The sequence below is a fragment of the Epinephelus lanceolatus genome, chromosome 8 (assembly GCF_041903045.1).
Source record: "Epinephelus lanceolatus isolate andai-2023 chromosome 8, ASM4190304v1, whole genome shotgun sequence".
In the NCBI taxonomy this organism is placed as follows: Eukaryota; Metazoa; Chordata; class Actinopteri; order Perciformes; family Serranidae; genus Epinephelus; species Epinephelus lanceolatus.
Genome location: NC_135741.1, coordinates 22,162,869 through 22,420,402, shown reverse-complemented (window position 1 = coordinate 22,420,402; position 257,534 = coordinate 22,162,869). Strand labels below are relative to the sequence as shown.

The 257,534-nt window shown below is 42.2% G+C and overlaps 11 protein-coding genes, 1 long non-coding RNA gene and 1 pseudogene across 24 annotated transcripts; 4 read left to right on the top strand and 9 right to left on the bottom strand.

Annotated features, from left to right (window-relative positions):
* Nucleotides 1–2,895: 2,895 nt before the first annotated feature.
* On the bottom strand, nucleotides 2,896–17,947 carry tead3a (TEA domain family member 3 a). Its single transcript, XM_033629762.2, has 11 exons — nucleotides 17,815–17,947; nucleotides 11,193–11,257; nucleotides 9,983–10,045; nucleotides 8,339–8,449; nucleotides 8,189–8,232; nucleotides 8,016–8,077; nucleotides 7,802–7,926; nucleotides 7,541–7,711; nucleotides 5,798–5,938; nucleotides 5,546–5,698; nucleotides 2,896–5,392 (listed from the first exon to the last, which is right to left on the bottom strand). Exons 1-11 carry the CDS (start codon nucleotides 17,819–17,821, stop codon nucleotides 5,279–5,281), a joined length of 1,056 nt encoding a protein of 351 aa, XP_033485653.1. The 5' UTR covers nucleotides 17,822–17,947; the 3' UTR covers nucleotides 2,896–5,278.
* Nucleotides 17,948–37,847: 19,900 nt separating this feature from the next.
* Nucleotides 37,848–45,208, top strand: LOC144464155 (uncharacterized). Its single transcript, XR_013491942.1, has 3 exons — nucleotides 37,848–37,941; nucleotides 38,107–38,303; nucleotides 44,337–45,208. It is a non-coding gene; the product is annotated as an uncharacterized LOC144464155 (long non-coding RNA).
* Nucleotides 45,209–45,269: 61 nt separating this feature from the next.
* On the bottom strand, nucleotides 45,270–47,660 carry LOC117257914 (adenosine receptor A1). Its single transcript, XM_033628327.2, has 3 exons — nucleotides 46,226–47,660; nucleotides 45,668–46,134; nucleotides 45,270–45,526 (listed from the first exon to the last, which is right to left on the bottom strand). Exons 1-3 carry the CDS (start codon nucleotides 46,561–46,563, stop codon nucleotides 45,276–45,278), a joined length of 1,056 nt encoding a protein of 351 aa, XP_033484218.1. The 5' UTR covers nucleotides 46,564–47,660; the 3' UTR covers nucleotides 45,270–45,275.
* Nucleotides 47,661–52,805: 5,145 nt separating this feature from the next.
* On the bottom strand, nucleotides 52,806–75,742 carry LOC117258930 (uncharacterized). 3 transcript variants are annotated; one of them, XM_078170010.1, is made up of 8 exons: nucleotides 75,621–75,742; nucleotides 71,723–71,801; nucleotides 55,558–55,993; nucleotides 55,349–55,383; nucleotides 54,193–54,400; nucleotides 53,983–54,101; nucleotides 53,675–53,834; nucleotides 52,806–53,512 (listed from the first exon to the last, which is right to left on the bottom strand). In XM_078170010.1, the coding sequence occupies exons 4-8, from the start codon at nucleotides 55,367–55,369 to the stop codon at nucleotides 53,205–53,207; spliced, it is 816 nt and encodes a 271-aa protein (XP_078026136.1). In that variant the 5' UTR covers nucleotides 55,370–55,383; nucleotides 55,558–55,993; nucleotides 71,723–71,801; nucleotides 75,621–75,742; the 3' UTR covers nucleotides 52,806–53,204. The 3 variants fall into 3 exon arrangements, with proteins under 3 accessions (XP_078026136.1, XP_078026137.1, XP_078026138.1); XM_078170011.1 differs by lacking the exons at nucleotides 71,723–71,801; nucleotides 75,621–75,742 and having other exon boundaries at nucleotides 55,558–56,630; XM_078170012.1 differs by lacking the exons at nucleotides 55,558–55,993; nucleotides 71,723–71,801; nucleotides 75,621–75,742 and having other exon boundaries at nucleotides 55,349–55,454.
* Nucleotides 75,743–83,458: 7,716 nt separating this feature from the next.
* Nucleotides 83,459–133,555, top strand: lgr6 (leucine-rich repeat containing G protein-coupled receptor 6). Its single transcript, XM_078170008.1, has 18 exons — nucleotides 83,459–88,754; nucleotides 106,270–106,341; nucleotides 114,491–114,562; nucleotides 116,435–116,506; nucleotides 119,497–119,712; nucleotides 119,889–119,960; nucleotides 123,245–123,313; nucleotides 123,751–123,822; nucleotides 123,970–124,041; nucleotides 124,414–124,482; nucleotides 124,887–124,958; nucleotides 125,290–125,355; nucleotides 125,477–125,548; nucleotides 126,787–126,858; nucleotides 127,418–127,543; nucleotides 129,303–129,457; nucleotides 131,040–131,120; nucleotides 131,245–133,555. The coding sequence occupies exons 1-18, from the start codon at nucleotides 88,534–88,536 to the stop codon at nucleotides 132,495–132,497; spliced, it is 2,904 nt and encodes a 967-aa protein (XP_078026134.1). The 5' UTR covers nucleotides 83,459–88,533; the 3' UTR covers nucleotides 132,498–133,555.
* An 87-nt stretch (nucleotides 133,556–133,642) lies between these two features.
* Nucleotides 133,643–138,624, bottom strand: ube2t (ubiquitin-conjugating enzyme E2T (putative)). Of its 3 annotated transcripts, none has more exons than XM_033629951.2 (7): nucleotides 138,475–138,624; nucleotides 138,122–138,231; nucleotides 137,495–137,564; nucleotides 136,509–136,614; nucleotides 136,306–136,404; nucleotides 135,772–135,855; nucleotides 133,643–133,978 (listed from the first exon to the last, which is right to left on the bottom strand). In XM_033629951.2, exons 2-7 carry the CDS (start codon nucleotides 138,228–138,230, stop codon nucleotides 133,862–133,864), a joined length of 585 nt encoding a protein of 194 aa, XP_033485842.2. In that variant the 5' UTR covers nucleotide 138,231; nucleotides 138,475–138,624; the 3' UTR covers nucleotides 133,643–133,861. The 3 variants fall into 3 exon arrangements, with proteins under 3 accessions (XP_033485842.2, XP_033485843.2, XP_033485844.2); XM_033629952.2 differs by having other exon boundaries at nucleotides 138,122–138,234; nucleotides 138,475–138,621; XM_033629953.2 differs by lacking the exon at nucleotides 135,772–135,855.
* Nucleotides 138,625–140,945: 2,321 nt separating this feature from the next.
* On the bottom strand, nucleotides 140,946–147,081 carry LOC117258500 (putative methyltransferase YrhH). 3 transcript variants are annotated; one of them, XM_078170007.1, is made up of 5 exons: nucleotides 146,777–147,080; nucleotides 145,413–146,622; nucleotides 141,958–142,214; nucleotides 141,519–141,699; nucleotides 140,946–141,430 (listed from the first exon to the last, which is right to left on the bottom strand). In XM_078170007.1, the coding sequence occupies exons 3-5, from the start codon at nucleotides 142,210–142,212 to the stop codon at nucleotides 141,234–141,236; spliced, it is 633 nt and encodes a 210-aa protein (XP_078026133.1). In that variant the 5' UTR covers nucleotides 142,213–142,214; nucleotides 145,413–146,622; nucleotides 146,777–147,080; the 3' UTR covers nucleotides 140,946–141,233. The 3 variants fall into 3 exon arrangements, with proteins under 3 accessions (XP_078026133.1, XP_033485364.1, XP_033485363.1); XM_033629473.2 differs by having other exon boundaries at nucleotides 145,418–147,081; XM_033629472.2 differs by having other exon boundaries at nucleotides 145,413–147,080.
* A 6,600-nt stretch (nucleotides 147,082–153,681) lies between these two features.
* Nucleotides 153,682–160,887, bottom strand: LOC117258499 (putative methyltransferase YdaC). 2 transcript variants are annotated; one of them, XM_033629470.2, is made up of 4 exons: nucleotides 160,755–160,887; nucleotides 157,687–157,943; nucleotides 157,248–157,428; nucleotides 153,682–157,159 (listed from the first exon to the last, which is right to left on the bottom strand). In XM_033629470.2, the coding sequence occupies exons 2-4, from the start codon at nucleotides 157,939–157,941 to the stop codon at nucleotides 156,963–156,965; spliced, it is 633 nt and encodes a 210-aa protein (XP_033485361.2). In that variant the 5' UTR covers nucleotides 157,942–157,943; nucleotides 160,755–160,887; the 3' UTR covers nucleotides 153,682–156,962. The 2 variants fall into 2 exon arrangements, with proteins under 2 accessions (XP_033485361.2, XP_033485360.2); XM_033629469.2 differs by having other exon boundaries at nucleotides 160,750–160,884.
* Nucleotides 160,888–161,376: 489 nt separating this feature from the next.
* LOC117258100 (uncharacterized) lies at nucleotides 161,377–163,397 on the bottom strand (annotated as a pseudogene). The gene is made up of 4 exons (XR_013491977.1): nucleotides 163,383–163,397; nucleotides 162,593–162,877; nucleotides 162,134–162,314; nucleotides 161,377–162,045 (listed from the first exon to the last, which is right to left on the bottom strand). The product of XR_013491977.1 is annotated as an uncharacterized LOC117258100 (transcript).
* Nucleotides 163,398–164,594: 1,197 nt separating this feature from the next.
* etv7 (ETS variant transcription factor 7) lies at nucleotides 164,595–172,957 on the top strand. Of its 2 annotated transcripts, XM_033629788.2 has the most exons (9): nucleotides 164,611–165,038; nucleotides 165,275–165,422; nucleotides 165,546–165,710; nucleotides 165,788–165,964; nucleotides 168,192–168,323; nucleotides 168,451–168,594; nucleotides 171,711–171,853; nucleotides 171,985–172,085; nucleotides 172,171–172,957. In XM_033629788.2, the coding sequence occupies exons 1-9, from the start codon at nucleotides 164,952–164,954 to the stop codon at nucleotides 172,340–172,342; spliced, it is 1,269 nt and encodes a 422-aa protein (XP_033485679.1). In that variant the 5' UTR covers nucleotides 164,611–164,951; the 3' UTR covers nucleotides 172,343–172,957. The 2 variants fall into 2 exon arrangements, with proteins under 2 accessions (XP_033485681.1, XP_033485679.1); XM_033629790.2 differs by lacking the exon at nucleotides 168,192–168,323 and having other exon boundaries at nucleotides 164,595–165,038.
* Nucleotides 172,958–175,337: 2,380 nt separating this feature from the next.
* pnpla1 (patatin-like phospholipase domain containing 1) lies at nucleotides 175,338–187,194 on the top strand. The gene is made up of 9 exons (XM_033630167.2): nucleotides 175,338–175,665; nucleotides 175,752–175,984; nucleotides 178,397–178,462; nucleotides 178,548–178,760; nucleotides 179,574–179,634; nucleotides 179,760–180,005; nucleotides 180,104–180,221; nucleotides 183,578–183,700; nucleotides 183,890–187,194. Exons 1-9 carry the CDS (start codon nucleotides 175,458–175,460, stop codon nucleotides 183,948–183,950), a joined length of 1,329 nt encoding a protein of 442 aa, XP_033486058.2. The 5' UTR covers nucleotides 175,338–175,457; the 3' UTR covers nucleotides 183,951–187,194.
* A 13,909-nt stretch (nucleotides 187,195–201,103) lies between these two features.
* kcna10a (potassium voltage-gated channel, shaker-related subfamily, member 10a) lies at nucleotides 201,104–229,963 on the bottom strand. The gene is made up of 2 exons (XM_033628261.2): nucleotides 229,240–229,963; nucleotides 201,104–210,486 (listed from the first exon to the last, which is right to left on the bottom strand). Exon 2 carries the CDS (start codon nucleotides 210,288–210,290, stop codon nucleotides 208,557–208,559), a length of 1,734 nt encoding a protein of 577 aa, XP_033484152.1. The 5' UTR covers nucleotides 210,291–210,486; nucleotides 229,240–229,963; the 3' UTR covers nucleotides 201,104–208,556.
* Nucleotides 229,964–241,895: 11,932 nt separating this feature from the next.
* On the bottom strand, nucleotides 241,896–252,874 carry kcna2b (potassium voltage-gated channel, shaker-related subfamily, member 2b). 4 transcript variants are annotated; one of them, XM_033629203.2, is made up of 3 exons: nucleotides 252,783–252,874; nucleotides 249,103–249,247; nucleotides 241,896–248,280 (listed from the first exon to the last, which is right to left on the bottom strand). In XM_033629203.2, the coding sequence occupies exon 3, from the start codon at nucleotides 248,161–248,163 to the stop codon at nucleotides 246,661–246,663; it is 1,503 nt and encodes a 500-aa protein (XP_033485094.1). In that variant the 5' UTR covers nucleotides 248,164–248,280; nucleotides 249,103–249,247; nucleotides 252,783–252,874; the 3' UTR covers nucleotides 241,896–246,660. The 4 variants fall into 4 exon arrangements, with proteins under 4 accessions (XP_033485094.1, XP_033485092.1, XP_033485096.1 ...); XM_033629201.2 differs by lacking the exon at nucleotides 252,783–252,874 and adding an exon at nucleotides 250,130–250,564; XM_033629205.2 differs by lacking the exon at nucleotides 249,103–249,247 and having other exon boundaries at nucleotides 252,783–252,866.
* Nucleotides 252,875–257,534: the final 4,660 nt, after the last annotated feature.

Genomic DNA, 257,534 nt, shown 5'->3' with positions numbered 1-257,534 from the left:
AAAGTTATACAGGATTCCCACGGTCATGACATTCCTGGAAAAGTTATGAAATTAGACAAAACCGTTGAGTGATTTAAACCAGTAATAACAGTGAATTAAGAAGTCCCGGCACTCTCATCGTAGAGATGCTGCCAACTACGGTTGCCGACACGAAAACGTTTGTGGCCCTATCTAGAGCCAGTGTTTAGTTTGTCTGTTTTGGGCTACTGTGGAAACATGGCAGTGAAAAATGCTGACATCCATTAGCCAGCTCCCTGTGTAGACAACAATGGCTCATTCTGAAGTAATGAAAACAAGATGATTCATATTTTCAGGTGATTAAACACTGAAGAAAACATTATGATTATATTCCATTTCTGCCAATAACCCCTGTTAAATCCAGCTAGATGTCACTCTAAAGCTTTGTCACCTTTTCTGCAGCTGTAGGAAAGCGTGAGCACCAACATGTTTGAGCGGCCGACGTGCACAAGTTTTCATTCATGTGAAGAAGAAATAGTTCTGCGTGCTGATAACACCTCACTAGCACACATAGTAAGCACTGTGACCACCACTTTACAGCCCCAATATACACCCTATAGATTGTAAAAAAAAAAAAAAGTGCTCTTATCACTTACACTTTGCTAAGCATGGCTTGGAAGGTTGCCAACATATATATACAATGTGTAATTTATTACATATAATTTTGATCCTGAAAAAGTTGATTTACAGTGCTAGACACTGACCAGTACAGTGTATACGTAGATGCCACTGCAGGAGGCTTAAGAAGGAGGAAGTATGTGACTGAGTATTAAAGTCTGGAGATACATCTGATGTGAGCTGGACTGATGAGATAACAGAAGCTTTGTTAATAAATGTCAACCTTTGTCCCAGAGAAGCAGCATTGTGCAGCCATAGTTTGTAGCAGTTTCATTTGAACGTCCCTTAATTTTTCATCTTTTTCCCCTCAGTGGTGCACATTGTGTAAAAGCATGCAGAATTTATGTGTGAATAATTTATATTCGCACATAAATCTGTTTGTTTTTTCCTTAAATGTTTAGGAATCTTAATCCAAGTTAATAGCGTTGTTTGTTTGAGTACACGCCAAGATCTGTGCCAACACATGGGTGTTGTCTAAACGAAACACCAATTAGATTTTGTAACTGTGAGACGGAGACTCTTTCCTTGTCACTCACACACATGCACACACACATGGAGACTCACATTGATTATGTATGGAGAGAATAAAGCCTCTACATGTCAGTGTTGGACAGATACATTCATTCCAGACTCTGGACTCATCAAAACACTCCAACACCTTGATAGTGAGTAAAATTGAGGTGACAGCACCATCTGAAGGCTGAATGTGAATTACAACCAATGTGTGTGAATCTTTTGAGTGTATGTGGTGTGAGAATAATTGATTTGAGATGACAGAAGAGATTAAACCCATCTATGTTGCTATAACATTAAAGAAGCTGACCACGCCAGCCTGAATTCTGAGAGTGGGTAAATACCTTAGATACAGGAATACGTACACTTCCATTCAAAAGTTTGGACTTGCCTGCAACAAAAGCTTGATGGGTGCAGTCAGATGGCTGATTGCTAATTGGTCCATCATGCTTTTAGATTGTAGAAAGTCCTCTTTATAAATGCTATTTTGTGTGAAGGGTTTGCTTAAAGTAATGTTTTGAACATGGAGAACAGAATGCTGCACAACAGTTCTACCAGACTGACAACTGAAAGGACAAAACGAGAACACACCTCTGAGTAGCGATGCACCGAGCCAATATCTGGATCGAATATCGGCCCCGATGTCATCAAAATAGATGGATCAGGTATCGGAAAATGCAACCCAAACCTGAGGTGATCCTTTCCCTTTAAATCTATTGCGACGCGAGCTACGCCATCTGTTTCATCTTATCTTAGGAAAGAACTGTATAGTCATCAATGCCTGATGCCTCTAGTCTTTTCTGTTCTACATGTAAAGGTATATAGCTTTTTAGGTCAACCATGGTATCGGATCGGAATCAGGTACTAGTTGATACTCAAAGCCACAGCATCGGGATCGAAACCGAAAAAGCTGGATCGGTGCATCTCTACCTCTGAGCAACAATAAGAGTAGAAGAAATCACCAGTCACTGGTAAAAGAACCTGAAAGCTTAGCATCAAAATGAAAGCAGATTTAGATTTCATTTCATTTCAGTGTCAAGTGCACAATAATGCCTATAAAGAGCTGGACTGAACAGGTATGTTGTGTTAGCAAAGTTGTTCTTAAAAATTCACAATAGACATAGAAGATTACTGCTACTGGAAGTGGATCAAGGAGTATAAACTGAACATACTATGGGCTGACAAATCACACCCTTTGATTTTATAGTTACAGTTTACTAATGTATAAAACTCTCCACAGTATGAACAGTGGTTACATGAGCCTCAAAACCAGCCACAACTCAGCCCTGAGCAGAGTTACCGTCGGCTACTGACCAATCAACAGACTGCAGTGTTCACAGCTCCACCTTTTAGTACCAGATCTGTGTGATAGGTACCCCAACAGAGGGGGGACCAAAAATGGGGATGTTACGGAACGGTTCCATTGATACCATCCACAACTTTTCACAGTGGAAACGGAAGAAAAAATGTACTGAACTGAACTGCTCGGTGGAAATGGGGCTTCAGTGACAGTGGTAAAACAGCAACTCCCATGTTCAGCAAGGTAAAATTACAATTTTTGTGACCCATTTAACTTTTCTTCTTGGATTCTATGTTCACCATAGGTATGTAAGAAAAACTAAGTTTCTTCACCAAATAATTGTATGAGTAATTTATATACAAATGGTCATTTGGGGTATTACTTTAAGGAGGACTTCCTTTCCCATGCATCAAAGTGTTAGTACGAAGACTCTAAACGCTACATAATTCTGCAAACACCATGTGATTTTATTGGTACAGCATAAAGGCACAGATTTTATTCACTGAGGAGACTCGACCAAAGGAGTGATGAGGCACAGCCAACCAGAGTACACTGATGGTAAAAAATAAAAGAATACATTTTTTTGCTGACCATTAAGTGAATATGGTTATTTAAAAACTGAACCAGTCGGCTCCGACTTCCAAATCAGTTGCCTTCAGTCTGGTTAAAGATAATCCTGCCAGGAGAGGGCGTAATAGAGTCAAATAACATTTACTATAAAAAAAATTGCTGGTAGCAACATGTACCAGAAACCAACACATTACACAGAACAAAAGAAAAAAAAAAGCAAGTGTAAGCTGGATACTTTGTTAGTGTTATCAGACAAAAATCTACCCCAGTGCTCTGTGGGTGACCTTAGTGTGGTCTGTACCATACGTCATTTAACATACATCGAAAGATACAACCAAAACACCCATCATTTCTGATGCTTAGAGTAACACTTCTAGCTGTGCTGGTAAAATACAAAAACAAGATAGTTCATCTTTACAAAAACGGGTCTATTTACCTTGTTTTGGCTTATAAACAGTACCATTACAAGTGTAGTGTCCTATACATCAGTGCTCCTCAGGTTAAGGCTTTATGAACCAAAGCACATTCTTATCCCAACTCACGTGGAGGTAGAAATACTGCAGCGAGCCCACACAGTCAGAGTAAAAACAGGATTGTGTAAATGAACAGTAAAAGATCATTCTTTCATTCAAAATGCTGCTGACACTAAAGTGTGAACTCAATCTGAAACTGTTTCCAAAGACACGTGGGCCAAACGTCAAATCACCTCCTTGACATTTGATCGAAACATCTTCCCTTCCTCTGCAAACCTTTACACAGCGAGGATGGCTCTCTTTACACTTTGACAATGTGTTTTCAAATATAAATATAGGTCTCTACATGTAGTGCATTGAATTCTGGGAAGAGGCTCACTCATACTTTCTGTCGTAGGATCCTTACAGTTCAGACTGAACCACCTGGAGATCATGATTCTCCACACTGTGCAGTGACAGAGGATACACCATTACACATTCACTTCTTTCCTACCTTACAGAGAAGAGATAGTCATTGTGGTAAAAGTTACATTAACACTGATTAAATGATTTGATTGCCAACCTATATTCAAACTCGTCTCACATCAGTCACACCCATGACGTGAATGCATATGCTCGGAAAACTCCCTGGAAATGACAGTATTCGTTTGTAGTGCACCACAGTTACATCGCTATTGTATATAATGCGAATGATTGAACAATATCACATATTAAACTTGATTAAATGGAGTTTGCTGGTTTCTTTTGCATGTTTTATCATGTCAGTGATTTAAGTTTCTCATTAAAAAGAAAAACCTAATGCCTATAATGAACCGTGATATTTTGAGCCTGACACTGACTACGTTTGCATGCACATTGAATTTATTACAGGTCATGTATGTGACATATTCCATTTAGATATTCTGAATTAGGCCTTATTCTGAATGTGGAATTTTCCGATTAAGACATGTGGGATATGCCAGTATTATTCAGGTTTGGGGAGCATTCTTTGGACATTGGGAAACTTGAGGTTTTCACCACAGTCTGTGACACACGGCCTCTTACCGGTTTACGGTCAGCTCTGTGCGCTGTCATGGAAGAAAAGCCCTCATTTCTGGTCAGAAGGAAGGTGTTGCAAAAATATTACGACATCTAACTTCTCAAGAACGTGTTTGAAGCATAAAATTAAGGGAGGCTGTTTGCACTGTCAATTTTTTTTGGAAAAAAAAAAAAAAAAAAAGTCCTATTTTGACGCAAAGAAGCCAAATGGAAGTGCAATTTTGACGTGACAGATGTCATGTTAGGGCACATTAATCAGAGTATGCACTGCTGCATGTATACAGGAATATTAATTTTCATTAACCATGTAAACAGCTTAGTCGGAATATTGTCTTTTTATGAATAAGGGCAAAAATCTGAATATTTTGTGCATGTAAACGCAGTCATTGAGAGATCAGTTTCACTAGGTGACACATTTATGTGACTGGATAACACACTGATAACATCACAACGCTCACTGATCATTATCGTTTTGGTCAAAATCTATAAAAATGAAATTCACTTCAGTGTTTAGGTTATTGTAAGTTGTTGAGACGTGTGTGTATTGTTTGTAGTGACGGAAATGCACTCACAGTAAAGAAGAGGAAAGAACAGCAACAGGTGTGACTACAGTGTGACTGTTGGTCTGTCAAAAAAAGTGTGTTTAGAGTAGAGGAGTGGAGATTCTGTGTGTTTGAGCTGGAAATAGTATTTATGCTGTATGTATCAAAAAGTTTGTGGAGAGTCTCTGCACGCACACAAAGTGCTGCTAGTCGTTAACTAGTCGATAAACGTGGTACTGTGCTCCGTGTTCACTCGTGGACACTTCAAACACAAAGGCGATGCACAGCAGAGTCTCCTGAGTTTCTCTGTTGGACACCACCTGGCAGGAAAAAGGAGGAGAAGAGGTTGCAGAGGTCAGGACTGAATAATAGTCAAACACCAGTTCAGAGATACAGATGAAGGAATACCAGAGGCGCACACACACACACACACACACACACACACACACACACACACACACACACACACTTACCTGTAGGATGGTGAAGTTCTCCAGTACACTGTTCATCATGTACTTCTCTGGCAAGTGTTTGAGCTTGTGAATGAAGTTGATCATATATTCACACATGGGAGAACGATGAATGCGAAACACATACTTTCCTCCTTCCATGTGTGCATATTCTGTCTGAATGGGGGGAATCCACACATACAGTTAAACCACATGCTATTATGGCTGGATATAAGATCTATTCTGCACGTTAAAAAAAAAGTTTCATCTTCTCACCTCAACCTTCTCCACCACCTGTTTGCCAAAGGAGCAGACCTTTGTTGAGACACTGATGGTGATGTTTTCTGTTCCACTGTACTGGCTGCTCACACCGTAGAACACACCGGATCCCTCCTCGATGTCGCTGCTCAGGTCCGCCTGACATGAGCACAGAAAGAGGGACAAAGTGAGTGTCAAAGGAGAAAGACAAACAGAGGAAGCCAGTACCAAAGACGGATATAACCATGTCTTATTAGGAAGGAAATACATTCCAACATGTTAGGGTACAAACAATACGTTTTGGTGTGTAACACTGAATGTAAACATAGCTTGTTTGTTCACAAAAAGACTTCACAGCGCACCTTTGACGGGAAACTTTTATATTTTAACCCAGACCCTGACACTTGAATGATCCATTTTATGTATAAGTGTCTTCCTGCAACAGCTCAACTCATTAGAACATTAGAACAAGACTCCTCCTTGAACAAGACTTGGTTACACACACACACTAACAAACAGACCAGATCAAGCAAAAGGTAAAGAAAAAACCAGTCCCTCCAGGATTTCACAGGCTGATTTTGTGGCAGCTTTTCTAAAACACTGCAATGCATGTTATGATGTTACAATGTTTATAGGTGTCACTTTGCAATGAAATGGCAGGGGCAAGTGAAAATTGCAAAAATAGCTGTGATGCTGTCTCAGATTTGGAGCGTATTATTATGAGCATTCAGTGTTTTTACCACAGAATTAGAATCTATGTATGATGGTTGCAGGGCAGCAACAGCTGATCACTACTGCTGGTCAGCTGGTAATGCCGTTTGACGCAGTGTTGAAGGACTATCCCAGTGAGAGCTTCTCCTCTTGCTTTCTTTGCCTGGATAGCATGAGCTAACACAGCACAACATGATCTCATCACTACTTGTCATATTTTGCAACTTGCACAGAAGCCCCGCAGAAGCAATTAACATCTGATAGGGACCGACAACAAAACAGCTCGACTGTTTTTAAACCTGAGAATAACCACTGGATTACGTTACCCTGTCACTGTGTGTGTTTGACTCCAGGCACAGAGCTGTGGTCCTGCAGCAGCAGTATTCTCATGATAAATATAGAATAAGAGAGACAGAGGGGCTGAGAGAATCAATGCGCTGCACGCAGCTCTACAGTGAAATTAGATTTTACCCATTTTAAATAGTCAAATTTTCGGTAAAGTTGCAGTTACAAAGTTGTAATGTGGTGCAGAAATCACGGGTACTGGCTGAATTTATGTTCATTGTTGCAATCACAATATTGTAAAATCCTGGAGGGACTGGTTTCATTTCTTTGTAGGGCCCTTTGCATAAGGATGTCAGACACTTAGAAAAATAATCTGTGGCTGTTGGTGGCAAAAACAAGCACTTTTAGTGGATGTACTTTGACACTGCCCTCCTGCCCAACAATTACATTGCAGCCTGTTCCACAGCTGCAACGCTGTGGCTCTGGCTCAGTAACCAATTACATCAACTGTTGTTCCAATTAGTAACTTAGACACACTTGCTGTACAGTGATTTCCAATGTAAACCCCTGCTAAGGCATCACATGGGCTTTGCTTCCCCCATGTGGTGTAGCAAAGTATAACCTCAGATTATAAACAGGTTTGTCATGACATAAAACCAACATAAATAAACTATCTCATGCAAAAACTGTAACGTGAAAACTAAACTGCATGTTGGTGTCAAAGTTGTACATGAATCAGTGAGAACACCAATTTTGTTTACTGACCCAGAACTTGACGAGGAAGAATGCGTTGTGCGGCCCTTTTTCATACAGCTCCTTCAGGCCTCCTTTCTTCTCAGAGAACTTGTCGTAAATCTGCCTGACATCTATGGACTCCAACACGGGGTCATTGTAGCCCGGGTTTGATGGGCCAATGAGTACAAAAAGGTGTTTATACTGTGGGAAAGGGAGGAGATGTGATAAGAAAAAGAGGAAAGACTTGGTTTTGACAAAATAGAAATTGTATAAATGTGTGGATGTCTGTACCGTCTCCCTGTCTCTCTGGATCTCCATGAAAGCAGAGTACTCCAGTAGCCGTAGTTTTGCTGAGGCGATGGTTCTGTCTTGCCATACAGGAGCTGCAGGGCGTGGGGGAGGCACGGGCTCATAGCCTGCCAAACATTTAAACCAAGTTAACACAATAAACACACCAATAATCACTGCTAATCAATCAAATCAGTGAGTTTGTATTCACACTTACTAATGGGAGCAGGGACAGGGGCTGTTAGTGTAGTGTACGGTGGCTGTGCAAAGGGCTTGATGCTGCAAGGAGGAGGAGCAGAAGCCCAAAAATGAGCAACTGTACCAGCTGAAGCTTAAGACTTTGTCCAATTTCAATCAAACAAAACCAACTAATCTGACAGAGATACTTACTCCTGAGAATGTCCAGGCTGTCCTGGCACAGGGCCGGGCCAAAACTAAACAAAAGGGAAAGAAAGGAAACGGGCAGATAGTATTACTCAGACTTTTACCCAGAAGGTAGAAAAGAACAGATGTGTGTCTGTCTGTGTGTGTGTGTCTCACTCTGACTGGCGGAGGGAACGGAGTCTGGGGTTTCATTACACTAGCAGACACAATCTGAGCTGATGAGAGGTTGGCTACTGTCTGCAGTGCCTTGTCTTTGGATACCTGGTCCTGAATGAGAAAGAAAAAGCAATACATAATGATAAATGCTCTGTAATGAAAAACCCTGCACAATTTAGGTTAACATTCCAAAGTCAGCCAACCTCCAAGGCCAGTTAGGACAGCGAGCCAGCCAACGTATTAACAGTACTTCAGCATGATGCAGTAACTATGAGGGAAGACAGGACAGAGTGCAAAGCAGATATAGGGGGATGCCAAAGCAGGAGGCGCACCGAGCTAGCAGGCTAGGAGAGCTAACTGGAGTCATCACCAGCATTTGACTAAAGCAACTAAAAACAAAAGAGTAATGAGCAGGATTTTTGAGTCTGCCAGTAGAACTGCATTGTGGACTAGAAGTTATGTGATGCCAACCACAAAGCACAAAGCCTCGAAGCAGAAGATTGTAGTTGTGTAACCAAAACTTACCAAGTTCATGGCCTATGGCAAAGAAGACACGGTATTATTAACTTCAGTACATTCAGAATAACAGCAGGTCACAGATTCACTATTAGGCCATACAGAAAAACACCTTTCTCAGTACATATAACTGTTTAACATTACTACAAACCTAACATGTCAAACACTCTCACACTAGGCTACAAAAATGAATCTCACACTGACAGGACAAGCTACATCATACTAATCTGTGCTGACGATTGTACCAGGAAATAAGCTGGCCTCAAAATCTGAACATGTTCTCCAAAATGTGAATTAGAGTGCAGCAAGTTAAATGCCTTCGGTGCAAAATGATGTCAAAGAGCCTTTATTACAGTGCATGGTAAAACCACAAGAAAAAACTGCTTTAAAAGAAAAAAAAAAGACATAAAAGGACTGAGGGAAATGTCTCAGAGTGAGAACGTGGAGATCAGAAATGATATAAAAGAAACTGAAATTTGTCACATGTGCAAATTAAAATCTCCCTGCATGTCTGTGTGTATGCAAGCATTTATATGTACATTACTACAGCCATGCACATGCTTAGGTCCACCCAGCCGGCTACTAAATCTAATGTAATTATCCGTCCACAGCCACAAGCTTCTTAAACTAAGTAAACAGATCAAAATTACTGCCATGCATTAAAACAAAAAACCCTTTCTCACGCTAGCATTAAAATAAATCTGCTAGACAACAAATATATGCAAAAAGCAATGTTCGAAAATATATAATGAGTACGCAAAGCCACAGCCTGCCACACCACGTTCCCACAGCCACTAACACTATCTCAGTGCCCTAAGGATGGTATTATAAATCATGTGCCTAACTATTTGCAAACATGATTTATAATTCTCCATCAAAGCATTCCAGTGCTTCTGCCTTAGATGCCTATATAGGAGTCCTGGCATCATCACAACACTAAATAGATATGTCATGCTTTATCATTTAGAAATTGCCTCCACTCGTGCGTACACCTAGACCCCAGCAGAGAAGCGTAAATCTGCCATTAGCTCTCACAAAGACATCTAGCCTTAGATTTAATGTTAGGTTGGATCTGGGCCACATGCAGAGCGAAGCAGCTAGCATGGCAAAGTCAGTGAGCGTGTGTACCTTGAGCTTAGACTGAATCTCACGAGACTTTCTCTTGGCCAAGACTTGCAGGTGACTAGAGACCTGACGAAAGACAGGGCGCAGGACAGAGGATGGGAAGAAAAAGGAAAGGAAAAGAAGAAGGGATGTGACTACAGAGGGGAAGGGAGAGTTGATTCGGTGGGCACAAACCTTGATGCTGGTCTGGTATTCTCGTACCCTCTTACGTGCCAGAACCTGAATGTGACTAGACACCTATGGAGCCAGGGTTGCCCCCATGAAAGAACACACATTCACAGGGTGATTTTGACGTTTTAAATAGATATAAGTCCATTAATAATCACTTTAAAGGGATAGTTCACCCCAAAAATCAAAAATATGTATGTTTCCTCTTACCTGCAGTGCTAATTATCAGTCTTGATTGTTTTGGAGTGAGTCGCAGAGTGCTGAAGATATCAGCCATAGAGATGTCTGCCCTCTCTTAAATATAACAAAACTAGATGACACTCAGCTTGTGGTGCTCAAAGTGCCAAGAGAGTACATTCAAAAACTCAACAGCAACGTCTCTTTCCAGAAGTCATGACACAGTTACTCATGATAATCCACAGACCTTGTTGTGAGCAGTTTCATGTAAGAACTACTTTCTTTCTACCAAACCATGCCCACCAACTGTATCTCCATGCAGCATTCATCTGCTCATGGAGATGATAAACGTTACTTAGCTCAGTGGTGCTACTAGACGCACGCTTCCTTCTGTGCGGTGATAGGTTTGATGGGTGTAGTTCAATATAAGAAAATAGTTCCTCTATGAAAGTGCTCACAGCAACGTCTGCGGATTCTCTCGAGTAAGCGGGTCATAATTTCTGGAAAGAGACAGTGCTGTTAAGATTTTCAATTCTAATTCTTGGCGCCTTTAGCACCACAAGCTGAGTGCCATCCAGTTTCAATCAAGACTGGTATCTTCAACACTATGCAACTCACACCAAAACAATCTAGATCAATAAATACCACTACAATAAAGAGGGAAAATATATATTTTTGATTTCAGGGTGAACCGTCCCTTTAACAAGCTGCATGGGTAATTTGAAACAAAAAAAAAACAAAAACAAAAAAACAAACAAACAAAAAAAAACAAAACACATAAAAATATATGTAAACTGCAAATTCTATTACCACAAACACATGTAAATGTTGTTGTCAACAATGCATGACTGTTGTCTTCTGTACATACCTGTTTGCGTGTGCGCGTCTTCCCAGTTCGTAGCTTGATATAGCGAGCTATCAACTCATTTCGACCTAAAATTGAGAAATGGATAAAATCAGAACGGAGCACTTACACACACACACACACACACACACACACACACACACACACACACACACACACACACACACACAAAAAGGCCATCACAACACCTTAGTTATACACAATACAATATATGTTGCTATATCAGACAGTAAGACAATGATGTTGCTGTTAAAACCTGCTGTGAATGGTGATCCATTTGAATAAGTTTGCTTCACTTTAGCTGATATAGGGAGTAAATAGTGGTTCAACGTCCAAAGAATCACCACAGAAAAAACATGGCTGCCACTAAAGTTTTACCAGCCACTCAGTTACATTTTATGTCTTGAGGCATGTATGGCCCTAAAATTATGGTCTAAAAATTGCAATCAGTGTGGTGGTCCCTGGTGCAACCACTCTCATTTGGTCACTGAATCAAATATGAACCTAAATGGCAATGATGACAGGAGTGAGTCCTCTCACACTTGATCTCAAGTCCACTGCAGCACAGCAAACCACACAGTCTCTGTTCTGTATCTTATGACGTTAATCTTCTTAAGCAGGCCTATAATCACAACACTCCTAGCAAAAGTCCTTTGTGTTTTACAAGCCAACAGGTCACAGTGACATTGAGAATTTTCACTGATCATTCTTTGGTACAAAGCAAAAGAAGATGCAGATGTGTTAATGTTTTCTATCCCTTTTAAATATATAGAGTGAGGGTCAGAGAGTGCCTCACAATCTTAATGAAGGTGAAAAATAATGTGTATCTGCCCTGTGATTCAGATCCACGCATGCTACACCCTTACACCAAGTTACATGAAAATCGGGCCAGTAGTTTTTCTGTAATCCTGCTGACAAACAAACAAACCAGACCAAAAAAATAACCTCCTTGGCAGAGGTAATGTAGCCAAGCTTAATGCAACGGCACTTATAGCATGACATGTGAGAAGACGTTTGCTCTCACACAGTTACATGGACTGTCACGCTTTGAATTTCTGTGGCTGTATGATATTCTCATTAAGGACAGCATGTGTTAATTTAGAGTCAGCATTGGCCTTGCCCAATGGCAGAGCTCCAAAGCAGATGGACAAGTGGCGGGAATGAAGGGGAGACGAGGAGAGGTCATCATAAACAGACTTCCAAATTGTGGTCACTGCAGACTGCATGGTCAGCTCTTTCTTTCCCTGCCTCCCCCAGCTCCAGCCTACACCTGATGATCTGCCTGTCTCTGATCGTAACTGCTGAGCAACTCCCGATTCACCCTGTGGCAGATGTCAGAATTAGAAAGGCTGAAGATAAAAGGTGACCAAATGAAGCCTCGCAGACTGATTCCGCAGCTTTAATCATTTAATCACACACGCACTTCACATCATCGACATCACCATCCTCTTTTCTGGGAAGTGGTGCGATGCTGTAGGGACTTAGGTCACATCAGGCTGAGTCACATCAGCTCTGTGGAGTTACCAGAACACAGAATTCCCCAAAATCAACAGAAGGGTCTGACTCAGACGCAGCAGTCTGCTCCAATTCCCAAAACAGAGCACATGCAGTTTCCTGCAGCCTAGCACTACTCCACATAAGGCCAAATGCTTTTTCATCTCATGTCTCATTTGTTACAGTGTGTGTAATTTACACCTTTACATGAGAGCAGAGGGCGCATGGGAAGATCAGTTTGGAAACATGGCGACACACTTCGCAAGTAACTTTAACTTCATGATGATTATCTCCCTGTCTCTCCCCTCATCCGCCACGTTGCGCACCCCCCCCCCCCCCTTTTTTTTTTTTTTACCCTTTTGCTTCCTAGCTTAAGCTACAAATGAGATTTTCATCATAAAAGAGATAAAGAGAGCCAGACACCAAAACTAAACAAACTTGAATTAATTTGGTCATTGTTTCAGCAGGAAATGACCGCCAAAATACTGTTTGGCAAGTATCAAACATATTTCCCTTTGGACCAGTGGGGTCTGACTCTCCAACAGCAGATCTGTAGCTGATAATCTGAATGAGCCTGTCTCTGACTCGAATACGTCCCATCAAAATTCTCCAAACAAATTTAACCACATACCAAAACAGATATGATTTAGTGAGCCTTGAGCTTTGTTCAGCAGAGCCTGTGTGTTTACACTCTTAAATTTGAGAGAGACACACTTTGGAGGAATTGTACACAAGGTTATTGATCATGATAATTAATATTTTAGCAAAAGAAATATAAACAATTCAGAATGGATTTTTTGTGCATATCCATTACAACCACTCCAGTTATTTAATCCCCATTTGTATATTTACATATTATAAATAAACCGGATTGTTGTTAAATGTAACCTGTTAATTGTTAGTTAAGATATTAAGATAATTTTACTTAATCTTTTTCTTTTTTTCCAGTAAAACATTATTCAGTACACTGTATTTTGTTTTAAGAATTAAAGGAATACTTGACCTACAAAATGACCATCTGTTTATCAATCAGTCATGCTGTTACCATGAATTCAAGAAAATAACTTTTTCCCACATGCCTATATAGATAACGGTAAAGATATTGATTATTTTGTGTGTGTTCAGGAAGTATCGAGTGAAAGACTGGATAAATCAGACTTGGATCATACTGCATGAGTTGTGTGTGAGTTTGTAAACGGATGATTTGAAATAGTTTTGGCGTTGTTGAACGTAGTTGCCAATCAATCAATATGTTCACCGTTTTCTGTGGAGAATGTGAGAAAAATTAAAGTTTTCTTCATGAATTCAAAGTAACACCACATTACTAACTGATTTACAGAAGGTAAGTGTGTGGGTTAAGTATTCCTTTAACAATATGTCAAATGTTACTCTTTGCAGCAACTAGCAGTAAATCAATATCAATAAGTTGCTTGATAAATGTGTTCTACTCTTCACACTTAAGTTACTCCCAAATTGGCTCTCGTAAGAGTACTTCTTCATTTGCAGGCTTCAATATATTGTGCATTTTAAAAACAGTGGACACAACATCAAAAAGAACATTGGCATGATGCTAAAATATCATCAATAATACAAGCAGCCTCTGACTTATCTGTGTCCCCCTGTGAGTGCAAGTGATCTATCTGCTGATCATCCTAATTTAGGAGTACATGCTTGACACTGTATTCCAGGGTGACATCATGGTAGTTACATACGACTGAGAGCACAGAGACGGGAGCTCAAATACAACTGGCCCATTTTTAGCAGGAGGAAGTACATACACGCATGGTATTCTGATATGAGACCAGGTAGAGTCTGGTATTTTGCACATTATAATATGTGTATATATCAGATTTATTGTCATCTTTTCCTGGTTTTAACAGCTGCACTGTGTTATTCAATTTTCAGAATGTGTGTTGAGTTAAATGAGCACTTAATATTTCTGATTGCCTGAATGATATCATTCATTTATCCACTTGAGCTACTTTTAGGTATGAACTGTGATCTTTGAATGCTATGCTAAGTTTACCAGTTGACTTCATGTTTGAAAAAGACTTCTGTGATCTGTAAAAGATGCCCTGGCAATCTGCCTATTTAGGACGCAGTAATATTTCTGTAACGTCTTCTACAGAGTAGTGACATTACTAGTGGGCATATACAAGTTTAACAAATATATTTATAGTATACAGTAATTCAAAAATTGCTACAGTTTGTATACTTACCTTGACTTACTGGATGATTTTATGATGTGGATGGTATTAATTGAAGGAAATGAGATCATTGTGTAGGATATGGGTGGTGAAGCACAGACTGAAATTCTGACAAACTATCAAATCATAATGGAACAAATAAGCAGTTTTCTTTCTTTGCCCTGTTTTTTTAATTTATTTTAATTTTATGATCTGTAAAATAAACTTTTTTTTGTTTTGTTTTTAGTTATAGGTAATTTCACAAATGACAACACATTATGCAAAATTTTAAAACAAAAAGGGTTACTCAGACATTCTGACAGGACTATATCAAAGGACTGGTTTACGACATTAGGGGCAAATCTATGACTCAGAGTTTGATTCATGGTTTTCTGAGCATGGTTTTCAACACAGAAGTGACTGAGCCAGCAGCTAGCAGCTAATAGGGCTGGGCGATATGGACAAAAATTCATATCTCTGTATTAACAAGCTGACTGGCAATACACAATATATATCTCAGTATTTTCGAGTGAATGGGCTACATGTTTTTAGTTGCAGGTCAAAGCCACATGTCACAAGTTTTTTTAAACAGACTGTGATCAAAATAAAAAAGGCAAAGACAGGGATTTTATTCCCGTTTGAAAATATACAGCTGCACAACAGTTACAGCTCCAAAACACTAGTCGGCGGCAAAGTTTCTGTTAAGTGCTGTCAAGTTCAGTTGAATAAAAACACACCCAAAACACACATTGCACAAATCCGCTTCACTAACTTGCAGCATTCACAGACAAAGCACTTGACTTTATCTGGACACATTTACCCCCAAATACAACATGCTAATGTTTTTAGCACAAGCCTATGGCATTTTACATTGTATAAATTAGCCTAGCAGCTAGTGGATTCTCCTCCACTCATATGAAGCCAGGGACAACAGCAACATTTAACAAAGGTAGCAACATTCGGTTTTATTATAACTCACAAGGTTCGCCGACAAAACTGTTGTACTAAACACGCTTTCCAAACAATACATTTTACGCTTTATAAATTAGCCTAGTGAATAGCAGAGATTTCCTCTGCTCATATGAAGCCGGGATAAATCACACACAAGACTTAAAATGCTGTTTTTGTGGAGGCTTTATTGTCTTCACATTTTATTGTTTCTTATTTGTGAAATTAAAGTAAATAAAGGCTTTGTTTCCACTGAGGGAAAGGGTTTCAGCTTACAAAAATAGACAGGAGGTCTGTGTCGCCGTGTGGCATAGTTATATTTCTGGGGAGGTGCACATAAAGCTACGGCTCACGCAACACAACTTGACCCTATATCGATTTAAACGGTGTTGAAAATATATTAATATATCGTACATAGTCATTATATTGCCCAGTCCTAGCAGCTGACGGGGCTAACAGCACAAACAGCGCTAACAATGTCAACAGTGCTGACAGACCTTGCATTGCTAACATTGTGGGGAACTGGAGGATGGGCACTAAACTTCACTGACGATGCTGTGGGTCTGGACAGCATTATCAGCAGAAACCAAGATATGAGCGCAGTGCAGAGCAGCCGCGATTAACAGGCCGGTGGAATACACACACACACACACACACATATACATACAAACAAGGGCTCACCTGCATGCGCCATTCAACTGTTTAACGCAACAATAACAATGAAGCTCTGATTACAGCTCACATAGAGTGTGTGTGACTTCAGCAAATAGTTGTTTGCTGCTATGTCAATGCATTGAACGTTACATTTAGAAACTTTAAGATGCAGTGAGTGAAAAGTTTGATGGTGGTTTGAAAATAGAGGAGACCAGTGGAATACTTTGAGCGTGCGGATTATGTTCAGTGTCAGTATTGCTTTCCAATGTGTGAAAGTGTGTACCAGTGGGACTGCGCTTGTTTATTCAGAAGGAAGTGGGGGTGGTCAATACAGTGCGCCCACACTTCCACAAAAGGAGAAAATGCCACAACGTTGAAAGAACTTTCCCTTTCCGTCGCACGGGATCACATTTCCTTTTTCCCCCCTCACAACACACACTTACACATTCACGAATGCATGACACAGGCTGCTGCAGACGGGAATGCTAACGCTTAGCCAAAAAAAAAAAAAAAAAAAAGAAAAGAAAAGAAAAATGCTAGGAATGTTGGGCGCTAGCCAAGGCCTTCAATAAGGTAGGAAGAAACCGTCAAAACGCATCAAAGTCCTGCTCTTAGGCAGCATCCTGAGCAGATCCTAATAGAGCAAACACTACTACACTGGTTATGGAGTCCCAGAGAACAACATGAAATAACCTTTCAGCATCAAGCAACTTCTTTATGTGCTAACCTCAGTCTAACCTGAGTCAACTTGCTCTAACCTTTGACCCTGTCAGTGCTGGATACACTTTGACCTCACGCTACACAGCTCTCTCCAAAATAACTGCAGTCAGATTACCTGTGCACAAACTTTAACAGCAATCAATACCCCTTGGACTCCAAAGTGCTCACACTAAATCATTACTGGCCTATTCCACGCTACCTCAGAGAACCAAACCATACCAGGAATAATGTTTCCTTTTTTTTATGACATTTTGTAAAGGTAAAGGCTGATGTAGTGTGTGCTTTCGGGTAATTTTGGCCATTTATCTTATAGGGAAAATTTGCCACCTTTTATGTGGATGTCCAATCAGTGTTGATGGTATAAATAGTCTATTGATACAATAAATTCCTCACTGTGTGCTATACTGACCAAGTAAACTGGGTTTTTCTGCTTGTGGAGCTGTGCCAGCCATGCCTATATGTACCAGGATGGATTGCATCATTCCCTAATGACGCCGCTACAATGGTTGATATATATATATATATCATCATATAAAAGTCAGCCAGGCATCACTATAAATAAAAGTAGACAGGATGGCTGGACGACAATCATTACATTAGGACAGAAGTTTCCTGATCCTCACCATACATCTTCCCCTCATCTGAAAGTATGATCTTCCTCCTGCCGCAGGGAGGGTAGATGGCCAGAGCTTCCTGAAAGCTCTGTTCAATGTCTGGACTCCACACGCCCTCGGGGTCACCGTCCAATCCGCGGTCCGCCCCGTCTCCCAGGCCCTCTCCATCGCCGCCGTCCTCCTGCGCCCCATCAGGGCTGCCACGGCAACTCCACTCCGACGCAATGATGACGGCTCCTGGCCACAACGCACCTGGATCACACAGGACAAGACATTTTATGGATTTCACATCCTCTGTTGCTACGTCTGTCAAACTTTCTGTTTTCGCATGGCATGCAGTTTACACTGATAACAGTGGCAGATTTAATACTCAAGTTTAAAATTAATTTTTTAAAACAATGGGTCTTGATGTCACACAAAGGTAGACAAAAGCAGCCTAAAAATTTAGCCTGTGAATGTGGATTTTAAGGCTGAAATAACAAGTGTTGCTGCAGATTTTAGTGGTAGCTAGTTGTCTAATTGAGCTCATATTAGCTCCATGGGTTGCCTGATGTTTTATTGTTTCACACTGACTAATTTTACATGTGCACAACGGCTACATACACAATACTAGGAAAGCCGAGGCTACAGCTGTCAGGTAGTCCTTGTATTATAACGACAAAGAAAAATAGCCTCTTATTTCAGTATTCTACAATCCTATCTTGCTTCTTGGTTCGTTAATATCTGTGCTTGTCCTAAATCCAGGTTTCAACATGGCTTTTCTTCCACATTAAAAAAGCATTACACCAAAATATCTACAGAAATGTGAGAGTAGTATTTGTTTTCATAGCTGATGAATTTAGACAAAAAGGCATTGCAATCAGCAAGGTTTAAAGAAATTAATGCAGCTGTCTCCTGGATGTTTTGAAAATACAGTGCAGCTTTGAATCATATTAAAGCAACATATACAAACCATAAAGTGTATAGTCTGTGTATAAGTAATAATAAACTAAAGAAGTTTTTGGGGTTACGGAGATTTTCTGTATCTTCATCTCACCAAAAAGCTGGAACTCATCAGCACACACTGATGAGAAATGAAATTTTTGGTTATCCATAAAAAATCCTTTATCTTTAACTGAGGGCAGTTTGTTCATAAACATCTGGTTAGTTCTCAAACTGAAACTCCTGACTGGACATTAAATGTGCTGTTTTGGAGCAAGAAGTGGAGAGGCAGCACAGAGCAAGGGAGGATGCCAAGGCAGCACTGAATGCAGCATCAGCACTGAACTAAACATGTGATAGAGTCATAAAATGGAGTTTGATTTGTTTTTTAACACAATCTCAGAAATCACTGGCATAAACATTGAATCATATTCTCTTACTGCACTATTTGGGGACTAAAACACAAAAAGATGTAATCCCCTTTGTCACTCTGCTGGCGAGATGTTTAATTTTGCTCCGATGGAAGTCCCCTGTACCTCCTTCCCGTTCTCTTTGGATTCAAGCAGTTTGAATCAGACTTACTCTCAAAGGATCTAAAAACAAATTCTCTGCAACATGGACACCCTTCTTCAAACTCAAACTGGACTCCACTGGTCTGCAGTTCCAGATTAATACATCTTCTAAATCTATGCAAGAGGCCTGTCCTGTCTAAATCTAACAGCTAAACAGGCTAAATGTAAATGTAAATGTTGTTCTACTTGAAAATCCAATAAACAAAGTGGGGAAAATGGAGTTTGATTTAAAGTATAGACACAAAATAAACACAGATCCTGGACTATTTATCCATTAAACCTTTGAAATCTGAGCAAATATACCCGATCCAAGTATCGGCATCGATCACATTATTTTTTTACAAAATTGGAATCGCTAATAAAAATCTGTGTTGTTCATTGTTGCCTCCACTTCCGATGTATTATAACCGAGTGTCCTGGGTTCGCCTAACTGAGTGCAGCTAATGGGCAATAAACGGACAGGAGCTGAGACAACAGGTTCAGCGGCCACCGCTTCTCTCTTTATTCCGAGCAACACAGCCACACCTAACGTCGGAACCTCGCCTACCACATCCCTACAACAACGCTGGAGGGACAATTTGTTTACAATTTAGAATTTGTTTACATTTTGTGCTGCTGAACCACCAATAAGCTTTTTGGATACTATTTAAATAAATAATAAACCTTATGGGACAACTTGGATGCATTCTCTCTTTTTTTTTCATTCTTAATGTTTTGCAAAGTATCGGATCAGACTCTGTATTGGACTCTGTTTAAAAATAAAGGACTCGCTATCGGATCAGATGCAAAAAAAATGTGATCGGGACATCCCTACCCAAAACTGGCAAAAAAATATTAATAAAAAGTCACAAGAAAACTACCCGAAAATTACCAAGAACAGTAAAGTAAAAGGACAACAATAAACAAGGAAATGACCTAATAAAAAGAGCTAAAAATTGAAAAATACATACACATATGTATTCCATAACATACGTTTAAATATATAATTATAATAATCATGAATATAGTTTGCTGGAGATTAATTCATTCGTTCGTTTACCGTAATCCTGGTTTTCAGGACATTTTCCCCCATTTTTCTTTAAATAAATTACGAGAAATTTTCTGTCTTTTTCTATTTTTAACAAGTGATTTTCAGGTCATTTTCTTTTCAGCTTTTACCAATTTCTTGTAATTTTTTCCCCAAGATATCGAAACAAAATACAACCGTTTTGCTCAGGTTTAAAAGGTTTAAATGTTTGTAAAAGGCGTCTGAGTGCAGCACAAGAAAACTGATGTTGATCCAGGTTTCAAAGGGTTAAAATGAAAACTGAAAAATGAACTGTTTCAGATTTTGATAACCAAATTGTTTCGGTCATTTTTCGAGCAACAATTCCCCAAAACTCTGTTTCTAGCTTCTCAGACATGAAGATTTGCTGCTTTTTTCTCATGAATTACCATAATTAAACCTCTCTTTATTGGATTGACAAAACAAAGGAATTTGATGATGCCACTTCAGGCAGGCTCTGTGATATTATAATGGGCAGTTTTCCCTATTTTCAGATATTTTATAGCCTAAAGCAAACAATTAAGTGAAAAATAATTGGCAAACTAATTGATCATGACAATAGTCCTAGTATGTAACCATGCAAACTCAACTTTTTTTTAATTTCATATGTTTAGGAGGGCCTCACTATTATGACTTTAAGAGATGCAGAGCACTCAAAAACGTTCTTGCAAACTCACTTTTAATAAAACAAGAGTGTAAAACTGAATCCCACATGATAATGAAATCAAACCTGTGAGTTTTATAGCCGGGGCCAGTGGCAGGCAAGTCAAGAAAATCAAAGGGGTCCTGCACTTTACATCAAACACATTGTGACGGATAGACGGGACAGGGATTAACTTTGCGGCTGCCGAGAATGGCGACAGATTTCTTGGACTTCAAATGTCTCCACACTTCACCAGGAGTGAGATCAGGTTCGTCTGAAGTTGTTTACAGCTTCCATGGGCACTGGGTGTATTAATAGCCCTGGCATTTGGGGTTAAAGACCCGACAAGCAAAATGGCAAAACATTAAGAGCTTGTAAATTTACAAAGACACTGGCCAAGGTCAATGAAGACCCCACCAGTTGGTCTAGGTTACACCAGTGAGTGATGGCGAGACCAGGTAGGTATTTTCCTTCAGCTGACTGTCCTGGAGAAACTACATTAAAGGCAGAACTTGAGCCATATGAACTTTCCAGAAGCCTGCAACTTTAGGCCACATGAGGAAATTACACATTCTGTTGTTATTGTTGAGGATGCTCCAAGTCTCCTCAAACACAGGCACACATATGCAACATGAATGCTGCCTGGTGTGTAATGTTTTCCAGAGTGTGGCTAACATGGTCCCTGCCACAGAGGAACCGCAGAGGATCAGTGTGGTCGCAAGAGCTTCCCCTGCTGTGGTGGGCTTATTGGACACACTCTGCACAGGGCCAGCCCAGCTTCAATCACTGCTGGCGGGACTGTGCTGTTGCCATAACGATCAGACAGGCCCTGGTGAGATGGTTAAGAAAAAGCAGTGCCTGAAAGGACATTGTGATATTCAAGGGGACTTGATCGTTTTACTGTGTGAGAAGTTGGATCTGATTAACCTTAAAGGGACAGTTCACTCCAAAACCTAAAATACATATTTGAACTCTGAACCTTCTCTTAATGCCCTGATTGTGGTCTGAGAGACAAAATATTAATATGCACAATATTGTTTTATCACCTTGATACTTCATGTATTTCTATAATTATATTAGAATTGCTGATAATGATTTTTATTAAATTATACACCCGCATTGTTTTTGTTTTAATAATAATGGTCATTTTAATGTTTTGTCACCCTGATAACAATGTAAGCTCAGTTTGTGGTGAAGGCACAAGTTCCCACTTCAATATTTTTTTTTCTTGTAGGATATTAATAAAAATCAGAGCAAAACAATTAAAGGTAAAACTTTATTTGGATAGTCCACCTACAGATAGTTTATAGAGTATTTGCAACATTTCAACAGCTTATTAACTGAGATTCAACAATTCAACTGTTCTGCTTTGTCAGATACATTAGTACATGTGACAATTCATCAATAAATCTACATATTTTCAGAATAATTTAGTTTAACTTGAATTATTCATTCAACCTATGCAGCATAGGCAAGTGAATCATTAAAGTTCGACTAAATTACTCTGAGAATTTATCACATATACTCTTTAAATAATCTGTCAAGCAGCTACAGAATAAAGCAAAACATTTCAATTATTGAATCTCAACTAATAAGCTGCTGAAATGTTACAAATTCTCTATAAACTATCTGCAGGAGGGCTATCAAAATAAAGTGTTAACAACAATTTTAAAAAAAAAAATACAGATGTTAGGTGTGTGGGACCCATCACAATGAGGAAGTAAGGCCAAATCTTACTTAGATTAAATCACTTCAGTTAACTCAACCCTTGAAACAAAAGCTATTATTGACAGTACATAGTACACTCAGTGGCCACTTTTTTAGGTACACATGTAAAATCCAATGCAATCCAATACAACAGCTTAGCCATAAAGTCTGCCTTTACAATTATAATAGTATTGTTCTAATCCACACTGTCAAATAGATATTAATTATATGTTTATTACTAGGGTTGGAGTGTGACAGGTGTTGAAATTGACTGCATTATATGTATGTGTTTCTAATGTTCTGCTCACCCCATATACTAACATGAAGGAGGAAACACATTTCTATGATGCAGTCCACTAAAACACTCATTACAACATCAGTAGAAGAAGAAGACATACTTTAAAAATCCATTTTTTCACTCTTCAAATACACACACATGCACAAACAGGACCTATACATGCATTAAATGGAGAGATGTCAGAGTGCCCATGGAGAGGAACCCTGAGGAGTTGAGGGTGCAGTGCCTTGCTCAGGGGCCCTTTGGCAGTGCCCAGGAGGTGATCTGGCACCTCTCCAGCTACCAGTCCACACTCCATATTTAGTGCGGGCGGGGACTTGAGCCAGGTTCCCAACCCAAGTCCCTATGGACTGAGCTACTACCACCCAAACTAGTAACGTGAGTTATTAAAGAATGAACATTATCTTAATTCAGGTGTAATGTGTGGCATAAGTGCTGTACTGGATTGCATTACACTCAATATTGTGTACTTAATAAAGTGGCCAAGTCTGAGTGCAAGATTACTGCTGAGTGATGTGGCTGAGATTTGAGAAATCATGCAACACAGGCACCACAGCCACAGCTTTGTCATTTACCAGAGAAGTGGTGATGCAAATGTTTGGGACCAGCAGCATTACCAGCAGCAGTGAAGGCATATGCAGCCCTGCCAGTATCAATATAGCTCCCAGTGGCCAAAAGGTCATGTGTTTAGTGCAGTGGGGAGCATTGCGCTAAATAAAGCTATGAGCTCAGCAAACACTGACAAGACACATGCACACTACGGGCTGCCTTCAGTGACATTAACCCAGCTAGATCTCAGACTTACATGGCCACCTCAGCACACTACTACAGACCTCTGTGGGTTTAAGGCAGCAAATCAATCAGACTTTGAGTACTTTATATGAACCTAAAGGTCACATCTTACACCAGCTGTATAATTCAGTCTGGACAGTCGTGCTGTAGACTTACAGAAACTTCTTGTAGGGCCTCACATGTTGGTGACACTCTCCCAATACCAATAAATTAAACCCATCTGCTAAATTAGCATGAACGTTAGAGGGGAAAACAAAATCACACTCAGCCGTTGGAAGCCGTTTAGCCAACTGTGAGTTAGCAAAATCTGTTTTTGATCCAAAGTATAACAAAAACGAACATGTAACTTAGCTTAACAACTGTTAAAACACCACACAAACACTTTAAAGTGTAATGAGACGTGTTATTTTTTGTATTTAAGTGGCTAAATCCGAGACAAACAACTGATAACACTCTCGGGCTGATATGCTAGTCGGTTAGCTTGCGGGCTAATAATACCTCAACAAACTCCAAACTAAGTACGAGAGACGCCTAAAAAGTCGCGGCAATTACAACACGGGAGGCTGGGTAAATAAAAGAGGACCTCCCTGCTAAACAGAGGCGGCTGATTCAGCAAAGCGGCAGCGGGAAAATGCGAAATATGTCAAATATCCCAAAACTTCCAGCGCACACGAAGCAGCGAAGCAGCTGCCGCAGCAGCAGCGTGAAAGTTGCAGCACACAACAAAGAAGTATCTGAGAGCGCACTCACCTTACAATGGCTCTGCTGCCCCGCTGCTACAGGCACACACTCCTCTCCGCACACCGGGGCTTCTAGAGCAGTTTTGCTTTGTGTATCGCGAGTAGTTTCACGGTAAAAATAATCGTGTTTGACAGAAAAAGGCGGAATGCCAAGTATGAGTTTGGTATGAAATCAACGCGCGGAGGAAAACGCACAGAGGCGTGGCGACGGAACACGCGCACACGCAAAAGTTTTGTGGGTTCCAGCGTAAACTCCTCCCATGACACCAGACTCCTGGTGGAGGAGGAGATGGGATAGGGAGACATGGCAGCGTTCATTTTACTGTTCTCTTTCAAAACTATAGGCTACATACAACCTTTATACAGTTTAGTTATGCTGCTGTAACATGCTCTTATAATGGTGATATGATGATATTCAGCTTTTATTGTACAAAGGCTACTGTCTAGCATGTAACTAAATTTACTACACACGTTATATTTTGAGTTTTTTTTAATAAACTAAAATACTGTAAAGGCATCCATCAGTTATTATGTTAACATGTTACAGGCTATGAAAAACATATTAAGTTCTGTAACTACTGAGATCTGATTTATAATATCCAATCATGAAAATATGATGATGATAATAATAATAATAATAATAATAATAATAATAATATATTTTATTTATCAGCGCCTTTCAAGACACTCAAGGTCACTGTATAGAGAATAAATAAATAAAAACAACACAGCAACAATAATAAAACATTAAGAAGTTAGTAGCAGGCAATGACATTTAGCAGTGATAGGCTTGTTCAAACAGATATGTTTTGAGGTTGTATTTGAAAGTGTCCAGGGATTGAATATTTTGGATATCAGGTGGGAGGGAGATCCAGAGGTGGGGAGCAGAGCGGCTGAAGGCTCTGGACCACATGGTGGTCAGGCGGGCTGAAGGGACAGTGAGGCTGATTGTATGGGAAGCCAGTGGAGTTGATGGAGGACAGGAGTGATGTGCTGGATAGATGGTGTTCTGGTGATGATCCAGGCGGCAGCATTTTGGACCAGTTGAAGTTTATGGATAGATTTGAGGGGGAGACCAGTGAGAAGGGCGTTGCAATAATCCAGGCAAGAGGTGACAAGGGAGTGGACCAGCTGGGTGTGAGGGAGGGACGAAGTCGGTTGATATTGCGAAGATGGAAATATGCAGTCCAGGTGACGTTATTGATATGGGTTTGGAATGATAGAGTACTGTCCAGGATGACACCCAGACTCTTAACCTGAGAGGAGGGGGAAACAGTGGTGTTGTCTATGGAGATGGAGAAACTGCTAGCTTTTGTGAGGGTGGACGTAGAACCAATGAGTAGAACCTCTGTTTTATCACTATTCAGTCTGAGGAAGTTGACGGAGAACCAGGATTTGATGTTCTGTAAACAGACACAGAGGGAGGTGGGCGGGAGGATGGAGGTGGGTTTGGTGGGTGTCATCCGTATAGCAGTGAAACTGTATATTGTGTTTTTGAAAAATATGGCCAAGGCAGAGGAGATAGATAATGAAGAGGAGGGGACCGAGGACAGAGCCCTGGGGAACACCGGAGGAGAGGGGAGATGGCTGGGACGTGAAGGATTTTAACTGAATGAACTGGGTGCGGCCAGTGAGATATGATTTAAATCAGTCGAGGGGGTGTGTTGGATATTCCAATGGATGCCAGTCTGTCGAGGAGGATGGAGTGGGAGATGGTGTCGAAGGCTGCACTCAAGTCGAGGAGGATGAGGATGGATAAAACCATGAAAGTATATGTGCATTTGACTGAATTAAAGACACAACGACCATTTTCTAAAGTAATTATTTTGGGGGAAAATACTTGCAATGGAGGTTGTTTAGATAATGTGTGCAGCATTTATTCATTCATTCATTCATCTTCTAACCGTTTCATCCTCTTGAGGGTCGCAGGGGGGCTGGAGCCTATCCCAGCTGGCATCGGGCGAGAGGCGGGGTACACCCTGGACAGGTCGCCAGACTATCGCAGGGCTGACACATAGAGACAAACAACCATTCACGGACATTTAGAGTTATCAATTAACCTAGTCCCCAATCTGCATGTCTTTGGACTGTGGGAGGAAGCCGGAGTGCCCAGAGAGAACCCACGCTGACACGGGGAGAACATGCAAACTCCGCACAGAAGGGCTCCCACACCCGGGATCGAACCGGCAACCCTCTTGCTGTGAGGCGACAGTGCTAACCACCACACCACCGTGCTGCCCTGTGCAGCATTTAATGAATTAAAAATTAAAATGTGATCATATTTCTATAGTGGATCAAGTAACGTTAATACTGTATATCTTGGAGAGTGGAGTCATATGTGAGGGGCCCAATGTTATTTGCTTTCTAGTGTGGCTTAGGACAGGAGTGGGCAACCTGTGGCTCTTTAGCCCCTCTCCAGTGGCTCCCTTTGGCTTTGACAGAAACTGCTATAGAATGAAAACCCTCTGTTGTAGGCCTCAAGTGATTCTTACATTCTTCAGCTGTAAAAATGTGTGGCTTATACACCAACTCAAAAAAATGTTGGCAGTGCATTTCGTCAGCTAAAATGTGCGTCACACGTCTGGCCTTGAGTCTTGAGTCTTCGTAGCTAGGTTAGCTGTGGATTTTAGAAGTGCATGGACAACTGTATTTGCTTTTATCAGCAATGCTGCAAAGTTTAAGTACCAAATAATCAGAAATAGCTCACTGTAGAGTAGCCACCTTGTGCTAAAACATATGTAACCATAATGACTGCAAACATTATATTTATGGGTTATTTCTATTACTTAAGTTAGAGTGTTATTTATGAATGGGTACATTATTTATATTTAAGTAGTGATGGATTCAGCATTATTGAGTTACTGTTAAGTTATTATTTAATTGAGATTCATTATACTTTGTATATTGTTTCATTTGTGTTTTCATGTGCAGTGTTTAAGTGGAGTCATTGTGTTCCCTTGGTTATGAGCTAATTGGTTCCTACCTGCCCTTGTGTTGTGGGGACAGGTATGAGTGATACACGAGAAAGAGTGAGTGTCTCGCGCATAACGCTGAAGAGAAGTTACTGTACCCCTAAGCTGGAATGTGTTAGTACTGTCTTGCCGTGTTGGTAATAAATAAACGAAGAGGTACTAACAAATGTTGTAGCCCGCTTATTACCCACAAACTGGAAGAACTGGGGAACACCAACAATCAAGAAAAGAGGGTTACAATCAGATGCTCAGCCTGCTTTGCCTGGGGGCCACTTTTGCAAAATGACAGGAATTTGGGGGGCCAGTTAACAAACAACGTTTACCAGTAGCCTATAGCTATATAATGAATTAAGTGCCTGTTTTCAACCTTTTGATGTTTGCTGTCCTCACTCATCCTTTAAACAGGTGGCTTGTGGGTCTTTCGCCACAAAACTCTGAGCACCAAACACTTAACCTACTGTGTTTGGTATGCAGACTCCCGCACACTGTCTAACTTGCAAAAATGATGATTTTGATTGACTTGGTGGGGCGGAGTGTAATTTGACTATTGTCTGGTATATCTTGATGTCATTTTTACTGTGACATTGTGGAGACCTTGTTGCATTTATTGTTAAGTTTCCTATTTGTGTATTGATGCTCATTCTAGATGTAAACACACCCCTATAGGTTTACTTTTTAATGTACCTTCTAGATTTGAATATGTATGTTTTTAGAGAATGCAAGTTAAGAATAAGGACTAATTTTACATCTCTATTCCTCTATTTCTGTGTATGTTGTTGATTGTTACACTAATTGATGTTTGGTATTAAGCCTTTCCACTGCAAGTGGGTGATGTGACTAATTGCACACTCACAGCCTTTGTTATAAAACTGTTTGCCTGATGAAAGTCTAGTCACTGAAATGTTGCAGCATTAAAATCATTATTTTTGCAAGTTAGACAGTGTGCGGGAGTCTTTTCTACAAGTTTTATTCTTCTCGTCCCTCTCCTACGCACCTGTTTGGAAATAGATATGCAAAATATTCCCATTGTCCTCAAATGGGACAACAATAATGTCCCAGTATCTTCAAACAGGAACTTCCTAATTAACAATTCTAGCTTGTTACTGTTGATAAAATCCTTCAAATTCATTGCTATGAATGAGGACAACAGGTCTTAAGTTAAGTATAAGGTCTAGCAAACCCAAAATGTGATGTCCTCATATGAGGACACAGGGTCTCAGGAGGTTATAACTGTAGTCTGGTGAATCAGTGAAATCAGTTTATGGTGTAAATAAATATCATTAATTTTGTCAAAATAAAAATCCCCTGCTCAGTGGCATAAGGCAGTTACAATGCACCCCAGTGTATGCTATTATGATGGGTCCTAGTGCATGCTATTGTGCACATATCATCTTGTCACATGATCAGACAGAGACTCAACACTGGACAGCATCACATATGCATTACCCAGTATTCATCTTTGCATCTGAATATGACAAAAAATACCAAAGAAAATAAGAAATTATTCATTTGATTTAACCCCCTCATAGTTCATTTACAGTTTGTGTAGAATAAGCATATAAGTTTGTTATAGATCCTACTGACTATTTTATAAAAAAACAGATGGTATTTCCTTTTCTCAAGAGTTTATATTGCAAATGGCACATTTTTGAATTTTGTTAGAGTTCTTCTTTGAACATAGGTATATTTCTAAGGTGGTCTGTCTGGTGGGCTCTGAGGGATCCTCATTTTCCTTCCTCCCACATTTTTTTTTCTGATAAAAAAAAAAGCTATTTGGTTGTTTTTACACACTCTTGCACTGTATTTACATGTTAAGTACAAACAAATCCCAATGTGAATCAGTTGTTTAAAAAAAAAAAAAAGAAAAAAAAGAAAATGGTCGGTGGGCCACTTGTCACCCTATTGCAGGCCAGATTCTGCCCACTGGCCCCAAGTGGAGTATCACTGCTGTATATGCACTGATATTGTCTCTCTGACAGGAGGAGGACATAATAAAAATAGTTATTACAAGTTAAAGTTCTACAGTCAAAATATTACTTAAGGAACAGCACTGAGGCATTATAAGCAACATTTAGCCGATTTAAGTTTTCAAAAGTAAAAGTACTCAAACAGAAACACTCCTTTCATCGTGTTAATTAATGGCATATTATGGCCTACTATTGGATTACATACTTGATACTGTAATTTGTTGATGTGTAGCCAATTTTTTGGTACTGTATACTCCACTGAGGAGTTATAAAAGTACTTTGTTTTTAAAGAGTCACAAGCCAGAAAGTATGAGAACCACTAGAAAAAGCAAATCAAAGCAGCTACAACCAACTGTGAAGTATATTTAACAAAAAATATGAAACTTTTATGTTGCCAAAACCAAGGCTGCATTAAGCCTGCAAACTGGGTTTAGGGACTGGAAGAAATCCAAGCTGAGTCAACAGGTCTTTGCTAATTAAACAGAAAATATTTACCGCTCAAACACAATATCAACTGATATGATAAGGGTCCTAGAGTGGGTTTTGCTACATTATCTAATCATGAGGCCCTGTCCTGAAGAGGTGTCAAAGGCTAGTTTTAAGATCTTGATTGTTTCAATTTTGTGCTCATATTGTGCATATTCCCAGATTAATGTGTTTAATCCAACAAGTCTGGGTCCAGGTGATCTTTAAGCATAGAAAAATTGTGCACAATGCACTGACAACAGGGCGTTAAATGCGGCCTAGTAGCAACATATATTTGCACCATCATAGGTTAATTCAGCCTTGGCATAGGTATAGCCTCATTGCATGTTTTAGCACAGTAGGCCTGGGTGGATTAATTAGGATTCATGCTTTCATATCAGTCCATTAATCCTACATAGCTGTGCTTTTTCTTACATTTTAAATAGTATTTTATTTGATATACTAATAATAATACATATAAAAGCTTTCTTTGCAGAGGGAAACCATCATGGGAGACATGGTGACATGGCAGCTTGTGACCATGACTGACACACTTCATCCTGTCAGCCCATTATTTTCATAATTCAGGAGTTTATTTAAAAAAGAATCTGTATTAATTATCCATACTTCACAAAAGAAGGAAACATCTACTGTACGTCCCCTCTCATGATGCCACATATTACACCACATTGTGAAATTATACAACTCATAGTGATGTGCTGTGACAGTAGGGGGGGAGAGACGGCTGTCAAAGTTGCTCAGAGATCCAAACAGGCTCGGGTCAGCCCTGGTTAATGATTTACATCACCTACAGTATTACTCTCCCACACTGACAAGGTGAGAGTAATTAGAGGAAAAGGCTCTGCTCAAGCAGCCGACACGTAACAGTGATTCTATTGTGAAAGGAGATGTAATGGCCTCCGAGCGAAATGTCACGAGACTGACAAAGAGACTTACACCCTCTTATTCTCAACATGCCCCTTGACTGCTAACAATAAGCTCCTGTTTAATGGTACAGATTAAAGGCTGACATCCGAGCTGGAACTCCCACTTGCACCTATTTTCAACAGTTGGAGTGGGATCAGTACGGGTCAGGGAGGCTTGATGCAGAACTCACAACAACATTATCACCACAGTATTGTGAAGACTTGTTTGCTGTAGCTGCATATGCCTAAAAATGCCCTTAATTTACATGCAAGTGGACTGATGTCATCCCTCCATAGGGCCACTGGAGGTCACTGTTACCATAATCATGGGTATTTCCGGGGCTAGCAGGCCACAGCTGACATGGTACCAACTGATGAAATAAGAGTTTAACATTCACAGCCAGTAAGCAAGGTGTTTTGTATGTGTTTTGCTTTGGTTTAACTGCTCCTGTGAGTTTATGAAAAAAAACTCAGAGCACAAATGAGCATTAAAGTGTGAGCCAAGCTAATATAAAAAAAACTGTAAAGGAGCAAACCAAACACATCAAGATAATTACGCTGATAATTATGACTTATGGACTGGCCTCAGTGCCTCGGGGTGAAATATACAGTAAATGACAGATTGCCTAACATCAGCTGGCTCTCCCTGGTTTCTTTTTGACATGTGCGAACACATCTATGTCTCAACCTGCCCCTACAAAGTTCTCAACCTTCCCCAGTGAGGTCTGCGGCATCAGTGGAGATCAGGTAGTTGGAGGAAGCTCATTTTCTTTCCCAGCTTCTAGACAGAGTGAAGGAGAAGGAGAAAAAAAGATTTTAAAATTCAAAACCTGTCAGAAATAATGGTTATGCATCTTGGCATTGGCATGCATTTTAAAAAGGTCAACTCTCTGCTTTTTATTATTGTGCTGTTTGAATATAGAAAGTACATGGGAAGTAAGCATCAATCCATCTTTCTTACCCTTCAATACTTTCCACCTCTGTCTCACTCACTCAGGAGCTGGCTGGACGGCAGACGCTATAGAATTATTAATTTCAGTTTCCACAGTGGTTGACTGCATCTCATACTGGAAACAAAGAAGAAGAAGAACTTGAGCAGTCATTCCATCCTTAATTCTTTTTTCCCACTTCTGTGTCCTACTTTATATTAATTTTTGACACTTTGGTCATTTAGAAACATTGATCTAAATCAAAAAGTCTGAAGTCTAAAGTCTGAGTCACTGGCTTTGTTTGAGTCTCCAAAAATGTACGTCTATCAGAAAGCATATCCTGGCTTTATCTGAACTGTCTGTCTATTTTGTTGCTATCTTATTGATGTTATTTCCCATTTATTATCTTGGTTTTAGTTTGGGCCTTCCTTATTTTATCTTTTTGAGATGACATATTATGACATGTTATTTGTTTTATTCCCCTTGTATTTTAAATGTGTTTAGTTTTATTGTACAGCACTTTGTAATTGTGTTTTGAAAGGTGCTATATAAATGATAATAAACTTTATTTTTAGTCCTACAAACACACACAGTCACATGTACAACTGCACTTGTTGAAAGTGCAAATACTTTACTAAAATGTGTGCATTTTTATTTTCTTTCCCCAATCTTTACTTGGCTTGTCTGGTATATTTATCTGCTTCCTGTATGGACATCTAGTTTCTTCTTTCATCTTCTCTGTTTAATGGATTATATTTAAAATAAAAATAAAAATAAAAATAAATACAATGGAGCAACCGATTTCCTTTTTTTTCTCATTTATGTCAAGAGGATGGTAAATACTACTACACACCTATTGGTAAAATATCCATGTTAGTGTGAAATAGCTCCACAGATCAGAGCTGAATCTCATACTGTAATAGAGTAATTCAAGGAAGAGGAAATCAGGAGGCATAAAAAGACAGCAAGTGCAAAAAAGTGAGATTATTCTTCAAAAATTTTCTTTGCAGCTTACAGAATGCATTTGCAAAAATTTGCCACTAGATGGGGCACTTCATCTTTCTGGAATGAAAACTGCTCAAGATGGAAGTTTACCAAAGGCCAGACAGTGGAGTGAGCTATAAAGGTGTGTAAGGCTGTTAAACGTATTACTTTAAGCCTTTAATCTGACTATTAGTGACATTTGCTAGTAAGGAAGGTGATGCATTTATGCACAAAAAACATGGCACCTATTAAAGTGGACAAATTTAGTGTGCACACTTTAATACCTAACTAGTGTTAAATACAACATTTATACATATATTTCTTTCCCACGAGCCCTGTCGCTCTCGTGATGTTTTTTTTTATAAGCAGTACTTTTTAGTTTTCTTTTGAACAGAAATAAAAAGATTCAAATGGGATGTATCATATGACCATATTTATCTGTAAAGATATGGTACAAGGGCTTAAGAGGTTACACAGTTGTATAGATAGAAGACAATGCTGAGACAAACTGACTAAAAGATTGTTAACAATACCGAAAAATAAAAATAGATGAATAAAAAATATAAATAAATGAATTAATTAATCATTGGCAGACGAGACAACACATTTCTAAATCACTTTTAAGGATTTAATCCAGTATGTGATCATATAGTTACATCAGGGACCTTTGATGAAGTAGATGCAGTCTTAATTACTATTGGCTACTGTCTTCTGTAAATCAGCCAATCACAGCAAAGCATAAAGGCATTAATTCACCTGGTGATGGTTACTGCTACATTTACACTTATTATCTGAAGTTAAAACAGTCATAGGCTTACATGGATTCAGTAGCCACTTACAATAATATGTAACGCTGTATCAGTATATTACAGTGTGTAACATTAGGTATTCACCTATTCTAATTTATGGAGCCTTGTTTTGTCCCTCCAGCAGCTAGCAAAGCCTCCTAGCCAGGTAAGCAGCAGTTCAGCTCTAATGTAGGAATTGTCAAAAGTTTATTTTTTATTTTGGTTTGTTTACGGAAAGTTCACAATTTCAAAAGCACAAATTTTGTTTTTCTAAGTCGAGAAATATCTGTTAAAATTCTTCAAAACGGGCCAGCTAGTAGTAGCTTGTAGCCTAGCAACTGCTAGCAGCTTTTAGCTAGTAGCTACTAGCTTTTAGCTAGCTTTTAGCTAGTAGCTACTAGCTAAAAGTTACTTGCAGTGCGCCCGTGCGCCACAGCATTTTGTGGGGTCTGAATCTGTGATTCAGTGAACAAGCTGTTACCTTTAATAAAATCTATTAGTTTTAGTTATATTGCCCATATCACAGTTTTGCCTCATTTGGCTTCTATTTACCAGTCTTAAGCTCATTTTGGCATTCATTAGCAACAATGTGTATAATGTTAAGGCTAGCTGTTGTTGTCCTAAGCCAGGGATTGGAAACCTTTATTATCAAATTAGCCAAAAAAGGAAATAAAAACCTGTCTGGGGCTAAAACATATTTGAGCCTCATAATAAAGGTAACACAGCCTTTTAAGTAGAATTTTGCCTATTAACATTACTAATAAATCTAAATGACTATTTATTTATATGTTTTAGCACAAGGTGGCTACTCTGCAGTGGGTTATTTTTGATTATTTGGTACTTCAACTTTGCAGCATTGCTGATGAAAGCAAATAAATTTGTACCATGCACTTTTAAATGTCTTATTTTCTCCTGAGACTTTTTCCTTTTTGCATCTGGAATATGCAGCAAGCCTAGCTAGGAAGACTCAAGACTCAAGGCCAGACATATATTGCACATTTTAGTTGATTTTTAATTGATATATAAGCTGTGCATTTTTACAGTTGAAGAATCTAAGAATCACTTGAGGCCGATAACAATAAATGAAAATTAACATGTAAAAAAAGGTTATTCATTTCCATATAATTCCCCTTAGCTTCTGTCAAAGCTAAAGGGAGCCACCGGAGAGGGGCTAAAGAGCCACATATGGTTCTGGAGCCGCAGGTTGTTTACCTTTCTCCTAAGCCACACACTAGAAAACAAATAAAATTGGGCCTCTCAAATGTGACTCCACACTCCAAGATATACAGTATTAACATTACTTCATCCACTATAGAAATATGAGCACATTTTAATTAAAATTTCTGCTTTGTTGAATGTTGCACACATTATCTAAACAACATTCATTTCAAGCAGACAACACATCTTTATTTTCCCTAGAAATAATCACTTTAGAAAATAGTTGTAAAGTCTTTAACTCAGTTAATCGTTTCCTAAATGCACACATCATTTTCATGTTTGGATATTATCAATCAGACCTCACTAGTTAGTGAATTTAAATACATTTCATAGCCTATAGCATGTTAATACAACAACGTAGGAATGCCTTTACAGTATTTTAGTTAATAAGCTAAAATAAGGCTATATTAGCAGGTTTTGTGTAACAGTTATGGCAGAATATCTTTAAACACGATAAGAGTAAAAGTTGTACATTTTGGAAGAGCACTGGAAACAGGGTGTCCATTATATTAAGGTTATGTCACTGAAGAGTAAGAAACTGTGAAATAAAACCTAATTATTTACTTATTAACTTAAAAGTTAATGCTTTGATTGGTCTTGTAATTAGGTGGAATAAAAGCACATTATAAGTGAATTAAAAATAGAGTTTAGAGAAAATAATTATTAAATAATGAGGCGACTTTTTCTCTGATAAACTGCCTCCACATTACAGTATTGAAAACCCTGTCTGTGCACCAAGTTGAGGTGAGTAAATCAGTAACAATGTTCATGCGTGCGTGTACTTATGCAATGAAAGAGGGCCCACTTAGCTTTATCGTCTAAAATAATGTAAATATTTGACGTTTCAGATGTTCTTGTGTGCATGTGTAAATCTGTCTGAACACACAAGCAACTGAGCTGCTCATGTTATTGATACCAGGAGAGATAATAAAGTGAGTGTGTCCTTGGGTGAACTGGGTGTGAGCAGCAAAACACACTGTTATCAGACTCAGCTGTCACCCTCAGTTAAAGGCAGACTAACATCACCAGTGTGGCACAGCCGTTTGATACTCAGCTTGGTGTCTCGAGGCATGGCTAGTGTTTGACACGAGATCTACTGTGCAGTGCTTCACTGTTGCTTATTTTAAGCGCTGAAGGAATGTCACAAACCTCTCTCTTCCTGTGTGAAATAAAAATGGTTGCTGCACATTCAGAGTACATTTGCTGCTTTAACTGTACAGTACAGTCTCCCTGTGACTATATTTGTCCTCCCCTCCTTCCCTCTCTTGCAAGGGGACAGGAGAGTCAAGAGTTGGACGGCTGCCAAAAGAGGCCGGCCCGCCATGCAGCTGAAACTTTTACAAGCCAAGCAGGAAGAGACACGGGGAGCGATCGAAGAAGAAAAGGAGGAAAAGAAAAAGTGAGAGAGACATCTGAGCTCCTTTCTCTCCCTCTCCCTGTCTCTCTCCTCTCTGTGTCTGTTTGTCTGTCTCTCTTTTTTTTCCTTCTTATTCCTTGTTAAAGCCATACTGTATTTGCCCGCCTTCGCTGGCAGGGGGTAAGTGTAGGGCTGGAGGACAGGACGGGAGGGGAGGAGAGAGGAGGGGGACGTTGGGTTCAGAGAGTTCAGCTGAGGAGAGAAATAAATGCATAAACAACAAAGGAGACGTGACGTCAGGTTGAGGGGCTGTCCAACCTGCTGGCTGAATCTGAGCCTCCATGGAAGAACCGGATAGTTCGCACCACATGTGTGTGTGTGCTTGTGTACAGTATGAATGTGTGTGTGTGTGTGTGTGTGTGTGTGTGTGTGTGTGTGTGTGTACGTGTCCATTGTCCTATCTTGGAGAAAAGACTCATGTGGAGTTTAAGCAGAGAAGCTGGACTATTGTGGTCTGTTTTGTCTCCGCGGTGAGTGTTTGAGGACTGGGAGAACCCTCCAAAAATGTGTGTGTGTGTCTGCGTGTGTGTGTGTGTTTGGTCAGTTTGAGGACTCAATAACTCAGGTATTACAGTAGCTGCTGTAAGGATTATACTGTTTCGTGTGCAAAAGACAAATCAAGCTTTGTTTTTCGTCTTCAAGAGGCTGATGTACGTTTTAAACAACAAGCAAAAGTGTTTGCAGTTTAACAAGTATGTCTGTTTTTTTCAGAATTGCACTCTGCATTTTCAAAAATGACGTCAGCTCGGAGGCGAACTCTGACTGGTTGGCTCGGCTTGGGATACCCGCTCAAATGCCGGTGATTGGTTCGGGAACAGGGTATAGAGAAGGTCGGCCATTTATGAACAGATGGATTTATGTTTTCTCTCCTAATGATTGGGGTCATCTAGAGGGGACAGCTCGCTGATCCAAGATCTGCATTGGTGTTCAACTGTCTTGCTGGTGTGAGAAAAGCAAAGGGAGACCTGGGAAAGATGCCAACGGCTGTAGGAGAAAAAAAAAAGTGACATTCTCTGAAATATCCACCCTCCTCACTCATTGATTCATTTAGCTGAACTCCCTCAAACCCCTCCCACTGAGGAGGGCAGATATTATCCCCGATGGAGGGAGAGGACGAATTTGCGGAAGGATGGAGGCAGACGCGGGCAAAAGCAGGCGGAATAGAGGTGTCGAAAAAGAGACAGACTCCTCTTTTAGGCGAGAGAACTTGACGACGAATGTCCGTCAGTTTATAGTTTGAATCTGAAGCCAGTTTTCGATCTATCGATTGTAAAAATATGGTGAGACGGAACAATATGGCAGATGTGCATGTCTGTCTCGCTGCAGGATAGAATAAGTGCAGTACAAGGTGAGAGGTGTGTTTTTGGATGTTGGATGATTAACATACAAATTCTCAGAGTGCACACAGCTGCTGTCCTGCTGTTTTGTGTCACCGCGTCTGCTCACGACAGTTTCTTCTCTTTCTTTTTATTGTCTGTCTGTCTGTGTCTCACTCTCTTTCTTAACTCTTTTTTCTGACTCCTCCTCTTTCTCCTCTCTCTCTCTCTCTCTCTCTCTCTCTCTCTCTCTCTCTCTCTCGCTTACAGCATGTCCCTCCCTTCCTCTTTCTGTCTCTACACCCCCCCCCCCCTCCTCCCCTCCTTTTTCTCCCCTTCCCTCTTGGCAGCAGTGCCAAAGTGGGCAGGCGGACCGAGGCAAACACAGCACAGGGCAGAGCAGAGGGCGATCCAAAGGCTGGCGAATTGATTATGTGTATGTTTGTGTTTTGAAGTGTCCTCCGTCTGTGCGCTTGTGTGTTTGCCTCCGTTTTGGTCATACGCAACTGCAAGTAACGTGAGTCTATTGTGAGTCTCTTTTTGTTGTACTCAGAGTGTTTGATACTGTGGCTTGTGTGCGTTTTCTGTGTATGTGTTATAGGGCTGTGTGAGAGCAGACGTCCCCCTGTCACCCTGTGTACGGACAGACGCACTCACGCCAGTAGGAGGGGATTGTGGGAAGGGGGTGTAGCTCTCAGAGGGTGTGCTCTACTCCTCTCTTTTCCCTTCTTCCCGCCATCACGGCCCTCTTCTCCTCCAGTCCTCCGGCCCAGCCCGCCGCTCACGTACAGGCTCCAGGTATTTTTGCTTTTTTATCCTGCGACACCTCTTCCCATCTTTTTCACAGCCCTATAATCTTTCTCCTCCGGTTCCTCTCGCCCTCTTCTCTGTCCTTCATCGTGGTCTTTCTCCTGTAAATGTGTCTATCGTCGTCAGTTGCCACGCTGCACTCCGCTCGCCGCCATTTTGGCTCAATGGACATAACAGGAGAAACTTTTCTAGAGCTCAGAGGGACTCCTCGACTCCCTGCTGACCACCTTCTTTCTCCTGCTTCCATTATCTCTTTTTTTCTCTGTCCCTGTCCCCCACTTCCTCTCCCCTCTCTGCTCCAGGACAGCAGGCTCTGACAGGGTGGTAAAGTCTTTCTGTGGCTTTTCGTACTGAACAGGTGTCTCTTTGTAGACTGGCAGGAGAAAGGACAGGCCTTCTCGGTTACTTTCTGACCTCAGAGGGTCGACCGAGCCAGGGAGCTGTTGTTGTGTTCAGGCCAGTGCAAGTTTAGCTGCTGACCAGCGCTGAAGAGCTGCGCCCACAGGACAAGTGGCAGGTTTCTTATCATCCCGAGCCGTTATGATAGCTAGTACGAGGGTAATATTGACTTTGTTCCCCTTCACACGCTGTGTGCACTTTCTGCCACTGTTAAAACTCAGATATGTGGCAGTTATTTCACAGGATCCTGTTTGTGCGTGACTTTTATCTATCTGCGATGCAGAGGTGTGACAGTTTTGTTAAAAGGTGGCAACTGCAATGTTTGCCTTGACACACTGCGTCATGGGCTACTGTATGTGATACTTTGTACTTCAGAGGAAACTGAGGCAGAAATGAAACCTGAGTTAGATCAAGATTCCACCAGTGTGACCTGCCTGTCGAAAGAGAGGTTAAAAAAGGAAACCTAAATAGTTGCGTTTGCCTGATTGATGTGTATCTTACTCATCTGCAAGAAAACAATTTTTTTATTCATATTACACTGCATATTTTGATTACAGTCTCATATCAGAGGCCAGAATACCAAGAAACAAAAGCATAATATACGCTGCACTCTCCGAATTAGATAAAACAGCCGATTCGATCTTTCAGCTTGCTTTTAGACGAGAAATTTAACGCAGATAGAATGGTTTTATGGATCTTCATATTATATGTACAATCGGGACTCTAACTGGACTGCTTTTTGTTAGTACTGTATGTTGATCTAAATACGGGTTGGTGTTAAGATGGCGCCTTCGTGCCACGTGTTTATGAAACAGTGAATATGGGCAGACTCTTTCAACATGCCCCTCTCAATTCATGGGTATACTACTCCTAATTCCCCTGCACCAGCCTCTGACATTTAAAATCAACCAGCTTCGGCATTACACAGCAAATTAATTTACATATTACAAAAAAATGGAACAAAACAAACTTCTCTTCGTGTATATGGACATGTGACAGTGACGAGAGGAAAATGTTAAGAAAGAAGAAGCTGCAGCAATAGAGAGAAAACAAGGGTTACAGAGACAGAACGAGAGGCAGGAGTGGGAGAGCTCTTTCCCCGCCCCTCGCTTATCCTCAGATAAACTTATCGTGTTGCCTCATAATATTTCTGAGTTTTTCTCCGAGAGGCAGTCAGGCTAACTTCCTGCATTCAGACTCAACATAGCTGATTGGTTGATATCTTGGCTGACCAGCCGCAGTTTACAGCGAGGCAACAGGAAGTTTCTCTTCTCATGCAGGAAGCTGCAGCTGTTTCGTCCTGACATACACCACTTTGCACTCTTGCACGCATACTCTCTGTGTACTGTATATGCAAACAAATATGCATGCACACCCTGTATGTATGCATGTGTGTGTGTGTGTGTGTGTATGGCGTGCTCTGTGTGGCATTAGTGAATGCTATAACATGTGGGCGTGTAGCAACATGCCAGGCCAGGCATCTGAGCTATCAGAAACATTTGAAACCATGGTAACCACACATCTCATCAGCACATTAGCAAAAGCATAGACAAGTGGAAAAGAGGAGAGGGGATAGAGTGAGTAAATGAGGAGGAGGAAAGGAACCTTTGATCTGCATTTTCTTCATTCAGAGGTTTTAGAAACACATCTGGCCATCTGGGTAATTGGAGGGTATACTTCAGCTAATACACCAATGACTCAGAAACTGTGCTCTTTTTTATTTCATCAGCAAATAACCCTCATTATCTGGAAGATTCATGTATTCATATGAAAATGCATGTCTAATGTTGTGACAACCTGAGAAGTATAGATGTCAAAATAGGAGATTTACAAAAGTGGAATGAGTGCGCGCTCTGCCACCTTTTTAAAATACTTATCGTTCAACTTAGCTCCACTTCTCTGTGTGCATCTGTAGTTGAAATGATTGTTGGACACTGTGATAGTCAACACAATGGCTCCCTTATACTCCTGCCTTATCTGGGTCATACTATCTTTTCATCAAACACGTTGCCCGACATGTTTACCTTGCTCTTATGCCTGTGAGCCTAACATTTGTCTGTGCAGCACTCTGTCTTGCAGAACAGAGGAGTTGATGGCAGAGGACTGGAAGCATTTTAATTTAATTAACGTTTGGTAAATCAGGATCAGATAGGATGAGCTCCTTTCATGTACACAGGTCAAGCAACTGCGCTGCGCCTGCCAGAGTGTGTAAGCACATGTGTACGTGCAGTGTATTTTTGTATACATACATACACGTGAGCATGAGCCTTGTGTGTTTGCGCTTGGTTAATGAGGATATACGGAACATCAGAGCGGGCACCATGCCAAGTGGGCACGGAAGAGGCTCCCGTCCTTCGTCATTTAATGTAGGAATCAGGCATTCCTTAGGGAGTGGGGAAGATGATAAAGCAGGTACGATAAAATCGCCATAGCGCTCTATTGAGGGGCAGCCCTCCGTCTCGTATCTGCCACATGCCTGGGCACAATTTTATCTCCAGAGTAAGGCTGGACGCGAATAAGACAAGACATCCGTTTGCATCTTTTTAACTGTGGGAATTCTTCGTCCTGCCATTTATTGTGTGGCATACTTCCTCTGCCAACTCCAGCTCCCCCACCGCTCCTCCTCCTTGTTGCCCACCATCACCACCTCCTTCCTCCCTCATTGAAATTCTGCCTGGCACACAGACACTGCCCATTCTTGGCACAAAGCTCAGAGAGAGAGAGGGAAAGAGAGAGAGAAACACACAAGAACCTGTACCAATCGTCTGGTGCCCCCTCCGTTGTGTCTGCCAAGCATTCATCCCATCTCGCGGACCAAGGGACCAGGCAATCCAATAGGTATTTCCCTGCCTCTGCTTCCTGCGAAAATCTGCTCCAATTCTAAGGAGTTTTGTTGGCAACTGAGTGCGCTGTGTGTGCTTGGGGATTCGCTGATTAATTTGTGTGTTTACGTCGTTTGTGTCGAGTGAGGAATGAATCCGACGAAACCTGCATCCTTTCACAGTGTCGGGGAGGAAGCTACGGCCTATTGTTTCCACGATATTTTTCATTTTTGCATGGATTTTGATTTGTTAAGATGGCGCAGTAGCGGTGGTTTTTCTTGTGTTTTCATAGCACAGCAGGTTGATTTTAGAAGTTTATAAAACCTGTAAAATAATCACTGGCAGTTCACTTTAGCAGCCATTTTGATTTGTTTTAAGTTAACAAAAGAGCGGAATAAGTAGATAATCTGATCGTAGCATCTTGTCTTTTTTTTTAGGTGTACACTTTTTAATTTTCTTAAAAGGCCGTCTTATCTTGCAGTTGTTGCAGTATTATGAAAATGAATTTGTTTAAAACAAATATTGGGCGTTGCATGTTTGAAACAGTGTCAGGTATGAGTTTATAGATGCTGTTGCTGTATATCTGTTTGTTGTAGAAAAAGATATAATTCCCAGTACTTTATCTGATGTGGAGTTTTGGAAAACCCAAAAGAAACATGTGACTGTCACTCAAAGAAAGTCAGGAAACTGACTCCAGAACAACATATCCTGGTTGGTCACAGCAGAGCAGCCTTATCAGAGGGCAAGAGAGGACAAGGTCCGTGCTTCTTGGCTTACACAGAATACTGCTAATATGAATTTACCACCATTTAGCTGTAATACTGCTGTGAAAGATGCACAGACAGACTGTCTGATAGGCAGATGAAGTCAATTCAGTAGGCCATATTTCTTCCTCTCCTCGTCTTTTCTTCAAGATCCCCTCAGCTGCCCCACTGGCAAGAGGCTCATTTATTTTGGAGCTGTTGACAGAGAAAATGATTTGCCCCAGCCGAGCCATGTGTGCCCCTTTTATGTGCCATAGACAAAGTCCACGATCACAGACAACAGCGCCCAATAGAGCTCACATGACTGACCGAGTTTGGCCTCAGTGTTTCCAAAACAGTCGGGAGTTGTGCAGGGAATGGGACGCCAATTTTCGCATTTAACCCAGAAGCACAGAATTCCCCACAAGCATTTAAAGCATTTTCTTTTTTTCATTCGAGGGCCATGCTCAGATGTCCTGTTAAATCTTCATTAATTTGACCCATTTTCCCCGGTACACTGTGTCATATCACTATTAGTCTGTCGTCCAAACACGGCTTCAGTCAGGGGACAATTCTCGGCGACCGGACAGAGCTCGTAGATCTGTCACTGGCACGGTGGCAGAGTTGGGCATCATGCCAACACCCCCCTGCCCCCTTCTGTTTGTCTGGTCTTCTGTAATCAGACTAGCAGGGTCTACTGCATGCTAACTATGGGCTGGTCTGGACCAAGTCTCAGGGGTTGTGGCTGTATGCTAATTTATGCAAGCAGTGTACCTCCTAACCCCTTCTCTGTCTATCTGAGGCCCAGGTCTGGCATTTAGTCTGGCACTCATTAACCCTTCAGTAGCTGCCATGTTAACCTGCTGGCCCATCCCAACCATTATCCCGTAAGAGTTCAGCTGTTAGCCGCCTGATGATGAGCCAAGTCTTCCTAGTGAGGTCAATAAAAGTCTAGGAAACCAAACATATAATTAAAGCTGAACTGTTAATGGTACCAGTGACGTGCTGTATGTGATGTTGCTTTTTCTCCGTGAACTTTCCGGCTGTCTTGAAAGAATTGTCCGAGTTGCTCTCTTACTTTGTAAGAGCACCCGTGACAGTGAGCATGCCGTTGTGTCTGTTGGCTTCGTCTCAGTGCTTGGCACGAGATTGATTCTCCGTCACTGTCGATAGAACAACTGCTCTTTCTTCGTCAACAGACAGCAGGCTCAGATTAAAAAATAAAAGAAGAACAACAACAAACGAAAGTTAGATCTTACAGTGTTTTTTAGCAGACCTAAAATGGCCGATGTGCGAGACGCCATTTTGTGTTTCCTTGTTATGTTTTGGGGGGCAGAATCCCAGCCTTGTATTCAATCAGAGGCAGCTGGTGGAAGCCATATTTGCAGGCATCTGTGTGTGTACCTCCGTCTGAGAAGCAGCAGCCAGCCTACACAGGGATAGCCCACTGGAATGAGCTCAGTTTTTGGCAAAAACGGAAACGAATTCCTGGCACAGAGTCGAGCAGCTCGTTTTTTTTGTCTCTCGCTCTCTCTCTTTCGATCACATGCCAGAGTCTCAGGAAGCCAGTGAGTTGTTTGTTGGGTTTTCACACATTAGTGCTCTCACTTTCCGATGTCTGCTTACCGTTAAATTATTTGTGATTTATTTTAATGGAACGGATTTCTTAAAGACACTCAGCTTCGTGTCCAACCCAAAAAAAAAAAAAAAGAAGCTTGGTTGATCGGTGAGGATGTGCCAATATGTAAAATCATCTTTTGTTAAGAAGTGATAGATGCTTTTCCAAATCTCGGCCATTGAAGACTTGTTGTCCTAAAGCGGTTTACAGCCATAAGTCATGATTTTGAATCAATACCAGGAGCAAAAACAAAGAATCAGAGATCAAACTGAAGATACGATCACACTCCTTTGTGCCAGGACTGAATTTAAACAGTCGAAAATGTGACACAAATATACACTTAAAAAATGACCGCCTAACCCAGTTTTATCTTGCATGTATTTCCCAGAGAATAGTTAATTAAGATAACCCTCTCTTGTTTTTCTCTGTGCCATTGCAGGAGAATTACCTTTGTGGATCTTTGATGCTGAAGCAACGTGGATGCTGTCCTTGGGGCTGAGGTAGTAGATTGAATAGTTGTGGGGTTGTGTAACCTCTTTTTGAGATAACTATACAATCTACTGTCTTTCCCAAGGAGACAGCTGAGTCAGCCACTCGCCGACTGTCATCTCCAGATGGGCAATCATGCCGTCCAATCAAAAACTTACTCTCGCAGCAATCAACATAATGCACTGTGTCAAGCATTGTCTTTTTTTTTTTTTTCTAGCGCAAGTAAATTAGGCTTCAAACAGGACGTGAACGTGCGGTGTGTCTGACTTGGGCTCTGTCAGGGTGAGGTAGTAGGTTGTATAGTTTGGTGGGTGGGATTGCACCCTGCTCAGGTGATAACTATACAGTCTATTGCCTTCCCTGAGGAGCTCACTGAACACTCATGAATGCTCAACACACTCTCGTGGCTAAGTATCACATTTATTCAGAGATCTCAGAAAGACAGGAGCAAGTGCGGCAAAGAGTTAGTGATGAATTGATTGAAGCTATCACATGACAAAAATATGTACATCTCAATAAAGTCATATTTGCCTCAAATCAGTGGTCCAAAAAGAGTAAACCTTGAAATTGTGTGTCACCCACTGCAACTCTGATGGTTTCATGGTTTGTGTACAGCAGCAGCTGTTGTGTTTGTTAGTCTACAGCACCCTCTAGTGGCGACTCTTGAGATAGCTTTGCTAATTTAAAGTTTGCGACTGAATGCCGTGGCAAAGTGAGAGAATGCAGGGATCCATTCAAACCAAACACTACACACAAATTCAAACTCTCACTGGCTGTCTGTATTCTCATAGTTGGTCATGTTTAATAAAGCCTTAAATGATTGTTGGATGCAGTGATTTTCTTGTGAGTGGGTGAAAACTTCCTGTCAAAAGTCCCATGAACTCAAACCTCAAACATACTGGACTGAAAATGACCCTCTGGTCTTTTCTAGGGGTGTGGTCTTCCCTCCCGATCCACATGTCTCTGTGCGATTGGCTCGGCTGCCTGTTATTGATCGGCGAAGTTGCTCGTCCCCATGGCAACAGTTCAGCCTCACGAGGAAGCGCCTCCATATTTGACTGTAGGCTTGTTGGATCTTTGGGATGCGACAAGCGTAGACCACGGGGTTGACTGCTGAGTTGGCGTGAGACAGGAGAATACCTGGAGGAAATGGATTTATTAGATTTCACTCTAACTGCTAGTAAGTAGGTAAACTTTAAAGACACAAGGGGAACTTTCCAAACTTATTTCTCAGCATGAGAATAAAAACATGACTGTATACGGACTACAAAAGCCACCTGCCTGTATAGAGTGTCCCCTGTGTGACAGCCTGAGGACCCTGAAACAGCAGCAGACAGTTCATCAGGTGCAGAGGAATCCAGCAGCCGGCAAACAAAATGAGAACCAGAGCCAGGGAGAGGGCCAGCCTCTTTTCCCTGAGCAGAGAGGCCTTGGCTTGGGGACAGCTGTCCTTGAGACGACCCTGCAGGCTCCAGAAGATTCTAGTGTAGAGCAGGGTCATGACCAGCAGGGGTGCCATGACACATCCCAGGAAGTTGAAGTAGACCATGAAGGGGAGGGAGATCACTGAGAGGAAGGTGCATGGTGGAGAGATGGAGGAGGAGGAGGAGGATGTATTGGTGGAGTCAGATGGTAGAGAGGAGTAGTTGCGCCAACCAAACAGAGGGGTGAACCCCAGCAGACATGAGAGTATCCAGCAGATAGACACAGCCATCCATGTACGCCTCTGTGTAGCAAGGGCTTTGTATCTGACAGGGTCAAAACAAAGATGTAATGAAAGATGGTTATTCTACAAATCAACATGCATGTTATCCATGTGTGTCAGAATGCATACCTCACCTGAGTGGCGTGTGTAACCGCAGGTATCGATCCACGGCGATGGCAAGCAGTGACAGCACAGAGGCCTGAGTCAGCACAAGCACAACGCAGCTTAGAAGTAGGCACAGGTCAGGGGTCACACTCACCCAGCCATCCAACAGTACAGCCAGGGGCACAGCGGCCACACCCACTAGGAGGTCAGCCACTGCCAGGGAAACAAGGAAGCAGAAAGTGGGCTCCCGGAGAGAATCCCGGATACCAACACACACCGCACACACCACCAGCACATTACCAAGGCAGCACGCCACAGCAATAATTACTTCTAGTACTGTGTACGCCACCCAGCTCCACTCAGCCATCACTGAAGATGGAGCCCAGGGAGGGTAGAGATGCTGTGGAGTGTGATAGAGCAGGTTTCCTTGATGGCTGTGGACAGGTGGGATGAATTCCACAGTGGAGTTAAGTCCAACATAATCCCGTGGTTGTTGTTCAGATAGTGTATTCCTTCCTGCGTTCAGCTCTTGGCTTCAAATGGCCAGAATTGTATTGAACAGATGCTTTTTATATGCAAACATGCATGCGCTTCTCTTCTGTGTGCACACACAACAACAGGCGTGCGCTCCGTGGAGACGCCATCTGTATTTCATCAGTGAGTGAAAATCTTTTTCTCACTCTAATAAATGTGCCTCTGTAGCCTTAGAGGAGACGACTTCTGAATGAGCCATGTCACTTTTTTCACACAACAGGAGTGTTTGCCAGTGGATATTTTACTATGTAAAAGTAGCAATACTACAATGTGGAAAGAAATAGTGGATTACAAGTGAAGGAAAATGTACATAAAATATCAAAATACCCTCTTTCACTTTCATATTTTAACCTGTATTGCATTTTCAAGCAGCATTTAATAGTTTGAACTAAATTGAACAACTTTACATGCTGTTGGGTGGTTAAATCATTCGTCATGCATCACTTTTTATAAGGTGATCATATGTTTTAAGTGTAAAATCTGAATCTGCAAACAGAGCTGGCCCCATCCATTAAGCATTACAAGCAGTTGCTTAGGCCCCGTGATCACTGGAGGCCCCCTAGAAAGCATATTTTTAAATGAATACGAGATATTAAAGAAATAAAAATGAAACTTCCAAAACACAAACTGACATGTCGCAGCCAACAAATACTGACAACACACTGTTGATGTTTCAAAAGGTATAGAAAAAGTCACTTTAAAAGAAAAAAAAACCATTCATTTGATTGAAATTAGACTAAACTACACACCTTTAATTTTCCAAACTAGTGCTCCAACAGATTTTGCTCCTATTAAAATATTTACATTTACCTGTTACTAGAACTTTTGCACTTTTCTTGGGCAATTTTATGGTAACCTTTGATTTAAACAGTGCTCTTTGTCTTTCTTTCTCCTTCAGTCACTGTATCAGACGTTGCACAATATTATTTGACATTTGTGATAAATGCATGTTCTTCACCACATGGATGCCTCGTGCATCAGATCTTTTTGGTTGTGTGAATTGCTTCATTCAGACAGAGAGATTCAGCCCTTTCTAATGAAAACATAGATTAAGTAAAAGGCCCTGGAAGAGAATATTCATATGGTTAGGGTAGAGGTAGTCAACCTGTGGCTCTTTGGCCAACACATTCTCATCACATATTGTCGTTTGCCCATGGACTTTCCACATCTACATATGACGTGCAAGGTACCCTGGGTGTGTTGGTTGTTGACGTTCTGGGACGCCGTGTCAAGTTCTGCCTGTTACATGCATTGTCTTCTTTCAAAATACACTTCCATTTTCATGGGAAATTTCACACGCTTCGTTGGTACAACACTACGAATTGATGTTTTTTTTCCTTCAACAATTAACACATATAGTTGGGTTTAGGCAACAAAAACATGTGGTTAGGTTTAGGACAAAATAACAGGGTTTGGCTTTAGAATCTGAAGTGACACAAACACTGCTCTCTTGGGTGAAAGTCCGTGTTTGTTGGACCCATCCACCTCTAGTCGAACTTTTGCTGCCTTAATTTTCGTCCTTGTCCCGCCATGTTTCCCCCTGATGCTGCCAGGCACCGTTAAACTACAACAGCAACCAGCCGCGTATCATGGTGACGTTAACGGATGCCTTTTTGTAGTTTATTTGTGACGCTGTAAGTCACTGCCTAAGCACTGGATTTCGACGACTTCGGAGTGAGACCAGGCTCATTTGGCCCCTCTCCAGTGGCTCCCTGTGACTTAAAAAAAATTACCCGTAAATGAATAACGTAATTTTTCATCACTGATGTAGGCCAAAAGTGATTCTTAAATTCTCCAATTGTAAAAGTGTGCAGCCTACACACTGCATAAAAAATGTTTTAACATTTCGTCAACTAAAATGTGCATCATCAGTCTGTGGCCTTGTGACTTTTCCTCTGAACCAAAACCTCAATAGCTATTGGTAGTCTCGAGTCTCCCTAGCTAAGAAAAACTGAGAATTTAGTAGTGGTGGACAGATTCATTTGCTTTCATCACCAACACTGCAAAGTTAAAGACCCAAACAATCATAACCGTACACTTCAGCTATGTTGTGTTGAAACATATTAATGAATACTCATGTAGACCTATTGGCTAATTTAGCCTCAATAGGCTGTGTTACCTTCGTTTTAAGGCTAAACATTTTTTTTGTGGGTCCAGGCATTTTCTTTTTCTTTTTGTTTTGGCCAAAAATGACTCTGTTGATTGGAAAGGTTACAGAACTCTGTGTTAGGGGGTAACAGACAAATACTATTTACTGTAGTCTATTTAACAATAGTCCATCCATCCATTTTCATCTGCTAATCCGGGACAAAGTACCCCAGACGTCCCTCTCCCCAGCAATGCTTTCCAGCTCCTCCTGGGGGACCTCAAGGCGTTCCCAGGCCAGATGAGATATATAATCCCCCCAGTGTGTTCTGGGTCTGCTCCGGGGCCTCCTACCATTTGGATGTGCCTGAATCACCTCCAGCGGGAGGCCCCCAGGTTTAACCATAGTGTTACTGTTATTAGGTCTTTACATGCTTATTTGTGCATTATATGTGCTTGAACTACCATTAAATGTGGCAACACGTTACAGTGAGGAGGTCCCACAAATTAAATCTTATCTAAGGCCCCCAAAAGTCATTGGCCGGTCATGTCTACAAAATATCTAGTAACCAGAGCCGTCAATAATGTGTCGCTTTTGTACATTTCTCATGTCAGAATTGAAATTCTCAAAATTGTTTCTTCAACCTCAACCTATTTTGTCACCTCTGCACATCAAAAAAGTAATTTTCTATTCTTCCGAACAAACTGCAAATGCTTTGGCACATTCATACAATAATTATATACACTTGTCTGCTGTCGCTTATGCCATGTTGATCAAATGTATTATACTGGTTCTCTGTTGAATAATCTCACCCCTCAAAACATCTAGGCATTAGTTGATTGCATAGCTGTGTAGGTGTGAGCACAATGATTGAACCAGTTGTCACAACCTGTCAGGCACACTTTCTATACATTTCCATTAGCCATCTTTTGTGTTCTGAACTGATGAATTGCTCTCAGGGTACTCTTGACTTTCACTAATGACGGGGAATGTGTGAAGCGTCAGATCAACCAATCATCAACCAGTTTTCTAAAATAGCTCATGTGCAGCTCTGCCAAAGGGGAGTTTCCTATATTTACGTTTCTAATTTTGTGTGTTTTTCCATTGTGCTGTACAGAACTGTACAACAGTCTTGTCTTTTTCTTTTCTTTATTGCAGATTTATGGTCTGTCAACAAATTACAGTACAAACAGTAAAGGCATAAATGTGAATCCTGGCCACTCTCCTGCAGTCAGTCTCCTGCATACAGTAATGTGTAACTCTGTACTGATGAAATTAAAATATGCCGAACAGAAAAAGTGCATTTTCAAGCACTGTCATCAAAACGTTAGCCATACTGTGCTTTTTAAAATATTTACAGAGTACACACTGTTATACTGACAACATGAATAAGTGTTATGACGATCTTGTTTGTAGACAATGACACAAGGACTTGTCAGTCTGAGGGAACCAACATGTTCATTGACATAAATATTAACTTCTGAGAGATACACTAACAAATGCCTGATATCGGACGGACTTGTCAACTCGTAACACTCCGTTTCCATTTTCAACTGGTATTCAGGAGTGTGGGCAGATTCAATGGCCTGGACCAAGGCAACATAACTGAACAGGTTACAGCTTTTGCAGGTTAACCACTGTGTGGCGCTGTTTTTACAAATTGTTTGGAGAAATGCAATTCTGTTTCACAAACGTTAAGGATGATTCGAGGAATGTACTAAAGTGTCTCAGTAAAAGGTTCAATATGCAGATTTTTTCCCCCAAAATACACAGTCCTCAGTTCACTCCTCCATAGTTAGCTTTGGCTTCGAAGTTGACCTTAAATGTATCCCTATTGTAGCAGTCTGTTAGCTAGCTAGTTAGCTAACTACCTTTGTTACCAGTTTCCATGGTTACGAGATTGAGAGAGTGGTGTTTTTGTCCCGTAAGATTCTAAAGCATAACCCTGTTCTTTTTTCCTAAACCTAGCCATGTGTTTTTGTTGCCTAAACCTAACCGTGTGTTTGTGGTTGAAGGAAAAAGAACGTCAATTTGTGGTGTTGTACTCATGTAGTGCATTTATTTTGAAAGAGACTGTATGTAAATGTTAAATTTCCTGTGAAAACGGAAGTGTATTTTGAAAGAAGACAATGCATGTAACAGGCAGAACTTTAAACCGCGTCCAAGTACGTCCAACAACCAACGCACCCAGGGTACCTTGCACGTTGTATGTGGACATGGAAAGCCTATGACCAAACATCAATATGTGACGAGGTCAGAATGAAAATGTGTTGGTAGGTCCCTGTAACTGTGTCACGTGGGTGTATATCCCCTGAAGGTGGTGGTGTCATAGAGACTAAATTATAGAAGGGTGCTGCTGGTGATGGCACATCTGGGTGATGCTGCACTGTGCATTATCATGTTCAGTGTGTTTCCATTCATATACCTACAATATATCCTGTTTTGCTTTGCATCCTAAGGCTGCCTGAGGATAGGGAGTAACAATAACACCCGAAATCTTGTTGGTAACATGTTATATTACGTTGGTACTGCTACATTCTCGGAACCCATTGGCTGTATTCGGCGTCTGACTTCCAGCAGACGGCGATACAGCCTCTGGGGGCAGCCCCCCAATTTTTTGGCATTCCGGTTTGATTTGGGCGGAGGAGGCGAATTTCCGTTTCCGACTTCCGATTATATATAAGTAAATATGCTGAACCATTGCGATGGATTCAGAGTTTGCAGTGACGCCAATTATGTTCCGCCTCGTTAGTTCACCGCACGGAGCATTTAACCTGGCAACAACTGCAGCCGGCTCAAACGTGATTGGTCAATATCACGCGGACTACAAACAGCCTACAACCGGAAACAAGGGCTCTTCCACTCTTCTTCCAGAGTCAAGATCTGCGGGGTTTGCCTACAGATTTACGACTTTCTTCTCATAATATTATGACTTTCTTCTCATAGTTTTACAACTTTATTCTCGTAGATTTATGACGTTATTCCCAAATATTAAGATTATTTTTTTTTAACATGGCGCTTACACTTTCGTAGATATCAGATATTAAACTAGCAGATAAACAAAATGAGTGACAAAATAAGGAACAAACATTAAATTTATACTGTATGTAGCGCTGTATTGTTTTGATTTGATCCATCCACATGATGTTTACTAAACTTAAAAACAAAGTGTGAGTATGTGGGGGAGAGATGACCACGCCCACTGAGAAGACCTGAAGTGTAAACCACTTTGTACCATTTGTGCAACTTGTAATGCGTTATCTGCCGTTATGGGGAATTTTTGATTATAGTTTCCTTAAAGACTCCGTGGAAGTAAGCAGCAAATTGTTGCAGCGCAGTAGAGATGCAGCAGAAAAGAGATGCACTTTTAAAGGGTAAGACATCTAAAGAATCAGATTGTATATTATCCGAATATCTGAATCTAAATGTACATACACTTGAACACTTTTCAGCACTCATTACTGTAAATATGTCATACTAGAAGTTTGTTAAAATTATCTAACAAAAAATACTATCCTGTGTAGTCAGGAATGACAGATGAGGTGTGTTGAACATTATGTAATGAGCCCCTGTGTCACTTTGTTTTCAGTGTGTATGTGTGTGTGTGTGTGTGTGTGGCCCTGTCATTTGACTATGAAAATTAAATTACTTTACTTTGGCAACCTCTCTGTGTGTGTCAGGGGACTTTGTAGATGTTACTGATTAACAGGTCTGTTGTTAGAGCCGCATTTTAACAGGTCTCTCTTGTAAATGAGACCCTGGGTCTCAATGAGATTTTACCTGTATAAATAAAGGTTAACAAAAATTTTTAAATGCATGCTCACTTTGCATACAATTTTGGCTACGGGTGCGTGTTTGTGTGTGTGTGTCTATGTGTGTTTGCTTCAGTTCATAAGTGCATCTGTGTTTGCATGGCTGATATGCACCTCAGGACAGGACATCATTGTTCACACAGATAGATGGATAGATAAGCAGACAGACAAAATATATTGGGTATTGTAAAATATTTTCATTTATTTCATCTTAAAAATGATGTTTAGTCACAAACAGATCATGTTTACACAACCTAATTTTGTCTATAAGTCTATAAAAAATCTTTTATCTGCTGAATATCTGCAATACAGAATCACACAAAACAGAAAACCACACATTTTATTTTAAGAACAAGTTAAGTTCTACTTATAAAGTAGATGTTATGTGATAACCCTTTAGGTTTACGTAATTTTTCTGACCTGCAGTGTTGCATCTGCTGGCTTATAGAAATACTCAGTATTCAGTTACATGCCAGAGAATTAGAATCAGCAGAAAGGACTTTAATGGGACGACCATCTGAAAATCCTTTGTGCTCATTTTATTTCTATACTTATATACACTCTCCATCATGCTTCCTACGCTGTATTAGAGTCTCCTTGTAGGCCTCTCAGCGTCTTCTCATCGAAACGATACGTGAGCTTCCGCTTCACCTTCTGTATCTCGCCGGTGCGGTTGTAGTTCCTCAGCGCCCGTGCCATCTTCTGGTAGGTCATGGTCTTGCGATTGCCCTTGCGCCGGCCCCACAGCTGCGCCAGGCGCTCCTTGTTCTGGGAGGAGAACTGGAACGTGCCAGAGGAGGACTGCACCCACCAGATGCAGCTCCGCATCGATGGAGTCTGGAGCATCTCGAAAAGGAACTGGAACAATCGCTCCTTCCTCTTTCCTGCGGAGAAGGAAGGGGATGTAAATACAACTATGAGATGACAGTGAGTCAATGACGTGTGTGTGTACGCGTGAACAAAAATCCCCGACAGAGCTTAACACCAAATACACAGGGATTTGGTTTGTAGATATGCTGATGTGTTGTGTTGTTGTGTGCATGTACCTGAAAGTGGGGCAAGAGGCAGGGAGTCTCTGTCCTTCCTGCCTCCTCTGTCAGACAATGGTGACGGGGAGTCCTGGTACTCTTGGTACTGGGAGCTACTGGACAGCGAGTCTGAGTCAATGTATGCAGGCGTCTCGTAGGAATACGAAGCAATGTGGTCCTGAAGCAACAGCATATAAAAACAAGTTAATAATTCACAGTGTAACCATTCTCATAAATCATGAATAGAGTCAATCAAAAAGGGATGTGTTGCAGTATTTAACCAGGAAAAAGGTAATTTATTAAGAGCCTGAAGTCCTTGAACTTACCCATTGGTTGTCATGGGAACTAGGCCAGGCTGGAGGCAGGGCTTGCTCTTCATAGTCCTCGTTGGGAGTGTGAGGGCCACTGTGCCACTGATACGCATGCTGACCTGACCAGCTGTTCTCTGCAGAGAAACGTAAAGTCAGACAAAAAGACACAAAAATCTACCAGCATCAACCCGTTATCGTCTTCTTCACTGCCCCCACCACACTAACCTATGATCCTGGTGCTCTGGTGGAAGTGTGTTTGTTGCCCCACAGTGGTCGGAGGTGATGTGGGTGCGTGCGCAGGCTGGACCTCCAGCGAGTGCTCCTGCAGGTACTCCTCGATGACCTCCAGGTCCACCTCAGGGCAGGAGGAGGGAACCACTCCGCTCCAGGCCCCGCGACCTCCGCTCAGCCTGATCTCGGTCACATAAGCCATCTGACAGACAAAGAGCGGGACAGAACGTCACACACACTCTGTTGTTTTGTTTTTTAGCTGTGCGAGGCTGGCAGAGAGAAAACACTTTGCATGATGGGTGGCATTTATCTCGTGTCAGTCATAGCCTGAGGTGTTGTTATTATCAGACCATACACCTGCTGTGTTTTTCTCATGAAATCCCATTGTTGTTTTGTTGTGGTGCACTTTTGAGCTGCGGTGGATCATACGGTGAATAATCTTGCTCTGAGATCTGAAGATTAGGGATGCACTTCTTTATTAATTCTAAATGAACCGTGAATATATGAATCATGCATTTTCTGCATGATATTAAACAGCTGTGATCATTCTCATAATATGATCATTTTTTTCCATCTAGCATAGATTTGTCTCCAAAATAACCAAGAGTGTAATTTTGGTTTGAGAAGTGGGGTGGACACAATAAAACGACGGGTCTGAGGGACATTCCCAGAGATTTAAATCCCAATTTCCTGCATTTCTACATACATTTACGCACTAAGGTCACCGGCATTTTTTGGAGTATATTAAAGCAAAATCAGCAGCTCTTGATGCCTGGCGACACAGTAATAGGCATGAGAGACACAAACAGGATTTTGAAGGTCCCCCAATGAAAACTGCACCTCATAAAACCGCATGCTAATGACATTCACATGCACTGTACAATATTTAACCTGATCTGAGCTGCATGCTGGTGTGTGTGTTGTCTTGGAAATGAGTCAGGTAACAACACTGTGACCATGTGTATTTTAGTTTGACTGGCAAATTTATGCAAGTGTTTGTACGCTTACTGGCACAGGTAACAGTGATGTGTGGCTTAGTTGCTTTTCCAGCCAACACACATCAGTTATAATAGTATTATTCCTGGGCTGATTTTTAAAAAAAAGCACAATAACTATTATAATAATTAGAATAAAATAACATCACACTCACCGTCTCCATTTTTGCCAGCATGCCAAAAGTGTAATCTGGAAAGAGAGAACACACACTGGTGAGACAGAATCAAAACTCACAGCATGAACAGAGAAGTGAAAGAAGCAGTCTCACACACACTTCTCTAACTTATTAGCCTGACAGACAGTCACATGACGACCAAACACAAAAAGTCACAACCTGAATAAATGAATGACAGACATCTGTACCTTATGAAGTCAGAGGTGTGTGCTCCTCCCGCGTCTGCTGCAGCCAAAAGTATCCTCAGGCAGAAGAGGGTGGAGACATGAGAATCTGACTGCCTCACCTGTGTGATGCTCCACCTGGACGTCACCTCTCTCTTATAGTGTTTGCACAATTTTGGCCAAACCCCTTTGGCCATGAGGGTTGCTTGAGTGGGAGTGGTTTACAAAATTAAAGTTTTTTCTTTTTTTTCTTTTTCCATTGTTTGTGGATTTCAAACAACAGATAGAGCTTTAGTGACTGTTTTTAAGCTTGTTAGGTTTTATTTCATGGAATCAAAACTTGTGGTGTATCTGTGGTTTCTTATCATTTTAGTCACAGCAGAGGTATCGCTGCAGATAATGATGTGGCTTTAGAGTTTTGGCTTTGTAGAAGGACTGAACAATGTCATCATGATTGAATCTAGAGAGTGGGGAGAACAGAGCAGAGAGGGGAGGTAATAATGTTTATTAAAAAAAATCCACACACACACACACACACACACACACACTTGCACACATTTTGCATTACAGTCCATTGTAATGTATTTACCCATACGTGCACTTTGTGTTTTGACCTCTGTGCTCATTATATGGGGTGCAGTTCACGAACCTTTCTCCACACGTGGGAAAAGTTTATGCGAGGAGCCAGCTGACAGCTTTTTTTTCAATTTTATGATAAAATATTGCTGCGAAACACTTTAAAAAAGAAATATGACTTAATGAGAGATGTGTTTATTTTGGCTCAGCACTATTCAATAATGAAATGTCCACAAGACCAGATGAGGGTAATGTTAGTCACCTTTGGCCTCATGGCGGTAAGCACTTTATTAACATGTCATTAACTGTTTATATTGAGCAGATACAACAATGTTTTAAAGTGTTTGTCATTGTATTTTTTTTTTACAACGATTATTACCTCTCCCATTGAGAGGTATTTTATAGAAATACAAGTGTATTATAGTTTATTGTCATTCATTATCTGTTTGTATCCATCTTATATTTAGCTCTCATTACATGGGTGTAACTTGCAACACTTCCTGTCACTAAACTGTAATCAGCATTTTCCATGATAACACTATGCTAATCATCTGTCATAGCATAGTTTGGAAATAAAACGTGGTGATGTCATCACACCTCTGCCTTTTACTACCACTGAGGAATGGGAACGACCTGAAGACATGGTGCCACATAATGTACACTAGCATATTTAGCTAATTTATTGACTACAGATAGTAAGGCGCATCACTTCCATAATAATAATATTGGTTGTGTATTGTTAAAGGAGGTGGGAACCTTAGTTACCTTAAAGCACACGTAGAACCTGGTTAAAGTCCCACATCACTGGACCTTGGTGCTAGTCTCTAAGTCAGGTAAACCTTACAGCCCCGCAGCTGCAAAAATGCTACTGTGCAAAGTAAAAATGATGATTCTTCTGTTATATGATTGTTTCTAATGCTGTAACAGTTGACTAATGACACAGCTGAGCGCATTTTCTAATGAGCAACTTTCTAATGTAGGTTGAGAATGCAGTCAGACAGGTAAAGACAGGGCTAATCATGTGCTGACATTGCGTGACTGACGTGTCTTCCTCAGTCATTCTCTTCCGCAAAAAAAAGATTAATCTCCACTATGTCTGCTGTATTTAGCATTAAAGTAGGGTGTGGACAAAAATGTGGGAAAAATCGTGTCATGTATTGATTCAGTATGGGACAGTATGGGAATGGGAAGCAACTAGTTCCTCATCTGTAGGTAGGCAATGGAAGTTTTACTGTATGTTACGAGAAATTTAGCTCAGTCTTGTTAGTACAACTGCAACCAGCACAGCAGGTACCAGAGCTCCATAAAGACATTTTTAGAAAATGCTTATTTAATGTTAATTAAATACCTGTTTAAAAAAACAAAGCAGTATTTGCTAATCGAAGGCGATTATTTTTGAAAGACCTGCCGTTGGCTGTTAGCCACAATGGTTAGCCCCAAGAATAACGTGGACTAAAGAATCCAGTTACGAATGCTTCTTAAAGTTAAAGCTGTTGAAAACTACATCATTAAAACTTGAAAAGACTTGATGTCTGCTTACAGCTACATAATATTGTGTCATAAACCACTTATAAAACATTTTTATGCTACTCAATATTTGTGGCGACTCCAGGAAACAAACCAAAAGCCACCGAGAGGCTGAGGCTGGGATTCGCTGAGATCCAAAAATACATCCAATGAATTTATTCATGAAAAGGAATAAACTTACTATAACTTGCACAGACTTATAATTAAGATGATCACAGCAAACAAAGAAAAGTTCGGTCAACAAAAAATACGGTGACCCACTCACCCCCACTCTCCAACCAAAAAAATGTACAGGTGAAGATGAGATGTTCATATAGATTATGAGTGTCAGAGCCCATTTTCATGTGACAGCAATAAAAAAAAAAAAAAGAAATAATAACATCCCAAAACACTAACAAAAAATACATTTAACAACACAAAAATATAAACCATACCAAAACTAATTAATTCCTTCCTTTCTACATTAATTCATGACTCCGTGGGGCGAGTGTGTGTATTTTTTAATTAGCTTCCTAACTCTGTTATATAAAAATGACATAGTTCCTCATGACCAATTGTGGGGAAGCGAACAGCCACAGATATTGCATCACACCCACGCTAGGAACACTCAGAGTCATTCATAGTTCACTTTCAATATATGCTACCAGCGAGTGTGTTCCCTTTTGTTGTTGTTACGTATAATTATTTCAGACGTGGATTCCAGTACACCACTGGCACTGCAACATGTGCCTTCTGTCAGGGTGTGTGTCGCTGAGGGATTTCCCCAAAGCTTGCTGGGCCTGAGACACACGCTGACTGTAACACAACAAAACCAGTCCACACCAAAGAGTCAAAGAGCCTGCTATACACACAGGACAATCTGATGTGTAACGACCAACGTTAATGAGGCGATTCTGAAACGTCTATATTCAGTTCACTCTGAGTAAGGATGCTGATTCATCATGATATTACGACTAAATTGTAGTCGAAGCCTGGATGCATTCAAGCGTTGTCAATGGCAGAATTTACTTTCCACTCAACTGTCCCTCCTATTTCTCTACATCAGAGTGCATATTAATGTCAATGCATAAAAAAACGTAGGGTCAGATCCATCAGGTCCCTGTACGCTGGTCCTCTGTGTAACTTGCGCTCATGTGACTTTCCTCAAACAGTCCAGACATGTAAATCTGTTCGACTACAAACTCTAAATGTTCACTGTTGAGAAGAAGAATGTCAAGGATTCTACAGTAATGGATTCATTTGTTCAATTTCCTTGACTGGCTGGGATGAGAATCAGCACCTCCAAGTCTGAGGCCATGGTCCTCAGCCGGAAAAGGGTGGATTGCCCACTCCAGCCTCCTGCCTCAGGAGTTTAAGTATCTTGGGATCTTGTTCACGAGTGAGGGTAGGATTGAGCGGGAGATTGACAGGCGGATTGGGGCGGCGTCAGCAGTGATGCAGGCGCTTAACCGGTCCGTTGTGGTGAAAAGGGAGCTTAGCCAGAAAGCTGAGCTCTCGATTTACATGTCAATCTACGTGTTCCAACCCTCACCTATGGTCACGAGTTCTGGGTAGTGACCAAAAGAACGAGATCGCGAGTACAAGCAGCCGAAATGAGTTTCCTCCGTAGGGTGGCTGGGCTCAGCCTTAGAGATAGGGTGAGGAGCTTGGACATCCGGGAGGGACTCGGAGTAGAGCCGCTGCTCCTCCACATCGAGAGGAGCCAGTTGAGGTGGTTCAGGCATCTGGTAAGGATGCCTTTCGGACGCCTCCCTTGGGAGGTATTCCGGGCATGTCCAACCGGGAGGAGACCTCGGGGCCGCCCCAGGACACGCTGGAGGGATTACATCACCCGGCTGGCCTGGGAACGCCTCAGGGTTCCCTTGGAAGAGCTGACGGAAGTGGCTGGGGAGAGGACTGTCTGGGCGACCCGCGACCCGGACCCAGATAAGCGGAGGATGATGAGTACGAGTATGAGAATTTCCTTGACCGCTTATTCTGGTGCAACATCATGGGTGTGCTGGAGGCTAATCCAGCTGTCACTGGGAGAGAGGCAGGGTACACCCTGGACAGGTTGCCAGGCTGTTACAAGTCTGACACAAAGAAACAGGCAACCATTCACTCCCAAAGGCAATTAGAGTCACCAATTAACCTAAAGTGCATGTCTTTGGATTGCGTGAGGAAGCCGGAGTGCCCGGAGAAAACACATGCTGACACGGGAAGAACATGCCAGCTAGTGGATTCAAACCCACAGCCCTCTTGCTGTGTTGTGCACCACTGTGCTGCCCACAGTAATAGATACTGTTAAAAAATACCTTTGACACAGGCATTTACGGCTGATAAGCAGTGTCATAATAAATCCAAATGCAGCGCCTGTGACCTCCTTGGACTGATGATATATGACACATCTGTCATACGAGAGGCAGCGGGCATTGGTTCACCCTGTCTTTTATTCCTGGGCTATCATCTCAACATGATAAAAACTCTGCTCACAGGAACTTTACAACTTGTCAAGTTTTGGGTAGAAATTCATCACAGTGACATATCAACAGCAGGCACCTACACTGTAAACCTACCAGAGTAAACACAGAGAGATGACTTAAGGTCATGGGAGGTCAATGTGCCAAAGTTTATGAGAAATGACTCAGTTGGTTTCCAAATTTCCCTAAATCTGGGAAGAACAGAAGACTTCTCTCTGATTCTCGCTATAATGTAGACTTTTGGCTAGACAGTGTGCCGGAGGTTGTCTGCAAATTTTGACCTACTTGTCCCACTCCTACACACCTGTTCTGAAAAAGATGTTCTTCTGTTTCTTTCTGGGTTTACCCAAATCATACATTGTTGCTTATGTGTAAAACCCTCAGAATATTGATTGAAACAGTGCAGCAGCTGAGCCAATAGTGCCAGTGATTTCCCACAGGTGTGACAGGCTGACCATCTGGAATATTGCAGTCTTTATAAACCACCCCCCTCTCTCTTTCTCACACGCACGCACACACGCGCACACACACACACACACACACACACACACTCAAGCATAAACTGCCATACCCTGTGAAGTGTTAATACTCCTGCTGTATACACATTTCACAGCTTTAACTTGCTCATGTGCAGGAACAAACAATTACAAAATATGATCCACAAGATTCTGGTTTGATCGATAAATCTGATCATGAATTGATCGCTTCATGCATTTTGTTTGTTTATGAGATGTTACAGTGCTCTGTGGTTTTTCAAATGAAGTCCGCCACGGTCGGTAAACCTGTTCAACAAGGTGGAGAAGTAGCTTCCGTGAAATATCAAGAGCGTTTCCCGTACTCGATGCACATGATGTCATACACCCTATTTAACCCTCAGGATGCTAACTGTGCATGTAAAACAGATGAAAGCACGTCCTAAGTAAGGAATCAAACTGCAGAGTGGGCCATAATCTTTACGATGTGGTAAGACATCAGTTAGTGTGTCTAATGTTTGCTTACACTGCAAAAGTTATAAATATAATTCCCATCAAGGCAGATACAGCCATCCTCCCCTGCCCCCATGATATGGATCGTTATTCTCTTTTATGAGCCTTTGCTGTCAGTGACGCAAACACAACATTCACCTTTTAAGAAACTGACATCATGCCAAATACATGTTGTAGGCGTAACTTCCTTTGAGATACTTATGCACGCATACGGCATGTACTTAAACCACAAGCCAGTGCTATTGTCATTCAGTAATTTGCTGCAAAGCTTGGGCAACATTTAAGCAACTTTTATATCACTTAAAAAAACATTTTATTTAGAAATTCTTCAAGATATATTATGCAGGATTTTCCTAAAAAAACATGTACAGACTCATACAGAAGTAATCCCTCTCAATCATCACTGATGACCCACTAGAAGTGTGTGGGGGTGTATTTATCTGCAGGGACTCTGCCCTCTGCTTGGATTTTCTCAGTTTCTTCTTATTATCTTTGCTCGGGACGTTTATGGGTGTGTACCCCCACAGCGCTCAAGTGAAGTCCGGGCTTTAGAAAAAGGATAGCGACCAGGTGCCAGACTGTAAGCAGTAGGCATGCAAGAAATACAGTGCCAAAAAAAAAAAAAAAAAAAGAAACTATAGCGAGGCGAAACACCAAACAAGAGTGAGTTTTGGCCTGTGTATCGGCATAAAAGTTGCATCTGAACTAGGGCGGCCCCGTAATAGTCGACCAAATGTTAGTCGACTGGAAAGGTCATTGGTTGGCAAGATTTCATTGGTCGCTTAGTCACAGAAAAAAACAAAAAACAAACAAACATGACACTCTATTAGGAGCTGCGCCTTGTCAAAATAAATCAAAACCTGTACGATTGCATCATGTGGGAATTTAATTTCTAAGGACAGAGACAGGAAGTGGCCACGCTCAGCAGTCAGACAGGAATGACATTACAAACCAATCACGGCCAACAGATATCTTTCCCTTCTGTAAATATTCAGTCTGATAAATACGGAAAAGTTGATCATGTTGGTGCAGGGCTACCCAGAGCTTTACATCTGTCCCACAGACGACAGGCCTACACACTTATAAGCAACACCTGGAAGAAGATCAGCTCTGCACTCAGAACTTCGTGTAAATAGGCTATACGCTTGTTAAGGTTGGTTAGCAACCTCAGACACAACCTGCCACCGCGCTCTTGAAATCATCATCTTGAAGGCATAAGAGTAGCACCCAGCGCCCGACCTCATGTTTTCCAGGCGGTTTAAGATGCAGCATGTGTATGGCCCCTAATTTCCAGGGCTGGTACCTGCGGTTTTTCCACAGGCCAGTTAATAACATGTCGGGCAGGAAATCCAAAGTGTAGGATCATTTTGAGAAGGTGAAGGACCGAACCCAAGGTGATATGTAAACTCATCTTCATTGGTCGACTACAAACATGACGTATCATCTGAAACATGTCAGTAGCTACATGCCCATTAGCCACTTAGCACAATCATTACTGCTTTGCCGACAGCGTCATTAACAGGCGGCTCGCTCAGTGTGTGACGTGCACTTGTAGATAAAATATAGGCCTATATTAATGAAGGTTCATTAGTACGGTTTTGTATTGCTCTGTAATGTAGCACAGTGTTAACAATGTTACTGATACTATTCATTAATTAATATTAATTAATTAATGATATCGGATGACTAGTCGACTAATGGCCCTAAATGATGACTATTGGTCGACTGGGAAAATTCTTAGTCAGGGGCAGCCCTAACCTGAACACACTGCAAAGACTACAGCCAAAGGCCAACTAGCATGCATGTTCTGCACCTGCATAAGAGGAAATAATTATCCACAGCAGCAGGCAGTGGTAGTCTGTATTCATCATTCAGAAAAGGACGCTGACAGGATGGATTAGTTAGCTAATTAGCACATTAACGACACAGCCGAATGCTAAAGGAACAAAGGATATTTACAGTGTGCTGGTGAACAATAACACAAACTATTACAAACCATCGTCGCCAAAAAGCTCAGCGGCTAAGAACATAATCTTGCCTAGGCTAATATAACAGGTTTGTTTCAGTCTCATACCGTCTTGACTTCAGTTGTGTGTTTGCTTTCTTGTGCACTGACTTAAACTGCCAATCAGGGTGAATTCATTCACCTTCGGGCTTCAAGTCTCTGATGCTGAATCAAATCACTGAATCAACCAGAAAATACTAATCCTAATCACAATGCATACACTTGTACAAATATCAAAACAAACACAATAACAACCACAACATCAGAAGACAAAGAAGACGTGATTAATATTAAAGTAGCCAAACTGGATCTAATTAAGGTCTAGTGGAAAAGTTATAAACAGACGTTGGACATCATAGAACAAAAAAATATTAAGCTTCTCATGTCACAGATTTTCTGAATTCATGGGAGTTATGGGCTTAAATATTAAACTTGTGAACTATGACACACACCTATACAAGGCCTTTTTCTCAACAGGAATTTTGTCTACAGTTCTGCATTTAAGACCCGACATGGTTAGATTTAGGTAGAAAGATAAAACATGTTTACAGACAGAAACTCTACTGTCCATGATGTGGAAAACAATCTTTAACTTCAGTAAGACAATCGTAACAAACAGTAAAAATGTCGAAAGAGCCTGGAGTTCAATCAAACAAAGACAGGTGAGGGTTTATGTGGCTAAAGGAACCATTTGGCATTTTGAAAAATATGCTAATTCACTTTCGTGCTGAGAGTTACATGAGAAGATCGACACTACTCTCATGTTTCGTAAATGAAAGGCCACAGGCAGTTTAGCTTAGTTTAGCATGAAGACTAAACACCTCATTTATTAACATGTTATGTCTTGTTTGTTTAAACTGTGCAAAAAAAAAAACAAAGTGCAAGAAGGACACGTTGTGGTTTTATGTGCCAAGATATTTCTTGATAGGGCACAGTAACTTCCTGGAGTCTCTGCTGGTTGTTGAGGCAAGACTCCATGGAGTGTCTTAAATTACATACTTCCGTTACACTTCTATGTAGTATACGGTGTGCACTATATACTCATTGGCGTAGTGCGCAAAATTCGACAGGGTAGTAGTATTGTCTTAAACCAAACACGGCCGTTGTGCACTCACCAGAAATGACGACTGCAAATTAGCTAGTTAGCAAACTAGCATTAGCATTCGCGTTATCGTTCGCGGTACCAAATCATTACAGACTGCTAAATCAACCCAATAAACATACTGCTGGCTTATACCCGACAGTGGTGTTTAGTGCAGAAAACACATGTATTTGTACAATGCAGCGACGTTCACGGTCGCACAGTCCTCGGCCGCCATTTCCAGTTTGAAAAGTGGTCCCTCCCCTTCTGCTACGTAGCCAAGATGGCGACCATTGAGGGCGAGAAGTGTCCATAGTTCCACACTCAACAACCGTTTTGAGTGCAGCATCCAGGTACTCATAGTGCACTGCATTTTTCCATACTTCTCAGTGTGAACGCACTTATGCACTCAAAATATTAGGTGTAAGTACAGAAGTACGCGATTTGAGACACAGCACCAGTCTTTGTGCAAAGCTAGGCTAACTGCTTGAGGTAGCTTCACATTTATCTTATTCATATGAGAGTAGTATTGATCTTTTTATCTAACATTTTTGCAAGAAAGCAAATAAGTGCATTTCCTGAAGTGTCAAAGTATTTGGTTGAGGTCGGGGCAAAAATCTGGATATGGAAATCCATATGAAAACAATGCATAGAGGTAATGACAGTGGCAGCGGTGGTTGTATCCCCCAGTAGAAGTTGTGGCAGGATTAGTGGTAGTAAAATTTGTTAAAGTAGCACTAATAGTATAGTAGTGATGGTGCTAGTAGAGGAAGTAGGTTTTGCAGTACAGTAACAGTAGTAGTTGAAGGAGCAGCAGTGTAAGTAGCTGTCACCTCTCAAGAGCTTAATATAAAGACTTGATAAACGTGTTTGGAAAAACCCTGAGTGCTCAGTGAAATGGGTGACGGTTAGGATTCCTATAACTCTGCTCGCACCTGGAGGACTCAGACGAGGTGATAAGGCCAGAGAGACATTGGACCCTTGCAGTCAGAAGCACACAGAGTGAGGCAGGTGAAACCTAAGAGGTGTCGCTTTATTAGGACTACAGGCATTACACTTATCTGATCCGCGTTTTTTGGAACTGCCTTAAGTATGTTGTTGATCATCATTTCTTAAGGATGAGCGGGGAAGTCTGGGCTTAAAATTAGAGTTTGGTTCTAAAAATAAACTCAAGGTTATGGAGGAATTCAGAGAGGGTTAGAAATGGATTGTGTGTGTGTGCAGCCATATGGGCAAAAGAAATACGAAAGACATAAGAACAATTTTTCTTTCATACATGCGGCACTAGTACTGTTATCTGAGTGACTGAACAACTACTGCATACTATATATTAATATCTTGACAGAAATCAGCTTGCAGTATCTGTCTACAGGCCATGCAGGGATGACCACTCATTCTGTTGTCAATTTTAGTTAAATTTGCATATTTCTTTTGTAGCTGAGCACATATGTGAGTGAGGTAGATTTGATCGCCTGCCTGAGTCACTCTGTGGTAATCAACGGTCACAGAGCGGCAGGTGAATTGGAAAACTGACGTGAATACACAAACACACACACACAAACTCTGTTGACCATTAGTGTGTGAAGCACTTAATGGTTTGCACTGGTCTTATCAACACGGTCATCAGTTGCTGATGAGTAAGGGGCCGTGTGTGTGTGTGTGTGTGTGTGTGTGTCCAGGTGTAGTGGGTTTACAGTTATAGCCAAACCCCCTAGATTAGTGAACATACGCAAATCACCTGTACACATGCAGGTTACTGGGAATTTCCCCAACGCCTAGACAAAAAGGTGTGTGCGTTGGGGTGTGTGTGTGTGTGTCACAGTGATAAGTGAAGAAGCCATAACCCCCCCATGAACAAACACCAACATGCGCTACATATGGTGGAATAACTGAACTGAGTAACATGTTGAATATTTAGCAGTTAGCATTGCTCACATTGTTGACTGAACTGCATTAAATTTGGGGGCATAAATTCACATATAATTTCTATATCCCATCCCCAGTTTAAAAAAAATTGTTTGATGTTCACACCCATGGGAAGGGCCCCAGTGGAGGCCAGGTGAGTCAGGTGAGCAATCTGGCAGGTGAGGAGGCAGTTGGACATGGTGTGGCGTTGGCATATGCGCTGTGTATCAGAGACGCTAGCAAGTATGCAAAACCTGAGGTTGACCCTCCGACACCACCTTCACCACCTCTCTATCGCTCTCACACACTTCTGTCTCTTTCTCTCGTCTGTATTTTCTCTCTGTTTCTCTTCTCTGAGCTCAGTGCAAAAATGTTTTTATTGTTTTATTATTGCCTGTTTCAAGTTGTAAATGTCTAATTTGTTATACCGTTACTTTAGTGTTATATTTGTTATGCATTTGCAAGTTGTAATTTAAAATTTTAAAGTGGATTACTGTATTGTAATGCTAATTAAACTAATCTTAAAACTGCAGCATGCGTATAAATACATTTCATTTACATACGGTTATCAGGACTGCAGCAGTCAAGTGGTCCCAGTTAAGGAGGATAATATACATCACTCATATGGGAATGCTGGAGATAAAGAATGGGATTGGGAACTGGTGGGACTTTGCATTCCCACGGAAGATTGTTTGTGTCCTCCAGTAGGCAGTCCTACAATCTGCGGTCTCAATAAACACTCATAAACCACACAGACACAGACACTCACACAGACCCACCAGCCTTATCAGAATAACACATAAACTCGAGTGCGAACACTGTACATAAATCATCTGTTTTCACAGCGAGATAAGCACCAGACAAAGAGAGCCAGAGTGAGAGAGTGAAATTTTATCTGAGCTCCGAGGATCAAATAAAACATCTCCATGAGATTTTCCATCTCGCTCCCAAAGAGTACAATAAAGGGCTGGTCTTTGATGAGCTATTTTGAAACCAGTCCCTGTTGCACAGAGGAAAGCCCACACATGCAACGCTCGGGGAAGCCATGCATATTTGTCTGTAAGCACAGCTTGACCAGATCATGGTGTGTTTTCCTGCTGGAGGCCCACACCTCCACTCCACAGCTGTTGTCATGAAGGGAGGGTGGATGAAAACAATAGCTGTCTTTTCTATCAGCCTCCCACACCTGAACTCATCACCTCAGTAGCAACAAACACACACGTAACATCTGTCTGTTGTCCTGCTTTAGGTTGTGAATATGAAGGTGATGGTGCCTGATCTTGTTACTATGTCAACTTTATAGAACAAAAAGATTTGCTGTCTGCTGCCCTGTGCTGTCGTATATGACACTGATACTGTAAAATGAAACAAATAATACCACGGTTTGCTACTGTGTGAGATGGGACCAACAGCCCTGATAGATAATCTGGTATAGAGCAAAAAACAAAAACTGTCGTGCAGTTACATATCACAATCTGAATGATGTTGAATTTTACAATAAACAGTGAAGTGTTTACAGCCATGCGAGCAGCTCTGTGAAGCTATCAGGCCACCAAGAAGTGCGCCGGACAATATGACATAGTGGCTTAACAAAATACAACTTTTGAGTCTGTCATGTGATGCCATGGAGCCCAAAATACTTTTTCCCATAGACTTACATTGGGAAAGAGACGTCTGTAAATCAGTAGATACATTTTTTTTGAGTGTCACAACCCTGCAGAATGAGTCATTTCACTGTCGCAATTTTTTAAAAGATTATTTTTTTGTTTTTTTTTTATGGCCGTTAGATAGGACAGGTTGAGAGTGAAGGGAGGAAAGAGGCAAGACACCATGCAGTAAAGGGCCACAGGTCAGAACTGAGCCCACAGCCGCTGCGACAATGATATGGCCTTTGTACATGGGGCACCTGCTCTACCAGGTGAGCTACTCGGCACCCCTCACTGTTGCGATTTGATCCATTCGGTCCAATAACATTTTGAGAGTCTAGAAAAGCTGCATGATTAAATCATTTTATTTCCATTCAAATTAGCAAAGGGCTAAATCGGAAGTAGCAGGCTTGGCTGGTTGAAGTTATCCACTTGGCAGGCAAAAGTCTCTATTGCACTTGTTCCATGGGCCCAATGATGCAGAAGATCAAGATCAATTTTACAACTGTAAAGTTGGACTTTTTTGGCTTCATGCACCACTGACAAACTTTCATTGGAGTGAACAAAGCTCCGCTGCCAATGCTGTATCCAATTCTCTTTATACATCCATGGAGGCTATGCTTAGGCCCAGCGTTGCTCTGAGCTAAATGCTGATGTGACAATGATAACATGCTGATATTTAGCAGGTACTGTAAAATGTTTTCATTCATTCCAACCTCTACTTGAGACTCAGGAAATCAATTGAGGGAGACCCTAATTTTCAATGATGCCCAGCATGAACAAAGACATTAAAAACAATCAATAAGCAAACAAATCACAGAAAATAACAAACAACAATAGCCATGAATGATCGCTTAAAGTAGAAATAGAGCGTGATAAACATGTTATGGTGTAAAAGCATTTACACTCAATTAAACAAAATCTGAAATGAGGCATTTAAACAGCTATAAGGGTGGTAGAGTGTCCAAGTTTAAGGTCTTTTGCAGATTATTCCACGTATAAGGTGCACTGTAAAAAAATGACATTCTTCCTAGTTCCATTCTGATTAAGGGGGTGTGAAGCAACAACCTATTCTGGGAACAAGTACCAAGATTATGTGAGGTCAGAGTTAATGAAATGGGATGAAATATAGGGTGGAAGCATCTGCATCAAAAGCTTTGATGGCCACACAGCCAAATGTGGCCAGGCAACCTTTCGGTAAAGGTGGCAGTGATGGGTGCTGTAAGAATCACCAGTTATGAACCTTAGGGCTGAGTGGTAGACAGCATCCAGTTATATCAGTGTAGAGACAGCAGCTTTTCTGTATATAACATCCCAATGATCCAGAACAGACAAAAATACAGATTCTACAATTCATTTATATGTACAAAAGGAAAAGAGTTCTTATTTCTGTACAGAAAGCCAAGTACTGTCCTCAGATTGGCAGTCAGAATTTCAATATAGTGCTTAGAATTAAGATTGTCGGTCTTAAGATTGTGTAAAATGTTTACCATGCTCACCAATTTAGTGTGAAGTGTATTGGCCATATGTATTACTTGATGCAACACATTCTCACTCCCAACTTGTCAAATACAGACACTTGGTCAGTGGCCCGTCACGTCAAAATATGACGCACTAGGTACCCCTCCTGTGGCAGTTTTGGATGCTCAGGACCGGCAAATCAATTTACGCTTCTTACATGTGTCGTCTCTTTTCAAAATAACCTTATGTTTTCACAGGAACTGTACACTCTCTACTCACTAAATACATACAGTCTTTTTCAAAATAAACTTAAAACATAGGTAGAAAAAAAGTCCTTAGGTTTAAGCAACAAATATATGTGGTTAGGTTTAGGAAAAAGCATCATGGTTTGGCATAAAATAAGTACATTTGCTACATATACTAACATACTATGTCGTCATTAGAATAACTCAATTGATTTTCGGTTTCACACGGGACAGAAACAGTGGTCTACCAAGTGAAAGTCCAGTGTTTGTTTGACCACCCACCTCTCCTCCCAGAGGCCCTTTGCTTTATGACTTCCTCTCTCTTTATATTATGTTAGTTTCCCGGAGCTTTCAAAAAATGTCGCCACCCAGGGCTTCTCATGCTGCCACTAAAGGGTGCCTTGGTGCATCGGTCTCTGACGCTGACAGGACACCGATCAAAAAGCCAGGAGATTGGTTTACAGTACATCATGAGGAGGACATAAATGTGTACCAAATGTCGTGACAATCCACCAAATTGTTGATTTCACTCAAAACCACAAATCTGAACCTCATGGTGGTGCTAGAGAAAAAGTCAAGGGGGCATTAAAGTTAATAGGATTCCTCTGGGAATCGTAAATGTTAACAAACTGTTATGGCAATCCATCCAATAGCTGCTGAGATAAGTCTGAACTTAAGTGGCTGACTAACTGACCAACATCCTGTACGTCTCACTGCTAGCCTGTAAATATGGAAGAATTTAACTGATTTCTGGGGAATAAAGCATTGCTTGATGCAAAGAGCTTCAATCCAAACTATCATCCTACGATCAATAACTCTTTCACCAGTGACACCTTCAAGAACTCCTCTTACCATGAAGTTACAGTGTATAATAATTCCTTTAAAAGTACATGAAAACAAAGTCTCTCAAGTCAAGTGTTTGCAACTGATGCCAAATTGAGTTACAACTAGTTTATCCTTCTGTCAAACTTTGTCTTACATCTACACCTCTGCTGTAAGATGACCTCAAGAAAAAAACCCATAAAACTCAAAATAAATCTTGGGGCAATAGTTAATAAAAAGGGATGGAGAATTTCCAAAAGGGACATATCACAACAATGCATGTCACAGTTTGATTTGATTAACGTTGAATCCATGGAAACCACATCCAGTTGGGTTTTTCTGCTGTGATTTCTGCACCTTTAGGAGTGTCCAGCAGAGTCAGGTCAGCTGTATCAGCATGTGTGTACTGCACTTTACGATTAGCCTGCTCTAGAGAGAATGTGCGATAATATGACAGAGAAAAGGCTTCCTCTTTCCCCAGAAGAGCACGTCATTGTCTGGTCGACTATTGGATATTTGTCACTTCTGCTTTGCTGAAATCTTCAAAGGACAAAGTGTGGTCAGCAGAATTAATGACAGGACAGTTTGTGTTTTAGTCTGAGATCCTGTGGATTAAGTCTTTGTGCTGACAGTGCAGTAACAGCGTCACGGTGTTAAAGCTAGAACTACAGAGCTAATGAAATTCTCTTTTGATTTCATCATGTTTTATTGTTTTACAACAGTACATCACAGTGAATGTAATTGGATTTAAAATTATTTGATGTATGATTATTGATTAGGATGAAAAAAAATCCTGAATGTCGAAAAGAACACTTTTTTGCACTTGTTTTTTTGCAAAGTTCGCTTGAAGTCTGACTGCCACAATTTCACAACACCGTGTAACCTGATAGACTGGAACTTGGAAGGGGCTCTCCGGCTGCACAATAGACTATATCAACTTCTGTCTACAATGCTTCCGAAGGAAAGACCCTGATCACATTGCACATTAAAATGCCTCCTCAGCAGAAAGAGACTCAAGCCTTACGACAAGGAGAATTCTGACCAGCAGCAAACCACAGATGAATATGAAAAAAGAGAACAAAAGCACATGCTTTGTGAAGGAGGTGTGGACTTGGATTCATTGCAACAGGCAGTTGATTGAGGAGATAGCTGCAAAGGAGAGCCCACCCCTGCAAAAAGTGTTTCTCCTCATCTATTGTTTAATCTCACAACCCATCGGCGGGTTTGACAGGGATGCTTTCTTTAAAAAATTACCAAAAGGACACAATTTATCACAGCCAGGAACTGTACAATTAAGCGATATCATAGAGGGCGTGCTCCTGTACTGTACATCAGCATGGCTGTGATTTGGTTATAGACACAAGGCCACAGGCTGAGTCAGTGCAGAGACAACACCAGACACAAGCACTAGAAATGAGAACATTCCCAGATTCACATACAAGCTCAGGGGAATGTGCAACCGCATGTACCACACACCTGCATTTGAGTCACTTCCTTCTCTGATTGGTTGTCTTCTTACCAGACCCTGGAGAAGAAGCAGCAGGAGCAGCAGCATCTGCAGGAAGAGATCATGTGCATGAATACTGAGACTATGCATGCCACAGAGAATCACTAATCTCCAGAAGAAAATAGCAAACATTTTCATATTTTGACATTTCATGACCGCTGCAGGAGCAGGAGGCAGAATATGAAGCAGAGCAGAGAAGAATCAAAAAGGAGATTGCCAGGCTGAGAGCTCGGCAAGAAAAAGACTACAAGACAGAGCAGGTCAGGAATAAAACTACCAGCTGACTAGTGATCATTGCCATAAAGGTAGTACCTGCAGAATTTAATCCTACAGAACGAATCACTGTCATGTCACTCTAACAACATCAGTCACTTCTGTGTAGACAACTTGATTTCCATTGCTGAGATAAGTGAAATCACAAACTTCTTTATTAATTTCTTTATTTATTGTCTGATAATAGTCAAACACAGTATAAAACAGATAATAATAATGTTTTCTAGGGCGGCTTTTTCCTTTCTTTTCTTTCTTTCCTGTTCTATCTAAAATGCCTGGTTGAAGAGGCGCAGACAGATCAGGATATGTAGTATATTTAAGCAGCCTAAAAAAATCAATAGCAGTTTAAGCATACACTATATTTGGAAGCAGTGGTAGATCAGCAACAGGTGGGTGAAACCTAACCAGTTGAGGCACCATTTGCTCAGCAGCTTTTCCTTTCAAGTCATGACGCAAGTTTTTTTTTTTTTGTACAGACCTAACAGAACATACTCTTTTCAAGGCACGTCCTTTTCATACAGATTCATGGGAATTAAAGCATTCAGAATGTCCAGATTTTTCTCCCGTGCATTTGGAAGAATAAGCTCCATGTTCAGAGGAACCAAGAAATCACAGATAGAGAATGGAGGAGGAAAGAGAAAGAGTTTGTTGCAGAAAAAAAGTGCATGAAGAAGTGATGCTGAGGGTGGCTCGCTTGGAGCAAGTTCACTGCAAAGAGCACTTCATGTCGATCAAGACTGGCCAGGAGAGGCAAGAGTTTAAGAGGGGGCTGAAGTAAGAAACTTTATTTTCAATTTTTTAAACTTATTTTCACAACATGAAGCAGTATAAATAGTAGCATAAGTAAGTAGAATACCACTTACAACCTGCAGTAGCATGGTCCAATCAGTGTAGTAAAACTGCATGAATAAGCAAGAATAAAGGCGTAATATTTGTTTCCAAATTCAGCTATACAGTTTTATTGTTATTAAGTTTGACTGCCACTTCTATCCTTCTCCACACAGGGTGCAACAGGAAACAACCCTTAAAAAGAAGGAGGAGGAGGAGAAACAGCGTCAGAAAAACACACCATCACGCAGAAACCATCTAAAATCAGGTAAAGGAGATCCTTGTCAGAATCTTACAATAACAACCTGAGCCTGTTAGTGACAAAAAATAACCTACTTTTGGTGCACTTAAAGTGAGCCCAGACCCATGCTTTGGCCTTTTCTAGCAAGACATCTCGTTATGTACAACTAGAAATCTAACCTGTCCCCTCTGTTTGGATGCTGGGTCAGTGATTTCATGGCTCAACTGAAGTTGGAAAAGCTCTGATATATCCCTCAAGGATCAATCAATGAATAGTATGGCAACCATTCCTGGACAATTATAATAATGTCTTTACTTCAAGAAATGTCTTGTAATGCCTATGTGTGCCTATTATAGTATGGAAATGTAATATTGCCCCCCCCCCCCCCCCCACAAGACAAGCCTCTCTCCATATCTGCTGCCTGTGACAGTGAACTTTGCCACGTGATGCACTGTATTGTATCAGCTGCATATAGGTGACAATGTCTTTGCAATCAGTAGGGGAGGTTAATGGTCAACTTCTCTGCCCTGGAGCTTATTTTATCTGCTACCATGTCCTACAGGCCAGCCAGAGGACTTGGAAATCAGTAAATCAGTTTGTGACATCAACGCTGTGCACAATCTGTTGTTTTCCTTAGGCACGTATTTATTAAAAGGGTCCTGATACTTGAGACATTGCTGTTCTTTTTACCTGTTGCTGTTTGTCCATCAGAGAAGCAGTATAAATAGTAGCATAAGTAAGTAGAATACCACTTACAACCTGCAGTAGCATGGTCCAATCAGTGTAGTAAAACTGCATGAATAAGCAAGAATAAAGGCTTAATATTTGTTTCCAAATTCAGCTATACAGTTTTATTGTTATTAATTTTGACTGCCACTTCTATCCTTCTCCACACAGGGTGCAACAGGAAACAACCCTTAAACAGAAGGGTTGTTTCCTGTTGCACCCTGTGTGGAGAAGGATACAACCCTTAAACAGAAGGAGGAGGAGGAGAAACAGCGTCAGAAAAACACACCATCACGCAGAAACCATCTAAAATCAGGTAAAGGAACGTGAGCTCTCAGCCATCGCTAAGCGTACAGAGGTCGTCAAGGAGGCTGATTGGTTGATGGAGGAAGCCCGGCAGGAATGTGTGCGCCTCAACGAGATCAAAGACAAGAAGCTGAAGGAACTCAAGTAGGTACAAGCGGGTTAATGGGACTTTTTGCGGCTGATATTTTGACATGACTGTCTTGAGGTGAATGAGCCTGACGTGTGTTTGTCAATGGGCTACGAAGCCATCACATTTAGGGTCTCATTTAAACAGGAAGAACACGTTCCAAGTACTAATGTGAATTAAATATATATAAGAATATACAAAAAAAGCTTTCTGTTACTTCTGTTACTTTCTGTACTTTAATTGCTGTATAAGCTTTTGATCATTGGTGTGTGCACAGTTTGGTAGTTGATTGTTTTTGCTTTTAGGATTGAAGTGGAAGCATATTGCAAAAAGAGAACTTTTCTTTTTGAGACATCACTTCCTCTCACACAAACTGACCTCATGGGAGACTGGGTACGAGTACTAGACTTGTATTTCCCTTTCAACTGAGTCATATTCTTCCCCGTATCAATGACAGATCCGCTTTATTATTTTTGTGCATGACAACAAAACGGAATTCAACTTATGTTAGGGTTAGGATGACACACACACACACACACACACACAGCTGAACGTATAGAAGGAAATGAAATGGTAACTTCTGTATTTTTCAGCTTGGACCATATTTTCCCGTGTTTATGCATCCAAGTGACTAATTGGAACAATTTTTTAAATTTTTTTAAAACTGTTTCTGGTCAAACAAAAAGGATCTTAATCTTAAAAAAGTCTTTCTCTGAGGAGATCCTTGTCAGAATCTTACAATAACAACCTGAGCCTGTTAGTGACAAAAAATAACCTACTTTTGGTGCACTTAAAGTGAGCCCAGACCCATGCTTTGGCCTTTTCTAGCAAGACATCTCGTTATGTACAACTAGAAATCTAACCTGTCCCCTCTGTTTGGATGCTGGGTCAGTGATTTCATGGCTCAACTGAAGTTGGAAAAGCTCTGATATATCCCTCAAGGATCAATCAATGAATAGTATGGCAACCATTCCTGGACAATTATAATAATGTCTTTACTTCAAGAAATGTCTTGTAATGCCTATGTGTGCCTATTATAGTATGGAAATGTAATATTGCCCCCCCCCACAAGACAAGCCTCTCTCCATATCTGCTGCCTGTGACAGTGAACTTTGCCACGTGATGCACTGTATAGTATCAGCTGCATATAAGTGACAATGTCTTTGCAATCAGTAGGGGAGGTTAATGGTCAACTTCTCTGCCCTGGAGCTTATTTTATCTGCTACCATGTCCTACAGGCCAGCCAGAGGACTTGGAAATCAGTAAATCAGTTTGTGACATCAACGCTGTGCACAATCTGTTGTTTTCCTTAGGCACGTATTTATTAAAAGGGTCCTGATACTTGAGACATTGCTGTTCTTTTTACCTGTTGCTGTTTGTCCATCAGAGGATGTTATGGAAGAAGTCCTCAGACTGATGTGGTTAATGATTCACTGTGGAGTCCAATAGTCACAGCAGACCCTGGGGGAGGCTCCTCTCCAAGCGAGTGGGTGTGTGAACTGTGGTGATCTTCAACAGCAAAAGACCTGTCAGACAGAAATAGTGCGTTCAAATGTTTACAGAGTCGCAAAAGAGAGAGTGTGCACAGTCATTGTGGGATGTGGACAAGTTAACGTGAATAAGGCATGACATTTAACTCTAAATATGATTAACAAGCTCAAACAAGTCTTTTCTATAAGCGTTCATCCATTTACAAAACAAATGATGAACAGCCTGTGATATCCTGAGAAAAAATATGTGCTAATTCAACAGTATGTCTCATTTTTCCCTCATTCCATTGGTCTTCTACTCATTTTATTACATGTGCATTTTTTGATAATTTTCCCCCAAGTGGAAGCTGTTGAAGAAGCAGGTCAAGTCATTCCCTGCCTTATGGACCATTTACGATCTGAAGTTTTGTCAGAGCCTCAGCAACAGGGTTCCACCCACATTGTTTAAGATAGACGTCTGACACAGAATCTTTTGTATTGAAGCTGCTGGCTGACAATATAGAAAGTATTCATTATTATTTTAATTTCTCCTAAAACCTCTGTGCCTTCACAAGTGCATCAACATTAACCTTTGTTTGACACCCCTGGTCTATGGTGTGTGTGTGCGCGTATGTGTAACCACTTGCTGATGTAACTGCTCCTCACATTTGTGGATTTTGTTTCTACAGAACTGCTGCGGTGCGAAATGGACAAAAATCCACACACAATTATGAGGGAAGTCACAAAGGTTAAATGGCCACAAACTGACAGGAAGTGATCCACTAAGGTGGAAAAACTTGTGTCACATGTGCGAATGGATCTACAAGTGTATAGATATGACTTTACATGTAACTGTTATGGTGATACTATTTACATTAATTTTTACGTCAGGTTACAATATGCATATAAAGAGTAATGTATGCATATTTGCACATGGCTCTGTATTTTTGGGGATGTGACTCCACACAACACAAATAAAAAATACAGGTTTGTAGATAGTAAGATATTGTGGATCATGCTTAGGGCTGGGCAATATGGAGTAAATCAAACATCACAACATTTTTGACCATAAACCTTAAACTTAATATTGCAACAATACCGTTAAGCTGACTATTGGTGCTGTCACAAAATATCTACACAATGAGATTGTTGATAAATGATCATCAGTAATGTGGATATAATGACTAAGTTGGTAAAGGCAAATAATAGAACAGAAAGAGCAGTCGTGTAAGTTCATAAAGTACATCACTTGTTGTTATGCAGCCTTTTAAAAGCAAGAAAAGACAACACTTATGATACGATGATATCCAAAATCTAATATGACATCTAATCTCATATCATGATATTGATATAATACTGAGAAACTGCACTGCAGACTATGAGACTAGAGGGATGTAGACATCAGCTGGTTTTTCAGTTCCTGACCTGCTGCAGTGACGCTATTCTGTCTTTTGGCTGAAGATGGCGCCATTTCATCAGCTACCTCAGAAGTCTACTCTGGAGCCCATAAAGAGCTGTTCACACAATATAATGGTATGATTTAATGAGATTACTGTAATCATGCTTTTAGTGATGATAAGTTTCATTCTTCCCAGGTGCCTAATTTCTGTTTTACATCAGTAATCTTTCAACTGCTGCTCTGTACTTTTCAGACGACTGGAATTCTCTGCGTCTCGTGTAAAACCTACAATAATACAGCTCCTCTCTTCATCTCTCACTACATTGTGTTGAGTCTCCTGCTAGTCCTATCTAGGTTCTGCATGAATGGGACTCTGTGGAGACAGTCCAATACTTTCAGTCACTGTTAACATTCCACATCAGTCTCCCTCCACTCTGACAAGGCTGATACTATCAAGCAGAACTGGGTATGATGGCACAAACATTCATCACTCACACACATGCATGCACAAGTGCACACAGACACACACGCACACTGCTGCAGATGTGAACTTGCACACACACATAGAGAGACATGATTAATCTTTGCCCCAGTGATCACTACTTTTTTTTTATCTAGGTCAATCAACTTTTTATAGATAGTATTTACAAGTGTAACAGTCACGTAGACAAACACATGCACCCACAAACTCACTCAAAAGCACACACCCTCTGACTGCAGTGCCACTGGCGTTGCTCAGAATAGCATCAAACGGAGTGGAGCGTCTCTCTCTTTGGCAGCGTACAGGTGCAGACCTGTCTGCTTTAGTCAGCCTATTTCACCATATTAACCCTCGTATATCAGACTGTCACTGCAGAGAAAACAAGCAGAGTGGAGATCAAAACACAAGAAAGCTTTGTCTCATGGCAGAGACGTCTTAATATCAGGGAAAGTGTTTGTGTGTAGTGCTTTTGAAGTTATCTACCTCTCTTAAAGGGTAACTGCAGTATTTTCCTACCTGGACCCCATTTACACGTTTTTGTGTCGAAATGATTGATGGGGAACAACAAGTATTGGTACTGGTCCAGTATTGAGAGACACTGCTGCAACCGGCAGCATTAAAACAGGCTGTAATGTAAACACTTGGGGCAATTGAGCCTCGTCAGTTCATGTCCACTAAAACTGTTTTTGCCATTGACAGGCTCAGATTGTTATTTTGTGTTTGACAACATTGTGGAGAGGATCCCTACAGAGATAGAGTTTTTGTTAAAGCGTAAGATCCTTGTTGTTTAACGAGGAACAGACCTGACATCTCCATCACCAAACCCACCAGACTCAGCATGCATAGATCTTACATGTTTTCATATCTATCTGGGTGAATTAAAGGTTTATTTCAAACAAACCAGAGTTAGTGATTGTTGGAACAGTCGAAAGACAAACCAAAACGGTTTTTATAAGTTTATTTTGTTTCTATCGGCTTTAAACAAAGAGTTTTTTATGATGATAAAATCACTGTTTATTTAAATACTTATTTCTGTGCGTCAGTAAGTGATGCTACAACTGCCGCTACAATTTTACACTCCTATTACACTGATATAGTGTGCTATGCAAATATTTTATGCTATATACCAATGCAAATATATGTATATATCCGAATAAATATAATCTTTTAAGCTCTCAGATTTTTGATCATATTGAAACTTATGTATACAATTGTGTGAAAAGTCTCCTAAAAGCTTCGCAACTCTGTGACCACTGACAGTTTTTATTAGCCATGCTAGCAACCTGGCTCTAAGGATGGCAGTGTCTATCAATCAGTTGATCCAGACTGAAAGATTGCAACAACTATTTGATGAGCTGCCATGAAATTTTGTACAAACATTCATGGTCCCCAGAGGATACATCCTACTGACTTTGGTGATTGGCTTTTTCTCTCGCACCACCATGAGCTTCAAATGTATGTCTGCAACTGAAATATCTTGACAACTATTGTACGGATTGGCATGAAATCTGGTACACACTTTAATGCCCTCTAGCACCATCATCAGGAATTTTAATTTGTCCAACACTACATAGAGTGCTGCAGGAATTAGTCCTAAAATGCGAGATGGGTTTGCATTTCTGTGCTTCTGGTTCGTCTCAAGGTCAGAGAGTTTTTTTGAATGAGTTTCTAGTTAAATGCCTGACATAAGGTAAGTGGTTACCACAAGCTTAGGAGACTTTCATATTTTGTTCTACGACATCAAATACATAGTAATACCCTTAAATTTTAAAGCTTCTAGGTGTCTTAAAAAAGTTGGCTGCCAACAAGTGGCTAAATAAGACTACAGCATATCATTACACTGAACACAGTTTTTTAGCTTTGTTGTGGTGGCGACTCTGAAGTCATGCGACCATGGTGTAGTTTGTTAGCGTTTTATTTCTGCTTAAAAAATTATGAAAGCATCTTGCCTAACAAAACGTTAAGTAATATACATGTTTGTTTGCCTCAGAGCTTCTTTTCTGCAATAACTCAAAGTCAAATAGAAAAATCCTTGACAATGGAACCAGGGCAACTCTAACTTTCAGCTCAGCCTACAAAAAAAAAGGTCATACCTGCAAAACCATGCCTGTTAAAGTAATGACATTTCCATCAGCCATCATTTTAAATTTGTCCAACATAGACCTCTTGTTTGCATGGCGTATGTAATGTACTGCTTTTGATAATTTTGTATCATGTGCCCTGCCCTGTTTGTTAAGTGCTGCTGTAAAGCATCAAAAACAGACAGTAACCTCTGACCCTCCGGCTGAGGTGAAGACTTCTTACCAGCCTATGATGGATTGCTTTGCTGATCTCCGTGACCAACCAGGTCCCCAGGGCCAACTATTGACCCACGCAAACCACAAACACACAGGAAAATACCTCTACCTCCACCCCTGTTTTGCCCACTTGCGAGCGACCCCCTCCTCTCCACCCACCTGCCCCACCCTCGCATCCTCATCCCCCTTCCGCCGTTGCTCTTTCTTTCATTCATTCATTTCCTTTGTACTGTGAGATGCAGAGAGGAAGAGAGGGACGGGGGGAGGAGGGATTGAGAGGAGAGGGACCTTTTGTTGGCTTTCAGGTGGTTTCACATGAAAAGCCAGAGTACACACCTAGGTTGCCGCCACTGGCGACCCACGGCGTCTCACTTGCTTCCGCTGAGTATACCTGAGTTAGCCTTCAATTGGCTCTGCACAAATACAGACACAGGCACGTTTGCGATGCAGACATATGCATTTGAGTGTGCACAAATAGACACACACTTCTGATGACGTTTTATCTGTCTTATGGAGAGGCACTGGTAGGTGTTGGATGTGCAGAGGTAGGGTGGAGAAGCGTTTTATGGGGGGGGGGGGGGGGGGGGCAGGGGATGTGGGTGAGGAGGTGAGATGGAGTGTGTGTGTTGGGGGGGTTGATTGCACGGCTACTTTCTCTGTTCTCTCCCTGAATGGAGTCTTCTTGCTGCTAGGAGCTCAGGTAGCCTTGTGTGTGTATGTGTGTGTGTGTGTGTGTGTTTTATTCCCAGGTAGACCACGGTGAGTGCTCTCAAGTTAGTGTCAGGTGTCAGGTAGCTACTTGTCTTTGTGTCTTCAAGGCTGCCGTTGCTTGGATAGTGTTTACAGCCCAGAGAGGGAGAGAGGGAGTATGGGGGAGGAGAGAGGAGGGAGCTCTGGCTTTGATCTGATGCAGACTGTTTGATAGCGTGTGTGTGAGTGAGGGAGCGAGTGTGAGAAAGGAGAGAGAGAGGGGGAGAGGGAGAATACAAGTGCACTCATACTTTTTCAGTGGCATGTACAAATGTCTGCACACATGCTAACAACTGTGTGTGTGTGTGTGTGTGTGTGTGTGTTGGAGCCATTCATTCAATCCAGGGCCTGACCGTGTCTTTCTGGAGCCCTGAGAAGAATTTCATTTGACCCCCCTCCTAAAGAATGTGCGATTTAGGCCCGATCACACAGGATCTGTTTTAGCAGCTGGGGGCGGCTTTTTGTAATTGTTTTTAATGAGAATGAAGCTTTTTGCTCGCTGTTTTTGCGTTGCTGCATGCCTCATGCTTCTGTTCTCAAGACGCCCAGTGTTTTTGCTGCTTTCGCTTTGAACTCCTCGAGTTTAAAAAAAACCCTTCATCTCAGAGCGGAAAAGTGCCCCACGTTATCGCCGCTCTTTCTCCATTATCCAATTGGATGATTTGAGAGGCAGGCCTTCTGTGGTGGTTTACAGTTGGTAAACAATGGAGGAGAAATTGGTGGTAGTGGTTGCTGGATACCCAGAGCTACAGTATACAGCCCAACGATAGACAGCAGGTTGTCAAACTGCCCCCCAGTCACCCTAAATATGCCTGGAAATAGCCATCATCGAGGAGAAGCTCCTGGACCAACTGGTGGTACTCCCCCATGATCCACCCTCTTTTTCAGGGTCTCATGTACCCACAAAGATCTCCGTCTCCCTGTGCACAACAAACTATTTGCTGACAGCCTCTCACCCTCAACCAGAGCTACAACAAGTACCCTCTGCCTGTCCATTTTACTAACTAGATACTAATTACTGTGAAATAAGGCAACCCTGAGAAGAGGTGTGGTCTCAGGTTTCTATAACTTAATGTCTATAGATGCCCATAAAGCATATTTTTTCAATTCATTTACTTTATTAATCCCCCTGAGGGGAAATTCAATGTTTTCACTCTTGCTTGTCAATTACACACAGGTCCGAAAGACACACACATGCACAAACAGGACCTATACATGCACAAAGTGGAGAGATGTCAGAGTGAGGGGGCTGCCCTTTGGTCAGGCGCCCCGAGCCTGACCAAAGGGGGGGTTCGGTGCCTTGCTCAAGGGCACCTCAGCAGTGCCCAGGAGGTGAACTGGCACCTCTCCAGCCACCAGTCCACGCTCCATATTTTGGTCCGGACGGGGACTCGAACAGGCGACCCTCCGGTTCCCAACCCAAGTCCCTATGGACTGAGCTACTGCCGCCCCAATTTTTCAGTCCAGCTGTCTTGGTAGCATGACCTAAATACATCTCTGACTGCTTCCCAGTGGAACATAATTTGGAGGTCGGCTTTGAGATCTTCTAAATGTGTGAGATTTAGGCTTATACAATATAAGATTCTGTGCAGAGCATATATTACTTTTGTTAGATTATCCAAGATGGATGACATGCATCAAGATTTATGCTGGTGTAACTGTGGCAACCAAGGTTCTTTATTCCACCTGCTCTTGGATTGTCCAGCTGTTAAAACACTCTGGTCAGAAGTGATATGTCTTATGTCAGAGTTTTTCATTGTGAATTTCCCAGTGTGCCCCAAAGTATGCTTGCTAGGCCTAAAGTTGGACAATAATAACTATGGAGCACCTATGGACACTGGGTTGCTTATCTACTAAGAGACTAATCCTGGAACTGGAAGGAGCGTTAAACAGCCTGCTTCATAAGGGACTCTTGGCTGAAGGAATACCTGGACTTAACTAAACATGGAACAGGCAGCCTGCCTGTTAGAAGATTTCGATAAGGGGCTGGAAGACCAACATGACACTGTTTGTACACTTTTAAAACAGTAGCCCCCAGTTTAACAGGCTTGTACACAATGGAGGTCTGAGATCCAATGCATGTTATATGAATGTCACCCTTGCATCTTTTCCCTATACCCCTTTTTTTAATTACTGTTTGATTTATACTGTTTTGTTTCTGTCTTGTTTATTTTCTATTCTTGTGCCTTTCCTATTTGATTTTCCCTTGTTGAATGTGTGCTAAATCTTAAAGAAAGAAAAACAATAAAACTGTTAACAACAAAAGGATACTGTGAAATAAATTAAATCAATCAAAATAAAGAAATGGTACATTGATTATATGATTCATTTCTTCAACTAAGAAGAAAAAAAGGCAGTGTGGCGTGCCTTGCGTTTTGGAACCTGCGAAACGCTTTCTGTGTGATCAGGGCTTTCAACATGATTGACACATAAGGCCCATTAATCTAAGTGATACGGAAATAAACTGTAACATTAAAGAGCAACACATTTAACACGTGTTAATTGACAGATTTAACCCGAAGCAAATGCGTCATACAGACAGATGTAGGTGTCAACTAACTGAGATGTGCCCATAAGGGAGCTTTTTTTTTTGTCCGGTGTATTGGGAGCTTATGTAAAGTTATAGCTAGTGGGAACTTTTTCATCTTGAACAGTATCAGGCAGACTTGTGGATGCCATTTTCTGTCTCTGTGTGAAGTAAGAGGGCATGCTGAATGTGAGATTAGCCCAGCCTAGTTAAATCACTGATAGTAAAAGATCAGTAGCAGCTCTGCTAAAAAATACGCCGCCACTGCTGAGGGTTTAATGCTTTAGTACTCAATCGTTTTCACAAGTATTTAGAAATGTATGTATTAGCCCTGTGCCTTGCATGTCATATTTTCCCAAAAACTACTTTATGAACTACTTTTAGAATTGCCTTTTAGTGAAAATGAAGTGAAACCAGGTGCTGCAGTGGAATTCACCCATAGGAGAAAACTGGATTAAAGGGATCGATCATGCAATCTGATTAGTCAAGTAGACATTTAGAACGTGATCAGGTCAGCACACCGTCCTCATCACTAAAAATATAACTCTACAGTGTAACCTCCAGAAGTGAATCAAAAACCAGTAGGCCACAGTACTGATACAAATGGATTGTTTTGTTATTTTGACTTATATGGTGGACTCAGTTTTGATACATGGTTGGAAGAGGATGAGAAGAACTGAAAACCAACTAGAAAACTGTTCCAGTAAAGAGCAGATCCGCCAGGCGGCCGCATTCCAGCTGCCCGCTTTGATCGTGGCCACTCTAGACAATTTTTGTAATTCCAGCAGACGCGCCGCAGCACATTTCAGAAGACAATGTAATTATGATGATGAATGTATTTTTAATAAGTAACACAGCTACAAATCTTTGATCCATGTCATTCATGACTGGACTTTTAACAGTATTAACTTTGTCTGTAGGCTATAGTGCAACAACGTAGAGAGTAACAACAATACACACAAAAAGAACAGACAGAAACAAACACTTCGACAACATAACGTTCTAACTTACTCATGGCAGAAGCACAATTATCAAGGAAAAATTACCAGTCTTCAAAATCTGACTGGCAAAATGTTCCCGTTTGACATAACAATGTGTAGCGGATAAAACAAAACCAGGTTGCAGCAATGGCAGCCGATAGATAGATACATAGATAGCCGACAGTCAAGATGGCGGCAAGATAATGAAATTGATGATTTATTCACCTTGTATTGTGTCCAACTTTAGTGGATCATAACATATTGGGTATGGAATTTGTCTGCAGATTCTCTGATTCAAGATAAGACCAAACTTTTCTATGGATGTCACATTTTGAACCACAACAAAGCCCAAAATGTGGCCTGCAGCAGACGGTAAGGCTTGTTGTTTTTAGCCGAACTGATTTCTAGAAAACTTGTGGCCCCTACCGGCTGGTTAAGAGGAGCGATGAGTCAGTAGATAATGACAGTATAAATCAGTCAATAAAACAGGTTTTTCAACAATTATGAATCACCACAGTCATGAGAGATACTTGAGCATAAAGTAAATAATGTGCACACAAAATAATAGACTGATTGGTCCAGTAGTTTGTGAGATTACGACAGACAGATACACACACTCAGTCTCTCACGTACAAACATGACCAAAGGCATGATCCCCTTCAACTTAAGTTAACTGTTATTGGCAATGCTTAGATCACATCAGCTGTGCCAGTGAGTGACTAACACGGCGCTATCTTAAATTTAGACTAAATGTGAAGTTTGTGGACGTAGCAGCTAAATCTGGTCATGGAAAAATAATTTTTTCAGTTTTGTGTTAATATGTGTGTGGTATTTATTCAGTTTGGGAATCCCACCATCTCTACAAAGCATTAACGTTAGCTTAAGTGGGCTGGTTGACTCATCAAGAACTAGAAATCGTCTCTGTTGCTAGATCGTTAGGGTCGGCCTACTTGCTGGAGTAGTACACTAGGTTTCATACATAGGAGTCTACTGAAGTGCTAGCATTTTTTTTTAAATTTTCAGAGCAAATGGCCGCAAAACATGAAAACTTTGATTATATTGTTTTTTTTTTTGCCGGTTATCATCGTAAATTGCGATATTAAACTTGAGGTTGAGCTTTACTATTAGAGACGTACCGATACCACTTTTTCCTTCCCGATTCCGATCCCTGAACCTTAGGTATCTGCCGATACCAGCGTGTAAAATAAAAATGGATGGGATATGAATTGTTGTATGTCTCAACTCCTAAAACTCTATGTAAAATATTAAGAAATAAATACATAATAGTAGAATGAATGCCATAAAACTTTTTTTTATTATTATTATCCAGTGTTGACACAGATCAAGACACAGGTTAAAGTGCAGCCACACAATTTGGTAAAAAAGACATTTTAAAGGCTACAATAGAATGCTTTTTAAACTCTGCTCTGTTTTCGTTTCGTTTGCCTGTAGTGTGTGTATGCGTAATGACGTGAGGCATTTCGTGGTATCGGATTGGTCATAGGCTGTACTCGCTGATACCCGATACCGCATTTTAGGCAGTATCGGAGGCATTTCCGATACTGGTATTGGTATTGGTACAACTCTATTTACTATCATTATTGGCATGACAGTTACACAGCCAGTGTAGTGGATAGTGTGTTTTGATAGTAAAGCACACCCTCGCGTGTAACATTGCTTAACTACACTGACTCACATTTAACCTTTCACACGTCCGTCAGAACTGTCGGAGCAGGTGCAATTTAAACAAATACGTAGCTGACTTTTCCAACAGTAAGGAGCAATATGCCTGTATGTCTGCGTATTTGTGACTGAAGGGAGCGTAACATATGAGAAGACGATAGAGAGGTTAGTAAGAGAGAGAAAAACAGACAGGAGACCAGACATGCAGGTTTTTACAGTATGTGTGTTTTAGGGCTCACCCGGGGCCAGACAATTAAATAGCATTTAAAAAGATGACAGAGCTCTGAGCACATAGGGGAGAGGTGGAGAGCCCAGGGAGTGGAGGAGTTTGCAGGTGTATCAAGAGCATATGCATGCTTTTCGTATGTGTGTGCCCGTGGGAATGTGCGTTTGTGTTGTCCGTGGGTGTACTGTAAGATCACGCAAGGTGTTCCTCTATGAATCGGAGGCAGTAAAAGAAAGAAAAAAAAATACCGTCAAACATCACTTGAAAACAATTCACGCAACATTTCTGAACCGTCAACAGACAGAGAGGGCAACAACGCACATTCCACTACAAAGAGGGAGAAAAGAGAGAGCAGAGAGAGGGAGCGACTATGTGAAGAACAGCTCTGAAAGACTTTTTGTGGGGACATAACAAAGGTCCCTCAGAAAACACAGTGGCATAGGAATGTTAATTAATTAATGAGAAACTATTCAGCCTACAGAGAATGGTGGAGGGAGAAAGACAGACGAGAGAGACAGAGAGACGGAGAGACCGGCTGGAGGGGTAGACAAACTCAAAGTGGGTGCATTTATAACTGTATCATTTTCAAATAGCATGCTCTGTACTTCTCCAGGCCCAGTTTCAATGCAACCTTCAAGACCTGCTCAGGGAATCATGTCATGAACTGACATGTTGCATCTCTGCTCTTGGCTTTGCATGTGTGTGATTGCGTGCATGTAACATATTGCTGCTGGCAATTGAAAGAGCCTCAGTTCCTCAAGCCTCAGCTTTCCAGGAACAACCTCAGCTATGTGGTGTGCTTTAATGTCTACCCCTGTGAGGATTTCTGCGAAATTTCTCAAGTGTATCGGAATCATCAATCGGTGCGGCGTTTTCTTGTAGTATTCTCTTCTATTGGAAAAATTAATTATCTCCCCTCCTTACTGCAGCTTTATACTGCTTACCGCTCGCAGAATAGAGGCGGCTCTGCTTTGAAAGGCAGGCCAGTTTTTCTTTCTTTGATTTGTTATAATTATAGAATGCATCATTAGGCGGTTATGCAACATCCTGTGCTTACAGGTGCACAGCATGTTAAGCTTAGTTGTGTAACATATGAAGCAGATTAATTTTATAGCATTCTTGTCCGGCAGTATACGGCCCTCGTTTGCCCTCAGTGCATCAGGAAAAGCACAGATTTCACTTTAAAATAAAACCCACACGCTCAAGAATGTGTTATGTATTGTAATAAAAGAAAGGGGAGGTCGGATGAGATTATTTTCAAGATTCTGTGGAAAAAACTGCAAGTGAGCACACACAGACAGACTGTGAAATACAGATAGGCTTTAGCCCGAGGCAGCTGACACTTCTTCACAAATCCACACTCTTCTCTCTATAGACCGGAGTGTGTGCATGTGAAATGGATACGTGAGCTCCTTTGCGCCGGTCACTCATAATCTGTTATTTTCTATGGGTGTCCCGTGTGCGTGTGTGCATGCAAGCGCGTGTGTGTGTGTGTGTTTGTGCAACGCGACATTCCAGCAGCAGAAACCTGAGAAGGTGCGACTTACGAGACACTGGATTCGCCTCCTTCTGGGGACTGAGGGGTGCTGAAGTGTCAGAATTCCAATTTCCTCCAAACAGTCACTCCCAGTCACATACTCTGACCCTCTGCATCTCTCTCACACGGCCAGACACACTCATTCTTATCCCCCCCCAGAGCTTGCTTTTTCCTCCTCTGTCTTTCAGCAATAAACACTGTCTCTCATTTTCTCCCAGTTCCATTCAGAAGGTCCTACAAGGAGGAATCTTGTCTCACACCACTTGTACTGCATTGCCACCCCCTTCCTTCCTCAAACTAAACACTCACTCTTTCTCTTCACATTGAGCCTCTAGGAAAAGTAAATCAGGAGGAAAGGAAGAGAGGGAGAAAGAGAGGGAAGAGTTTGAGAATCGCGGGCCCCTCCTACTTTCCGGAGATGCTCCAGCCCATCCCTAAATTGTGGGCCAATGAGGGTGGCTCATTCACAACTCATGCGCTCCTTCTACAATAGGTAAGGAGAGAGAGACAGAGAGAGCAAGAGATATATACAAGGAGTGAGGGAGTGAGAGGGAGAGAGGGAGAAAGAGAGACTGTTTGGGGAGAAAGACAGTGAGAAAGGAGAGGGCAGAGTGAGAGGGAAGAGGGGAGAGAAGTTACAACAAAGTTAACCCCTGGGATGAAGTGGTGACTGAGAGATATAGAGAGGAGAGATGAGGACATAGAGATTGTGACAGGGACAGACTCACAGTGTGGACAACCTGCACACGACAGAAAGGCAGTGAGGGGCTTTTGAACAGAGCCAGGATTATTTGAAGAAGCAAAGACAGAATCACTGGAGTCTCCTCACTTGATTAAAGCTGCCTCTTCAATCATCAGAGAGGACTTAAAGAGAGTGTGAGCAGACAGAAAGCTCTACAGGTGTAGCTGCAGACAGGTGGACACTCAGACATGCTGCCTGTGCTTCTGCTTCTCTGCGTGGCTGGAGGAGTTTGGGGGTCCGCCCCCGGAGTGTGGGGGTACGGACGGATCCAGGAGAGACAGGGGCCGGCGGCACCGCTGTGCCCGTCTCCTTGCCAGTGTGAAGAAGATGGGATCTTCGTCATGGTGGACTGCTCGGAGTTGGGACTATCGTCTGTGCCAAACAACCTCAGCCCTCTCACAACTTACCTGTGAGTACTACACCGTTACTGTTACAACAGCTGGGGACTTCCTTGGTGTGTTACCTCGTCACATTTCACTTGAACCTTTCCACCTTCAGGCCTCTACCTTTGTCACGACTGTGTCCTTGACCTCCATCATCCTTTTCTCGTTTTTCCACTTTGTATATCATCCCTGTGTCATTCTCCTTGATCCTGAACCTTCCTCTCATTCATCATGATTTAAAGCCAGTTTGTTTTATATGAGAAGTAAAAATGATGAGTCCAAACTATTCTCTTGATCATTCCTTTACAACTAACAAAGCTAGTGAAGCTGGGATTCCTCTTTTAAAAATAGAGCAGAACAGTCGCTTGAATGTGTGACCAGAAAACAGCAGCAGAACCCACAGTGTACATAAAAACGGACAGGGCCAAGAGGGAGCATGTGTGTGTCTTAGAGAGAGTGTGTGTTTTGACCACTATGGCAAAATTACTGGACCACTTCTTTCAGTATCAGGTTTCTGAGCGCCAACTGGAGACCCAGCGTGAAAGTGTGTGTGTGTGTGTGTGCCTTTGTGTATACAAGTGTATTTGTGTGTGTGCAAGCTGCGAGCACATGACACAAGCATGTGTTTGTGTGTGAAAGAGGAAGTGTTTGAATGCAAATATCTAAATGTGTGTGAGGTTTAATGACCAGTTTTATATCACTAATCTCTATCTCACTGTTTGATACCCAAACCAGACATTTAAACAGATAGAAACTGTCGGCATGTGGCAAACTGCTCTATTTTCTTTTGCTTGATAACTCGACTAAATTGCCTCTTTGCAGGACTGAACATTCTCTCAGTCCTTTCACTGAATTTCTAAATATGATTTGTGAGCCTGTGTTTGAAAGGTTGGCTCAAGAAGTGGCACGTACTGTAAATACAATTAGGAACATGATCATTAACGTTACTCATCAGCAGTTTTCACCACAATGAGTTGCAGGATTTGAGCCATAGAAACTGGATGAGAGTAGAACTGACATTCACATTCAAATCAGTGTATCAGGAAGGGCAGAGCGGCGGCCATTTTTATGTGTACCTTTGCCACTGCAACCTTTGAAGCAGCCTTCCATATGAACTTCCGTATATTCTCACTGAGGTGAGGTTGTGCTGTAACAACCAAATGGGCAGTGAAATAGTACGTTTTCAAGTCTGATCCATTACTTTTAAAATATTACTGTAACTGTTTTTTCCCTGTTATGTTTCTGTTGCCATTAATTGCATGTTTGTTGAAACATGTAAACTGAAACTTAAGGTGTCTCAGAAGAACAAGTGAGAGCTGCTGCTCAGCGGACAGCTGAGAGGCAGGGTTTATTTTGACCAAACCAGAGTTGGTGATCGTTGGAAAAGTGGACTATCTAACTAACTAGATGACTAACTGAGATGGTTTTGATGAGTTTTATCTTGTTTTTGTTGAGTTTGAACTCAGTGTTTTTAGTTAACATGGCAATTAAGCTGACATTAGTCTTAGGTGAAAGAGTGAAACATGGATTGGTGTATGGTTGTATTTTTCTGTTTGATAAGGGAAATAGGTGTAAAAATAGGCCAGTTCTCAAATGAGTGAGTGTGACACATTTTACACCCCCAATGATGTCTGTTGTCATACAACTAAGAGAGGTCGCCATTTCCTCTTGCACTAGTCAAAAAACTATGGCTGCCCCCTGAAAATCGGAGGTTTGAATCATCAGTCAGAGACCCTGCAGTCAACTGAGATTTCTTCAAGTCGAACAGTCAGGATTTTTTGCTTGTTTTATTTTGTTTTGTTTTGTCAGTCTGTTTGCAGTTGACTTCGGGGATGTCTTGGTCCAAAGATTTAGCTGCTTAGAGAGCGCTCCTCACGTTCATGCTGCTATGTGATACAGGCAGCTGCAGACCCAGACCCAGGGTGAGTCTGAGTGAGACGGAGGCAGCTGCCTGAGGGAAGAGAGGCTTTGCCTTGTAAGGCTCCGTGATAATGTTATCTTGTGCCTTCTCTGTAGAGGTGTTGAATTTACAGCTCACAGCAACCTAATATGATACAGTCTGATATCTGGTGTTTGCAAAAGCTGTTGTTGCACGTTTTTGATTCATTGTTAGCATAGTTAGCTTGGCTACTACATTATGTAAATGTCACTTGCACATTGAACGTCCTGCTGAACCCTGTTCAAACTATGGAAAAAAGGAACAAATTGTAAAATATTCAAATTGAACAGCTGAATCTGATTTGACTAATGTAATTCAGAGTCAGATAAAGCCCTACAAATAACCACAACAAACACTTCAGTGTCCGTTCTACTCTTATTCTATTTCTATGATTCAAGCTCACATCATCACCAGAAATTTTACTTATATTATGTAAGGACAGTAGATCAGAGCAGTCTCTTACACCACTCTGCTGTGGCTTAAAGCCAGATCTTTTCAGATTGCTTCACTGCGCAAGCCTCTAGAGACAGATTAAAGACACTTTGTGATAACTGATATTGAACTGATACAAGTCAAATCCAGGAAACAGGGTGTGATAGAGCAGTTGCTCACTAGGGGCTCTACAAGTATTACATGAGTGCAAGGACAGAATTTAGAGGGAGGGAGGAAAGATCAACAGCTTATGTAGCAAACGACTCTAAAAGAGACACATAAAAGACCACTTGAGTGATGCCCGACTCCTCTGCTGTCATGGGAGCTCGCGACGGCCAGATTTCACCGAGCTCGTCTGAGAGTTAAAACACATGTAGAGTTTATGAAGGTGAAATACGGTCTCTAACTCCATCCAGGAATCACTCTACCTATGAGAACATCAGACGGTTGGCCCAACACTGAGGCATGTCAGACAACTAAGCCAGCACATTGCATATACTCATACTAGGAGAGATGAATCGGAGATGGAGAGTGATGAACCTCTCAGTCTTCCTCTAAAATAAAAACAGTGATGACCTGAGACTCCCTTTGTGAAAGTCTATGCTGCTCTTAACGTCTTCTCTCTACAGCCACACACACACACACACACCTACAAACACAGATACACACACAACACACTCATTCTCTACAAACACAAGAGTAATTGCTCATTTCCCCTCGTTACCTAACAGTGGAACTGGACCAATTAGTGAGTTTGAGGGCTGATTTAGAATAAGATAAATAAACTCAGAGACCAACCGCACACGCCCACACACACAGTGACACACACACATATACGCATTACTGCAGAGGGGAGAGGAAGGGGGAATGTGAGACAGCAGGAGAGATGCCACAACAAATTAAGATAGAAGATAAGAGAATCACAGATTTCTCTTTTGCCGCGCTGATAAAAATCATCAAACACAAACAAAACAACCTCCCCTTCCTAACCCTGCCCACACGCTCACACACACACACACACACACACACACACACACACACACACACACATTACCCAGAAGAAGCCAGCACAGCAGGCTACAGTTTCTCATTTCGTCCTGGAGTATAAAAGGTTACAACAGCAGAGAGCCGGTCCAATCCCCACTAGGATCTGTCGAACTGTCCAGCACGCCCCGCTGTGCTGAGGAGGCTGGATTAGCCTCCCAGCACATACTGTAGGCTGCCGAGGTCACAGGGATTTGCTTGGGAACAGTCCACATTACAAACCACATCCACACAACGCTGTGAAAGTATATGACATCATTCACCCGTGTCATTGGAGACCTCTTCAAAGTGAGCGCAACTGTTCATGCTATAGTGGCCGAGAGGGCAATCCAGGCTATGCGTGATTCACTCCATTTCGTAGAGTTTATTTGCACATTTGGACGACCCCGCTGCACATAGGCAGATACATAACGGACTGCTAATCAACAAAAACAATAGTATTACGACACTGAGGCGAGCACAGGTTGGCTCTGCAATGGAATTTAACTATTCGGAGTCAAAGGTGCTGCGAGCAACTGCAGAGCAGAGTGGGTAGAGATTTATGACAATAATCGTTTCCCTGGGCAACACATGAAATGAGCTGTCATGTGAGATGCTTTGAAAGACCTTTCTCTTTGATATCAGATTAGAGAGGAAAGACAGTGCCCAAGGGTGTGTGTCTGTGCGCATGTGTGTGCATGTGTGTTAATGTGTGTTGCGTTCGAGAACACTGTGTACAGTATGTACATCGAAGATCGGTGATGTTATATGTGTGGCTGCAAGCGAGGTAATGTGTCATAAGGGATGGCTTCACAGTGACACGATAAGTAGCTCGTCTGTCACAAATAATAGCTGGGAGCAAATGAATCAGCTGACCCCTGATAGGCGAGTTTATATATTCACACTAAGTTATGATATCAAAATAATTCATGTGTTCATGATCTGGCTGGTGAGGTATACTGCACATACATGGTTTCTAAGGTTGTCAGGTGCTGATGTTCACACCTCTCGCACTTCCTTCAGTGGTCATCAGTGTGTGCATGTGTGTGAGAGAGGAAAAGAGTGTGTGGGTCTGAGGCTGCTCTGTGACTGGAGTTGAGCAGCGATTAGGTGATGCTTTGTGGTAGCGGTGAGTGCGGTGAACTTCTAACGGTGTTTTGGCCGAGGCCAGGAAACCACAGCTAGTGCATTACCAGACAGAGGAAAACCAAGGAGTGTGTGAGTGCACGCCCGTGTGTGTGTGAGCATGTGTGTGTGTCTGTGAAGACCACCCAGACTGCTGAGGGAATTTTTTTTCTAGCAAGTGGAGGTGAAGCAAGAGTGTAAGGAAAAATGGGGAGAGGGGAGATGAAGAAAAAGGGGTGAAAACTGACGAGGAGGAACGTGAAGATTAGAAAATTGGTGACAGAGAAGCATGTATTGGCAGATTTTGACCCAGTGTTGGTTACGCACACAAAGACACACACATACTGTACACACAGGGGACAACATCCTGCCCCTGTACGGTGGCCATGACTGTAACAGTCGTGTGCGTGTCATTTAGCCATTATGTTGATGGAATGATTCCTATCACGAGTGACCGGGGGTCACTCTGTAAACATCATGTCTGAGAGCAAGAGAGAAATGTAAGGGACGGAGGGGGCGGAGAATTTGACAGGAAAAATGAACAAAAATAGGAGAATTGCAGAAAAAAAGAACCGTGTGTGGTTGTGTGTGTGTGTGCTGTCAGTGGAGGGTTCTCTATACAGCAGCTATCAGCTCCAGCATCAGTGTCCTGGCTCCAGACGTCTATAGTAGCCCCCCTCCCCCAACTACATTGCCCTCCTTCTCCTCCTCTCTGTCTATCTTTCCTCCCCCCACCTATTCTCCTTTCCTCACCTGTTTCCTCTGGCCTCCTCCTTTAGACAGAACAAGAATCCGCACATTAAGTGCTTGAGTGTGTGCGCCTTCAAAGCAGGTGTTGAAGCTGGTCATGCAGGGCTAAGTGTGAATTTATGATCACTGATGTGCAAAAAATTCGAAATGAACGCATATAGCTCAGGGCAGCAGAGTGAGAGAAGTGAAGGGTGTGTACCTAAGCCAAATGGTAAATGTTTTCAAGGTGTGTGTGTATGTGTGTGTGGCTGGGGGAGGAGGTGCTTTGGCTACAAGCCAACTAACTAGCAGCTGTGATCAGAGCTGGGGAAGAGACTTACAGGCATTATACAGAAAACAGTGACATAGTTGATCTGTTGTGTTCGAAAGGGACAGTTTACACCAAAATCCAAATTACATATTTTTTTTCTCTACTTGTAATTCTATTTGTCAGTGTAGATTGTTGCATTGTGAGTTGCCGGATGTTGGAGATATCGGCCGTGGGGGTGTCTGCCTTCTCTCAAATATAATGGAACTAAATAGCACTCGATTTGTGATGCTCAAAGTGCTGAAAAAATAAATTTTTATTACCCAACAGCAATGTCTCCTTCCAGAAATCATGACCAAGTTACTCAAGATAATCCACAGACCTTATTGTGATCAGTTTCATGTCGGATCTATTTTCTTTCTACCAAACTACTTTGTGGGAAGGCAGACATCTCTATGACGGATATCTTTGACACTCAGCAACTCACACCAAACCAATCTAGACTGATCAATATCACTACAGGTAAGAGAAAGATAAATATGTTTGGTTTTGGGGTGAACTGCCCCTTTAAAAAAAAGTTCCTTAGGAGGAATTTTCTGCACAAAGCATTTCCTCTCTCCATCCCTTCACTTGCCTCTTCCTTCCTTCCTGCAAACTTAAAGTGCTTGCCTTAAAGTGTTGATTCCTCCGCTCTAGATTCCCTGGAGGCCGGTGCTGAGCACCAGCAGAAAAAGCCACTGCGGCCTGCTACACAAGTGATATTTATGCCAGAAGGGTGTTGGAGAGAAGGGATAGGCAGTCAGCGCTGGATAGTGCAGTGGTTTGTGGTTTCCTGAGAGCAACCTGGGAGGCTTTTAAATGTCGCTCAGGGACAGACGGCAGGTAGGCAGGTAGAGGACAACAATGGAAACAATGACAATTCCCTCGGGAGCAGCAGGCGGAGAAGACACAGAGGCCATAGTGTGCTCCACCGCTCCATATCCTGTCCTTTAGAAAGAAGCAGAAAGCAATCACGACACAAGATCTTAAAGGGAACCAGGGTGGAGGAGGTGGAGATCAGGGAAGTAAAGTGGAGAATGAGTTTGGAGTGTATATGCACAAGAGCCTGCATATGGACTGAACACAACCGTGGTCGGTATTTGTCGGGGTCAGACCTGTGCCAGCCGACTGAATATGTAAATCTGTATGTTTCGTGTGATAGCAGGGTGACGCAAGTATGACACGGGGGCTAGGAATGTGCTCCGTGTGACGTGTGGTCGAGGGGTGAAGGGCTGCTTCTGACTGAGAGGATTCAGAATGCTTGCATGGCCCAGATTCCTATTCAGCCCCTTTCCAACCCTGGGAATCCATGGGAATGTTTGTGTGTGTGAGTGTCCGAGCGTGCATGAATCTGTGCAAGTGCACCAGCCCTCTCTTTTCCACTACAGAGAAGGCATTGTCTAATCCCAGGCCAGGCCACGACAAATGTCCCTAACTGTTCTGGTGTGTGTACATGCATACACACATGTGCATCTATGACCTGTGACTTTGCGAGCTGTCATTTGTGTCAGTGTGTGTGAGTGCTAAGGCATTCCAAAGTTTTTGGTTTCCTGCTACAAGAAGACGCAGCTTGCAGTTTGCTGCAGATCTTTTGCTATTGCTGCTTGACAAATTTTAGATCAGGCTCCTGCAAAGTCTAAGAGAAACCAAACCAGTGAAAGTTATTAAAGTTATCAATTATATATTACCCCAAAGGAATACTTAACCTCCAAAATGACCACTTGTATATCAGTTACTCACTCCATGTTTCTTTGGTTTTCTTGCAAGAAAAGGTGAACAAATAATCCAAAAATGGAGAAAATTATTGATGAATTGAAGTAAAGGGATTGCCTGGGTCCAGGGTCTGGCATTGTGACATGAAACAATGATTTCTTAGTTGACCAATGAATGCAGCGGGGGACTCGATAAGCTAATCAGCGCAAGGGTTGGGATGCCATTTTTAAGCTGCTGACAAGCGTTGTGCCAGAACCAATGAGGAGTAATAACAACAAGACAGATGCTGCGACTGATGCAATTCTAAATTGACGTCTTCTCAAAATTGCCTGACATTGTAGTTTGTTTAACTTCGCTCTGCTCCACTCTAAAAACCCCAGCAAAACAGGTATGTAAAGGTAAAGGTAAAGTTCCACTGATTGTCACACACCTGAATGTGTGAAATTTGTTCTCCGCATTTGACCCATCCCCTGAGGGAGCGGTGAGCAGCAGCGGTGCCGCGCTCGGGAATCATGTGGTGATCTAACCCCCCAATTCCAACCCCTGATGCTGAGTGCCAAGCAGGGAGGCAATGGGTCCCATTTTTATAGTCTTTGGTATGACCCGGCCGGGGATCGAATCCACGACCTCCCAGTCTCAGGGCGGACACTCTACCACAAGGCCACTGAGCTGGTATGTTGCCATGGCATGGACTTACAATAGTCTCGTTTCCACCAAGCAGTACGGTACAGTTCAGTATGCTTTTCTCCGTTTCCACTGTAAAAAGTTGTGGATGGTACCGATGAAACTGTTTCGTACTGTCCCCATTTTTGGTCACCCCTTCGGTTGGGGTACCTAGCACACAGATCTGATGCTGAAAGGTGGAGCTAAGAACACTGCAGTCTGTTGATTGATCAATAGCGGACGGTCACTCTGCTCAGGGCTGAGGTGTACTGTTTGCAGTGGAAACACTAGGGTCTAGGTACCATGTCTGTATTACTTTTGGTTCCAAAGGTACCCTACCAAAAGTGTTTGGTAGAAACGGGGCTAATGTGATTGGATTCAGGTTAATACGTTAGTCTCTAATGTTTGATTAGGGAAAATCCTATCCCCCTCCTCCACGGACAGCGGTTAGAGTGGAGGCAATGTCGGACTGAAGATGGAAACAGAGTGTAAGGAGTTAAAAATTCTGTCTGATATCAGGCAAGTAAAGGGTTCATTTGGGGTGTGAGGTATTCCTTTAAGATAACTTTTGATTAGTAACTACATATATGCTCCACACTAAATAGGTATATGGAGGCAGACGGATGCCTCTGTTCGTACTCTGTGTTCATTTTGTTCGTACTTGAGCATGTTTTCTGAAAGCCTTCGGATACCGATGAAACTAAGCAGTACCACCGGAGATCGTGGGGGCAGTGTAGCATAATTCAAGCAAGATACGACTGCAACAAATAACGAAGAAATTTAAGTAATGATGGAACAGAAAGGATCAGTAATATAGTGAAAAGAGTTCTCTGTCCACATGTCGGGATGTCATCAATGGCACAGACCACCGCACCAAAACATTCGCGGTCATAGACAGTGGAGAGCAAATGACAAAAATCGTGAGCTCTAGCCAAAAAGGAGAATGTTTGCAAGAGTGTGTAGGACGTAGCTCTCCAAGTTCCCCCGTACCTCAACATGGGTCTGTCTGTCTCTGTCTGCCTATCTGTGTGATCGCTGGCCAGGCCTGCTGACTAAAGTGGCTCATGTGGGGCTGGCAGTGTGCAGGTGATGACTAGTAAGAGCTAATGATACTTAATGCCCTTTCCAACAATGTACACACTCGTACACACACATGCACGTACCCACAAGACCCCCGTGTTCACATTACACACAACCAAAGACGTTGCACAAGCATGGATGTATGCACACACGCTCACATTCACATACTGACTTAATGATGGTTAATGCCCCATCCAATCCCCCTGCGCAGCATCAAAGCATCCTACAGAGCAGTGCTGATACAGCGATGCTAGCAGGGATTAGGTCGGGAGAATGGACCACTGGGAAGGGAGTTAGCTAAAGGGAACAAAGAAGCAATCACAGACACACTTAAATGTCGCACACATGTGCACACACCTCAGGGCACACACACATACATAGAGCGTAGCCAAATGGGGGTTCTGCACAGGAATGTCCAGCAAAGTGGAAGAGGGGATGTAGAAAACAGAAGGTGGAGAGATGAATGAAGTAAGGAAAGATGACTCCTCAGGACTCTTAATTTAGTTAGGTAGACTGATCTGAGTGCAGAAACAGAGGTCGGGTCACTGTATAATGCAATAGTATAATTCTTGCTAAGACTGGACTTCACAGGTGTATTTTCCATCTCCCGTAGAGGGAGGCTGGAGGGAATTCTGCCACTGCAGAGCCTCTGCAACTGCAGCCAGACTCACTCACGTCTCTATTACATGTCTGAGAAGGAGCAAAAGAGGAAATCTGGACTTTTTACATGCATGGCAAGAGGCCAAACTAAATCTCTTTAAACCAACAGCAGCCACATGTCCTCATTGGTATGGGGTAAGATTTCATCAAGTGCTGATCTAAGTTCAGGTCTTGATGCTATCCGTGGGTACTGTTAAATATATGGAGCAGATGAGCTGATCATAGATCTGTGAGCGTAGCAGTAAAAAGAGGGGTGAGCCAGGAGTGGATTTGAGCAGTCTTCTAACTAGATCCAGTGTCCTCCTGTTTCTGCCATTCAACCAAATGAAGTCATAATAGAGCCTGACACTAATACTCATCGGGTTTCATTTACTGTTGTAGCCACTGCTGAGAATCTGCCTTGAATCAGCGTGCAGGAAAGGACACCTCTGTAAGAGATACCTTTTCAGGATGTGTGGAAAAGTGGTGAAATTTGTAACCCCTTTCCACACATCTTTGCCATTACTTCAACAGATTTCAGTGGCAAGGGGTTGTCCTGTGCTCATGAAACATTTCCCCCATGTGGCATTAACTGTTCGCTTCGATTGAGGAGGAAACAAAATAGGCTGTGCGGCACATGTCATGTAACAAACATATATGAAAGTCAGACAAAATATACATGCCAAAACAACAGATTTGTGGACTAGGGTAGGGCTATGAATGCCTTTCTGCCTTCCAAAGCTATGTCCTACCCACAACAGCTGCCTGTCAGTCCTGTCCACATGTTGGAGGCAGTTGTATGTTGTGTAGTGCCGACTGTTCCAACACTTCCTGTTCCATTACTGAAGTGCTTGACCTTTCACCTCCCCCCCTTCTCCGTCTCATGACAGGGTGTGTGTGGGAGGACAAGGAGCGGACATAAAGTGTGTACGTGCACGTGTATATGTGTGTGCGCGGTATACCAGGGTATGAATAAGTCCCAGAGGGCATGAATATGTTTCCCATGACATGGCCTCAGACTAAACAGCCGCTCTCTCCACCCAGACATCCGCCTGTCATTCTCCCCTAAACCGCAGTGAGCGGAAAAGAGCACAAAACATGGGAACACAAAAACACAGACGAGCATCTCCCTTTTCTGTCTCGTTATCTCCTCTTTTCTCCTCCGCCCTCCCTCCCCGTTTCTCTGCTCTTTTGTAGCCGAGTCCTCCCCGTGGCCCTCCTTGTCCAGGTGAAAGACTTCTCCTCGCCCTCTCCCTCGCTCTTTGTGCCCCGTGAATGAGGGAAAAAGAGAATAAGAGAGGGAAAGATAAAGAGAGAAGGCCTTCGGACACAAAGGGCAGTGTACCCCTCCCAGGAAGTCTGGGAGAGAGGGAGGAAAAAAAAGCACATCTTTAGAGGAAGGAGGAGGGGAGGACAGCATTGTACCCTCCTTCCTGACTCTTTGTGTGTGTGTGTGTGTGTGTGTGTGTGTGTGTGTGTGTGTGTGCATGTGTGTGTGCAAGCTCATGTGTGACCACGAGAGAAACTGAATGCCAAAGCAGTCAGTCTATTCAGACAGAAAAAAGCTAACACACTTAGACCTCACCCTCACACACAGTACGCACACACATTCTCCTCTCCCTCACACATACACACACATACACACTAATGCACACAACCATTTAGGCCCTCTTTAAGGCGGCGCCCGAGCATTGACTACCAGTTGCATTGTGTGGAATAAAAGATCGTCTTTCATCGTGGCCTCAACTGTTTCAAAGCACTAAGCGGAGAGGATCAGACTGGCTGAATCCGACTGAAGACATTACTGTCATAGTTACTGTAAAAGACAGCCAAGGTGTGGCTCAAGCACAGCTAATGCAGAACTCCTGCCCTCTGGGCACGGCTCCGGTTGTTGATTTTTACTAAAGATCTATTACTCTAATGTTCCTCACAGATAAGCCACCTTCAAAGGTGTAGGGCTTACCGCCATTATTGGCTGTTTGTTTGGTAAGAGTCTCCACCTGAGTGAGTGAGAAAGGGATTGGCAGGGAGGCAAGAAGAAAGAGAGCTGAGGAGGAAGTGAGAGGGAAGACCTCAGGGTACGGCTGTTGTGAAGTGATTTTGTGTGTGTAAGAGAGAGAGAGAGAGAGAGTCATGAAAAAACATCCCTCTCAAGGGCAACAATGTAAGCCTGGTTGTTTACATGCTTGTGCTGCATTGTTATGTGCCGTACCTGCATGCAATTTTATGCTTGAGCGACATGCCAGAAACTTTTTCCATAGAAGTTTTTTTTTAAACTTTGAGACAATGGAATTCTCCAAAGTGAAATGTATCGAGTCATCTCTCCTCAGCCTGCTCCCGCACTGCTTTGTTTGACTGACACATTTCACCATTGATGATAAAAACAGACACCTGACGGCTGATCACATCTGCCCCGCTCTGTGGGTATATTCACTCACCAGGGTGGTCCGGCATCCACCCCACAAAAGCCACCCGGAGCCTGGAGTGTGTACAAGTGCCTGTGTATTTAGCGTGGGTGTGTGTGTGTACGTCTCTGAACACAAACAGCGGTGTTTTTTTCATATGATGTGGCCAGTTGTTTTGAGCTAAATCAACCAACTCTTGTCAGAAACGCTTCCAGTTTGCAATTGGCTACAACAGAGCTAGGGGCACATTCACACCCACACGCACACGCTGCCTTTGATCACACAGCCGATAACATACTTCAGTAGTTCTGTTGACGGCGGAGAGGAAATATGATGAATCGCATTATTGTAACTACTGGACTGTGTAACCCCATGCTCCAGTTGAAATTTGAAGCAGAGATGGGGAGAGAAAGAGTGAGTGTGAGCGATAGAGTGGCATAAGAGAGAGAGGGCCAAGGCTGATGAATGGAAATGTACCTCTGTTTCTTCATGCTTCCGTTCCCCCCTTAAGACAAGCTCCCTGCCTTGGTTACTCTATCAATCACAGCATAAAGCAGTCAAATATCCAGTGCTTTACCTTTCTTCCCATGCCAAACCTTCCTCTCTTACATTCACATGCTCACAAGCGTACACACACTTTGGAGGGGAAAGAATAAACGATCTATCAGAGCACATTGTGTATCGGCAAATCACGGAACGATGGAGGGAATAGAAATGGAAAAATGTCCATATCTTCTAACTCCTCCATTTGCTGCAAAACAGGCCACAATTTTCGCAGACGCTACTGTGCTTAAACACACAAAATTACATGCACACACATGAAAATGTAATTCCTCCCCAGGGAAACAGAAGGAGATCACTGGGGGCTTTGTCAGTCATTCTGCAGGTTCAGAGTGGAGGGGGGATAAAAAGAACAGTTAAGAGGCACATTTGGGAGTGTGTTTGTTGAGGGATGAGCATGGGTCTCCATGTCTGCATCCTCTGCTCCTAATACTGCCAAGGAGTCTTGAGTTCGTCATTCAGCGGCAGACGGAGATCTGAGGGGATGAGATGGCCTGTGTGCCTCTGGCGGTTGAGAGATATGTTGTCCTGCGAGTAATATCAGGCTGACTTCTTGACGCCGCGATGGCCAAGATAGGGCAGGACGGTTCCCTGCTGAATACTCGCATGAAAAATAAAGAAAAGAAACCACATGAACTTCCAGTCTGTCCCTCACACACACACACAAACAGACCCAAACGGCAATCTGTTTCCATGCCTCGGCAGCGTTCATGTATGATGTGGTAAAAGTGCGACCAGGGACTGTACCCACCACATCTGCAGGCTCCCTGGAAAACAATAGGGGTGTGAAAATGAGCGACAGACATCTTACCACACACACCGCAGTCACCTATAAATGGAAAAAATATTGTAGTGCACACACAGACACAGATACTGACACACACACTTGCACTCGGTCTCCCTCTCTCTCTCTCTCACACACACACACACACACACATTAGAGGTGCCCATAAAACGGGGACACAGAAACCCCAGTTCTAATTGTGAAACTCCCATACACTGCGGAGCCTGCGAAATCTTTAAGCGCTCTCTTTCTCATTTCTTTTGCGGCCGTTTATTTGCGCTGAAAATATCTGCACGTCACAGCGCCAGCCGACACAATGCACATGTGGTAGTCATCAATCATAATTATCATGGTTTAAAAAAGCCACAGCTGTTATTTGATTTTAAAAACAAGCCATAGCGCAGCGCCTTCCAACGATACGTCAAGTTGTCAGCGGAGGCCTTGGCCTGCACAGCAGAAATGTCTCTCTCTCTCTCCGGCTTCCCAATGAGCTCGTTGGAGAGCACAGTGGAGCTGAGCTGCATTCAACCTTTCCCCATGACTCACCACTGTGTGTCTTTATTTTTAAACATTTTCTCTCTCCATTGCTGCATGTTTATTCTGTCTGAGTGAGGCCGCTGTTATGGACTTCACACAACGTTTGTTTATGGCTTCTTTAATCAGGACCAGATAATGGAGAGTTGTCTCCATTCGTGGGCGCATCCCCAGAAGCTGGGTGATGTGTGTGTGTTTATGTGTGTGCCTGTGTGTGTGTGTGTGTGTGTGTTGCTATGCTTTAATGATCCCCTCAGAATGTTCCAATAAATATTTTTCTCAGAAGAATATTAGTACACAGACAATGAATAGGATTAAGGTGTGTATGTGTATTGTTCACGAGGCCCCGTGAGGTGATCGTGTGCTTATACGTGATGTCACCCAGTCTTGATTATGTCAATTGGTTTGCGGTTACTGCTGGCTGTGTCATCTCCATGGCAACTTTGTTATCACTTATATTTACCTCTGACTTTAATCAAGCAGTACTGCATTACACTTGTTGCATTCATTCCCCAAATTACCGCCTGGAGCCTGAGCAGATTGTGCCAAAAATGGGACAAACAAGAAGTTTATAATTCACATGACATCACCAAAGTACTTCAGTTGGTAGGCCAGCAACAGCGCTGGGGAATAAGTAATAAATTACTCATTATTTGTTCGCTTGCTTACATTTACTGAATTGTTCTACTCGGTGCTTATTAGGAAAAGTAATTACTTGCGCTGTATTACATTTCAAGGAGCTGATGTGAACTTAAAACATTTTAAATGTGTCATTAATTTGTAACTGTGATTTTCAATATAAACTGTTAAAAGATGAAACGCTTCTATGGCAAAATAATGATGCTATAATATTTAAAGATGTCTAGTTTAATTTTTATTTTAAGCAAATATGGCTACATACAGTGTTTCACACCAAACTGCACTGTGCGTATCACCAACTCTTATCTTACCAATATATTTATAATACAAGGACGACAAACTGAGGTCCCCATGAATAAACAACCACCATAGCAAAATGTTGACTTATTCTTCTCCAAACATTATTAATTGTGTAATTAATGTTATCTGAAAAAAAAAACCCTGATAATCAATATTAAGGGTTGTTACAGTTGAACATCATCTTATTTAAGGAAGAGCAGTATTGACAGTTGTCAGTGTCTTTCTCCTTTAAAATGACTGACAGAGTGCCCTACTCCCCACAAATGTGCACAGTACTTTAAATTAGGACCTATGGAAAACATGAACTCAATAAATAGTTCCATCTCTTAAAACTGCATTGGCAGAATTAGGTGTTTTTGACCTGGTCCCCCTCCAGGGCTCCAATGCATTGGTACTTTTGAAAAGCACTAATTAAAACAGAAACAGAAAACAATGACATGAAATAATTGAAATATGACAACCTCATGAAGAATTGGAATGACAGAATAAAGCACCTGTGAAATAAGACAAAAAGTGTACCTCTGGAGTCTCTGTGTAACTCAGTCGGTAGGATGAGGGATTGTTTTAAAGCCCTGTACCTCCTAAAATATTTGCAAAGCCTTCTCTGAATGTTTGGACACCTGCATCATTTACTCTGGCTCGCGGCCTTCTTCTTCTCCTCTTTTATTGGCCCATTGCTACCTTTTATGGTGCATTACCACATCCAGCTGCCAGCACGCATAACCACTCTCAGCAGCATAAATGAGTCTAATATCACCCCTGTGTTTGTGGTGGCCTAGCAGAACACAAGCTGCAGATGATACAGGGAGAGGCTCGTCAAAACATTCAAAGACTTTAATATCAGTAACAGGGGTGTCGTGATAAATCGATCTGGATTATATCAATTCAATTATCAACAATTCAACATCATTGATGTAAAATGAAAACATACACATACTGTCATTTTTAAGATACGCCCTATTCAAACAGTGTTAGTGGCTTAGCATCAGGCAGACAGCGGAAAGCAGACAAGGAAAAGACAGTGAGGGTTTTTTTGTGATATCATCTTGTATGTTTGCAGGCCCCTGAAGTGAATCAAATCGAAATCATATCACGGCAGACTTTGTGACATCAGCATATATCAAATTGTTGCCTAAAAAATGGGTATAATATTGTAATGAAACTTGTGATTACACCCTACGTTGTTCTGTGACAGACTAAAGCAAGTAGAGAATCAACCATTTTTCCCCTCAACACCGAACCAAAGCATCCACCCTGCCTACGTGTCCCCGAGTAACACCTTGAACCCCTCTCTCTGCAGTCAGACCTCCCGGGAGGGGGCATGTGTAACAGGAAATTCCCATGATGGGATACTAACATGCCAATATTACGCTTTCATAAGGAAAATATTCAGTGTCAGCAGAGGCTGTGAAAAGGCTTCATATCCTAATGATCTGATCTGCAAAACCTCAAAGCAAAAGAACACAGTTGAAGCTGCAAGCTCATCACATGGTGAGAACACACCTCCTCACCCAAAGTGACAGTGGGACTCCACATCCTGACCGCCGCCTGATGTGAAATGTTATCCTTGACAGGATACCAGACTCCTGGTGTACTGAATTGTCTTGTCACAACTGCTAAAATATGACAGGCTGCTCAAATCCCCACACTGTTGAACCAGAATATTGCCATGCAGTGTTTTTTCCACATCACCCCCGAAGCTGAATATAGATCACGCCTGCGGATAGATCCATCCAGCCCCCCGTCAGCTTGGCTGACTTGACAAACAAACAGCCAGTGTGTCAAAACTCCCAACTGCAAAGGGCTTCTGAGAGCACAGTTTACACTTGCTAGCCCGGTGGTCTGGCTTTATGAGCAATGGTTAGTGTCATACACACACATAGACACACACGCACATGCAAGCCTTGCTCTTGAAGACTCATGCGAGACCCCAAGGGCTGTGAAAGCAAAGAAGGGGTGACGTAGCACCTTCTTGCTTTCATTGTGTTTATCAAAGTGATGACCTTACATGACTGGGGCCACAGGGTTATGTATGTTTTCTACCAGAGGCTGACACAAAAGTTGTCCTCATACCATCCCAAGTGTTAAAAAAGTAGGTTACATGTGTGTGTGTGAGCATGCATGTATTTGAGCATCCTGCGCCTCTCCCTCTTTGACCGCAACGCAGCTGCGTCAACACTCACCCTCCAGCACACCCTCTCACGTCAGACTGTGTGTCAGAGAGGCAGAGAAATGGAGTGTGTCTATGTTACAACCATGAACAAAGAGGGAAGGAGGTGGTCTCCTGAGAAACCTGAGGAGGAAAAAAGAAGAAGAAGAGGAGAGAGAGAGAGAGAGATACGGAGGGAGACTGAGGGGTCAGATCTGAGAGAAGGTAGAGTGAGACATCTGGAAAAGAGAAAGAGTCACTGGGACGAGGAGGAAATTACAGCTGCCCAACAATGATTCATTGGGGAAAATTTCTCTTCTACATCTCCCTCTCCTCCCTCTTGTCCTCCAACCTCTCTACCTAACCCTCTAACCTCTCTCTGCGCACTACTCCCCATTCCCAATGACTGATTGTCATGTGAAAACCGTGTACATGTCCAGAGAACCTTTGACAGAACATTGATAAGGTATACATTGATTGATACTTTGATCCTGATGCTCCCCCTTTTTCTCTCTCTAGGGATCTGAGCATGAACAACATCAGTGAGATCCAGCCCAGAGCCTTCCACCGACTGCACCTGTTATCAGAACTGTGAGTACAAAATCATTCAGCTCACATTGAATTAAGAAAACTCCATCATCATTACGGCTCGCACAAGAAGCAGTCATTCCCTGAGCCGCTGAGATGCACAGACCTCAGTGATGGGGATTGATGACTCTGGCCTGCCTCTGATCTCTCCTACCAAGAAACTGCCTGCAGCGATACACGAGTAGATCCCGAGATGGCGGCACAAAAGAGGAAGGCAAAGGGAACCCGATATCCACTCAGAGAGTGAATATATGGTCCTTAAAGTGTTTGGAGGGCAGGTTCTATGCTGAGCATCCAAGCCGCTTGCTTTCTTGCCCCCCCCTTGACTTTGTTTCAGCTGGATAGCTCAGTAGGAGCAGTACACACGTAGACACAAGCCTGTGCCAAGACAAACAACACATTATAGGAGAACGTCAGGACAGGTTTAGGGAAAATGAAACAAGCTAAGATTTATGACATTAACTATAGGTACAGTTGGGTATCATTAGCAACGCTTCGATATAGTACACTAAATAAGTTAAATGCTGAAAAAGATTCTTTATACTTTTCTTGGCTGGTGACAGATTAAACAATATGTTAAAAAAAATAAAAAACAAGGCTAAGAACTTCACTCAGCCTCTGTGCCACATTCCTCAGCATTTAAACTCTGTGCTACAGCCACAATTTGGTCAGTAATTCACAAAGTAGAAGGTATTGGTTTCACTCTCATAGGGCTGATGAAAGCACACACGCCGTAGCAAAACTTCTTCAACATTTTTTTTCAGTCGACCTGGCCGATATCTGATTTGACCACTCAGCAGAACTCGGCTAAGTCTCGGTTTTACAAAAGCTGCACACAGATGTGCCCTTAGGGTGTGAATGTGTGTGTGTATGTCAGCCTTCACCTGATTCTTTTACTTCTGGAGCCCGCAGTGTGTGTGTGTGCGCGCGCATGGGGTGTTTGAACAGTCCGCTGTTTTCTTTGCTAATTCTTGCAGCTGCAGCCTGTGAAGCATAGGCTAATGATGATGAAAGTAAAAGGTTAGCTGGATGACCATTCAGTTGACTTTGAGCTGCAGTCAATTTGAATCTGAAGAGCAGAAACGAGGCCAAGCAATGAAGTTTTGTGACACCTTGAAGCCGGAGAATTAAATTCAAGGCTTTGATTTATTGTCCTGTATCGAATGGCTGATCTGAACTTTTTGCTGTTATAAAAACGGTAAAGGTCAGATATTGCTGATGGCGTAATAATCAGAACCACACAGCGCAAAGTGATGCCGAACACTGATGCTGACATTTGCCTGCGTTGGGGAAAAAGGGGGTGGGGGTCTTGGATGCGGCTCCATCTGCAGTGTTTGTCCAGAGACAATCCTCCCAATGTTTTACAGCCCCGTTGATCTTGCTTCCTCTGTATCGCTCTCATGTTCTGACACTTTATGGAGACGTTCTGTTGCTTTGTAACTCTTCCAAGGAGGATGTTCCTGCCCTAAAGCCAATTTTTATAGCCCTGCTGACCATTTCTGGAAACATGCTGAGACGACGATGATGTTCCAAGGCAGGGAGAAGCACTTTGCTGACATACACTCCTGTCGTGGAGGTTTAGCGAGATAAAGCATAGCAGGTTATGGTAAACACATTATAATTACGACAAGTTATGGCGCTTGGAAAAACAAACCGTGGCTCTAAACACAAACACGGTCGGTTTGAGAGCAAGAGCGTTTGATGTGGGTCCATAGCACTTGTTGGTAGCACAGGGAGAGGCAAGGGCCAGGCATGTTGTGACTGGTAGAGTGATAAATTGTTTGATGTTGGGCTCAACCTCCCTGTCTGCCCTCACTCACTCTATCTCCCTCCTCTCAGATTCATTTCTACAGCCCCCAATCTCCATTTTACTGCAGGCTATTGCAAGCTGTAGTCACTGCCTTTGATAGTTTTTCTACTTTTTCCCTTTTTGGCCCTCTCCACGTTCTTACAAACCAAAACAAATCAGCTTATGGCAACGAGTCCAGCTTTCATCCTGTTTTACACTATGGGGAGGAGAGGGAATAAAATCTTATGAGCCACAAACAGACTGTCCTTCTGAAGCACCGCTCATAAACTGTATCATGCTGCCTCTTATCTCCTCGCTCAGCTCTCACCTCTATAGTATCAAAGTGCGTACAGCTAATCCCTTTGAACCTCAAATGAGGTGATTAAATTAATTCACGAGCAGGTAGCAAACCTGCCTTTGATTCATTGCGGTATTGATATTGATAATAAGAGTAATCACCCCTCCCTCCAGCCGTTTCTCTACCTGTAACTCCTTATTTCTAAAACCTGTTCTATTGATCTCAGATCCCTCTTATTAAACCTTCATTTAGCGCTTTGATCAGTGAATCTGCTCTTAATTCAAACTCGCAAACCTGCACGCAACTGTCAGTCAGACGGAGCATGAAGAGAGGCGACTGAGAGGCAGACTGCATGTCTATAGATTAATGAGAGGGCAGCAATGCCTGCAGACTGCGAGACTGGTTACTCATCTACCTGACTTATCAAAGACATCCCCTCTCTCCAAATGTTCCGCTTTAATATCAAAGATATACTATCTACTTCTGATCTAATTACATCTTCGAACTAGCAGAGGTTGGTTTTGTGGGAACTGTCACCCGAAAAGCCCTTCCTGAAAACCACTTTCGAAGGCGACCGAGCTCTCCACCTATCATCAGTATCAAAGTCCGTGCGGTTCGTACCTCCGGAGATCCGATTTCACTCTGCCTTTTTCTTTTGACTTCCGTCATAATCAGCCGTTTGGGTCGAGTCTCTCGTGCTCATCTTATCATTATCTGTAGCCATCACTCAATGCAGAGGTGAAATCAGCCCACTCAAAGTGACCTGACAGGAAAAACAATCTCACTGGATTTTTTAAAACCCTCTATTACTCTTCCCTTTGCCTCTTTTGACCCACACTATTACCAAACAAGTCCTCCAACCCATACGACCACGTGCTCATTTGTTCCTACCCTCTAACATGACCCACAGGAGTGTTTGCCACATTAGTGCCCCTTTCAGCTAGTTTAGGTTTAGCAAAAAATCATGGGTGGGGATTGTTACATTATGCACTTTACATAATGTTAAGTACTTAACATAACATAATGATATTGCATAACTTAAAATAACTCAGTGTTGACTTTTGGTTGTCACATACATAGGGTGACCATATTTTGATTTCCAAAAAAGAGGACACTCGACCGGCCACGACATAGCCTATTTAAATGATACTCGTAGTTTACTCAAAGATGCCTTATAATTTTAATGTATTTAAAATTTATATGTATGGATAGAAAATTCAGTTATATTGCAAAATAATATCTCTCAAAGACAGAAATTCAGATAGGCCCCAATAGGGGACACATACACACACTAGAGTGTGGCGATCCGAGCCCGACGGTACCCGACGGGTCGGGCGGGTTTAGTCAAAAATGTAGCTATAAATTGTATTCGGGCTCGGGTCGGATTCGGTCAGCTTTCAGTGAAAATGTAGTGTAAAAATAAATAAAATCCTATCGTCTGTTCTGTTTATTGCTTGGGCACTATTATTTACGTGACAACACCTGAACATAACACACACAGACACACATTGGCTGTTTGTTTCTACCTCTCTCCTCGCTGGAAGTCTCGGACCTCCAGCCGCCCGCCTCCACCTTGATTAAACGCTGAAAATAAAATAAAAGAGGGAGACAGGTTTTTCCTATTTTATCTTATTTTGTTTTATTTCTCCCTCTCCTTTCGCTGGAAGCATCAGAACTCCCGCCTCCCGCTCCCATCTCAAACACGGAGGTCTCCCTCTTTGCTGAGCACCCACGGCGCACGCCCGGCCTGTTAAATAGCCTGTAACCGTAACAACTGTGTGACACAAACTCAGTGCTTTGGTCATTAAATAATGTCGGGCTCAGTTCAGGTTTGGACAGAAATATGCGGCTATTGCTGCACTCTAACACACACACACAAACACACGGAAAACCGGACATTATCATCAGTTTATAAAAAAAAACCCAGATGCCCCGGACGGGACGTGAAAAGTGGACATGTCCGGGCAAAAGAGGACGTTTGGTCAGCCTAACATACATCACCTGACTTTCTCCTTTGCTCCTGTCATAATTACTACAGCCACTAGAGGTCGCTGCCTACACCAAACAGAGATATGGGTCGTAATAAGCTGCTTGTACAAACAACCTGTGGTGTCATTTTTTGGGCAAGGACAGTCTCATATTACCAGCTTAAATAGACAGCTCACCCCAAAATCAGAAATACATATTGGTCCTCTAACCTGTAGTGTTACTTATCGAATCTAGACAGTTTTGGTGTGAGGTGCCCAGAGTTGGAAATATCAGCCCCAGGGATATCTCCAATATAATGCAACTAGACAGCACTAAGATTGTGGCGCTAAAAGCACAAAAAAAAAAAAGAACAAATCTTTCCAATCTTTCTTTCTCGAAATCATGACCCAGTAACTCAAGATAATCCACAAATCTTTTTGTGAGCAGTTTCATGTAGGAACCATTTTCTTTCTATCAAACTGTACCTACCAACCATATAACCATGCATAAGGAAGCCTGCATCTACTGCTAGCTGACCTAGCGCCACATAGCTAGCTAATGCTACAGCTCAGCCAAGAAGGACACCACAAATGTTTACATCTCACACTGTCACAAACTTCTTGTCCATGATGAACGCTATGATATAGTTTGCGGATGTAGTTTGTTAGAAAGAAAATTGTTCCTATATGAAATGGCTCACAACAAGGTCTGTGGATTATCTTGAGCAACAGGGTCAGGATTCAGGTCAGGATTTTCTTTTTTGGGGTACTTTGAGCACCACAAGCCGAGTGCCATTTAGTTCCATTATATTCAGGAGAGGTAGACATCTCTACCACCAATATCTCCTACCCTTGGAAACTCACACCAAAACAATGTATATTGATAAACAGAATTACAAGAAAGAGGAAAAATATCTATTATTAATTTTGAGTGGACTGTCCCTTTAAGTGAAAGTGCGTGGAATATGGTGCTAACGCCTGTGATCAGCTCAAGACTGAGACTCTGGAATCTCCACCCAGCCCTGTGAGAGTGCTCTCAGGTGCTCTGCCACTATCACAAAAATGAAACCAAGATGCAGTAGGAGAGAAGTGGTGAGTGGAGGCCAAGCGCTGCCCTACTTGTCCTCTTCTTGGTGATAAGATTGTCTGCTGATAGACCAGGAGTGTAATGCAGGTGAGGGTTAAGGGTTTACTCTATTGGCTGTCTTGATACTCCAGGTGCACCACACAGCTGGGACTATCTGGGTCAATTAAAACTTTTCCTTTTAGCGTTGCCAACACTGGTTTTTGTCTGCTTGTCTCCTTCTCTCTTCTCTCTTCTTCTCTCCTACAAACACGTACCCACACACACCCTCTCACACTGTTTTCCACATGTCTATATTTTACTCCAGTAATTTCAGAGGTTAACGCCAGGTTAAGTGGTTGACCCTGAGGCTGGACCTCTGAACAGAAGGAGGGATAACATTTCTATTGATGGACTGGGGGGACAAAAGGTCATACATGCGTATGTACTTAAAAACACACCCACACACATACACACACCGCCCTCTACTTGATAAGACCTGTTTATCCTCACCTTCTTCTTTCATCATCGACTCCTATCAACTATCCATGCTGCCACTATGGTGTCCTATCACTAACTGAGATAGCATCCCGAAATATGATGCTGTCTTTGCCGTCTAGGTCTTTTATTCTGTCTTTTTGTTTATTGTTGTGAGGCAATAGGACATGGTGATACATAGGATAATCAGCAGTTGGTATGCTTCAGTGACGCCCTCACTGATCAGCTCTGATAGCAGGGTGGTCTCACCTTTGCTACCAGCACCCCTCCCACTTCTCTCCCATACGTTTTGAACTACACACTGGCCTCTGTTATTTTATCTATGAATCACGTCAATAGGGCTGAATTATGCTGAGGTGGAATTTTTTTATCAACGCAGCCTGGGGGCCAAGAAAAATTCTAACCATCCCCAAATCAAATTAAAAGAAAAAACGGTCGGAGCCATGGTTTGACAAGAGCAAGGCGCCTTTCTTTAGAATGAGATTGATGTGGAACGACTAGGAGGCTAAGTGCGGAACATTCACTCATACGTACGATCATTTACACACACGTACACACATAAATACACACACTGATATCATGGAAACAGTTGGTCAGTGGCAACTGCCGGTGTTCTGTTGATGTCTATCAAGAATGTCTGAACATTTCTTTCCTTTTTCAATATCCATCTTCACTTTAGACATAATTATCCATTTGACAAATGAAGTCGGCAAAAAAGCATGATTCCACTCTAATGCTGTTTTGGCTCCAATGGTGCAGCTAATAGAGAAAGGCTGGTTGGCAGTAGGACATGCACATCATACCATGGCCTTAACTACAATGTTTGTTTTCTAAAACTCTAAATTACTGCGCCTCCTCATCCCCCCACTGAAAAGACATTTATTTTTCTTTGGTGCTACCTATATCTTTTTTCCGTCCAACGCGCCTGTAACTAATCACTGCGCTTGAACAGGACCCAAAACAAGGCACTTAGGGGTCTTTGCAGAAATAGGCTTAGATCTATTTTACTGGTGTCAGGACCTCAGCAAGGCCTATTGAAACAGTTACCTCTGGAAAAGTAGCTATTGAAATGGTCCCCGGTGACCAGCTTGTGCAATAGCGGAAACTGAAATGGTATTGAAGTAGCAGACCTATCGTCCTCTGCGGGACAACAAATGAGCAGTATACAGAGTTAAAATCAGATCTGAGAGCAAATTGAACTCCTTTATCTTTGAATAAGAATGAAAATTAGAATTTGTGGGGTCAAAGAGCTGCAGTCACTGACTCATTGCCATCTGCGCCTTCTATGTCTGTGAAATCTATATTGAGACTTCATGTGACACAGTCAAAGTCTGCTTGAATGAGTTTTGACTGTGGTTTGAGAGGCATGACTAAATGGCACCACAATAGCTTGGATAACAATCAGTCCATTTTGCATTCTAGTTCGCCGATGTGGGCGTGCGTCTACGTGCATGTGCGTGTGTGTGCTTGTGTTGATAAATACGAGTTCTACATGAGTTCTAAACTGGGCTGAGTGTGAGATTTGGCAGGCACGGATGGGGTTGTGTGGTTTGCCACTGCACAGTAATAAGACTGAGACATGTTGACATGAGTATCAGATGTCAGAGGGAGTTTGCTGCGAGCTCTCGTCCATTACCATCTGGATGATAGTGGCTTGGAAAGGCAGGCAGAGTGCTATATCAATATTTCAGTATCCCCGCACTAATGGAACAACTCAGCCAGAGGCAGGCTGCTTAGCATAAACTCAAATGTCAGGCAAATGTCACCTGTGGAGCAACGGTGTGAGCAGGAGGATGCCAATGAGTAACTTTTAACGTGTGCGTGTGTGTTTAATAAAAGTGGGTGGTCTCGAGCTGTGAAGACCAAATCTGTGTTTAAAGTGTGCTTCCAGCTCGTGACCTTGAGAGTTACTCTGTTGGACTGAATGTTATTTATTTGGACATCTTATACACACTCACAAATGACCATTAGGTGCTGTGTTTGATAAACAAACTGATTGGATTGCTTGTGTGAATGTGTGTGGTTTCTCTCCCTCGCTGTCCTCAAGGCCCCTCAGAATGGGCCCAATTTACCTCAAGGACATGGAAAATAGCGCACGCATTCGCACCGCACACACACATGTTCGCATATATGGTATACACCTTACTATATACGCACGTACATAAACACACCCACATGCTCACAAGCAAATATACTTTCAGGCTGCACTTGTTGACCCAATCTCAGTCTCATTCAATTCAGTCTATACTCACTCATCAGCGCTCCCAGGATTGGTTAAGGTTTCAGGGTGTGCTTCAGGCCAATAGCAACCACATTGAAGGGAATCGAATATTGTTATTTGCATAGTGCCCCGGCAGTAACCCCAAAGCAGGAACTCGAGGATGAAGTCATATCACAGCTCAATCCAAAAACGTAGAATAAAGCGAATGCAAAAATTGTCTTTTGAGACTTGTAAATTCTTTTGTGTGTGCTTATATTTCATTTTTCACTTTAATATTTTGCTTTCCCCCTTTTTGATCTTCGTGTTTCTCTCCTAGGCGTATCTCAGGGAATCAACTGAGGTATATCTCAGGCCACGCTCTCCAGGGTCTCCACAACCTCAAAGTTCTGTAAGTAACCTCCTCCACCCACCTGCCCTATTGCACTCTGGTGGTTCAGTCCTCGTTCCCAGGTGGGTTGTTCCACTGCAGCATTGTGGGGGGATAGAGTTGTGCTCCCGCCTTGAATAAAACACACAGGCCACGCATCATTAACTGTAGTTAAAGTTTATGGGCTGGTTCCTTCATTCCCAAACAAGCCCTGTTTCAGTTGCAAGCATGCGCACACACACAGACACACACACTCACACAGGTGTAATGCAAGGACCTCCCAGTCACACCACCCACTGAGATTACATAAAGTGACAAAAAAAAAAAAAAAAAAAAAATCACTTAAAAAACGCCATTCAAAGCCGCTCTCTCAATACCCCATTTCTCATATTGTGTTCATATCCTTATGATCCATGGCCACCAACTGTTAGCGCTGCCGTGAAGTATTAAATCACAAAAAAGTGCAAAGCAGCCATAAAACCATGGCTCTCTCTGACTTGTGATCGCGGCATCTAATGAGTTGCTGCCATATTTCTACTGGGTGCGAGACAAGGGTATTAAGGAGGTTTTCATGAGCCTTGGCAACCGACTCAATTCCTTTTGGACCCATGCTGAGAAAAGTTTGAGAAGCCCTGCCACAGAATATAAACTTAGCTAGAGAATTGTGGTTTGTAATTTGAGGGAATCTGGGGGATTACCAGGCGCACAAGTTGATCTTCTTTCACCTTGTGTTGTGAAACTCATCGAGACAGAATGAGGGAACCAGCCATGAATCCTGAGCTATTATGTCATTACTGTAGAAGGACACACACATCCTGAATTCATACACGTCTGCAAGCATTCATGCTTCACACTACAACACCCTAGCAAACTTTGGATGGTCTCTTTGACCTCAGAGCAGGTGAGCTGTTGGTTTCCTTCCTCAATATATTAGTTAAAGTCAGGCCATGTCAAACACAAATGGACCGCTGACCTTGTGTAGGGTAACCGCAAGGTTCCTGCAGTCTCTCTCTCCCTCTCAGACACACACATGCACACACACACACACACACACACACACACACACACACACAGAAGGTTATGAACCCAGAGTGGAGTACAGCGAAGCTCCCCGTAGGGAATTTCTTTGAAACAGGAAAAGACTCAATTCGATGTATTTATCATGGCATCATCATCCCAGTGGAAACATTCCCCTGATCCTCTGAAAACCTTAGCAGCAGTTTTTCTACACTGAAGCAATCACTGTATCTTACACAGAAGACTATTGTGAAATACACTGCACTACGAAAGCATGTGACACATTGAGCTATGTAAATAAATATGGCAAAAATGCTTTGAGACACACAGGATACCCCAAAAAATGTCTAATTCCTGGCAAGAGAAGATACTGAATTGTTACACTATAAAAACCTTACTGTAAGCTAAAATGTATAACTGCGTGCGTTACGCTCGCAGACTAACAAAGACTGATTATTGAGGCACCACGATGCCACAATAAAGGCACAGCGCCACCGCTGAGAGCGACACACCGGAGACTATTCGCCTCGTCAGACGACTGCTCACGATAAAAACTTTAAAGAACGAGCGAGAGAAAGACAGAGAAAAAGTGAGGGAGGGAGAGGAAAGAGAGAGGGATATTGTTTGCTCCCCACTTCCTCCTCGCTTTTTGCTCCATTCCTCTAAGAATGACATCAGCAGCCCACCCAAGGAGCTTCTCTTCCTCTTTTCTTCTACCCTTCATTCTCTGCTTCTCTTCAAGCTTTCACTGGCCCTTTCCTTCTTGTGTCAGATTTCCCTTGCAATGGAATTATTTGCTCTGCTTTATGTGCCCTCACGCACACCACGTACACTCTATCACGTGAAGACCTATAACCTGTAACCTGTCACTTTCAGGATGCTGCAAAACAACCAGCTAGAGAGACTTCCTGATGATGCTCCATGGGACCTACCCAACCTTCTGTCCCTGTGAGTCTCTCTCTCACACACACATACACACACACACACACACACACACACACACACTAATCATGCTACTCTACCTCATCTAGCAGGGAATGAAATATCCCCTGGCCACCCACCCACACATCTCAGCTCTAACCGCAGTGCAGGTATAGAGTACCGCTGACATATTACAGACCGTAGCCCAATAGCTCTGCGTTCAGCGCTGTGCTGCCTGACGGTAGGAGTCACTGTGTCAGTGCAGTTCATGGTAGCATCTGGAAGCCATGAGGGAAACAGCAGACACTGCAGGCCAGAGAGAGCATCTCCAATGAGCTGTGAAACAACCCCATTTTCCATCAATTCCCCCTCTCTTCCTCCTCTGCTCCTCTCCTCCGTTCTTCTCCCACCACCCACACTGCTATCCCCATGGCTAATGAGAGTGTTTGGTGGCATAATTGTCTCATCTGTGGGGGTCAGCGTACGTGTGTATGTGTGTGAGTGTTTGGGCGGGTGCACGTGGACCACCTCATCTGTAATTCCTCACCCCTCTCCCGACGTACCGCACACGTACTCCACATCCCCGCTTTCCAAATTAATAATTCTTTGTAAATATCCATAAAGCCATTTCCGTCATCGCACGCTGAAATTGCTGGAGTTGTAACATGGGAGGGGCGTGCACATGTAACTCCTCTCTACCACCTACAATGTTTCCCTGTCTGGTATTAAGCAGGCCTGCTCTCCCTCAACACAGTCACCAAGCCTGCACACACTCACACACATACTGTACCTACAAACAGCCACTATGGCTCAGGCTGGCCCTGTGTGAGTGTGTGTCTAACTCCATGATGATGTCTCTGTCTGTTTTCCGTCTATGTGCATGTGTGTGTGGTCTCAGTTTCTTTACATAGAGATGCTCTCAAGTAATGAAACACACACACACACACACACACACACACGCAGAGTCAGTGTATAGAGACGCACCTTGTCATTACAGTAATGATAAGCCCAGTGGAGAAAGATTACTGGAAAGGCTTTGGAGAGTGAAGCTTGTCGGCGCCTCTCACTGACATTAAACACACCAGGTAAAAAGAAAGAGAGACAGCATCTGAGACAGCACACGGGTTTTGAGTCAGTATAAATGTATAAAGGAGGCTTTGATCTAAAATAAATCATGTCTTAATCTCGTACACGAAGCCTTTTGTCAGCAGTGAACTTAAGCTGAGTCAAGAAATTTGTCTCACCGTTTGAATTGAGATAATTACACCACACGGTGTCGAGTGTTGTTATTTAGCTCAGTGCCATCATGAGGAGACAGACGGTGTTTTGGGTCCCAACCCACAGGTTAAGCAACGTAATCACCACCGATGAGTTCCACAAGCCACATTAATCAACCTGTTTTTATAGATTTGCCTCGATGGCAGCGCAACGTGCTGCTTCAAGTTCCTCGTTGCATAAAATGTTGGCCATCTGGAGAATTGAACCAGAGGAGGCAGGTCAACAGATCTCCTGGATCATTTAAGAGAGCTTTCTCTTTCTGTCTCTATTTCTCTCGCCCATAATCGTACCTCAGACTTTGATGTGATGGACAGGAAATAGTTGCTGCTTTATTGGCTTCTGTGGAACATTCCAGGTTCTGTCTGGACCTTCTGGAGACCTGGCAGGTCCACCCAGAGGAGCAATTATTATTTTGCCCTGGAGAACAAACCAGAGAGTTGAAGGGTCTTCCGTAGCTTTCATCCTGTGATTTGGGTCAGGGACAAACAATGTCCTCAGTTGGAGTGCACAGGATGCACAAGGACGATGTTTAGCACCGAGGAAAATGTGCGCTCGGGAAGTAGGCAAGATGAAAATTTCTTGAAGCTGTTTGCTCGTGCGCGTACACACATTCGTGTGTATTTCCATGGATGCTGGAGGGTGTTCCCCCCGTGTGCCTGTGTGTGAGCATCTGCCAGTGTATACAGTTGCCTCTCCTGATGGAAAATTTCCCTGGGGAGAAAAGCCCAGAGTTCAGAGTTCAAGTTCAGATTTCACTTTGATGATGTTGTTTGTTTGGTAAAGCCTCTGAGGAGGAGCCGCAGCGCCAGAATCAAAGAACCACAGTGGAAGATTGATAAGGGAGGATGTTTGAAAGACGAACAAGAGTTAAGGAGTGAGACGCAAAGGGGTTTGCGGCGGCTGGGAGGTCATCAATGAAGATGTAAGAAACAAAATGTGAGTCTGAGAGGGGCCTGGAGGGAGAGAAAGGAGATTAATGAATGAGTGTGAAGGGCCAAAGAAAGAAGAATAGCGAGAGGAAGTGGTCTCAGCTTGTCAACTCTGCCCTGAGGGGATCATTCATCACTATGGACAGTGTGCGAGCATGTGTGTATTTAGGTGGGGGGTGTGTGTCACAGTCCATACTTATCGCCTGTGGGATGAGGACACCGACGGAGAGGGGACAAAGGTTTGTTAGGTTTGATATGGTTGAAGAGATAGTACTGCATGTGTGAGAGCATAATGTGCGTGTCCGGTGTTGTGTTTGGATGTCAAAGACTGATGGCGACAGCAGGACGCCAATGGAAAGAGTGAAGGAGGGAGGAACAGCTGAAGATGCGGCTTTAACTGTTCCTCCCTCTTTCCATCTTTCCACTTTTCCAGGCATTGAGGAAAGTCGGTTTTACACAACATAAATAAAATGAGGTTGAATAAAACAGGCCCGTCATGACTGTTCCTACACGTTTGTATTTCTCATCTTACATTTCATACGTGTCTGTGCTGGTAAAGCCAGACATGGCTTATTTAGCATGGGAATAAATCATAATGAGGAGCTTCTAAGACGCTGCAGCGAAGATGAAAGGAGGAGAATAAAAGATGTGTAATTCTCATAATAACCTTCCTGTAAGCCAAAGTGTTTCATTGCCACGACACACAGCCGCTAATGCACGCACAAGCACGGATACACTTGCACATAAGCAAACATACTGTACTTAGACACGATGATTATCTCGCTAAGCTCAGTTCCTCTCACCCTCCAGGCGTCTTGATGCGAACCTGTTGTCTGAGGTTCCGGCTGGGGCCTTCAGAGGGGTTCGCGCCCTAAGACACCTGTGGCTGGACGACAACTCCCTGACAGAAATCCCAGTGACGGCGCTGGACTCTCTGCCCTCCCTGCAGGCCATGACGCTGGCCCTCAACCAGATCACACACATCCCTGATTACGCGTTCACCAACCTCTCCGCCCTTGTCGTACTGTAAGTGACATCTTGATTTGTTTACTTAAAAACTCTCCTGAGCGCGGGTGTCTCAACTTACAAGGGAAATGATTTGTTCCGTCGTCTCAGAACAGGGCGGTGATGATTGCAGTGTGGAAACGTTTTTGAGAAAGCAATTTTTGATTTGTTGAAAAATATTTGTGGCCCTTTTCCAGACATCTTCATAACAACCAGATCCAGAGCATGGGCGCGAGATGTTTTGAAGGTTTACACAGTCTGGAGACACTGTGAGTATCACACACCCAATCACAGACACACACAGGCATGCACACGTGCTTTTTGGACAGAGGTTACAATTACAAATTAAACGCAACATATTTTCACTTTCTCACATACACTCACATGCACGCAGCCTGAAGTGATTTCATTTCATAAGCCCAAATGAGTACCTCCTCTGTTTCCCCAAACATAGATGCCGGCTTTATGATGACAAAGTATCAGCAAGCATCAACATTCATTTTGTACGGCAGCCTTTCCCACAAAGCCTTAGAATAACTCGGAGATATGTGAAGAACTGCCTGAATATAATGATTTTTACTCGCATTCTGCATCTGACTCCAGCCTTGGTTCTTTCTGTGTTTGGTGCTGGAACCCCTGAAGTTAATGTGTTTTATAAATCTTATATACCAAGTGTGCCAAAGAATAATGAAGCGCAGCGCTAAATCACAAAGTCATAATGATTAATGTCCTGGTAATTTCAGCAGGTGCTTGAACGTTTCTCAAAAACCACAACCAGCCAACGAAGGATAGGAATGTGAAGATGAAAAGTTCCTCTTTGATTACCTTGAAGTAACATCAACAGATTTGTCTGTGTTTTGTAAAAGTAATTGCTAAGCAGCGCCGAGGTCAAGTATGGCTCGGCGGGGCTGCAGGAGAGTTGTTTGAGTGTACGTGCCGTAGCTTCGATAACTGGATCCTAACCACACACCAATATGGAAACCGCAGGAAACTGACACAGCCTCATGAAAAAGAGGTAGAGAAGAAAAAGCGAGAGAAATGGAGACAGCACAACTGTGTCTCCTGCAAAAAAGTCACGGTGGTCTGATGAAAACACAGTTTCTGGCACGTTTGCTTAACAACCTGTTGAAGAGTAAAAAATTATGCATTTCTTTTTACAAGCATGTGTGTGGGCACGTGTGTGTGTGTGTGAGCGCAGAATGAGCAAGTACTTCTGCCTGTGCACTCACAAGTGTATGGCCAGCTTAACACTCAACTTAAAAGCCATTATCCATGCTGGGAAATGTGAGGGAACAGGGTGTAAGTCAAGGGAGCCGTGCTTAACGGGATGAAGGGAAACTAGAGAATGAGAAAAAGAGGGATGGAGCTCTCTGGACCAGAATAGTGTGTGTTAAAATGTTTGGGCCGTCAGCAGCGAGGAGAGACAGATGATTCAGCGGGATAAGATGACAGGTGTCATTGACGTGGGGATTGCGCTGGTATGAGGGGTTAATCTCTCACAGCGGCCTCGCTTATGAGAAATACGAGAGACCATCTGCATCACCACAACCCTCCCCAGCCCCTAGTGTGTATTATAAAATCATTACTACGAGGAGCCGTCCAGAGGACTGCTGGAAAACGTAACTGCATATGCAAACAAGACGGAGTAGACACAGACAGACAAACATTTCACAACATCCACTGATACTTGGGGGAAAAACACACATACATATCTACAAGTACTTCATCAAAGGCATTTTTGCTGTCTTATACTTGAAAAGAATAAAAACAAACCCAGTCGACTATGACTTAGTAGTTTTAGATATCCTTTGACCTGGATGGCGAGGAATCTTCAAAGACAGCACGCATACGGAGGCACATGTCTTAATATAAAAATATGTACATTCAACCCTGATTAAAAAAAAACAGAATGAAGTGATTTGCAAATGCTTCTCGACACACAGTAGGGGAAATAAGTGTTCAACAATTGTTTCTTAAGTGAAATTTAGACCAGACATTGATAAACTACACAGAGAAAGAAATCGTAACATTTCAATCCATTAAATTTATGTGCAATAACGTAGAATAACAGAGAAAAAAAAGTATTAGTATTGAGCACGCTTATTGAAATGTATTTAATACCTGGAGAAGCCTTTGTTTATGATGCCAGCTTCAAGACGCTTTGTGTATGAAGAAACTTCTGTCTCGCAGTGTTCAAACAGGAATTATAGCCCATTCTTCCACACAGAGAGTCATTCAATCTTGAAGATTTGGGGGCGCCTGCTTCCGAATCTTTGGAAAGAAATTTCACTTTCAAACCGTCAACAATTAGTGTCCTCAGTTCCCAAATGCTTAGTGAGTGTTGTTAAAAGAAAAGGTGATGAAACATGGCGGTAAACATGCCCCTGTGCCAACTTTTTTTTTGTGTTGCAGGCATCAAATTTATGAGTGTAGATTTACAAAAGACAGTACTCAAGCCAGCACTGGACGTTAATATGACGCTAGAAAGATGCACCTTGTCGGACACACCTTGAATTTTGGCTGGAATGAAAATCACGCTGACAATGTTTTTAATGTCTAACGACGATAGAAGTTCATGTTTTCTGGACATTAGCATGATGACATTTTGCAGATATTGAGTTTTGGTCTCTACCTTACAACGAAATGTTGTTATTCTACGTCAAGATGACATATGGAAGACATTAGATTTTGGTTACTTAACAAAACAACTTAAAACCAACAAAGTATTCTACAATGAATTGGCAGTGACATGAGATATAGTCTTGATTGTAGAAAACAAGTGTCGCACACTCTGGCTCCGTATGCACTTCTTTTATTTTGATGACGTTTCAGCCTTTGGGCCTTCTTGAAGTTATAATGTTGATGATGTTGAAGAAAGCCCAAAGACTGAAACATCATCAAAATAAAAGAAATGCATATAGAGCCAGAGTGTGCGACACTTTGGGTCAGCCAATGTCACAACCTAAATTTAACCAAATATCAATGTCTAACGACACTAGAGGCCAGCTAGTTTAAACATTACATATCCACTCTTTGAAGTGTTTTCAATTGAATACAGGTTGGAAGGGACATTTAAACTACTTTAGTCACGGTTTGTACATTGTCTCAACTCTTTTGGAATTGGGGCTGTACACACATGCACACTACAAACTTTTCCCATGTACACAAGCACATCTACAGGATGTACAGTAAAACCTCTTTTCCTGCCACCTGCGTCTGAGCTGTGTCAACTATACTGTAGCAACGGTTGTTTTGATCCAGCGTTGCCTTGGAAACTAATCAGAGACAGACCTAAATAATCAGGTCAGAGCAGCAAAGGTCAAAGGTCAAATCCAAACTTCACACTCTACAGCTGTCAGCCTCTCCGAGTGCAGAGGAAGCGGCTGTACATACATATGCAATCAGGCACACTTTCTCACACACGGAAACACAGAATATCATATATGGTTGAATTATGATTGCAGCGAAATAAAAACCTCCATCATGCCTTGGACTTGGAATGTTTCAATATATTATTCAATCATGACTGTTTATCGTACTGTGTCTCTCTCAGGGATTTAAACTACAATGATCTGCAGGAGTTCCCTGTGGCCATCAGGACACTGAGTAAGCTTCAGGAACTGTGAGTACACACACACACAAAAACACACCTGCCCGACATGACTATCATGGTTGCGTTATCCCAAGTAATCCCGTTAAGTGATTTTAATGTGGCACTCGGATACAATCTCTCTCGCCCTAAGCAGGTGCTGGCTCCACACCCACGCACCCGCTCGCCTGCACATACACACAGACGCGCACGCACGCACACACAAACAAACCATGTTTTCCCTCGGCTTCAGCAGATGTTCCGCCGCGCGCATATGTGACACAGATACAGCGTATGTGTGCGTGTTTACATCTCATTTATCCAAAAATGTTTTTCAGCTGTGCAATGGCAGGTGCAACATGAGGACATATGACTTGACTCTCGCTCCTCCAAACACACACACTCACACACACAAAATCAGAAACATATTGATAAACTGTCTGACTAACAGTATGTTTTTATATTTGCAGGGGCTTCCATAACAACAATATCAAAGCAATCCCTGAGAGGGCCTTTGTGGGAAACCCTCAGCTCCAAACCATGTGAGCTTAATACTACAATGTGCACATACTGTATTAGATAAACACATAATTGCTATTTCATGTCAACATCATGTACGGCACGACTCATTCCCAAAAACAAATTAATCAGAATATGTCCAAAGCAATTTTTCTTTTTCTGTCTCGCAGTCATTTCTATGAAAACCCCATCCAGTTTGTGGGAAAATCCGCTTTCCAGTTTTTACCTAAGCTGCACACACTGTGAGTATTGCGGTCAGTAGAAACCATTCCAGTCAGTTAGCCCAAACACTGTTTAAATCATCCTCTGTCCCTAGCAGTGAGAGTTGAGTGGACATGTGTAATGGCCTACTGAATGATGTTGTGTTAGCGTATTGCTGTGCGCTGTGCTGATGTGGTAAGAGAGAGTGTGTTGTAAGAACATGTTGAATGGTGTGACTTATGATGTCTTGTGAGACAGCCAAAACAGCCTGTGTTGATGTTGGAGGAAAAGTTTGATGGCTGAAATGAGCTGTTAGACAAGGTCTGTGTGTGTGTGTGTGTGTGTGAGAGAGAGAGAGGTGGAGAAAGGGGAAAGAAAGAGAGTTTTCTGACTCTTTTCTCCCTGTGTTGCAGCTCCCTTAACGGGGCAACCCAGATTCAAGAGTTTCCTGATTTGAAAGGAACCACCAGCCTGGAAATTTTGTGAGTGCCTCCTTTATCCCCAAACACACACACACACCACCACCACACACATGCATAGTATTATATCATCTAGTGCTGCTATGCCACATACAACAACAAAGAATGTAAAAAAGACGCTGAGGTTTGAGGATCCTGCGTGTCCAAATACATGAGAGACAAAGATTGGAGAGAGATAAGGATAAGCAGGAGAAAATAAGAGAGAACGTGTGTGTTTAAGGATTCTAGGAGAGAAAGGGACAGAACAGGACACTCAGAGGATGGATAGGGCTAGTTATGCCAGCCGGTGACAGGTTTGGCGAACCTACACAGCTCCCTGTCTGACCAAGTTAGACTCACAGGACTGGGGGATCCTTTCGCTTGCTCGCACTTCAACAATGATCAGAGGATTCTCCTTTTCTCTATAGGACGCTGACTCGGGCCGGTCTCTCAGCTCTCCCTCTGGATCTATGTGAGCAGCTGCCTCGCCTCAGAGTGCTGTGAGTACACACACACACACACACACACACACACACACACACACACACACACACATGCGAAGGGGAGTGAGAGGTACCAAAAAGTGATACACAAAACCCAACTGTGGAAAGCTGTGCCCCCAAGCAATCATTTGGTGTACAATCTCTGTGCTATGAAATCCAATCACCAACCACCCCCCAAAAAATTATTGTCCTGCTATATCGCCTTGCTCACAGAGCCGACTGTTCACTCAAATAATCCTGTCACCCCCATAATTTCCCACGCTATAAATCCACAGCTGGTCACTGTGTTTATGTGTGCTCCGTGTGTGTGCTTTGTGTATTGTTGTAGGGAGCTGTCTTACAACCAGATCGAGGATCTGCCCAGCTTTTACCACTGCTCCGCACTGCAAGAGATGTGAGTTCAACCGCCCCCCAGCACAACTGCATACACATCTGTGGCAAAATCATATTTGTATCACGTTTCCTGCACCTTTCACACTGCCCTAATGTATGCCTGTTTGTGTGTTTCTCAACAGAGGGCTACAGCATAACAAAATCAGGAGGATAGAGTCCAGCACCTTCCAGCAGCTCACCTCTCTGAGAGCTCTGTAAGTCAATCTTTGTTGTATCTCTTCTCAGTGTTTTCAAGCTTTTTCGGATCCATGACCCCTAAATTGATAGGTCCCCGGATCCCTGGTGGAAAACCACAATCACCAGTTCTTAACGCTTGGGTCAGGACCCCACAAAGGGGTCGCAAGATACATCTGAGGTTTCATTAGATGATTACCAGGATAACCGAGAAGAAAAACAAAACATTTCTTCTACACAGAATATTCCTCTGAGCTTTTTTTGTGAAACACATGATAGTTTTAGCTCTAAAAATATCTTAATCAGGGTTGTTAAACATACGGCCGCGGGCCAGAACCTTCCCGCCAAAGGCTCCAATCCGGATGGCTTAACACACTTAATACTGGTTCACTTGTGAAGACTAAGAGATGCCAGGTTTCAGGAGCCAGTTTAGCATTGAGTAGCCTTCTTCATGTAAAATGCTGCTTGCTTTCAATTCACCCTGACTAGGATACAGTTTTATAATATTTAAAGATATTAAACACTGTCCACAACATTGTCACATCAGCAGCTTTACTACAAAAGAATCTATATCAGACTTCTATCTTAAAACAATACTGGTGGAACCCTGCTGTTGAGGCACTGTCACAACTTTTGATTTGCAAATTTGTAGAGGCGGGGGATAGCTTAACTTGCTTCCTCAATGGCCTTCACTTTAGTTCGGTGTGGTGATGCCTGCCCTGCAGCACTACATAGGGGCAAAAATGTATGGAAAAATGGGAAGTAATGACAGTGAGTAGTGGACTGACTGGATGTGGAAAAACTAAAACATCATCTCAAGACATCTCAAGACATCTCAGGCTGTTCATCATCTGTTTTCTAAATGGATTATTTCGTTAAGAATGTACTTCTTTACCCTAAAAGAAGGGGAGACATTTGGAGGTGTTGTTATTTATAGGTTATTATGCAATGGTTTTACTGGTCTGGGATACTTAAATTGGGCTGTGTGTGGCCCAAAAAAACAAAATGCGTTTGACACCCTGGATCTAAATGAAACAGTCTATGAGATGGAAATCACTTATGGTATGATGAGATGCCACAAGTAGAGACTGCTTCACTTTAAGGGGTCATAAGCCATCATGGTTAGGAAGCATGGGTAAAGATCAAACTACACAAACTTACAACCTATTACTGACACCTAGTGGCGATCAAGGCACATCATTCACTGTGTAGTTACTTTCAGTCCATTTCACTTCACTGTGAATCTTTGTTCTGACAGTGATCTGAGCTGGAATATGATTGAGTGGATCCACCTGGATGCGTTCGCCTCGCTTCACTCTTTGATCAAACTGTGAGTAAACACAGATACATTATTATCACTAAGACTCTACTCCCTTTCATCTGGTCCTTCTGCACTGTCACTCTTCCCGCCCCTAGAAGGCTTGCAGAATTTGCACATGTTTAATTAAAGTTAAGCTGTATGTCAGAGCCTTCGCCTTACACAAACACTCCACGCTTGACTGTGTGTGCGACACAAAACATGTTGCCTTTGGCTGAGTCTACAGAGAACACTGATATGCATTTATTGTTTGAAAACCCCCTCTGTGTGGCCAGGAGATTCATCTCAGGTCATGCCAATACAAACTGCTTCATTGTACAAAGACTGGTTGAAGTATGCATAACTAAACAAGCAGATACACTACATCTGACAGGAAGTGTTATCTGGAGGGAATCTGATAGAGCCTTGTCTGAACAGTTTAAAATATCTATGAGACAAGGACTTTTTGTTACCAAAGATGACCCTCGGCAATATGTGAAACGAAAACACATTTTGTAAACACGGACTTGGCCTGATCTGACACCCACCCCTCTTCTGTTTCTTTCTCAATTTCTTTCTATATTCATCTCAGGGACCTGACTGAGAACCGTCTCAGCTCAGTACCTGTTGCAGGTTTGGGGGGTCTCACCCATCTCAAGCTGAGGGGCAACACAGAATTATACGAGGCCTTCAGTCCTGATTACTTCCCCCGAATGAGGTAACACACAAACACACCATCATGCATCTTTTTCTTACTTAATATTTCATACTTTCTCATCAGAAACTTAACATTCTAACTTACTCAGGTGTGTAACCTGTGGCTGTGAAAAACAATGCATTTTTCCCACCCCTACAATTATCCTTCCTCTCACAGTTTTATATTAATATCTTTAATTAGCCAAAAGCAGCCAAGGCTGACAATGAACTAATTACACTGTATCCCTGCAAGCCATTCCTGAAAGCCATTCCTGAACTGAACTTCAACAATGAGGAAGCATTTGTCAGCAGCAAGTTAATTCTTGTTACATAGACCCCTGAAGGCCTGGAAAGGTGCAGTGAAAATGGAGCATTAGTTTCAAAGACATAGGAGATGGCAGGTGATCAAGTGGCAATGTCAGCATTATTGTAGAACATCATCCAAAACAGAACTCCTGGCAAAACGCCCTTTCAAAAGCACCGTATGTGTGCGGTGAATCTTTGCGTACAGCCATCTACAACAAAGTCAGCTGATCCAGACTTCAGAAAACTGACAGTTTTACCAACATTTTCCCTGTACATGATTGGCTTGATTTTTTTTATGTCTTCAGACAGAGATTTATAACAGGGATGGGCGTTTTAAGTCACTTCCATAATCGAATACTTGCACAATAGAGTACTGAAGAACTCCTGAAAATTCTGGCTGAAGAACAGGGTTCAAAACGAGCACCAAAGCAAAAATGCAGGCAGTGTTTTGAGTCAAGCAGCAACCTCCAGGCCTAAAAAATGAAGGTGGAGGATAGGTGCCAAAAAACTGCAGTTCCTTAAATGGCCACTTGAGGCTGGCTCCCAACTTTAGAGCAGAAACAAACATGTTTACAGCCTGATACAAAAAAACAGTGTTGGTCTCTATGGCTAAATTCGACAGGCATGACAACTGTATGTATCGAATTTTCATACAGTTCACACTTTTACATTTTAATAAGGTTTATAGTATGAGTCAGATCCACACTTAGCTCCTCCACAGCCCCACCCTCTCAAATAAATATGGTCACTTCTGGCCCCATAAAACCAAGATGGTGGCAGCTCATAACGGCAGCCCACAAACCAATGGGTGATGTCATGGTAGCTTCATCCATTATTTTTCACAGTCTATGGTCAGGATTAGCCAACCTTTCTGTGCTGCACAGGCTGTAGAGTTTAGCCTACATAAAGGAAAAACCACCAGGTGATGGGAGATTGCCTGTTGTGTCTCCACTGATTTCTCCTTGTGCTTAGCGTGCAAATGGTTAATCTTCAAAATTCCTTCTTCTTTGATCCACAAATTTAATGTTACATAGCATGCACTGCACATTCAATTTGTTCATTTGGTGGAAATACTTCCAAACATCACTCTTGTGCCTGGTCGCCATTTTGCATGTAACCTTATAAAGAGTGTATAACTGAAAGAATTACTTCTAGCTGTACATATCTATAATTTTTAATACAGGGTCTGTCTATCTGTCTGTCTATCTATCTGTCTATCTAGCCATATTTTTACAGGGCAAGAAAAATCAAGTATGCATGCCAGTCCTGAATTCATCAGCATTTGAGGTTGCTTTTTAACTGAGAATATACAGTATTGTTTCAAAGCTAAGCTGGTAGCGCCCAAGCTCACATTCAAGTGAACATCATGCAAGTCTTAAGGTTTTGTAACCATTTTCTGTGCACTTGTTGAACCATCTGTCATGGCATTGTTTTTCCTGGTCTATTTTCAATACCGTTCCATGTGTTTGTTACAGGGTTATAGAGATGCCTTATGCCTACCAGTGCTGTGTGTATGGTTCCTGTGATAGCTACAAGCCAGCCGGCCAGTGGGACACGGAGCAGAGCAACACTGACGAGGACTTACACAAGAGGACTGTACCAGTGTATCCTAGCCACGCAGACACACACTGTAAGAAATGATGCCATTACGACATCTGCGCAAGCCTATTTGCAGTATAAACCACACATGGTACACACCCGGGACTGGGGGGTAAAGCAATAGACAGAAATCTGAGCTCCATATGCTCATTGCCGAATTATTGACTAAAGCCCACTTGAAACATGTCAGAGCCTTGCTGAAACCACAGCTACCTGGCAGCTGACACACACATACACATGAGCGTTGACCCTTCCATGCATTCCTGTGGCAGGCGAAAAATATAAAAACCAATAAACCGAAATTAAGTTGAAATTAAAACCATTAAACCTGCACCGTTAAAGCTGAAAATAAACAATTGCTGGGTGTACCAAAAGATACAATAACAAAAGATGATTAAAGCATGACATAACGCTGATTAAAATTTATTCACCTCTAATTGCTGGAAAAACAGTCGTGATGATCAAATTTCAGACAAGTGCCAATTATCTTCTGCAGTGTTTTTATATCATTGTAGAAGAATGTTAGATCACCTCCTTTGTTGCACCAACCGCCTGAAGCCAGTGCCACACACAATTAAACATACTGTGTATATGTACACATGCAGAGTAAAGGCTCATTTGTGCTCAACATTAACAGACATGGGTGGAGTCTTCTGTTCGTACTCCTTATTCTTGTCATCCATATATGTGCATGTTTTCTGGAAAAAACAACAACAGGGCAGAACCACCGCATATTGTGGGGGCAGTGTCATGGATGTGTAAAGAGAAATGGATACAGTGTTTGAGTGTGAAAGCTGCTTAGTAGCACAGGAAGCAAAAAAACGTTTAACTGCATATAAAATTACCTGAATGATCAGCACCCACAGAGAAAGCGAACTAGATACTTCTGCCAGCTGGGCCAGCTACTTCCTGTTTAGCGCTCCATTAACTTGAACGAGATAAATTGATTTAATCATCTGACTCTGAGTTTCCACGTTATTGGACCAAATGGATCAAAGTCTGATTGTAAAATAAGTCGTTTCACGAGTGTGATACTCTAAAAAATTCTCACTGATTTAAAGACACCTCTTTTACAATGCAAGTCTATAGGAGAAAAGTGTTTTGGGGCCAGACTCGTAAGTTGTGACTCCACTGTTTGGCCACTATGAAAATTAACTTCAAAGACCAGCACCCTTCCTGGGGCCCTGCAAGGAAAATATAAATCTTATATTTCTTGGGGGCCTGGGCCATGACGGAGACATGACAAAGGCAGTTAAAAAATGGCAAAACAGAACGAATCTGTTAAATTCAAATTGTAAAAAAAAATCCCGTCCACATGTTGTGATGCATTTACTGACCTCACAGACCACCAGTGTGTACAACACTGCCTCTGATAAAAGAGGCATTATTGCAACCTCCTTCACTGTTGACATATCTGTTGAGATCAGGAACTTTTGAATCTGCACTCTAGTGCCATCTAGTGGATATATCTATTCCAACATAAAGGAGGCATGGAAATAGATGGGGAGTGACGGTTACAATGTTTGTCATGTCATGAACAGATCTATTTAGTCTTCTAAATGTAACTGTCATGAAACCTAACAGAAGTTAACCCTTACAATGCTTTATTCTAGATGATCCTGACCTGGAAGAGTTCCAACTAGAAATAGAGGAATCCAAACTACAGACCAGTGTCCAATGCACACCCACTCCAGGTAAATTAAATTCCACTTTCATTGGTAATGATCAAGCAGTTGTCAACTGGCTTGCACATTGTTTTGTCACAATTACAGCGTAAGGAAATTGTTAATCTAAAGCTGATGATTCCTGTGTTTGCAGGTCCTTTCCGTCCCTGTGACACTCTGTTGGGCAGCTGGCTGGTCCGTGTGGGCTTGTGGTCCATCTCCTTGGTGTCTCTTCTGGGGAACTCCCTCTTGCTCTTGTCCCTCTTCGGCTCACCCGGCTACCTGTCGCCGCTCCGCTTCACCGTGGCCTGCATGGGTGCTTCCAACCTGCTGACAGGTGTGTGCACATGCACCCTGGCCCTTGTGGACGCTCTGACCCTGGGAGAGTTTGGTCACCACGGTGCCCGCTGGGAAGGGGGTCCTGGCTGTCAGGCAACGGGATGGGTGTGGGTGTTTGCGTCTGAGGCGAGTGTGTTGTTGCTGACTCTGGCAGCTGTGCAGTGTGGCGTGAGCGTGACATGTGCCCGTGCCTATGGCAAGTCCCCATCCCTTGGGAGTGTGCGCACATGTGCACTTTTCTGCCTAACTCTCTCCCTCACCCTTGCTTCTCTCCCACTGGTAGGAGTTGGGGAGTATGGGTCCTCACCTTTCTGCCTTCCCTCACCCCTGCCGCCCCCATCCTCTCGACTGCCATCCTCCCTGGGCTTTCCCCTGGCGCTCATTATGATGAACACTCTGTGCTTGCTTATAGTCACAGGCTCATACATCCGTCTGTACTGGGAGTTACTTAGGGGAGAGTGCGAAGGCCTGTGGGACTGCGCTATGATTAAACATGTTGCCTGGCTAATATTCACCAATGGCCTCCTCTATGTACCAGTAGCTTTCTTGTCCCTCTGCTCCCTCCTGGGTCTCCTCTCTCTGGGGGAGGAGGTGCTAAAATCAGTTCTCCTGCTTCTACAGCCCCTGCCTGCTTGCCTCAACCCCCTCCTCTTCCTCCTTTTCACAAGAGACCACACCCAGTTTTTCTTCTGGCCTCACCCCAAAGCACGTCCACAGCTACGCCGGGACCGCACCCTGGACTCGCTGGTGTCTGTGGAGACAGAGAAGAGCTCCTGCTCCGACTCTTCAACACAGGTGTCACTCGCTGATGCCCTTTACAGCGGGGGGTCCTCTCTTCAACCCCGACTGGATCCAATCAGGTTTTCCCACTGCTCTTCTACTTCCTCAGTCCCTCTCATCCCTTGCCAGATACCCACTCCCACTGCCAGAGATAGAGACAGGGTGACAGAAGGAGAGGGGAGCCTGAGCGACGATAAATGTCTGAAGAGTTTGGATCAAGATGTGATTCATAACACTTGCCCTCTGTATCACTCTACCATGACTCCTTCCCTCACCTCTCATCCGTGAGCCTCAAAGCTAGCTGTCTGAATAGCTGGGACACTATGGACACTAAAGGACCATCATCGACACAACAGCAGCAAGACCGGCTCAGTCCTCAAGCGCCTCACAATGAGTCCACACAGAGACTGTAGAGTACTCTAGAGAAGCCTATGAGAACACAACAAAGTGCCTCTGAAAATGGAGAGTGCAACTTAAAAGTTCCCTTCACAGTAAAGACTATTAAAGGAAACACCACAGCACATGTCTGTTAAAATAAAGGACAATTTCAGACACTACCCAGGGGACTGTGTCAGTCATGGACTCACATGGCAAAAAGAAAGCTCAAGCAAAAGCTGTCATGGAAAATCTAAGCATCGGACAAATCAATGGTTTAGCCAGGGGAAATAAAGGTAGAACCAGTAGAATTTTACGTGTAAATGTTTATACTGAAATGTGATCGTGAGACATGCAGCTTAGAGGTTACAGATTGTTTGGTTATATTTTAAGTGGACTTATCTTTGTTTCAATACAAGTTCTATTCTATTGCTTCAGTCTGTTTCAAAGAAAGGGAGTCATTATCAGACACACCGGGACATTTTTTACCAGAGTAAGCTAACATTTTTCATTCACAGAAATGTTATTGTCAGATATATTTCTTTGCAACTGAGTAATAGCCTTTATGAGAATGTTATTCTTTATGTGGCAGCAAAAATGCAACAGGAAACACGTCGCACAGTTTCATACGGTTTACACAATTTTGTCTCAAATATGCAAATCTGCCTGACAAGAGGCAAGCGCTTATACAGACTGAATGGGATGTAGCTATCTTTCTACAGACGTTAGAGTAAACTAGCAATATGTACATACAATGTAACTACCTCTGAACTAGCATGGTATTGACTCACTACAGCCTTATGATGTTTGTCTCTCTTTTTATATGATAAACAGCAAATATATAATTTTATATATTAAGAAATAAATCCTTAGTTTGTAAAAAAAAAAAACAAACCTTTGCTATTTAGGATGTACATACTTTGTATACAACTGGTAAGCATATGTTTGAATAAAATTATCTTCATACTGTATATTCCATCTATTGTGAAACACACCTTCACAACACAAGAGAAGTAAAAGCATTTCATGCAAAACATTAAAAAAACTGAATGTTGGCATTAAGTTAAAATACAATTTAATATCACAACACAAAACAAATATACATATGAATATGTGGGTATTTTTGGATTAAGAAGGAGAATGCATACAAAGTAAATGTAAGAAGGCGTCAGCGCTAAATTAAAATTTAAAATTAAACTCTTTACAAATAGACAGGCATATAAAGCATGGTGGCGTCAGAGAAGGGAGTCCTGTGGCTGTCCTGTGTGAAACTGAAACTAGGCACAGGTTTTCTTTGCGGGCTCCTCTGTCTCCGTTTGTGCACTGCCAGCCTCCCGTTTGCGGGATGAAACATTCTGATCTGGAGTATTTTCTTTGTTGCTCTCCACGACTCCCTGAACAAAGACAGACACAAAACATTTTAATCAATGACTGCATTGCCCACATATGCTCCTCCACGTCTCAAAACTGATGACAGGGTGTCTACAGATGTAACCAAGTCAAATTTAAGACTCTTTGAGACCTTTTTAATACCACCTTATGTGAAATTTAAAACCAACCCCGCAATGGAAATAAACATTATATATGTATGACAACAGGTTTAATGTGTTAAATGTAAAAAGAAAACTCTCTGTCCAATGACTGTAAACACTGGGCTCAGGCTGGAGAATTCTTTGTGGTAATATGACTGAATGAATATTTAAATCTGAATTTAAGACAATTTAAGAGTTTTTGAGGCCTTATATTAAGAAAACTTAAGACATTTTAAGAGTTTTTAGGACCTGTAGACACCCTGGAGAAGTTAAATGTTTGAACATAACTCAAACAGTCTGCATCACTTTGTTGCAAGTACATAATAAATAAGCAGACAACCTTTCTATGGAGGTACAACAGCTCCACCTTGTGGGCAAAATATACCACTACACAGCGCTTCTACAGTGACAGATTCTTCAGACCATATCAGATGTTAATTATGTTAACAAATGGTTTTAAAATCCAACTGTTAACAAGTATGTTACATTCTGACTATGTAGACTATTATGTTGCCAAATAACTGCAAGAAGACTGTAGCCAGGTAACGTAACTCATACATCATTTACCACCAAACCCAGAGAAGTAACTCATCTTTGCCCAGAGAAGTAAACTAATTGGTGCCACCTTTACTCGTCTTATTTTACCTTAACATGTTGAATAAATTATGTCATTACTTCCCCCATATTTTTTAAGTTTCTTTAATAAATAAGAACCAAAAATTAGTTGAAACAAGTTAAATAATAGTGCTTCATGGCATTTGTGCAGCCTTGTTTATTTACTGTGTCCATGGAGACGACGAACACAGCCATAAAGATATGGTTTCCGTAAGCATAAAGGACAGACCGTTTACATTCCTGATAACAACATCACTGCATAACAATGTATATATGATATTCAAAGATATTACAGCATTTTCTTTTAAATTAGTTTGTTCTAGATGTTCAGATTTGGTACAGCTGTGAGGCTTTTGTGGCAAAGCTGTCACAGACCATACTTCTTGCCTTGCTTTCAACGACATCACGTTCCCTCTGGCCTGCACTCTCTGACACAATGGAAAACATGTTGTTGACACTGGATGATACAGGAGGCTGTGTTGGTGGTGCAGCAGTTAGCAGTGTCCCCTCACAGGGAGGGTCCCTTCTGTGCGGAGTTTGCATGTTCTACCCGTGTGTGGGGGTTTTCTCTTGGTTCTCTGGCTTCCTCCCACAGTCCAAAGACATGCAGGTTAACTGGTGACTCTATTGCCTGTAGGTGTGAATGGTTGTCTGTATTTATGTGTCAGCCCTGTGATAGTCTGGCGTCCTGTCCAGGGTGTACCCCGCCTCTTGCCCAATGTCAGCTGGGATATAATCCAGCCCACCTGCAACCCTGAATGGGATAAGCAGTTGCGGAGGCAAAAGTCTGGAAACAATTTTTTTTTTCTGTTTTCAATAATCATCCAGACCTGAAAATGACTACAATCAGATTCCATACTTTTCAATACAGCGTATGAACCCCGAACAGACAAAATATTCATGTCACCCACTAAGAATAATGCAGCTGACCCAAAGTCAGTCAGTCCATGATGAAATTAAAAAGGTTAAAGAGGTGAACTGTTTTAGTCATGAACGACAGTAAGTTACAACTGCTTCACCATTAGATCAGAGAGACTTACCATGTTCTTCTGAACAGCATGTTCTTCTGTCCACTTCCTGGCCTTCTCCATGAACAGCTGTTTGTTGTATTTGAACTCTGATGACTGCATTCAAAAAATGTAAGCGTCTCTTTACATGCGTATACGACGGAGATACAAAATTGATCACAGTATCAAAATTGAAATGCTCTCTAATGCAATTTTTAGACTGCAAGGGGCTGTATTTTTTGTGTGACAAGAGGTAAAGATTTCTCAGGCTGACAAGTAACAAGTTATTCTGGCATTGAGAGAAAAAAAAACCCTCTGCCTGTATTAAAATGCATACTAGAAAGAGTATTTACTTCTTTTCCAGGTGCAAATTTTAAGCTGTGTTATTTAGGTCTCAGCCACTATAATGTCAAAAGTTTTTGCAAAAGCTCTGTTGAAATTATTTGTATTAAAATATTCACAAAAGCAAAGAAATCGCCCGCAGTGTGAATGTGTATCAAAGCTTTGCCACTGTAATAGATGTATGAGCGTATGAAATCTTTGAATGCAAGATTATGTGTGACTCACTATATCAGCCATGAGCGGGTCGTCTGGATTGGGCTCAGCCATGAGCAGTTGAATGGAGGTGAGGACTGTGGAGATGTTTAGGGATGGCTTCCAGGCACCCTGAATAATAGAAAAGAATAATTAAAATCTGACAGCAGACAAACAAAACCAGACGATGGATGCAGACCATAAATAACTTTTTTTGTTGGGAAGTCTGTGACAACCTTTGGCGGAAGTTTGAGGGCATCATGGCAGATGCGTCCTGAGTTGTCAATGTTTGGGTGGTAGATGGGGGTCAAGAATCGCATTTTGGGAGGTTCAAATGGGTACCTGCGAGAAGAAAACAGCAGGTCAGTCCTACTACACTGCAGTAAGTGTTTATGACAATGAAACGAGAGAGAGGGAACATATCAATTAGGGCTGGGTATCAGTACTTAATACCTTTGAAGTATTAACTGAAGTAATTCAGTACAAGTAGTGTCAAAATGTATTAAGTCAGAAGATACCTGCATTCAATCCTTTTTACCCAGATCTAGAAAAAAAGACAACTTCTACAGTTTTTCTCGCAGCCAATCACCACAAGTGCTCCTCGTTATAATGTGACTCGTGATTGACCCATGACTGCAGCAGCTACAACCTGCAGCTACAACACACAGGAGACCTCTGCCTGATCTCAAAGTTCATACTGGCGTGCAGTGTACAATACTAAGATGTGAGAGATATAACTGGGAGAGCCATAAACATGATCAGTAAAATCTTAAAATCTATTTTTTTTTTAACTTACTGGGAGCCAGTGGAAAGGGGCTGAAACTAAACTGATGTGATACTTGTATTGGTTCTAGTTAAAATTCAGGCAAGAAAAACGGTGGCTGCAGTAATCCAGGTGTAAAGAGATGAAAGTGTGTAAAATTGTCCCTTGAGTTTTAAAAGTTGAGATGACTGCACAAGCCTTGTGATGTGCTGCTCAAATGTAAATCACTGTCAAACAAATGTGTGTATAAATCATTTAGATAGAGAGGAGTGGTGGTGGCATTTTATGTACCTGAAATGCTTCCATTTACATAATGGAGTATTAAGTATAGAAATACATCAAACAAAGTACTCTACTGGTATTAGTATCACTTTCTGGATGCTGGTAATGGTACTGGTATTGTAATTTTTAAAGAGTACGCAGCCCTAATGTCAGTGTTAAAGCTTAGGGAAAATGTACCTCTCTGGGACCTTGATCTCCAAGGAGAAGAGTCCACCTTCATATGGCGTCCCAGTTCCGCCCACTATCTCTGTGAACAAGAGGAAGAAAAAAATAAATTATCAGAAAGATAAAAAAAAGTCATTTAGCTTGCAATATACACATGGGTGACAAATTAAAGGCATTAAGCCATTTCAAGCATATGCTAGATGATATGGTTGTTATATAGTGTTCCTGCTTTGGTTAGCTGACACATGATTTTGTACATATTACTGTTTTTATTGTTGTTGTTGTTGTTATGTATGGCAGACTGTATTCTTATTATTTAACTTTTTTGTCTTTTTACTGTTTTTTATTACTGTTTATAATTCTTAATAGACATTGCTGCTACGTATTTGTTTGTATGGACTTTTATCATCACTTTATTGCCATTGCTATTTTTGTATCTGTCTAGCCCACTGAATGTGAACTCAGTAAACAATGGTTGGTTGGTTGATTGATTGATTGATTGATTGATTGAAGTGTCTCAGTAAGCTGCATTCGTAGTTTCTCCACTCATTTATTCAGGGTTTTCCTTTAGTTTGTCACCTGTCTGTATGTGACATGTTGCTGAGTACAACTGCAGCATTACAGGCTGTGAATACTTACGTGCCCGGAGGTCGTCTATCCTCTCCTCAGTCTGCCAGCATGTTGTCCCGGGAGGTGGCTCGGTGCTCAGCATCTGAAGTTCACGCTTCAAACGGGAAGCCCTCTGCATCCTGCTGAGCGGAGGGTAAAGTAAACCAGCCAGAAAATATCCACTCGCTTAATAGCTAAACGCCAGTTAGCTCTGAGAGTTCAGATAATGTTATGGTGATGCTAACGTTAACTCCAAGCTACCGTTGTTAGCCTGCTAACTGACGTGGCTACAAAAGCATCTTAGTCTGTTTTTGTAAGTGTAAAAGACACACAGTAGTCGAAATAAGATGTTGTTTACTCGATACTAAATCACAATTACTTACTTTTCTCCCGCTTTAACAACTGCCTTCCACTTTACAACCGCTGTCAGGGCTCAACTTTACTTCTTCACTTCCAGCTGAAGGGGACGCGAGGCGAGCTGTTTTGGATTTCCCTCTTCCTGCGTCATCAACACCGCCCGCGGTCACTCTTCTTCTTCTCTCAGTTGATTGGCGGGTCGCAAACGACTTTCCAGTGCACACCGCCACCTACCGTACAAGTGTGTATACCATCATATTAGTTCACCTCATTTCCTAAATTCTTCCCATTATTTGTCATTGAAGAAAGTAAAAAAAATGGCATCCTGGTGACTCTTGTCTCCTCTGCTTCTCAAATCCCACTCCCACACCTGTCACTGTTTCTTTTCCCCACTACATACATGGTGCCATTTAAGTCTGTATGATCTATTCTGAGTTTTGTTATGATGACTTCCTCTCTTCTGTTCCTTTTTTATATGTCTTTGTTATGACTAATTTTGTGACATTCCCTTCCTTTCTTCTTAACCACTGCATTTCCTTCTCATTTTCCAAGTGGTACTATTGTTTCTTTTTGTAATGCCCCTTTTGCTAGTCGGCACCCAACAAAACTGTATATCTATACCACCTCTGTGAAGTCTTTGTAAGCAATGGAAGAGTTCAATGAGTACATCGTCTCTGCCAGTTGTTGTTGACTGTATGCTTTCCAAAACAGCTGATGAGTCTGTGCACCAAACCACCCTATCAGGCCTGACCTCTTAATTAAAATAATTTAAAAAAGTGAGTAAAAACAGCTGCAAACGTCACTTATTTTAAATTATTTTTTGCCTTTTGAGCACCTGTCTTTTTGTGCACGGATGTTCAAAATTAATCAACTTTTTTTTTTTTTTTTTTGCACTGATCTCAGCCTGTGAACCTTTTTTGTGGCTGTCCAGCCCAGTTGTATTGGTGTGCAGGCGTCTACTCTGCCGTCTTTTTTTTATTAAAAAAGACAAAACACGAAACAATCGAATACAAATGAAACAAATGCAACTGTTTCATCTTTCACTGAAAAAGTATTCAACTTTCCACTGCTCCTGAAAGCAGCGGCCCTTGCTGTCGAATTCCCGCTTCTTTGCTGTGTTCATGTCTGCTACCTAGCAGGAAATGTCTGCTGCCATGCAACTGTTTCTTTGCATGTTTAGTGTGTTTATGAGGACGCATTAGTTCCTCCTGCAAAGTTCCTACTTGTTGCATGTCTTCAAACTGTATGATAGTCCTGCCAATGTGAGGTGAATGGAAAATTTGTAAAGTGATCTTCATTGGAGCTCTGGAGGGAGCTCGGAGTAGAGCCACTGCTCCTTCGCGTTGAAAGGGGTCAGTTGAGGTGGTTCGGGCATCTGATCATGATGTCTCCCAGGTGCCTCCCATTAGAGGTGTTCCGGGCATGTCCCACTAGTAGGAGGCCCCTGGTTAGACCCAGAACATGAGGGATCACATTATGTAATCTGGCCTGGGAATGCCTTGGGGTCCCCCAGCAGGAGCTGGAAAGCGTTGCTGGGGAGAGGGATGTCTGGGGTGCTTTGCTTGGCCTGCTGCCCCCGCGACCTGGCCACAGATAAGCGGATGAAAATGGATGGATGGATGGATCTTGGTTGATTAACTAACTTTGTGTAGCGGGCCACATATATTTTTAAAACAAGTCTGGGGGCCATTTAAAATCCTTCTGCGAGCCACAAGTGACATGCGACAATCATTTGGACATGCCTGCTGTAGACCTATATGTACATCTGTAACACTACACTCACACCTAAGTATTTACAACATATTCATTGCTGGTTGTTTGGAAATGCATTGCACCAGTATTTGTAGCCTGCTTTTCAGCTAACTTTTTTCATTTTTTAAAAACTTTAACTTAAATTTAATCTAATTTTTGTATTAGTCTGTATGTTTAATTTTATGTTGTATGTGCAATATATAGCATATTGTATATTTATACAAGACCCCCCCCCCCCCCCCGGATAAATTAAGTTTTATCTTATCTTATATGGTTAGTTGATACTTTAGTGACAGTGGCAGTGTATGGACCCAGTCCAGTGAAGGCAGACAGCCCAGTGAGTCAGCAGCTCTCAGATAGAAATTACCAGCAGTGGGATACTTAGAGAAAAAAACAAACTGTAAGTTAACGCTAGTTAATGCTAATTATCTTAGCCGTCAACATTAAGGCCTACTGAGAATTCTGTTAGGTAGATCCCTCAAAGTTCAGCCTCCTTATGTAGGCTACAGCCCTACAGATGTAACTAAATGTACACTCAGCAATAGTGTCCCTCTGGCCAGCTGGCCAAAAGAAAACTATTTTAATGTTAAAGACTGTCTGTCATCCACAGTTCTGCCCCAAAGCTATGGACAGTTCATTTTGGCACTGATGGTGCGTCTGCTTAAAAAGGCTGAACTCCCTCGAACCATCTCATGAAAACACTGACAGTGCTTTCTCAATAAGCACTGGCAGTTCTATGCTGCCCTCTGTTGGGCAAGACTGGAATATATCTCTTCACTTTGTTTTCTGTCAGATTTTAATGTACAAGCATGCACGGTCAGTTCATGTCACCATATAAAACAATTAATGCAAATAACATTGTGTATTTCATTGAGTGGGATTTCTGTGCGTGATATGTTTTCATTTAGTCATTTGAAATCTGCCACAGAAAGGAGAGTCGAGGGTCAGAAATACACTCAATCTCACAAAAACTCACAATCACATCAGTAGGGTCGAAGACACAAAATCTCTCACTTGCAGTGTGATTTGAATCTCATTTTGAGGCAGTGGCATAGATAGCTTGAAAAGAAATGTATTTCAGCTGTCTGTCCTCCATCCTGACATCAGTGAAGCCAGAGTCTCTCAGAGCTGTCATGTAGGCCTCCGGGCGCCAGTTCTCCCCCGGCATCACTCGCTTTGCTGCCAAAGCAGCCACGTTAGACAGCCTCAGTGTGGTCACCATCAGGCCTCCTGGGTGGGTTCAAGACAGAAAAGAAGAATTACATTTGAATGTGCTTTGAAAATAAAGTCTGTCTTACTGTAAAACCTCATGTCCTACCTGGTTTCATTACCCGGTGTATCTCTGTGGCCCCCTTCCTGAGGTCAGGCCAGAAGTAGTAGCAGTTACAGTGAAAGACTTTATCCACAGTGTTGTCTTCCAGAGGCATTGCTGCTACATCACAGTGATGCAGGGTCACTTTCCCACTGGCCACAAGGTCCTTCATTTGCTCACTTGCCTCCTGTAAGAGAAGAAAAAGAGAAATATTCCTCTATTCTAAAAGTGAGTAATGTTCCAGCTTCAAATGCAACTTTGTCCCAGACTAGTCCTTTACAGAGAATCTTACAGCTCGGCTAGTTTAGGCAGGCAGAGGCTTGTTACTGTGTCCTGTGCTTTGTCCATTAAGACACCATTTTGGTTACAGATTTCAAGACATGTATGTGATAATAAAAACTTCATTCAAAAGCTTTATTCCTTTCTGTCAGTATTTATACTTCACCTTATGCATGTATGCTGAGCAATCCACCCCTATGAGGTGGCCTTTGGGATCTGTGAGCAGTTTGGCAGCTGACTTCAGACCCAGACCCAGGCCATGACCCAGCTCCAGCACTGTGTCATCAGGTTGGATCTGGCACAGCTGCACAGCATTCTCCTCAAGGACCCAGTTGCGCACTACGAACAACCTACTCACCAGCCACCCTCCCACTGACCGTGTCGGGTGGCCCAACTGTTTGACCAATCTTTCAGCCCACATCACTGGAGAAAAATGACGTGAACATTTTTAGGTGGTTTACAAATATTGTAAGCAGTAGTTATTGGAGAGTGGATTACACAGATTAAAAATGCATCAGAATAGTTGCATCTGCATGTAAAATACATCACAGTACTAGTGTTTAGGATTTAATGGCATCTCGCAGTATGGTTGCAGAACTGAAACTCCTCTTGTTCACCAAGAGTGTACGAGAATTATGTTGGCCACCTCGAAAACATGAAAGTCCCTATCTAGAGTGTCTGATTTGTCCATTTCGGGCTACTGGCGACCAACATGGCCTGGGAGAGGACCCACTCCTTATGTCAACATAAATGGCTCATACTAGGGTAACGTAAATTAAATAATTCCTATTTTCAGGTGATGATAAACGAAACGAATGAAAACAGAGCTTTTCATATTACATACTACTTTTGCCAATAGACACCTCCAAATCCTACACATTGGACCTTTAAATGCCACTGCCAAGTCATATCTTTAAAGTCCTGACATAAAAAACCTCTGCAAAAAGAGTCCATTTTCTTCTATTAAATAAACAAAACTGAACTGCAGAAATATATATTTTCAAATCCCTTTTTTTTCAATCCAAACTTGGAGATTTTATGTCAGATTTTCAAGTAGCCTACTCCAGATACTTCAAGATCAGGGGATCGGGTGAAAACTGGGTTGGTTTAAATCTTGTCTAATGAATTTTAGTTGACTATGCTTACTATGCTTACTTTAACTTCTTCACTTCACATCAAAGTATAAGATTTAGTGGCATCTAGTGGTGAGGTTGCAGATTGCAACCAACTGAAACTTCTGTGTGCCGAGCATGAAGGAAGCTTTACTGGCTGATGCAAACAATAAAGCCATGTAGCCCTGTTTCCACCAAAGACTTTCAGTATGGTACCTTTGGAACCGACAGTAACCCTTCAGACATGGTTCCTAGACCCTAGTGTTTCCACTGCAAACAGTGCCCTTAAATGTGGGCGGGGTTGTTGTCATTCACTGCTCTGTCCAGCACTCACTGTATTTCCTCATTACCGGTGACACAGATGAAAGTCTGCACCTTGTTTATCATCCACAGAACGAGGCTGCACTCTGACATTTTCAGAACAAAATAAAACAGGCTGCAGTCTCTCTCCATGGGACATTTAAAATAGCAGGTTTGTGCATTTAGTCCTTCTCAGGCAAGCTCAGGGGTTTAGTGTTGGCTGAGCCCACAGGAATGACACTCCTTGACACTCTGTGACGCTTTTTTTTTTTTCTCATAGTGAGGATTAGAATATATGCAGTTCACATAACCCGGTTGAAAGCTTGAAGTTCCACTCTTTACTAACAGTGTATGTCATATAAAAACTAAAGTAATGGTCAAAGTTGTCACAGTGAAATTCAAGGTGTGGTGATTGATTCACGTCATCGCCTCACACATTGAGTAACATTATAAGTTAACATTCCACCTTAAAAGTTGCCGGCAGTCAGCCCAGTGAATTAAGTTATTTTTTTTGACTCCACCTGCTGCAAGAGGCAGCAAAACATCCTTTCATTTTATAATTACAGTCTGCTATAAAACTCTCCACAGTGTGAACAGTAGTTACATGAACCTCAAAACCAGCCACAACTCAGCTCTGAGCAGAGTGACCGTCCGCTAATGACCAATCAACAGACTGCAGTGTTCACAGCTCCACCTTTTAGTACCAGATCTGTGCGCTAGGTACCCCAACAGAGGGGGGACCAAAAATGGGAACGGTACTAAGCAGTTCCATTGGTACCATCCATAACTTCTCACAGTGGAAATGGAAAAAAAGGTACCAAACTGAACTGAACCGTACTGCTTGGTGGAAACAGGGCTTAAGGTGATGATTAAGCAATATCACACGAGAGGGAGTGATGTTGTAGTAGTACAACATCACGAGCTCGAGTGTGATATTGCTTTTATACAACAGTTCAACAGTTAAATAAGTAAGGCTGATTAAGAAATGTTGAAAAATGAGGACAAAAAATATAATTTAAGCATTTTATTTGTCTTCCGCCAACAAAAATAGTTCCCTCAGGACTCCGCTGTCACTGTTGTTATGTAACGCAGACATGGTGCGCCAGGCACTTACTCTTTATACACATTTATCTGCACATTTCCATTAATTGTGCAGCTGGTGAAATAAGTCTCTGGTGACTGCATGGTGGACTGTGGCTTCACAGGCACAGCCGACTCTGCCTTCTGATCTGACAGTATGTTGCTTTTCTCCAAGTCATTGAGCTCCGCTGAGGAAACACTGACAAACCTGGATGTGTGCTCAGATGGATTCAGCTTCTCCCCCTCCCTCATCTTCCTCTGATGACCATTCATAGTTCAATTCAAAACTTATTTTAGGAAATAAATCCATATTTTTGGCTGTTTCACAGTGGATGAATTAATTAGCCTACAACGCAACTGCTGACCTAACTGACACTAACCTTCCGTTTTGATTTGATTGTTGATTGCAATCAGCTGTGAGGCGGAGTGATACATACACAGTGAAATAACCGTGATGTTGTACTCCAATATCGTCACGGTTTTACTGTCTCTCGACCAATTAGATTGCAGGGCCGGAACTAACTGATGTATAATGTTATTTATTGGTGATTATTAGCGGAAAAATATTACCATAATGTTACCATCTCTGCCAGTAGATGCCCCTAAATCTTACACACTGGACCTTTAAATAAATGTTTAATCTTCTGTATGACTGATAGTAAGTAGTTTCTGAGAAGCTACTTGTAGATTGTGAGTAGACTCCTGTAAATTGTATTGTATTATTATTATTGTTAAACTTAATACTCAGAATTGTGCAGATTTAAAACAAATAAGAATAAGATATACCTTACTGTGGCTCCTACTTTGAGCACTTTCATTCCCTTGCAGCATGCCAGCATGAAGGAATGTACCTGTGGACCTGGCCGAGCCCTCTGTCCTGTCAGAGTCACTTTAATCTGACACTGGGCACGACGCATGTCATGTTCCTGCAGGTATGTTAACGCCACTGTATCGTAGATATACTTTATAAGCTTGTAGTCGATGTTACAGGTGGTATATCAAGTCGCCCAGGTGTATGAGCTCTGAGTTTGGAGGTGTCGCCCTACCGTGTGAACTACAGTAAACTTCATGTGTTGCCATTGTGGCTGCGCTGTTGAGTAAGTTTGTCTGACAGTAATAAACCCCTTACCTTACCGAGTTGGTCGGTCAGTTGCTTGTTCCTGGGAGCAGCGTGTATCTCCTGTAAACACAAGCGTCGGTGTGTTTGTCTTCCTCTCGGTCACTTTACACACTCTCCCGCTGTATTTAAATCACTCACTCCCAGAATTTCTCCTTCAGATATTTAATTGCAATATTGTGAAACTAAGGCAACAGTTTTCTCTTAGATTTTTAAAGAGTTAATTTATGCAACGCTCTCATAAATATGCTGCTGGTTTGGGCTCATCAAGTGCAGTCACGGAAATGTCTCCGCCCTTTATGTCAGCTTATGACTTCCACTAACAGGTTTCTCCTGTTTTCAGTACATGCAATCTGAAGCATAGGTGTAGATTTTTACAACATATGGATTTGTCCTCCCCAGTAACAACATGAAAGTCTGTCTTACTGTGAAAGTAGGAGGAAATTCATTCCACAAAATAATGCAGAAAAGACATTACCTGGTGCCATAACATTCACCAGACTGTAGGATATTGTTTGATGTTAAAAACTAGGAGTTAGGTAGTAAATCACCGTACAGACAGGTTTTTATTCAGATGACAAATGTACCTTTAAAACAAAGTGTCTTACCGTGAAAGTAACAGAGGAAATTGACACCACAAAATGATGCAAAGAGGCACCAACTGGTGGAAATGAAGTGTTTGATGTTCAACCCCTCATTTCACGTGTCCCCTGCAATGTTAAAATAAAGCTATGCCCTTGGTCTGAAATGTTTGAATGTAATGCAAGATGTCCAACATTAAAGCTACTGTACTGTGCCCAGTGTGGATTATTATCACTACATCTTTCATTGATATAACTAATGTAAAATGTTCGGCATGTATGATAAGATACTACCATTGAGGAGAACTGACAGTGCTTATAGTGAGAAATTGCTATTCATGTATTTGTTTATAACTGCAGTTATAACATTCCTATCTTCACAAGGTGAAACTTGACAATTTAACGTAATCATACAAAACCTCACTGTCACAAAGGTAGGATAGAAGATATACAGTCTCTTAGTTTGATTTCAGTCTGCAAAAAGAAATGCATTTCAGCTGTCTGTCCTCCATCCTGACATCAGCCAGAGTCTCTCAGAGCTGTCATGTAGGCCTCCGGGCGCCAGTTCTCCCCTTACATCATTTGACTTGCTGCCAAAGCAGCCATGTTAGACAGCCTCAGTGTGGTCACCATCAGGCCTCCTGGGTGGGTACAAGACAGAAAAGAAGAATTACATTTGTGCAGACAAGAATGACTAAAAGACAGTTTGTGCTAAAATAAATATGAGTGAGTTAGTAAATCACCAAATGTGCCTTGAAAATATAGTCTGTCTTACTGTAAAACCTCATGTCCTACCTGGTTTCATTACCCGGTGTATCTCTGTGGCCCCCTTCCTGAGGTCAGGCCAGAAGTAGTAGCGGTTACAGTGAAAGACTTTGTCACGTTAATCACACACGCTTGTAGGTTGTGTTAACTCTAAGTTTTATTTCAGCTTGAACAGCTCTTGCAACATGAGGCATACCGTTGTATTCATTCAGCGAAGTAATAGGCCGTAAGGTGAATCAGAAAAAGTCTGACAGAAACTGATTTCTGCTTCGACATCTGGGGACTACACGATCTTTACTTCATAAAAAAGATCGATACATGTCCAGCTAATCAGCGGGAGTTAATAGCTCGTAACCCCGCAAGAGTCCTGTGATCAGGGTCGTAATTCGGCACTTGTTCCGTCTGAGCGTAATGATCTATTCCACCTGAGCGTAATGAGATTTGGTACGCGAGTGGTGGCACGGCCGTCACGTGATCGCGCTACACCAATAAGGTACCCGCATTTCGTGTTGCCATGGTCTCATTCAGCAGAGGAAAACAGACCCGGAAGTCCTCAAAAGTGAGCAGAAATGAGCAGAAATGAGCTGAAACAGCGCTATTCACATCGCCGTGTCCATGAAACACGATGAGACAAATAGACAATAAGGTGAACCAAGCAAAAATGTCTTAAAACACATTTGATTCAATACCTGGGCATAACCGACGTATTATTTGCCTACATAGACAGCTGTCCAGTATGGAATCCAAGAACGGCCATGTATTTATTTATTTATTTATTTATTTATTTTGTGCACTGTTATCTCGTGATAACGACTTATTATTTCGCTATCTCAATATAACAAAGATTGTTTTCTCGTGATAACAAATTTGTCTCATCGTGTTTCATGGACACAGCGATGTGAATAGCGCTGTTTCAGCTCATTTCTGCTCACTTTTGAGGACTTCCGGGTCTGTTTTCCTCTGCTGAATGAGACCATGGCGACACGAAATGCGGGTACCTTATTGGTGTAGCGCGATCACGTGACGGCCGTGCCACCACTCGCGTACCAAATCTCATTACGCTCAGACAGAACAAGTGCCGAATTACGACCTCACAGGACTCTTGCGGGGTTATGAGCTACGAACTCCCGCTGATTAGCTGAACATGTATCGATCTTTTTTATGAAGTAAAGATCGTGTAGTCCCCAGATGTCGGAACGAGATGAAACAATAACTGCATTCATCTTATGGCCTATAATAACACAGTCCCCTCCCGTGACGTCATTACCTCTCGACTATGGTGGGCTGACTGTATTTAACGAATATCATCACATCTCCCTCTTTTAGTAAACAAGCACAAAACAATTATGTAAGCTTATGCCAAACATTTAACTCTTTCATAGCATTACTTAAACATCAAATACGAATACTTCAAACTAGATCTGAGCTCAACTGTCTTTCTCATTTAAGAGGTCTTCCTGGTGCTATAAACTTCACCTTCCCTCACTGGGGCACCCTAAAGTGTCCCTTATTCCACTTTCAACTCACCAAGTTGAAGTTAACAATAAAGTCACTCAGTCTCTGTACCTGAGAGGCAGTCTAACCTCACGACCCCTTGCGGTCAGTCTGGTTATCCCCTGGGAAGAGGAGGGCAGCAGGGGAGTCTCCGGTGCAGTCTCTGTGGGTGGCAGGTGCAGGGGTGGTGTGATGTCCGTGGCGGCCTGCTCAGAGCGGGGACTGTTTGCTGGCTGTGTAGGGCTTCCTCCCGACCAATGCAGCTGGTCAGCAGGGCCGATGCACTCTGGAACTGCCTGTATGTGTTTTCCTGTTATGACGCATAACTCTGTCTGAATCCATCTTGATGAGGTAGGATCGTGGTTCCGCAGATTGTCCGACCACCTCGGCAGGGGACTTCCATCCTTTTTCCCCATCCAGCCTCACTCTGATGGCCTGTCCTGGATGCAGTGTCGGCAGTGGGCAGGCAGAGTGTCTGCGATTATAGAAATGTTCCTATGCTCTTTTAGCCCTACTATCTTTCAGCAGAACTTGGGCCCGGCTGACAGGATCTGCCTGTAGTTTCTTTTCCAACATAGGCACAGCCATGCGAATCTGTCGTCCCATCATAAGGTGAGCCGGGCTGGCCCCAGTTGCGGCGATGGGCGTCACCCGGTAGCTCATCAGGGCTAGCGACGGGTCAGGCTGGTCGAGAATCCTTTTGGCAGTCTGAACTGCTCTTTCGGCTGCCCCGTTCACCTGAGGGTAGTGGGGACTGAAGGTTGCATGGGTGAACCCATATTCTTTGCTGAAGTCTTTGAACTCTGCTGAGGCAAACTGCATGGCGTTCTCACTGATAATCTCCAGTGGTATCCCCCACCTGGCGAATATGCTTTTAAGTCTGTTGATGACCTGTAAGCTTGACGTGGATGTGAGATGAGCCATTTCGGAATAGTAGTCAACCACAATCAGATAACTTTTCCCGCGCAGCTCACACAGGTCTGCAGCAATCCTCTGCCAGGGTCCTTCTGGCAGGGGCGAGGTGATGAGGGGCTCCCTTCTTTATTTTGGTTTGTGTTCGATACAGAAGTTGCACTGCATCACCAGCTGTTCTATGTCGCTTCTAATACCTGGCCACCAGACTGACATTTTAGCTCTCTCGCGGCACTTTGTTAACCCCTGGTGGCCATCGTGGATTTGTTTCAGCACCTTGGCTCTCAGCGGTGCTGGAATAACTATTTAGTCCTAGTCCATCCGCTTCAGAGAGGTGATTTCTCACAGTATAGAAGGCATGTGAGGATTGAAATGCGGCTGTTCGGTGCAGCCAGCTGCTTCGGATGCTCTTAATGACAGTCTGAAGGTCTGAGTCATTCTTAGTGGTCTCTCGTATTTCATCGAGCCTTTCTGATGAGATTGGTTTGTTTGTCACTACTGCTCTGACGTACGCCTCCACATCTTGCTCCATATCCGGCTCTGCTCCATGGCTCAAGGGACTTCGGGACAACCTGTCAGCTACAATTAACTGTTTCCCTGGCACGTGTATAGCTGTCACATTGAACCTCATGAGGCGCATTAACAGTCTCTGGCACCACAGTGGCGCTTTGTCCAGATTGTATTCATTGATCAGCGGTACCAGTGGTTTGTGATCTGTCTGGAGGAGAAAACTGTCCATTCCCTGTACGTATCGCGTGAACCACTCACAGGCCCACACAGCCGCCAGGCACTCTTTCTCAATCTGAGAGTATCGTTTCTCAGTCTCTGTTAAGAGTGCATGAGCAGAAAGCGACTGGAATCAGTTTCAGTTTCAGTTTTATTTATAAAGCCCGATATCACAAATCACAATTTGCCTCACAGGGCTTTACAGCATACAACATCCCTCTGTCCTTTGGACCCTCACAGCGGATAAGGAAAAACTCCCCAAAAAAACCCCTTTAATGGGGGAAAAAAAACCGGTAGAAACCTCAGGAAGAGCAACTGAGGAGGGATCCCTCTTCCAGGACGGACAAACGTGCAATAGATGTCGTACAGAACAGATCAGCATAATAAATTAACAGTAATCCGCATGACACAATGAGACAGAGAGAGAGACAGAGAGAGAGAGAGAGAGAGAGAGAGAGAGAGAGAGAGAGATGCAGGACAGACGGTAATGACAGTAGCTTACAACAACATTAATGAAAGTAATAATATTATTGTTATAGTTCTGGCTACTGTGGTACAATATGTTGAAAGTATATATTAGTATCTGGCAGTATACATGTGTGACAATAATCATATGTGTATAATAACAGTAGAAGTATGACTAATGACTAATGATGGCAGCAGCAGCAGGAGGCATCTGGCAGGACCACGGCAGAAGCACAACCACACACGTCACGCTATCCAGGCACCGCTGCAATATGAGTTAACCTGAGAGACAGTGGAGCACAAAGGCTCCGGAGAAGAAGCCGAGTTAGTGACATCCAGAATGGCCAAGTTAGCAAGATGCAATAATAGGATACGAGAGAGAGAGAGAGAGAGAGAAGGAGAGAAGGTGCCCGGTGTATTATAGGGGGGTCCTCCGGCAGACTAGGCCTAAGTCAGCCTAACTAGGGGCTGGTACAGGGCAAGCCTGAGCCGGCCCTAACTATAAGCTTTATCAAAGAGGAAAGTCTTAAGTCTAGTCTTAAATGTGGAGACAGTGTCTGCCTCCTGGACCGCAACAGGAAGATGATTCCACAGGAGAGGAGCCTGATAGCTGAAGGCTCTGGCTCCTGATCTACTTTTGGAGACTTTAGGGACCACGAGTAACCCTGCCTTCTCAGAGCGCAGTGTTCTGGTGGGATAATATGGCACTATGAGCTCTCTAAGATATGACGGAGCTTGACCATTTAGAGCTTTATAAGTTAACAGTAGGATTTTAAATTCAATTCTGGATTTTACAGGGAGCCAGTGCAGCGAAGCTAAAACAGGAGAAATATGATCTCGTTTCTTAGTTCCTGTTAGTACACGAGCTGCTGCATTCTGAATTAGCTGGAGAGTTTTTAAGGACTTAGTAGAGCTACCTGATAATAGAGAGTTACAGTAATCCAGCCTTGAGGTAACAAAAGTGTGGACCAATTTTTCTGCATCTTTTCGGGTCAGGATAGGCCTAATTTTGGCAATATTACGCAGATGAAAAAAATTCAGTCTGTGAGGTTTGTTTCAAATGAGAATTAAAAGACAAATCTTGATCAAATGTTACTCCGAGGTTTCTTACGGTAGTGCTAGAGGCCAGAGCAATGGCATCTAGAGAAACTATGTCATCAGATAAAGAGTCTCTGAGTTGTTTGGGGCCAAGAACAATAATTTCAGTTTTGTCTGAATTTAACATCAGGAAATTGGTGCTCATCCAGGTTTTTATGTCTTTAAGGCAGTTATGGAGTTTAGTTAATTGATTACTTTCTTCTGGCTTCATCGATAAATACAACTGTGTATCATCTGCATAACAATGGAAATTTATAGAGTGATTTCTAATGATGTTGCCTAAAGGAAGCATATATAGAATAAATAGGATTGGTCCGAGCACAGAACCTTGCGGAACTCCAAAACAAACTTTAGTACGTAAGGATGATTCATTATGAACGTCAACAAACTGAAAACGATCAGATAAATAAGATTCAAACCAGCTTAGTGCAGAACCTTTTAGGCCAATTAAGTGTTCCAGTCTCTGTAGCAGAATTTGATGGTCAATAGTGTCAAACGCCGCACTAAGATCTAATAAAACAAGTACAGAGACGAGTGCTTTGTCTGAAGCAATCAGAAGGTCATTTGTAATTTTAACTAGTGCTGTCTCAGTGCTATGATGCACTCTAAATCCTGACTGAAATTCCTCAAATAAATTATTATCATGGAGAAAATCACACAGCTGGTCTGCAACTACTTTCTCAAGGATCTTTGACATAAAGGGAAGATTAGATATTGGTCTATTTTTGGCTAACACCTCTGGATCCAGGGTGGGCTTTTTTAGTAGAGGTTTAATTACAGCTACCTTAAAAGACTGTGGTACATAGCCTGTTAATAAGGATATATTGATCATATCTAATATATGAGTGTTAACTGAAGGTAAGACCTCCTTAAGTAGCCTAGTTGGGATGGGGTCTAAGAGACATGTTGATGATTTAGATGAAGAAATCACTGCGGCCAATTCTTGAAGAGAAATTGGGGAGAAGCAATCTAAATATATATTAGGTCTTACAGCTGTGTTTGAGGTTAGATAGGTAGGCCTACTATCTGAGGACAGGAGGTCATGAATTTTGCCTCTAATAGTTAGAATTTTGTCATTAAAAAAGCTCATAAAATCATTACTGCTAAGGGCTAAAGGAATACAAGGCTCAATAGAGCTTTGACTCTCAGTCAGCCTGGCTACAGTGCTGAAAAGAAACCTGGGGTTATTCTTGTTTTCTTCTATTAAAGCTGAGTAATAGTTTGCTCTAGCATTGCGGAGGCCCCTCTTATAAGTTTTGAGACTGTCTTCCCAGATTAAACAAGATTCTTCCAGTTTGGTTAATCGCCAATTCCTTTCAAACTTTCGTGATATTTGTTTTAACTTACGGGTTTGAGAGTTATACCAAGGAGCGAACTTTCTTTGCTTTGTTAACTTCTTTTTAAGAGGAGCTACAGAGTCGAGTGTTGTTCGCAGCGAGCCTACGGCGCTATCAACAAAATGATCAATCAGCTCACCATTGTGGTCTTGCAGCAGTGCAGCCCCCAGACCATAACTGTTGGCATCTGCACTGACAACAGTCCGCTGGTTGGAGTCATAATAGGCGAGTGCAGGTGCTGATGAGAGCCTGGCTTTGGCTTTTTCCAGCGCTTGGTCCTGTGCAGTTCATTGAGTGGGTGAAGCGTGGTGGAGAGACCAGGGAGAAACTTCCCCACATAATTGATGAAGCCCAGCATCTGACATAACTCTCCGACATTAGTTGGTCTGGGCATCTCCGTAATAGCCCTGACTTTGCTAGTGTCAGGCTTTATGCCTCCTGCACTTATGATGTGTCCAAAATAGGGCAGCTCTGTCTTGTTGAAGTGACACTTTGACCTTTTTAGTTTAAGGCCGGACTGCTTTATAGTCCACAGGACCGTCTCCAAGTGTTGGTCGTGCTCTTCCTCACTTGACCCATACACTCGCACATCGTCCATGACGACCACGACCCCCTCGTGGTCTTTTAGCAGGTCAGACATCAGTCTCTGAAAAATTTCTGGAGCTGAAGAGATCCCGAAAGACAGGCGGCAGAAACAAAACCTGCCCATCGGTGTGATAAATGTAGTCAGTTTCCGGCTACCAGGGTCTAGGGGGATCTGCCAGAAGCCGCTTGACGTGTCCAGCGTGGAGAATACTTTAGCTCATATTGATCGATCTCGATTTTTATCACGATATGTAGTTTTTGCTGATTCTGCCAGCTCGGGGAGCATCCTGATTGGAGCTTGAAGAAACAAGAGATTCATTGAAACTTAACAATAAAAGTTTAATAACATAAAACACTAAATAATATGCTTTTCCAATATTGAGAACAAAATGTTGTTACAGGGTATATGCAGGAATCCTGAGGTTAATTTCAATACCTTTTTAAGACTTTTTTAAGACCTTCCAAAAACCTTAAGACCTCATCCCCACTTCAGGCTGTCATTAGCAGCAACACATCTTTAACTTACTATACAGCTGTAGTTTGCAATTAAATCTATGGAGCACAAACATACAACAGAACTCAGATAAGATGAGAAGGAATAAAGCTTGAAAGAATAAATCAACCCAAAGGCAGGTCATAACAAGTAACACAGCTCTACAGCTCAACATCAGCTATTCAAGGCCAACTTGCTGAAAACAACAACCTTATGGCTAGCCCCTTGCATGTAGGATTTAGGGCTGACCCAAAAGATTCGAAGCTTCGAAGCTTTCTTCGATGGCACAGGATTCGAATGAGAAAAAAAATCGAATATTCAGCCTTTTTTTTTCTCCCGTTTTTTGGGGGGACCTTGAACGCAACACTAATCATGCTGTCCGTTTACGGTTAGTTGTTTTTTCCCCTTTAGCCATATGTAAACTCAAAGAACGAGAAGCAATGTCAAATAAAAGCTTTAACTTATTGAAACACTGTATATAAACTTACTGCTTTGAATGCTTCTATATGGGGTAATGGCTGCAAAACACGACTGGATAGACTGTTGTTTTGCAAAGCTGCCGCTAGCGATGCTAACAGCAAATGAAGGGGTCTTGCTAGGCTGTGTGTGTGGAGTTGGGGCAACTTGAGGCCGCATAGTTAGACTCTCTGTGTAGTCACTGGGATGGTGCCGTCTCAGGTGATTGAAAAGGTTTGTGGTGTTTCCTGACCTGGTTGGTACCAACCGCCAGCATATTTTGCAGACTGGCTTCATCTGCTCCTCGTCACTTTTGAGGTAACGTTATCCAAACCACTTCCACACAACTGACGTCACGTTATCTCTTTTTTTCAACAATATCTTCGGTTCCGGATGATATAGTGATGTCGCTTTCACATTCTGCATTATTTTTGCCGTCCTCGACTTCAGTGTCACTAATTTTTTCTCCTTTTTCCAACTTCTCTCTCTGTTTACCTCCCGTCACAACTGTGGCCACGCTTACAATGAGAAGTGGGCGTATCCTGCCTGCATGGCATATGGTAGCCGGCAGACTCTGATATGCTGTTGTTGCGCTTACTTTTGCCGTATGATCAAAACGTCCCATGCTGATAATTGAGATTGATCAAAATTTTATCGCAATCCCGAATTGAGATCGTATGATCGCCCAGCCCTAGATGTCGTCCAGCGTGGGCAGCATGTATCTTTCACGCTTGACCGCTTTGTTCAAGCGTTTGAGGTCGACACACACTCTGACGGCCTCTGAGTTCTTTTTAGCTGCTGGCACCATAGGCGCACACCAGTCAGTGGGTTCAGTTACCTCTTAAATGATGCCCAAAGCTAGCATCCTCTTTAGCTCGGTTTCAACCTTGGGGAGGAGAGGAAATGGCACATGGTGGGGTGTTGCTGTGACGTAGGGCTCTGCATCCGCCTTTAACTCAATCTTAACTGGATCACAGTTCATGAGCCCTATGTCCCCGAATATGTCGCTGAACTCTGCTGTTGACTGCTCCAACTCTTGCAATGAGACCCATTCTCTTAGCAACACTTTTCCCCAATAAGTTCTGTTTGAACTGTCCATGGATGACTGTTACCCAATGTGAGTATTTTTTGCTTTTCATACTGGCTGACTGCCAGGAATTTCCCAATGCATTTTACCTCTCCGCCTGGGCTGGTGGCGCTGGGTCTGGTCCTGACTAGGCGGGGCTTTTGAGGTAGGCTGTTGAATGTACACTGAGACATTCCAGTATCAATCTTGAACTCAACTGGACGGTCATTCACAGGCAAGGGCGCCGCCAGGGATTTTGGGCCCCATGAAAATTTTTTTACTGGGCTACCAACACAGCCGGCCGGGAGACGGGGCGAAAATTTTTGATGCTATTTTACATAAAACTATGCATTTTGATGGTATTTTTGACTATCATTCCCATATTTGTGAAAAAAAGAAGGTCTAATTTAAAACTGTAGACTCACAGGTGGTGGCATTTGGGGTGAAAAAATACATATATGAGGCTATATGGTCGTTAATCTATTTAATCTTCTGATTTCCAGAATATGTAAACATTTCTCTGATTGGATTGAGAGCAGTCACCCAGTCTGCTGCACACTCCACAAATTTTCTCCTCTGTTCCTACTGCAATTCTTTTATTTCAGTGAGAGCTGAATTTTAACAAAACAAAAAAGTTAAACCATAAAAATTGTTCAGAACAATTTTTATTTCATTTATTTTAATTAATCTTTTCCATAATAATAGATTCATCTTTTATATCTTTTGTGTGTATTGTTTTTTGTTCTTATCTGACATTTGAGTCTGTAATAAAGTTTATCATTATTATTAATTCAACACACAGCTGCTCACCTCCTTCCTCATGTGGGGGTACTGGTTCAGGGGCAGGAATAGTTGGGGGCTGACAGATTGCTGCTGCTGCTGCTGCACTTGACGTATCTGTTCAGAACGAGGCATCATTTTGACAGAGGGGAGGTCAACTGATTGAATATGAGCAGCTTGCTAAACGTTTGACTGTACTGATTATTTAACTAAAACAACAGTGGAATGTAAAAATCCAGTTTTCTTCAGAAATATGAGCTAACATGGGGAGAAAAGTGAGCTAGCTTACAGACCACGGACAAAGTTAATATTCCATAATTTTCCACCACATGAACCACTAACAAACCCACCTTGCTTTTTGAAATACTGGGTGACATACTGTCGACCCTTTGCTTCTTTCTCCTCTGTTAGCTTCCTTTCTTTCCGTTTTTGGCTACCTGATTTTTGAGGCATACTGCCGTCTCCACCTCCTTACCCTTTGTCTGTGAAAATAACCAGCACACTGCTGCTGATCCAGTCGGACTGAACCATTTTATGTAAATAGAGAGGGGGGGGGGGATCCTTCTCCTTTTTCCCCCCTTTTCGGCGCCCCAGCATGTCACCATATAAAACAATCAATGCAAATAACAATGTGTATTTCATTAAACGGAATTTCTGTGTTTGATATGTTTTCATTTAGTCATTTGAAATCTGCCACAGAAAGGAGAGTCGAGGGTCAGAAATACACTCAATCTCACAAAAACTCACAATCACATCAGTAGGGTCGAAGACACAAAATCTCTCACTTGCAGTGTGATTTGAATCTCATTTTGAGGCAGTGGCATAGATAGCTTGAAAAGAAATGTATTTCAGCTGTCTGTCCTCCATCCTGACATCAGTGAACCCAGAGTCTCTCAGAGCTGTCATGTAGGCCTCCGGGCGCCAGTTCTCCCCTGGCATCACTCGCTTTGCTGCCAAAGCAGCCACGTTAGACAGCCTCAGTGTGGTCACCATCAGGCATCCTGGGTGGGTTCAAGACAGAAAAGAAGAATTACATTTGAATGTGCTTTGAAAATAAAGTCTGTCTTACTGTAAAACCTCATGTCCTACCTGGTTTCATTACCCGGTGTATCTCTGTGGCCCCCTTCCTGAGGTCAGGCCAGAAGTAGTAGCAGTTACAGTGAAAGACTTTATCCACAGTGTTGTCTTCCAGAGGCATTGCTGCTACATCACAGTGATGCAGGGTCACTTTCCCACTGGCCACAAGGTCCTTCATTTGCTCACTTGCCTCCTGTAAGAGAAGAAAAAGAGAAATATTCCTCTATTCTAAAAGTGAGTAATGTTCCAGCTTCAAATGCAACTTTGTCCCAGACTAGTCCTTTACAGAGAATCTTACAGCTCGGCTAGTTTAGGCAGGCAGAGGCTTGTTACTGTGTCCTGTGCTTTGTCCATTAAGACACCATTTTGGTTACAGATTTCAAGACATGCATGTGATAATAAAAACTTCATTCAAAAGCTTTATTCCTTTCTGTCAGTATTTATACTTCACCTTATGCATGTATGCTGAGTAATCCACCCCTATGAGGTGGCCTTTGGGATCTGTGAGCAGTTTGGCAGCTGACTTCAGACCCAGACCCGGGCCATGACCCAGCTCCAGCACTGTGTCATCAGGTTGGATCCGGCACAGCTGCACAGCATTCTCCTCAAGGACCCGGTTGCGTGCTACGAGCAACCTACTCACCAGCCACCCTCCCACTGATTGTGTCGGGTGGCCCAACTGTTTCCCCAATTTTTCAGCCCACATCACTGAAGAAAAATGACGTGAACATTTTTAGGTGGTTTACAAATATTGTAAGCAGTAGTTATTGGAGAGTGGATCACACAGATTAAAAATGCATCAGAATAGTTGCATCTGCATGTAAAATACATTACAGTACTAGTGTTTAGGATTTAACGGCATCTTGCAGTATGGCTGCAGAACTCAAACTCCTCTTGTTCACCAAGAGTGTACGAGAATTATGGTGGCTGCCTCAAAAACATGAAAGTCCCTATCTAGAGTGTCTGATTTGTCCATTTTCAGGCTACTGTCAACCAACATGGCCTGGGAGAGGACCCACTCCTTATGTCAACATAAATGGCTCATACTGGGGTAACCAGTGGCGTGCACAGACTTTTTGAAGGGCAGGGGCAAAAAGAAAAAAAAGGGCACATACAGCACGTTCTCGCCACTGAAGAGGGCACTAAGTTCCGCGTGTTTTCGAGGGCACTTTAGACATGTTTATATGTTATACAAATGGCACTTTATATAGCCTTAAAACAGACTAACTAGACAGACTACTCAAGTTAGTTTGTAGTTAGGATCAGCATCCACAAGAACTGTGTAGATACAACATTGGACTGTGAAGAACACACAGAGACACAGATGTATGAAGGAAATAAATCCCTGGGGCGGTCTGGGGGTCCTGTATTCTAGTGCATTTTAACACCATATTAGCAGCAGATAATCCAAACTGGTTCTGTGAGATATAGTTCTGGCTCAATATATCAAAAAAGGGCCCAACATAGAAGTCATTGCAACAGTAATGTTTCATAGTATTTCTTGGTCCTAATAGTCTTCTGGAGTTTAGTGTGTTTTTTCCACCCAAGAAGGCAGTTTAGTGTGTTTTGCCAACCAGGAGGGCACATTAGCGTGCGTTTTTCAACAATTGGGCCACGACGGGGGGCAGTTCTTTGTGCACCCCACTAGGGGTAACTGGGGGTAGCTGGGGTAGCTATTTTCAGGTGATTATAAATTAATGAAAACAGAGCTTTTAATATCATATGCCATTTTTCCCAATAGATACCCCAAAATCCTACACATCGGACCTTTAAATGCCACTGCCAAGTCATATCTTTAAAGTCTGGAAATAAAAAAACAAAAAGAGTCCAAGTAAATAGACAAAATTGAACTGCAGAAATATATATTTTTGAATCCCTTTTTTTTCAATCCAAAATCAAATCAAAACTTGGAGATTTTACTTCAGATTTTCAAGATCAGGGGATCGGGTGAAAACTGGGTTGGTTTAAATCTTGTCTAGTGAATTTTAGTTGACTATGCTTACTATGCTTACTTTAACTTCTTCACTTCACGTCAAAGTGTAAGATTTAGTGGCATCTAGTGGTGAGGTTGCAGATTGCAACCAACTGAAACTTCTGTGTGCCGAGCATGAAGGAAGCTTTACTGGCTGATGCAAACAATAAAGCCCCGTTTTCACCAAACACTTTTAGTATGGTACCTTTGGAACTGAAAGTAAAGGCCAAAACACACCGGCAGCGTCATATGACGGCGGCGTCATTGATGCAAGTCAAGTGCCGCCCCCAACACACACAAAAAGCATCGCACTGCGGGGCGTCAACTGGATTTCTATTGCACACTCCAGTCAGCTAGGCTGGGAAGTACAAAATAGCGCTTTTTCAAGGGTGGCGACGCTGGAAAAATAGGACAATAGCGTAAAGTGCCGTGGCGTGGCACGTCAACACGCGTCGAGCCGCCGCTGGTGTGGGTTTGTAAATAGAAAATAATGGGGGTGGCTGTTTTGACACGCGTCGTACGCCTCCGGTGTGTTTTGGCCTTAATCCTTCAGACATGGTTCCTAGACCCTAGTGTTTCCACTGCAAACAGTACCCTTAAATGTGTGTGGAGTTGTTGTCACTCACTGCTCCGTCCAGCACTCACTGTATTTCCTTACTACTGGTGACACAGATGGAAGTCTGCACCTTGTTTATCATCCACAGAACGAGGCTGCATGCCGACATTTTCAGAACAAAATAAAACAGGCTGCAGTCTCTCTCCATGGGATATTTAAAATAGCAAGTTTGTGCATTTAGTCCTTCTCAGGCAAGCTCAGGGGTTTAGTGTTGGCTGAGCCCACAGGAATGACACTCCTTGACACTCTGTGACACTTTTTTTTTTCTCATAGTGAGGATTAGAATATATGCAGTTCACATAACCCGGTTGAAATTAATATAAAAGCTTGAAGTTCCACTCTTTACTAACAGTGTATGTCATACAGTAATGGTCAAAGTTGTCACAGTGAAATTCAAGGTGTGGTGATTGATTCACGTCATTGCCTCACACATTGAGTAACATTACAAGTTAATGTTCCACCTTAAAAAGTCGCCAGCTGTCGGCCCAGTGAATAAAGCTATTTTTTCACTCCAGCTGCTGTGAGAGGCAGCAAAACATCCTTTAATCTTATAGTTACAGTTTACTAATATAACTCTCCACAGTGTGAACAGTGGTTACATGAGCCTCAAAACCAGCCACAACTCAGCCCTGAGCAGAGTGACCGTCCTCTATTGACCAATCAACAGACTGCAGTGTGCTTTCTGTCCTGTCAGAGTCACTTTATTCTGACACTGGGCACGACGCATGTCATGTCATATAGTATATTTACTTTATAAGCTTATAGTCGATGTTACAGGTTGTATCAAGTCGCCCAGGTGTATGAGCTCTGAGTTTGGAGGTGTCGCCCTGCCGTGTGAACTACAGTAAACTTCATGTGTTGCCATCGTGGCTGCGCTGTTGAGTAAGTTTGTCTGACAGTACCACTCGGCTGGATAAACCCCTTACCTTACCGAGTTGGTCGGTCAGTTGCTTGTTCCTGGTAGCAGTGTGTCTCTCCTGTAAACGTCGGTGTATTTTTCTTCCTGTTGGAGGAGGAGCTCCGTGTGTGCCAAATGGGCGCACGCGCTGCTCTCTGCTGTCGTTGCGGTCACTTTACACACTCTCCCGCTGTATTTAAATCACTCCCTGCTGTTTTATTTAGCATCCTTCAGATATTTAACTGCAATATTGTGAAACTAAGGCAGCAGTTTCTGTCAGATTTTTAAAGAGTTAATTTATGCAACGCTCTCATAAATATGCTGCTGGTTCGGGCTCATCAAGTGCAGTTATGTTTTTTGGAAATGTCACCGACCTTTATGTCAGTTTATGACTTCCACTAACAGGTGGCTGTGGGTCCTGTTTTCAGCATACTCAATCTGAAGCATAGGTGTGGATTTCAGGGGGGTCAGTATTTACAACATATGGATTTGTCCTCCCCAGTAACAACATGAAAGTCTGTCTTACTGTGAAAGTAGGAGGAAATTCACTCCACAAAATAATGCAGAAAAGACATTACCTGCTGCCTTAACATTCACCAGACTGTAGGATATTGTTTGATGTTAAAAACTAGGAGTTAGGTTGTAAATCACCGTACAGACAGGTTTTTATTCAGATGACAAATGTACCTTTAAAACAAAGTGTCTTACCGTGAAAGTAACAGAGGAAATTGACACCACAAAATGATGCAAAGAGGCACCAACTGGTGGAAATGAAGTGTTTGATGTTCAACCCCTCATTTCACGTGTCCCCTGCAATGTTAAAACAAAACCTATGCCCTTGGTCTGAAATGTTTGAATGTAATGCAAGATGTCCAACATTAAAGCTACTGTACTGTGCCCAGTGTGGATTATTATCACTACATCTTTCATTGATATAACTAATGTAAAATGTTCAGCATGTATGATAAGATACTACCACTGAGGAGAACTGATAGTGCTTATAGTGAGAAATTGCTATTCATGTATTTGTTTATAACTGCAGTTATAACATTCCTATCTTCACAAGGTGAAACTTGAAAATTTAACGTAATCATACAAAACCTCACTGTCACAAAGGTAGGATAGAAGATATACAGTCTCTTAGTTTGATTTCAGTCTGCAAAAAGTAAATGTATTTCAGCTGTCTGTCCTCCATCCTGACATCAGCCAGAGTCTCTCAGAGCTGTCATGTAGGCCTCCGGGCGCCAGTTCTCCCCTTACATCACTTGCTTTGCTGCCAAAGCAGCCATGTTAGACAGCCTCAGTGTGGTCACCATCAGGCCTCCTGGGTGGGTTCAAGACAGAAAAGAAGAATTACATTTGAATGTGCTTTGAAAATAAAGTCTGTCTTACTGTAAAACCTCATGTCCTACCTGGTTTCATTACCCGGTGTATCTCTGTGGCCTCCTTCCTGAGGTCAGGCCAGAAGTAGTAGCAGTTACAGTGAAAGACTTTATCCGCAGTGTTGTCTTCCAGAGGCATTGCTGCTACATCACAGTGATGCAGGATCACTTTCCCACTGGCCACAAGGTCCTTCATTTGCTCACTTGCCTCCTGTAAGAGAAGAAAAAGAGAAATATTCCTCTATTCTAAAAGTGAGTAATGTTCCAGCTTCAAATGCAACTTTGTCCCAGACTAGTAAATAAAGTCTCTCAGCTTTTGTCTGCCTGTTTGTAGTGTCCCTCTTTTAGGCAGACAGAGGCTTGTTACTATGTTTTGTGCTTTGTTCTTTTAAGACACTCTTTTTATGGTTACAGACTTCAAGACATGCATGTGATAATAAAAATGTAATTTCATAACTTTATTGCTCTCTGTCAGTATTTATACTTCACCTTATGCATGTACGCTGAGTAATCCACCCCTATGAGGTGGCCTTTGGGCTCTGTGAGCAGTTTGGCAGCTGACTTCAGACCCAGACCTGGGCTGTGACCCAGCTCCAGCACTGTGTCATCAGGTTGGATCAGGCACAGCTGCACAGAATTCTCCTCAAGGACCCGGTTGCACACTGTGAGAAACCTATTGACCAGCTACCCGCCCACTGATTGTGTCAGATGGCTGAACTGTTTCCCCACTCATTCAGCCCACATCACTAAAGAAATATGACAGAAGAGACATGTCTGACAATATCAACAATATTGAGTATGTTTGTCTTTAGTGCTGCTTGCCTGGTTAAACACTTTAGCAGTCGTGGTATATAACTAAGTACATTTACATAAGTACTTTTATTAGAAAAAAGGGGTATCTATCTGAGCTCATGAGAAGCAGACTTGTTGTAACAAGTCTTGTGAGAACCTGTGAGTCCTGTAAGACAGCAATGCCACAAATATATGATGATTTTACATAATATGATGTAATGCTGGAATTTAAACTACCCAACAGTGTGTAAAGTAGCTACAATCAGCACATTAAACAACTTTTGGTTATCAATATTTGTGTACCCACCTGCTCTGCTGGAATAATTATTATTATCCATAGATGTATGTGTAGGTTATCTGACTTTGTATAAGGTATTATTTTAGCTGTAACCCTGACAGTAGCAGATCTTTGTATAGGTGACATAGGCCTAACAATGATGGAGCTGGGTGTATGTGGAGAGCATTACAGTAAGAGAAAGTTGCTTACAATATTTCTCTCCATGTTGAGTCACAAGTTACTTATTACACTACTATTGCCTTGCTTTCACCAAAATGACCTCAGAAGAACTAATAGGTATTTTCAATGGATGAGGGTCATGTTTCACAGCAGGTAATCAAAGCACAAAGGCTCCTTTTAGAACATTTCAAATCCAGTGCTGCGCAGGTCTGACCCCTTCCTGCATTCACATACAGTGGTTACCACTTTGTATTAAAATCCCCTGCTTATATCAATAATATAACTTTGATGATATAGAACAATTAAATAGCCTAGACCTTTCAAAATAAAGGAATAGCCTTGGACACAGGGAGGGTCAGGCAGAGGATCAAAGTCTAATAATTATGAGATATGGATAAATATTTGTGGGCCTATGAGCTGGAGGACCCACCTACCAGTTCCCGGTGTGCCGGTCAGCTACAGCAGCACCGGAGAGAGAGTTATAAATAAAAAGAGCGGGACTGTGTGCCAGCGTTGCTCTGCAGTTGTAGGAAATGTGAATGGAAGCATCACCCAGATGTGCTGATCACTGTGATGAGGACACAACAAACAGAAGGCCAGCTCCTTATCCCCGCTGCTTTCAGGCAGTCAAAAACAGAATGGGACACAGTGTAGGTATAATGAATGGGAACACACTGGACACGATAATGCACACAATCACTGGCAACCTTCTGTAAGGTGGCATATAATGAATGGTGGGCTGGGGCGCTGAAAGTGTTAGGTCCAGCACTGAACCCACATTGAATCTTACTACAGCTGATCATGCACCACTCATTACACCATGTAGATTCAACTGCCCAACAGTATATAAAGTTGTTAAAATGAGCACTAAAATGCAACATACACATTAATGCACTGGTCATATTAATCCAAAAACATCATCTATAAAACTATTATATTTTTTATGCATGAGTCTTTTTATTTTTGTTTCTTTAAATGATCTTGCTGATAAGATTCTAAGGATGCTTTTGGCTGTATCTTCCACCACTGCATGTGATTCTGTCAGTCTGTTGCGCAGCAGCGTGTTCCTCAGGCGCTGGCCTGTTGTGTCTTCCTGTAAATCAGTCAGTCAGAGGAGGAGGAGGAGGAGCTCCGAGGACTGTTTCAGCCTTACAGGCGCGCTCACTCTGCTCCGTCTCTCATCCACTGATCCACACTCCCACTGTCTTTTTGGGCACTGTCACTTATTTTCCAATCGCAAGAATTGTTCATTCAGCCATTTAATGCGCAAAAGTGCGAAAACATTGCGACTGTTTTTTTTTCGTATTTAATTTATGAGAGATCCTTTGCGCAAGGCTCCCATAAACATGCTGCTGAGTCGCGCTCTTATCAAACGCACTCAAATACTGCTGGAAATGTCCTCCGCGGCTGCTTCCTCCAATCAGCCTGTCTCGCACACACCCCCTGCAAGGATTATGTTTCTTTCGTTTTCATTTCCCGGAAGGGTCGAATGTGAAAATAGTGGAGTTTTATTTCTTCGAAAGTTTTATTCAATCTTCATTCAGTATGGAGTTTGGAGAGGTCTAACCTGCGGTTTATTTCATTTATCAGACGGGCTATATGTCTGCCTACAAGGAAATCATCCAGTTTTTTCGGACAGTCGACCAGATAAAGGACATTTCCATGGAGAACATTTCCCCGATCAAGGTACGTTAAGGTCAAAGGAAGAAGCTGTTGTAATGTGTAGCCTAATCTTTAAATAAAGCAAACAATGAGTAGATACTTTTTTAGAGCTTTTCATTTTATTCTGTGCCAACTGCTGCTGTTTAGGCTACTAAGAATGCACTTCAAATATAAAGGCTTTAAAATTACTCTGCATTTCTGTTCCTCTCCTGCCACCACTGTTATGTGTGCTCATGGGCACTTGTGTGGATGTTTTGCAGCAAGAAAACACAGCAAACAGTCCTCCAGCCACAATGCATGGGAGACAAAGCAACATTCCTCTCAGTGTGCATCACTCCCCCACTAACCAACTTCCTCTGGCAAGTCCACCCAATCAGGAAGACCTGTGGCATCTACCTGGACGGCTGCGTGAGTCAAACTGTTACCTGGAAGACACCACTCCATTAATAACATGCAGCAAAGTAAAGCATCGACTAAAGCACAAACGCTGCCTGTAACTGTGTTTTTTAAGTCTGTGTGTCTGTCTTCTAGGGATAAACCCATCTCTGTGGGATAAGGAGGATGTCGCCCACTGGCTCCAGTGGGCTCAGAGGGAGTATTCACTGCGCCGGCCTGAAAAGGGACGCTTCGAGATGAACGGTCGAGCCCTGTGCCTGCTCACCAAGGAGGACTTCAGACGCCGCTGCCCCAGCTCAGGTAGATATGAGTGTGCATTCAGACAGAGTTTGCTGACTGGTTTTATGCCTGTATTTTCATATGCTTCTCTTCTACAGGTGATGTTCTGTATGAGATCCTGCAGTGTGTAAAACAGCAAAGGAGGAGCATTGTCCGCAACCCCCCAAATTCGTCCCCCTCCACGGCAGCTGGACCCACCCAGAGTCCAGTCAGCTGCCAGGTACCACCTCAGAGTGTCCAAGAGCCCCAGCCTCCCAAGGTCAATGACACCCAAGGTCAGCAATTTTTAAACATATACAGAACCAGTTCTCAGTAGCTCTCAGTATACTCAATAATGACACAGACAACAAATTAGCAGGACAATACAGATGCAGACATAGAGCTAAACAAAGCTATCAAGCTAAAGAAATACAGTCAAACCTTAATATATAGCTATAATATACAGGAAAGATCTGGACAACAAACTATCATCATGGAGGTCGCATTGTTATGTGGTGTATGCAGAGTGCATGGCAGTGCAACACACATGTACTGTAGGCTACATACTATTGTTTTAAAAAAAAAAAAAATACAAGACCAGAATCAATACTAGTACTCTTAAAGTGATACCAACACCAATACAATACTTAATTCAATACCCATAATGTGAATGGAGTGGTGTGAAGTATAGCAATACTTCTGAGCATTTTGATGGTATCTCTGCACGCTGAACTGCCACATTACTGACTCTGTGCTCTAGCTGCTGCTGCGGGAATGTGAGCTCTGCACTGCCGGACAGTTGTACACACACAGCGACAGGGCTAACTGTTAGCATCACACAGCTAATGTTACCTCAACAGATTTAACGACAGATTTGAGCTGTCTTCGTGTCGATGTAAGTATGTTGGGAACATTCAAAGGCTCAGTGCTAGTTCTCGTTCTTGTGCTAACCTGGCAGATGTCGAGAGCGGCTCCTGAGATGGCAGCAACAGAAAGTTTGCTGATTTGGCAGCGAGTCAGGATGATCTGGGATCAGACCTGCAAAAACAATCCAATGCAGGCATTGTTTGACTGGAGCCGTATCAATACTACTTGGTACCTTCAGTCATTGCCTTAAAGGAGTCACATTCTGGGGTGTCGGTAGCTTATTGGATAGTGCCGGCGCCCCATGTATAGAGGTGATGCCTCACTGCAGCGGTCGTGAGTTCGACTCCGGCTTGCAACCCTTTGCTGTATGTTGTCCCCCCACTCTCTCTGTCTCCCCATTTCACATTGTCCTGTATATTAAAGGCAAAAAGCCCCCAAAAAAATAATCTTTAAAGGGGTCGCATTCCAGTACCTGGCATTACTACATATACATTTTCAGAAGCATAGTGGGGTGCAGGGGGTCATCCTCAATATGTGTTGTGTTATGGTTTTAAGATAATGAAGACAGTTGGATACAGTTAGATACAGAAAAGGATGTAGGCTCTACAGGATGATTTTTTTTTACCTTGGCAATCATCATGTTTTTCCTAAAAGATGTACAGATTTTTAGGCACTCCATTTTCTCAAATGCCTGAAAAATAGGTCATATAGCTGCTGTAAGTGGGAAAAAAAACTCGGGGGAGCATGCCCCTGGACCCTGCTAGGTTTGGGCTGAGCCTTGAATGTTTCCAATATCTGCCTCTGCCCCTGCAGAAAGAACTGTTCAAGTCTGTGGTGCATCTAATCAGACTTGTTTATCCTGGTTAGATTGTGGCCAAGATTACTTCCTGATCAGCATGTAGGCATGTGCAAACACATCATGCAGGAATTCATGCACTCTCTACATTTGTTTTGCTGTACTTGTAGGGACATCTGTCTGCTTCTCATCTTCCAAACTCTTGAATTTAACCCCTGACAACCTTCCCTCCTCCTCTTAACCCTTAATAAATTCAAATTTACCTTTTACTGCACTTCTCCTATACACATTAGGACCAAGTGGTAACAAAGTAAACAATGTCAAAACAATATCAAATGACAAGTCAACTTTCAGGGTGTTAAATTGTAAGCGGAATTTTAAAGTTGTTGCTGGTTCGGATGTCAAGAAGTCTCTCTCAATTTAATGCTGTGCATAATGTGCATTGTTTTACATGTAAAAACCTTATTTACAGCCTCACCCATCAGTACAAGCACCTCAGAACTGTACAAGAGTAAATTTACTTTGTGTGTTTGGCACTTCTGGTTTGGACATTTTACCCTTCAGTGGAGGAATACAAATGCACACGGTCCTCATTTGTCCCTACTATAAAAAAGGTACTTTCCATTCAAAGGCGTAGGATGTGTGCCAGTGGGTGTGCCATGGTTATCTAGAAACCAATTATCTCACAATTCCAGAGTCCAAAACAATCTCTTTGCTCTCCATATCGTACAGTGGAATTTGTATAGTTCATTGCACTCGCCTTTGATAAACACTTTGCTGTAAAATGTTTGAAGCTGTTGTTAAGTCACTTTTGCTTTCAGTTTAGCTCTTCGTCACAGTTCCTCTTATTTCTCTCTCAGTTTCCCTCGCTTTCACCACTGCCACGTCCACAGCTGTTGTAACCACTGTGACCGGCCAGACGGAGCCCATGTCACCTCTCAGAGATCGTCCCTTGATCTTTTACACTTTCCCTGCTCCACTCACACATACCAGTGGGTATAATAAACCACAATATCACAAATACAGTGCCCTGCAGCTGTAATTATTTGCTGTGATGTCTGATTTTCTGTCCCTCTTTCTTTGTTGCGCTCTATATCTTTCCTTCTCTCTCTATCTCAGATGGAGCAGCAGTTGTCTCTGCACGTCCCCAAAACCAAGTTCAGGGTCCTCCCCAAACAGAGGGAGACATCCAGGAGCCGCTCAACCTGTCCAGTCGAGAGAAGCCAAGGAGCCTGCTGCACAAAGCCAATGGCCGCATTCCAGGTATGTCAATTTATTAACAACTGTACTGCTGTATTCACTTGGAAAATACACAAAACAAATGTCTTTTGTTCAAGAGAGAGGCACAGATATGATCACTAGGGGGCAGAAAACTCGCAGACACAAGTTTGAGAACACTTTTGGAAGTTTACAGTACAACATATGCTTTAAAGGGCCAGTGTGTAATATTTGGCATGGTTTATTGTCAATCTGAATCTGAATCTGAATATTCTACCCATTAATATGTTTATACAAGTGTATAATCGCTATAAAATAAAATTCGTTTGGTTTTCGTAGCCTTATAATTATGCTTTTATATATATATATATATAGCAAGGGCCTTGCTTTCGAGAGGTCGCCATCTTGCGCCGCCATGTATGTACGGCAGACCGAGCAGACAATCCAGCCAGCCAGCGTCTATAAATAAACCAACGAAGACAGCGGAAGGAGGGAAGAAGGAGGAGGAAACAGCAGAGAGTGTTAGTAGTTCGTCGATAGAGAGTAGTGAAAAGTTTTTTTAGTTATAAAGTTTGCGAATGGACCACACTTACCACGCAACAGGAGAGAATGAACCCGAACCGTCATCAGCGAGGAAAAGAAGACGCAACTTCACTCCTTGTGATGCACTCTCTGCGGCGCTTTTCCTCCTGATGATATATCTCCCCAGCGATGGTAGCACCGAATCCCATTCTGTGCATTCAGCCTCTCTTCTCGCCCACTCAGCATCAAACACATGGAGTTCCTCATCTGTATGCTCCGGCTCAAACAGGTATGGCTCTGGGTCTGTGTCCGCTACAAGAAACTCTTCAAAATCGCGTTCACAGTCGTCCATTGCAGCTACTATAGTCCGGAGATATTGCTAGGCTAAATAAACAGCTGAGCTCTGTTTACCGGCTACGCTGTCAGTCAGTGTGCGGGCTGGAGATTGGCGGAGCAGAGAGGGGAGGGGGGTCCCCACACGGTATGGTAAACGAGTATGTGTGTATGAAGTGTGTCTGTTACGCTAGAAGAGTCAGAGTTTGGGACGGAGTCTTTTACCCCCTGGAGTGTTACCGGAGTTTCTGGAGTGCTCAAATAAACTGGCCTTTTTCCCGAACGCTCCTCTGGTCTCCTGCTCGTGAGGGATTCATTACAATCTCATAACATGGCTTAGATTTCTAAATAAATATTCACCTTGTCACTAGATAGACCTACTCCTGAAAAACTCGTGCGCAAGGCTTTTTGTCCCTACGAGGCCACCGTCATTTACCCGATGGGAGGGGTGAGCGAGTGAGCCCTGCAATCTAGAATTTGACCACTGATGTCACTGTTTTCAACCCATTTTACACACTGGCCCTTTAATGAGGCGCTCGTCTTAAGCCCAGCATTTCCATTTAACATTTTCTTCAGCCACATTTTTACTTCAGCTGTCTGTGTGTGGTTTTGCCTGTGAGGCAGAGCAAATGGCAACACAGGCTAGAAACCCTGAAACAATGAACTGAAAGTGAGTCTGAGTTGCAAATAGCTTCAGACAGGAAGTCCACTGTCATTTTACTATCTTGTAATTTTAAAATAAATATTACTTAAAGGTTCTTCATGTGACATTCAGAGCATTAATTAGGCAGCAAACCAATATTTGTTATATAAAGATATAGTGGGCAAAGGCTTCCTGAGCAGAGAATTAAGTCTGTGTGTGTGCTGTTATCTTAGCTTCTCTGTGGTTTGTTGTGGTAAGTAATCCAGCCTTGAATGCATGTTTGTATCCTGCTGGCCAGCTCATTGGCGCCACTTTTCATGGAACTGATATTGGGACAGCATAATTGCATAAGCGTAGCATTCAGTCTTTGGTTCCCCACAGGTTGATAGTGTCAACTCTGTCAACACTGTTGCCATTGTTGCGCTGTTAGCTGCTAGCTGCAGTCTCAGCCACCTTCATGTTGAAAAACATGTCCAGACAGCTCATATGGTCTGACTTTAGTATAACCCCTTAAAATCAGTTTTAGGAGTGACAACCTTACAGATGCATGCATGCTAAGGTATAAACAGAGCGTTAAACACCAATAATACCAACTAGTCCATACCCATTGGTAGCTTTGTCACCTTCTACCTATGCCAATCCTCAATGCCTATGTGCAGTTTCACATAGATTGACCATGTCAGTGAGTAGAAAAACGTGGGACAGACAGAATGACTGACTGACAGAATGACACACTGACAGTTTCTGTGATTATGTACAGCATACCATACCATGACTTAGTCATACCAAAAATTAGAAAAAAAAACAAACATTCGGCCACAGGGGGAGCCACAGCGATCGGTCGCATTTTAGCCATTTTAAGCATTTTTCTGTTGTTATAGCGCCACCCAGTTGCCAATTAGAGTTACATTTCTCCAGTCACCTTGAGGCGTCCTGTTCTACCTATCTACCAAGTTTAGTAAAAATCAATATGGCGGTTAGGCCTAGATAAGAAATTAGCTCTCTAGTGCCCCCATTTTGTTTGATGGGGTCAATAATGGAGGGGTCCCCTCAGATTATGTGTGGTGATCGGTGAAACCCTTGAGATGTTATACACCTTTATGTGATGAGCCACGCCCTCCACAATATTCATTGCCTTATAGAAGCTCAGTTTTAGTAAGTTTTCCAACTTTTGCCAAGAGGGAACTTTAGCTATTGGTCCCTAGATTATGTTCACCGAGTTTCATGCAGATCGGTCAAACTTCCTAGGAAGATATCGATTTTAAGTGTTTTTCAAAAAATTCAAAATGGCAGAAAATCTGTATAACCGGAAGTTATGGGTTCTTGAGGCAAATTTGTTCCTCATGAGGAGAGGCATCTCTGTGCAAAGTTTCATGTCTCTATGACATACGGGGCATGAGATGTGCCCATTCAAAGTTTGCAATTTCATTTGGTTGCTATAGCGCCCCCCTTTGGCCAGTTGATGTAATATTGCTTCATTCACATCCTCCCATGACCCTCTACCACTGTGCCAAATTTCACATGGATTGACCAAGTCAGTGAGGAGAAAAACATTGAACAGACACACAGACACACCCACAGACAGAGTTTTCGTCATTATATAGTAAGATAATAAATTATAGTTTTTCAAAATGTGGCTTTTTGCTGTTTCAATCATGGCCAGAGTGCAGACTTCTGTGGGACTATGTGTATCAGCTGCTGTGTGATGACCGCTATCAAGAATACATCCGATGGGAGGACAAGGACAACCTGGTGTTCAGGGTGGTCGACCCTAACGGACTGGCACGTCTCTGGGGAAACCACAAGGTGAGCACCCACGTCTGTGTGGTTCATCTTACAGGGAGAAAGAACACACAGACAGAGCCACGAGACAGCACAAACAGGCGACATGGGAGTAGAGCAATTATTGATCCATGATGTGGGATCTCTTTTTGCAGAACCGAGATAACATGACCTACGAGAAGATGTCCCGGGCTTTGCGACACTACTACAAGCTCAACATCATCAAAAAGGAGCGAGGACAAAAACTTCTTTTCAGGTTTCCGTCCACTTCTCTTTGCCTCATTCTCCTCCTGTCTATTTTCATGACACATTGTTATAACTTCTTCTCTGCCTCCCCTCAGGTTTCTCAAACTCCCACAAGACGTCAAAAAACCACAGGCTGATCCTGCCGAGTCCCCGGGACACACTCCACCTCAGGATGGGGACTTTCCGGATGGTGCTCCGACACACGAGTTCAGTGAGGATCATTTTGAGGTTTCCCCTGATCGTGCTTCTCCACAGCATCCGCCATAGAAAACAAATACATGTATTAAACATCCTAAACACAATACATGACAAATGATTACAGAATGGTGATGTGTGTTTAGAAAATAATACATGCATGTACAGGTATGACAAAATGCACTGTAAGGTGTATTTTAGGGAGTTTTTGCACAATGATATTGCTTTTTATTTTGCTGTTAGTCAATGTTTGTATCACTGTGATCAGAACAAACACTAACAATAAGGAACGAGGGAAACTAAAAGAAATCAAGTCAATATTCAAACAGCCAAATGCTCATCATGACTTAGATTCTCAGGCTTGCTCAACATAATGTCAATACAAAAGTTGCACTTAATTTTCATATACTATAGAGGACTTGTAGGTCAGTGATGGAAATGACTGTGAAATTATTGTTCTAATTTGTTGTATATTGTTAAATAGAAGGAGGCAGGGTGAAGTAATTTTTTTTGTGTTCATGCAAAAACATATTGTGTTGCAGGTTAAATGCCACTTTGTACAGTTTATTTTTCAGATAGTTTTCTTTATTAACCTCAAGGGAAGGTATTAAGTGGAAAATTTGGTACACCCTATAATCGCCATTGTTTTTCCTGCTTTGTAAAATAAATATTTTGTTTCACAGATTTTGTACGTCCTGGTTACTTTTAGCTGCTCTTAAAGTTGTAAAATGTAAATATATAGCGCTTTTTGCAGACAGAGGTCACAAAGTGCTTCACAAGGGCAATATACAACAAGAAAGAAGACATAAAAACAACGTGACTACATGAACCAGGTAATTAAAAGTACACAAGTAGCAAAACTATTACACACAAAAAAATAATTCACAATACACAAAATATGAATGAAACACATATCTGGTACATACAAGCCACCCAAACGCCTGTCTAAAGAGGTGTGTCTTTAGCTGGCTTTTAAAAGAAACCACAGAAACAGCAGACCATAAGGGAGCAGGCAGAGCATTCAAAAATTTAGTGCTGTGTCTCAAATCACATATTTCAGTCAGTACACTTACATGTAGTATACTATTGTATGTGCACTATGTACTTATTGGCGTAGTGCGCAAATTTCGACAGGGTAGTGTTGTCTCAAACCAAACACGGCCGTTGTGCACTTACCAGAAATGACGACCGCAAATTAGCTAGTTAGCAAACTAGCATTAGCATTCGCGTTATCGTTCGCGGTCCCAAATAAGTACAGACTGCTAAATTAACCCTATAAAGATACTAGCACTCTGGAACCCGTTTTCAAAACGTTGAATTTTCAGGCACCCAAAACGCCGCTGTCGTGTAAACGATCAGCCAAAACACAACTAAAGTTTACCGTTTTCAGTTGAAATCGTTGTCGTATAAACGGGGCCCAAAACGCAGCTGTCGTGTAAACGATCGGCCAAAACACAACTAAAGTTTACCGTTTTCAGTTGAAATCGTTGTCGTATAAATGGGGCCCAAAACGCCGCTGTCGTGTAAACGATCGGCCAAAACACAACTAAAGTTTACCGTTTTCAGTTGAAATCGTTGTCGTATAAACGGGGCCCAAAACGCAGCTGTCGTGTAAACGATCGGCCAAAACACAACTAAAGTTTACCGTTTTCAGTTGAAATCGTTGTCGTATAAACGGGGCCTTATAGTGTGTGAGGTCCATTTGCAGTTTTGCCAAAGGGGTGTCTGCCACGAGAAGCACCTCAAAACCACAATGATTCTTTGACATGTCAGGGCCCTTCTCTGGCCTTCCTTCATCTGCAAAAAATGTAACTCAAATCTACACATACTGATCAGGAAGGGACTCAAATGACCACAAAGAGATACAAAATAATAACAAAAAGGGGCAAAACAACCACAGAGAGACACATAACGACTACAAGGAGGCACACAACAACCACAAGCAGAAACAAAATGACCCACACAAATCCACAAATGATGCATAATGTCTACAAAGAGATGCAAAACAACAACAAAAAAGGCAAAAACACCACAAAGTCTGTGTGACTTGCTCTTACGTAGGAGAGGTGGTGAGGCCTTTTGTATATCTGTGGGGGCCCAGTGTCTCATTACTCGCCCACATGTGAATGGCAGGTGGATTGACAAACCAAAACCTAGAGATTGCTTGCTTAGATTGCTTGTCAGTTCACCTTTCTGGGCAAAATGTAGACGCCCCTTCTCTGCAGGTAAATCAACTCTGATCTAAATTGCTTGACTGAAACTCCTGGCCGTAGAAAATTTCACAAAGCTGTGCCATGTTACCCTCCTAAGGCCATATAAACCTCCTGAGTCAGTGTTTCCAGTGCTTGTTTTGGTTGAAGAAACAAGGCTACAGTTCAGCTCAAGCTTAATTCAAATAAAAACCAAACAAACACATACAGGTAAGAAGTGTGGTACCCTTACTAACATGCAACCTGTGTGTCTGGCTAAATGTATCACTCACAGCATTAGCAAGCTAATATAGGCAACATTGTGCACAGTACTCCTTCTTGGCAAAGCCTCTTGTCAAAGCTGGCGTCTGTACCTGCAGGGGGTGCTGTGGTATTAAAAGGTACAAAACATACAGTCGAGGATTTCTGTGTGACATAAAGCTGATAAGATGGGAAAGATTCATTTGCCACATTCTCATACTTTGAATGTAACTACTGTGATAATGAACTAAATGTCTCACAATTAGTTGTACCTTTTAAAACCATCACTGTGAAATCCTGAAAAATGTTTTCTCGTCCGTGCTGAAAATACGAAAAGAAAGGGCTTGTTTAAAGCCTGTCTTTGTGGATTTAGGGACTTGTTTTTTTTTTCCATTTATTCAGCACTGCTAAAAGTTTGTATGTATTAGCATCACATGGTAACCAGTCTTAATCAAATTAAAATCGTGTCCGCTTTTGGGACTTGGAACAGACAAAAAGTCATTGAGAGTGTTGTATGTTATATCACATGGGCATGACCAATATGGTATGTCTAATTGGGAATGGTTTAAAAACTCTGATTGTGATACCGCCAGCCACTTTCCACTGGATAACTCGTCCCTGCCTGCCTTCATTTGGTCTACTTCTAAAAGACGGAAAGGAGTTTTTGCCTCAGCGCTGATGCTTTTCACCAGCTGCGATTTGAAGAACTTAAACTTGTAATTCAAAGCTCTTAGAAAATGGCTCCAGGGGTGTCCAGTTGTCATTATCGGGATGTTCCTCCTTCCATCTCCTTCTCTGGATCTGGATTCATGTCCACCTACCAGTTAGGGGTTGCCCAGTGCTTCCTACAATATGCACCTTGGATCCTGAGCACAGCACCTTGTGTCCTGGGTGCATCTGCTGGGTCTCTGGTGGCAGCTGCTGTGGTCTGTGAGATGAGCATGAGTAAGTGACTTTATTTATTTTTTCTCCTAAATGTGCTTTTGTTGCACATAACCACTGTTTCTGACTCAAAGTCTTCTATTTTACAGTTACTATTCGGGATGAGATACTGCATTTTGCCAAACAGCTGAAGGCTTTCACACTTGGACCATTTAACCCCTCGATCAACGTTTTCCACTGGTTAGAGTGTCTTCTACACAAACATCTTCCTTCCAATGCACACCAGCTGGCAAACGGGCGTCTTTCTGTGTCTATGACGCGCATGAGTGATGGCAAGCACATTTTCATGTCTGAGTTCCAGTCCAAGGAGGACGTAGTGCAGGTGAGTTGGCACTGCAGATTCATTAACCATAACTATAATCAAACAACAAATGATACCAATATTATTTTTCTACTCCAAATATCAAGCAAATTATGCCCTACTACATAACCAGATGTCACCAAGGCATGCATAGAAAAACAGGTAAAGTTTGCAGTTTGCTAGCTGCCTAGCTGGTCAATTTCACTTCACTTTGGCTAGCTGAACTCTTACTCTATCACAAAATAGCCTAGGCTAACAGTAGCATAGCTAAACAAGGCATTTCTGTGGAAGTAGCCACTGCAACATTCAAGTTTTGTTTGAGAAATCACGTCACTTAAATTGTCTGGGCACGAGTCAAATCCAAGCTTCTCACCTGTTCTTTTCTTTTTAAAATAATCACGAAGGTCAAACTTTATTTTTGTTTGGCCATGCTGCCAATGAATGCATCGACTGATTGCGTGAGTGAGTGTGCGCGCAGCTATAACATGCTTCCGTCTCGTGCTCATGTGTATTTTGGTTCCACCAAGCGCAAACGGTTTCAACTCTCTACTAGGTATACACGTCTTTGAGTGTAATAAAATAAACTGAGTTGCGGGATTTAGCTAGCAGCACAGCTCCACCTGCACACACAGATTCTAGATTAACAAGGGGGATGGTTTTTGGTTAATTTTCTAATAAAGGGGATGGCACCCCCCCTCATCCCCCCTCAGTTCAACCACTGCTGACACCCTCTTACATCTGAAGACTATGAGTTTTTAGTCACACACTATCTGACTTTGCAAAGACTGGGTCACTATTTGCAAGACTACAGCTAGATTCCTTTTGAGATCACTTACCATCCTTCTCCCATGAAAAATATTACACTAAACTCTTTATGAGAAACATGACATAGTAACAATTCCAAGAACACGTGAATCTAGGAACACAAGATAAAAGGCATCATATGTTGACAGTATTATTGTCAATTTAGTATCACTAAAATCCATAAGATAAACTGCATGTGCATAAAAACTTTGCATTTTGGATTTTGACCCTTCAGCTCACTACCAGCCGTTGTTGGTTAGCCCCAAGGGATTAGCTATTTTAGTGGGAGGAGACCCTGGGAGTGTGAGACAAGCCATTTCACTCAACAATGCAGTTTCTCCTTCTTTCCCACAAGTGAAATGAGACCTGTTCACATTCTTACGTCTTCCCGGAGTCCCTTCCATGTTTACTGTCTACCCGCTTTGCTGCTACTTGTTTGATGCTGGAGAGAGCACAGCTATTCTTGACTATTCACATGAGCCAAGACTAACAAATTATGATAATATTAAACATTTGATTTTGTCAGAATGGCAAGACCTGAAACAAACTGACTTAAGACAGCTCGAACTGAGTTTTGTGACCTCCTTACGCAAAAAGATTTAGATCATGGGTGAGCGCACAAACTGGGGTTAAACTCTCATGGTTTTATTCTGATTTTAGAAATTTGTCCTCAACAGTGAAATTGCTTGAGAAGTTGTTTGGTGTGAGGCTGGTATTGTACTGTAATGTGTTCCCCAGTCAAATAGTTTTTCCCCCTTGCTGGTTAGAGTTAGGGCTAAGGGTTTGGTTCAGGTTTAGGTTGGGGGAAACTCATATTGACAGGGAAACAGTCTTCGACACAACACCTGCATAACCTGGTCCCAGTCAGGCTAAACCTGAGCTGTTGCTGAACCAGAGTTCAAGCAATCAAGCGAAAGCTATAGTTTTACCACTGCTTACTGGTGTGGTGCCACATTATTTTACTTTATTAACCAATTTCAGTCAAAATATTTCAAGTTCATATAATATCAACTTAAATAAATAATGAATTAAATACATTATACAACAATAAATAAGATAACAGATAAGATAATAACCTACATATGTGTTTAATGATATGGTATGTGATATCAAATGCTTAGGCCTATGTTGTAAATAAAAAATAAAAATAAGTTTCAATCTAAATGACCCCAATAAAATTATTGTAGTTACATAAATAGTTAACAGCACAATGGCAAAAAGTTATTTTGACCAGAAACTCAGTATCTAATAATAATAATAATGATAATAATAATAATAATAATAATAATAATAATAATAATAATAATTATTATTATTATTATTATTATTATTATTATTATTATTATTATTTATATAGCAAGAAATGCAGCATAAAGTGCTTTACAATGAAGGCATTATAAGCACTGAGTGCTTCACATGAAAATAGACATTATGGACATAAAACAGAGAAGGCAATTCAATATAAAAGGACATTTAAAACAGTTTAAAACATGGATTAACTTTAGCCCTGACTCATTTGAAAGTCAAGTCAAGGCAGGCCTCTGAGCAGGTTAGAAGCCAAAAATAAAAACGTTAAACCTTTAAGCACACTTGTAACCATTAACATGTCTATGCCCATGTTGTTCTCAGGCTTTGCTATGCAGCTGCTTTGTGCCTATGTACTGTGGAGTGCTGCCTCCATCCTTCAGAGGAGTGGTGAGTATTTGATGGCTTTTTCACGAACTCTGTTCAAGCACATTGTTTTGGTCTGTATCGTAACATATGTTTTCTTGTCACGCAGTACTACCTGGACGGGGGTTTCAGCAGCATGCAGCCAGTGCTGTCCGTACCCTACAGTCAAACCTTGACGGTGTCTCCATTCTCTGGAGAGACAGACATCTGTCCCGCCGACACACCTTGCATGTGGGACATGGTGGTGAGTGGCAGCACCTTGAAGGGGAATATGGCGAACAGCTTCAGGATCATTAATGCTCTCTACCCCATGGATTTAAAGGTAAGACCCCTTACATATTTGCAAACGTGGAAAAAGGAAATAAACTTGTGTTTTACTTTTAACAATTTGGACTCTTTTGAGGATGATCTCAATACCGCATAAACACAGATGTTATGTCTCAAATCACATACTTCCCTTAGTGCACTTCCATGTAGTATACTATGTGCACTATGTACTTATTGGCGTAGTACGTGAATTTCGACAGGGTAGTGTTGTCTCAAACCAAACACAGCCGTTGTGCACTTAGCGGAAATGACAACCGCAAATTTTGACCTAGCAAACTAGCATTAGCATTCGCGTTATTGTTCGCGGTACCAAATCGGACTGCTAAATTAACCCAATAAACATGCTGCTGGCTTATACCCGACAACAATGTAGTGGTGCTTAGTGCAAAAAAACACATGTATATTTGTATAATGCAGCAACGTTCACATTTCCAGTTTGAAAAGCAGTCCCTCCCCTTCTGCTACGTAGCCAAGATGGCGACCATTGAGGGCGAGAAGTGTCCATAGTTCTACACTCAACTTCTTGACCGTTTTGAGTGCACCATCCAGGTACTCATAGTGCACTGGATTGTTCCATACTCTCAGTGTGAATGCACTTATGCACTCAAAATATTAAGTGTAAGTACCAAAGTACATGATTTGAGACACAGCAATAAATATTTAAGTGAATTCTTCTGCATGCAAGAGTCGAGATGAGTTGAAACTATAGATGGGACGACCCTTTACCACACACGTTGCACATCCTGCAATTAAACTGTAAAAAAAGACTTTCTAAAGGTTGTATTCTTTTTGTTTGCTTTCTTCCTAGATACTGGAACAAGCCTACCACAGCGGCTACAAAGATGCTATTCACTTCCTCCAGAGCAATGGTGAGTCAGCTGTGTCCTCGAGGAAAAAAGCTTGCGGCATTAAAAAACTGTACATTCTTGTTATGTACAGACTCGGTCTGACCTACTTTCTTAACTTCTCTTTCACACGTTTTCCTCATTTGCAGATCTTGTCCCATATTTGATGATACACAGAATATCCCAAGGGCCAGTTAACTGTCACCAAACTAAATCGTTGATGAATCTGACGACCACCACAGATGAAGAGAAGGAGATGAAGGTGGAAGAGAAAACCGCACTGACGACTTTTAGAACCGACAGACGCATGCAGACGAGAAGCTCTATTGAGTACGAATCGACTGGAAATCGACCGGTTAAAGATCCTCCTCTCCATTCTGATGTGGTTAAGAATGGTATGGCTGCCATGCGTGCACACACCGACACACACACATTAAACAGTCAGCATTTTACAGCCTGTTCTGATTTGCTTTTGTTAACATTTGTCTTTCAGTCATGCTTGGAAACATGGTGACCTATCTGAACATGTTTGGACTCCCTGCAAGACTCTTATCCAACCTGCTCCTACCTCTCATGCTGTTGTTTTACGTTGTACACCAGAGTAGGCACAGGTAATAAATTCAGTGAACACACGGTACATGACATAGACATAAATGCAACAACCACTGAGGACACAGAGGTTGTGTTCTCAGGCACTTGCATTTACTTCTGTCTGTAACACAAAAATGCAACAGGAAGGAACAATCTTTATGTTTTCTCAGATTTAGAAGAACAGTTTGACATTTTGGGAAACATACTTACTGGCCTTTTTCTGCAAGAGTTAGAAGATTGACACCACTCCCATGTTTATATGGTAAAAATAGGACCAATTAGCTGAACATATAAACATTTAAGGTATCAATTGGTGAGGTTTAGAGGTGCTGGAAGGTTGATTTTGTCACCTTCAGACGGACAGGTTAGCTGTTTTCTCCCATCTCTAGTCTTTATGCTAAGCTAAGCTAACCAACTACTGGCTGTGGCTCTGTATCTAGTGTAAAGATATGACAGTGGTATCAATCTTCCCATCTATCTCTCAAAAAGCATGCAAATAAGCACATTTCCCACTGTGCTGAACTACTGGTCTAAGACAGATCTAGAGGAATCCATGCTTTACACGGACGTATCAGACCAATTCCACCCACATCTTACTCAAAGGGATACCAGCTTTGTATCATAACAATGTGGGTAGTGTGTGCAAGTGAACTGTGGTAAACTTCCCCCCATTTTACCACTGCCCAGATCTCCCTGCTCACATCTCAGCTCAAATTTGCTAGATGGTTTGAGTCATCCAGTGGATTTTCCTTTGCTCAAGGGCTATTCCTCAAACTACAGATTGTAATTTCACATTTTTTTCTATGCCCTGCCACCACAGACACAAAGGGTACATTCAAAAATACTCCCTCCATGTGCCAGAGATAATCTGTCTGCGGACACGTTTCAGCGAAGTGCTGAACAGAGTGAATGTATGGTTGTAGAAATAGAACGCTTTGTTTCTTGGAAAAACAGTGGCCTCATTTTAGTGTAGAGTGTCAGACTGGATTTATAAACACACCCAAAAACCCATCTTTTTATCTAATGCAGACCAAACTCCAATTAAACTGACAAACTAGGCAGTGCTGATTAACTATAAACCAAGATTCTGATACTGTTTGGCCTACTTCTCACCTAAAATGTCAGAAACATATTTTAGTGCACTGTTTGGCTGTAGTATGAGAACTTGTGCTAAATAAACGATTATTAAAAAGAACCTGAACCAAGATTCTGTTAGCGTGTTGCCGATTTCTTGCCTACTTGTATTGCCTCAAATGTTTACAGGGACATATTTTGGCTTACTGTTTAACTGTAATTCAAGATTAGGCCCGTTTCCACTGAAGAAGTTCCTGGTACTATTTGGGGGGCAGGAACTACTACAGGAACGTCCTCTCGCTAGGCTCTCTCAACCGCCGTGTCTCCACTGAGAGAGCGGAGTAGGAGGAAGGTTCCTGTAAAGTTACCGGACTCTGTATGTGACGTAATCGTTGTGCGACCATTTTGACCAGGGTGACATAGGGGCGTAGAGACGCCGTTAGCATTGTCTGTAATAACTTCGGTCACGGTCTGTGAAAAAAATATTTTTTCCAGCGGATGTCTTAGTTACAACATGATTGAGCTAACTGGAGTAGTTTCATGTTGTATCCGACAACGGGAGGCTTTTAATAGATGACGTCCTGATGTTAGCTTTGCTGCTGCTGTTAGCTGTCCCTGTCAGCTGATGCTTTCTAGACATCGTGATTTCCCAAAACTGAATAAATACCACACATAGCAACACAAAACTGCTTTGCTAGCTCAATCATGTTGTAACTAAGATATCCGCTGGAAAAAATATTTTTTTCACGGACCGTTTATTGAGTTATTACAGACACCGCTAACAGCTAACGGTTAGCCTAGCTAAACTACGATAACCATGTTGTTATTTACAAAACGTCACATCCCGCCTAGAGTATATCCAGTCAGCGCCAAATAATCCCCAAGCCCCAGCCAGGAGTTTCTTGGGGCTGTTCTGAGTACCTACTCCAAAGCAGGGACTTGTTTAGCCCCTGTAAAAGTTCCGGAACTCTGTCCTTCGGGGGTGGTTCCTGCAGTGGAGACAAGCACCAACAGCCCCGGCCCCGTAAAATTACCCCGAAGTTCCTGCGGTGGAAACGGGCCTTGCCGATTTCTTGCCTACTTGTATTGCCTCAAATGTTTACAGGGACATATTTTGGCTTACTGTTTAACTGCAATTCAAGATCGTGTGTTACCAGATGGCCACCATATTGTTTCCTGTGTCAAAATGGCCAAGCCTACATTACGTCACCCACCAGCGGGAGCATTTATTGGCCCGGTGTGATGCAGGGCATTCTGGAAGTTGTAGGTTTTCTACGTCTTGAGCAACAGCAAATGCCACAGCCCTTTTTTCTTTGTTTTCCCTGGTCATGTAGCACCACTTTTTAAAGTATTTGCATCTTTCTGCATTGACAGCACCTTTTATGAAAAGACCATCCTTCCAGCAACAAAATACTTCTTTAACTCTGTCAAATCTATATTCACATTGGCTGCGTTTCCCAGATCGCTCTTAGCGCTAACAGCTTCTGAAGAACGCTCTTAAGCCTCCCGTGAAAGAAAAACGCATTTCCCAGATCGCTCTTAGCTTAAGAAGATCTTTCACTAAGAAGTCTACTTAGCGACCAAACGCTCACAGATCCAGCCGTGTCAGGCAAATTAATATTACACTAAGCAAGGAGATATTATGCTGAGATATAACGCCTCATCAACTAGTGTCTCCACATCCGGAGGGCAACCCGGTGCAATTTCGCCCCTCAGCCCGGAGGTGCAGGGCCTGGCTGCACTGTGTTTTTACGCAGTGGGGAGCTTCCTGGAGGTGGTGAGAGACGGCACTGGCCTCAGCAAGGCGTCTGTGTTTTTTTGTTTAAATATAATACATTTCCTCATGATTCTCTTACCAAGACTACTTCTTAGTTAGTTGTAGTCTTGTTTTCATCATGAAAATAGGTATAGGTGCATTAGGTAGCAGCACTGTGTGTGACTTATGCGCTGATTAAGTGGTGGGTGATCGATTTGCCTGACATTGATTGATTTAGTTTCAGCACCACGGTAGTGGCCACCTCCTGTTAAGAGCTTCTTAAAGAGCGATCTTAAGAGCTACCCTAAGAAGGGCATTAAGAATGCATCTGGGAAACACTCATATCTTAGTGACCCTTCTTACCAAAGACGTTCTTAACTGTGCTTTTAAGTCTTAAGATTGGTCTTAACTGGGAAACGCGGCCATGGGCATTGTTCAGTTCATGGTTATGTTAAATACTTTGTAATCAAACATGATGTACAGCTTTTCAGTGAGTCTTTCCTCTCTCTCTCTCTCTCTCTCTCTCTCTCTCTCTCTCACCCACAGAATGGAGTTGTTGTTCAGGCAGGTGCCCGAGTTGCTGTTCTGGGTTTGGCATGGCCTGAGACATTTTACAGTCTTCTTTTTCAACATATGTGTCTGCACCATCAAGAAGAACATAACCGACCGGTAAGACTACCTCCATGAGTCATTACTCTGTAAAACTGTGTTGGATGTGAATAAGTCTTTACCTATTTTACTGCCAATTTTCGAGATCGGTTGTTGCATACTGTGTACTGATATTTCCTTTATGAAATCTCATCTCATGTCTGACCCAACTTGATCGGATTAACCTCAACTGGACTCATCTTGTTTTAGGATTATGCCCACCATCACGCTGGTGCAGTGGCTGATTATAGTACTATATGAGGCTCCATAAGGGCGGATGCACTCTTCACCTCGATAAAGGTTTCCCTCTTCTGCCCTTTAAGAAGATTTCAAACGTGGGAGGCTACAGAAACAGCTCAGGGCTTCATCACAAGATGAGAGTTACACTGTATTCTTTGTATAGCTTTTCACCTGTATTTTGGAAAGTTACATTTATGAGTGCATGTTGCTATTGAATAGAGCAACGAAAAGTCTTGAAGGTTGAGTTTTGTTCAATTTAAAGGAGGACTTTATTTTAGCAAATGGTTAAAATATTTCTATTCTGTTTAAACTATATCACTGCATCAGTAGATTGCAGAGCTCGACTGAGGCCTGATTGTGCAGTCAGCATTGTGCTAGATTTGTGGTAGAATGTTACAGTACATGAAGCTGACCAAACAGACGTCAAATTAACAAGCATCACTACTCTTAGACAGAAAAGTTCCATCAGCATAACTAATGTTTAGTCAGACAGTTGCGTAGGGTAAAAAGTCATGTGTAAATATTGTGTGATCAAAGTTACGTACGTCATGCTTCTCTGGAAAATTGAAAAGTTGGCCTGATGGGGCACTGTGTAATTAGATATCTTGCTCTGAAGATCAACTGTTACATAAAATCCTTGGTGGATGTATTGCTGCTCTCTCAGTTTATATTATGCTGTACAACTATATCATTGTAATATTTTAAATCTTCATTTGTTAACGTTATGCCTAATTAATCAAGTGTATCAGGGTCTAAATAGAAAAACTAAATGTTGACAAAAGAATGGCTGTAAAACAGCTGATTTTTGTGGGAAACATACTAATTTGTATTAATGCAAAAGTTTTAGTGAAACATTATCAACAAAAATTATTTTTTGTTTGTCAGTTTGAGTCAAATTTGGAGTTGGCTCCAGGGTGCTTATCTAGAGTGTTACTAATCTAATTTCCTCGTGAGAGGTGACAAATAGTCCTGTGATGTGCTGTTTTCACACTGCAGCCTTTCACTCCTCGTCCCCTTGAGTGTAGCTTTTGCTACCTTACTACAACTGTTCATTGATTTGATGTTAATCAGCATTGTCCTCTGGCAAGTTTCCATTTTCTTTAAGCTGCTGGCACGTCCTCATTTATTGTTTTTTCACCTGGCAACACTGTGTGGCTAGCTGTTGCTGTTGCTTGATTGTTAAGCTTTTAATGTCTTTTTAAAGTGTTTTTAGGGTTTAAGCTCAGGGTTTTATTGCCACTTTTAAATATGATGGGTCTGGATATCTAATTTGATCTAAATCTGACTTTTAACATTACATTAGTTTGTTTTAAGTTGGATGTTTGGCAAACATTCAGACCCAGAAGCATCTTCATACTCATTTTCAACCAAAATAAGTAGTAGGAGGCCTCAAATTGCAGATGGTCAGGGCCAATTTACATTCCACCAATACCTTCATTCTGACTTGCTAATATTAATGAAAATTATGCTTTAAAATTATGCTTAATTGATTTAATGCAGCACAGTTATTCTCATTAATAATGTGTAATTCATTGATTTTATATAAACATTTATTAAAAAATAATGGCAGGTTTTTCAGTAGTTTCTAAGTAACATTACCCAATGAATCAAATTGAATACTAAAATGCATCACTACATTGGACATACAGGACACACTTCTTCATCTGGGATTCTAGTGCTGATTCTATTTTATATGAATATCTCTATGGAAATATTCTTGATTTTTTCAAAAACTTTTATATAAGAAGAAGTTACATTATTATATAATGTAAGCCAATGACTCAAATGTAATACACAACTATATCACTGCATTGGACACACAAGTCACATGCCTGTCTGGCACACTTCTGGATTGGTTCAAGTCCTATCTACAACACAAGTAACTCTTTGTTGTCTGAGCGACCTAGCATGACGTGGAGTTCCTCAAGGCTCCATCCTTGGACCTCTGCTTGTTAACCTCTACATGCTCCCTTTAGGCAGAATCATACAGAACAATAACATCACTTATCATAAGTAAATGGATGACTCTCAGCATTATACAACACTCTCATTGACGCAGACTTGCTCCATCAATGCTTGGACCAAATAAATGGCTGGATGAACCAGAATTTCCTTCTAGTGTTAAATACAGACAAAAGTTAAAGGCTAAAAGTAGAGGTACATCTTGACTCAAGTCAGGAATCTTGGCTATAATATCAAGTCAGATCCAACTTTGACAGCCATATCCAGTCAATAGCAAAGTCAGCCACCTTTAAAATCTAGCAAGAGTTTGAGAATATATGTCTAAGAACGAGCTAGAAAAATGTATTAATCTCATGCTGTTATCTTAAGTAGGACAGACTACTGTATTGGTCTTTTCTCAAAATTTTCACAAAGACTAAGGCAGCTGAACACATTTTACCAATTCTCAGGTCCATGCACTGGCTACCAGTCACTTATAGGTTGTGTAGAATCAATTTATAGTTAAAGGCCTGCATTCATTCACATGAACCCTCCAGGCCTATAGGTTTTCAGGAAGAGGTCAGCTAACTGTTGCCAAAGTCAGAATAAAACATGATGAAACTGCTTGTAGTTACCATGCAGTCCAACTTTTAACTGAAATTGCAAGTCTATGTTTGCATTGCACTGAAATCGCACTTTTATTTTGCCTTTTTATCTTCTATTATCATTCTTCCTCTTCTTCTGCTGACTATTATTATTATTATTATTATTATTATTATTATTATTATTATTATTATTGTTATTGTTATTATTATATTAAACTTTCTATCTGAATCTGTTTACTTTATACTCTTTTATTCTTTGTACCTGCGTCTTAAAAGCTTTATGCAAGAAGAATTTTCATGCACTTTTATTTTTCTTACTGGTGTCTCTTTAAAACTTCATTATGCACCTTAAGCTGCTTTAATGTATGAAACATGCTTTATTTGATTCTGGTTTGATTTCACTTCATATCCGAATATTTTCTGAAATTTGCCTTGCATCCCAGGATGTACACTGTTTTACTGAAATACAAAGCACAAAATTTAACCAAACAACAAAGCCTTACAACTACAAACATCACATCAGGCATTACAAACAATATAATCATTCCCTATATGTATGTACATATAAATAAACTTGCCTTTTCAGAATTAGCTGCTGGAAAATCATGGAATTCTGACAAATCAAGCCAATGTTAGGTGTTACCACTGACTTCCTTTATCTTCACTGTAACATATTGAGACCAAGGTCTAAGTGCTTTTGGAATCATATAGAGTGCATTAATAAACGGTGCTCCCCTTATTTGTCTTGTGTGATGTATTTTTATTGCTGTAAGCTATGTGTTGCTGTTGGCCATAGCTTTTGAGTCTGTGTTTCCTGCTTCAATTTGAGAAATGTCTAGCGATTAGTTAAAGCCATCACAGATATTAAAGCCTGTGGAAACACAGCTTGAAATAGTAAAAATGCATATATTATATCAAAGTCGAGTGTCTCATTAATCATCCACAAAAGTCTGAGTGAAAATAACCATTAATAACTATTAGAAAACCTGGTTTAAAAACAGCTCATTTTGCTGTTTAGACCACTTGCCAGGACAGAGGGGGCGTGGCAGATAACACTCTGATTGACAGCTCCCTCGTTTTGATTGACATCTCCCTGGCTCAGCAATGGCTGCCACAAATTTAATCCAGCCGAAAATGTTTCGTGATTCATATTAATGTTACTTCGTAGAATAGTTAGCATAACTTTTACATGCAATGTTACGGCCGGGCTCCACCAGCTGCAAACGTACAGCGTAGCGTCGCGGCATATTCATTTGGGCTCCACTGACTGCGTATGGAAGCGACACGTAGAGAAGCCAGCGGGGTTGTTTACCGTTTGCTGAGCCGAGAGGCTGCATGTAGGCTGCATGAAATGTTAAAGCATTTTCCACCTAAGTTATTACATATAGATTTGAGTTATCTACAAGTTTACTGTACTGTTTGTCATCTACTCGCTTTCAAATGTCCGCCACGGACACAGTGTCACGGATAAACAATAGAAGAGCGGCGTAAAATAGAGAGTTGTCGTGCCGCTCCCGTTGCCGGTGGAGCCGCAGTAATTGATTAACAGAGGGCGAGCTGCTACGGGACTTGCGCTGCAGACGTGCCTGGTGGAGCCCGGCCGTTAGCTGAGATGAATGACAATGGGAGGCTAGCGCTTTGCCTTTCTTCATTGAGATACGTTTTCATTGAAAACATAAATCTGCTCCGTTCTTCTGATAATAGCCTTTTTCATTCAAACACATGCAGTCTTAATAGATTAAATATGTCTTTACTCTGACACACACACCGACCCTCAAAGCGTTGTGTAGAAGTATTTGCCCGCCTCGAATAATGTTCCCCTCCGGCTAAAATTGTGTTGTTTCCCGCAGCATCACCTCCGCGACTGGGGATATGTTTATGCGTAGCAAAGCTAACTGCGTGGGGTTGGGGTTAGGGGTGAGGAAGGGTGCACATGACGTCCCCTCCCCGCGAGCCGACACCGGCACCGGGCCCGGGGGGGCCAGCCCGGCCGCTCACAAGCCGCCTCTTCCTGCAGCTCCACGAGCTGCAAAGGCTCGGATTGTCCGGGCTCTGAAGCCGGTCAACCTGATTTGAGTGCTGCTGGGAGCCCGCCGGAGGCAGAGCCTCCGCTGGGTCGCAGCCGAGCGGTTCAGCCAGTTTACGATCTGTATTTTCTAAACATCAGACTAGAAAGACGAGTTGGCTCAGACTCAAAGAGGCAGATTCAGCTGGAGCAGAAAGGTTTTGTTGCGCTGCCACTGGGGGGCGGGATGAGACAACTGACTGATGATTTATGATTGGTTTGGAATTTATTGCGTAATAAATCTCAGAGATAACCACGGCCAAATCAAACCCAATTTCAAGAATGTACAAAAACTTAAAAGACAGATATTTCGAATTTGGATGGAAACAGATTTCTAATTGTTTTACATGTTTAATATTATGTACATAAGACCCTAAATTACATAGTTAGAAGGCTATTGTGGATTTGGGTTTCCAGAGGCTTTAAAATCTTTTAAGAATGGCTGCACATTTAGATTCACCCTGCTACTCACCCTAATATGTTTCACACACAGTACCTAATTTAAACTGACTTGTTCTTATTCTTTCCTGACTGCAATGAGTGAATTGACTCCTTCATGGGGTTGGCAATAACTGTTCCGACATCTGAAATGTCATTTCATAAAATGCCCACAAGGTGGAGCATTGAGTGCAAGGGTTCAAGCACAGTACAACTGGGCTGACTGAATTAAATGCTATGATGTCATGAAGTCTTCCAGTTCTCTCACCCAAACCACACCTGAAGACTACACAACAAACAAACATTTTAAAAACAAACAAACAAAAAAAACCTCTAGTCTGCTTACTTGGATTCAACTCTGTACCTGCTGTCTCCACTTATTTCAGTATATTTTGATGAATAAACCATTTGAAATACTGAGAATGAAAATCTTTTTTCTATATGTACAAATTTCAGATGATTATTTACAAGACCAGAAATGCCACCTCAGTTTTGAATCATCCTTTTTAGTTGAGGGCTGTACTGGCTGAAAGATAAGAGTGACTGTGAATGCATTCTGGACCTGTTTTATCAGCTGTTTGCAAAGAGAACAGTCTGTCTGCTGACCACAGTCCCAAGCGTTTTTGGGGCATTTTTATGTCTTGTTTACAGACAGTACAGAGAGGTCCCCAGTCAGGCGTAAACCAGTGACATTGCAGTTATCTGTACCTCTAAGCTACACAACATACACTCCACCCTTGATCAGCTAATCCACCTTTCACACTCGGCCTGAACGGCAACATGTGTTATCACAGAGCCGGAACAGACCATTTGTGCTCCGTGTCCTTTTCATACAGATGGCCTGTTACCTGCAGAGAGATCCTCTTATATAATGAGTGTGGATGGATCATACGGATAACACACACATCTGCCGCTGTCCTACACCAGCCACTGATCCAGCCAGTCAGCCGGAAACCAGCTGGCTTTGAAAAGACTTTGTAAAGGGTTCACACATTCGGGATACGCAGAAAAAAAATTAAAAAATATTAATCTCATCTCCTCTCCTCCTGGACTATCAAGGGCCATAAAAATTTGATTTGAGGAAATGACTGACATGGCTAAAATTAGCGCACACTCTTCTCCCTGTCTCTCGGCCTCTCTCTGGTAACGATACCTCTAAAAGTGCATGACCGTCTCACTAATCCGCCTGGCAACAGGGTGAACAAAGCATATTTGGCCAATGTGACGGCACATGAGTGGACTGACATTTGGTTGTTATCATTTTTGATTCTCATTAAAAAAAGGTGTGTATTGCTTTGTGTGAGGGAGAGCAGAGGAGGGAGAATTTATACTGATAGGGTGTCAGTGTCTCACTGCTCCTGATGAATGGAGATGGAGTGACGAGGAGAAAAGAGGATGACCTTTGAGCTGATAAAGCGGGGTTGTGACCTTTACTGCCTGACATGCAGACTCTCTGTCGGACTCTGTCTTGCTTCTTTCATTGAAACACACCCACACATAAATCAATAGGCCATAATGGCAAGGCAAAACTAATCAGAAATTGCTCTCTCAGTAACATTTCATAGTTTGTGTTTATGCGATTGCAGATGACAAATGCCTTAAACCACTGAGGAGAGAAAAGCCAAGAAGTCAGGTGATGGCGAGATGGGAAGGGCGTTTCTTATGTCTGACTGGGGACATGTTCAACATTAGTGAGAGACATGAAGAAGACATTCATGAGTCTACAAACACATGCCTGGTCTGGTATGATATATGTGCATGTATGCCAGCTTGTGTTTATGTATGCACAGCCACTGGTTTACAGTTGAGAGGGTTTAGGGTATTAGAGATATGCTCTCTCGTACTGTATGAACCCTTACTTATAGTATTAGCTCAGTTTGTGTGTGTTTGCAGATTTGCATTACTATGTCTAAGTGTGTCAGTGCGTGTGTGTGTTTGTGTGTTATCTGCCACAGTGAATTACTACAGTATGTTTTATCCATCATCTGACTGCTGAAGTGAAGCTTTTTAACTCTTATAATCCCATACCAACACACTCTCTGTCCCAGCTCGTCAAAAACCAATGACTTGTGCAGTGGCCCTAGTACATGTCCTGGTGCCCCTCCTGTATCAGTTTTGGATGCCCAGGGACAGCGTGCCTATTTATGCTTGTTACATGCTTTGTTTCTTTTCAAAATAAACTTCCATTTTCACAAGAAATGTACAGTTCCTGCTTGTTAACTGCATATAAGCTTTTCAAAATAAACCTAAAACATTTTACTCATTTATTTCCTTAGCTATAGGCTGCAAAAATAGGCCATGTGGTTAGGTTTAGAAAAAAACATCATGGTTTGGCTTAAACTAAGTGTGATGGTTACTGATGTATGCACAGGATGCTACAGATACTTGCAAACTATGACGTTATTAAAATAACTTGACTGACTTTTGGTTTTATGCGGGACTCCTGGGTGAAAGTCCAGAATTTGTTTGACCCATCCACCTCCCCTCCCACAGGCCCTATTCTGACTTTCTTGCTCTTTATGCAATGGTAGTTGCCCAGATTGTCAAAAAATGCAGCTGCCTGGTGCATCTCACACCACTGCTAAGGGTGCCTTTTTGCATCGGTGTGTGACGGGAGTGGGAGTGAGACCGGATTGCTTACACACTGGCACTTACAGATGGGACTCGTGTTTTTCTCCCCTCTCTTCAGACCATGTGCACACAAACTTTATAATATTGTCACAATCACTTTACAGTTTATTTGTGAGTTTCACTTAAGTCCTTTTGAGATAATGTATATCACAGTATCACTGTATTGTCCTTCTGAACTCAGTTGATCCAACACTTTGACTGAAACATCTCAACAACTTTTGGGTGGATCACCATGACATTTAGTACAGACCAATCGGCACCCACTGGGGCTGAAAAAGGAAGCCGACAGGGAAGAGCCAAACAAAAGAATGGCTACATGAGCCTGCCTCCAAGAGCGAGTCGGTCCTTATAGACCCCCATGTTAAGATACCCAACTTTGCAGCAGAAATAAACATGGTATAAAAAAATGGTGTAGCTCTTTCCCTATTCATGACTGTACGGGGGTGAATGTTTAAACTCACTGGTTTAAATGTTATTAAGGCTTGAAGTTATGCATAATTAAGGGCCGCTTTGAGTGACAGGTGGATGCTGTCCATTGACGAGTTGCTAGCACAGTGACATTATTAATTATGTGACGTAACCGTAGCGTGACCCCAGATTCACAGATATGTAGCCATAGCTGTCACTATTTCAGTGTGTTGTCAGGTCATAAAAGTTAACTGGAACATTGTGGTTGCCTGAAAAAGTCTTTTCATCACCTCTTGCCTCTTTTTTGTTAGCAAAATTAGCATTAGTATTATCATCATTAACCATAGCTCTAAATGCACTGTGCTAACCAAGCAAGCAGCTAGCATCTGGGTTATCTCCACCCTCTCATTCAAATATGGTCAAATCTCATTACTGCTGGCTCCAAAAACCCAGGATGGCAACGGTTAAAATGCCAGACTTGAATCTTCAAAATGGGAGTCCACAAAACAATGGGTGATGCCACAGTGGCAACATCCAATATTTTATACAGTCTATGGTACAGACACACAGCACTCAGAGGAAGAATCCTACGGACTTTGGTGATTCCTTCACTTTTTTCCTCTGGCGCCACCTGCTGGTTTAAAATTCTATTTGTCATTTATGTAGAAACCCAACTAAAGACGCTCCCTTTAGCCTCAGCTTCACTCTGTGTTTATTGTTAACTGGCAACATGTTCGGCAACATGATAAACTAAGATGGTGAAAAAGGGAACCATTATACCTGCTCAACACCAACATTTTAGCAGTTTCATTGTAAGCATGTATGCAAAAATTAAAAAAAAACTGAAAATTGAAAAAGGTTTTAAAAAATTCTCTTAAAATGCCCACGTGACCAACTATCACTGAGTCTGTTTGTCTGTCTTGAAGAGGTAATCTGTGGGATCTGGAAGGGATAAATTTAGATTAATTCTTTCCACTCAATCAACAGACCTAAACAGATGTTACCAGGTTTCACTGGGGAGCACAACTTGCACATGTTTTAATGAATGACTGTGTTTTGTGTGTGTGCGTGTGTGTGTCTGCCATGGATCTCTAAGACCCTCAACAGGACTCTGTGATCCAACTGAGTAATAAACAGCAACAGATTGACAGTTTTCTGTTTCTAATCCTCTCCCTCTTTCGTCTTCCAATTTTAGAGTCCACTTGATTAGATGTAGACACACTGTCTTGATGATGATGTCCGGTACTAAGGGACATCTAGGCCTATTCCTTGTATTCCTTGTATTCCTTGTAAAACAGACTGGTAGCTCTCCATTTCAGTCTTAATTCTTTTTCACTCTTTATATCTTCTTCCCTCTTGACATCTCATCATTCACCTAAACCTTAAAAAAATAATGATATACACAAGTTAAGGAGAAATAACCCTAATAGCTAGTTACCCCAACTGCAAACATGGATGGATTACTGATCAGGCCAACCAGGCACAGGCCCAAGGACCCAGACTGTCAGGGGGTCCCATGGCTGCTGCCCACTTGCAACACTTCAAATGTCAAATTAAGACATACCAACCAGGAGGAGACTCAAAATGACCACAAAGAGACCCAAAACAACCACAGGGGGGAACAAAATGACTGCAAAGCGACACTAAATGACAAAAAAAGACACAAAATGATCTTAATGAGACACAAAATTACCTTAAAAAGAGACTTAAACCACTATAGAAATACACAAAACAACCACAAGGAGACAAAAAATGACCTCAAAGAGACACACAACAATGACAAAAAAAGACAGAAAAATTACCTCAGTAAGACACAAAATTACCTCAAAGAGACCCAGACCACTACAGAAAGAAAACAAAACAACCACAAGGAGACACAAAATAACTACAAAGCAACACAAAATCACAAAAAAAGACACAAAATTTCCTCGATAAGATGCAAAATTACCTCAGTAAGACACAAAATGACCGTAATCAGACACAAAGTTGCCTTAAAGACACCAAAACCACTACAGAAAGACAAAAAACAAGCACTAGGAGACACAGACAACAAAAAGATGCAAAGCCATCACAAAGTATGTGTCTTTCTCCTTTGTAGCAGAGGTGGAGGGGCCTTTTGCATATCGGTGCCCAGGGGTCCATATTGTCTCATAATCTTCCCATGACTACAAAAGTACACAGGATTAAAAAAAAAACACACCACGCATTCAGTTTCATCATTAATGAAATAGTTTAAAAAAACACATAATAATGAAAATTTAAGCAGTCAAATCAAATGGACACGGTTATTAAACAAACACAAAACCTCTCCCTCACAGATTCTCATTAAACCAGCAGAGACAAAATTCAAATTCAGAGTCAGAGTTGGGATGTTTGTCCAAGCAGGCAATGAGCATGTTGAGGAAATGGAGTCAGGAGGAACTATGCACATCAGCCTGCGACAGGAGAATAAGAGAAACCTGGAAAGTAGCAGGAGAGGAGACTTATCTTCACCTTTGGAGGTCCAACAACGACAAGGAAGTCCACAGCTACATCCAAGATTCATCCAAACCCACTCTGAGGATCAGCACACTTCCAGCTGCATGTTGTTGCCCAGGGAAGTCCAGGAAATCCAGCTGGTTCTTGGAACAACTCCATTTATTTTTATATACATGTCGCAATGTCCAGAAACTGAGATCAAACTTTTAGTTATCTCCTCCTTTAGCCACTCTCACTGATCTTTTTGCTCTCCTCTATGCTGTTAGATTCCCCCCTTCTCCCAGCTCACAGGTGTGCCTGATTGGTCTCCTCACCTTCGTTTCCTGTCAGACTTGAAAAGGGCTAGTCTGTATTTTCTCTTTCCCTCGTTTCTGCTACACTCCAATTCAGAAGGTTTAATTTAGAATTGTAAAGCCCTTAGGTTCAGGAATAAATGTCATAAATGCCATATGCAGATCTTTATTGTCAAAATCATAGGTTTGTTTTTGTGTGAATTTAGCCTATTTAAATCTATTGTAAGTTGTATATCTTCAATCATGTAAGTCTGTAGTTATGTAGTTAGCAATTATGACATCAATGATTAGTCATCCTCCTTAATGGAGGCTCATGTACCCCATGACAGTCAGTAATGAGACACAGTTTTGTTCTGAGTTGGAATCATAAAAAGGTTTTAATCATTCTCTCAAGAGCATAAGGTGGACAACATGTTTGTTTTAAACATAGAGAACATTCAGTGGGAGCAATGTTCTCTTTTTACAGAACATCCTGCTTATAAAGTCATTTAAATACACAATTCATTCATACAACCTCATTTATTGGCCTCAGATGCTTCGGTGGGGGATTGGTAGGTTATGGGACTCCAGATTACCTCAGTTGTGGCGATGTGAGCATTGCTCTGTCCTGCTGGTGCCAAAGTTGACCTTACGACCTTTTGAATCACAAGACCTTCTATTTAAAAACGTTGACAACAGCCACCAGTGCTGTGTTGAAGACACACTGGGTGATGAAATCTTCATGCTAACCCTCTGTTCAGTGTACTTCAAATGACCAGGCTCCTATTTTTTTTATCATTTATTTATTTTTATAATTTAAACCATTTGAAATGACACCAAGAGAGGATTTTATATTTTCTTTAACAGACATGTGGCTCTCCTGTTTCCTAATTCAGTGAATGGTTTTGCAGAGTGAGTTCCAGAGGGTGGGAGCAGCGATGGAGAAGGCCCTGTCCCCCAAGGATTTGTGTTTGGTGCAGATGGGGTGGGACAGGAGGTTGGCATCTGCAGAGCGGAGTGTGCGGGTGGGAGTGTGATGATGGAGGAGCTCAGACAGGTAGGGTGGGGCCTGGTTATTGAGGGCTTTGTGTGTTATGAGGAGGATTTTGAAGTGGATTCTCTGGAGGATGGGGAGCCAGTGGAGCTTATGGAGAACAGGGGTGATGTGGTCACGGGTGCAAGAGTGGGTGAGTAGCCGTGCAGCAGAGTTTTGGATATACTGGAGTTTACAGAGGGTTTCTGAAGATGAGCCATACAGACTATTGCAGAAGTTTCTGCAGCTGAGGAGGAGAGAGATGGATGGAGGCGGGCGATGTTCTTGAGGTGAAAGAAGGCTGTTTTGGTTACGTATTTAATGTGGTGGTCAAAGGAGAGGGATTGATCGAAAATAACGCCAAGATTTCGGATGTGAGGGGAGGTGGATACTGTGGAGCTGTCGATGTTGAGGGTGAAGTTATGGGTGGATTTGGTGAGTGTTTTTGGCCAATAATGATAATTTCAGATTTGTCATAGTTTGATTGGAGGAAGTTGGTTTGAAGCCAGGATTTTATTTAATTTATGCATTTTGTCAGGGTTGAGTGGGTGGCAGTGGAGATTGTCTTGGTGGAGATGAGGAGTTGGATATCATTGGTGAAGCAGTGGAACTGGAGACCATGACAGTGGATTATGTGACCAAGGGGAATCAGGTACAGGATGAAGAGGAGGGGATCAAGAACTGAACCTTGGGGGACACCTTGGGGGAGGGGAGCAGTGGGGGGTTTGCAGTTATTGATGGAGATGAACCGAAGTCTGTCAGAGAGATATGATTTAAACCAGTTGAGAGCAGTGCCAGTGATGTTAAAGACGGTTTCAAGTCGGCTGAGAAGGAGGGAGTGATTGATGGTGTCAAAGGCGGCGCTGAGGTTGATAAGTTGTAAATAAATTTGGGAATTTGTTGAGATAATACATGAGTTAAAAGAAGACATGTAAGAAAGGGGTCGGGATATATAAGTTTTATTTCTACCTACTCCTTTTCTGACATCGTTATCTTTGTCTTGTTTGTTTTTTAATTCTGTTTTTTTTTTTATTTTGATTAGAAATAAAGTCATTCATTCATTACTGTATGACTCCTCTTGACTAACTGCATTGGTTCTTACTTTTTTTCAACTGTTTTTCAATTGTTGCATCGCATCTGTCACTGTATCACTTGCTCATCCAACACTGCTCATGGTGACCAAATATGTCAAAATAATCACAATTATAAAAACAGTGTGTCACAAACTGGCTCGGGGAATGTGACAGGGAGAAAGTACACACGAGATTTAGTTAAAACAAACATTATTTCTTAAACTAAGTGTTAAAGTCATAAAATGTGCATCCACACTCCTTTTTACTTTTCTCGCCTCATTCCCACAGAGTCATTTTGTGTTCATATTTCAGTGTCGTATACAGAGCTTGCCCCCTAGTGTTCATCACAAGGAAATGCATTTCTTTCTGGATGGATGAAAACACTACAGCAGAAGTAGCTAAAAAGTTTTGAGTGTTTTTTGCCACCCAGTTTTGGAATCTGAGCATGGAGCAGTGCAGAGACAAAAACAGACCAATAATGCATGGTAACAAATAAGTGAGGAAGTTCACAGCAAAAGGGTTTCCGATTTAAACCCAGGGTGGGGGAGCCCTTCTGTGCGAAGTTTGCATGTTCTCTCTGTGTCAGCGTGGGTTTTCTCCGGGTACTCCAGCTTCCTCCCACAGTCCAAAGACATGCAGGTTAATTGGTGACTCTGAATTTTCCATAGGTGTGAATATGTGATAGTCTGGTGACCTGTCCAGGGTGTACCCTGCCTCTTGCCCAGTGTCAGCTGGGATAGGCTCCAGCCCCCCCGTGACCCCCAACAGGAAAAGTGGTTACGCAAAATGAATGAATGAATGAATAATGTACATGTAATCCACAATGCATGCACCCTATTCTGTATTAGATATAGCTAGCATGCTACCAATGTTAGCTAGCTAAACTTGCCATCAAACTTTGCACTAAAAAAAAGTATAAGTATAGCTGTGTTACATTCATCAACCTTTTAGCTAATTTGTTTACTAACTTCCTGTTGGACAGGATATACAATCAATCCGAAATCTGCCACAAAAGTTTAATTTTTTCAACTTCATCGCGGCAAATTCCTGACTAAAAAAGAAAAGAAAGAAAAGAAAAAATCCAGTGCTTGGGCAGTGACTTGCGGCCTCAGAAACCAACAAAAAAGGCTTCCTTTAAAGTTGGCATGATATGTGGCCAGTTGCCATTATAGTTCAACGATGCCCGGTGGCATCAGGGGGAAACACAGTGGGACAAGGACGAAAGTTAAGGTGGCAAAAGTCCAACTGGGATGGCTGGGTCCAACAAACACAGACTTTTACCCGAGACAACAGTGTTTGCATCCCATAAGATTCTAAAGCCAAACCCTGTTGTTTTTTACTAAACCCAACCACGTGTGTTTGTTGTTGAAGGAAAAAAAAAAACACGTCAATTTGCAGTGTTATACCCACGTAGTGCATTTATTTTGAAAGAGACTGTATGTAAATGTTAAATTTCCTGTGAAAACAGAAGTGTATTTTGAAAGAAGACAATGCATGTAACAGGCAGAACTTGAGACAGCGTCCAAGAACGTCAAGAATCAACACATCCGTGGTACCTTGTAAGTCGTATGTAGATGTGGAAAGTCCATGATCAAATGTCGATATATATGTGACGAGGTCGGAGTGACAATGTGTTGATCACAGAGGTTCTCATAATGAATGAACTTCCAGTTGACTCACATACATATGCAGAGCTATAGAAACAAGGCGTCACACTGATTTTACAGGAAACATCACATTTGATCCAAATAGCAAAACATGAGGATGGAAATTGTGTTTTAAACGTGCAGACAAAAACCTTTTAACATAACAAATCCAAGTTTGTGTTTTGCTCACTGAGCCATTAAAATCTGGGCATTTCCTGTGCTTTATGTGCACATGCTATGACAGCGGGCTATTATCACCAGACAGTTAATTATAGATGAAGACACACAAGCAGCATGATGCTCAGAGGAGGGATGCCCTGGCTTAAATAGAAATAAACTGTGTGTCAGTTCTTTCCTCTGTGTCACCAAAACTCTCTCCACCTGATGTCTGTCTTCTCACTTGCTCCCGGTATCTCTCGCTCCCGCGTGGAACTTTCCATCAAAGCATCTCGTTAATGATGGAGCACTCTCATGCATCTTTAAGCACTTGACAGGGATCTTCCACTGTGCAGTGTCAGCTGTTTGATCACACAAACTCACACAGATGTTCACATAAAAAACAGTCAACAATGCATTTTAGTTTGAATGTGAATCATAAAAGGGAGAAAGCACAAAAAAAAGAAAATATACTTTGAATAAACTGGTAGGAAGGCACTATGAGGAATCCTGTTTTGGCCCGAATCTGTGTTTATGTAATGTGTAAATGTGTGAAAGTGTATATTTTGTCAGTTTTTGTGTGTGGGGGCCTTTGGAAGCCCAAACAGTTTAATCATATGTCATCCCAGCAGATTAACTTCAAACACTGTCTGCATGCACAAGATAGCACTCCTGCTGTCACCAACACAAACAGGATCATGACTGTTTGGGGGGTGTTAAAAAAAAGCCTGAAATCTTCTTGAACGCGTCACACAAGATTTTTGCACCTGCACCAGTGTATGACCCACACTCCTGTGACAGGCTGTTGCTGTCAATCTCATTATGTGTTTAAATTCCTATGCATTCCTGTTTTATATATATATGTGTGGGAGAGCTGTCTGCATAGAAAGCACAGCGGGGGATATAGTGTGTATACGTATAAACTGATGTGTGGTCCCCTTAAGTTAAGTGACAGATGAATCTTCAGTCAAAAAAAACAAAAAGTTTTGCTTGAAACAAACAGATTAAATTTTTAAAAAGTCATTATAAATTATAGAAGGATTACTTTGAGGAAGAGTTTTACATTTTTAATTAAAAATATTTGTCTGAATTTGCAATTTCAGATTTAATTACATATATTATACGTTGTTTACATACACAACATATACGGAAAGTAATCTGGAAGTATCTATTATTGAGTTTGGGGTAATCCCTCGGATTACATTACTGATTACAATTTTAAAGAGGTGTCTAGTGACTGTAATGGAATAGAATTTTAGTGACCTACCCAACCTTGCCAAGAATGCAGTCGGGTTGGACTGGCTGTGGTTCAAACCCTGCAATGCAATGAGAATATGGGACACACACACAAACACCCACACACATCCTGGATAAATAACCAGAAAGAGACACTAGGATTAAACTCAAAAGCCGTTTTAGTCCTCTATGATAGGATGTGATATCTGGGTTTAATATTTCAGCGGGGAATGTCCTTTTCAAATTTGAGTTTAAATCCATGGAAGGGATGAGGTTCAACAGTGTTTCTAGTCAAAATACAGATGTTATTGCAAGATTAGAAACCTCGGCTGTCATCACAGAAGAAAATCCTACCTTGGAGACAGACAGAGGGCTGCTTGATTGACAAGCATCACAAGTTTCTCTTTTCTGTCTATCTTGCTTTAAATAAAGCATCGCAGCACTCTTGTTTCCTCCTAATTTAATCAGATTCACATACCTTCGTCACAGTGGACATTGGGAAATGTCATAGCAGAGAAAGCACAGGTGGAACTAATAATGTCAACGATGACTCCGTTCCAGTGATTACTGCAACGCAATGCAGTGATTACCGTGTTGGTGAGGGGATTAGTTACACCTGTGTTTGACATGTCAAAATGTCAGTTTGGGAAGCACCAAGTTAGAGCGTGAGCGCGTACAATTTTTCAGCTATTAACTTGTCCAAATAGAATTACAAATACATACCTAAAAGCTTTGACCACATGACATGATAAAGGGTATCAACACACACACACACACACACACACACACACACACTCACACTCTTCAATGAGGGCTGGATTCTAACGTTTTCATGAACACACTTTGTTTCTGCAACATGTTGTCTGCTGGGAGGGGAGTATCTGGGGACTGATGGGACACCCTGACTTCATCGCTCTTTACAGTCACTGACAAAAATACTATATTGAGTGAACAGTGTGTCTCAAGTCAGACTCTGGTTCAAATACTGAACTAAAAAAAAGTGCACTCAGTAGAGGGCAGATCTCCACCTGGCTGCCCGAGCTGATTGCAGCCGCTCCAGACAAATCCTCCAGCAGATGCCCTGCAGTGCATTTCAGAAGATACATTAAAATTATGAGGCTGAATGTACATAAAAACACAGCCACGAATGTTTGATCCATGTCATTCCTAACTAGACTTTTAACAGTATTAACATTTCCTGTAGGCTACAGCACGACAAAGACCATCACTGCAACTTCTGAGAACTTTCAACAAGCTGTTAAGATAATCTGTGTGTGGCTTGGTTGGTCCATGCAGAGGACTGTGGGTCAGAATAGCCAGAAAAGCATGCTGGCTTGCATACTGCATTTTGACATACTATGTATTGAGACATACTAAATCTTTTTCTGGCATACTATGTAATATGGGTCAGAGATGGTGACCTATTAACCTCGTATCATGCCGAACTTTAGTGGATTATTTCATGTACGGATTTATTCTACAGATATTCCGGTTCCAAATCAGACCAAACTTTTCTATGGATATTTGTTTTTTTAACCCAAGCCGAAAGCCAATATGTGGCCTGCAACAGAGAGTAGGGCTTGTTGCTTTCAGACGAACCAATTTCTGGAAAAGTTGCGGCCCTAAAGGGCCAGTTAAGAGAAATAAAGAGTCAGTAGTGTTATAAAACAGTCATTAAAACAATTTTGTGACAACTGTGAATCACCACAACCACGAGAGGTCATTAAGCAAATTTGCACACAAAATATTAGGCTGATTGGTCTGATAGTTTGCCCTCCAGGTTGATGTCTGGCGTAGATAGTAAGTTTCTTCCCAGAAAAAGCTTTTGAAAAGGTTTGATATTTTTTTCAGGGGAGGATTTGGAACAGAAACAAGTCTGTGTGTGTGTGTGTGTGTGTGTATGTGTGAACATACAGATTTACCTGTGTGTGTCACAGATCTATTTCAATTGAAACCTATTTCCACACTTGCTTGTAATCTATCTGCATGGCCGACTGTCCATTACCAGAGAACGGCTAGCGTGTGAAATCTGCTCTCGTCTCCTCGCAAGCGTCATTTATCCCCCCTTTCTCTCTTTTCATCGCAGCTCTGTTTTCACTCTTTGTCCTTGGATGTCCCCCATTTCCTACGGCCATGTGGTAATAATCTGGGTCATACATCCATTCATAGTTTAGGGTTCCTGTTATGGGGTTTTCCCGGGGAGGAAATTCAACTGGTTTTACTACAGCAGTTAAAAAACAATTTTGGGGGAGCAAGAGTTGCCAAGTAAAACTCATCTGCTCTCCTCAGCAGCACTCAGAGTCTGAAATGTTGGAAACTCTGTGTTTGTGTTATTGTTCACAACCCTGCATAATAATAACACAACAGTTGCGATGTGACACAGAATTAAATTCAGCTCTAAAGTTGCCTGTGAGTACATCTTAATCTGCATTGCTAATAAGACATTTCTTGCAAATCAGAAGTTGCTATGACTTGATGAGTTTTATTGTATATCACCAAATGCACTGTAAATCTAATGTACTGCTTAATTTTATTATTATTCTTATTACATATTTGGTTGATTATACTGCAGCAATATATAAAAATTTGCACTATGAATATGCATAATATGTATTTGCAACAAGCAGTTCTTGGTCTTGTTGTTGTTGCATATCAGAGACAGAAAAAAGACCCCTGCTGTCATCATGTTATTCATGCTCTGATTAATATTCTCTGAATACTGTGCCACAAACACACCTTCCACTTTGCACACCAGCTACTTTTTAGGAAGTATGCAAGCACAATTTTTATTGTTTGGTATTAAAAAAATCTGACACTTTTTACACTGTAAGAGGTCTGCTGCTTTTCACACTGCACCACACTTAAAGGAAGCAAATGCATACTTTAGGATCCTGTTAACGACTGAGAGATTGTGTTTTATATGATGAATAAGTTATAAGTGTTTACTGAATCCATATGTTTAGCTAAGGAGCCTTTCTCTATCTGAGACGAGGTGTTGAGGCGAGTCCAGAGAGAAGGGTATCGGGTGAAGCTAACTGGCATTAATAGCTAGAGGACTACTCCATGTCAACCAGAGACCGGCATCCTATTGTTGTTTGGATGACTTCCAGTGGCACGGTCGCCGCACTGCCACACTGCCTTGTTGATGTGACCTCTATCTTTGTGTGTGCGTGTGTGTACTAACATTACAGTGAAAGCAGAGACAGGTTACTGAAAGCAGTGACGCAATCTCCCTGAAGGGGAACACCAATGGAGATAAGGAGAAAATACAAGAATGCTCACCCCGTCTCTCTCTGTCTATCTCTTACGAACACACATATGGTATGCACAAAAAACACACCTTTCTATTAAAGGTCCAGTGTGTAAAATTTAGGGGTATTTAGGTGAGGATTGCAGATTGCAACCAGCTCTCCTGGTTATAATTCCTTCAGTGTTCATTGCTAAGGAGGTTTTTACTGAGAGCCGAATTATGCGCAGAGGTCTTTTCCTCTCCAAAACAAACAGACCAGGGGCCTCATTTATAAAATGATGCGAAGGATACTGAAAATGTATGTATGGGCAAAAGCCAAAAATTGTGTGTGCCAAAAATATTCAACAAGGCAGGACAAGGACGAAAGTTATGGCAGCGAATTTACGAGTGGGGTAGGCGGGAGGGGTCGTGGATGGTTCCAACAGACAATGACTTTCACCAAGAGAGTGGTGTTCGCGTCCCCTAAGATTCTAAAGCCAAACCATGTTCTTTTTTCATCAACCTAACCATTTGTGTTTGTCGTTGAAGGAAACAAAGTCAATTCGTGTTGTTGCACCGATGTAGTGCATTTATTCTGAAAGAGACTGTATGTAAATGTTAAATTTTCTGTGGAAACAGAAGTGTATTTTGAAAGAAGAGCAGGCAGAACTTGACATGGTGTCCCAGAATGTCAACAACCAAGGGTACCTTGCACGTCATATGTGGACGTGGAAAGTCCACGACCAAATGTCAATATGTGACAAGGTTGCGGTAAGAATGTGTTGGGTAAAAACACTGGATCAAGCAGTGTCACATTACAAATAAGTGTTTCTCCTACCCTGTTTGGCATGTTGCAGCCAGCCCATTTGCCTCACACCTGCAAATGTGTGCTCGCCTTTTTCTCTGATAACTTTAATTAATAACTGCAGAAGTCTGCTCCTCTCTAAAACAAACGGACCAGTAAACCAGTAAAAACACTATAAAAAGAAGTTTCGCATTACAAATTGGTGATTGTCTGACCTTATACCTTTTTTCTTTGATAACTTAAGATCCAGATGTTTAGGAGGTTTGGACCAGGAGCTGAATTATTCAAAACAAATGGGCCTGGTGATTAAAATCTGGTAAAAACGCTGAATAAAGCAGTTTCTTGTGAAAAATATCTGTGTTTTCCTGATGCTCTTATTGTGGAGGGGCTGCTATCTATGGAGGCTGACCCGAAAGACTGAATGAATTTCCCTTTCTAGAGCCAGTGTTTGGTTTGTCCACTCTGGACTACTGTAAAAACATTGCCGTGCAAAATGGCGATCTCCACTCCCTTTGTAGATATAAACCACTCATTCTAAGGTAACAAAAACATGACGATTCTTAATTTCAGGTGATTATAAACTAAAGAAAACATACTTATTATGTTCAATTTCTTCTCATATATCCCCCTCAATCCTACACACTGGACCTTTAACAAGTCAGAGCACATAAAACATAAGAAGACATTATTTAAAATCCCAGAATATATTGCATACATTACAGTATATTGTGTACTGAAATGTTATACATACATACAAATATAAATACAGTGTAATGGTCTTGTTGGTGTAATAAACTCGTGGCCATGACGACGCAGGTAATCACTTCAGGCCATGTGCATTCGTTGTACAACAGTGACTTTACAGACGAGGGACTGACTATATCATGAAAATATATGATAACCACCGTAATCATTATCATTATTGTCAAACACACAGAAAACACCTACATGTAGTCTTTGATCAGAGGCTGAACCCGACATCAGACACAACACAAGTCTAAAGCTATTCTGAGAAATTCCTAGATTTCAGTTACACATGATGTTTTTTTTACTTTCTAAGATTTCGTTTTATGATGAAAACAAGTTACAAAAGAAATGGTCATAGAACCAACCACCAGAACACCACACTGATACAGCATAGCTAACATTCACTCCTCCAGAATAAGCTGGATCATGGGACATTTTGGCCTGTAATGTCCCTCGGAGTCATAACAGTTCCCTTTATCTCCTTCATCTTTGGCTTCCTCCTTCTCTCTTTCACCTCTGTTGTTTGTGATCACGGTGTCAGTAATACCCATTTTCCACCAAATTAGCTCTGGTTCTTGATCCAGTTCCGTTCAGGATTCCTGGAACCCTGGTGCTGTCGAGCAAACCAGCACGTGTTTCCACCAGTGTTGAGTGGAAGCTTTGTATTCAAAGATGGGTCATCGACAGAGGGCGATGCACAGTGCCCAACAGATGTAAACAGTAGTAACAAGATGGCGGATCCCAGTGGTTACACGCAAGCTTTTTATCCAAAAAACAAGCAAGGATCAACTACTAATAAGAAGAAGACTATCACCAGCAGGACTCCATCTACTTTTTCCATCCTGTAGAGTATGACACCAACTTTTCAGGTTCTGAACCAAATTATTTTTGGTCAAAATGCTCAGAGTGGTTCAAAATTAAGTGTGGAAACCAGAACAAAACATGCTCCATGTTGGTGGAAAAGGGGTATGAAATGTCTTCTTTCCTTAACAAGATATCTACTGATGAGTGACGATGTTTATTAGGACAGTACCTCCTCATAAACAGATGGGATCCACTGTACTTTGGATATGTTAACTTGTATTTCGGGTCAGAATGCATTTCTTTCCTGGACAGCATTTTGGAAAACACTCACAAACATAATCAAGAATGGAGAGAGGTTGGGGCGCTGGTGGCTTAGTGGTAGAGCAGGCGCCCCATGTACAAGGCTGTTGCCGCAGCGGCCCGGGTTCAACTCCAGCCTGTGGCCCCTTGCTGCATGTCACTCCCTCTCTCTCTCCCCCCCTTCATGCTTGTCTGTCCTATACATTAAAGGCTAAAAACCCCAAAAAATATCTTAAAAGAATGGAGAGAGGTTACAACATTTTCAACAAGGCTGAAATCAAAAATACTGAGCATATATGCATGATAAACACAGGTATTACACTAAGATTATGTATGGCGAATTCAACAGTGTCCCAACGTTACATAATTTAAGGCACTCCATTATAATACATAGTGTGGAGTCTGTTTGACTGCTAACAATAGTGGAGGATTCTTACCCACGCTACTCGTCAAAGAGGATGAATAAATACAATAGAATCGTGATACGGTTTTAAATAAATAAATACAGCCGGGCTATAATCTAGAAACTATACACGTGTTACTCATCCAAGACACTGACAGGAAAACTGTGTATTTTTTTGTTTGTTTTTTTACAACCTTGGTCTTATTTGTGTGGGCGTAGCCATCAGTTGATGATGACGTAGAACATTTTCAAGATGAGAAAATGCATTAACCAACTTGTCCATTATAATCATGTGTTGCTCAAATTACCTTAACCTAGGAGTCATCATAACAATCTCATGATGTGTCAGCTAATCCAGCAACAGAAAGGTGATTCCTATAAGCTAAATGAAGAAGTAGCTCTGCAATTACATCTGTCCCTTCGCTAAGTCCCTCCCCTGCACACAGACAGGCCAATCATAATGTAGCATCAGGCCAGCTCAGACCAGGGTCCGACAACAACACAGCTGTGCTCCATAGACTGCAATCGTTTCAGATTTCCTTCATTTTCAGGCTGGTTTTGTGGATTTGGAGCTAAATGTTGTGCCTGGGGCACGTCGTGTTTTAATGATACTCGTTACCTGGAGAGGTTGGAAAAAGATTTTTGGTTTTGGAACAGGGAAGAAACATATATCTTTTTCCTCTAACCCTGAAAAGTGTAGGGTTAGCTAGCTAGCTACTGAAGATATAGCCTACTGAATGTATACACATGCTGCTTTTGCTTTTTAATGATTGTAACAGTGAAACAAAGGCCGACCCTGCTGCACAGGAACCAGTGAAGGGAAGCAGGGAAACTTTGCTGATATTCAACCAGCTGTGTGTCATCACAGTGTGCACAGATGAACGTTGTTTGACTTCCGGAGATCCCTGCTTGTCCAGCGGTAGAGGTCCAGGTGCTGGCAGCGGCACGGGGGTGAAGCCAAACACCGTTCAGCTGCACACACTGCGATGCCACACAGCTGGTTGAATATCAGCAAAGTTTCCCTTTATATTCATTGTCTTCTGTGGCGATCAGCAGTGATGTGGTGGTTCACTTTTACACTGTGATCTGTAGCCTATAGTTTGGCTTTAGCTTCTAACTATCTTTGTCTTTTTAACCTGTTGTTGCTGCTGAGTCAGTTTGACATCCTGGATATATCCTTCAAACACAGACTGTAGATCCCTCTGTCTGCTTCTCTCTGGAATCACTGTTTCATTTTCCCAAAAATATAATAATATTTCATCAGGGAGTGCAGTTAGTTACAGTGTGGGTTCCATGCTTACTGCGACAGCTTGCCGGACCATTACAAAGGGGCAGGGCTTAGCAAAGGGTCAATTAACAGTCCTTGTTATATGAACATTTGGATTTTGACATTTAACTTTTCTCTTTACCTTATTCATCAAATTGTACTGCTTTAAACCTGTCTAATGATGCGTTCACATGGAATCAGGCAGATGGCAGATGTAAAACAGCACCGGAAAAACAAAATAAACAGTCTGACAAAATGGCAGGATGGTAAAACACATCATCCACAATGATATGTTGCGTTGGTGATGCTGTGTTGTTTACAAGGAATAGAAAAAATTACACTGAATAAATGTATTTTGTGTTTATTTTATACTAGTAACTTGCAGATTTCCTGTGTTTTCACCTTCTGTGAAGAAGCTACCCAACTCTTGGTTGTAAATTCCATCACAGAGGACAGCAGAATGTTAAAAATGTCTAACTTTGAACTGCAATGATGTCTACCATCACCACTGGTGATATTCTCTGGCAGCATCACCTAATTCTAATGTCCTGCTCTTGTTCACTAAAATAATATAGTTCGCTGTCTCCCTGATGTCATGTGAAAGCAGCATAAGATGTTTTTTGGCCCCAGAAGACACTGTTTTAAAGTTTTGTGGCCAAAAATATCAACTGTGGAGCTGATGTGCAAAATGTTATGAGCAATAGGATTAACAAAATAAAGAAAATAAGACCAAAATTATAAAAAAAATCCTTTAAACATACATATACTGCTGAATTATGACAATGAAGGATTTCTGTTTCTATGCAACTAAAAGTCCAAAACTTGAAATATGCTGACGTACAATCCTGAACATGAATCAATTCTTCAGCTTTTCGGTTATTTTCAAAGTGTCATTTTCAAATTAGACACAAAAGAGGTAAGTACAGTACATCCTGTGTAGCCTTATAAAATATTTTTAACTAGGCGCAAACATTTTTATCTCATTGATCCCATTAGACCATTGTTTGAGGGAAATCAAGGCAGTTAATTTCCTTGATATTGTCTTATTTTTCTCCTGCTTTGTGGCAAAGTCTCTCCTTCTGAATTGTGTCCTTGTAGAGTTATTTCCCCTTGTCAGTCTGCCAGATTCCATTGGCTTTATTGAGCGAGGTGTTGCTGCCCTCTTTGCTGTCTGTTTCAGTCTTCATGGCTTGTTCAACAGCATCTGCCAAGGGCAACTTGTCCTCTGCCTCCGTCTCTCTGTGGTAGAAGTAATTGAAGTTTGATACAATGACGGGAACAGGCAAAGCAATGGTCAACACACCTGCAATGGCACACAATGTGCCGACCATTTTACCCCCCATGGTGATGGGACACATGTCCCCGTAGCCTACAGTGGTCATGGTAACCACAGCCCACCAGAAGCCATCAGGTATGCTGACAAACTGCGTGTTAGGCTCGTCTACCTCTGCAAAGTAGATAGCGCTGGAGAAGAGGATGACTCCGATGAAGAGGAAAAAGATGAGCAAGCCGAGCTCGCGCATGCTGGCCTTCAGAGTCTGTCCCAGGATCTGCAGCCCCTTGGAGTGACGAGAGAGTTTGAATATACGGAACACCCTGACCAGACGGATGATACGCAGAATGGCCAAAGACATGTTCTGTCCTGAGCTCTCTTGTGGCGTCGTGACCAGTTCTGTAACCACGGTAACAAAATAAGGGATGATGGATATAACGTCAATGATGTTCATGAGGTTGTGGAAAAATTCCTTTTTGCTAGGACAGACCAGAAACCTCACACACAGCTCAAAGAAGAACCAAGCAATGCAGGCAGTCTCGATGAAGAAGAAGGGATCAGAGAAAGTTGTGGGCTTTGCAGCAGATGGAGCCACAGAACTGTAAAATCTAGACTGGTTGAAAGGCTTTATCGCTGTGGGCACAATTGGGTCGGTGTCATCTCTGAATTCTGGCAGCGTTTCCATACAGAAAATAATGATGGATATGACAATGACAAAAACAGACACCAGTGCTACACCTCGGGCCGCATTTGAGCTCTCTGGGTACTCAAACAGCAGCCAGAATTGCCTGTACACATCATTATTAGGTAGAGGGATATCGACATCCTTTATGAATCCTTCATCTTCTCTGAACTGCTCCATGGCCTCACTTCCAAGTTCATAGAACACAATTTCATCTGCAAACACATCCAGGGGAACGTTAGCTGGACGTCTGATCTTACCCCCTGACTGGTAGTAATACAAGATGCCGTCAAAGCTGGGCCGGTTCCGATCGAAGAAGTACTCGTTCCTCATCGGATCGAAGTAGTCCATCCTCTTCAAAGGGTCTCCTAGCAGTGTCTCAGGAAACTGGTCCAAAGTTTTGAGCTGCGTTTCAAAACGTAGGCCTGCGATGTTGATGATGACTTTCTGGTCTCCGTCATCCAGGCCTCGTTTATCTACAAACAGATCCTCGCAGCACTCCTTAGCGAGCCGGCTGAAGATCGTCTCACTCTCCTTCGTGCCCTCACTGTTTAGCAGCAGTTTCCAGTTGGAGATCATACTGGTGCAGCTGCTGCGCCCCTGTCTGCTCGGAGTTGGCATGGTTGGGGACTGGGGTACTCCGAGTGTCTGTGTCTGCATGTGTGAAATGGGCGAAGATGAGGTGGATTCCCACATGCGGGAGGGCACGGGCGTAGAGGGGAGCTGAGAGCCTCGGATAAGGTAGTTGCTGCATGGGCTGCTGTGCTCTGGGGGCATGTCCACCGTGAGAGCTGTGGTCTCATCAGCGTAGGTGTCCACCTCATCAAGATCCCCGTCGAGCTCATCCAGGCTCTCAAAGTCTACCAGGGCCACCTCCATGGCTGCGGTTCAGCCAGTGCAAAGCCTTGCGACCCCAGGATAAGACAATCACACACACAGACGCAAGTGCACAGATGGGAGGCTCAGTCACCACAATCAGCAGCAAAGCACCAGAACATCCAGTCTTCAGCAGCAGCAGCGCTTAAAGTCACAGGACAAACTGAAATTGCCCTCTATTCTTTATTTCCTCCAACACCTGTAGAGTGAGAAACAAAGAGAGAGAGAAAGAGGGTCAGTGTGTTTCTGTCAATGGTTAAGGGTTTGTTTTGTGTTAATTGCGATCATGTGACGGGAATATGACGTTGGAAAGCACATGTTCGATCATGACTCCTTGTTTCTTAGATACCCATCTCTCTGGAAACCAGCACAGAGAGAAAGACGAGTGAGAAAGGGAGAGGGGAGGAGGAAGAGGAGCAAGAGGGTAAGGCTGCTCAATGATGGAAAGAAAGAATGACAGAAAGGGGGATTATAAATATTTGAATCTTTCTGAGAGAAAGCCAAACTTCATGCTACTTCTTTCCACAGTTATGGAAAAACTACTGTTATTGTGGAGGCACTGTGATGAGTCATGTAACTGTGAAAAAGGAAAACAAACATAAAACAACACAGTAACTAATGGAAATTAAAATATCCCTTTACCAAGTTGCTGGCATAAACGTGTGATACTTCCTGTCCAAATGATGACACTAGCTCTTTTAACTCTTAATCTACTGCACATATCTCTAATTAATGAGCTCATACACTCTGGCATACATGCAGACTTGACATGAACAAAATCACAAACATAACACCTGCTCAAGGGAAAGGGACTCTAGGCACGGCATCCTGTAATGACCCCGATGTAGGCTGTAGAAGGAGAGAGCAGTGCACGGTAACTGGGGCTATGCATACATTAGTGCATAATTAACTGGCTGTACAGTGATAGCAGGGGCCGAGCTTCCTCCAGTCACCAGGGTTCACATTTAAACTGCACTGTGCCATGTTATTTCTTCTAGAAATCAACTCTGCTCCCACCGTGCCACGTGCATCTGCATTCATATTCACCCGAGGTAGCGTGACTCTTCATCAGCATGAAGATTACATTTAATAGTAAGCTGCTCTTTGAGGTGTGCATCGATTTGTCTGAGTGCATTTGTGAGTGCAGTCTGTGTGCAGTGGGCTTGTGCTGAACATGCGTGTGTATGTGTGTGTGACCGAGCGCTGACGCCTGATGCAGATGTTTAATTAAAGACTCCAGAGATGAGTCACTATCTAAAACCAGTGCCAGTGATAGCAATCCTGCTGGGAGAGGGAGGGAGGGAGGGAGAGGCAGACAGAGAGAGAGGAGAGAGAGATGGGCCGGCTGAGTGAACAAGGAGGATGACATGAAAATTGTCGGGAAGACGGATGTGGGTGGTAGGACTGGGTGGGATGAGGACTGAACGCAAGAGAGGGAGAGGAAAGTGACAATGAGAGAGAATGGGAGTTGATAGGTGGGTGGATGGATAGACAGGATGATGAGAGAGCAGCCCTGACAGGGAAAGAGGGGCGGTCTGTCAAGAGGAGCAGAGGAAACAGATGACGATGAGGGGTGAAAGACACAAAACTGTAACGGATTGTGCATACAGGATGACGGCTAATCCAGAACTGGTTAAGTTGTCTGATAAGAAAATGTTGGAAAAAGAATCAGTTGGAGGGTGGGACTGCAACATTTGCACATATCATCCTGAGACCCGAACTTTTGTTTGGTATGCATTTTTAATTTCTCCTAGCTATTTGGGATCAGCAGGACATGAGAAGTTTAAAAAACTAACATTGTTGACGATAAGTCCCAATGTCCTCAAACAAGACGATAATAAAGTCCCAATGCCTCAACGAACTTCTGAGAAATTTCCAATGTCTTTAAACGAGTACTTTCTAATTATCAGTGTCATAGCTTGCTACTGTTGCTAAATTTTGTAAAGTTTGTACAGCATATCAAACTACATACGTTATTAATCATAAATAAACAAGTTCCAACCATTAAATCTGATCAGGTTTTGTACCTTGTCCACTTTTGTGTCGGGGTCGGCTGCAGACTGACTTGGCAGAGGTGGCTGCCATCTTGTTTTTACATGGATTAGTGTATTGTGCCCTTACTACCACTAGATGGCACAAAAAAGTGTCCACAAATGAGGACAACAGGTCTACATGAAGCAGAATAAGTATAAGGTCCAGTAAATCCAAAATGTAATGTCATCATATGAGGTCATAGGATCTCAGATATAATAAAATCCATATAAAAATGAAATCAATCAAATCTCTTTTAAACAACACACTCAGAAAACTCTAATTTGACCCTTTGAGCAGCCCGAACTTTCACATGATCCCAAATTAGAAGCTGCAGCTGCTTTTGGATCAATACCTGGAAATTAGCAATATTACTCTGCTTGAGCAATTCCTAATGATTTTCCAATAAATCAATACACCATCAATGTTTAATTTTGCTTAATGTAACAAAGAACTGCCAACCCTTAAATGTCTGAAAGTAATGGTAAGACTTATGACTGCTTTGACTCTCCAAAAAGACAAATGGCTTCCAGAACAGATCAATATGGTCGCACTGATTCAGCTATTTACCTCTGATTACAGCAGTGCCAAAGATCTGTTGAGAGTATAGGTTAAAATTCTCTTAAAAACAGAGTGAAATCTGACTCAAGACATGTGAAATGTGATCTCTGGGATAGGAATTTAATATCAAAAGCTGCAATGCAAAATCTGCTCTCTGCACTCTTTCTGTTAAACCATGAAATAAAATAGAAACTTGAGTATAAACTGCCAAGACAAGCTAATAGACAGAGTCACAAGCAAGCAACACATACCTTACCTTCCTGGGCATAAGGCCTACAGACCATGTGTGTACAATCTGCTGTAAAAAGCAAAAAACAAAAACAAGAGAGGGAGAAGAAGGTCCTCTACAAGTTCTGTCACTGCTGCAGCTTTGTGCTACCTCCTCAATTGACATCAGGATGACTAATCTATCACAGCCTACATTGGGTAACCTTATGCTGGAGTAGAAACTAGAGCTGTGGCGAAGGCCACATTCATTCACACACACACACACACACACACACACACACACACACACACACACACAAACACATGCACACACAGGCCACAGAAAAACAGAAAAGCAGCAGAAAAAGAAAAATCTGTCAATACTGTGTAACCGATATCTTTTGATCACACACTCACTGTGTGAGTGTGTATGTGTGTGTAGGTGGCCATGGCCATGTGTGCCATAAGCAACCCTGCCTCCTACAAATTACATTTGTATGTTACTAAATTGCATTCATGACGACGCAGTGGTGGCAATGTAACTGCGCCCTGGACTGTGTTCAGAGACGTTTCTTTGAGATGATGAAATGCTACATTTATGTGCTGCGCTGGATTCATACAAAGTGCAGGACTGTGACACCAGAGTCTGGGTTGTCGTCCAGGCTCCTGTCTGGCTCCTGTCTTTGGTTGGGTTAAGGCAAGAAAAGCAGTTTGGTTACAGGTTCAATGTGTAGGATTTAGGAGGATACGTTGGTAAAAATGGAATATAATGTAATAAGTGTGTCTTCTTTAGTGTATTATCACCTGAAAAAATAAGAATTATTGTGTTTTTGTTACCTTAGAATGAGCCTCTTATATCTACATGGGGAGCAGGTCCTCATCCATGGAGATTAACATGTCGCACCACCATGTTACATTGCCATGTTTCTATAGTAGCCCAGAACGGACAAGCCAAACACTGGGTCTAGATAGGGCTATTTGCATTTTCACATCGACCAATGTAGTTAGCAGCCCCTCCGCAAAGAGCACTGTCTGAACTGCTTTTATTCAATGTTTTTACAGGTTTAAACCAACGGAACTGTTTATTTTGGAGACGAAGAGACCGTTACAGATAATTCGGCTCCCTGTACAAACCTCCAGAACATCTGGATCTTATGTTATCACGGAAAAGGTGCACGAGCATTAGCTGTTGCTAGGCTAGTCTTCGGTCTCTGATATGCCGAACAGTGTCGTAGACACACTTATATATAACGTGAAGCAACTTTATTCAGTGTTTTTACCGGTTTAAATCACCGGATCTGTTTGTTCTGGAGAAGAGGAGGTATGGATAACTCAGCTCCCGCTTAAAACCTTCTGAACATCCATCCATTTTCATCTGCTTATCCAGGGCTGGGTCACGGGGGCAGCAGGCCAAGCAAAGCACTTCAGATGTCCCTCTCCCCAGCAAGGCTTTCCAGCTCCTCCTGGGGGACCCCAAGGTGTTCCCAGGCCAGACGAGATATGTAATCCCTCCAGCTTGTTCTGGGTCTGCCCTGGGGCCTCCTACCAGAGGGACGTCCCCTGAACACCTCTAATGGGAGGCGCCCAGGAGGCATCCTGATCAGATGCCCAAACCACCTCAAATGACCCCTTTCAACGCGAGGGAGCATCGGCTCTACTCCAAATGTCAGTAAACATTTCACTCATATGTCCAGCCACAACATTTTTGCAACTTGCCAGGTATGTTAACTGTAAACATTGTATCATTATGTTAATAGAAAATGTATTTCTCCCTGCATTATGTTTCCCTCAAAAACATATTTGCTGTTTGAAATGAGTTGTATATCAGCCTAATGTCTAGGAGGCAGGTCTGGCAATAAGCCATCTCAGTGATGTGGGTGAGGTGCTCAAGACCTTCTGGACTGGAACGGAGCAGTTAGATCCTCAGATTTCTTTATGCTTGACTTACTCACCCAACACACACACACACGGGCCGTATCCATATCTGACTTATTTGCACTTTCACAATAAATAATTGATGTTTAACGACTCCATTAACACATTAACATGTTCAACACGACTGGGAAGGAAGAATGATGGGAGAGTGACATGGCCAGGAGGATTAAAGCTCCCTTCCTCACCTCACACAGCTTTCCACCTTTCACTTTCAACTCATCACTCAGAGCTCCGATATTATCAGCGCCGTTAACTCTTCTTTACCTATAAGCTCCTTCTAAGCTGTACGCCTTGTGAACATGCATTTTTAATGAGGTTCAATCTAAAATCTTCTATTCTTAGAGCAGGGAAAAAAGGAGAAATTTAATCTCGTATGACCCCCCCACCCCCTCCAAGCATTTTGTGGCAGCCGCAGAGGACATAAATGATCTTATGTCAAATTCCTCGGAGCGACACTTAGACGCACTCCACCATTCCTCCCTGTCCTCACGCTGTAAAACCTATTTGTACACACAGGCACGTAAGGAAGCTGCCACTCCACTCTCATAATTCCTGGAGCATGTGTGAACAACTACTGTGGACAGTCTTGTCAACGCTGTTTAATCAACATGTCTTCTTCTGTTCCGTTAGCGTCTGTGTAACTGTGAGAGTAATTAAATGCTATTTATGCACTTCAGTTTGACTTGTTACTTATGAATTAAAGGTACTCATGCACGGATATGAATTAAGGCTTTTTATGCCTCTCAGCCTCAGTAGTGTTGTTATGAGAACCTGTCACGAACACCCACTCCACTTAATGAATCACAGTCAAACTTGCCAATTTTATCTTGGGCTTTCTTGGCGTTCCTTCTGTTATACCAGAGGTGTCATACTTATGGCCTGGGGGCCAGAGCCGGGTGGCCAAAGGGTCCAATCCGGCCCAGTGGATGACTTTCACAAGGGATGCGGAGGTTGCCTGCTTTCTGCTAGACAAGTAATTCAATCTGATATTTTAAAATCATTTTGGCTTCATGTTTGCAACTACTTTTCCCTCTTGTCTAAGTTTGAGTGACGGCTACATTTACATGCTAACGTTATCCTAGCCTTGGCTAATGTTATCCCAGAGCCACAGCTAAATGGTTAGCCTAGCCTACAGCCTAATCTGTTGATTCCTCTCGCACTGCTGCGAAGGCTGCCACCCTCTCCTTCTCCTCTTCCCTCTGGGTAGCTGAGACACACCTCTTTGCCTGGCCGTTCCTGCACCGCCTCTGCCCCCTTCCTCTCCCTGGTCTTTCTCCTCCCCCTCTCCCTCTCCCTCTTCCTCATTTCCCTGTGTCCTGTGGAAGAACACTCTGGAAACGCATATATTATAAACATACCAACCTATATTTGCCGCACTGTGCCATGACTATCACATAAAATGTGTTATTTTAGCATTACTGTGCTAATGCTCGTGTTACCAAAACAATTAGAAATAAAACATTCCTAACATATATCTCACAGATAACCTATATCTCACTGGTAAGCTATAACATATCGTAACATGGTTTAGATTCCTAAATAAATATTCACCTCATCGCTAGATACTCCTGAAAAGCTCCTACGAGGCCACTGTCACTTACCCAACGGGAGGGGTGAGTGAGTGAGCGTATAACACACCCTGTGTTATACTGTCTTTAAAATCACAGTATTAATTGAGTATCAATTGTTGTTGAGTGTAGACCTTTGACTATGTATTTGTATGTTTACGGCTGACAACATGTCAAAAAAAACTACACAAAAACAATGTAATCAATGTGGACTTCATATCAAATTAATCCAGATAGTTTTGCATTATTAGAAAAAAAACATTATGAACTTGCATATGTACACATTCAAAGTGGATGCTCATTTGTATACAAATTATCTGCCATGTTACGTCAATTTTGTGAAAAAAAAAAGTTTTTCTAGCATGCCTCTATAATGAACGGAGATTACAAAAACTTAATCTGATTAAATTAATGTTAAACTTTGATTAAATATTCAACTTTATACTTTAATTAAAGTCACTGGGGTCCACATTTAACAACAGTGAAAATATATCAAAACAGCTGTTTACAGACTCTCACATGTGCATGTGTGTATGAGCTCTGCTTAAGCACAGTTCACACGCACACCCTGGCACGCTGCTTGACCATGCATGCGACTGTTTGTATGGATGTGTTATAAATCATAGTGTTTTAGCAAAAATGCATGTGTTTGGAGAGTACCAAACAAACAACTGGTTCAAATGACACTTAAAGGGCCAGTGTGTAAAATGGGTTGAAAACAGTGACATCAGTGGTCAAATTCTAGATTGCAGGGCTCACTCACTCACCCCTCCCGTCGGGTAAATGACGGCGGCCTCGTAGGGACAAAAAGCCTTGCGCAGTTTTTCAGAGTTTTTCAGGAGTAGGTCTATCTAGCGATGAGGTGAATGTTTATTTAGAAATCTAAGCCATGTTACGATATTGTAATGAATCCCTCTCGAGCAGGAGACCAGAGGAGCATTCGGGAAAAAGGCCAGTTTATTTGAGCACTCCAGAAACTCCGGTAACACTCCAGGGGGTAAAAGACTCCGTCCCAAACTCTGACTCTTCTAGCGTAACAGACACACTTCATACACACATAGGCTACTCGTTTACCATACCGAGTGGGGACCCCCCTCCCCTCTCTGCTCCGCCAATCTCCAGCCCGCACACTGACTGACAGCGTAGCCGGTAAACAGAGCTCAGCTGTTTATTTAGCCTAGCAATATCTCCGGACTATAGCAGCTGCAATGGATGACTTTGAACGCGATTTTGAAGAGTTTCTTGTAGCGGACACAGACCCAGAGCCATACCTGTTTGAGCCGGAGCATACAGATGAGGAACTCCATGTGTTTGATGCTGAGCGGGCGAGAAGAGAGGCTGAATGCACAGAATGGGATTCAGTGCTACTGCTACCATCGTTGGGGAGATATATCATCAGGAGGAAAAGCGCCGCAGAGAGTGCATCACAAGGAGTGAAGTTGCGTCTTCTTTTCCTCGCAGATGACGGTTCAGGTTCATTCTCTCCTGTTGCGTGGTAAGTGTGGTCCATTCGCAAACTTTATAACTAAAAAAACTTTTCACTACTCTCTATCGACTCTCTGCTGTTTCCTCCTCCTTCTTCCTTCCTCCCGTTGTCTTCGTTGGTTCATTTATACACGCGAAACGTGTTCTCTGGCTGGCTGGATTGTCCACTCGGTCTGCCGTACATACATGGCGGCGCAAGATGGTGACCTCTCTAAAGCAAGGCCCTTGCTATATATATATATATAAAAGCATAATTATAAGGCTACGAAAACCAAACAAATTTTATTTTATAGCGATTATACACTTATATAAACATATTAATGGGTAGAATATTCAGATTCAGATTCAGATTGACAATAAACCATGCCAAATATTACACACTGGCCCTTCAAAAATGATGCTGCAGGAGTTGTGTGAGAGTTTGTAACCAGATATTGTTATATAGTTATGCTGTTGTTAAACATGTTCCCCCATGTACTTGAATTCATGAAGAATGTTTGCTTCTTTTGGATTCTCCACTCATGGTGGAGACGTGAGAAAAACAATTCACAAATTCAAGGTAACACGTGGTAAGTAACTGTTATACAAATAGTCATTTTTGGGGGAAACTATTCCTTTAAGATCATGAAATTTAGGATGACTCTTGGAATATATTCTTATTATTTAGTTAATGAATAAAGTCTTGGATTGCAGTAATTTAAATGTGGGGAAAGAATTGATTTAGCGGTTAACAGGGCTTACATCTCAAAAGAATGAAAATCAAAAACTTGGGGAATCAAACATTAATAAATAATGAACAGATATTTAAGATGTATGTTATATCATACACTGTAATACATTCACAGATGCATGGAAAAAGACACTAGCAGCTGTGCTCAGTAGCAGTGAGGACAAAATGCTTCTAAGGAGACAGTGCGACCTTGACTTGTGTTAGGACAGCGTAAAACAGAGGTGTCATATGGGGCCCACGCCAACCCATGGTGCTCTGACTATTCTCACCCTGCTATTAATACACAGGGAGTCATAGTGGGATCAGTCCATGAGATAACAACTCATGCTACATGTGAAAACTAATACAGGCATGCACTGCATATGGTTGGCAGAAAAAAATCCCTACATGTGAGACAATATGGGAATCTGCATCAGAAATATGGTGCTGCATGTTGTGCTGAGCTGAGCTACTGTACATTTTAGTAAGCTGACTGCTGTGACTTTACCACATGTGTGTAAACATGAACAGATGTTCAGGCAGATCTAGCTTAACTACAATCCTTTGCTATAGCTGGTCGGCAAGTGATGCATGTATATGTTCAATATTAACCTTACGAATGAAAACCTTTTATACAATTTACTAACAAAAATGCAACAGAGGATTTCCTATATAAACCCATGTAACACATGCAGTGTTTCCACATAACAATATAAATGAATTTAGACAAAGGGCAGCAAATTCAAAGCATCCCTTTATAACTGGTATAAACAGTCAGGTTAGTAGTGTGAAGATAAACACACAATCATGCAAATAAAACACAGCCACACACACTGTGTCTCCTCAACTGAGCTCATTTACATTCACGCCTCCTTCCCATGAAGAGACATTAAGTCCATTTCGTTGTTTGACTTTAAAGCTCTTTGTTGAGTGAGGAGGACCCAGACTGCTGACTTCAGACCTTTTAAGCATTAAGGGTTTAATAACCACAGAGGTCAAGCCTGATACACATAATGGCTCCCTAACCTTCAGCCCTGACATTAGCTGGCAGGGTTTTTGTGGGTTTTCATGTGTGTATTTGTCTTTGTGTATATGTGTATGTGTGTCCAAAGTAATTTCAGTCAGGTTTGAGGCTTCGTTAAAGGGGACCTATTATGTATTTCCCTATTTTCTGTAAACATATATATATATATATATATATATATATATATGTTTAGTGTTACAGCGTTGGATGTTTGTATGAAACCAGAGCCTTTGTGCTTCACTGTCTCGCAGGTTCCCTTGATCGTGGCTCGTGGTTACACTGCTGCCGTGATCCTGCCTGATGCCTCCTACTACTGCTGTTATTATTAGTCATACTTCTGCTATTATTATACACATTTGATTATAATTGTCACCTACATATACTATCATATATTAATTAAGAGGGATGTTGTATGCTGTAAAGCCCCCTGAGGCAAATTGTGATTTGTGATATTGGGCTTTATAAATAAAATTGAATTAAAAATTGAATTAAATCAGCCTGAGTTTCAAAAAAAAAAACAAAAACCCAGAGGTAAACATGTTTAAAAGTAATCCCTGTGATCAAAAACCTCAGACAGTTCTAAACGTTCCAGTGTAATTTTCTACTTCAGCAACAAGCTGACATCCCATCATGGCGGATTTCTTCACATGGTCATGTGCTCCAGGCACGCTACTGCAAGTGTTTACATTATGTAGCCTACACTGCTTCACATAGCTACGACAATTTTAATTTTCTCCCTTATTTCAGATCATATTCCTGCTCGAACATGCCTGCTTGTGTTAAGAAGATTTTATTAGGGATTTTTCACAGCATTCCCAGTCATTCCCCAGCTGCACAGAAGGTGCAGCAATGCCAAGATATGGAAGATTTTGGGAGGGGACTAAATCTGAGCGTTTCAGACAGAAGGAGAATATGGGTGTACAAGCACAGACAGTATAGGAAAATAAAGTGTTTTCTGACCATTAAACCATGCACACATGTTCTAGTAGACCTAAAATACAAGTATAAACTGAAAAAAAACAACACAATAGGTCCCCTTTAAGTTTAAAGTGATCTTTTGCTTGTTGCTTATCCCGGCTGATATCCCACATTTTAACCTAAATGGATCTCAGGTGTGCTTTCGTTATCAGCCACCAGTCACCAGGTTTAGTTTTCTACTGTCACTGTTATGACTTCAGTCCCTGTTATTTATCTTTTCTGATCTCTGATATACGTTATTATATACTGATGTATGACACTACACTGTACTACACTAACACTATGCTGAATTATACACTGTGTAAACTAGGCCCATATACTATGCTGTTAAACTGGGATGCAAATGTGCTCAAAGCTTTCACTGATGGATCTGTTTAAATTGTTCATGCCTCCTGCTTGACACATAAACCTTTAAATGAACGTTCATTTTCCTCATCACAAACTGAAGTCCATATTCCAACACACTTTACTGAATTATATTTATTATCACAAGAATAAATCTGCAGTGTGCCAGATGTTTGCGGCCGAGCGCAGTCGGTGATTCTGTTAAGTGCGCTTGCACAAGTGTTAACTTTTCATTCAGCGTAAAGAAGTACTGTGGGAGGCATTCTCACTTAAGGTACAGTAAATACAGTGTGTTTGACCTTGTGTGTCGGACCTTTTGTTATGTCCCTGTGATGTGGTGAGGGGTCTGTGGCGGTGTGAAGGCATTGGTTGGTAGAGATCGTATTTTTGGACCAGAATTTTGACCCTATTAAGCAGATTAATGCAGGCTGGGCAGCTCAGTGCTATAAGCCGAGGGATCTCTTCTGTCAGATCAACACAGATACTAGCGAGCCATCACAGATAGGCACACAAACACAAAAAGTAACACACGCGCACACATACACACAGATACACACAGATACACACATTGGGAAACAGGCTGCCTGGGTTGCATATTTCTCTGTATCTCTGTGTTTCTATATCAGTATGGGCAAAACAGTTACCTTTAACGTCTTACTACTGGTGTGGCTTCAGAATCAATTTGTAGAAACTAAAATGTTTTCAAAGTATGGTTGAAAGCGTACTCCATCAATTTAGGATTGCACTTGGAAAACATTGTTAGACTCATGATGGACAGTTTAAAGACAAAAGATCAAACCTGAAGCAGCAGAACCAGAGATATCGTCTCTTTTATTTCATGCATTCTTTTTCTTTGCCAAAACCTGGCACCTATTACCCACAATGGTAAGACAAACCTTTATTGATCCACAGAGGGAAAATTTAGCTCAGGTGTGTTAGTAACAGCGAACAAGTTCTGAAGAATATGATGATATGATGATTGCTGTTAGTTGTTAACGTGACAACACACGTCAGTAGGGCCGTAAAGTGTCACACTCAATAATTTGAAAACCCTGTTTGACCTACGGCACATGCTTAAGACAGCGTTTTCCTTTTGTCTGTCTCTTATTGATGCCAAGCAGCAACCCTCGGGGCTGAAAAGTGAAGCGCTAAAGTGCCAAAAAATTGAGCATAGTGCTAGTTCAGGCAGGACACAATGTCAAGCTCAGCTCCATCAGCTGATCTCAAACAGCCTAGTCAACTGATGGAGCAGTGGATTGATCACATGATTCCTTTCTATGCAAACGATTGGCCGGTCTCATTCAGGACGCCCTATTTAAACTGCTCTGACCTGCCTACTGTTGCTGCTTCCTTTGCAAGCCGCCTCCACCCCAGCTCCTCCTTTTCATGCTGTGTGTGACTTATCAGTGTCATTTCTGTTTGTCATTGATGCTGCTCTGTTCTGTTCCTGGGGGGTCTTTGCTGCTGCACTCCCTGCCTTAGGCTTTCCATGTAGGCACATGGAAGGGCAGAGAGGTGTGCTCTCTCCGCCTTAGGCTTTCCACGTACGCCCATGGAAGAGGCTTTCTGCATAGGCCTAGGAAAAGTAGAGAGGCCCCAGAACAGAGCCATACTGCTAAATATAATACTGCAAATGGAAACAAAGTTTTCTTTGACAAAAGTGGTCCTGACTGAAATGCAGTTCTTTAGCAAAAATACATTTACAGCCTGGTACAAAAAAAGGTTTTGGTCTCTATAGTTAATTTCTCCCTTCATGACAACTGTATGGGAGGTGAATTTCTATATAACTCACACGTTTTAATGTTATTAAAGGGATAGTGCACCCAAAAATGAAAATTCACCCATTATCTACTCACCCATATGTCAGTGGAGGCTCAGGTGAAGTTTCTTGCGTGCGAGACCAACAAAAGCACGTGAACACATGAACGTGGTGCCCATGTCTCACGGTCTCATGCAAGCGCACACACATGAGCGCAGTGAACAGAGAGGCAGTTACAGCTGCAGGCTACAATGAGGCTAAAAATAGAGTTCAAATAACGTTTTTCCAAACAACTTTTTATGTCGGGGCTTCAGGACACTTGGATCACTACGGACGAGCAGTATGGAGATATTTTGTGGTGTCAATTATGTGTTTTTGGACGTTTGAATCTGGGGCGCCGTAAGCCTCCATTAGGTGGAGTTGTGTTGCTAGCCCCTCTCCTCTTGGATCTCCGCAAGTGTTGTGAGGACTCTAAAACTTCACCCGAGCCTCCATCGGCATATGGGTGAGTAGATAATGGCTGAATTTTCATTTTTGGGTGCACTATCCCTTTAAGGCTTAAAGTCAGGCATAATTAGGGGCGAGTCACTTTGAGTGGTAAGCTGTCCCTTGACAGTGTCCTCATCTTCTCAATCAGATCCACCCCTCGCTCCTCCACAGCGCCACCCTCTCGCCCAAACATGGTCACCTCTGGCTCTAAAAAAACAAGATGGCGACAGCTCTATGCCAAACTGAAGTCACAGTTCTTTGCAATGGCAACCGTACACATGAAAATGGCCACTGCTCTGACCATGTTATGTTGATTTGAATGGGAATGTCCAGTCTACTCTTTTTCTGTTCCTGTGGTGCAAACTGAGGTCCTGTCTTTGATTAAGTTGGATAGCCAATCATAGCATAACTGGGTCCCACCTAGGGTGGCCAATCAGATTTCAGGGGCCAGGCCCAGCCACTCCAGCCCCTGGAACAGACTACAGAAATGTTGTAAAATCACTTCTTTGTAACTCCACACCCCCAGATTTGTTTTTCTTTTTTAAACTTGCAATCTTCAGCTCCAACTGACACCCCGATTTAGATTTATCACATTTCACTCAACTCCCTCAGGAGCCACAAACAGCTTTACACAAGTTTTTCTCACATAGTGCAGGGGTTTTCAAGACCTCTAAAACAAACTTATGTGTAAAATCTGTGAAATTCCTCTGTAATGTTAAGCAACTAAGCCACTTGGTTAAAATTACACGAAAATTGTGGTCATGATTCAACAATGGAAATTAGAAATGCAATAATTAGTCGATGAATAGATCTTTTTGTCAATTTTAATCCAAAATGCCAAATATGAGGACCTGACTCTTTTCTTTGTCATTTACTGTATGACAGTTGGACTGCTGGTCAAATAAAACAATTTATTGAATACCACTGGGCTGTGGGAAATTATATTAAAATTATATTCTTAAGTGCTTTATTGTAGACTGGACTTGCTTGAGAATCTGCTAGGATATAGCTCTTAAGATTACCATGACCTGGATGACTGAGAATCTTCACCAACATGGGAAATTATAAGGTTTGTTTTTTTTTTTTACTTTTTTTTTGGCATTTTACAGAAAAAAACAGTTTATCTATTAATAATGCAGTTGTGTACAAATAAAATACACAGCAGACAACGGTCTTGTTCTCCTTTACCATCATGAATCTTCCCTGTTTATGGGTAAAAACAAGCCTGTTAACATTTCCAGACAGTAATACAGATGGTAGTTGAGAATATATTTTAATTATCAAAACATCTATTATCTGAATAACAGATTTTTAGACTATCGTAGCCTTATCCACCTCTCTCCCCCTCTCTCTAGCTTTTAAGTCACTTACTGAAATATGAATTATAAATGTCCATTTGGTAATGCAGTTTACACAACCAGAGCCAAACGCTTATTAATGAAGCTCAAAACAGACACAAAAAATGGACTCTCAATGATCTTCAGTCAGTGTGTGGCGGTTATATGAGGGGACGCTATACTGTATGCTGTACGAGTGCACACTCAGCCTTCTGTTTTGAATTTGTGATGACCAAGCTGCAATGACACTTTCTGACTGGCAGGGCATCCTTAGAGAAAAGTGAGCAAAGATAACATATTCAAACAAACACACACACGGTCATGCACTCAGACATCAAAAGTTCTACAGCAAAAACTGCACTGCGTATGAAAAACATGTCCTGCAATGCTAAATATGGTTTACACCATTAAAATGTGAATGTGTGAATATGTTCACATTAAAGGAGACTATTATAGTAGACTGTATCAGTTTCCCTCCAGTAGATATTTCATCATATCTTATAATTCTACTGACATTTTTGTAAATGCGTAACATTTGATTTGCCCATTCATAGTCCCCTTGCCTCGGGGTTATTTTATTTTCTAATGCTATTTCTAGGGGACAGTTGTGAGTATAAACATGACTGTGATGTTAACATAAAAAGATTTATGTTGTTATTGATTACAGAAGATTATCCCTACAGTAACTGTAGCTTGAATACAATCCACAGCCTTGTCCAGCCCAGAGTGAAGGGGGAGACTGTTCTCCAGTGCATCATTTTGGATGACACATGCAAATCATGCTGAATTAAAGAGAGCTGAAATGAAAAAAATTCTTGACAAACTGTGAGATACTACCCATCCGTCCCTACTCCATATGTCTGTCTGGAGCAGATTTGTGGTCTACGTGCAGTCTCTCCGCGAGGCATTCATAAGAGGTAAGCTGCTGATGCTGACATGGGTGTGTCTGCAGGCTCCAGGCCAAGTCCCAGTGCACAGCAGCTGGGACCAAAATCCTCCCTTGGCCTTTTGACAAGACACACACATACATACACACACACACACACACACACACACAAACATCCACCACACCATGAGCAAAGTACAGTCCAAATCACTTCCTGATAAATTAACAACTTTCGGTAGAACATCTAAAAACAGAACGTAGTACGCCTGCTTTTGACACGGACAGTACTGGAGGCAATTATAGGCCTACATCCTTCCCAACAGGTAAAGTCATTCATTCAATCAGAGGAATACATCAACAGATTAAGTACAGCATTCACTCACACTGCAAAAAAGGAAAAGAAAAAGAAATTAGACCTATAGATCTACAGTATGGTATTCCTTTAACACAAACATCTCAAAGTGCCATTTGATGGGACCTGACAGCTCACTGCCTCATGCTCTGAGTTCAGAAAAATATATATCATCTCTGAGGTACAAAGCCATATACTGTATATGAGTCACAGTAACACATTACTTCAAGATATGGACAAGCTGTGACTGCTGCTGGTGGATGTGTGTGGGGAAGAAAAATAGACATGTCAGCCAAGTCAACTCTTGCTGCTTTGACAGGGCATCCTCAATTACTGGCACAGAGACTGAGGCACCAGCATGGGTCTGTCTGTACTTATGATGCAACTGTGAAACACATCCACCAAATGTGCAGAAACCTGGCCAGAAGACAAAGCATAGCTGTATATAACAGCAAACACCTCAACTCTGTCTTCATGATGAAGACAGGATCGAATTAATAGTACATCAGTTAATACGCTGAAAAAAGTAAGATCCCATTACTCAAAATATTTTAGAGCGCTCAAAGTTTGGATTTTTTTTTAAGTGGGGTTATATGAGGAACTTATCAATAGTCAGTGTTGGGCCCATCCATGACCCCTCCTGCCCGCCCCAGATGGACTTTCGCTGCCTTTACTTTCGTCCTTGTCCCACAGCGTTTCCCCCTGACACCGCCAGGCGCCGTTAAACTATAACGACAACCAGCTGCATATCATGGCGATGTTAAAGGATGCCTTTTTTCGTTGGTTTCTGGTGCCGCAAGTCTTGGAGTAAGACTGAGTTTGAAGAGACCACAGTGGCTCCAGTTTTGATAGGGCTATATGACAGCAAGGTAAAGTGGTGAAAGTATTCTAAATATGCTTGTCCAAACTGGGCAAGTGACGACCATCATCTACTGTCGGTAATACACTGACTGTGGATAAGTACCGGATACAAGCCCACTCAAGAAAATGCTGATCTATCCCTTTAAGAAGCTGTTTTGTCTCTCTGAGAGTGCCTCTCAAGATACCAATTCTCATAATTCTTAAAACAAGGGAGACTGAAGAGGAAAAAAGTGTTAGCGCTCTCCACTGCAAAAATTTGTCTTTGATATGTATTGTGTCTGTAGCCTGAAGAGCAAAATACAATTGACCAAATCATCTAACTGGTCCTTTCTAGTCACTTCTATTTAACCAGCAATGTTATGGTGTGTCTTCACTTACATACCTCACCAATTTCAGTATTCATACAAATGTCTCTTCATGTTACTTAACATCTTCGTTGAACTCTTCATGACTTTTTCCCATCATTGTGCAACAACAGGTCATTTGCTCACAGGGCCATAAAGTTAAATGTCATAATTTCATTTTACCTCAAAAGCAATAAAACCCACATGCTCTCATCCCTCCCACCATCTACCCATCCCATCCTGGCGTTCCTCTTCCACAGTGGGGATTAAGCCTGTCTCATTCACAGGAATATTGTTATTTTTTTTTAGAAGCCTTTTTTTGTGCCAGATCCAGACGAGGAAAATATGACCATCTGGTCCGACTCTATTACATATCACTAATCTCAGGTGGCGTACAAACAAGTGACACACGTGCACGACATCCAGACACACACACACACAGATGCCAAAGTGCACCATGCATATTTAGTGAATCTCCTCATCTGCTTATAAAATAGCCACCATTTTTGATCCCTTTTTTCTCTCTCAGTAACAGTTTACCAACTTGGACATGAGTCTACTGAATTAAACCACCTCATGAGAATGTTACCGATGGTGCTGAATAAGACATTGTGGTACATTATGGCTTTCAGCTGGTGATCACCACAAAAAGAAACTACCAGCATCAACACAACAGACCATATTTTAAGAAAAACATTATTTCCATGCACACTTGCTGTATTTAAAGACACTTTCCACAACTCCTCAGCTGAATTATTCCACAGTGGGGGATCTATATTTCAGTGTTTTGACATGCAAAGGAGCAAAAGGACATTGACCAAAGAGCAGTGCTACCCTCTGCAGAGGCACATCGTCTCCTTTGGCCAGAGACAGGAAGTAATAAATGAAGCTCTTCACCTGAGGGTCTCTATTTCATGTATTTCAAAGTCCTTCTTTTTACTGCATTTCATATTTGTGGCAGTTGTATTAAATACTTTGTAGATCAAGATTTTTCAGGAAACACATATGACGCACTCATTAAACACCACGACTGCTTGAAAGTCACGAAGCAAGTTTCCAGTCTAAGAAAAAATCAAAACAGAATGCTGACTTGCCTCAATCCTGAACATAATTGAAAACAACTGAGATGGAAAAGGAGAAAACCATAGTTTCCCCCTATAGAGACAGAAACAAACTTCAGTGCTATTTGGCCCTAAACAGACAGTACACGATGGCAAACTGTCTGACCGCTGTGACAGATCAGAGACTGAGAAAGATACTGACAGTGCCAGTGATCACAGCTTGGACATATAGAGACTGGCAGACACAGGCAGACCTGGCTGCCTGGAGAAGACAGGGTGTGTCAGCTCTGTCTGCAGAGACAGGTGGAGACAGAGCAACATTTCCTGCCACAGTGTAGCACATATGAGGACATCAGAGCAAAGTTCTTTACAAAAATTAAGATTTTGATTCACTCTACGACCAGACTATAATGTTACATCTACTTGGAGGAAATAGTGTCAGCACTATAGATGCAGCAAGATATGTCAAAGCCTTAGAGACAACTAACACAACATGTAGTTCATCTAATCACAGATCACACTCTGCCTTTTTATTTACTCCTTCACTTCACGAGTTTTTTCTCCTTTAAAATGTATGTCTGTGCATTTGTAATTGCAATTGTGCTTTGGCAGCACATAAGACATGTCATGCCAGTAAAGCTTATTGAATTGAAATTGATTTAAACTGATAAAGTCCTTGAGTAATATGAGCGTAAAGCTGTGATTTCAGCAGTGATGGACATATAACACTATTGAAAAGAAGAGATTTGTGCAGATATATGGAAAAAAATAGCCTTAATTTCCCTTTATTCCATTTACATATATATTTTTCTCAACTTTCCTAAATGTATGTATGAACGAAGGCAGCTAAAAGAGGTCAGTAAAAGAAATAAGCTGTGATTTCTCCGTTATTCCCGCGGCACACAGACGCTCATGCGACCGTGCAACAGCTGGTTGAATTTAAAATAAATAAAAAAAAATCACACAGGAACCTGTAGCACTTGTTGAAAGCGACTGTTCGAGGAGAGCAAAATGTCCTACCTTCAGTGCGATCCGACAAACTTCCGGGCGTTGTTGGTGAAAGTTTGGCGCTCCGGGCCGTGCCGGACTCATGGTTAGTGCGCACTGGATCGACTGACCACACTGCGCGTCCTGTCACCCCCGGGCTGACCGCGCCGACAGCAGGCGCGGCGGAGGTGCCCCGGCCAATCACCCTGGGGCCAGATGTGAGAGTGATATAACAACAACATGATTACGTTTAATTTGGCCAATTCCCCGCTTGCAAAATCCCTGTTTTTCTTCTTCGTCCTCCAACCAAAGCGATGTCGCTTTATGGAGAGAGAGGGAGAGGGAGAGAGAGAGGGAGGGAGAGAGAAATGAGACTAAGGAGATTAAAAAAGGGTTGTTTCCTAACCTCTGCCAGGCTGCCCCTTATGCTCTCTTTACCACCGACAGTCATAATAACTCTCTCTTCTCATTTTCAATCACAATTCTGACGTCACTCTAATTTTGTATCACCACAAAACTGTCTTGGAAATACAGGTCTGCAAGTTTTGTACTCCACAAGACCTGCACACAGACTGTGATGAGTAAAATTGTAGACATCCACTGGACCTGACTGCTGAACAGATGGTTGTAGGTTTTGTTCCCCATCAGTTACGCTGAAATCACTGAAACTGCTTCAAGGGTGTTTTCACACTTGGTCCTTTTCAGCCCTCTAAATGGACTCAGAGCAATGACTTAGCATTTTTTGCACTTATGTAAACACTCCGACTCCAACTCAGACTCCTCTGAGGTTCACCTCAAGTCCACGTTTAGTTCACTTAAGGTGTTTGCACAATGAACTGAACTCAGTCCTGTTAGAGTGTTTTCACACCTGTCCTGTTTGGTTCGGTTCAATCGAACTCAAAACAACCGGACCGAGACCTTCTTGAAGAGGTGGTCTCGGTCTGGTTACAAACTAACTCTGGTGCGGTTTGTTTGTGGTGAGAACGTGTTTGGACCTCGATCTGAACCAACTGCAGTCACATGACACATTGTTTGGGTTAAACATGAGCATGTTACAGTCCTGGAGGATTATTAATGTGCACCTCCTCCTGTACTGCCTTAATATGCACATTCAGCGCATCCAATGCATCAAAACATTTTTTTCTAGTTGGAGCCGCGCCTCATTTTCAAACTGTATGGTTTGACTAAAATGAACAATGACAGCAATATAGTCCACGATGACCAGCACTAAAATCAACCTGTGTAGTTGTCCCTCCATTGTGACATTAGAAAGTGTTGCATTTATCTTGCAAGTGTACTCTTCTTCAATGTTTTGTTTACTTCCTGGATTTTTCTGGCATGGAAATTCTGACCAATCAAGAGCAGCTTTCTCGCACATGGCATTTGATTTGGTCCGCTTGTAAATGCTGCCGTGAGAACACGAACCAACTCTAGGCAATTATGCAACTTTGGAACAAAATTAGCCCCTGATTCAGCCCAAAGCAAGACAGCTCTAGGTCTGAAAGCACCCTAAGTGGACTCAGAGTGGTGACTCAGCATTTTTGTGCATTATGTGAACACTCAAAGAGAACTCAGACCCCTCCGAAGTGAACCGAATTCAAACTACCTCAGGGGTGGCCTGAGTTCAGTTTGCTTTAAGTCCATAGTGCGGTTCGCTTAAACTGTGCCTTGTGAACAAAAAGCGCTCCAGGTTTGCTTTGCTCTTTGCCACTGTATTTAGCCCTCTAGATCACATGCTATTGCACTGGGACGCTTGAAAAAACAGATCAAACCACGTCGGCCTGTAATGCTAGCAAGGATGCAGGACGAGGAGTAGTTTGGTCCATGGAAGATACTGCACATCTCCAGATGTGAAATGTAGAATACATCAAACGGCAACAGTCTACAGCACAGAAACACTAAGGTTTTCCTCCAATTTTAAGTTCATCTGAAAGCGAGGGGCTTCATGACTGCACTGCAGTGCCACGTCAAAGTAGAAAAAATAAACTACATCAATATATATTATATATAAACTATTGTGTGAACAGAGAGAGGACTAAGGCCCCATCAGAGCTGAAGTTGACCAGAAAGAGAACTGAGTCTCTTTTCTGTTGGTCCACTTTTTGGTGCACTTTAAGAGAACTGAGTTCGGTTTGTGAAAACACCCTAAGAAGAGATCTTTTCATAGCCAGTATGGACGAGAGGAACAACTAACAAATAACTCCTTCAGAGAACATATATTGATTGCTTGTTGTTTTAAGATGGACTTGAAATAATTTAATAATTTAATACTCTCTAATCCTGCAGCCCATAAATGCATTTTGCTTTTTTCACTTCCACCTCCACCACTTTATTATGTCATATCTCCATAACTAAGAACCTATATTGCATATCATGCAGGTCAAAGGGGTAAACTCAGCATGGTTAATTACGAGTGATTCACTTCACTGCTTCATATTGATCTCCCATCATCACTGTTTAAATAGATGTGTCTGGAACAGATGGTTCCACTCCCTGACCCCTGGACGTGCACGCAGCCTCAGGCTGAGGAGGAGATGCCACTGTCTGGCTCCTGTCTGACTGTGCATGGGTCGGTACAGAGTCACATGAGGAGTAGCGCACAGTATGGATAGGCTTCCCTCTGCAGGCTTCTTGTGGCTCTGCACGTTGTTCACTCTGTAGGCCTTCGTTCCTACTTCTGAGTTTCTGGTTTGACTTTGTATGTCAGACTGTTTGCAATTGTTTTGTACACGTGACCTGTCTAAAGTCAGTTTTAAGGGTGCAATATAATATTCATGAGAAGCACTGTCTTCTTCTCTGCCCCCTATACCGTGTGTCTCAACAGACCTGATCTCTAGCTCTTCTCTAAATCACAATTCTCTGTTTTTTTCTACTCCTCCCAAAGCTGTTACAGCCAACTCCCTGTTTCTGTTCTGTTTTGCAATTATTAAAATAGGGCAGAGAGAGAGTCGGGACAGGCAGCTACAAAATTTTGGAGAAGATTTTGTTCAAATCAGGGTTTGTTTTTTTCCCTGTGGTGCTTTGTGTCAGCTGGGTTTGCATTTATATCTGTTGTCAGGAGAATAAAAAGCCTACTTATTAAACTTGTATGCCTTAATCCAGTACCTAGTGATATCTCTACTGACATGGATGGATTACTGAGTGGGCCGGACACAGGCCCAGGGGTCCTAAGTGTCAGGGCCACCCCCTTGGACTCTAGCTGCAAAATGTCACTCAAATTAACACCTACCGACCAGGAAGTGAGTCAAAAACACCACAGAGAGACAAAAAATGATCAAAAAATACACAAAAAGACTACAAAAGAGACACAAAATGACCTGGAAGACAAAAAAAACCCAACAAAAACATACACAAAATTATGTCAGACACACAGAACGACTACAAAAGGACAAAACCCCCCACAAAAAACACATACCAACTGCAGAAAAGCCCAAAACAACAACAACAAAATAGGCAAAACCATGACAAAGTCTGTGTGTCTTGCTCCTGTGTAGGAGAGGCGGTTGGGCTTTTTGCATATTTGCACTTAGGGTTCAATTGTCTAATAATCCGCTCATGTCTACTGAGCTTCACCACTGATCTGTGGCTTTGTAAGCCTCCTGTTCCCTGTGTGGTGCTGATAAGTGAGGAGTGATGGAGCAGATGGAAGGTGAAAAGTCTGAGTTACTCTCCTGCCATGTCACAGATTTTCTTACTGGCATGGCAAGATGCTATAATGCTAAATATAAAATGGAAAAAAATAGAGCTATGTTCTTGTTGGGTTGGGCGTTTGAACACAGGGGACCAGACAGATGGAAGGAAAGTGAATGAACCCTTGACTTTGCGATAGAATTACTAAGGCTAAGTAACCATCCACTGCTAATGCTCTCCAATCACCATCCCATTATGAAATCTACTTCAGATGCACACTTGATCAATACACTAAGAGGCATGAAGAACAAAAACAAGGAGCAGATGTGTGTGTCTATGTGTGTGTGTCCAGTGGGCCAGTGTGATCACATCTGCAAATCTGTGTTTTGCAGTGTTCTAGCAGGTGGAAAATGATTCGTACAATAAAGCAAACTTGAACCTGCGAGATGGCCGAATAAAAGCACACCTGGACTAAAAGATGGACAAATGAGGTTGAAGAATGAGGGAGAAAAAAGGCTAGATGGAGACCAGGAGGGATTGTAGAACGTGGTTTTTTGAGGTTATGAATTATTTATGTGGGTGGGATATTTTAAGCCCCCCATAACATGTCTATGAGTAATGAGTGGGTGGAAGTGCAGAGAGGAGAGGAAGTGGGTATCATTTGCCTGTTTCCTCACTGTGGTGACGATTATTGCACTTAGCTACACACACAGACAAACACGGCCTTAACTCACCACATGGATGGATGGATGGATGGTAGAGAGAGTAAAGGATCCACATTTACAGTAGTACAAACAGTTGTTGCTGCATGCCTGCTCATGAACACTAGGGGGAAGATGGTTAAACAATAAGGGGATGAAAGAAGGAATATGTTTATGTGTGAGTTACTAGGTAAAACCTTGTGGTCCATAAAGATGCAAAATGAATCACACACGTCACACAGCAGGCAACTTTAACTGAAGTCTTTCATCCTCTGCCCACTCTGCTGGAACAAGAAATTCACAAGCAGCTGACTGACATCTGTTCTTGGGTTTCACTCAGTTAAAATGTCTCAAGCCTGGAAAACAGGTTTTGTAGGGCTGCTAAACCTTTTGAATTTTTACTCACTCTTTGATTTGACACCCTTTAGCTGAGTGTATGTCTTTGTCCATACTTGTTTTTACTCAGTCTAGTCGGCAGAATAAATGTTGTACATTTCTGCAAACCATGGGTACATAGCAGATATGTTGAAACTTAACTTTTCTTTTTGCACTTCAACAGTGCTGTGGTTAACATGTTGTTATGTTGAGGCACAAAAACACTTGGTTATGGTTTGGAAAAGCTCATGTTTAGGCTTAAAATACATGGTTTTGGTGCCACAATCACAGCTGGAAATGCAGCCGATTTCTCGCTACAAACACCTGGTGTTGTTGTTTGTTGGTCTTGAACGGTGGGTCTGCAGCTTTGTAGCTATCTTTCCTAGGTGTTATGCTATCCACCATCCTCGCCGCCTCCACAAAGCTGGTTGTCTCTTATTATGCAGCACTGTTTATGCTAAAAAGGGAGCACTGTGTATTCCTTTACTCCTTTATTTTATCATGCATAATTTTTGGGAGTCTCTTTTGTCTTAAGGTCACTGCCATGCTTGGTAGACTCTGCTATGCAGATTAGCTTGTTATGCTTCTCTACACCTTGCTCTGTGCCTTGTGTTTGTTTTGCTTCCATGCTTAATTTTGTTGTTGGCTGATATAAAGACATAAGGAGTACAGTAAAGAAAGAGGATGGTGGAAAATAAACAGCAGCAGATTTCATTTCTTTCTATACTTGGGAATGCCTCCTTCTCCATATATGTCATATTTGGATCTATTTATGTGTTGCCATCTTTATCTGCTGGGCTGACTGCAAATTGACTGAAATAAAATTAAATAAAACATCTTCTCAGCTCTTAAAGCTCACTGTAAACAGCTAAGATAATATTAAAGACCCTTGCCGTGCTGTGTTTGGCTGTAAGCAAAGGTATATGATGTAGAGCAGTCTACAGAATGTAGGTCAAACCTGTAAATTATTTCAGCTTATTAAACACATTGACAGGCTGATGCTCCCCAGTGGTGTCCTTCTTTTCTCATATGTTCACCTCCGCCTCTCCTCAAACTGTAATCCCACTCCCACCCCACCTCCTCTATTATTCAGTCCCTATTCCAACCATCATCATCCCTCCATCTGATGTTTTTTTTATTAGCATTCATTTAATAAAATAGAATTTTTTACATTTTTACTTTTTTTTTCTTTGTGTTCAACAAAAAACTACTGATTCAACAAAAAAATCTTGATCCTCCATATTGATAATGCACATAAACTGTGTAATATGTACAGTTCTCAGGTGGCTGTTTAACTCTCCAAAGCAAGAAGGAAGGATTCCCTCTAAACAAAAGGGAAACCTGCTGTGTGTGCTATTAATAGCGAAGGTTAATATAAGGGGCTTCCACTACTGGGACAGGAGTGATGATGAGAAAAGGGCTTCCCCTCCTCCACAAATATACACACATTCGAACACATAAATGCACATATGTGCTCACAGCACCTACGCAGGTTTCCCCTACGGAACCTGGTGTGCTATAAAGAAAGCTCGGGCTGACAGACCATTAACTGGACTGTGTATTAGGTGATAAATCAGCTCCCACTGCAATGGGCAAATATTCACAGCATGTAGGACAATCCCTTTGGCTACTGGGTATTGCCTCATATAACACAGAAACACAAGTGCACTTGTGCCTGGCAGGTAAATGTATAGATGAGATATTCAGTTCATTATTTTCTTCTGGCCACTTAAATTTAAATAAATGTTGTCTACAAAACTAGTATTAGGTTATATGCATCCGCAAACCAGTCAAGTTGCACTATAGTTTACATCCTCGTACTCGTACTCGTACTCGTTGTCCTCCACTTATCCGGGTTCTGGGTCCGGGTCGCGGGGGCAGCAGCCTCAGCAAAGAAGCCCAGACAGTCCTCTCCCCCGCCACTTCCGTCAGCTCTTCCACGTGAACCCCGAGGTGTTCCCAGGCCAGCCGGGTGATGTAGTCCCTCCAGCGTGTTCTGGGGCGGCCCCGAGGTCTCCTCCCGGTTGGACATGCCCAACCGGGAGGTCTCCTCCCAGTTGGACATGCCCGAAACACCTCCCAAGGGAGGCGTCCGGAAGGCATCCATACCAGATGTCCGAACCACCTCAACTGGCTCCTCTCGATGTGGAGGAGCAGCGGCTCTACTCCGAGTCCCTCCTAGATGTCTGAGCACCTCACCCTATCCCTAAGGCTGAGCCCAGCCACCCTGTGGAGGAAACTCATTTCGGCCGCTTGTACTCGCAATCTCATTCTTTCGGTCACTACCCAGAGCTCGTGACCATAGGTGAGGGTTGGAACGTAGATCGACCGGTAAATTGAGAGCTTCGCTTTCTGGCTAAGCTCCCTCTTCACCACAACGGACCGGTTAAGTGCCTGCATCACTGCTGACGCCGCCCCAATCCGCCTGTCAATCTCCCGCTCCATCCTACCCTCACTCGTGAACAAGATCCCGAGATACTTAAACTCCTCCACCTGAGGAAGGACCTCCCCCCTGACCTGGAGTGGGCAATCCACCCTTTTCCGGCTGAGGACCATGGCCTCAGACTTGGAGGTGCTGATTCTCATCCCAGCCGCTTCACACTCGGCTGTGAACCGCCCCAGCGAGAGCTGGAGGTCACTGTTTGATGGAGCTAGGAGGACCACGTCATCCACAAAAAGCAGGGACGAGATCCTCCCATCATCGAACCTGACACCCTCCACCACTCGGCTGCACCTAGAAATTCTGTCCATAAAAGTTATGAACAGAACCGGTGACAAAGGGCAGCCTTGGCGGAGTCCAACCCTCACCGGGAACAGGTCTTACTGCCAGCCACGCGAACCAGACTCATGCTCCTTCGGTACAGGGACTGGATGGCCCTTAGCAAGGGGCCACCAACCCCATACTCCCGGAGCACCCCCCACAGGATGCCCCTGGGGACACGGTCGTAAGCCTTCTCCAAATCCACAAAACACATGTGGACTGGTTGGGCAAACTCCCATGCCCCCTCCAACACCCTGGCGAGGGTAATGAGCTGGTCCACGGTTCCGTGTCCGGGACGAAAACCACATTGCTCCTCCTCAATCTGAGGTTCAACTATCGACCGGACCCTCTTCTCCAGCACCCTGGAGTAGACCTTACTGGGTAGGCTGAGGAGTGTGATCCCCCTGTAGTTGGAACACACCCTCTGGTCCCCTTTCTTGAAAATGGGGACCACCACCCCGGTCTGCCACTCCAGAGGCACTGCCCCCGATGTCCATGCAATGTTGCAGAGGCGTGTCAGCCAGGACAGCCCTACAACATCCAGAGCCTTGAGATATCCAGGACGAATCTCATCCACCCCCGGGGCTCCGCCATCTCGGAGTTGTTTCACTACCTCAGCAACTTCTGCCCCAGAAATTGGACGACCCGCCCCCGAGACCCCCGTCTCTGTTTCCTCACTGGAATACGTGTTGGTGGGATTGAGGAGCTCCTCAAAGTATTCCTTCCACCGCCCGACAATGTCCCCAGTTGACGTCAGCAGCTCCCCGCCCCAACTGTAAACAGTGTGAGCAAGTTGCCGCCTTCCCCCCCGAGGCGCTGGACGGTTTGCCAGAACCTCTTTGGAGCCGATCGATAGTCTTCCTCCATGGCCTCACCGAACTCCTCCCACGCCCGAGTTTTTGCCTCCATGACTGCTGCCGCTGCGCTCCACTTGGCCCGCCGGTACCCGTCAGCTGCTTCCGGAGACCCACAGACCAACCATGCCCTGTAGGCCTCCTTCTTCAGCCTGACGGCTCCCCTCACCTCTGGTGTCCACCAGCGGGTTCGGGGATTACCGTTGCGACTGGCCCCAGCGGCCTTGCGGCCACAGCTCGCAGTCGCCGCCTCGACAATGGCAGAGCGGAACAAGGCCCATTCGGACTCAATGTCCCCCTCTGCCCTCGAGACGTGGTCGAAGCTCTCCCGGAGGTGGGAGTTGAAGATCATCTGGACAGGTTCTTCCGCCAGGCGTTCCCAGCAGACCCTCACTGTTCGTTTGGGCCTGCCAGGTCTGCGCGGCGTCTTCCCCCACCATCTGATCCAACTCACCACCAGGTGGTGATCAGTTGACAGCTCTGCTCCTCTCTTCACCTGAGTGTCCAGAACATATGGCCGCAGATCAAATGATACGACTACAAAGTCGATCACTGACCTGCGACCTAGGCTGTCCTGGTGCCACGTGCACCGATGGACATCCTTATGTTTGAAAATGGTGTTAGTTATGGCCAAACTGCGACCCGCACAGAAGTCCAATAACTGAACACCACTCGGGTTCAGATTGGGCAGGCTGTTCCTCCCAATCACGCCCCTCCAGGTCCCGCTGTCATTGCCCACGTGAGCGTTGAAGTCCCCCAGCAGAACAATGGAGTCCCCGGTCGGGGCACTGTCCAGCACCCGTCCCAGGGACTCCAAAAAGGGTGGGTACTCTGAACTGTTGTTCGGTGCATAAGCACAGACAACAGTCAGGACCCGTTCCCCGACCCGAAGGCGCAGGGAAGCAACCCTTTCGTCTACCGGGGTAAACCCCAACGTACAGGCAGAGAGTCTGGGGGCTATCAGAAAGCCCACCCCGGCCCTCTGCCTCTCACCCGGAGCAACTCCAGCGAAGGAGAGAGTCCAACCCCTCTCAAGGACTAGGGTTCCAGAGCCGGAACTATGTGTCGAGGTGAGGCCGACTATATCTAGCCGGTAGCGCTCAACCTCTTCCACAAGCTCCGACTCCTTCCCCACCAGAGAGGTGACATTCCATGTCCCAAGAGCCAACTTCTGTAACCGAGGATCGGACCGCCAAGGCCCCCGCCTTGGTCTGCTGCCCAATCCACATTGCACCGAACCCTTCTGGATCCCTCTGCGGGTGGTGGGCCTGAAGGGGGCAGTTTACATCCATGTCTGTGAAAACATGGATGCTTCACACACTATACAATCAGCATGGTTTCAAGGTGGGCACCCACCAAGTCAGCATCTGACCAAGTGTCTCCCCTTCTGTTCTGAGTTATTATGATGTTGAGTAATGGCAAGGAAAGTGTTTTTGCTGAACTTTATGACATCACAGTGAAGCTGACCTTTGACCTCATGGAGATAAAAAGTCATCAAGTCATCATTTTATCCTACTTGACATTTGCGTGAAATTTTGTCATGATTGGTGTAGGAATTCTTGAGTTATGGCCAAAAGCATTTTTATGGGGTCACAGTGACCTTGACCTTTTAGCACCAAATTCGAATAGATTAATTTGTGAGTCCAAATGGACATTTGTGCAAAATTTAAGGAAATTCCCTCAAAGCCGTTTTGAGGTATTGCACAGACGAGAATGAGAAGATTGCGATTCACGGTTACCTTGATGTTTGACCACCAAATTCTAATCAGTTAATCAATTAATCCATGTCCTGGAGATAAAGAATTTCATTGTGTGGTGTAAACCGTTGTGTTTTTACTGTGCACATGACAATAAACTTCTCCAATTTGAATCCATGTGGACGTTTGTGCCAAACTTGAATAACTTTCCTCATGGTGTTCTTGAGGTATCACATACACAAGAATGAAACAGATGAGGTCACAGCAGCGTTGACCTCTGATGACCAATATCTAACCAGTTCATTATTGAGTCCAACTGGACGTTTGTGCCAAATTTGAAGAAATTCCCTCAGTGTTCCTAAGATATCTTGTTCACAAGAATGGGATAAACTGTAAACCTGAAAACATAATGCCTCCAGCCACTGCTATCGCTGTCGCAGAGTCATCATAAAAGCACAAGTCAAGCGAAAGCGTACATACATTTTAAGACGGGATAACCCACAGACCTGTGATACATTTGGATGATTGCTTGTGGAGATCTTGAGCAAAGCATCTGTTTAATAAATACCTGATCAAACAGCAATCAGTAGATCAATACCCATCAGTTATCTGGAAGGATGCCTGGCTACTGTCCTTAGCTGACATACCGGAACCCAGCCAACTGAGGTGGCCCGTAGAGAGTATTACACTCCTGCTAATATTGTCTGAGACGAGAATCAGATCACCCACTGTGCATTACTTCAGTGCTTAGTGCTGGTTGAGAGGCAGAGATGGAGAGAGATGAACACAAGAGAAAGTGTGTGGGAAATGAAATATGAGAGGGGCAAATAACAAAGAGGGAAAGTGAGATCAAAGTCAAGCAGGAGCGATGAGAGAGAGAGAAGACAACAAGAGGAGAGACAAACATTTCCAGCTGCTAGGGGAAGTGTTAGACTATGAAACGGCATTGATACAGAGATTGTTTGTACTTGTCCCACTCTACGCTGAACCAGGAGTCAAGAGCGATTTGCTCTCTTCTCTCTTCCTCACTTCCCTCCTTTGCTGGTTTTATAAATAGACCACTTTGCTTTCTCGGTAAAACACAGAGAACGTGAGATTCACTTAAGGAGAGAAGCGGGACACAAAACCACTGAGGAGTTGGGGATCAGCTGCTCCAGTGATGCTTTTATCAATTTACATCGTATATGAAACTTTAGGGTTTTCTTTTTCATGGCGTTTTTTGCTATAAGAGCACCAAAGAAGAAATGGATGCATTACAAACTGCATGCTTCAATGGCTTTGTTGTGTTTTAAAGGAATATTTCAACAGCCCCAAAGGACCATTTCCATATCAGTTACTCACCCTGTGTTCTCTTGAATTCCTGAAGAGAACTTTGTTTTTCTTGCATGCCTCTGGTGAACGAAGAATCCAAAAAAGAAAAGAATTCTTGATGAAAATAAGTCATAGGAGACCATGTGTAACAACAGCAAAACCTTATCAAAATATCTGTTTACAAACTCTCACACAACTCTTGCAGTATAATTCAAGTCTCATTTATCCAGTCGTATGCTCAGTATTTCTCAAACAAACAGCCCTCTCCTACAGAGAACTGAATGTAGAGAGAAATTTATATATGCTCTCTTTAAAGCCAGACTCCACCAACAAAAAACAGTACTTTTACCTCGCTGAACATATGAGCTGCTGGTCCACCACTGCCTCGATCAGTCACAGTGTTACTATGTGACTTCGGTGTTTAAAGGGTTAGTTTGGATTTACAAAAGTCACACAAAGGCACAAACTAACTGATCGTGGCAGCAGTGGACCAGCAGCTCCAATATTCAGTGAGGTAAAATTACTGTTTTTGTCAATGGAGTCTGGCTGTGAAGAGAGCATAGATGAGTTTCACCCTTGTTCAGTTACCCACATGATTTGTGTGAGAGTTTGTAAACGGGTGTTTCAATGTAGTTTCAATCATCAAGAATTTTCTGAGTTTTTGGATTCTTTGTTCACCAGAGGCATGCGAGAAAATCACAGTTCTCTTCAGAAATTCAACATAACATGGGGTGAGTAACTGATAAACCAATAGTCCTTTTGGCCATTGAAATTCCTGCAGAAAATTTTGTCTACAAATATACATATATGCATACATACTGCAAGAGTTGTGTGAGAGTTTGTAAAAGGATATTTTGATAAGGTTTTGCTGTTGTTACACATGGTCTCCTATGACTTAATTTCATCAAGAATTCTTTTCTTTTTTGGATTCTTCGTTCACCAGAGGCATGCAAGAAAAGCAAAGTTCTCTTCAGGAAATTAAAATAACACGGGGTCAGTAACTGATATTGAAATGCTCCTTTTGGCCGTTGAAATGCTCATTTAAAACACAGCAAAGCCATTGAAGTATACAGTTTGGTTCTCCCATAGCAAAAAACGCCATGAAAAAGAAAACCTTAAAGTTCCATATACAATGTAAACATGTAAACAGTTACTGATTTAGAGTTTAAGGAATACTTATCTGTCCAATTCTGTGCACTCTGGACATATGAAGTATTTTGTTATGGTGAAAATCACAAAAGATAAAAATCAGGTTTGTGCTGGCATTATAATAAAAGCATTATTATGAAACAAACTGATCAGAACCCACAAAATCTGTTTGTCCTTTTGCTTAAGGCTTCACAAAAAACACAACAGTAGCTTTGGGTTATCATGAAGGTGTTATTATTGATATTATCATGAAGACCATTGTTATTCATAGGGTTATAATTTACAATTATTTAGAATGATGAAAGTATCTGTCAGTATTCTCTATGAATCATATTCACTGGAAGTCCTTGTGAGGGGCATGGCAAGCTTTCAGATCCATATTTCCTTTGTATGTAACAACTGCTGTATGTAACAATTTGCTTCTAGGTTCAGTCTTTCTCCGAACAATGGTAGGAAATCACAGACTTTATACAGACAGCTGAGTAGAGACTGCAAAAGCTAGAGACAGCTAGTGAAGAAGCTGAGGATTATCTCAATCTCATACACACATCATGTATTTGTGACTGGCAAATAGCTGAAGAAGGTAGAGGAGATAGATTCGGAGGAGGTGGTCGTCTGTGGGTAAACATGTATTAAGACAGTACAGACAGAATCAATTTAACCAAGGTCTGCGTGTGTATTTCAGTCAAACCTCAGCCCCTGCACCGCGTGAGGCTCAAAGGGGAGCCAACAATGACATTCAAATAGAAAAACATATAGTGAAAAAACAGACTAACAACAGTTCATTTGCACAGTGTCTGATGACACAAATAAGTTCAAGTTCTCATAGAAATCATATTTCCCTTTTTGATCTCTTCATATATTTCCACTCATATTCCCTGGAGCAAAGCCTATCAAACCAAAGAGATAATTCAATTACTATACAACTTTATCTTCTTGGATTATTTCAGCAAGCATACACTTTGATTCCCCTGCTACACAGGAATCTGTACATGGCAGAAGCTTGTATTAAAGCTGAAGCTTTAGGCATTTTAAGACATCATTAAAAGCAGCTTTAACTCTTAGATACATTGTTTACATGGCTACGTGTGTTCACCACCAGCGGCGGGTTTTAGTCCATTCACTTTGTGGCTTTAAGTTCGGTAGAATCACAGGCGTCTGTCCTGATAGCAGACGTGACCATAATTGTGTATGTTCACAGGCAGTGTGTGTGTCCAAATGTCCAGCGTACGCATGTGTCAAGTGGCCTTTTGTCTGTGGGGTACAGCAAAGATTTGTTTTCCTCGTTTCAGATGATCCTGATGTGCCGTCCTGTTGTCTCAACAAGAGTGTCCCCTCAATAGTGTGCTTGGTAACATGATTTGAAACGACAGAAGTCCAGACAAAGTTTTCCAGCCACATAAAGTCACATAGGTGTTCCGGTACACAAGAAAAGTTTAGAAAAGCACAAGTACACATCAGATTAAACGGCAAGAGTGGGTGTGGGCAGTGTTTATCTTACTTTCATTGCCCTCCCAACCTTTCCTCTCTTTCCCTCTATTTCCTTCAATCCCCAGTAATTGGCTGATACTGCAGCTTATCTCAAAAGTCAACACATGCTCATAGATCTCATCTGTGGTGAGCGTGGCAGGACATTCCTTTCAGTTCTCTTTGTTTAATAGACTATATGCATGTGTCAAACATATACACAGGCTGTAAACAGTGTGCTATAGGATGGGATAGAATATACAGAGCACCATCGTGGCCCAGAGTCAAGAAGCGAGAGCGGTGTTTAGGTAACTGCCACCACATTGTCTCCGAGAGCTACACCCTCAGCTTGTGTGTATCTAAAAGCTCTCACAACCTTTTTGTCTCTCTCTCATTCTCACACACACACACACACACACACACACTGAGAGTGATGGACCTATATATCAGAGATAAGCGCACTCAGACAGTCCCTCGGAGCATTATGATACACTTGGCTGGGCAAAAACTCTGACCGTCTGACTGTTTGAATCTGTGCATCCACTGGGCTGGCAGCTAGCTGTTGTGCTTTCACTATGAGACACAGTTACTGAGCTGTGACTGCAACTGACTATTAAGACTCTGAAGCTGAAGCGAGCAGGACACCAGTTAACATCTGAACTGCGGACCATATGTTTAGCTTTAGTTTTAGTTCTCCTCTAAAACCTTGGCTGTTTCCTCTCATGTTTAACCCCATGCTTACATTCACAAGAGTTAACAAATCGCCTGGTGGACACACAATCCTAAATACTCCACATGGATTGTGACTCAACATGATTTCAGACAGCAGTGGCAAGAAGCTGCGTATGCAAAAGCGTGACACATAGCTCTGAGGCGAAACAGCCTTTGATACAGTATTTTGCACATAGCAGCAGTAGAGATATAGGAATATATTGATGTCTGTTTGCTTTTTAACTATTACTCATACTATTTCATGCTATGATGAATACTTTAAAGGACATGCAGCACTACGGTAGCAGAATAGCATCTGTTTGATAAAAAGCCAATGAAGGACACAGCCTACGTCCTGCTTTACTGTATGTGGGCAATATGTGCCAATGGAATGACTGCACGAGTATCAGAATGAAAATATATATACTGAAAGCAACATTAATTTGATTTACAGTCAGGTGGTAGCACAGGTGATTTTATAAGTGATCTACTACTGTACAACTTTTAAATGGTTCCAGAGGCAAGCAGTGTACTCATTTTAATCTACTGTTTAAGGGGAGCAATATATGGGAAAGGGAGCACGACAGGCTGAAATGATTTAACAGTCTGATTAGGTGACAGCAATCAGTTTTAGCTGTATTGCTCATGAGCTTCTTAGCATAACAAGCAAGCTTATAGTAACCTTCAATGAGCAGTACGTAAGATTTAAGGGGATTTAGTGGCATGTAGCAGTGAGAACTGCAGATTGCAACTAGTAGAAACTTCTCCTGGTTGGAATTTCTTTAGTGTTCATTATTCAGGAGGATTTTAATGGAGCCAGAGGTCTCCTCCTTTCCAAATCAAAAGGAAGCAGGGATTTAAACCAGTAAAAACACTGAATAAAGCAGTTTCACTTTGCAAATCTGTGTTTCTCAGATGCTGTTTGGTTTCTCCAGACAGCACCTGCTAATATGTGCTCACTTATTTTCTGAAAGCCTAAGATTCAGCAATTTAGTAGGTGTTAATCGGGAGATGAATTACCCACAGAGGTCCCCTCCTCACCAAGACAAATGGACCTGGTGATTTAAAGCAGTAAAAACACAGAATTAAGAAGTGTCACGCTAAAAATCTGTGTTTCCAATGAGAGAAGCTGCTATACAGTGGCCAGTGCTATCTTAAACCAGTGCTTGTTCTGGGATACTATAAAAACATTGTAGTCCAACATGGTGATCTGGTGATTATGCACTAAATTGTCTGCCAATTTATCCCCTTAATTCTACAAACTGGAAATTTAAATGCTGACATTGCTTCTTGCCACCTATCCAGCAAGACTGGCAGTGCTGGAATTACAAAACATGGACTTAAAAGGTGTCACAGATTTCTTTTAGTTGATCACTATGCTCTTTTTTTTTTTTTTGGTTGCCAGCCTCTGGAAAAACTTTTAAATTTTTTGTTAGTAGAGTTAGAGTTAATACCATAATAAGCCTTATACGTAAAACAAGTTAACTTTGCTGCCATAAACCTGGTTGAAATTATCTTCTGGCAAAAACAAACTTAAAATCTCACCCTAGTCTGCTCCTTAATCTCATTTCATCTATTTCTAAAACCATGGAATGCTGTGAAGTCAAGAACAGCAACATTTATGCTGGGCAGTGCTGTCAAACTCAACACTTCTCACTGTGCGTCTGTTACAGTGGACTTGGGTGGCAACTAAAGAGACACTTAAGGGTAAAGTTAAGAGGATGGAGAAATAGGCACTCACTCAGAATGCTGCAGAGATATTATCCACTATCTCTCTACATCTTAACTGTAAAAAGTCTTGGTGAGAAGCACACATTCATCATAGTACTAAAAAAAGCATACATTACAACAAATCAAACGAACACACATCGCTAAATAAACATTCACTCTGTTTAGTGAGACATTTCTGCTGTCCAACTGCTAGCCTGCATCGGCTGGAAAGAAAAAAAAGGCAGAGTCTTGGCGAGACATACCGTAAATCCACTTGAGCTTCATCGAAGAAAAATGGCAGGAAAAAGAAGTTGTGCTGTTGCGGTGCAGAGTTACAGCACGACGCTGTCATCTATCTGTTGGTCTCTACAGAAGCCACTAGCTTGTACTAGACAATATCTAGTGAGGGCCCAGGGAGGAATGCTAGTGCACTCAGGCTTTGTTTTCTCTGACAGAGGAAGAAATGTGACCATTTGGCCGGAAAGCGCATCGCTCTGTCTCACTCTTTGTTGCTCACTTCAGTTTTCCCCTGACAGAACAACTGTGATCTTGGTGATTTTGTTCTCCTCTGAGTCAGGACCTTGGCAGTTATAGCAGCAGATTAAAGTTGCTCATGAATGCTGATAGTATGGCCTATTTAATCACAAGTTAATAAGGTTAGTTAAATTGTAAAGTAAATGTTACGCTGATCTAAGTTCTTGTTATCGTGCATCTTCTCCCAACGGCAGTTTGAGCAAAAAGTTAGAAACTAGTGGTCCCTTACGCTGTTAATATTGGTTAGTACTGGTTAGGCTACGATTGGCTACTGTTACGAGCAGGATGACTACTGTCACATAGGTAAGACTAACTCCATGCAGACACCGACAATGTCCTAAATAAGACAGATGGCAGTTCTATGATATGCGCTGAAAGGTCCATAGGATGTGGGAGAACATGGGGTCCTCTCTAATGACCTTTTTCCAGGTAAATCTGCTCTGGACTCCAATACTTGGCGCCATACGTTGGTCAGTACAGGGAGTCACGCCTTGATCCTCCTGTCACAGTCCCTGTCGACCCCAGCTGAAGTTAACCCTCCACAGTAGCTCACATTATACATCTGTGCGCATCTTAGTGATGTTTACATAGTTAGTGTTAGCCAGGGTGCAGTTTCCTGTTTTCATGCCCTCTGGTCTGAAGTCATCAGTGCTGTGGTTCACAGCCTCCTGGATCTCCACATAGTCAGATTTACTGAGAGTGGACCCACTGCCGCTTCGGCCGCTCTTCTTCAGATCGTCAGCTGAGCTGGCTTTAGGCACACTAGGGATATTCAGATACTGTGCCTGCTCCTCGCCCTCCGTCTCTCTGTGGTAGAAGTAGTTGAAGTTTGACACGATGACAGGCACAGGCAGGGCGATAGTCAGCACACCGGCGATGGCGCAGAGAGACCCAACAATCTTCCCTCCAATGGTTGTTGGGACCATGTCTCCGTAGCCCACGGTGGTCATGGAAACCACGGCCCACCAAAAGGCCTCAGGGATGCTGCTGAACTGGGAATCTGGCTCGTCTGCTTCCGCGAAGTAGACAGCACTAGAGAAGAGGATCACGCCGATGAACAGGAAGAAGATGAGGAGGCCCAGCTCACGCATACTGGCCTTCAGAGTCTGGCCCAGGATCTGGAGCCCTTTGGAGTGACGTGAGAGTTTAAAAATACGGAACACCCTGACCAGACGAATGACACGGAGTATAGCCAAAGACATAGCCTGCTGGCCTGCCTGGCCGTCCTCTGGCCTCTCTGCTAGCTCTGTACCCAGGGTGATGAAGTAGGGGATGATTGCCACAATATCAATGATGTTCATGATGTTGCCGAAAAATCCAGCTTTACTGGGACACGCAAAGAACCTAACTAGGAACTCAAAAGAGAACCAGATGATACAGAGGGTCTCCACGATGAAGAAAGGGTCTTTATAATAACTTGAGCTGTCATGGGTAGAGGTGGCGTTGGACATGGATTGCAATGGATAATTGTACATCTCATCTTCTTCATATCGGAAAACTGGCAATGTCTCCAGACAGAAACTGACGATAGAGATGAGAATCACCATGACAGAGATGATGGCAATGATGCGAGCAGGACCTGAGCTCTCTGGATACTCAAACAGCAACCACACTTGTCTCTGAAACTCATTCTCCGGCAGAGGCCGCTCCTCCTCTTTTATGAAACCTTCATCTTCCCTGAAGATTTCCATAGCCTCCTCGCCCAATTCATAAAACCGGATTTCCTCAGAAAAAATGTCCAGCGTCACATTAACAGGCCGACGCAGCCTCCCTCCTGACTGGTAATAATAAAGAATGGCATCAAAACTCGGCCGATTGCGATCGAAAAAGTACTCGTTCCGGAGAGGATCAAAATATCTCATCCTCTTCTTGGGATCCCCCAGCAGCGTCTCCGGAAACTGGGAGAGAGTCTTGAGCTGCGTCTCAAAGCGCAAGCCTGAGATGTTGATGACGACCCTCTCGCAGCACTCATGATCCAGCTCGGGGTCGTACTGGTCATGAGGCTGACCCGGATGTGCTGCGGCTTCATCCGCAGGGTCGCTGGTAGCAACCGTCATGGTGGAGCAAGATGGGACCTGCAGGTTTCAGACAGGGTGGGGCCACGTCGGGCCACGAGAAGATAAAGGCTCCACACGCTCGTGGGTTCAGGTACAGGCAGCTCTGCCTGCAAAGAGCTACAGGAGAGGACAGAAAGCAGAGGAAGACGGCAATATTAATGTGATAACCATGTGTTCTGTGTTGTGTGTTGAATGTGATGAGCAAGAAAACTTATGCTTATAAAACGGATTCATTAATTTAAATTTCGAGCATGCATATTCAACAGCTTGCACCCACTGGCATACATTTCTGAACCATTCATTTTTACAGGCTAAAATTGTCAGTAAATCCCAGAAATGCTGTGATATTTCAAGACCTTCCTGTAAACAGGCAAGAGAAGGGCAGTTGAAAATAACAAGCAGGGGCGGGGGGGCTGAAGCATTTGAGCGCATTGGCTCCATCATGTCTATGTGTATTAGGTTATGAGTTCTCCCTCATATGAGCACACTGCAGGATCAATATGCCAGCCAGTAATACTGTATCAGCTCTCACAGGGTGCAATTACAACCAACAAACCTGATTATATGCTGAGTGCTCCATACAATCTCTGAGATGAATTTCCTCTCTCTGTACAGTATGTGTGATGTGACCAACATGCCCTCCCAAAGCCAAGAAAAAAATTCACAGAGTCAGTGATCAAATTAATAGTTTATCAGCGAATTGTAGCCTATTTGGGGATATTTGTCATAGCCAGTGGTTGACATGGCCCATTGCATAACTGCACAGCTGTTTGAGCAGTTTACTATAACCTTCAAACTTCACAGGCCACTGCACAAAAGCTGTATGCATGGGGATGTATGGGTGCTTATTTCAGGCCACAGTTTCACTTTAATGACACAGCCATATGTGTGTGATTCAGTTAAAGCAACAATATCTAAACATATAAAAGAAACTCCTACCTATGTGCTTGTAAGGCTTGTTTACACTGTGTCCTCTGGTGGTAATGCGTAACGGGCCCAGCAGCAGAAGTGTCCGACCAAAAGTCAGCCCCCACGGTCACAGCAACTCCTCTCTGCCAGCCATATATCACCAGAAGCTCCGGCTCTGCAGCGGCGCGAGAGTGGGAGTGGGAGAGGGGACAAGGCGTGAGGATGCAGGAGTTACCTCCCTCACCTCAGTGACCAGCAGAAACATGTTGTGATGCAGCTAGGCTACAGGTTGAAGCTGGTGGAGCGGGGCGATGATGTAGTGGTGGGAATAAAGTGAGCAAATCTTTAAAGAAAAAAAAAAAGCTTGCCATCTGATTGTGATCAGCAAAACATGACGCCCCCACTTCTGAACAATACGCAGCCGCCTGCAACAACAGCAAAGGTAATCCTCTAGCCTGATATCTGCAGACTTACAGGGGAAGGGAGGTTGCAGGAGGCGCTGCCGTCAGTATTTCTACTCGGTGGCAGCCTGTGCGTCGGGAGATTTCATCTACAGCGAAATCACCTGTTTGATCTCCAAACAGACCCGCCTTTAAGATTTTGCATCCCTGTGTTTTTTAGCTCGTAAAAATCATCTTAATTTATCTCCAAGTAAACTCCATCTTTCTTTCTGATGGGGAATATCCATATGAATACACCAATGATGCACATTAGTAACAAATGGAGGCTCATGTTCATCACCCATTCCATGGAATAACGCAGTCCTCTCAGGGCGTTTTTCAAGGGTGAAAAACTAGTTTTGTCATATACTTGTGACAAAGCAGCCACGTTCATGCACTGGGGTATTAAAACATTAAATGACAGTGTTGTAGTTGATTGGCAAGCGCGAGTGAGTTAGTTTGGAGTGGCAGGTGCAGACATGCTCAAGCCATTTGCAGCCCTCTCCTGTGTGTGGATCATGGACAGCCACAATAGACTCCATGCACTAAACAAAGCAGCACAGCGTTATCTGTCGGACTACAGCATTAATTTCAGAGAATGGCATGCAGGAATTCACCCTGGTTCTCTTGGTGCGCAGACGCATGTATTTTTATCCAGTTTGTCTCCTCTTACAAGGTGCCTTGGGGTCGTGAGTCCATTCCTTTATATCTGTCCTCCTTGCTTTATTTGACTAATCTGTCCGGCGGATGTGTCATCTCATCACGACCAACTGTTTTTGAGCTGCCGGCTCTTTCCATGTCTCTCATATTTCACCATAATTCACCATAGTTGAGGTGCGTGGGCTGCAGTCGGGCATCGCAGCGCATACTAAAAGAGATTCTTGCGCGCCTCGCCCCATCCCTCTGCGCTCCCCCTTCACCGACACTCGTGTCCTCACCGCTTCACATTAAAGGGGAAGCATCGCCCACCACTAGGGTGGAAACGGTTTTCAACACAACACGCGCGTCTCAGGAGAGAGCAGAGTATAAAAACAACATTTTAAAGATGGAAACTGATAAGACTAGGAGTAGATTTCCACCAAAACGTTGTGACTGACTTGGCAGCTTACCCACAGTGCAAATTTGGTCTCGCCCAAAGATAGAAATAAAACGATTTCAAACAATGCAATGTTGACTTTAGTGACTGTCTCTCGAAGGATGAGAAAAGGAAATTGGGATTTTCCCCTCTGAGCTGAAATGAGGGCAATGAACTGAGGGAATGAGGGATAATGAGCCAACAGCTGCAGACCTGTCTGTGATCACTGTTTGAACCGAACAGCAAAGTCCCCGCCTTAACTATTCTAGTAACCCAAATGAGTCATTCTATCATCATCATTTTCCTGTATCTTATGGCTTTGGTGCCCGACTGCCTGGGTGCACAGGTCTGAATGGCTGCTAGCAGGATAATGTGTCTATGTGTGCATGTTTGTCTACAGCACAGTGCAGTATTTTCTCAGAGACCCCAAGATGAGGGTCAAATGTGTTTGCCAGGTGTGAGGTCGTTAATGTATGCAGAATACAGATGCAGGCTGCAGTACAGTTTGTTACTGGTTATGCTCTGATCACTTACAGACCTGCATCCTGTAACACAGTCACTAATTACTGTCCCTACCTATTAAGCACGCGCAGACACTAAAACACACAGACGACTGATGCTAAAACCTCTTAATGCAAAAACAAACTAGATGACATTAACTAGTGCAGAGAAGTTTTCGTGCAGACAGACTTCCCTGCCCTTCCTTCCTCCACTGTTTGAAAGTGGGCCAGGTGAAAACCCAGATATGTCTCCAGGCAGAGAGCAGGGATCGCACAAAAGACAAAGAGACCCCTCAACTCCCTATAGAATACACGAGGAACTCCACATGTCCTTCCCCATCATGTATTCTCCTTGCGCTGCTGTTCTCCACTGCCCAAGGACAGGCTGATCATGACATGCAATCCCTCTCCAATCAAAGTGTCAAAATACTGATTAAGATGATGACATGGGGCCACAGGGATTGCAGCAGCAGTAGCGTACTCTGCACAGAGCTGATGGCTGAAGGTCTCAGCGAGGAGCTATTGACACTTTTACATAAGCGCGCTGATTGATGGGCAGGAACTCTTAAATCCTTATCGTCCATGAATGTAAATGAAGAGGGCCCAGTTCTAAATGGAGTGCAACTAAGAGCACAGCCAGTAATATCCGATGCTGGTTGTCAGTAGTGTAATGATTCATCCTCCACCACCACATTCATAGCAATCATCTATTGCACTGTTTTGCTAGCGGGATGTGAAAGAGGGCATGTAGAGTATGGGATATGGGAGTTTGCTGGGGTTGGAAATGTGAATCATATCCTCTGTGACTGTGATGTTTCATTTCATTCTTACAACTATTCTGAATTATAATTTTCATCCACTGGTGATGTTCAGGTCACATTTCATGATCTAAATCAGTGTTCCAAATCATGACCATGATCTTAACCTTAACCTAACCTACTTGTTTTAGTAGTCAAACCATACCCTAAACAAATTATCCCTATTACACCTGAGCCACAATTTAATCACCCGAACCACAGCTCCAGCCGCCACCCAGATCTTCTGGGGTAAAAGCACAACACAAAACACTAGCACTGAATGTCTGATATGTTATTAAGAAATGTAAGTCCATGAAAACCTTCTCAGAGTCATATCCCAGTTAAATCTTATCACACAATTACACAAATATTTTTCGCTTCACTGTGACTTACACTTTCTGGTGACACTGTAATGCTCCAAAATCTATCACAAATAAACATCCATAAAGCTACTGAGAAGTTAAAGAAGAAGAGACGCTCCTTGCAGCTCCACAACTTGCATGGTAATCATCACATTTGTATATTTCTTTAATTCTTAAAGTACTTTACTGTACAGCCATAGTTACACTGCAGACAGCTAATAGCTAATGCAAACTTTTAATGCTGCCAAAATGTGAATAAATATATGTATGCGAATAAAAACAAAACAAATGGGACTCAAGTTTTAGCCCACAGCTCACTGAATCCATAACAACATGATTCCTGTTTATACATATTATATCATATATGTTGTATACACATTACACACATACACTCATGCTGTGTAATTATTCAACTTTATGTAATTAACGTAAAGTTACTGTGGTTAGGTTTTGGAAAAGAAACATGGTTGGGTGTCTTTAGTTTGAGACAAGTTATTGTAGTTAGGTTAGCATAAAGAAACATGGTGAGGACGTACCTTCAAATGACTCAAAGTTCACTCAAAGTTCCCACATCAGTGCTCTGGGGGGAAGTCCCTGGGGAAAGTCTTTTCATTTGTGACACATCCACCGCTCCAATCCCCCCTCTTATAGGGGGGTGCTCTGATATGCCTTTCTTCTAAGGGTGCCTCCCAAATTCCAGGGGCAGTCCCCACTAGCCAATCAGCTCCAAGGCATCTGGGCTCTCCCTTAATCTTTATAAGTGGGAATTATTACCAGTGAATAAAAGTATAGTTTCTAATATTCCTGTGATAAAACTCTGTTACATATCTTTGGGTGCAAATTACTAAAGATGGGACCTCTATAGGGATTTTAAACTTTAATCCAGTTACTGAAAAGGTTCTCAACCACTGGTTACAAAGAGACTGACCTCTGGAGGGCAGAGTTCTGCTCACTATGGCAGAGGGTGTATCCTGGCTAACCTATGCTACTCAGTCTGTTCAATTCAATATGTTAATCTACTGATAGAGTACTAAGCATTTTTATGGAAAAACAAAGCCTGCTATATGTGAAAATCTGTAGTTCTGAATACACACACTAAGGGTGGGCTAAATTTTATAGACGTAAGCTCTCTCAATACGCTCATCATGTCTTTTTGCATTTAGGTGGCCTAAAATGCATTCTGCTTTACAACTATATTATACAGAAAATGCTCTTAAACTTTCGAAACTTTTCCATTTTTCAAACGTTTTGCACATGTTTGCACAATAGCCTCTATCGTGTGTTATCACTCTCATTACAACATTTATGTTTGTTTTTATTTACTAATATTGAATAACAATTGACAACCAACTATTACTCATTAAGTATTGATGAACAAAATGATTCAAAAAATAATTTTAAACTTTTTAAAATTACATCAAGGCACCAACATATCCATTTCAATGGGGAAATAATGTGAGGTTATGTGAGATAAGATGATGTGTCACACACTGAAATTAAATTAAATTGAATTAAATTGATACTGATATTTTATGCTGTAAAGCACTTTGTTATTTATGTTGAAAAGTGCTTTACAAATAAAGTTATTATTATTATCATTATTATTATTATTATTATTATTATTATTAAATAAAAAAAATTAAGTTAGAGTTTGCCTCTTTGTTAGGAAATGGGTGTGCACAACAAACTGATACAGTCAATTAAAAATGTATTCATAACTTTTTGCATAGGCCCAGTAGAATAATGCAATAACAAAATTCCACAGCACACCTGGATTTGCATCATGGCACACCATTTGAGAACCACCACAGCGCAAAAGTCAGAAGCAAGAGAAGAAAGGGAAAAAAAAAGTGATTGAGTGTTATCGTATCCCATCCTGCTCAAAGGTAAAAGAAGTTTCACTTATATTGATCCATACATTCTATTTATGAAACACATCTTTAAAAACTTAAATAGTGACAAAGATGTAAATTGCTTTTTTGTGAATTACGTCCTGAAATGTGCTCCTGGTTATTTTTTTATAACATGCTTTAGAAAAGGTAACACTAAATTTATAGTTGACAACTTTTTTTCAGATTTGACTTATTGATTTACTGTATTAATATTTCATTTGGCTGCTATGAATACTGTGGCAAAAATATAGTAAGTCCTTTATTTTATGTTAGATTTATGTGAGATTGTCCTGTCCTGTCCTGTCCCATCCCGTCCCATCCCATCCCATCTCATCTCATCTCATCCCATCTCATCCTATCCTATATGATCCCATCCCATCTCATCCCATCTCATCTCATCCTATCCTATACGATCCCATCCCAGCTTATCCTATCCTATACCATCTCATCTCATCTCATCTCATCTCATCCTATCCTATATGATCCCATCCCAGCTCATCCTATCCTGTACCATCTCATCTCATCTCATCTCATCCTATATGATCCCATCCCAGCTCATCCTATCCTGTACCATCTCATCTCATCCCATCTCATCCTATCCTATACGATCCCATCCCAGCTTATCCTATCCTGTACCATCTCATCCCATCCTATCCTATATGATCCCATCCCAGCTCATCCTATCCTGTACCATCTCATCTCATCTCATCTCATCTCATCCCATCTCATCCTATCCTATACGATCCCATCCCAGCTTATCCTATCCTATACCATCTCATCCCATCCTATCCCATTTCATCCCATCTCATCCTATCCTATACCATCTCATCCCATCCTATCCTATATGATCCCATCCCAGCTTATCCTATCCTATACCATCTCATCTCATCCTATCCTATATGATCCCATCCCAGCTCATCCTATCCTGTACCATCTCATCTCATCTCATCTCATCTCATCCCATCTCGTCCTATCCTATACGATCCCATCCCAGCTTATCCTATCCTATACCATCTCATCCCATCCTATCCCATTTCATCCCATCTCATCCCATCCTATCCTATACAATCCTATACCATCCCATCCTATACCATCTCATCCCATCCCATCCCATCCCATCCTATCCCATACGATTCCATCTCATCTCATCTCATCTCATCTCATCTCATCCTAAATAGAACACAAAAATAATAGGAGTGACAGATTCCATAAATCTATATTTTTAATATAAATGGAGATTATTCCCCTGATCAATAGGATACAGTACTAATACTTTAAATTACTTGCACACAGTTGATCCAGAGTTGTGAATTAATCCTCCGACCATTTTAGATGCTCAATTCTGTCTCCAGTTCCCTCTCACCTTCAGGTTGTGCCAAGTCTTGGTAGAATGGGACCATTGATTCTGTTTTGTATTCAGCTGAGCAGACCAGATGGAACCTCATAAAGAAACTTAAGAATGCTTTCCAACTAATGATGCTGTAGCCACATCTGAGAATTTTTCCACTGTGTGTCTTTTTTTGAACTGAATTTTGTAATTTATGATTATGTCTTCCTGTGCCAGCTGGTGCACTGAAGTGGCTGCATGGGGACCTGGCTGAGGGGGAGCCCCCAAATGTCTAGACAGGTATGTGGATGGAATAATGATGGTTTAACAGGAAAGTGCAGGGAGTTCCCAGAACTCCACAGTGTGCACAGAAACCATTATACTGACACATTCAATTAATTTACTAAGAGAATAAATGAGTTTTTGATCCATTACATTTTTAGCTGTTTTACTGCAGTCCCACACAAATAGCTCAGTCAAGATGATCAGCATATTTGTGTGTCAGTGTGTGAGTCAGCAGACCTACACACCTAAAATCTCCACCCTTTTCTATGCAGCAGAACATGTGGAAGTCAGAGAGGGAGGGAGGGAGGAGGGGAGTGAGAAAGAGAGTGAAGGAGAGAGGAGGGCGTTGATCCAACTTATGACAGCAGACTGCAGGGGAGGAGCTTTGTCCTGGATGACCTCTGCTGGCGCTGCAGCAGGTGATCACTCACAAGCTACACACAGACACACACACAGATGTAATTCCCTAAGGTATGGGCATGCATGCACCACCACCACAACATGAGCACACGCTGGCATACACATATTTACAAAGTCTGACTCCATGTTTATTAATAGCTCAGAGACAAGAAACTTTAACTTCAACTCAGCTGCTTTGTCTCTGTTACTATTCCTAAATGACTAACTGTCAGCTTCACTTGCCATCTACCCTTCTATTTCGCTGTGAACATGGAAATCTTTCTAATATTTCTCATTAATATTCCATGTAGGCATCAAAATGGCACCCCACCACAGGCGTTCTCCTCTATGACAACTAGCCGAGGAACTTTATAAACACATCAGCTTATTCTGACCCTCCATCCTTCTTTTTTCCTCAGTTTTCTCCCCTCACTCCTGTCTCTCCCTGCACGTCTCCCTCTGGGGTCCCTCTATATTTAGATATTGACCTTGGAAGTTCTCTGCCTGTTGAGAGCTGCTTTCATGATGAGATATGTCCTCACCTTCTGAGTAGAGTACTCTGCTATTGATTCTGGATGTGGTTTCACTTTCTGTTGTTCTCACAGCCTTCGAAAACATGGAAAAATCAATGACTCAACTGGTCAAGAGGTGTGGCTTGGCTTAGAGAGGAAACCTGGGAGTACATTAATGATTTCTATACCGCATTGAGCAGGTGAGCAGTATTGAATATGTGTGACATATGCAGAAATCTCCTTTACAATGAATCTTGGCAGCATGCTTTGAAACGTCCATTGAATGTGCAGTGACGGTATGGAGTTCTCCCCCAGTGAATGTTTTCTTCCCACACTGCAGGAAGCAGTTAAGTGCTGTCTGTCTAGTCAGTCCAATCGAATCAACAGTTAATGTATATGAGCCACACAGCTTGCACAGTCTATCTTTGTGTCTGTAGAGTGTCTTACCAAACATCAACACAAAGCAAACAAATGGTTTTGGTGGCACAATTGCAACTGGACATTGTGCCAATGTCGTACTAAAACACATCCAGTTGTGGTGGCACAATTGCAACTAAAAATGGTGTTAATGTCTTAATAAAAAACAACCTGTTTTGGTGGCACAATTGCTGCTGGAAATGGCGCTAATGTTTCACTAAAAAACATCTACCTTTGGTGGCACAGTCACAGCTGGAAATTCCGCAGATGCCTCGATAAAAAACACCCAATTTCGGTGGCACAATCAAGGCTGGAGATCCCCCTTATGTACTGCTTAATAACACCTACTTTTTGTCACACTTGCAACTAAAAATAACGCAGATGTTTCCCTAAAAAACATCTGCCATGGGTGGGGCGATCACAGCTGGAGAAGCCACTGATACCCTGCTACAAAAC

Excerpts from the sequence above, each read along its gene's own strand:
- tead3a (XM_033629762.2), bottom strand. Across the intron at positions 8,233-8,338 it reads CGTTCCCTCCGCCAGTCAGA|TTTTGGCCCGGCCCTGTGCC; the intron begins GTGAGACACACA and ends CCTTTTGTTTAG. Across the intron at positions 8,078-8,188 it reads CAGCCTGGACATTCTCAGGA|CATCAAGCCCTTTGCACAGC; the intron begins GTAAGTATCTCT and ends TCCTCCTTGCAG.
- LOC117257914 (XM_033628327.2), bottom strand. The coding sequence starts at position 46,563 with ATGGCTGAGTGGAGCTGGGTGGCGTACACAGTACTAGAAGTAATTATT. Across the intron at positions 46,135-46,225 it reads CGGTTACACACGCCACTCAG|ATACAAAGCCCTTGCTACAC; the intron begins GTGAGGTATGCA and ends TGACCCTGTCAG. Across the intron at positions 45,527-45,667 it reads ACAGGGGACACTCTATACAG|GTATTCTCCTGTCTCACGCC; the intron begins GCAGGTGGCTTT and ends CATTTCCTCCAG.
- LOC117258930 (XM_078170010.1), bottom strand. The coding sequence starts at position 55,369 with ATGCTGGCAAAAATGGAGACG. Across the intron at positions 54,401-55,348 it reads TGCTGGCAAAAATGGAGACG|ATGGCTTATGTGACCGAGAT; the intron begins GTGAGTGTGATG and ends TTTGTCTGTCAG. Across the intron at positions 53,513-53,674 it reads GCCTCTTGCCCCACTTTCAG|GAAAGAGGAAGGAGCGATTG; the intron begins GTACATGCACAC and ends CCTTCTCCGCAG.
- lgr6 (XM_078170008.1), top strand. The coding sequence starts at position 88,534 with ATGCTGCCTGTGCTTCTGCTTCTCTGCGTGGCTGGAGGAGTTTGGGGG. Across the intron at positions 124,042-124,413 it reads TTACCTAAGCTGCACACACT|CTCCCTTAACGGGGCAACCC; the intron begins GTGAGTATTGCG and ends CCTGTGTTGCAG. Across the intron at positions 126,859-127,417 it reads CTTCACTCTTTGATCAAACT|GGACCTGACTGAGAACCGTC; the intron begins GTGAGTAAACAC and ends TATTCATCTCAG.
- ube2t (XM_033629951.2), bottom strand. The coding sequence starts at position 138,230 with ATGCAGAGGGCTTCCCGTTTGAAGCGTGAACTTCAGATGCTGAGCACC. Across the intron at positions 136,615-137,494 it reads GAGATCAAGGTCCCAGAGAG|GTACCCATTTGAACCTCCCA; the intron begins GTACATTTTCCC and ends TTCTTCTCGCAG. Across the intron at positions 136,405-136,508 it reads CCCTCAAACTTCCGCCAAAG|GGTGCCTGGAAGCCATCCCT; the intron begins GTTGTCACAGAC and ends TCTATTATTCAG.
- LOC117258500 (XM_033629473.2), bottom strand. The coding sequence starts at position 142,212 with ATGTGGGCTGAAAGATTGGTCAAACAGTTGGGCCACCCGACACGGTCA. Across the intron at positions 141,700-141,957 it reads GCTCAGCATACATGCATAAG|GAGGCAAGTGAGCAAATGAA; the intron begins GTGAAGTATAAA and ends CTTCTCTTACAG. Across the intron at positions 141,431-141,518 it reads ACACCGGGTAATGAAACCAG|GAGGCCTGATGGTGACCACA; the intron begins GTAGGACATGAG and ends GAACCCACCCAG.
- LOC117258499 (XM_033629470.2), bottom strand. The coding sequence starts at position 157,941 with ATGTGGGCTGAAAAATTGGGGAAACAGTTGGGCCACCCGACACAATCA. Across the intron at positions 157,429-157,686 it reads ACTCAGCATACATGCATAAG|GAGGCAAGTGAGCAAATGAA; the intron begins GTGAAGTATAAA and ends CTTCTCTTACAG. Across the intron at positions 157,160-157,247 it reads ACACCGGGTAATGAAACCAG|GATGCCTGATGGTGACCACA; the intron begins GTAGGACATGAG and ends GAACCCACCCAG.
- etv7 (XM_033629788.2), top strand. The coding sequence starts at position 164,952 with ATGTCTGCCTACAAGGAAATCATCCAGTTTTTTCGGACAGTCGACCAG. Across the intron at positions 165,039-165,274 it reads AGAACATTTCCCCGATCAAG|CAAGAAAACACAGCAAACAG; the intron begins GTACGTTAAGGT and ends GATGTTTTGCAG. Across the intron at positions 168,324-168,450 it reads TGCTCCACTCACACATACCA|ATGGAGCAGCAGTTGTCTCT; the intron begins GTGGGTATAATA and ends TCTCTATCTCAG.
- pnpla1 (XM_033630167.2), top strand. The coding sequence starts at position 175,458 with ATGGCTCCAGGGGTGTCCAGTTGTCATTATCGGGATGTTCCTCCTTCC. Across the intron at positions 179,635-179,759 it reads TCACTTCCTCCAGAGCAATG|ATCTTGTCCCATATTTGATG; the intron begins GTGAGTCAGCTG and ends CCTCATTTGCAG. Across the intron at positions 180,006-180,103 it reads TTCTGATGTGGTTAAGAATG|TCATGCTTGGAAACATGGTG; the intron begins GTATGGCTGCCA and ends TTTGTCTTTCAG.
- kcna10a (XM_033628261.2), bottom strand. The coding sequence starts at position 210,290 with ATGGAGGTGGCCCTGGTAGACTTTGAGAGCCTGGATGAGCTCGACGGG.
- kcna2b (XM_033629203.2), bottom strand. The coding sequence starts at position 248,163 with ATGACGGTTGCTACCAGCGACCCTGCGGATGAAGCCGCAGCACATCCG.